Source organism: Ursus arctos, unplaced genomic scaffold, assembly GCF_023065955.2.
Source record: "Ursus arctos isolate Adak ecotype North America unplaced genomic scaffold, UrsArc2.0 scaffold_22, whole genome shotgun sequence".
In the NCBI taxonomy this organism is placed as follows: Eukaryota; Metazoa; Chordata; class Mammalia; order Carnivora; family Ursidae; genus Ursus; species Ursus arctos.
The window spans coordinates 55,296,032-55,533,420 of record NW_026622897.1 but is presented as its reverse complement, the minus strand read 5'-3'; the positions used below and the strand labels follow the sequence as shown (position 1 = coordinate 55,533,420).

The window sequence follows — 237,389 nt, the reverse complement described above, 5'->3', positions numbered from 1 at the left end:
ATTGCATGGTGCACTGGGTGTTATATGCAACTAATGAATCATCGAGCTTTACATCAGAAACCAGGGATGTACTGTATGGTGACTAACATAATAGAATAAAAAAAACATTAAAAAAATTTTTTAAATGCAGAGATTGGCAGATAAAAAATCATTGCCCAACTATACACTCTCTACATGACTCATACTTTAGATTCACAGACACAAAAAGACTGAACTTAAAAGGATAGAAAAATATGTATCATGCAAAAAATAACTAAAGGATAGCTTGAGTGCCTATAATGATGTCCGACAAATAGAATTTCAGACAAAAATTGTTAAGAGGCAAAGATAGGCATTTTATAATGATAAAGGGTTAATTCATCAGGAACACTTAACAATTATAAACATAAATGCACCTAATAACAGAATCTCAAAATACATGAAGTAAAAACTAACAGAGTTGGGTAGATAAATACATAATTCAAAAATAACAGTTGGAAGGGGTGCGTGGCTGTCTCAGTCAGTAGAGCATACGAATCTTGATCTTACAAAGATCGTGAGTTTGAGCCCCATGGGCAGAGAGATTACTTAAAAAAACAAAAAACAAAAAAGCCAGCAGTTAGAAATTTCAATAACCCCTACCAATCATGACTAGAATAACTAGGTGGAAGATCATCGGGGAAGTAGACTTGTACAACACTAGAAACCAGCTAGATCCAGCAGAGATCTATAGAACACACCAGGAAACAACAGAGAATATACATTCTTCTCAAGTGCATATGGGATATCCCATGTTAGGACATAAAAAAAGGCACCAATACATTTAAAAGAACTGAAATACAAAGTATATTTTCTGACCCACAAAGGAATGAAATTAAAAATCAATAAGAGAAAGTTTTAGAAAATTCACAAATATGTGTAAATTAACACACTTCTAAATAATGAATGAAATAAATCACAAATGATATTAGAAAATAAGATGAATGAAATGAAAATGAAAAATACCAGAATTTATGGATGCAACTAAAGCACTGCTTTGAAGGAAATTTAGAGCTACCAAGGGCTATATTAAAAATGAAGAAAGATTTTAAATCAATAACCTAACCTACTACCTTAAAAAACAAAAAGAGCAAAATAAACCCAAAATGAGCAAAAGGGAAGAAATAATAAAGAGGAGAGCAAGAATAAATGGAATAGAGGATAGAAAAACAGTAGAGAAAATCCATGAAACCAAAAGTCGGTTCTTTCATTTTTAAAAATCCTATGTATGTATGTATGTATGTATGTATGTGTGTATGTATTTATTTATTTAAAGGTAGACTCTACGCCAAACATCGGGTTCAAACTCATGATCCCAAGATTAAGAGTGAGCCAGGCATCCCCCAAAAGTTAGTTCTTTGAGAAGATCAACAGAACTGATAAACCATTATCTAGATCGATCAAGGAAAAAAGAGAGAAGAATCAAATTACTAATATCAGCAATAAAAGAGGAAACAACAGTATTGCCCTTACATAAATAAAAAGCATCGTAAGAGAATACTCTGAACAACCGTATGCCAATACATTAGATGCCATAAGTGAAATGGCCAAATTCCTAGAAAGACACAAACTACCAAAGATGACATAAAAAGAAGTAAAAAATCTAAATATACCTGTAGCAAGCAAAGAGTCGAATTCATAATTTTAAAACTTCCCACAAACAAAAGTTGAGGCTCCCACTACCTTAGTGGTGCATTCTACCAAATGTTTAAAGAATAATTAATACCAATCTGTCACAAACTCTCTCAAAAAAAGAAGAGGAGGAAACACTTCCGAACTCATTCTATGAGACCAATATTCCTCTGATACAAAATCAGACAAAGACATCACAAGGAAACCATAGACCAATATCCCTTGTGGATAAAGACGTAAATCTTCTCAACAAAATACTAGCAAACTGAATCCAGCCACATATAAAAGGGATTATACATCATGACCAAGTAGGATTAATCCCAGAATGCGAGTTCATTTGACATCCAAATATTAATTGATTTAAAATATCATATTACTAGGATAGAGGACAAAACCCACATGATTGCCTCAGTTGAAACATTTGACAAAATCCAAAAAAATCCTTTTATGATTCAAAACGAAACAAAATCCAATATGGAACAAATCAGGAAAAGAAGGGAATTCCCACAACCTGATAAAGGTCAACGATGAAAAACTCACAGATAACATTATAGTCAATGCCAAAAGCCTTTCCCATTAATATCAGTAATAAGCATCCATGTTCATCATGTCTATTCAACCTTGTACAAAAGTTGTAGCTAGGGGGCGCCTGGCGGGCTCAGTCAGAGGAGCTTGCAACTCTTGATCTCAGGGTAATGAGTTCGAACCCCACTTTAGGTGTAGAGATTACTTTTTAAAAGAGTTGTGGCTAAGACTATTAATCAATAAAAAGGAATAAAGGTATCCAGATTGGAAAGCAAGACGTAAAACTATTTTTTTCCTTCCTTCCTCCCTCCCCCCCTTCCTTCCTTCCTCCCTCCCTCCCTCCTTTCCTTCCTTCCTTCCTCCCTCCTTTCCTTCCTTCCTTCCTTCCTTCCTTCCTTCCTTCCTTCCTTCCTTCCTTCCTCTGCTGCAAAAAGCTTTATTGTTTCCATTTGGTCCACAGCTTCGTTAAAAAGCTGCCTAGTGGCTGCAGGGAGAAGCTCTGTCACAAGCCCCCTGTGAGAGGGTTGCCAGAGGCGCCCCTCAAAGGCACTCATCTAGGAAGTGGTTCCCCAGGAAGAAGTAGAACTTTCTGGTCACAGATGATATGACACTGCATATAGAAAATCCTAAGGAATCCACAAAAACATTATTATTACTAATAAGTGAGTTTAGCCAGTTTGTAGGATACCAGATCCATATACAAAAATCAGTTGCATTTCTATACACTAGCAATGAACAATATAAAAATGAATTTAAGTATATAATTCCATTCACAATAGCATGAAAAGAATAAAATACATAGAAGTGAATTTAACGAAGTAAAAGACTTATGTACTGAAAACTATCGAACACTGTTGAAAGAACTTTAAGACCTAAATAAATGGGAAGATATCCCATGTTCATCAGTCAGGAGACCTAATACCATTAAGAGGGTATTAGTCCCCAGACTGACCTACAGATTCTACTCAATACTAAGCTAAATCCTTGCTGGCTTTTTTGGGGAAATTGACAATCTGATCCTAAAATCCATACGAACATGCAAGAGACCTATAATGGCCAAAACAATCTTGGGAAAAAACCAAAAACAAAATTAGAGGACTCACACCTTTTACTACAAAGCTACAATAATCAAGTCAGTGCGATAGTAGCATAAAGGTAGGTATGTAGGTCAATGAAATAGAACTGAGAGTCCAGATTTTTGACAAATTGAATTGTGCCAAGACAGTTCAATGGGGGAAAGAATAGTCTTTTCAATATATGGCGCTGGGATACAACTGGATATTCACATACAAAAAAATAAAGTTGGACCCTCCTTTTATACCTTTTATAAAAATTAACTCACAACGGATCAAAGACCTAAATGGAGGAGCTAAAACTATAGAACTCCTTTAAAAAACAGGGGAAGAGTTTCATGGCATTGTATGAGGCAATGATTTCTTGGATATGACGGCCAAAGCAAGGCAACAAAAGAAAAGAATAGATAAACTGGACTGTATCAAAATGGACACTGCGCACCCAAGGACAGTTAACAGAGTGAAAACGCAGCCTACAGAATGAGAGAAAAGATTTGCAACCCAGAGAGAACTAGAGAGCTCCCACAACCCTAGAAAGATGTATAATACAATTTAAAGATGGGCAAACAACTTGGGTAGACATTTCTCCAAAGAAGGTCTACAAATGGTAACAAGCCTATGAACAGATACTCAACATCACTAATCATCAGGGAAATGCAAATCGAAACCACAATGAGCTATCACCTCACACCCACTAGGATGGCTTTTATTAAGAAACAAAAAGCCAACAGGAAGTAACAAGTGTTGGTGAGGGTGTGGAGAACTTGGAACCCTTGTACACTGTTGGTAGGAATATAAAATTGTATAATCGTTACAGCAAATATTAAGGCAGTAAGGTAATTCTCTAACGGAATTACCATACGATCCAGCTATTCCACATCTGAAGATATACTCCAAGGAATTGAAAGCAGGGTCCTCAAAAGATAATTGTACACCCGCGTTCATAACAGCCTTCTTTACAATAGCCAAGAGGAGGAAGCCAGCCAGGGTCTATCAGTGCGTGAATGGATAAACAAAACGTAGCAGATACATACAATGAAATATTATGCAGTTATCAAAAAGAAATGAAATTCTGACACATGGATGACCCTTGAGGACATTATGCTAAGTGAAATAAGCGAGTGACAAAAAGACAAATACTGTGTGATTCCCACGTATAGAAATATCTAGAGTAGTGCATTCATAGAGACAGAAAGTTGAATGACGGTTGCCAGGGACTGGGGAGAGGAGGAAATGGGGTATTGTTGCTTAATGAGAATAGGGTCTCAGTTTTACAAGATGGAAAGGTTCTGGAGATCGATCGCACAACATAAATACACTTAACATTACTGAACTAAACACTTGAAAAGAATTCAGATGGTGAGTTTTATATAATGTATGTTTTTCCTCAATTTTTTAAAAGGCTATCAAAAATGCTTAATTATGCTTACGGAAATGCTAGTTGGTGAGATATTACATCATTTAGCTAATTTGAGACAATTTTCCTCTGTGAACCTTGACTTCCGCACTTCAACCTCTAACTGTGTCTACCTGGTTACTCAAAAATTAACCCAATAGCTGTCATTTAAGCCGACTTGTGTTATGCCAGGCTTTTCCATATGTAATTCTCAACAATCCTCTGGTGAGCAAATTAAAGCTTAGAAAGGCTCCCGGACATTTCCCAAGGTTGTATGAGGGACGGCTGTCATTGGGACTCATGGCCTGACCCCAAAGCCTGGGTTCTTCCTTACTGCACCTCATGCCCCTCAAGCTAGCTTCAGCCTAACAAGCATTTGGGGTACCTCAAAAATTTAGATTGCCCTTGGAGATGAGCTTCTCTGGGTTTTGATGAATGTTGAATGTGTGAATCCTATAAGGAATAAATTAACAAAGAGGGGAACAAAAACAGGAAGGAATACACTGCCAGGCTAATGGAGCCGTGAATGGGTGGGGCCTGGAAGAGAGGCAAGACTGGAGAGTGGAAAGGGGAAATTACGTTTTGTGGTAATCAGAGCTCTTACAGTCAGTGTATCCTACCGGAGGTCAGAGACCACTGGGGAAAGTCCAGCGGCCTCAAGCCATTGCCAGCCTGAAAAGAGACCAGTCCAGACACAGCTGTGTGTGCTCCCAGTCGCTAAGGAGTCTCAGGCAAGATGCCCTAAGGAGGGAAGGGTGACAGGGACACTAGGGGTGGGGGGTGGGCGCAGATGTTTCCTTACAAAGATCACGGGGGGGGGGGGGTGCGCCTGAGTGGCTCAGTGGGTTAAGTGTCTGCATTTGGCTCAGGTCATGATCCCAGGGTCCTGAGGTGGAGTCCCGTGTTGTCGGGCTTCCTGCTCAGCGGGGAGCCTGCTTCTCTTGCGGCTCCCTCTGCCCCCCTCCCCCCACAATGCTCGCGCGCGCGTGCTCTCTCTCCCTCCTGAATAAATAAACAAAATCTTAAAAAGAAAGAAAGAAAGAGGGGCGCCTGGGTGGCTCAGTCATTAAACGTCTGCCTCCGGCTCAGGGCGTTCTGGGATCGAGCCCCCCATCAGGCTCCTCCGCTGGGAGCCTGCTTCTTCCTCTCCCACTTCCTCTCCTTGTGTTCCCTCTCTCGCTGGTTGTCTCTATCTCTGTCAAATAAACAAATAAAATCTAGGAAGGAAGGAAGGAAGGAAGGAAGGAAGGAAGGAAGGAAGGAAGGAAGGAAGGAAGAAAAAGAAAGAAAGAAAGGAAGGAAGAAAGAAGAGAGAGAGAGAAAGAGAGAAAAAAAGAAAGAGAGAAAGAGAGCAAGCAAGAAAGATCACTCAGGATCCTGTGGGGAAGGTGACTTTAAGGGGAAGAAATTGGAGGAAGGGGGGACCTGACCCCCACACGCAGAGCCAAGGGAAGTGAATTCCAGAAAGGTTTTTGGAAGGATCCTTGGCCAGGGCTTTGTGGGGATGTGGAGATGGTGAGAGAGAGGAAGCAGTCTCTGTTGTCAACTCAGGTCCTTCAGTGACAGCCCAAAGGAACAGATGTTTAAGATGGGAGTGGGGGGCGAGGGGCAGTCAGGAAGAGACAAGGGGGCGTCACTTGTGCTGGTGACCCTCAGCACTCTAAGCACTTGTCTAGTTGCCAGCTTCAACATGGGGTACTTCAATTACATTAAATTCATTTATTTGTTTTTTGGTGGTGGGGGGAAAGCATGGAGGAGCAAAGGGAGAGGGAGAGAATCTTAAGGAGGCTCCATGAGATCATGTCCTGAGCTGAAATCAAGAGTCAGATGCTTAACTGACTGGGCCACCCAGGCGCCCCCGTGGGATAGTTTCGTATTGTCCCTCAGGTCCAGGGATCTCTGCACTTGTTTTCTGAGGGGTAGGTAGGAATCTGGTACGTTAGCCTAGAGATTGCTGAGGAGACCAGTGTTATGATGGGGTGGAGGAAGGAAACGGCTTTCGGAGACCAGGGAAGGAAAAAGTCTGAGGAAGCAAGAGTTAGAAACCACCGGTCTTTCCAGATCTGTATTATTTAAGCAAATAGCACCCCGTGTGCTACCTCCCCTGACCCCAGTGCTGATCGGGAGAACTCAGCAGAGCTGGGTCACCGCCTTCCCCAGGGCTAACAGGATCTAAGCCGGCGTGGGAACCCAGGTGATCCGGGGCATGATGGACACGGCATGAGGGCACTGTGGGTCCCTGGCCCTTTTCAGGGGAGCAGGGCATGGACCTGAACTATTTAATTACTTCTCTTAAGTAAAGTGGAGAGAAGATGTGGGCACAAAGGCACCCCTCCAGCTGAGGAAGACTCTCCCAGGGCCGAGCCACTAACCCCAGACTCTCTCTCAGCCCGCCAAGCCTGGGATGAGGGAGCCCCCTTCACCAACCTTCTCTACTTCAGCTTCAGGGAGCCTCAGGACCCCAGCACCGAAGGAACAGGGTCTCACCCCATCCTTCACTGTGGAGATGGGGAGACTGACACAGGGGGGCAAGGGGGACCCTGCATGAGGCTCTCTCCCCTTGGGTTTTGGCCCCCCCCAACCACAGCTCCGTCTACAGAGACAGAAAGCCATGGCCTGGACACTGATACCACTTCTGCTGCTGTTGGCCTGGACGGCCTCCATGGGCAGTGCCCGGGCCAGGACAGACCTGCTCAACGTCTGCATGGACGCCAAGCACCACAAGGCAAAACCAGGCCCTGAGGACAAGCTGCACGACCAGGTGAGGAAGGAGTGTGGCTCAGGTTGGGGAGGGGGCTTGCTCCAATGCGGAAGAAGTCAGGGGGGTGGGGGAAGCGTCGACTGGTCAGACGCCCCCACATCCTGGGTTATTGCTGTCGGGGAAGATGACAGTGGCCTCCTGGGAGAATACCATGTCAGCAAGGATGCGAAATAGTCATTTGTTGAGCACTTACCAGGGGTCATGTTTACCGCCCATGATTTCATATTCCCACTGGTCCCTTGATGTAGGAGATAATGTTCTCCCCCACATGACACAAATGAGGAAACTGAGGCCCAGAGAAGCACAAGGGCACACAGAGGACTTGGACATAAGCAGCCCTTGTGGTGGTGTAGGGATAGGACTCAGGTAGGCACTCGCAGTGGTTTGGAGGGTGAGAGATCGTCGGGGAGGATGGTTCTTCCTACCTTCACTGTGTGCCAGTCCACGGAGTGTCAAGGGTAGAGGAGACGGTCTCTTCTGGCTGGGATACGGGGCAACAGGTGCTGTGCATTCACTCATTCTGTAAAAATGGATGCCAGTCGGTTGTAACTCTAGTGACACTCCACGTCTCCTTTTTATGATAAACACTCTTTAGACTCTTTTTCTATCCTGGAAAAAAATGCAAAGCCAATAGAACCTATTTGCACATTTAACTTAAAAAATATCAGCATGATTCTCTATCTGTACTACAAAGGAGAAGCACAAAGAAAGTAACTTACAATAAAATAAAGTATATTTCAGTATGTCGATTCCCTGGCATGACTCCATTAAACATCACTACCAAATAGCATGTTTGCTTCTGTTCACCGAATCACGATGAATGGGCCAGCTACAGATACAGATCGATGCAGGTGTCTTCTGTTGGCAACGTAAATGCTATAAGATACTCTCAGCGGTGTTGCCATTGATGACATAATCTTCTAAAACAGTGAATAACTCCAGCAAAACAACACACATAGCGTGGCCTTCCTTTCCACAGTATTTGCTGTTCTGAAAAAGCCAGTCTATATTAAAAATTTGCTAAGATATGGTGTGTCTATATGTAAGATGGAGTTCAGTTTAGATTTAGGAAATCATAGAGAGGTCTTTTGTTTATTTTTTTCAGCAAATATTTTTTCTGGGCCTGCCACATTTCTGGCACCGGCCTCACTGCTGGGGACACAGACCTTAATAGCTGCTGAGAAGAAAGTTATTCAACATACGTTATTAGATGGGTCATTCCCTCCTTCTTTTGCTCAAAATGTCACCTTCTGGTCAGGTTTTTCACAACTACCTTACTTAAAATTTCAACAATTATCCCATATTCCACTTTCCCATTCCCTGCTGCACTCTTCTCCATATAATTGATTGGATCCTGACACCATATTTTTTTCTCTTTTAGTTTCTTACTGTCTGCCCCCACTGATCAGGATATAAGTTCCATGAACACATGTTTCTGTCTGCTTTGTTCCCTATCGTATTCTCAGCATCTAGAACAGGGACCGGAATAGAAATAGGTACTCAGTAATGATTTTTTAATGAATACATCAAAGAACTTTCTATAAAGTGTGAAGGGCTGCATCAGTGATGGCTATTGTCCCCCCAACACGGGATTTCTCTCCGGCTCCCACAACCCCTGATCAGCCCTGTTGTGACTGAGTCTCCCCCAAGATGGGAGTTCCTGGAGGTCAAGTGAACTTTCCTAAGACAACCCACCTGAGGCAGGAGAGCAAGAACAAAATGGGGAGAGGCTGGAGGTGGCAGAAGGCTGTGTATGTGGCGTGGCAGTTAGTCGGGTGTCTTCCCCACGCAGTGCACTCCCTGGAAGGAGAAGGCCTGCTGCTCAGCCAGCACCAGCCAGGAGCTGCACAAGGACATCTCCCTCCTGTACAACTTCACCTGGGACCACTGCGGCAAGATGGAGCCCGCCTGCAGGCGCCACTTCATCCAGGACAACTGTCTCTACGAGTGCTCACCCAACCTGGGGCCCTGGATCCGGGAGGTACGGGACCCGCCCTCACCCCGCCCCAGCGGCCTGCCAGGCAGCTCCGTCAAGGCTGTGGCCGCCCACATCCCCACGCCCCGCTGAGAGGAGCCCTCCGTCCTCCCCTCCCACCCAGGTGAACCAGAGCTGGCGCCGGGAACGTTTCCTGCACGTGCCCCTGTGCAAAGAGGACTGTCAGCGATGGTGGGAGGACTGTCGCACCTCCTACACCTGCAAAGCCAACTGGCACAGGGGCTGGGACTGGACCTCAGGTGAGGGCCTGGTGGGGGGCGGAGGTGGGGTTTGAGGATTTGGGGGTGGCCAGAAACCAGCTTCGGGCCCAGGCGCTGAATGTCTGCGTCCACCCTCTCTCCCCCTGCAGGAATTAACAAGTGTCCAGCCAAGACCACCTGCCGCACGTTTGAGGCCTACTTTCCCACACCTGCAGCCCTGTGTGAGGGCCTCTGGAGTCACTCCTACCAGGCCAGCAACTACAGCCGAGGGAGCGGCCGCTGCATCCAGATGTGGTTCGACCCGGCCCAGGGCAACCCCAACGAGGAGGTGGCGAGGTTCTATGCCCTGGCCATGAGTGCTGGGGCCGTGCCCCAAGGGGCTGAGCCTCTCCTGCTCAGCCTGGCCCTGATGCTGCTGCTCTGGCTGCTCAGCTGAGTCTAGCCCTACCCAGACATCCTCTCTGCATGCCCCCAGTTTGGATGACCGAGCTGGGCATCGAGGGAGCCCTAGGCGTGCCTCCATCCATTATGCATCCCGTTCCTGCTCCATGGTGGGGCCTGGGGTTTCTCTGGCAGTCGGTTCAAATAAAAAGACCGACACATCCATGTCCGATGAATTACTTTGGTTTGAGTGGGGAGATGACAGAGTCCACAGCTTCTGGATTCCTTCAGATCAGAGAAGTGAGACCTGGGTTTGAATCCCAGCTTTGCTACTGACTATGCCAAAGTGAAACAGTTGCCTGTCTATTCTAAAGCTTAGTTTCCTCCTCAATAAAATGGGGATAATGGTCCTTCTTTCCCTCTGGGTTGGTAAATACAAAGGAGCTGTTGCCCAGAAAGCATGTAAGCCCAGTGCCTGTACTTTAACAGTCCTCAGGGATTCTGCTGCTCTTGCAGCCGCAAATGAGAGCCAGGTCCAGGGCTTTGTTACTTATATTGGTCGCCTTTCTCCTGGGCCCTGTCTGCCTGGTCCGTGCTCAGCTCTGCCATGGGGAAGCTGGGGATGGGAGTCCAGGGAAGGCTCTGGATTCCCAGTGGGGGTGAAAAAAGTTCGCACACGATATGGATTGAAGGGACAGAGTTGAGCCTTGGATCCTCAGAGGAGGAAGAGAGAAGACTGGGGGGCGGGGGGCAGCCTGGGAGGTTCCCGGAAGAGGAAATGCCCAAGAGCCTTGAATTGGTTTAGCTGAGTCCTAGAGGCTTGGATGGAAAAATGTTGGACACTCTTAGGGGCTTCCCAGGGGCAGGAGCCTCGCCTCTACTCTGGCACCTTTGTCCCTTCCAGGGATTGCTAGGTATGCCTATCCTGTCTTTGCACAGGCCCCAGGAACTGGGCCTTAGTTGATCTCTGGGTCTCCCTCTTGCCCTTTTCCCCTGGGTAAGTCTTGGTCTCTACATTCCCTTCACAGTTATCCCCAGAGAGCCACAGGTCCCTGTCTGAGAACACCAGGTGTGAAGGGTGGTCAAGCTAGGACTAGAACCCAAGTGTGAAGACTCCTAGTCCAGGCCTCTCCCCTCCCCACCGCACCAAGGTGCTCCCTTCAGGGCACTCACCTTCCCTCATACCTAGAGCTGAGTGACAGGGAAGTCACTCAGGGCAGTTTGTGGAGGATGACTTATGGGCTTCCTGGAGGAGTCTGGAGACACTGGGATGTATGGGGGTGTCTGTTAGCTACTATATTTATCTAGTCTGGAAGGCCCCCACAGAGCCCATTCCGTGTCCCAGGCTTTGTTCCAGCTGGGTTAAGCCAATGCATATTTGAAATGGAGGAAGGAGCTTGTCGGGACTGACCCAGACACAGGTTCAACTGAGCAAAGTGAAAGTTCTCTTCCAGGTTAAAGGGGATCTGCCGACAGCGGGCCAGGAGTTGGCAGCAGCGGGAGCCAGGCTGGAAGCCTGCGCCTTTAAGGAGCCAAGGGGCGGAGGGGCGGGGCAGGAAGCGGACTCCCGGGAGACGCTGCCACCGGCTAGGTCTTTTTTGGGGGAAGGGGCGGGCTAGACCCTCTGTGGGCCCCGCCCCCTTTCCGGCGACCGGGTACCCCTCCCGCCCTGCGCGGGAGGGGAGGGCGCCCGGGGGAGTCTGAGCGTACCGGCTCTGGGGACCTCCCGGGTCGGCGTCCCTCCCACAAAGGCTCAAGTTTGTGGTCTTGGAGCGAGTAGCTGGGGCGGGGGCGGGTGCTAATAATACCCGTTCGTTCTGGCGCCGCGCTTTACAGTTTACACAGCTGTCACCTTCGTTACTCCTTAATTAATAATAAAAATAGCCGCTGTTCTGGAGGCTTACTGGATGCCAGGCCCTGTGCCGAGAGATTTACAAGCACAGTCCCATTGAGTCGGCCCTCATAACATTGCCCCCACTTTGCAGAGCGGGAAGGCGAGGCGCGGAGGGGTGCCGTGACTTGCCCGAGGTCACTCGGCGGGTCAGCGGCTCCGGGATCGAGACGGGGGGCCGGGGAAGGCGGGGCGCGGGTGCTACCCCCGGCTCCGCCGAGAGCCGCGGGGGCGGAGCGGCGGGCGGGGCGGAAGGCGAGGGGGGGTGCAGCGGCAGAGGATGGCCATCTTAAGTGGCCGCTGAGAGTCAAGGGCCGCTTCCCCCGGGAAGGGGGCATCGGAGCGGCCCAGGAGGTGGGGGTCTGCGCGCGGCGGCTGCGGCTCTGGGGAAAAGTCGGGAGCCCAGGGGTTTGAGGGAACTTTCTTCTAGAAGGGCAGTGGTGGGGGAGGGGGGGGCGCCTGATCTCGGGCTGCTGAACCCCTCAAGGCCCGGGCCTGCGGGTATGGGGGATGGTGCCAGGGAACTTGGCCGGGAGGGGGGAAGGGCTCTGCCCCGGCTGCGAGGGGTTGCCAGGGACGGTGCGTGGAGATTCGAGGACACTGGACCTTGTCTGAGGGTTTGTGGGAGATCAGGTTTCTATGGAGGGGATTTCCCCCCTCGGGATTTGTTGGGGGCTGGACCCAGTGGAGTTTGGGGGTTCAGGTCTAAGAGGGCCTGGATTTCACGGGAGTTGAGAGTCCGGGCCGCTCGGATAATGAGGACAGGGAAGAGGTTCATCTTGGATCCCTCGCGGGTTTTGAGAACTCGACCCGACCCTTTGAGGCTGCAAGGGAGGTGAATGGAAAAGATTTGGGGTGGAATTAGACGTTTATGGGAACTGGGGATCATATTGTTGCGATTGTTGGGAGGGGGCTAACTCTCCGGAGAGGGAGCCGGGATCCCAAAATGTCCAGGAGAAGGGTGGGGGAACTTGACCTTCGTTGGTGGGGGGGCGCGGTGGATCTCCTAGGGGTGGTGATGGCGGGGCAGGATCATTGTGGGTTTGGGGGGGGTCCCGCGTCCTGCGGGAACGCGGGGGCCATCATCCCCACCGGGAAGAGGGTGGGGGTAGGGACGGTCGGGCCGTGGGCCGAGCGGAGGGGGAGGGGGCCGGCTGCCCGGCTCTGCGCTGCGCTCCTGCCCCTCCCCCGCCGCCTCTGAACAAACTTTTCTTTCTCTTCAAGTTGAGGCCGGCGCTGCAGGCGGCAGCTGCGGCGGCGGTGCGGCGAACGAGGCGGCCTGCGCGGCGGAGCGCTGAGCCCCCGACCCCCGGCTCCGTCCGGTCCGTGGATCCTCAGGCCCCGGGCCCGGCCCCAGCCTCGGCCCCGAGCGTCCCGGGGCGGATGGCGCGGGGCGGTGGGCGCGGGCGGCGCTGAGCCCTGCGCGCTATGGCCTCGGCCAGCGGGGCGCCGGGCCCGGGGGGTGCGGGGCCCGGGGGCGCGCTGGGCAGCCCGGCCCCCGCCTGGTACCACCGCGACCTGAGCCGCGCTGCCGCCGAGGAGCTGCTGGCCCGGGCAGGCCGCGATGGCAGCTTCCTGGTCCGAGACAGCGAGAGCGTGGCGGGAGCCTTCGCGCTCTGTGTCCTGTGAGTGGGGCTGGGGCTCCCGGCGGGCGGGGGCGCGGCCCCGGGTTCCCGGCGTGTGTGCGGAGGGCCTGGGACAGTGGGACGCCAGCGCCCCCAACAGTGGGGGTTTCGGCTTTAAGCCGGGGCTAAGGAAGGATGCAGGGGGCACTTCCTTCCTACTGTGTGTCTGGGGACACTTTCTGGGGCGTGGAGGGCAGAGTGTGTGGGGTCCTGCTAGCCAGGGTGGCTGTAATGGGGGAAAATGCAGGGAGTCTCTGGCAGAGCCCCTCAGGCACCCTTCAGGCAGAAGGGGCAGGAGGAGTGAGGCTGTGTGGATGTGCGTTCCAGGGTTGTGTGTTTATACAGGGATTGGATTTCTGAGCAGTAGGCACAGAGGGAGTTGGGGCCAGAGAGACCAATGGGTGTGTGCGGATGCCCAGCAGCCCCTTAGGGGTCCTTTCTATGCCCCCAGGATTGAGGTTGGGACTTCTGTGGCTGTAGATGGCTGGGGGGCAGAGTGGTGTTGAGAAGGAGGGGGGAGGCAAGGCTATATGCGGCCAAGTCATTATTTCATAAATCAGTGAGCATGCATATGTGTGCTGGTCCTGGGTATCTGGCTGCCCTAGCCCTGAGACTTGGCAGCTCTCTGAGTGGGTCTGGTTCTGTGCCTGTATCCATCAGCTGTGTGTGGCAGTGGTTCTGGGTGAATTTGGTGGGTTTGGCATCATCTCCCTGAGCTGTCTCCTGTGCCCCATGGTCTGATACTAGGTGGACTCCTGTGGGCACTGTTAGGGTCTGATTATATTCCTGCTTAGCCCTGTGAACCCTCCCAAACCCCTATCTTTCCGTCCCTTATGCTTCTGTTCTCTTCACTTCTTTGGGGGTGCACTGGCCTAGGCCAGTAGTTCTCATTTGGGGTTACTTTACCTCTCAGGGACATTTGGCAATGTTTGGAGACGTTTTTGGTTGTCACAACGGGGATAGTGCTACTGGCATCTAGTGGGTAAAAGCCAGTAGTGATGCCGCTAAACATTCTGCAATGTATAGGACAGTCCCTCACGACAAAGAACTGCGCAGTCCAAAATGTTAGTGGTGTTGGGATTGAGAACCCCTGACCTGGGCAGTGGACCTGAAGAGGAAGGGGTCTCCTAAGTCTCAGCTTATGCCAGACTTGGACTAGGAGAGACTAGCAAGGGACTACTTCGGCAGATGAATATCCCAGAGTCCTGCCTCCCAGCCCCCTCTGGGGCATACCCCCTAATTAGGGAGGCGAGGGAGGCAGGTGCTCGGTCAGTTGCTGAGTGGGAGGGGGACAGCTGGGCCTGTGTCTGGGGGAGGAACATTATTGTCCCAGGAGGGGAGAGTCCTGGCTCCACTGCCAGGGGAGGAGATGGGTGGAGTGAGGGTCTGTGTCAGGGGCTTCAGCTTTGCCAGCTCACTCTGGCTACTCCTTGCATCTCAAGAGCACAGGGATTGGCGGGGGAGTGTCAGAAATGGGATAGAAGCCTGAGAGTAGGTGATCAGAAACATACTTGCTTACCTGTATACATACCCACATGTCCATGGGTGACATTTCAGGACATAGCCCTGCTCTCACAGGCACAGGCAATCTGACAACCGGCCAGGATACAGGCCCTGGCCTCTGCCCTGGCTTTAAGTCCCAGCTCGGCCTTTTACTTACTCTGCGACCGTAGTCAAATTGCTTTTCCTCTTTGAGCCTATTTCCTCTTCTGGAGAATGGGGAGGATACTAATATCTGTATCCAAATGTGAGGATTAAATGAAGTCACATCTGTAGGGTGTCCCACAGACACGGCGCATGAATGGGATGCTATTATTGTTGTAAATACGGTCCACAGGGTGGTACCCACACACACACCTGCACACGGTGTTGCCCCGTCAGCAGCCACGAGAGCACCCGAAGGGGACTTACTTGAGGGGATGGACTGTGGCCAAGGAGTAGGGTCCCCTCAAATGGGCATTTGGTCCTCTCTGGTGCCCCCAGGGGCCCGGGTGGCTCCCTTGAGCAAGCCTACCTGAAGTATGGCTGCGGAGGGAGACTTCCATCCACGCCTAGTGTGGCCCGCGCCGCCCAGGCCTGGCTCAGCTGTCACCTGCTCAGCTGTTGCTGCCATCTGTCAGCACCGCTCTTGCTCCTCCTCAGCTTGGGGCTCTTAGAGGCCTGGGTCTCCCATAGGGGGCTCCCTTGGGCTGTCCCAATTTCCTGGTGTCTGGGGAAGCAGGGAGAAGGCCTGGATACCCGCATACTTCCTGGCAAAACGGCCCTGACACACGCAGCTCCTGCAGAGCCAGACAGCGACGGAAACACAGACGGCAGGCGCACACGTGTGTTAGCACATCTCCTGTGTGTGCAAACAGAGGTTCCCCAGGCTTCTGAGGACTCTTACTCTGGCGGGGGGCCAGAGCTGGTACCACAGCCCAGAGGGGCTGTTTAGACAGCTGTGGAGGCCGCAAAAGAGCTGCCTGTTGCTTCCCGGGCCCTTGGTGGGTGTGGAGCCTATGTAGGTCTGGGTGGAGGGGTGGCCTGTGGGGGCGGCGGGGGCTGGTCATTCCTGCTCGTGTTGGCAACACTAGCAGGATAGAAGTGGACTGGCCTCATCATTAACCCTGTGCAGCCTGAGCAAAAGGTTTTAGGAGAACCAAGCTGAGGGAGCCGAGGGCTGAGCCCCATAGAGGGAGGAAGGCGTGCCTTGGGGCTTAGACCCCAGCCGGGGGGCGACAGATTCTGACCCTTGCTTTGTCATCAGGTATCAGAAGCACGTGCATACATATCGAATTCTACCCGATGGCGAAGACTTCCTGGCTGTGCAGGTGGGAGCCTGGGTCCTGAGCCCTGACCTTGACTCCATCCTGGGCTTGGGATCAGCTGGCTGACCCTTCTCCCCTCCTTGCTGGTTCTCAGACCTCGCAGGGCGTGCCCGTGCGCCGTTTCCAGACCCTGGGCGAGCTCATTGGCCTGTATGCGCAGCCCAATCAGGGCCTTGTGTGCGCCCTGCTGCTGCCTGTGGAGCGGGAGCGGGAGCCAGAGCCACCCGACGACCGTGATGTCTCAGGTGCTGCCCGCCCTGCCGCGTGCGGGTGCCTTCCCTGCCCCTTCCCCAGACACTGCCTGCTTCTTGCCTCCCATCTTCTCAACCTGCCGCCCCCCCGAAACCCCCTGCTCCTAACCGTGATGCCAGGGCCCTTTACCCCATTTCCATGGAAGTATCTGATAGCCACAGCACCCCCATACTTAACTGAGAAAGGGAGGCCCACTGACTCCTGTCCACAGATGGCGAGGACGAGAAGCCGCCACTGCCCCCGCGTTCTGGCTCCACCAGCGTTTCTGCGCCCGTGGGGCCCGGCAGCCCCCCAGCAGCCCCTGAGACTCCCACAACTCCAGCTGCTGAGAGGTAAGACCACAACCCCCTACACGGAGCAGGAATTCCCTTTCTCCTGTGAGCACTGTGTCCTCATCAAAGGGGGAGAGAGCTTCTAAGCCCCCACTCCACCCCCAGGGACCTTCAGCCCATGTCAGCCCCAGAGGCAGACGCCCTGATCCTGGTGCTCTGATCACTACCAGTACCGTCTCCTCCAGGGATGGGGGGGCGTGCTGGGACAGGGTCCGCAGGTCCTTCACTGACTTCTTAACCCTCCCTGAAGTGCCCCCAATGGGCTGAGCACCGTCTCGCACGAGTACCTGAAGGGTAGCTACGGACTGGACCTGGAGGCTGTGCGAGGCGGAGCCAGCAGCCTGCCGCACCTTACCCGCACCCTTGCCACCTCATGCCGCCGGCTGCACAGGTACCTGGGCCGCCCAGCCCCGTGTGTGCAGCCCCTCCTCCGACCTGTCCCCACCTGCCCCCTTGTTGCCCAAATGTCCTAACCTCTGAGCTCTGGCCCTGAACAGGGATCCAGCTGTTGTTTCCTGACTTTTCCTCACCTGAACCCCTGTATCCTCATGGTGGAGGCTGAAGCCACCCCCTCAGCCCCCCTTCCCTGTACTTGGGTTGGGGTGGGGGAGTTCTGACCAGTTGTCTCCCCTAGTGAGGTGGACAAGGTCCTGTCGGGCCTGGAGATCCTGTCCAAGGTGTTTGACCAGCAGAGCTCTCCCATGGTGACCCGCCTTTTGCAGCAGCAGGTGGGATTACGAGGAGGCCTGTGGAGAAGGGGCTCACGTGTAAGGCTGGCTGGGGGACCCCCTGCTTGCAGGCCTTATGTACAAGCCTCGTTCTTTTTCTGTGCAGAATCCACCGCAGACAGGGGAGCAAGAACTAGAGAGCCTGGTGCTGAAGCTGTCGGTGTTAAAGGACTTCCTGTCAGGCATCCAGAAGAAGGTAGCCTGACTCCCGACCTCTGACCTGCCCTACCAGTCCCTGACTGCACTGGCCTGACTGATCTCAACCCTGAGTGTGCAGTTTAGCATTGACCCCAGCATCGCCATGTCCCTCCTGGCCCCAGCTCTCCGCATGTCCCCTGACCTTGCCTGCCCTTCCCCACTCCAGGCCCTGAAGGCCCTGCAGGACATGAGCTCCACAGCGCCGCCGGCTCCGCTGCAGCCGTCCATACGGAAGGCCAAGACCATCCCGGTGCAGGCCTTTGAGGTACATGGCGGGGTCGGGTGGGGCCTCCTGGGGCAAAGGGCCATTGGAGGTGAAGGGGGTGTCTCCTGCCAGAGGTCTCTTCAGCAGCCCCCCACCTCCTGACCTGCAGGTGAAGCTGGATGTGACCCTGGGCGACCTGACCAAGATCGGGAAGTCGCAGAAGTTCACGCTGAGCGTGGATGTGGAGGGCGGGCGGCTGGTGCTGCTGCGGAGACAGCGGGACTCGCAGGAGGACTGGACGACCTTCACGCATGACCGCAGTGAGCCAGGGCCTGACCTGGGGTGGTGGGCAGGGCGGCCTCCAGGCCTCGGTGGGTGGGCCAGGGTGACCGTCCTCCATTCCCTAGTCCGTCAGCTCATTAAGTCCCAGCGTGTCCAGAACAAGCTGGGCGTCGTGTTCGAGAAGGAGAAGGACCGGACCCAGCGCAAGGACTTCATCTTCGTCAGTGCCCGGGTGAGCAGCGCGCTGGGCTAGGCCCGGGGGCTGCGGGGGTCCCTGCGGGATGGAAGAGAGGAGACATGTGATGTAGGTGGGTCGTCCCTGACGGGTGGGTCTGACAGGGCAGAGAGGATACGTACGGAGATGGGTGGCCCGAGGGTGCAGTCAAAGGTCCATTCAGTGAACACTTCTTGAGCGCCTGTGATATGCTGGAGCGGTGGCCCAGACAGGCGTGACCCTCCCCTCGCGGGCACTCCCCTAACTGGCTGCTGTCCCCCCAGAAGCGGGAGGCCTTCTGCCAGCTACTGCAGCTCATGAAGAACAAGCACTCCAAGCAAGACGAGCCCGACATGATCTCCGTCTTCATAGGCACCTGGAACATGGGTCAGGCCCAGGCTGGGGCTGGGGGGGCAGACAGGACCAGCCCCAGGTCAGAGGCCTGACCGCCCCCCATCCGCTTCACCTCCAGGAAGCGTGCCACCTCCGAAGAACGTGACCTCTTGGTTCACATCGAAGGGCCTGGGGAAAACCCTGGATGAGGTCACAGTGACCATACCCCATGACATCTATGTCTTCGGGACCCAGGAGAACTCGGTGGGCGACCGCGAGTGGCTGGACCTGCTACGCGGGGGCCTCAAGGAGCTCACAGACCTGGATTACCACCCGGTGAGGGAGGGTCATCTTGTCCAGTCCCCCCCTCCTCGGACACCACCCTGAACTAGCCTGCCTGGCCTTATGGGGGACCCTGGAGAGCACAGCTGGACTGGCTTTCCCTCTGGTCCCTGAGCATATCGTTTAGGAGCTCTGACAAGTCCTTCGTGCTGTGGGAACACGCTGTTTCTCCGGCCCCTCAGGAGAAAGGGGTAGCAGACCTTGCTATCCTGTGACCAACAGCACGGGCTACAGTGTAGTCGGGGGGCAGGGGGGATGTCGAGAGTACCCCAGCCCAGGGCAGGGGTGACCCCGAGCCCTCTACCCAGATCGCCATGCAGTCGCTGTGGAACATCAAGGTAGCTGTGCTGGTCAAGCCAGAGCACGAGAACCGAATCAGCCACGTCAGTACGTCCAGCGTGAAGACTGGCATCGCCAACACCCTGGGTGAGCCGGGTGGGCAGGGTCTCTCTGTCCACACCTCCTGCTTCCTCTCCAGCCCCACAGTCTCCCCTTTTTGGGTGGTCTCAGCTTTCTCATATAGAACTTTGAACCCTGTAAAGCAGGGTTCAAATGTCTTCTAGCACCACCAGGAAGGCAGGGCCAGCATAACTGTCTCCATTTCATAGAGGATAAACCTCAAAAAAACCAAAAAACATCCAGGCCCAGGGTTGCTAGTGACCTGTCCAACGTCACACAGCTAGTATGTGGTGGAGCTGTCATAGCGCCCAGGCCTCTTGGTTTGTGGCCCAGTGTTCCCTCCACAGAGATTCTGTTCGGAATCTGCGGGTCCTTTCAGCTTCAGCCCCGGGATCCCCTGTGATCTCCAGGGGCTTTGCTCACACAGGCAGAGAGACTCAGGCCATCCAGATGGACTGCGCGTGCCCTGTGCGGCCCCCGGGAAGGGGGGGGATGTGTTCAGAGGCCTGCCTGCCTCAGCCTGGGGGCGCTGGGAGTGGGAAGGTCTTCCCACCACTGCTTCAGGGGCAGAGGGGAAGTTGGGCGGCCTCCAGGGGTGACGCAGGCCTCCCTCTTGCTGGCGCTGACAGGAAACAAGGGGGCTGTGGGAGTCTCCTTCATGTTCAACGGCACTTCGTTTGGCTTCGTGAACTGCCACCTCACCTCGGGAAATGAGAAAACTGCCCGGTGAGGGGCGCCTTTCCAAGTCCTTACCCTCCTTCCTTACTCACCTGAGACCTGTCCCCTCTCCCCTATCCCAGTGCATGACCCTCCTACATCCCCGTCCCCAGAGACCGCCTTCTCCCTTGTCCCAGCTCAAGACTCCTCTACCTCGATTTCGCTCCCAGCTCTTTCCTCTGTCCCCGGGGAGCCTGATCCGCACCCCATCCCTGACCCCAGAGACTTCTTACCTTGCCGCCAGTCCCTGGCCCTGACCCTGGGGACCCCCCTCTGTAGGCGGAACCAGAACTACCTGGACATCCTGCGGCTGCTCTCGCTGGGCGACCGGCAGCTCAGTGCCTTTGATATCTCTCTGCGTTTCACTCACCTCTTCTGGTTTGGGGACCTCAACTACCGCCTGGACATGGATATCCAGGTGCGAACAGGGCTGCTGGGGGGCTGGGAGGGAAGCTGGCTCAGGCTCTGGCTCCGAGGGAGTCGCCAGCCACTGTGTCTTCACCGCAGGAGATCCTGAACTACATCAGCAGGAAGGAGTTCGAGCCCCTGCTCAGGGTGGACCAGCTTAACTTGGAACGCGAGAAGCACAAGGTCTTCCTCCGATTCAGTGAGTGTGGGCCCGGCAGGTCTGCGAGGGCTAGCGCCCTTATGGTATCTCTGGGTGTTCAGGGCCCTGACCCTTGCTTGTTCCCTGCCTTCCCTAGGTGAGGAGGAGATCTCCTTCCCGCCCACCTACCGCTACGAGCGGGGCTCCCGGGACACGTATGCCTGGCACAAGCAGAAGCCAACTGGGGTGAGCGAAGGGAACGGGCAGGGGGACCTTGGGAGACGCCTCTGGGCTGCAGTGAATCAAGAGCGTGTGTCTGGTCAAGGTCTGGCCAGTTGCTACTCCAGCTTCGGTGGCCCCTCTAAGGCCTTAGGGGTGGGTGATCCTGGGTGTTGTGAGGACCCAAGAGGGGAGGTGGGTGCTGAGGCCTGGGGTGGTGGGAGTGCGGAGCTTCATCAGCTCTACTGTGGGGCTCACCTGAGCAACCCCAGCCTTTGGCTCTGAACGTGCCGCCATCCCCTGCCCCAGGTCCGGACCAATGTGCCTTCATGGTGTGACCGGATTCTCTGGAAGTCCTACCCTGAGACCCACATCATCTGCAATTCCTACGGTCAGAGTCTCCTGGACAGGGTGATGGGCAGTCCTGGGTGGTCACAGTCCCGATTCTGCCCTAGCTTTGGGAAGTGGGAGCAGAGAGTAAAGAGTTGGCCCTGAGCTCCCATTCCTATCCCAGGTTGCACTGATGACATCGTCACCAGTGACCACTCCCCCGTGTTTGGGACATTTGAGGTTGGAGTGACCTCTCAGTTCATCTCCAAGAAAGGTGACTGTTCTGGATGTGCTTGTGGGTGGGTGGGCACGGGGTGGCCGGGGGATGTGCATAGGTTTGACTGTATCTGTGTGTGTGCATGTTTGGGTGTGTACGTGTATGTGCAAGACGGTTTCTGAATATGTACTGTGTGAGGGTGTATGTGTGCCCGGGGCCCCGTGGAAGGTACGTGCCCGTGAGTGTGCGTATATCTGTGAATGGAAACACACACAGATACCTGTATTTGCCTGGAGCCACGTGTGTACCCTGAGTGTGCCTAGTAGTGTGGGAGACTGTTGGCAGGCAGTCCCTGCAGGTGTTCTGGTCCCCCAACCCCATTCTTAGATGGTCTCTCATCCTTGGGTTGTCTGTTTGCCTGGTCCAGGGTCTGGGCTTTGGGGTCTCCCCACGGGTTGCTTGGGATTGGGGAGGTCCCTCCTGGCCATCCCTCCTCCTCTGCCAGGGCCCCTGATTTCTTGTCCCAGGGCTCAGTGTCCGTCATGTTCCCCCTGCCCCCCTCTCCGCCCTCCTGACTGCCTTCCTCCCTTTGCCCCTCAGGGCTCTCAAAGACTTCGGACCAGGCCTACATTGAGTTTGAGAGCATCGAGGCCATTGTGAAGACGGCCAGCCGCACCAAGTTCTTTATTGAGTTCTACTCCACCTGCCTGGAGGGTCAGAGGCGGGCCGAGGCTGGGTGTGGCCAAGAGGGATGGGGAGCCCAGGTGCCCAGAGCAGTCAGCCCCTTGGATAGGGGGAAGGGAAGCCAGCAGGTGGTGCTCAGTTGGCTATCCCCCACCCTCTCCCCAGAGTACAAAAAGAGCTTTGAGAATGATGCCCAGAGCAGTGACAACATCAACTTTCTCAAGGTGCAGTGGTCTTCACGCCAGCTGCCCACGGTGAGGCTTTTGGCAGGGCCTGGGCCTGTAGGTGAGGGCACAAGGAGAGGGGTGGTGGAGAGCATCTGGTTCGTTCTCGTGCGAGTGTGTGTGTGTGTGTGTGTGTGTGTGTGTGTGGTGGGGCCGGGCATGAGTAAGGGTGAGGGCATTCGCTTTATTTGGGGGGTGTGGGACCAATTTGCAGGTTCATTTATCCATTCATAAATACTTTTCGAGCCTTTGCTAAATCTCAGGCCCTGTGTTGGCCACTGAGAATGCAGGACATGAATGACAGTGCTGTGAAGTGTTGTGAGAGGCCCGTGTGGGGCCGTGTCTCCTACATTAAGGATTTGGGATCTTTCCTTAATAGTGGAGTGGGAGTGAGCATGGGCCAGTCTGAGGGTAGCGGTGAGTGGTGTCAGGGGCAGGAGGGAGAGGTTGAGGCTCTGTTCCTCACTGGGCCTCTCTGCTCCCCAGCTCAAGCCAATTCTGGCTGATATCGAGTACCTGCAGGACCAGCATCTCCTGCTCACGGTCAAGTCCATGGATGGCTACGAGTCCTATGGTGAGGGGCAGGGGAGGGGTGCCGAAGGGCACAGAAAGCCAAGCAGAGCTCTAGAAAGTTTGGCAATCTGCCGGTCTGCCCCATCTTCCCTTCAGGGGAGTGCGTGGTGGCGCTCAAGTCCATGATTGGCAGCACAGCCCAGCAGTTCCTGACCTTCCTGTCCCACCGCGGCGAGGAGACAGGCAACATCCGTGGTTCCATGAAGGTGCGGGTGCCCACAGAGCGCCTGGGCACCCGTGAGCGGCTCTACGGTGGGGGCTCCACTGGGAGGGATATGGGGCATAAGATGGGGTGGTGTGGGCAGGTCTAGGAGGGGTGGACCGGGGCAGGGGAGGGCTTGTTAGTATCCCTGGAATATTTGGAAGTTATGCAGCCACGGCTGGAAGTGGGCCTGCGTTGAGGAGTAGCTGGAAAAGGCCTGGTAGGCCCAGTGGGTATCTAGGGTCCAGGGCCGCAGTCCCCTCTGAGTCTTCTTTCTCTTCCTCCCCCAGAGTGGATCAGCATTGATAAGGATGAGGCAGGAGCAAAGAGCAAAGCCCCTTCTGTGTCTCGAGGCAGCCAGGATCCCAGGTGAGCTGGGACTGTGCTGGGTGTCTCATGAAGGGGTGCCGGGGGGCTCTGGGTCAGCCTCTACCTCATCTCACCTCTGTACACCTTGGCAGGTCAGGGAACCGTAAGCCAGCCCCCACAGAGGCCTCCTGCCCACTGTCCAAGTTATTTGAAGAACCAGAGAAACCACCACCAACTGGGAGGCCCCCAGCCCCACCTCGAGCTGCCCCCCGGGAGGAGCCCTTGACCTCCAGGTGAGAGAAGGAACCTGTTATCTCCCCACTTCATCTATTGCTATGCTTGGCTCTCAGGGCCAGCCTGGGGACTGTTTGCTGCTTGAGTGATCTGATGCCCCATGGCTGGGGTTGCTGGGGCTCTAGACCTGTGGCCCCTCTGGCCCGCCAGGCCTCCCTGAGGTGTGGCTTTCTGAGTGCATGGGAGCACAGTCATTCTTTCCTCCCGATTCTGCCTTAAAAAATAGAATCAGAAGTTGTTTTCTGCAACAGTTCACTCCATGTAAACAGACTTAGCTTGAGCTTTCTATTTGGCCCCAGCATGGGATCTCCTTGGGTGCACTCTATGGAACGCAGTCCTGCAAGATGCCCGTTGGAAACGGGTTTGTGGTCAGATGAGTCTGGGAAATGGTTCTGGCTAGATTCTTTTCTTAGACAGTCCCAGTGCACATTAGTATTCGCAAAAGCTCTGAGCATGTGGACAGGAAGGAAACCCTTTTTCAACTCTGTTGAATATAGTTTCCCAAACTTAATGGGCCAGGAAACTTCTTTTCCACACAGTAACTATTAATACCCTAGGGAACTAGTGCTTTGTGGCTCATACTCGGGGAAAGTGAGGCTTACTTTCTAATTATATCCAAGTGTTGCTTGAACTTAAATAAAAGCTCCTAGCTGCGGTTTGGTGCTTTTTCACTCACCTTCACCTGTTATCAGTCACCTTGGTTTTATCTTCAGGCTTGAGTAAAACTAACCTGAATCCCTGGGTGAGACTCCTCAGTAGATTGGCCTCAGGTGCCCCCAGAGGCTTTCAAGATCTGGCTGGTCATTCGCATTAACGTCTTTATTGCCCTGCCTCTGGCACCTGTTTTCCCTGATTTACGCTCAGGTTTCATAAAGTCATGAAAGAAAGATCTGAGAATCTTAGCAAGTCAGGCAAGGAAGTTCAGGGATTATCTGTTCAACTATCATGTCTCCTGGATTTTAGAGGTGAAGACATCAAGGGCCAGCGAGGGAAAGGGATGAGCTCAAGGTCACATGCAGTTCTAGGACCGGGGACCCACAGTCCTGACTCCCAGCCCAGTTCTCCTTCCACTGCACCCGTTGCCTTCACTTTGGTGTCTGGGTCCTGACTTCATTATCCTGCTCCCAAACCCAGGTTGAAGGCAGAGGGGGCTCCAGAGCCGGAAGGGGTGGCAGCCCCCCCACCCAAGAACAGCTTCAATAACCCTGCCTACTACGTCCTTGAAGGGGTCCCCCACCAGCTGCTGCCCCCGGAGCCACCCTCGCCTGCCAGGGCCCCTGTCCCACCGGCCACCAAGAACAAAGTGGCCATCACAGTGCCTGCTCCACAGCTGGGGCGCCACCGGCCCCCCCGTGTGGGAGAGGGGAGCTCATCAGACGAGGACTCTGGGGGCACACTGCCCCCTCCAGACTTTCCGCCCCCACCACTGCCAGACTCGGCCATCTTCCTGCCCCCCAGCCTGGATCCTCTGCCAGGGCCAGTGGTCCGGGGCCGCGGCGGGGGTGAGGCCCGTGGCGCACCGCCTCCCAAGGCCCATCCACGACCCCCACTGCCCCCAGGCCCCTCACCTACCAGCACTTTCCTGGGGGAGGTAGCCAGTGGGGACGATCGCTCCTGCTCCGTGCTGCAGATGGCCAAGACGCTGAGTGAGGTGGACTATGCTCCCGCTGGGCCTGGCCGCTCAGTGCTTCTGCCAGGCCCCCTGGAGCTGCAGCCGCCCCGGGGACTGCCCTCGGACTACGGCCGGCCTCTCAGCTTCCCTCCACCTCGCATCCGAGAGAGCATCCAGGAGGACCTGGCAGAGGAGGTGTGTGGACCGGGGGTGGCTGTGTGTACCAAGCTGTGTGCTTGCCCATGGACGGTGGTACCCTTTTACCTCACCACTCAGCACTCCGTGGTGTCCCTTCCGCCCTGAGCTGGGCACTGGGGAGTTGGGGGGACACATGAATCAGCCCCAGTTCTTGGCTCTTCCCCTAAAGCATGGAGTAGAATGTGGCTGTCTGCGGGTGCTTCTCTGTGTGGGTACCCTCAGTGCTCCCCCTGACACGCCCTATTCCCTCAGGCTCCGTGCCCGCAGGGCGGGCGGGCCAGCGGGCTGGGCGAGGCGGGCATGGGCGCCTGGCTGCGGGCCATCGGCTTGGAGCGCTATGAGGAGGGCCTGGTGCACAATGGCTGGGACGACCTGGAGTTTCTCAGGTGGGGGCGGGGCTGGAGGCGGATGGGGTGGGGCTGGCCCCGGGGGCGGAGCTACGGGCCCTCTAGAGCCCTTCGCCCATCTCGCAGCCTCTCTTACCCCTACAGCGACATCACCGAGGAGGACCTGGAGGAGGCTGGGGTGCAGGACCCGGCTCACAAGCGCCTCCTTTTGGACACCCTGCAGCTCAGCAAGTGATAGCGGTGGCACTGCGAAGCTGCGAACTCGGCACCCCTACCCCTCCACTAAGGCCCAGCCAGAGCCCGGAGGTTGAAAAGTTATGAGGGGTGGGGCAGTACCTCTCTGCCTATTTATTGGGGATCTGCGTTCCCCACTGCCCAATCATTTGGAATGCCCTAATAAGGACATCCTGCCCCTCACCTGCCCCAGGGCTCCGGGGTCAGTTGCCGTGATTACCAAGGACTTCGGTGATTCTGGTGCTGACCTCCCTTTCTGGACCCCTACTCCTAGCCCCAGGGGTGCTCGTAGGGTCCATTGGGGTACGCTGGGGCCCCCACTTTCACCGCTGTTTCTGCTGCCCTCCGCCTGGCCTGAACCACAGGGGGAGGGGCTCAGCTAGGACCTCTCCCAACCCCCACTCTGGGGGTGTCCGTCCGGAAATGAAGGAATAGCCCAAGGACCGGGCTGGGGTTTATTTAAGCTTTTCTGTGTGGGTTTAGGGAGGGCGGGCACTTTAATATTATTGGGGCTGGTTGGGGGTGGGGAGAAGGGTCTGGGCCATAAAGTGCTAGTTTGCTTAGTTCTGACTGTCTCCTGATCTATACCACCTTGGGTTGCGAATGAGCGGCTGCAGTGGGTTCCATGCTGGTTGCAAGCGGGTCAGGCTCTTGCAGGCAGCCTATCCCCATCCTGGGTACTCAGAAGGGTTGCCAGCGTGATGTCTTCAATAAATTAAGTTTTATTTGGATTGAGCAAAACTCACCTCAATAAATTACAAGTTTTTCAAAGGAAAAGAACAACAACAACCAAAAAAAAAAAAAAAAAAAAAAAAGGAAAAGGAAAAAAAAATCAGAAAAGAGGAAACCCCTCTGTCCCGATGCCCTGGCAGCCAGCCCCACTGCTCTGAACAGGCCTAACCTCTGCGCCAGACCGTTTGGGAATGGGAGGGGATTAACTGGCAGTGGGACCCTTCAGGCGGCTTATTATCCCAACGACAACCAGTTGCGGGTGGACCCGAGGACTGGGGCAGCAGGCTGGTCGCTAAGGTGAGGAGTGACCCAGCCAGCTGCAGAACCAGGGGAGGGAGCCAGGCTGTTACTCTACTTAAGGACCCTCACGTTCCAGCACAGTTACTTGATCCCGGTTCCAAAGAAAGCCAAGCTGGAAGGGGGAGGGGAGGGTCCCAGTGAAAAGTACTCCGCTCTGCTGGGTGGGGTAGGTGAGGAGGAGAGGCCCCCAAAGCTGGGGAGGGCACACCTAGGGGTCAGACACGGTAGGGGGCGGGGACAGATGGGTGCTTCCAGGCGGGCGCCCAAATGGGGAGGGATTCTGTTAGGTCCTGGAGGGGCAGGGGCGTTTCTGGGGGCAGGCCCGGAGCCTCCAGAGTCCGGCGGCTAGAAGAGATTGGTCTTCAGGGCCGGGCCAGGCTTCCGGTGGAAGGAGGACAGAACCCCGGAGAAGGGCCCCGGCCCGGGTTCAGCCGGCTGCCAGGCCTTAAGCAGGTCCGCCGCGCCCGCGCCTGGCCCGCCGCCCCCGCCGCCCGCCACGCCCGCCCACAATGGGCCCTTGAGCGGCTGTGGCCCGGGGCCAGGGCCGGGCCCGGAGCCCAGGGCGGCAGGCAGCGGGCTGGGGCTCAGACGCGGGCTGGCCAGGCCGGGGGCGGGCGGTGGCGGCGGCAGCGACGCGGTGCTGTCGGGCGTGGGGCTGCACGTGGACTCCTTGGAGTCGTCGTCCTCGGACGAGCAGCGCGCCTCGCCCTTTTTGGCGCCCGCCGCGCCCGCCGCACCCTTGGCGCTGGCCGCACGCTCCTGTTTGCGGAACTTGGCCCGGCGGTTCTGGAACCAGACCTGCGGGCACAGGGGCCGGTCAGGCCGAGGCCGCAAGACGCGGGTGAGCCCTCAGTCCGGAAGGGGCCGGATCAGGATTATTACCAGCTTTCTGAGCGTCGGCCTCTCGGCCCCCGACCTCTTGGCTCATAGCCCTCCTCGCCTCTCTGCTCATCTCTCCACTCGCCCCTTCCTCCAGGTCTTCCCCTTGGGATCTGCTCACCCGCGAACCCCGCTGCCTCCAGTGTCCTTGGTCTCCTGGAGGGGACCCCGCCTTCGCTCCCTCATCACCCAAAGCCCTGCCCCCAATTCCTTCCTACAAGAAGCTCCTGGAATTTCCACCTGGAGTGTCCCAAGGCGGTGGAGAACGGTTTGGGCACTAGGGGAAACCTTTTGTTCAGGGTCTCCAGCAAAGGCAGACCAGCTGAACATCTGGACTTGGATTTGTAAGACAGCCAACAGAGTCCACCTGGCGGGCACTCCTGAGTCCTGAGACTGCTCAGGGCCCTGGGTTTCTGGGCTCAGAGATTTCACAGCTGCAGAGTGGGGAGGGGACATGGAGGCGCTCACTGGCTTTCCCGGATTCGTCTGCCTCGCTTGGCACGGAGACCGCCTGGGGCTCCCACTCTACCCACACGGCCTCCTTCCAGGCTTCCCAAGCATCCCTCCACATGCCTGGCCCTGCTAAGGAGACCCAGGGGAAATCGTGGGCCTGAAGAACTCAGTTCTCCCGAGGGTCTCGGGTCTGCTAAGTCTTGGCCCCGTCCTCTTCCCCGGCTGCCATCCTCTCCTGCCCAACCGCCCCCAGACTGCGCCCTGGCCCCTGGCCCCTGGCCCCAGCTCTCCGCCTCCAAGCTAAACCTGCCTGCCGCCCGAGTGAGGCCCCTCTGTCCCGCGGCCCCCAGGTGTCGGGCACTAACCTCCCGCCCTCCTCCACGCGCACACTCCCGTACACGCACGCAAACACGCACCTGCACGCGAGCCTCAGTGAGGTCGATCTTCAGCGCCAGCTCCTCGCGCGTGTAAATGTCGGGGTAGTGAGTCTCTGCGAAGACGCGCTCCAGCTCCTTGAGCTGCGCGCTGGTGAACGTGGTGCGGATGCGCCGCTGCTTGCGCTTCTCGTGCAGGCCCGACGGCTCCGGGAAGAACTTGTAGGGCACTAGGGGTGTGTGCAGGAGGGGGAAGCAACGAGGGTGAGGGCGTGAGGGGCCGAGCTCAGCCCGCTGCGTCCTGCCCCTGAGATCGCTGGCGGTCCCCGGCCCCTGCCCCGGCGCCCTCGGCTTCCTCCCCTCAGTCTGGAATTGAACGTCTTCCCTATCGCCCAGTGGAGCCGGCAGGAGTGAAGGCGGACAGGGCGCAGGGAGACCTGCGGCCCAAGAGCAGCAGCGAGGGAATCAGAATCTGATCCTCAGGTCAAGACCACTGACCTGTCCTCGGTCCTCCCCAAGTTCCCTCACCTCCCTCCAGTCCACCTGCTCCTCCAGCCTTCTCTTTGGTGTGCTTCTACCTCGGTCAGTCTGCCCGCTTGGTTTCAGGTCCTGTTCTGTCCACCCTAGCCTGGGTTGCCAGGGCTCAAGAGCATCATGAGTCTTCCCAGTAACCAGTTCTGGACCGCGGCTGGGTGACTGAGACTCCCTGGCCTGGGTCCACCGTGAGCCCTGCCATGTACTTTCTGCCATGTAGGGACTTGGCCCCCTCTACCCTGCCATCTCTCTCCTCCCAGGCCTCATTTCCTCAGCCCCATCTCACATCCCATTCTCCTCCAGGTGTCCTCTCCTCTTCCTCATCTTTCTCCATCCACATCACTCTTCAGCTTTCCCCTTCTGGACCATTCTTTTCTTTGTGCCCATTGAAAAGGGTCCTTATTTTCTCCCACCTAGGTTCCTTCACCTTCTCTTTGCCCTTCTTCTTCCTCCCAGGCACCTCTCTCTGTGACCCAACTCCCCCACAGCCAGCCCCACCCCTCTCCCTCATTCTCTTCCCATCTTTGTCTCTCTTTTACCCCATCCCAGTCCCCGCAGCCCCTCAGACAGTGTTTCTGAGAGTATCTCCTCATCCCTGTCTCCAACCCCTGCTTAGGTCTCCATATCCTTCAGGAGTCCCCAACCTCCTTCATTGTTGTCCTATATCCCTAGTTCTCTATCTCCTTGTCTCCTAATTCTTGTCTCCAACACTCCATTCAAAGCCCCATCTTCCTCATCTCTGTTGCTAATCTTCCTTGGTCCCCATCTCCCATAATTCTTGTCCCCATCACCTAGTTCTTACCTCCATCTCCCCAACCCTGGGTCCCCATTTCTCCCAGGGTCCCCAATCTTCCCATCTTCGCTCACACCTCTCTATCCCTGTTCTCATCTCCCCATCTCAGAACTCCATCTCTGTGGGGCCCATATCCCCATTTCCTGATCCTACCTCCCCAATCCCCATCCTCATCTGGCCCAGAGTACCCAATCTCCCCATCCCTGTTCCAGTTTTTGGCTCCATCTTGCTGATTCTCCTTTCTCTAAATCCAGGTCCCTATCTCACCATCCCTTCCCACCTCCCAGGCCCCAACATTCTACTTGGGTCCCAGTGGTCTTCCCAGGTAGGAAGGAGATGAGGAGATTGGGTGGGGCAGCCTGGATTCTAACCGGAGAGATGGGGATGGCTGAGAGGCTCCACGAGGTTGAGGGTTCAGACTGGGACTTGCATCAAGAGGCTTGGAGGTAGTGGGGGCTGTGTCTGGGTTCTACAGGACTCTAGCTGGGACAGTCTCCAGGGCGAAGAGGGGAATGAAAGTGGCTTAATGACCTGGGCACTCTTCTTCCAGCAAGGAAGGGGGTTTCAGTGGTGCAAGAGGTTCTGGGCACAGGCAGGATGGGTCCCAAATGGGGCAGGAGGGGCTTGATGGTGCTGGGGCTCTAGGAAGGTTTCCATCTGGGCAGCTCAGCTGCTGCAGGAGCCCTTGCTGGGGGTCAGACATGAAGTGGGGTGGGGATAAAGATGGGGATCTGATTGGACTGAGCCGGGAGCATCTTCCAAGGACCCGGGGATGGAGAGGTTTGGTGGTCAGTCTTTGCAGGTGGGGAGGGGAGGACCTGGTGAGGGGCCTGGGTCTGGGCCAGGGATCTATTTCCCTGACCCAAAGAGCACCAGAAGGGGTAAGGATGAGAGGGTGGGGCTCAACTCTGCCTCCGGGAACCCTGTCTTACATGGAGGCTGGGGATTGGGAACCCCGTCTTACAGGGAGACTGGGGATCCCGCGGGTGTTGGAGGGCAAGGATGGTGGCGGCTGTGGGGGACAGTCGCAATCACTTGCCAAATAGGGCAGGGGCTGGGGTTTCCGCAGGATTTGGAGGGAGGGTTGGCCGGGGCTGGGCTCACCTGCCGAGTAAGGCGCGGGCTGGTGGTCGCGTAGAGCGCCGAGCGCGCAGTTGGAGGAGCCGAGCGCGGGGCAGGGAGGACCAGCCGCGGGGAAGGCGGGTCGCAGGGGGCTGTATTGGAAGCCGCCGGGCTGGCTGCAGGCGCCGAAGTCGCCGTAGGCGGACGCCTCCATGGCCGCCACGCACGAGTCGTACGAATTGAGGTAGGAGTAGTCCATCGGCCCGGGGGTCAGGGTCGGGGGCCGGGCCGGGCCGGGTCGGGTCGGGGTCGGGGTCCCGGGCCGGGTGGGGGTCGGGATGAGAGTTCGGGCGCCTAGCGCCGAGGACCCGAGGCCGGCTCTGAGCGCCTGTGAGTCCGCCCGCCCCGTCGCGGCCGCCCTTCGCCCGGGTGCAAAGCAAGTGCAGCCCAGCCGGGCCCGCGCGCCTTTTAACGCTCAGGACCCCGCGGAGGGGGCGGGGCGGGCAAGCTTCGCGGGGCGGGGCCTGGGCAGCCCAGGCCCCACCCCCAGCTACCCCAGACCCCCACTCCAAAGGGTCCCCGCCGCCCTCCTTGGGCTCCCGAGGTGCAGGGCGGGGCAGTGCGGGGCCCCATCCCTAGAGTCCCCATCCTACGCCAATCCCGACCAGACCTTCTCTCGCTACGCACAGTGCCAGGCTGGAGGGTCCCAAGCCCTTTCCTCGGCCTCCCCACCTGCGGCCCCGCAGAAGGGAGGGGAGACAGGCCTGGCGGCGCTCCGGTGAAGAACTTAATTCAATTCATCCTGATAACCGAGTTATTCTGATCCAGCCCCTCAGCCCCGCCCCCAGCGAGGTCCCATCCCGCCGGGGACCACAGAGGCGATCCAGGAGGGGGATGGAGACTCGGACGAGGAAGAGACGGAGCCCGGGACCGGGACGTGGATGAAGAGAGGACACAGGAAGAGAAAGGGATAGAAACAGTGATGGAGAAAGAGACGAGAGAAACAGGTACACAGATGGAGACAAGGATGAGACATGGACGAGAGAGAGATTGGAGACAGGGGAAAGTGGGTCCTCAGGGACAGAAATGGAGACAAAAGCTGAAGCGCTTGCAAGAGAAGAGCAGGGATGGAGATGGGGACAAGGCAGAGACAGAGGGGGACGGAGAAAGAGAGTGAGGCAGGCACAGAGACAGAGAAGGCCCGGGGGTGAGACATGGATGGAAACAAGGATTGAGATGGAGATCAGGAGAGGGATGAAACAAAACAGGGCAGGGACAGGGAGACACAAATGCAGAGGGGCCGTTTCAGAGAGACAAGGACGGGGACAGACGGAGGAGGAACAGAGCTGAGAGAAGGAGCCTTTGGAGAGCTGAGACCCAGAGTGGGAGCGCCCAGGGGGCGGTAGGATTGTGGTGGAGGCCAGGCCCGGCTGCCGAGCAAGCGGAAGGGGAGGGTCGCTGCAGCCCAGATCTCTCTATCCTGACTTGGCGACAAAACCCTGCCCTGTACCTTCAGGGCCTGGCCTGCCTCTCCCCTCCCCCAGGTCCCCAGCTCAGTCTCCCTACCTACCACCACCCAGTGTGACCCTTTGGTCCCCAGTACCCTTGGCACAGAGTGTGTGTATGTAATGAATGTCAGGATCAGGAGATCAGGAGTAACTGAGTGACCTCCCCACTCTCTCAGCCTCCCCACCCCCTCTCCTTTTCTTCACCAGGAAAACTATCTAGACTCAGTCTGGACCTGGCTACAGACCTGACCGTCAGCAGATGCAGCCTTGGGCCTTCACACTATGGGAAGACCAACACAGGATTCTTTCTAGAACAGAAGAAAGAAGCTTTTTGCCCCCGCAGCTCACCTGAGGTGGACTGGACAGCTTTCCCACCCAGGCCCCAGCCTCTTCCACCCAAATTTTGGTAGGTCCTATAGATGGGAGAGTGAAGACCCAGAAGAAAATCCGGGGAGGGTGGCCCCTTATTACCAAAGCCCTTGCAGGGTGAGAGAAGGTCCCTGGGAATACCTTTCCCCAATTCCCCACTATGGGGAACACGCCTACCCTCAGGTCATCCACTTCAAGGGCCACCAGTTCTTTGCTTCACACAAGGATCACCTAGCCCCAATTTCTGTAACTACTCCATGCCAGGGGGCTTCTCTGAAGTGTTTCCTCTAATTACCTTTTAGGTATAAACTTTCAAAGCTGATGGCAAAACTGCTTCAAAAGTTCTCCCCAGGTGTGTGAAGCGTACCTCCCGCCTTTGACACATCCTCTGCAGGGAGCCCAAAAAGGGATCTCAGATTGAGAAAACGGAAGTGCTCTCCTGAGACCTATTATGGCTCTCCATTGCCCTCAGGATCAAATCCAAGCCCTCTTTCTGGTCACAATGTCCTCTTGTGCCAGTGCTCCGGCCTGCCTCCCCCTCACTGTGGATTTCTTTGAAGCCCTCACACATTGATTGATCTTGTAGTTCAGAGCTGCCCTTTCTGGCTGGGATGTTCATTTCACTCCCTACCCTACCCACTGCCCCCTACCTCCTTCAAACCCCCAAACCTGGACGACTCTTCTTTATCCATCCAGTCTTGACATGGACATTGTTGCTTCCTGGAAGCCTTCCTTGTTGCCCCTAGACTCTGTTGAGTGTCCCATGGTAGCTCCTTCTCTTTTGGTTCTTCATGTCACCAATATTTGCAAAAAAGTGCAAGGTCTCGGGACAGAACTGTTACTTCCCAGCCTTACTACAGTATCTAGCACGTCTATCATTTTGCATATCACAGGTCTTCCCATATCTGCTTGTTGAGTTAAAGAAAGCTAAGCTGAAATCTGTGTGTTGGAGAATCCCTGTCCTCGTTTCTGGGGATGGAATCCTCATGCCCTGATTCCCACTCCCCACTCTCTGGAAAGGGATCATCCTCCCCTCTTCATTCCCTCATTCCCCAGGGACAGGAAACTTCCTTCCTCTGAGCCAACCTTCTAGCTGGAAGAAAGTCCTTCCTCATCTGAGAAATTTGCAGGAGGCCTTATCCCTTCCCCAGCGACAAAACTGAAGGAAAGGAGCAAATGAAGCTTGTGGGCAGGGACAAGCAGAGATATGAGGGGAGGCAAAGAGGCCCTGGTTCCAGTTATCTCAGAGACCATGATCCATCCCTGTCATTTCACAGTTTGGTCATTGAACCAATAAATTCCCTCTCTGTCTAAACTACTTTAAGTTTGGGCTTCTGACACTTGCAACCAAAAGTTCTGATCAATATAATCTGTGAATGCTTGATACCTTTACAGGTAATCAAATTATGGTAATGGTGATTAGAAATTTTATTTCAACATGAATCTTACAGGGTTAGCAGGGCAGGAGCTGACCTTCCCATGGCTCAGGGCTGTGGAGTTGGAGGTTGCTTTCTCTGCAGGCAGCCATTTGCATCTGCTGATTGGCATAGAAACAGACACAGCCCCAAAAAATGCTTTGAACCCTGTCCACTACTGAGTTCAGGTCTTCCAGATGGTGGAAGTGGGGGACTTTGGAGGGTAGGCTGCATGGTTTGTGTGTGAATGAGTTGTGCGTGTGAGTGTGTGTGTGTGAAAGAGAGAGAAAGAGAGATATGGGGGCAGGAAAGAGGGCTCCCTGAGAACTCACCATAAAAGAAGAAGGAAACAGGCAGAGTGGGCTGCACTCTGCAAGGACCTCATACTCAAGAGGCCAGTGGTTGAGATCTGATGTGGGGAGCTCATCCTAACTAAAACTCCTTCCCACAAATGCGTGCCCTCCTGGGGGAACAAAAGATGCTTAGCACAAAACACTGTTGCAGCAATCTTGCTGTGACACCTCCTTGCTGAGCACGATGTCCTCACTTCCACGAGTGATGACAGATTTTGGAGTCTGGTTGCTGGGTTTCAGCTCTGCCACTCACAAGCTTGTGACTTAGAATAAGTCATTCAGCCTCTCTATACCTCAGTTTTCTCACCTGTAAACTGGTTTATCTTAATTAATTAATTAATTAAAATACATAAAGTGTTTGAATAGTACCTGGCACATAGTAAGCATTAAATAAATGTTTTCTTTATCGTACCGCTGCTGCTACCACCGCCACCACAGTCACACACACATACCCCCTTCTTCCCCTCACCAGCTCACGGAGCCCACTGTGACTCATAGACCCAGACCACACTCTGGTCAGCCTTCTCTGATTTGTTACACCTGATATTTGGATATAGAATCTGGACATAAACCCCTATCTTTGCACCACAGCATCACCTCTACCCTCAAGATTTCAGAAGATATCAGGGCCTAGCAGGATTACCTAGCCTGACCTCTTAATTTTTGCAGATGAAGAGGCTGGGGCCAAGGAGTAGTCCTGTAGAAAGAGTCAAACTAAAAACAGTGGAAGTGTGTCAAGGTGGGAGGACTCCCCTGACAGAGGGAGTAGGGTACAAAAAGGAACCTGGGGAGTGACTTTTTTCTTCTGCTCTGACACAAACTGACTCTGTGAGCCTAGCCAGTGGAAACGCCATGATAATGGATAAGGAAGGACCCAGGTTTTGGAGAACTTTTTCTGCCTGTGGTCGCTTGGAGAATGGTAGCGTGGGAATTCCCAGATATCACCACTTTATTCCCACTTCTACAAGTAGTCTCTGACCTTAGAACTCTGAGCAAGGCTTACCTAGGCTCAGAAGATGGCCGCCATGCTGATTTATTAAGCCAGTGCCCTCTTGCAAGCCATTCTCTCCTATGGGGAAGAACACGGAGTAGTGGCTACTTCCTACTGTGGAAACTCATCTTCTCACCCTCTGAAGCAATGTCCTCAGTGTCACCATTGTCTAACCATGACTGGAAGTCAACTGTGATCAGACATACATGTCTAACTTCTAATAAGGAAGGGAGTTTATCAGTGAAAAGCTAATGCATTGTCAGGTCCTGCTTAAGGACCTTTGAACTCCTCTCCACCCCATTTATCTACCAACTCCACAAGCATCCTTCTTCCAAATCCCTATTCTCTCCTGCCTTGGCTCTGTGCTCCAGAGACAGTCAGAGGCAAACACACTAACCATATATCCACCCAACCTGTCTGTCAGAACCTATAGTCTCTTGTTCATCTCCCCATTATGGGGACAGCTCTTTTAACCATTCTTTTCTTTTCTTTCCACTGGTACCTTAGGCTACCCAGTATACTACCAATTTCTATTTTTGTTTTTAGCTTTTAGCATTAGGCCTTTCCAGGGCCCTAAATATTCAACCATCAAGGATAGCTGAAGAATGAGGGAAGATCTTAATCCAGTACTAGAAATATTTTTTGAGTGTCTGATCTATGATAGAACTCTACGAGGCACTAGACACATGGGAATAAATTAATTCTGGATGCTTTCTTTAAGAATCTCCTAATCTGGGGACACCTGGGTGGCTCAGTCAGTTAAACAGCAGCCTTCAGCTCAGGTCATGATCCCCAGGTCCTGGGATTGAGTCCCACATCTGGCTCCTTGCTTATCGGGGAGCCTGCTTCTCTCTCTGGCTGCTTTGCCTGCCGTTCCCCTGTTTGTGCGCGCTCTCTCTCTCTCTCTCTGACAAATAAATAAATAGAATCTTTAAAAACAAAAACAAAAAATCTCCTAGTCTGATGGGCACATGGGTACTTGTCTATGGGGGAAGTTAGCCTTAGAATGTTTCAGTTGTCTAGACAAGAGAATGGCACATAGACAGTGAGGTGAGTCGACTCTTCTTTTAAAAAGGGAAGAAGAATAAAAGATTTGATCCTCACAACCATGCCATACACTGACAAGCTTATCCAAGTTTTTGTGCATGGGAAGGGACCTGCCTAAGGGCTGCCATAGAGGACATCTATGGTGTGGTCAGCCCAGTACAACTCTTCTCTTGGGAACTGTCTCCTCCATCCACACGGCTACCCAGGGAATCAGTGCTCTTATATAATCCTACCCTCAGCCATGATTGGTCCAGGTGTGGGCACTTGTCCGAAGATGGGTCCACAAACCCTTCCTTATCATTACTTCTTAATTAGGAAACGAACCATTTTGTTTTGAATGGTTAAAGCTATAAATATAAGCCTCAGGAAATATTTGCAGGCATTTTCCCTATCATCAAGAGAAAAGGCGGTCTGTAGTGAAGAAAGAATAAATAAAAAGTTGAAAGAAAAGATATATATAGGAGTCTCATGTTAGAATGGAGGAGCCTAGTTCCAGTGATTACAGAGATATCCTTACTCCTTTTGCAAATTAGTTGTTCAGTCCTTCAATGGATTTTTTTATCCAATACATTCTTCTTTATGTTTAATCTAGTTCAAGTTGGATTTCTGTCACTTCCAAATAAAGATATTCAAATAAAAAATTGGCATAAGGTATGTAATGATGCAAACAGCAGATCTTAAAATAGGGAACTGGCCCTGTTGATGTAGGGGGGGGTGCAGTGAGAATGTCTCCATTCTGAGCTTGGAAATGATATGACCTTGTTAGGCGATAATAAAGTAGCTGGAAAAACTACCCCATGTGTCTCTTAGAACTTGATGTTAATTTTTCCCCTTGCCCTGTGGTTGCAACATTAAAGGATTAAGTAGAAAAAGGTAAAATATTGGTGTATACTGTCTACATTTGCAACCTCAGGAAGGGGCATCAAGAGGGAACAGGTAGATGAGGGACAGCATGATAGTTTAAAACTCTGATAAGGAAACCTCGGCCTGTGGCCAGCAATCAGAGGCTGCAGCAAGAGGATAGTCATGTGCTTGGCTGATTGTCCATAGTCAAGTTTTCTGCCACCCCCTAAAGTGAATGTATTGATTAGGAAACAGTGAATGTCTTGTAGCCGAAATGGAGCTGTTTGGGAAGATCGGAGAAATTAGGAAAGTATGATTTTCCTAGTCCTTCTTGGCACTGTGGCCTGACAGCAGGAAAGAGTTGACATTCATTATTCTTTTGTTGGCATCTAGCATCTGAAACCACTTTCTAAGTTAGGGGAATTCCCCATCTCACAGATGCTAGATACTTGCTTTCTAAACTTCCCTTACAACCAAGATGCAGACACTTGACCTAGTCTCAGCCAACCAGGTACACTCATCACAGACTAAGCTATGGAATCTGTAGTAGTGAGGGCTCATGGACCATAAGAATTCTCCAGAGGGGCAAAAGGTTGCAGCAAGATCTAGTTCTAGGTGCAGCAGGCCCCTACAGGGCTTGTTCTTGGCAGCATTGAGGGTTCAGTGCGAGCCACATCAGCTGTGCAAGGCGCGGTGGTGGCAAGGCTGTCTTCATGGAGAAAACAATGCAGCTTAATTTAGGGCAGTATTTCTAGTTCTATGGCTCTATATTTGGTCTTCCAGTCATTCCAGTAATTCTCTGAGATATCTAATCTCTTTTGTAAATGTAATACCTAATAAATATATTTTTTGCTTAAATAAGATGTAATTAGTTTCTGTTGCTTGTAACTAAGGACTCTGATATAGACATTGGTACTAGATTGGCTGAGGGCATCAGACTCTCAGAACTCTGTTGGAATCTTGGAATAATTATAATTCCTGGTTGGGACCAAAGGCAGTAAAAATCCAGAGATGGAGTGTTATTTAATGGCAAAACAGTTCATCAGTTTATTACCATTGGCCACTTGGAATTAAGCATCCATAAAGAGCATAGACTTGGGGGACGGTCAGGGATCAGTATAAAGGGAATGAGGAATTCAAGGATAGTGAGGGGTGTGGAAAGCTTAGAGAGAGAATGAAAGAGGGTAAAAATCAAACTCAATGTTTGCTCCTGTGTGAGAGTTAGTTAGAGAATGGTTTGGAAGATGGACATGCTAGGATGGGAACGTGATGGAAGGATTTGGATGGCTGAGGGAGGCTTAAGCCCTCTGTGAGTTAGGGTTAGGTTGGGCACATAAGGGAAAATCCAAAATAACAACAATGTAAGAAAATAATGGACTATTTCTTCTTCCCTTAAGGGAAGGCTATAAGTAAGGAGTCCAGTGCTTGTGTGGCTGCTCCATGGGCATTAAGGACTCACTCACATTCCTTCCTTTTTTTTTTGTTTCCTTGAGTGTGGTTTCTAACTTAGGTTTTTATGTCCTAGATAACTGCTGGAGATCCACCCATCGCATATACATTCTAGGTAGCAAGAATGAGGAAAAAGGAAAAGAAAAAGTGCATCTCTCAGTGAGACATCTCCCTACAAGGAACCTTCTAGAAGTTCCATACAACACTTCCATTACTTCTTTGCCTGAGCTTAGTCATATAGTCACATCAAACTTAATGGGAGACTAAGAAAGGCAAGATTTTAACTGGGCACATTGGTATCCCCCTGCTCCCAGTAGCGTCTATGTTGCTGAAGAGAGAATGGATATTAGGCAGGTGTATTATCCATTGCTGCATAACAAATTACCCCCAAACTTATTAGCTTAAAACAACACACATTTATTAACTCGGAATTTCTGTGGATCAGGAAACTGGATGTGACTTACCTGAGTATTCTGCCTCTCATAAGGTTGCAGTCAAGGTGCCAAATCTTAGGTCTCAAATGAAGCCTTGACCAAGGAGAGATTGCTTCCAAGCTCACTCACATGGTTGTTACGACTCAGTTCCTCCAGGGCTGTTAGACTGAAGGGGTCAGTCCTTAGCAAATGTTGGCCAGAGCTTGCCCTCAGTTCCTTGCCAAAAGGGCCTCTCCAACAGGGAAAGCACATAAGGAGAGCCAGACAAAATGCCAGCAAGACAGAAGTCAGTCTTTCATAAAGTAACCTTGGAAATGACATCATATCACTTTTGCCATATTCTGTTTCTTAGAAGAAGGTTACTAGGTCTTGCCTTCACTCAAGGAGAGGGGATTATACAAGGACATGAGAATCAGAAGACAAGGACCACTGAGAGCCATGTCAGAAGCTATCTATCACAGCAGGCAACTAATGACCTCTGTCACAATCCCAACCTCCCACTGAAAGTAGATGCTTTTACAGGACCCCCTTCTGTCTATGGGGATAACTTTTCTCTTGCTTGAAGACCATGTAAAGAAGTCTCCATGGGAATTATCTGGTAAGAGGAAACCAAGTTTCCTTATGCCCCATCCCACTGACTTCATTATCTCCATACTCATAACCAGAATCAGACCCCAACATGCCTCTTGGTTAAATAGGAAGTCAAATTCACAAGAAGGCCTTCCCGCTAAAAGGATTAAGAGATTTTTCAAATGTATATCAATAAAATTTGGCAAATATATGTGGGAATGGATTATGAGGGTGCTGGACCAGGGAGGAGGAAGATAATTTAAAATTAGGCTGAATAGATCAATATGAGTACACATACCAGAGAGCCTGGATTCCATGAATTAGTTCTAATAACTGGGAGTTCTTTTTTTTTTAAAGATTTTATTTATTTATTTGAGACACAGAGAAGCATGAGCGGAGAGTAGGGGCAGAGGGAGAGGGAGTGGGAGAATCAAACTTCTCTCTGAGCAGGGAGCCCGATGCGGGGCTCAATCCCAGGACCCTGGGATTATGACCTGAGCCAAAGGCAGACGCTTAACCTCCTGAGCCACCCAGGTGCCCCATGACTGGAAGTTCTAATTGCCTCCCCCTTTTTAAAGATGAGGTTATTTTTTCCTTGAGTCCATAATAACATTTTAGTATATTCCCTTTACCTTATATCCCCCAGCTATCTGTTCTTCTATTCATCTCTCAATCTGTTGTAGTTTTTGATGCATTCACAGTACGTTGCAGACATCCATACACTTGATTCCTAACACTTCTGTGTATCATTAAGTAGAGAAAAATATTATTTGTTAATTTTTCAGGTAAAATTTTCATATAGTGAAATGCATAAATCTTAAGTGCACCACCATACAATGAGTTTGACACACATACACCTGTGTAACCCAATCCTTTACCATCATCCCAGAAATTTCTTTTATACCTCTTCCCAATCAATCCCAACTCCCACTCCCTCACAAGGAGTAACAACGCTTCTGATTCTTTTTCCACTACAGATTAATATTGCCTGTTCTTTAATTCCTTTGAGTGCTTTGTGTAAGTCTTCTTTTACTCAGCAAAAAGTTTTTGAGATTCACCTGTGTTGTATCAATAGTTCATTACCTGTTTTTTTTTAATTGCTGCGTTTTATTTCATTGAATGAATATACTTGTGTAGGCAGAATTCTAAGATGTCTCCCAAAATTACTACCTCTTGGTGTTCATGCCCTGTGTAATTTCCAGTACTATGAATATGATGAGATAGCCTTCCATAATTAGGTTATATCATATGACACTATTGACTATTAAAAAGGGGAATTATCTGGATAGATCTGCCCTAATGACATCAAACCCTTTATATTTTGGTCAAGAGTCAGAAAACAGTGAAGTTAGAGAGATTTGAAGCATCACTCAACAGGAGAAAGATTCTTCATAGCCAAATGGAGGGGCCACATGGCAGAGAATGTGGGTAACCTCTAGGAGCTGAAAGTGACTTCCAGCTGGCAGCCAGTAAGAAGACAGGACCTCACCCTACAACTACAAGGAACTGAATTCTGCTAAGAACCTGGATGAACTCAGGAGTGGATTCTTCCTCAGAGCCTCCGAAAGGGAATGCAGCCTGGCTGACATCCTGAGATCCTGAGCAGATGAGAGCTGTGCCCTACTCTGAACTGTGAGCTAATGAGTGAATGTTATTTTAAACTGCTAAGTTTTGGGTTATTTGTTACACCGTAATGTAAAACTATTTTAATATGCAGTTTGTTTAGCCATTCTCTTTTGATGGACATATGGGCTATTTCTAGTTTTGTTCCCGTATAAATAGTGCTGCTATGAACATTGATATGTCAGGGTTTTTTTGTTTTGTTTTGTTTTGTGGATATCTGTTTTCATTTCTCTTGAAATGGAACTGTTGGGTCATAGAGTAGGTGTATGTTTTGGTTTTTAAGACACTGCCAGAATTTTTCCTAAACTGGTTGTGCCATTTTACAATCCCACCAATATGTATGTGAATTCTAGTTGCTCCACATCTTCTTCAATGTCAAATAGTCTTTTAAATTTCATCCACCCTTGTGGGTGTATAGTGGATCTAATTGCTTTTTTCTAGTTGGTTGGCTGAAACCTGGATTCATTGATTAAGTTAAATGAAGAATCCTTTGGTAAAATGTAGCAGAAAGAATCCAAACACTTATGAAGATGGGAATGTTGGTTTATAAACCTTTCCTTCTAGGAAGGTGTGATTCATTCACAATCAACGCCATCCCTTGAGAGGGTCCAGATGACATTCTCTTCACTAAGCCATTGAGAAACATATTTGTGAGAGAGTAACACCATCTTTGGAAAGTACATAGTAACTGGTTTCTGTAGGCCAGGTATGTTGGGGAAGATACTGCAGATGGGACTAAAGAATATGAGCATTTCCCTGAGATCCTAACTGATTCATAAAACTAAGAATCCTCTGGAACTGGTGAACAGAAGGCCAACTTAAGACAAGATAAAGAGTTATGGTCTCTCACCCAATTTCCAGGCCTGGGTTGGTTCCCTGAATGAAGTGAAGGTAGGTACACTTAAGGAAGATGTACAAATATCTGTCTATAATTCCTAATAGGATTCCCCAATGGGACCTATAGTCATGTTCCAGGATAACTGTTATGATTGAATTGTGTCCTCCAAAAAGATATGTTGGAGCCCTTTCCCCAGGTACCTGTGAAATAGGTGACCTTATTTGGAAATGGGTTCCTTGCAGATGTAATCAAGCTAAAATGAGTTCATACTGGATTAGTGTGGGTCCTAATCCAATGACTGATGTCCTTATAAAAAGACATTTGGACAGGGGCGCCTGGGTGGCACAGAGGTTAAGCGTCTGCCTTCGGCTCAGGGCATGATCCCGGCGTTGTGGGATCGAGCCCCACATCAGGCTCCTCCGCTATGAGCCTGCTTCTTCCTCTCCCACTCCCCCTGCTTGTGTTCCCTCTCTCGCTGGCTGTCTCTATCTCTGTCGAATAAATAAATAAAATCTTAAAAAAAAAAGACATTTGGACATACAAGAACATCAGGTGAGGATGAAGGCAGAGGTTGGAGTGATACCCTGCAAGCCAGGGAACACCAAGGATCACTGGTAACCACTAGAGGCTACGAGAGAGGCATGGAACAGATTCTCTCTCAGAGCCTCCAGAAGGAACCAACTCTGCCAACACCTTGACTTTGGACTTCTGTCTTCCAGAACCATGAGAGAATAAATTTCTGTTGTTTCAAGTCACCCAGTTTGTGGTACTTTGTTGTGGCAGCCCTAGGAAACTAACAGAATAACTGTGCCCTGGGGAATTGTTGACACTGGCTCCAATGCTAATTCGAGTTACAACTATAGTTGGCACAGTGATCCACCACTCGGAGTAGAGGCTTATTGGAGTCAAGTGATAAACTGACTTTTGATTAGAATCTACCTCACTGCCAGTCCTGTCCTTAAGCCCATTTTTAAACCCATGATTTTTCTAGTTCCATAGTGTATAGTTAGATTAGGCATATTCAGCAAGTGGCAGAATATGTCTCTCCAATCCATGGAATATGGCCATTATGGTTGAAAGGGCTAAGTGGGAGCCCTGCAGCTTTCTTCCTATCAAAATTATGAACAAAACCAATCGTGCATAGCTGGGGGGAATGTAAGACTGGGATACCCATCAAAGACCTGAAAATTCAGAGGTGGTGATTGCTGTTACTTACCCTCTTAACTCATGCCGAAGTCAGAAGGTGCTTGGAGAATGGAGGCGGGTTATTGAAAGGTTAAGACAGGTGATGACTCCAATTGTACTGTGTTCCAGATATAGTTTCTTTACTAGAGCAAAACAACAGAGCCTCTGCCACCTGTAATAAAGTTATTAACTTGCAAATGTTTTTTCTCTATTTCAATGAGCAAAGAAAACCAAAGGCGGTTTTATTTAATCTGGCAAGGGCAGAAATACACCCTCACCATTTTACTTCATGACCAAGTTAATTCTCAGCCTTTGTGTCACGATTTAGTCCACAGGGACTTTGATCATCTTAGCATCACATAAGACATCATACAAGTCCACTATAATTATGTCAAAATGCTGATAAAACCTAAATAGCAGGAAGTATCAGGTACCCCAGATGTCTTAATGAGTTGGTGTTTTCAGTTTTATTTTTTAAATAATTTTCTTTTTAATTATTTTATTATTTATTATTTTCTTTATTTTTTTAAAAGATTTTATTTATTTATTTGACAGAGATAGAGACAGCCAGCAAGAGAGGGAACACAAGCAGGGGGAGTGGGAGAGGAAGAAGCAGGCTCATAGCGGAGGAGCCTGATGTGGGGCTTGATCCCATAACGCCGGGATCACGCCCTGAGCCGAAGGCAGACGCTTAACCGCTGTGCCACCCAGGCGCCCCTATTTTCTTTATTTTTAAAAGATTTTATTTATTTGAGAGAGAGAGAGAGCATGAATGGGGTGAGGGGCAGAGGGAGAAGCAGGCTCTCTGCTGAGCAAGAAGCCTGACATGGGGCTCAATCCTGGGACTCTGGGATCATGACCTGAGACGAAGGCAGACGCTTAACCGAATGAGCCACCCAGGAGCCCCATTAATTATTTTTTTAAAAGATTTTATTTATTTATTTGAGAGAAGGAGAGTGAGCGAGAGAGAGACCATGAACAGGGGCAAGAGGAGTCTGCTGAGCAGGGAGTCTGATGGGGCCAGGACCCTGGGATCATGACCTGAGCCAAAGGCAGATGCTTAACTGACTGAGCCACCCAGGTGTCCCCAGTGTTTTGGGTTTTAATCATTCCAGGACACGTGTAGGTATCTTGTTGTTTAAGTTTACAATCCCCAATTCTCTGATAACATATGATGTGGAACATCCTTTTATATGCTTATTTGCTATCTATCTTCTTTGGTGAGGTGTCTGTTAAGATCTTTTCTTTTCTTTTTTCTTTCTTTCTTTTCTTCCTTTCCTTCCTGGCCTGCCTTCCTTCCTCTTTCTTCCCTTCCCTCTCCTCCCCTCCTCTTCCCTCCCATCCTCCCTCCCTCCTTCTCTCCCTCCCTCCTTCTCTCCCTCCCTCCCTCCCTTCCTTCCTTCCTTCCCTCCTTCCCTTTCTCTCCCCCCTCCTCCATTCTCCCGCTCTCCCTCCCTCCCTTCCATCTTCAAACACATATGCTTTATTTTGCAGAAGTGTCAGTGGTGGGCTGAGACCCCCAGCAGGGCAGGGGCAGCTGGGCAGCCACCAGGCCATTTGGGGAGGTGGGGAGAAGAAGCAGAAAGAGGTGATGCCTCCACAGCTCCTCCCAAGGCCAGCCTCTTCCTCAGGCTCCCAGGACAGGGTTTTTGCCTATTTTTAAATCAGGTTGTTTGTTCTCTTATTGTTGAGTTTTAAGGATTCTTTATATATTTTGGATACTAGTCATTTATCAGGTATGTGATTTGGAAATATTTTCTCCCAGGCTGCATGGCTTGTCCTTTCATTCTTTTAACAGTGTCTTTTGCAGAAGTTCCTATTTGCAGAAGTACCTTATTAAGATCCAACTTATCCATTGTTTCTTTCATGGATTGTGCTTTTGATGTTGTTTCTAAACAGTCACTGCCAAACCCAACATCACCTAGATTTTCTCCTATGTTATCTTCTAGGAGTTTTATAGTTTTGCGTTTTACATTTAGGCATATGATCCACTTACATGTATATTTTAAATAATTATTTAATCAAATTAAAATGCACATAATTTTAAAAAATCAAGACTTATAATGAAAAACATCAGTCTACCCCTTTCTTTTTTTTAATTTTAAAAGATTTTACTTATTTATTTGACAGAAGGAGAGAGAGAGCACAAGCAAGGGGAGTGGCAAGCAGAGGGAGCCCCTGATGTGGGCTCCATCCCAGGACCCTGGGATCAGAACCTGAGCTCAAGGCAGACGCTTAACCATTTAATCTACTGAGCCACCCAGGTGCCCCTTCTCTACCCCTTTCTATCCTCAGAACCCAGATCCCATCCTCCAAACCATTTCAGCTGTTTCTTTTGTTACTGACTTCCATACATTTAGATAAACAACAATTTTAGCTAACATTTATTGAGTGCTTACAATAGAGTATCAGGCTCTATCTTAAGTGCTTTTCATGCATTGTTTAGTCTCTATAATCATCTTATATTGTAGGTACTATTTCTATTCCCATTTTAGAGATGAGAAAAATTGAGTCACAGAGGGGCTGGGTAATTTTGTAAGGTCGCATGGTTAGCAAATGGCAGAGTTGGGATTTAATCCTCGGCAGTGTGTTCTTTCAGTATAATGTTTACCTTGTGATTTCTTGATCTATTAATTTTAGACTATTGGCTTCCTAGTTTGAACACTTACCGCTCACGCCACCCAAGTCCCCAGTGTGTCTCCCTTTATTAATCCAATATGCCATATTTCACTGAATCTAAGATACCACTCACTCACTGTAAGACATATCTTTATATATCACTAAAAAGAAAATAATTACCAAAATAATACTTTCTTATCACTTAGAATTTTCATTTAATATTTACTGAAAGAGATCCTTTGGAGTTCAGATGTATATTTACTATGTACTTTTGTGCATGCACGCAATAAAAAGAAAAATACAGGGGTGCCTGGGTGGCTCAGTTAGTTAGGCATCTGCCTTTGGTTCACGTCATGATCCCAGGGTCCTGGGATCAAGCCCCGTGTTGAGCTCCCTGCTCAGTGGAGAGCTTGCTTCTCCCTCTCCCTCTGCTGCTCCCCCGTCTCCTGCCCACTCATGCTCTCTTTCTCTATCTCAAATAAATTAATAAAATCTTTTTAAAAAACACAAGCAAATAAATTGGTTCAAGTATTTCTAAAATTTCATCCAGAGTCTCATTCTTTTTAATCATTTTTTGTCTCGAAGATGTCAATGCCCACATTTTTTTAAAACACAAATCATACTCCATACTTTTCTGAAGAGTATTGGTGATATAGCATTTTTTAAAAGAGGGATCCACTATCATCAGTGGGATTTTCTTCCAAACTACTGATATTCATCCTGCAAATTTTTGATACTGGCACTTTCTTGATTTTTCCAGAAGATATAAACAAAAACGTCTTAGACAAAACCTGGACTTATATTCTTTCCTCCAATGGTCCTTAAATGGATTGTGGATTGACATGTTCAGGAGTGGCATATCCTGTCATGCCACAGGAATAACAGTCCTGTTTGCACATGGTAAGAGTATCTATGCCATGATCACTGCCTGGCTGATAGCAATTGTGACAGATCTTGATTTCAGATTTCAGTTTGATAACTTGTGCATCTTGGATTCCATGAAAAACAGTAGCTGTATATAAATCTTAGTTATGTAAACATTTATTTGGACTTTATGTCTGAGTCATGTATGTATCACCTATGTACCGTGAGTAATTTCCTTGTATGAACTTTAGCTTTCCCTAGAATCAATAATAGCCAGTCTTTCATTTGCTTACTTTTCTACATTCTCTATCATTACTTCTCTCCTAAGGAATTGTAAAACTCTTGGAAATAACTCTTTTCCACATAGACACGTCAAGTCTTCAATCAGTCCCTTTATTTTTTTCCTGGAGACATTTCTCCTGGAGTTTTATGGGTTAGACTGGACTATTGTTCCCAATTCTTCACTTCCTTCCTCTTATTGAATTATACACCCATGCTTTTTGCCACATGACTTTGCAGTATCTTCCACTAAAGTACCGGGAGTATGTTTTCCTATCCCATTGATGTTGAACTTGGTCCTATGACTTGCTTTGGCTCAAGAACGTTAGTACACATGAGAGGAGCAGAAGATTTCAATGTACTTGTGTCATTTGGCTCACTCTTTGAGCTCTTCCGCAATTTACAATGAAAATAATGTGGCTTGGATAGCTGTTGGTTCGAGAATGAGAAACATGGGGAGAAGACTTGAACCCAAACTTCGGTCTAGAGCCAAGCCCAGCTGAGCCCATATATCGATTGAACCCTAGCCAATATGTAGACTCACGAACATGAAAAATATTTGTTTTTGTAAGCCACTGAGATTTTGAGGTTTTATTTTATTACATAGAAAAAAACTGGCTAAATGCCTTCTGTCCTCCTCCACAAATCTGGACTCGTTTTCGCTCTGCAGAGCTATTGTCCTGGGACGTTCCTTTACCTACCTATTAGGCCGGATATCCCACTTACTGATTTCTGTGACTTCCTTCTTCTTGGTTTAATGGACCATGCGTATCCTTAAGTAGCTTCCTGAGAACGGGTGCATAACAGGCCCACTTCTTGAGCAACAAAATGTTGCTTCTATAGGTCTTTTCTCTAGGGTCATTTAGTATCTCTAGAGACAAATCTTTCAAGGTTCTGCCCAAGAAGGAAGTGTGCTTGGCTGCCATTGCTCTTGCAGCTACATGGCAGAAGTGGCTGGGGTGTGTTTTGGGCACAGCTCTTATTCCTCACTTTTTGCTGTTCCTGGTGGTCCTGACCCTGAAGGCTCTCTGGTTGGCTTCTTCCACACGTTAACACTTCAGTCTCCTGTATCTTCAGGAAAGGGGTAATTGGCTGACCAGGATGGAGGAGGACTGGAAGCCTTACTAAGCATTTAAAAAATAAATTATATTTACAGTCCTGAACTTTTCTGGGGTTCTGTGGTATGATTTTTTTTTTTTTTTACATCCACGCTGTAGCTACTGGGTGTTTAGTTTTCTTAGTTCTGCTATTCATTTTTCTCAGTTCTGCTTTTTCTATTTAGTTTCCATTTGTAATAGAGTATAGACATGTATTAAGAGAAAAAAGTTTATAATTTCACTAACTTGAAATAAAAATACATGTATTAGGGCAGATGATTCAAAAAAGGAAAGAAATAGGGGCGCCTGGGTGGCACAGCGGTTAAGCGTCTGCCTTCGGCTCAGGGCGTGATCCCGGTGTTCTGGGATCGAGCCCCACATCGGGCTCCTCCGCTATGAGCCTGCTTCTTCCTCTCCCACTCCCCCTGCTTGTGTTCCCTCTCTCGCTGGCAGTCTCTATCTCTGTCAAATAAATAAATAAAATCTTAAAAAAAAAAAGGAAAGAAATAGAAAGTAAAATATAAAAGTGTCTTCCTCCTTTCTTTCCCTAGTCCTCTCAAAAGGTAACCTTTGTGAATATTTTGATTTACCCTAGAAACAAAAAAAACAAGCCTACAAGCCAAGTGTGTGTGTGTGTGTGTGTGTGTGTGTGTGTGTGTGCACGTGTGAAATTGTACATACACAAAGGGGATAAAACCATACAGTATATGGGCTAGATTTTTTCCCATAATATTCCTGGAGCTATTTCACTATGGCACATGCAGATTCATTTTGTTCTTTATAATTTACTGTGATGGACACACTGGCTTTGAAACAATATTTCTAGAGTGCTATACAAACTATAAAGGATCCTCTTTAGTAAGTTCTTTTTGTAGAGCAAACAATTATTTCAGGGTAATTAATACTTATCCATTAATTTTTCAGGTATGTATACTTGTATTTTTTTTACGTTTATTTACTTAAGTAATTTTTTTAAAAATTTTATTTATTTACTTATTTGTCAGAGAGAGAGAGAGCACACAAACAGGAGGAGAGGCAGGCAGACGGAGAAGCAGGCTCCCTGCTGAGCAAGGAGCCCGATGTGGGACTCAATCCCAGGACCCTGAGATCATGACCTGAGCCAAAGGCAGCCACCCAGGCGTCCCTACTTAAGTAATTTCTACACCCAACATGGGGCTCCAAGTCACGACCCTGAGATCAAGAGTCACCTGCTCGCCAGATTAAGCAACCCAGGCACCCCTATATATTTGGATTTTAATACATCAACCTTTCTTAAAGTGATCCCACCTGTAAACAACAGATCACTACATATATAGTTACAAGGATTTCAGGTGAAATGCTCAGTGAGGCAGAGGGCAAAATCTTTTGGTTGCAAGAAACCCGAAAGGAGGGGCGCCTGGGTGGCACAGCAGTTAAGCGTCTGCCTTCGGCTCAGGGCGTGATCCCGGCGTTATGGGATCGAGCCCCACATCAGGCTCTTCCGCTATGAGCCTGCTTCTTCCTCTCCCACTCCCCCTGCTTGTGTTCCCTCTCTCGCTGGCTGTCTCTATCTCTGTCGAATAAATAAATAAAATCTTTAAAAAAAAAAAAAAAGAAAGAAACCTGAAAGGAAACTCCAGCTAAACGGAAAAAGAGAGTTGGTTTTAGGGATACTCTGTTGTCTTATAGGACCTAACAACAGGTGGGCTTCAGGGAAACCTAGGACCAGAGACCCAGACACCATTGTAACTCTCTCCAACTTTAGCTCTGCTGCTCCTCTCTGCACTTTGTTCTTTAATCAAATCCATTTCTTCAACTATTCAATAGTTGTCCATTCAGAGTAGTGAACTTGGCAATGGACAGCTTCAGAGCTGTACATCTTAGGTACTCTAAAGAGCCTTGGGGCTCTCTCTCAAGCTCTGGTTTTAAAATTTCTGAGGAAAAGGAAAATCTGATTGGTCCAGCGTGGGTTACATTAGGTTGTTACCTTAAGACAAGTGAAATGTATCCAGATGTATCCAGAGAGAAATGGATGGCAGTGAATGGACCAGTATGACAGCAACTTGGAAAAGCATTTGGATGGTGGGAGGGGTGGCGGAGAGCGTTGCTATCAGAAGGGGAATGCTGAGTAGACTGTTGCCTAGGGGTCTGCCATTACTGAATCTTCTAATTCTTTGATGGAGACTTCCTGGAAGGGGTAAGATTTTTTTTTTTTTTAAGATTTATTTATTTATTTTGAGAAAGAGACAGAGAGAGAAAGTACATATGAGTAGAGGGAGGGGCAAAGGGAGAGGGAGAGAGAGAATCTCAAGCAGACTCCCCAGTGAGCATGAAGCCCAACATTCTGGGCTCGATCTTACGACCCTGAGACCATGACAGGAGTTGAAATCAAGAGTCGGATTCTTAACTGACTGAGCCACCCAGGCGCCCTGGATTTTTTTAAAAAAAGATTTTATTTATTTATTTAGAGGAAACTCTACACCCAACATGGGGCTTGAACTCACAACCCCGAGATCAAGAGTCACATGCTCTACCAACAGAGTCAGCCAGGTGCCCCGAGAAGGGGTAAGATTTCAGTGGTGCCATCATTTGAAGAAAATCCAAGCCCTTGGTGAAAGTTCCAAAGGTTCCCTAGGTCACGGAGAAGACCCTATCCAAAGATGGCTTTTTCAGTTTAGAGCCCACTAACACACCCTTTTCTGGGCCTCTGAAGCTCTGTGATCCTTCCAAGCAAAAGTGGAAAGCAGTAGGCATTATTGTTAAAATAAGGCCAGGTTCAGAGTTCTCATTTTAGCCATTTATGGAGACCTTCATTTCTTTATGCAGATCAAAGTTTCTCTCCGATATCATATTCCATCTTCTTGAAGAACTTCCTTTAATATTTCTTGTAATGCAGATGTGATGATAATGAATTCTCTCAGCTTGTATTTGTCCGAAAAAGTGTTTCACTTTCATTTTTGAAATATGTTCACTGGGTATGGAATGCTGAGTTGACAGTTTCTTCCTTCAGCTCTTTGAAGATGTTACTCTATTGTTTTCTGGCTTGCAGAGTTTCTGGTGGGAAGTGTGCTTTGTTCCTCCATAAAATGTGTCTTTTTTCTTTGGTTGCTTTCAAGATTTTCTCTTTATTTTTAGTTTTTGGAATTTTGAATATATGATGTGTCCAGGCATGTGTAGTGGTTGAAAATATGTATACAGATTCTTTGATGCTTTAAAAGATGGAGTTTAATTCTTCTCCTCTTAAGTTTGGGATGGACTTTGAGACTTCCTGCTCTCCTAGTTATTTTATTTTATTTATTATTTTTTAAAAGATTTATTTATTGGGGCACCTGGGTGGCTCAGTCGGTTAAACGTCTGCCTTTGTCTCAGGTCATGATCCTGGGGTCCTGGGATTGAGGCCTACATCGGGTTCCATGTTCAGTGGGGAGCCTGATTCTCCCTTTCCCTCTGCTGCTCCCTCTGCTGCTCCCTCTGCTTGTGCTCTCTCCCTCTAAGTAAATAAACTCTTTTAAAAAAATAAAAGATTTATTTATTTATTTGAGAGAGAGAGGGAGAGAACAAGTGGGGGAGGGGCAGAGGGAGAGGGACTGAATCCCATACAGACTCCCTACTGAGTGTGGAGCCCAATGCAGAGCTCAGTCTCACAACCCTGAGATAATGACCTGAGCTGAAATCAAGAGTCAGACGCTTAACTGACTGAGCCACCCGGGTGCCCCACAGGCATTTAATTTTTAATTTTTATTTTTTTGTATCAAGGTATAATTAACATATAACACTATGTTAGTTCCAGGTGAATGGCATAATGATTCCATATTTGTATGTATCACAAAATGACATCCATTGTTACAGTCACAACATTTTTTTCTTTATGTTAGATATCCATGACTCATTTATTATATCATCTAATAAAGCTTATACCTTTTGATTGCCTAATAATAAAGTTTATACCTTTTGATTGCCTTCAGCTATTTTGCCCCCACAAAACTGCTCTCTGCATCTATAAGGTTTTTTTTTTTTAATATTTCACATATAAGTGAGATCATATGGTATTTGTCTTTCCCTGACTTGCTTGACCTAGTATAATACCCTCAAGGTCCATCCACATTTTCACAAATTACAAGATTTCATTTTTTTTATGGCTGAATAGTATTCCATATCTTAGCTATTGTAAATAATGCTGCAGTGAACATGGCGGTGCATATGTCTTTCCAAGTTACTGTTTTTCTTTGGGTAAATACCCAGAAGTGGAACTGCTGGATCATATGGTAGTTCTATTTTTAATTTTTTGAGGAACCTCCATATTGTTCTCCACGGGAGACTCACTTCGAACGAAGAGGATATGGTGGGAATTAAGGGTGTGCTACTTCTGAGACTGAGACTGTACAAGACAGTGTTCCTTCTGCTTGACTCTTAGATTGCTCTGGCAATGCTAACGGCCACACTAAGGATTTTAAGCCAGTATGCTTTAATGATCAGGAAATTATAATTATTTAAATACTTAATTGTCAGAATAAGCCAGCTGGATGAGGAGTTACTGTAATGGGAAGAAACTGTCAAAGATAAAAACCCAAATCATGATATTATACCACAGAAAGCTTATTGAATGATTTGCTCTTCCAGCAGGCACTTGGTAAGCATCCATACTGTGTCTGATTATGTCCAGATAAGCCACAGAAATCAAGCAGAGGAAGACCCCAAACAAGTTTTATAATTTTAACCTACTAGAATATGAACCTAGACTCCTTTGATACAGCTCTATTAAAATGCAATTCATTTAACTTTTTAATAATAATATTTTTTATTATATTATGTTAGTCACCATACAGTACATCCCTGGTTTTTTGATGTAAAGTTCCATGATTCATTCGTTGTGTATAACACCCAGTGCCCCATGCAATATGTGCCCTCCTTACTACCCATCACCAGCCTATTCCATTCTCCCACCCCCCGCCCCTCTGAAGCCCTCAGTTTGTTTCTCAGAGTCCATAGTCTCTCATGCTTCATTCCCCCTTCTGATTATCCCTCCTTTCTTTATCCCTTTCTTCTCCTACCAATCTTCCTAGTTCTTATGTTCCATAGACGAGAGAAACCATATGATAATTGTCTTTTCTGCTTGACTTATTTCACTTAGCATTATCTCCTCCAGTGCCGTCCATGTTGCAGCAAATGTTGAGAAATCGTTCTCTTTGATAGTTGAGTAACATTCCGTTGTATATATGGACCACATCTTCTTAATCCAGTCATCTGTTGAAGGGCATCTTGGCTCCTTCCACGATTTAACTATTGTGGACAATGCTGCTATGAACATTAGGGTGCATATGGCCCTTCTCTTCACTACATCTGTATCTTTGGGGTAAATACCCAGTAGTGCAATTGCTGGATCATAGGGTAGCTCAATTTTTAACTTTTTAAGGGACCTCTACACTGTTTTCCAGAGTGGCTATACCAACTTGCATTCCCACCAATGTATGAGGGATCCCCTTTCTCCACATCCTCTCCAGCAATTGTTGTTTCTTGCCTTGTCAATTTTTGCCATTCTAACTGGCGTAAGGTGGTATCTCAGTGTGGTTTTGATTTGAATTTCCCTGATGGCTAATGATTTTGAACATTTTTTCATGTGTCTGTTAGCCATTTGTATGTCTTCATTGGAAAAGTGTCTATTCATATCTTCTGCCCATTTTATGATTTGTTTATTTGTTTCTTGTGTATTGAGTTTGAGAAGTTCTTTGTAGATCTTGGATACCAGTCTTTTATCTGTAGTGTCATTTGCGAATATATTCTCCCATTCCGTGGGCTGCCTCTTAGTTTTTTTGACTGTTTCCTTGGCTGTGCAGAAGCTTTTTATCTTGATGAAGGCCCACAAGTTCATTTTTTCTTTTGTTTCTCTTGCCTTTGGAGATGTGTCATGAAAAAAGTTGCTATGGCTGATGTCGTAGAGGTTGCTGCCTATGCTCTCCTCTAGGATTTTGATGGATTCTCACATCGAGGTCTTTCATCCATTTGGAGTTTATCTTCGTGTATGGTATGAGAGAGTGGTCAAGTTTCATTCTTTTGCATGTAGCTGTCCAATTTTCCCAGCACCATTTATTGAAGAGACTGTCTTTTTTCCACTGGATGTTTTTTCCTGCTTTGTCAAAGATTAGTTGCCCAAAGAGCCAAGGGTCCATTTATGGGTTCTCTATTCTGTTCCATTGGTCTATGCGTCTGTTTTTGTGCCAGTACCATGCTGTCTTTGTGATCACAGCTTTGTAGTACAACTTGAAATCCGGCATTGTGATGCCCCCAGCTTTGTTTTTCCTTTTCAACAATTCCTTGGCGATTCAGGGCCTTTTCTGGTTCCACACAAATTTAAGGGCTGTTTGTTCCAGTTCTTTGAAAATTGTCATTGGTATTTTGATCTGGATAGCATTGAAAGTGTAGATTGCTCTGGGTAGCATAGACATTTTAACTATGTTAATTCTTCCGATCCATGAGCATGGAATATTTTTCCATCTTTTTGTGTCTTCTTCAATGTCTTTCAAGAGTGATTTGTAGTTTCTAGAATATGGATCCTTTATGTCTCTGGTTAATTCCAAGATAACGTATGATTTTTGGTGCTATTGTAAATGGAATGGATTCCCTAATTTCTCTTTCTTCAGTCTCATTGTTCGTGTATAGGAATGCAACTGATTTCTGAGCATTGATTTTGTATCCTGCCACATCACTGAATTGCTCTATAACTTCTAGTAGTTTGGGGGTGGATTCTTTTGGGTTTTCCATATAGAGTATCATGTCATCTGTGAAGAGAGACAGTTGGACTTCTTCTTTGCCGATTTGGATACCTTTTATCCCTTTTTGTTGTCTGATTGCTGTTGCAAGGACTTCTAGTACTATGTTGAATAATAATGGCGAGAGTGGGCATCCTTGTCGTGTTCCTGATCTTAAGGGAAAGGCTTCCAGCTTTTCCCCATTGAGAAGGATATTTGCTGTAGGCTTTTCATAGATGGTTTTTATGAGATTGAGAAATGTACCCTCTATCCCTACACTCTGAAGGGTTTTAATCAGGAAAGGATGCTGTATTTTGTCAAATGCTTTTTCTGCATCTATTGAGAGGATCATATGATTCTTGACTCTTTTCTTGTTGATAAGCTCTATCACCGTGATAGATTTGCGAATGTTGAACCTCCCTTGCATCCCAGGGATGAACCCACTTGGTCATGATGGATAATCCTTTTAATGTACTGTTGGATCCTATTAGCTAGGATCTTGTTGAGAATTTCGGCATCCATATTCATCAGGGATATCGGTCTGTAATTCTCCTTTTTGATGGGGTCTTTGCCTGGTTTGGGGATCAAGGTAATATTGGCCTCATAGAATGAGTTTGACTTTTTAAAATTAATAGACTTGGAGTACAGGGTTGGTTTAGTCAGTTGAGCTTCTGACTTTTGTTTTTGGCTCAGGTCATGATCTCGGGGTCATGGAATCGGGCCCTGTGTTGGGCTCCGTGCTCGGTGGAACCAATACTGATATATCATAAACCAAAGTCCATATTTTATATCAGGGTCCACTCTTTGTCTTGTACATTCCATGGGTTTTGACAAATGTATATTGACATGCACTCAATATTATGTATTATACAGAATAGTTTCACTGCCTTAAAAATCCTCTGTGCTCCTCTTCTCTGCCCCACTCAAGCTCCTGGCAACCACTGATGTTTTTTACTGTCTCTATAGCTTGGCCTTTTCCAGAATGTCATACAGTTGGGATCATACCGTATGTAGCCTTTTTGCATTGGCTTCTTTCACTAGTAACATGAATTTATGGTTTCTCCATATCTTTTTGAAGCTTGATAGCTCATTTCTTTTTAGCACTGAATTATATTCCATTGTATAGATGTACCATAGTTTGCTTATTAACTTGCCTGGGTGGTGTGGTTGGTTAAGCGTCCAACTTAGTTTTGGCTCGGGTCATGATCTCAGGCTTGTGAGATCGATTCCCGTACTGGGCTCCATGCTCAGCATGGAGTCTGCTTGGATTCTCTCTCTCTGCCCCAAACCCCACACTGCGTGCATGCTCGCTCTCAAAAATAAATAAATCTTAAAAAAAAGAGAGAATATCTTGGTTATTTTCAAGTTTTGGCAATTATGAATAAATAAATACATTTGTATGTAGGTTTTTGTGTGGATTTAAGTTTTCGGCACATTTGGGTAAATACCCAAGAAGCATGACTGCAGGATCCTATGGTAAAAGTAGATTTAGTTTTGTAAGAAACAGTCAAACTGTATTCCAAAGTGGCCGTACCATTTTGCATTCTTACCAGCAACAATGAGAGTTGCTCCACATCCTCACCAGCATTGGTGCTGTCAGTGTTACGGATTTCAGCAATTCATTAATGTATGATGTTGAGCATCTTTTCACATGCTTATTTGCCCTCTGAGTATCTTTTTTAGAGAGGTGTCTGCTCAGATCTTTGTCCATTTTGTAATCTGGTCGTTCATTTTCTTACTGTTGAGTTTTAAGAGTTCTTCATATATTTTGGACACCAGTCTTTAATCAGATTATGTAATATGCAAATATTTTATCCCAGTCTGTGGTTTGTCCTCTCATTCTCTTGACATTTAACTTTGATATTTTTTTTAAAGCTCATTTTCTAAAGAATTTTTCTTTAAACTGAGGTATAATTTTTTTTTGGATATAAAAAAACCAAGGGGCACCTGGGTGGCTCAGTTGGTTGAGTGTCTGACTCTTGATTTCAGCTCAGGTCATCTTGGGGTTGGGAGATCCAGTCCCACATTGGGCTCTGTGCTCAGCGCAGAGTCTGCTTGAGTCTCTCTCAATGATCCCTCCGCCCCTCCCCCTGCTTGCATGCTCTCTAATAAAATCTTAAAAAAAAAAACAACCCAAAACTAAGATAACCCACATCATAAAATTCACCCTCTAAAGTGTACAATTCACTGGTTTGCACAAAGTTGTGCAACCATCACCACTACGTAATTAGAAAAAAATTTCATCACTCCAAAAAGAACCCTATTATCAGTCATTCCCATTCTCCTCTCTCCTTGGCAACCACTCATCTACTTTGTCTCTACGGATTTGCCTATCTGCACATTTTCATATAAATGAAATCAGAATTTGTAACCTTTTGTAACTGGATTCCATTTTCTTAAAAAGATTTTGACAGAGACAGCATAAGCAGGGGGAGGGCCAGAGGGACAAGCAGACTCTTCACTGAGCGTGGGGCTTTACCTGGGGCTCAACATGGGGCTCTACCCCAGGACCCTGAGATCATGACCTGAACCGAAGTCAGACGCTTAACCAACTGAGCCACGCAGGTGCCCCTGGATTCCGTTACATTTAACACGTTTTCAAAGTTCATCACCATGTTGTTGCACAAATCATTCTTCATTCTTCTTATGGCTGAATATTCCATTGTATGGATATACCGTATTTTTATCTATTCGTCAGTTTGATGGGCATTTATTTGGCTTCCACTTTTTTGCTTTTTAACATTCATGTAACAAGTTTTCATGTGGGTTTTATGTCTCTTAGGTATATATTTGGGAGTGTAATTGCTGGGACATATGGAAACTCTATATTTAAATCTTTTGAGGGATTGCTAGACTCTTACAAAGTGGTTGCATAATTTTCCATTCCCAATTCTTCACATCCTCATCAACACTTGTTATTGTCTATGTTTGATTATAGCCATTTTGGTGGGTGTGTAGTGGTATCTCACTGCAGTTTCAATTTGCATTGTTCTCTGATGGTTAATGATGTTTTGCCCATTTGTACATCTTCTTTGGAGAAATGTCTATTCAGACCCTTTTCCCATTTTACGATTAGGTTATTTGTCTTATTGTTGAGTTGTAAAAGTTCTTTCTTTACTCTGGATACTAGACTGGCCAGAGAAGGATGGGGGTTTTGAAGGAAGTGCAGTTACTGTTGATAAAATTGAGGATGTGACCATGACATAGGTGATTGAAGTGAAAAGGGGCAGAAAAAGATCATTAAATATAAGGAAAGCAGGGTGTTGGATAAGTCATTCATGGGAAGTTAAAGCCACCAAAAATGATGGCACGTGTGCGGAAAAAGAAAACATTACACAGGGGCTAAAATCTTCTCTGTATGAGGGACAATCATTGAGAGTTCAGTAGAAAGGGCAATGACACAAGGGCTAGAATAGTCAAACTGCTGAATTTTAAAAGCTGGAAGGAAGGATGAGAAATAATCACAGACCAGTTCTTGGTTCTGACAAAAACAGCTTCCACCTAGGAGGGCTACAGGGAAAGCAGCATTTTAGGGGACAGCCAAAGTATGCAATGCCTTCAGGCGACAACTGAGGTGAAGAGATGAAGCAAACATTCTAATAAGAAGGTGCTTATATAGAATTTGATTATAGAAGGGAAGTGCTAGAGGGCACAGTAGAAGGGTTGGGAAGGGGAGCAGTATGCGACCTGGTGGTGGATAAACACTGAGGTTCAGACTCTTGGGATAACTGTGACAAACCTGTGAGGCATGGTGGGATTAGACTTGAATGACTCTTAGAGGATGGTGAGCAAGTAATTCCAGGATTGTTGTAGAGGCTACATCCTTATTTCTGCAACTGATCATGGCCTGGAGGTAGGAGTGGGCACTGTGGTGACTTTCCTCCTCTCCTACACAGTCCATATTCCCCTTGCCCTCGATCCTCTCCTTAGATCGTTAGTGTTCTTTGCCCAGTGGGTGACCCAAATCTTTGTTAAGAATCTGAATGGTCCTAGTATCTAATACCTAGTGTTGATTAGGACCACAATACAGAAAATTGTTTAAATATAAAAAACGCAGAAATAAATCTGAGGAAACTACCTGGAATGGAGGTTTTTTCAAATTCACTTAATCTTTTTTCATACTGTCCTTTCTTGTATTATGGTTTCTAGTCTTTCCTTTATTTCTCTGAACATTTTAACTTTATTTTCTTTTAAAGATTTGAGAGAGCAAGAGAGAGGGAGAGAGATCACAAGCAGGGGCAGAGGGAGTGGGAGAAGGAGACGCCCCGCTGAGCAAGGAGCCCCATGCGGGATTTGATCCCAGGACACTGGGATCATGACCTGAGACGAAGGCAGACACTTAACCGACTGAGCCACCCAGGCACCCTCTCCGAACATTTTAAATACACTTTTAAACTCAGATTTTTTTTTTTAAGATTTTATTTTTAAGTAATGTCTACATCCAACATGGGGCTCAAACTCACAAGCCCAAGATCAAAAGTCGCACGCTCCACCAACTGAGCCAGCCCAGTGACCCTGATTCTTTTATAACAATTCCTGGAGTGCAAATTCTCCCATTTATTCCTTTCTTTGCTTTGTTTCTTCTCTTTCTCTCTTCTTGGTAATTTTCCCCTGTAAGCTCATTTTAAATAGGACTTGTTTTTCACAGGTTCCTTTGTGAAAAGTTGATTACAGGACTATCCTTACAGAACAGTTTTGTTTGCTTCACTGGCCCAGGACCAGCTTTTTGTCAATTTTTCTCCATTGTGACATCCCAGAAACATTTGGGTATTGTGAATTTGGACCACATTTGCACAGACAGCAAATGTATGTTTCTGTGTGGGTGATTCTTTCTACTCACATTCCTGAGTTATGGTATTTTCTTTTATTTCCCTACTGATTACCAGATCAATGAGTGGTGTTTTTCTAGTTTTTAATTTCACAAGGAAGTGGTCCTTTGAGACTCCTGTCTTTGCTGAAGCCCTAGCACTCAGCTATTAGGCCTGTATCTTGGTCCCAAGTCTGTACGAAACTCCTTAACTTCCAGTTCACACATCTTTGACTTTTGGGTTCCCATTCATTTCTGGCACCTCGGGATCTCCCATTTTTAGTTTCAAGCCCAGTTGTGTGTTGAACTTTTTGTTGTTGTTGTTACATATTATCTCCATGTGTGAGGGTGGGAAGGGGGTTTGCCTGGAACTACTCCATCTGTTGCATATTGGTCAGAAGTCACCCCAAAACAAAGGGTCTTTTGAAAACACAAATATGGTCATTTCATTCTCTTAGCATGGCATTCAAGGCACTATGAAAGCAGGAAACTAGCCTCTCTAGTTTCATTTTCCACCGCTTTCTTCTCTTCTCCACACCCAGATAAGTCACAGATGACTACTCTTTCCTTTCTCTTGTACTTAGGGTGCGTGTTGATGGGAGTGAAACTGACTTATCCTCTAGTTTGCATACTATTAAGTAGTTACTGACAGTAGTAGTAGCTTGTATCTCCTAAGAGCCTAGATCCAGAAAATAGCAAATCCATGTGGCTTTACCTCTGGACATTGTAGTATAACATGAGTTTAGTTAACTTTATTAAATTAAAAATGCTGTTGAGTCTGGTTAGGTTTGCACTGAATTACACATTGAGTCATCCTTTCCAAGAACTTGGTATGTCTTCATTTGACAGATCTTATTTTAATGCCCTTCAATAGGATTTTCTTCTCTTGTTTATTCTTAAATATTTTATGATTTTGAATATATTTTATAATTTACCTTTGAATAGGTTACACATTAATATGATTCAAAATTTAATTTAAAAGTATAAAAATGAATATAGTGGATTTTCCATTTCCATTGCTATCTCCTCTCTCTACCCAACCCCTCTTCCAGAGGTATTTTTTGTATATGAGCAAATATATATACTTATTTATTGCAACTATGAACGAAATGCTTTTCCTTTGTCACTGTTTTCTAGTTGGCTAGAATAGAAAAAGCTATTGACTTTTATACATTTATCTTCTATTCACACGCTTATCAAATTTCCTTAATACTAGGTTTTAGTATAGTCTCTTGGATTTCTTAAATACACAGTCATATTTCTTCAAAACAAGATACCTTACTATTTTCCAATATTTATACCAATTATTTAGTTTTCTTGCCTAATTGCTTTCAGCTGAATTTTCAAAGCATGGTTGAATCCTATCTTATTTCAGACTTTAATAAAAATAGCTTTAGTATTTACTATTAGGAATGTTTGCTTTTGGGGTGCCCAGGTGGCTCAGTCAGTTAAGCACCTGCCTGCTTTTGGCTCAGGGCATGATTCCAGGGTCCTGAGATAGAGCCCTGCATGGGGCTCTCTGCTCCATGGGGAAAAAATGAAATGTTTGCTATTGTTTTTTGATGAATAATCTTTTCCTTTTACTCAGGGCTTTATTGTATTTTATTTTAAATTAAAAAAATTTTTTCAAATAATCTCTTTGCCCAATGTGGGGCTCAAACTTATGACCCAGAGATCAAGAGTTGCCTGCTCTACCCACTGAGCCAGCCAGGCACCCCTAGAGCTTTATTTTTATCAAATCATAATTAAAACTGAAATATTTGATCCAATGCTTTTTAAGCATCTACTGATAAAGTGTTTTATTTCCTTTAATTTAGAAAAACTTTATTTTGAAGTACTTTTAGATTTAGACAAAAGTTGCAAAAATAATATAAAGAATTCCTGTATATCCTTACTCAAATTTCCCAAATGTTAATACTTACTTTTATCATTGTGTGTGTGTGTGTGTGTATATGTGTGTGTCCATGTGTATACATATATGGGCCTGTGAATCTGTGTGTATAAAGTTTACAATTACATTTGCAAATTGCCTTTACCTTTGACCTCTAAATACTTCAATGTATATTTTATAAAAACAAGGACATTCTCTTAATCATATATTATCAAAATAAGAAATACTTATAGATATTTCAATAATTTTTTTTTTTTTTTTAATTTAAGTAAGCTCTACATCCAATGTGGGCCTTCAACCTGAGATCAAGAGTCACGTGCTCTACTGACTGAGCCAGCCAGGTGCCCCTCTTCAAGTTCTTGATATAATGAATTATATTAATAAATTTCCTGATACTGAGGCTTGTATCACTGAAATAAACCTAATGTGATCACAGTGTACAATTCAACTTTATTTTATTTGATATTTTTTATCTATAGTCATAGGTGAGATTAGGCTAGGACTATCAGGTTTGGGCATTAATCTTATGCTGGCCTTTAAAATTCAACTGAGCATCTTTCCATCTTATCCCAAAGTCTGAAGCAGCTTATATAATAATTGAAAATTATAACCCACCTATTTGTTGGGCTGGATATGATGGCTACAAGTAGTGTTCACCTTGTGACCATTCAGTGGAACTGTATACTTGTGATTTGTGCCTTTTTCCATGTATATTTCAATAAGAAGTTTAAATAAAAGAACATGATTTTTTAGAAGGATAAACGTTTAATCACCTTTCCAATTTCTTCTATGGTAATTAATTAGGTCTATTCAAAGTATGTTTTGGGTATCTGCTGGGAAATTACCTATTTGCTCTGTTTCCAAATTTGTTGCCATAGAATTCTCCTGAAATTATTTTAAATTTTTCCATATCTACATGATTTCTCATTCCTAATCTTGCATTTTTTTCTTTTTCTTTTTATCAGGCTGAAGTTTTATTTATTTTACTGGTGTTTTCAAAAAGTCATTTTTCTACTTATCCTTTCTCCTTTTTTCCCCCCTACTTTTTAACTTCGAGTTTTATCTTTATTGGTCTATTTTCTATTTTCTTATGGCTTCACTGTGTTTTTTCCCCCTAAATCTTTTTGGTTTTTTTTGAGAGGGGGGTGGGCAGGGGCAGAGGGACAGAGAGAATTGTAAGCAGACTCCGTGCCCAGCGTGGAGCCTGACACAGGGCTCAATCTCACAACCCTGAGATCATGACCTGAGCCAAAATCAAGAGTCAGATGCTTAAGTGACTGAACCACCCAGGTGCCCCTTCCCTATATTTCTAAAACAATCACTATGCATCTTTGAATTTTTCTTTTTGAATAATAAAGGTGTTACATTTTCATTTTCAAGTCCTGTTTCTCATGCATTCTAGGATACTCAAGATGGGATCTGGGTCTTACTTTGCCCCCATTTGCTCAGGGTCCAATCCTGGCAGATCCTACTGGCTGGCCACAAGAACATGACAAATACATGTGTGCTCAGTGAATAAATGATACTCTTCTGTCCTGGGACTCACTGTGAAGATCTGTGCTTGCTGCAGGGCCCACCCAACCACCCAAATACCTGGAGCATCTGTCATATGCTGGCACTGTGTCAGGTCCTGTGAGTAGGACAGTGAGCTGGACAACTGAATATCTGCCCTCTGGGTGCTTACAGTGCTTTCTAGGGACAAAGACAGACATAGAACAAGTAATGCAAATGAGCTGAGTGTTGCCTGGGATGCTACGGAAGCATAAGATAGGGGCCAACATCACTTAGGAGGTGTAGTTAAGAATCTGTAGAAGTGATACTTAAGTTCCTCAAAATCTGAGAGTCTACCCTATCTCCTACTCCTCTCAGTGAGGTGGCCACTGGGTTTTCTAATACAAAAGTTATCTGGTCTTGAGTTACATGCCTGCTGCTCCTGGCCACAGCTGACTGAACCAAAGACTGACAACCAGGCATAAGAACTTTCTCTAATAGGAATGTTCCATATAGGATGGTCACTAAACGACTGCATTAGAGCCTTTAAGGGAAGTCTGAACACCAAATGGAGTGAAAGGAGAAGAAAAGGAGCTAGCAGAAGAAGAGAAAAAGAATAGTGAAGTGTAATAACAGCAGTCACAAATCCTATGGTACTGGATTAGAACTGTGGGAATCAATGTGAACTCATGGTTTTTAATAATATACATATAAATACAATAATAAATTCAGATGTGTGTTAACATGAATACACCTATTTCCTAGCTCTGTGTGCTGAAAGGGTCTAGAAGTAATGACACTCCAGTAGCAATGAATACACCTAGTGCCCATTCTCGAGTGCAAGGAGCCAGGAGCTACCTGGGAAAATAGCTATGCCAGGGCTGGAACAGGAAAAATATGAGTGAGCCTGGAACGTCTTGTGGTGCTAGAGCGTAAGCAAGGGCTAAAAAAATGATGGGGGCAATGCCAAAACGATACAGAAGCCAACCTGAAAGAGTTTCCAATGGCCAAATCTGGGCCAGTATGAGTAACAGACAACTACTGTAGTATTAGATTGTAACCCACAGAATAAGACAAATATCTATTAGTTTATACTGATATAAATAAATTACTGAGTAAGTATATGGGAGAAAAGAGATAGCTCTTCCCTACAGTAGGACACCAATTAATAAATACAGATGAAGTAAGTAAACAGAAAGTCATCTTTAGGTCAACACAGCATTAATACTTCTAAGCAAAAACCACTGATGGATGCTAAAATTAGTAGGCAAAGTTTAAGGATAAATGAGACATTTACACAGCTTCAAAGTGTCTCCCCACAAGACTCTTACTAATTTCAAAGGGGAAGTTGGTAATTTTACAGTGGAGAAACCTGACACACTGCCACAGTCACGTGATCCAAGTTAGTATCACCCTCTGACAGAAGGCAGTAGAAGGGCACACCATCGCTTCTGGGGTAGTTCTGCCAAAACTGCAGACCCTCAATCTAATCATGTGAAAAAAGGAGACAAACCCAAACTGAAGAACATTCTACAAAATGACTGGCCTAGACATTTAAAAAGTATCAAGGTCATGAAAGGCAAAGAAAGATGGAGCAACTGACGGAGACAAAGGAAACATGACAATGAAACGTAACATGGTATCCTGGATTGGACCCTGGCCCAGATAAAGGACATCAGTGGGAAAAATGGCAAAATCTGAATGTCTATAGATTAGTTAGTACTGTGTCCATGTTAATTTCCTGCTTTTAATAATTATACTATAGTTTTGTAAGATGTTACTATTAGGAGGAGTGAGGTGAAGGATATACGAGAACTACTATTTTTGCAACTTTTTGTAAGTCTAAAATTATTTCAAAACAAGTACTAGTAGTAGCAGTAGCAGCAGTAGTAAAAAGAACAGCAGTCACTGAGGTAGGGAGCAGCAGACAGCTCCTCGGGAGACTGGACAGTGATTGCTGGAGTACCTGCTGGAGCCCATGTCCTGACTTCTGACTGTTCGTGCCCACCATATTGTTATGGTATTCTTCCAACACCCAAGGGACTTTAATGCCTACCTCTAGTTTCTGCTTCCTGAAAGAGATTAGCTAATACCAAAGGAGGGATCCAAAAAGGCCCTGCAGGTGATGGGGTGCTCATCAACGGTGGCTACTGTCGATGGTGCCCAACGATGCACCAGGCCTTGCTGTGTCCTGTTAAGCCAGGGTTGAAATGTGACTGGTTTGTGGTATGCTCTTGACGGATGGCATGCAGACCCTCTGCTTAGTAACTAACATGCAGACTGCACGGGGGAGCTGTTTATTCCAGGCTAACTCAGCTGAGACAGCAGTATAGACAGAGCTGATACAGACTCCATGGCCATCTGGGCACAGCCTGATTTCATTATCACTCTCCCTACAGCTCCCCGATGTCTGTATTAATCTCCTGAAGGAGGCCCCATAGAACTGAGCTTGCTTGGTCATTTGGTACTATTGTCCAGTCCCAGAGCAGAGCAGGGTAGTGACCCACTCAGCCTTCCTCCTAGAGGTGCCTTACACTGGCTTAGTTCCAAAGCTGGAGAAACGTAGTCTGGCCTGACACCAGAATGTGTGGTGAGGGGCAACAGCTACCGTATTATGGCAGTGGAGGGGGAAGAGTTCTATGGGTCCCTTCTCCTTGGAATTCTAGGGTATGGGAAAGAGGAGCTACAGCTTGCATGGCACAAGCTCTGTGCCTGGGCCTCTGCACTCTTTCTCCACAATCTCTGCAGACATTCTGGGGACTCAGTTGCATAAAGGCCAACAGAGGGTGGCAGGTCACAGCCTGGTCCCTGTCTTTTCCCAGGCAGATCTGTTCTTAGCTGCCAAACTTCTGAGCTTCCTGAGACCATGATAAAGTTCCAGAGACTACGGGCCATGGGGATCATGCTGAAGGATAGAGATAAGGAACCTCCTTCTCCTCCCTGCCTTGAAGGGGGTGGGGAGGCAGCGCTTCTCTTGGAGACCTGTTAGCAAGTTTTGGGCCCATAACAAAGGATCCAGGGGAGGGCAAAATCTCTATTTTTGACTTTGAGGCTGAGGAGGGGTCTTTTGGGGGCTACGAGGAGGTAAACAGGCCTCAGGCTGGGTGGAGAGGAGGGAAAGGGCATGAGGGGAAGATAGGTCAGTTGCCATGCCACAGCCGAGGGGCCTTTATTGGATGTTGAGGGCACGTCTAGGCAGGCAGGTAGAAGCTAGAGGTTGTGGCACACCTTCTCGGGATGTAGTGGTGCCCGGATGTCCAGTTTGTGGGTCTTGCTGTCCTTGTCGATGATCTCCAGCCGCAGCTTGGGTGGACGCTTCTCAGTCTGGGGTGAGGGCCGTTCAGGGCTCTTGAGCAGCTGTTTGTCTGAGTCCTCCACGGTGATGCGCAGAGTACAGCCCCCCGGCAGCAGGTCTTGTTCATAGGCGGCCGCCAGCTGGTTCACCACACGGCGCTCTACCTGTACGTGACAGGTGAAGTGCTCATCACTGCTGGGGCCGTGGCCTGGAGCCCAGGCTCTATCACTCGCTGATAGGGCAAGTCAGAAACCTCTGAGCTTTAGTTTCCCCCTCTGCAAAGTGGGGCTAACCACACACAGCTTGCAGGACTATGCTAAAACTCAATGACGTCAGTTTCTGAGGTTCCCAGCTTAGTTCCTCACTCCTGGCAGGGGTTCATACTTGCTTACCCTCCAGGACCGGAGTTTATTTGATCATCTTCTGGTTTGGGTTCTGAGGGGGAATCTGGTCTGGGTATGGACTATTTCAGGCTGGGAGGCCAGGGTGGGGTGGGGGCACTGGGGAGGGAGGTGCGGAGGTGTCTTACTTCTCTCAGGCTCCTGTACTCACCTCGTGCTTGATGGAGCGGGCGCCATAGTGTACATTGTAGCCGTCGACCAACACGTCTGCCACCTCGCGGTCCCAGAGCAGCGTGATGTTGTGCCTTTGCTTGGCCTGAGATAGGTCAGATAGGAGCCCACATGTGGCCCAGTGCTTTCCATCTCTCACCGCTCTGGCCTGAGGCCTGGGACTGTGAGTGACTGTGTGCCCTCAGGGCCACTGGCCCACACCACTGTGCTCCATCCATGCCTCTAGGGGGTGGTGCTTCCAACCCAGTGTTCCCTGATTTCCAATGGGCAGATGACCCAACCCCACCCATGGGCAGTTTCTGCTCTTACTCTCTTGGCCCAGAAGTTCAGTTCCTTGTTGACAAGCTGGATGAGCTCCGAGTGGCAGAAGGGGAGGAAGTAGACAATCTCGTTGATTCTTCCCAGAAACTCATCCCTCCGGAAGTGAGCCTGCAGGGCCAGGTTAGGGGTGGGTGAGCTCTGTGACCCAAAAGGCGTAAAGGGAATTACTGGACCCCAGTGGGGAAGACTAAGGATGGCTAAGGGGATCTTCCCACCGGAGACTCCAGTAGGAAGGACAAAGACCTCTTACTTTCAGGATGGGGCGTATCACATTCTCCTTGAAGTTCTTTGAGATGGTTATCTTGTCATTAATCTGGACATCCCCTGTGGAAAAAGAATCATAAACTGCCTACTCCTCACACCTAGGGTGCTCTGGGAACTGTGCCTGCCTCTTGCCCCCATTCATGAAAAGAGCCCTGCCCCTGATGGTCTGTGTGATCCTGGTCAGGGTCTCAGGTTCTTTAGGCCTCAGGCTGGTCTCCACTTGAATGAGAGGATTGGACTGGGCACTTCCTGAGGCCCTTCCAGTTCTGTGTGCTACAAATAGAAAGCCTGGGGTTCCTTAGTTTAGGAGTTGTGTGAGGGAGGGAAGGAGGGGGACAAGAGTCAGAACCAAGACTTGAGTTTTGACTTGGAAGAGGGGCTGGAGGTTCATTTCCAAATAGAAAGGTGACAGATGTGGCCTCCTGCCTAATGTCATTCTTGCCCCTAGGAGATGTTGCTGGTGGTCTGGGCACTTGCCCAGTTGCCCAGACAGCTCAGGCTGTGTGCCATACCTAGGTTTTCAGCGATACGGTTACGGCTCATCTCCAAAGCTTCCTGCCTCAGCTGCAGTGCGTGCTGTGCGATCTCGTCGCTGGCCACATTGGAGGTCATGATGAAGATGGCGTCCTTGCAGTCGATGGTCTTCCCCTTTCCATCTGTCAGCCGGCCCTGGGAAAGAGCAGTGACTACACAGTCAGGAAGTGCTAAACCCAGGCGCCTCTTCCAGAGGTCTCTACAGAACCCCTAGCTGCTCGCTCCTCCCAGTTCTCACTGCCCTGGGCTGCGACCATTCCACCCGCTGAGAATGACTCCAGTCAAGACTGCAGCTCTGTCTGTCATCCATCAGGGCCTCTGATTCATCTCTGGCATCCCCGAAAGTCAGCCTGATTAAACATGCATCCATCCAACACACTTTCTTGGAGGCCCAATCTGGGCCAGGCTCTGTGTTGGGGCACTGGGGCTTCACTGAACCTTCGACATGCTTCTTGTTAAAAAAAATGACACTCAAGAAACCAGCAATGACACTTCAGTGAGTTAAGTGTTATAAGGGGAAGCCCAGATTACTGTAGGAGTTCAGAGGAGGGTATTTTATATGGCCATTGTAAAGACTAATATGGCCATGTTGGTTAAAAATCCTTAGTTAGCCAAGCTGTGCAAATGTTCTAAACTGTCGTTACGACAGCAGACGTGTAATACATATTTGTTGTATCAAAATGAACGAGACGAACTGAAACAGGTATAATCTCTGCAACTTAAAGGCCTCCTTTTGCCTGACAGAGCGGGATAGAAAATAAGGCTCGTCCTTTAACCAATGTGGGAAGATTCCTTGGAATCTTTAGCTCTTTCTAGAAGCGACACAGATGAAAGAAAGCATCCATGCTGGAGACCGATGCACCGAGGAAAGGGAAAAGAGAGAAGAGACAGAAGAATGAGAGAAGTACAGCTATCTGGGGCCATGCAGTTCAAGGGCAAGAAGCTCCCACCAACTCAGCAAACAACAAGGCTATCACTGTACAACAGTACTTTACAGTCATTTATGATGAAAGCAACGGTCAGGGCCTCGCTGAGCAGAACTGACGGGAGTTAACAATAGTGGACACCAACAGGGCGCTTCTTGTTGCACCACGGGTGCCCTGCTTCGTGTTCTCTGTGCCCTACTGCACTCCTCCCACTGAGCACAGTTCCTGCCACCCCTAAGAACATGGCTCTGGGGACATTACTGACCCCAACCTGTTGGCTCCTGCCTGCCCCAGCCTCAGCTGGTAGTTAGTCTTCCTCAAGCATTTCCCTTTCCCTGGTGGTATGGACCCCGACTCAGGCGCAGCCCTTGCTTCTAAATCCAAATCAATGGCAGACCAGCCCTGGCCCCCAGAGGCAAAAGGGGAAGGGATGCGCTTTAACTTAGTACCTACCCCATGCTGGGCATGGTACCTGGTGCTTTTTAGCCTTGCTTTATACTGGCCCTTGGCACAGGTTTCTTAGATTTGTTTAATCTGAGAGAGAGAGCGCATGAGCAGGGGGAGGGGCAGAGGGAGAGGAATGCTCAAGCAGACTCCCTGCTGAGCGAGGAGCCCAGCACAGGGCTCAACAGGGGCTCAATCTCAAGACCCTGAGATCATGACCTAGCTGAAATCAAGAGTCAGACGCTTAACTGACTGATCCACCCAGGCGTCCCTCAGGCCTCTTAGAAAGTGTTAGTGCCAAGGGGATCAATTCAGAAGGGGCCTTGAGGTCCAGGTGCTAACTACTGTCCCTGCCTTGGGGTGGGAAGAAGGGAAGGCAAGGGTGCAAGTGGATGTTCGTGAGCCTTGCTGTTGGCTTCTCTGAATATAACAGATCAATAGAATCTATCGAGGGCAATTCTAATTCTGGGGACGTGTGTGTGTGTGTGTGATGTGTCCAAATGTATGCATAAGGCACTCTTCGCAGAGCTCACCCTTGAAGATGGAGGACACACGCTGCTATACAGGCAAGAACAATAACCAGCGGCAGTTCCAGTCCAGGATCAAAGCCCTGCTTTTCACTGGGCCTGGGATGGGTCCCAGGCGGGTAAGGGGAGCAGACATAGTGTATGACTGACCCAAAGGGTGACTTTCACAGTGTTCATGTCTCCTCCTCCTCGGCAGTAAAGATGTACCCCAAAGTGGGAGCTGTCCCTGTCTCACCTCCCAGCAATGACTGGGTGGGTGTGAATGCTCCCCCAGGGTTACAGGGGCTGCTTTCCCACTGCTTCTATCCTTGAAGGGAGGAGCAGAGGCAGGCTCTGCAGGGGCCAGTGTCCTCCTGAGACTTCTGCCCTGCACGGCAGGCTCTTGGGGTCATTAGTTCCGCTCGGTGTTTTGCTGGGAGCATTAGAGCCCCTGACTAGACTTGGGAGAACGGAGCTGGGTGGGAATGGGGGTCTTCCTTCATGCCCCCAGACTGGATCAGTGCCCTTACCGTTCCCAGCACTTGCAGCTTATCCCAGTGCAGCATGCAGCACAGCGGGCTGAAGTCTCCCGGCTCATTCATGAACACTGAGGCGGAGACTGTGTATGGTGTGTCTGCTCTGCCTGACACGGAACCACACGCCCTCTTTGACCTTCCTGACAGGTCACGAGGCTCTGTGTTAGCCCTCTCTTCTCTGCGTACTATACACTCCCTCGTTCAGAGATCTCACCCTTTCCTATGGCTCCTGTTACCCTACCTGTGCTGACACATTCCTCGATCTCTGCTTCTCGTCCAGCTCTGTCCTACACTCTACACTTCTCCAACTGATGGCCGGCCTCTTGGACACCTCCAGCCGGTCGCTCCTCAGGCATCTCATTTTCAGCAATTTCAAACCTCAGCTCCTCATCTTCCTAGCCAACCTGCTGCTTGTCCTCCTGGGTGCCCTGCCTCAGCTGATGCAGCAGCAACTGTCCAGTCACCCCACCAGAAATCCTGTAGCTGGCCACCCCCGGCCCCTCCATCCCCCCTCACATTCAATCCGTGAGTCCTGCACAGTTGGCCTTCTGGGAGTTCTGGCCAGCCCGCGGCCCTGCTTTAGAGCAGGCGTCCCCACATTTAGCCTGGATACTCCGACAGCCTCCTCGCTGCTCCCCCTCTTCTTTCCAGTCCATTCTCTCATGGTTGCCTATAGGATCTTTATAAAGTGAGAATCTGACCATGTCTCTTTCTTGCTTAAAGTCTTTAAAGGCTCCTTACGATCTAACAAGTAAACCCACACTCCTTCACCTGGGATCATAACTGGTCCCTGTCAACCTTACCCACTCACTCTACTGTTCTGCTCTCACTCCCCTTTTGCAGTCGAGCGGTGCCAAGCAGCGAGTGTTCCCTGGACGGACCAGGCTGCTGCGTGCTTCTGTGCTTCTGCAAACTAGCAGCTGTCTGCTACCGGCCTTCTCCACTCCGTTCACCTAGAACCTCATTTATCCTTGGAGGGTATGCTGAATTACTGTTGAATTCAGTTACTCAACAGAGCACTTCCCTTGACTCTGTGAGCTCTGGGAATGGCTGGAGTGAGTAAGACAAGGTCCCTGCCCACAAGAAGCCCATAAGCATGAGTCTAAGTAATCTTAGATGGCAGCTTTGGTTAATGGAACCAAGTGCATAAACTTCAGAAATGGTAGTAGGCTGGTGGAGGCTATAGGAAGGATTTATTATCAACTCCCAGAAGGTAGTCAGTGCAGTGGCAACAGCAGGGGAGGGGTAGACAGGGCTTACATACGGAGGTGGTAACAACTTCTAGGTGGTACTTGTTGTAGCTCAGTCAGTAGCTGCCTTCCCTCTTTCTGGGCCAAGGAGGCCATCAGAGGTACCTCTGCAGAGAGGTCAGAAGTTGTTGTGCCCACGTTCCCTGAGCTGGGCACTCCCTTCCCGTGAAGGCTTCCCTGCAGATCTACCTCTCTCTTCTCGCCCTAGCTGCGTGGTAGTTACTGTTAAAGCTGCAGGCTCTGAACCGGACTGCCTGGGCTCCCATCCCGGACTCCCCCTTCCCAGCTGCATGCCCGTAGGCCAATCACTTCTCTCACTTTGCTTCCGTTTCCACCTCTTACACAGAGGCAGTAATAATAACCACCTTTATAGGGATGCTGGGAGGATTCGATGAACTGATACAAATAAATGTTTTAGAATAGTACGTGGCACAGAAAGTCAAAAATATCAACTATTATCATGTCTCATTTCCAACCATCTACTAGGCAGGGAGCTCCCAGAGAGCAGGACTGGGTCTGGTCCATAGGTGTGTACTTGAATCCCATCAAGAGACTGGAACGAGGTAGGAGGTCTCAGAGCACAGGTATGGGTAATTGAATATGTGACCTTTGAAGGACTGGCCTTCATTCCTCAGCGGCTGGTCTGGGGACAGGGAAGAGCTGGGAGGCTAGGAAGACAGCAATAAAACTGGGGCAGGGACAAGGATGCTGGGCCAGGTGGGAAGGTGATGGGCAGCTGTGGGTATATGTGGATCTGGGTCTTCCTGGCTTGGTACCTGGTGTGCTATTTGATACAGAAGTCCCTTCCCGCACCTCACTGAGTACACTAGCGACACGGGAAGCAAAACCCCTTCCTGTCGTCCTAGGGCTGAAGGGGACTAAGTGGAAAGGTGGGCTGGACTCCATCTGGACATGTGTTGGCTAATACAGCTCCTGTATGGGAGCAGAAGAGAAGCCTCACACCCAGTTCTGCAGGGCCCTAAAGGAGGTCAACCCCTCCCATGATCATAAGTCTCTCTCCTCTGCTTGAGGTAAGGAGTGGTGCAGAGAGGGAGAACAAATGTATCTGTGGCCCAAACGTGGTTCCTCTGCACAGTAGCTCCATGCCATGGCAAGACATTTATGACCTCTCTGAACCTCAGTCTCCTCTTCTGTAAAAAAATGAGACAGTTTCTATTCTGCCTGCTATTGTGGTGGTTAGCAAGGACATCTTTAGCACAAGCCTAGTACATAGAATGTGCTGAAATAGAAGGGAGTTTTTCTCATTTAAAGCTCACCCCACCAGTAGGAGGCTGTCTAGTTTGTGACGAGCCTGGAGCTCCTTGGAAGAAAAGGGCTCCATGAGCCAGAAAGGTTCTTAGAGCTTATCTTGGATCCAGCCTCCTTGTTTGTCACATGAGGCCCCTGATGCCTGGAGATGGAGCAGAGTTGGAACTAAACACTCAGGTCTGTCCTGGCACCTCTGCTCTGGGTGTCTCTAGAAGGCAGCCTGGGAAGCCACAGAATTTCAATTCTTGGGTAGTGCTGGTCTGTCCTCAAGTGCCCACTCTGGGCCCTGGTCTAGAAAGGGGGAAAAGCCCCATCTGCTAGGTGACCGAATGTATACATGTGGAAGCAGCAAGTGAAGGACGGGTCACACAGGCCTCTGGACCCTTGATTCTTATTGTTCACAGTGCCCCATACCCCCAGATGTCCCCTACTCCATCCCGGCCCAAAGTGACTTTCACCTCATCGAACAGCTGCAGCATGATGGTGAGCACATCTGGATGGGCCTTGTCCACCTCGTCGAAGAGCACCACAGCGTTGGGACACTGCTTCAGCTTCTTGGTCAGCTGGCCACCCTCCTCGTGGCCAATGTAGCCTGGTGGGGATCCGATAAACTTGGCCACCTGGAGGGAGGAAGGAAACATACTGGGAAACAAACCTTTCTATACTTTTAGTTTCTGATATGGGCATGCACAGGAACATGGCCTCATTCATTAACACTGCCTGTCTCAACAAGGACAGTCGGACTTTCCTCTGGGGTGGCAGGAATCCTGCCGTGATGGGAGAGCCTACAGATCTTCTCTATGTTCTTTTTCAGAGCAAGTCCTATGCAAAACAGATCAGTGACCTTCTTGCTCACGTATGCCCCCAAAGGACGAATCCCAACGCTGCTGGAATTATCTCAGGTCCAAATGACAAGTCACAACAAAATACCCAGGCAGAGTCATGTTGACCGACAGGCCCTCCAAACCACACTTCGGCGAGGACTCTCACTTACCTCATGCCGCTCTTGGAACTCAGACATGTCCAGCCTGATGAAGCCCTGTGTGGAAACAAGCAGGAGTCCATTTGCAGGCAGGAAGGTAGAAGGAAGGGTTAAGGAGGAGAGCATCTCAAATATCCCCATGGCTTTCAGATCACAGCAACGCAAGATATTCTATCCCATTCTCATATATTTTTTGGCTCCTTGCCTCCTTTTCTGTCCACTCATCTCCCACGTGATTCCCTCATTCCCTACCCTAATAAACCCAAGTCATGTCCCTGCCCTTCTAAATCTGGCTCAGAATGTCTCTTTTTTCAGGCTTCTACTGGTCTGATTACCACGTCAGCCACCCCGTATTTCCTGAGGGCATCCTGTGTGTGCTGCAGCTACAGCGGCAAACAAGTCTCGGTCTCCATCTTTGAGGAAAACCCCTCGTGGGGCAGGTAGACGTGGGCAGATTCAGCTGAAGTCAGTGTGGACCATGACGAGAAGGAAGGGGGCAACAAATACCCAGCCAGCTCCATGATGCCCTCAGCTTCGCAGCTCTTTGTGGGTACATGCCTCCTTGTTTTAGATTACTTTTCTTTTGTGCTAAGAAATCTTTTATTTATTTACATTTCTTCATTTCACTTCAAAGCTATCCATAAGGCAGCTTGTAGCCCATCTCTCTCCACCACTGGGCCTAGGAGTGATCTGCTGGGAACCGGGCCTTTGGGGTGAGGTTCAACCATGATTAGCCCCAGGGAAAGGGTATGTGTGCGTATAGGTAGTAGGGGGTTTGCGAGTTAACACAGGCAGAATGTCCACTCTTTTTCACGACGAATTTAGGGATTTATATTCACAGTTGCCCCGTCCTTCCACCCACACCAGGGTTCCCCAGGCTCCTCTCCCAGTGGCACACGTTTCCACCTCAGAAAGTGCACTCACTGAATATACTTCTTCTGAGAGCTGGGGATGACAGGGCGCCAAGACCCTAAAGGGAGGTAGCTGTCTATGTCTGAGATCCAGGCCATGTTCTAGCACGGCTGCTGGTCAGAAATGTAGTTTTTCTGTGTCCTGTCACTCTGTACCCGAGGTACGGGGCAGCAGAAGAGCTCTGGCAAGACTTGTCTTCCAGTCCCAGTCCGGCCACTGTCTGTGTGGCGTTGGGCATGCTCCTCGCCTTTGGAGCCGCAGTTCCTTCCTATGGAACACGAGGGGCCTGAGGAGAGCACCGAATCCAAGAGGTAGATAAGGGCTTGGAGAAGTATTAAGGCCATGTGGAGGGGATCACTGCTATCAGAGAACGTGGGGCATCAGCCAGCATCGATTTTCAGAGGGTCCTAGGCAGCTCAGCCAAGACAAACACAGGCTTGAGGAAAAACGGGAGGATGGACATGAGGAAGCTGGGAGTGCTTCCCAGAGGGAGCAATGCACTGGAAACCATGAGATGGGTACCTAATGATAATAGCTGACAGTCCCTGGAAGCTTATTAAGCGCCTGGCAATGTTCTAAAGCTATACAGAGCTCAGAACAAGTCTATGAGGTAAGTATAATTATCACTTCTACCTTGCAGATGAGAAAACCGAGTCACAGATTAAAGTAACTTGCCCAACGTCACTCAGGTTTGACAATTAAGCTCCAAGTCTGTGCTCTTAGCCACTAAACTCTACTGCCTTATATTTCCTGCTCTGTCAATCAGCTCTTGGCAGTCTTCATCTGTAAGTTCTGAGCTTTGTGCCCGGATGTCAAGTGCCCCGGGATACCAGAAGTATAGACTCTAATGATCACTTATGTCAAGTGATGTGGGTTCTCGTCCTAGTTCTACTGATTTTCTGAGTAACTTTCAGCAAGTTTCAGGGCTTGATTTTCTTGGCTGGAATACTTTTGGTTTCACAAGATCTTACCCTAGGGTTTCCAGAAGTGAGGCAACAATTATGGTAGTAATATCCAACACGTGCTGATTGCTTACTATGTGCTAACGGTGTTTAGCAGTTTACATGATCTCATTTAACCTTCATAATAATCCAATGAGATAGGCACCATAATTGAACCCATTTTACAGATGAGAAAACGGATGTGAACAGAGATCCCAGCCAACTCCAGAGTAGTTTAGAGTTGGGGTTTGAACCCAGGCAGGTAGAGTCAGACCCTTGCTCCCGATTCCTCTGTCACAGTGCTATGCTAACTGCCATCTTCAGTGCGTTACCACCCTACCTCAGGAGAAGATCACAGAGCCCCATTCTTTTTCTTTTTCAAGGATTATTGACCTAACAATGGAAGTTAACAAAACTGCTCAAATTTGGGAGAAAGAGTAGAGGCTAATGAGGGAAGAGAAATAAGCCAAAGATCTGATAAAGAAATTATACAAATGTGCAAATGAGACCTTGTGAGGCAGCCAGGTCGAGAGGCATTAGTGACCTTTTACAAATGAGGCAACTAAGGATTAGAGAGCCAGAACCTAAATCCAAGGCACCAGGTCCCTGGCCAGTGTACGTGTCATTGAGCCAGCCTTACTGTACAGTTCCTCTCTGGCTCCTGTGACACGGCACCTCCTGTCCATCATTCCTTGGGTCCTGCTGGTGTCGGGTACAGTCCAGGACTCTTGGGTTTGGAAGGCAGGTCTTACACCTGCCTGTTACATGGCCAGAAAATGTCTATGCTAAACACAGACTCTGCACGGAGTTGGCCCACAGGGCTGGTGCAAGAAGGAGTTTGATACAGGCACCACCTAGGATTTAAAGATTAAATACACAGATGGTTGTACTGGGTTTCTCATGCCTCACATCTCCCTATTTGACAGAGGAACAAACTGACAAGTTCACAATCTAGCCCCCTACTGCAGCTAGGAACAATGGCACTGAAAGGAGAGTTGAGAGACTAGATTCTGATTTCACCTCTTCCCTTCACAAGTGACCCTGGTTGGGCCCCTACATGCTGCAGGGTCTCAGTCTTCTCATCTGAAGAGTAGATCTAATTCGGCATCTACGCTATCTCCCTCATGGGGTCGAACAAGACGGTCGATGGGTGGTACCATGGAAAGTACGAGGTGATGAATAAACACGAGATCAGGGCTCGGGCGCTGACTTCAGTGTGCTAGCGCCTGAGCTCACCGTGACTCAGTGTCTCACTGCACACTCACGACAGCTTTAGACACGGGACTGGACAGCTACACTTTGAGGCGAGAGAGCTGAAACCTGGAGGGCTCAAGCAACCTGCCTAAGGCCAGGAGGAAGTAGAACTGGAGCCTGTGCTGAGGAATGGCTGGCTCCAGGGCCTTGACCGCCCAGCCCACTGCCCCCGAGGGGTGATGGTAGATGGCAGGACGCCATCACCATGCTCTCAGGAGCCCCCGCATTAGTGGTGGCAGTCAGCCCCTCGTTCAGATGCGCCAACCGAAAATGACCTGCATCATCAGTCTCTAGCAAACCCCGTCTCCTTTCTACACCAGCAAGTCAGCCGATGCTTCCCTTCTTCTTCCACTGTGTATGAAGACATAGTAAGACAGCTTGGATAAGGAGATTATAATTTGTAATTAAATATTAACCTTTCTGACAGTATTAAAATTAAACCACTCAGAATTCTTCATCCCTAATCAGGTGGTTCCTGCCCGTAACTGTATCTTCCCTAATAGTCTTGCTAGTTTATGGCTCTTTCCAGAGTGCTAATTGTTTCAATCGCTGCCAACCTGATGAATTGTCTTAAAAATGCTATTTCAGTCGCAGCACATTAGCATGCATGTGCGGCTTCTTGCCTACTGCCTGTCAAGTGGGTCGCTCTGGGCTTGGGTGAGGCAGAGCATAGCTACTGGCAGAGCCAGGGAGGCTTTGGAGCCTTTAGCCAGTTATTAGGCAGAAGGGGGCCAGGGACGTGGCTCAGGAGGACACAGCCTGAGCGACCTGTGTTGTTTCCGTGGCTGCCAAGCCTTCAGGGAGGAGGCAAAGGGGCAGTGAGGCCAGAGGCAGGATGGAAGGTGGCTAGGACTCTGCCGCTGGGGCAGCTTGGGCTGCCGGGGCCCTGAGTAATTCCTCACTGCCTCAGCAGGGGAAGCCTTCCTTAGAAATTAGGCAAGGGCATCTGGGGTCACGGGCAACCTCGGCTGGTGGGCAAGGGTACCTTAGCCTCCACAGGGGAAGGCTGGTGGAAGAATGTTTGGCGTTAGGTGAAATGTTTCTGCAATCTCCAAGGATGGCTGTGACATTTCTCTCTGTAGGAAAACATTTCCTGTCAGCCTAGAAAGTCAAACTAAGTAGGCTTGGAGAGCCCGAGTCTGAATAAACATGGGACAGGGATAGGCCTCTCTTGTGGCAAGTCCAAAGGCTCCGAAGTCATGGGGAAAAGGGGACTATGACCACCCCACAGCTTAGGGACTAAGAAATCATGTTTAGGGGCGCCTGGGTGGCTCAGTCATTAAGCGTCTGCCTTCGGCTCGGGGCGTGATCCCTGTGTTGTGGGATCGAGCCCCACATCAGGCTCTTCTGCTGGGAGCCTGCTTCTTCCTCTCCCACTCCCCCTGCTTGTGTTCCCTCTCTCACTGGCTGTCTGTCAAATAAATAAATAAAATCTTAAAAAAAAAAAGAAATCATGTTTAAAAGCTCACATACAATGGAGAGAAGCAATATGGCATCTTCTCATTCCTACCTGTTTTCTTCTACAGGCCCCAAGACTCTCTCTAGCATGGCCTTGTTGTCCTAGACAGTAATGATATGTTTCTAAAGCTGTTTCCCACTCTAGCCTGACTTCCTCAGGGCAGGGAGAGTGTCCTAAATGCTGAGTTTATCAGGTTCTAGTACAATACCTCGCCAGAGGAGATGACTGAAAATGCATGGATGAATCTCATTGGGTTCTCCCAAATGCCCCAGCAGTCAGGCAGGGCAAGGATTATTTTTCCTGTTTCATAGATGAGTAAACTGAGGTACAAGGATGCTGGATAACTTGCTTAAATTCCTGGAACAATTGGTGGCCAAGTTGGGGCCAGACTGAAGTGGGCTTTCTGGAGCCAGGGTCCATTTTTTTGATTCACTATTGACAGATTCAGGGAGCCAAGAATTTGGGGGGCTAGCAGCAGTGGCGAGGTCTCCATGGCCTGCACATCAGCCCTGCATCCCAGCACTTACCTTTTTGGCATCTTTGTGCATATATTTGGCTGTCTGCTTGGCCAGCTCTGTCTTTCCTAATAAGAAGAAAGGGAGAAGTGTTGGGTTAGGACCAAATGACTGTTTTCTGGAATGAAAGAACATAAGAAATGCATGGACATTGGAAATAATATATTTTTATGGATGGGCTCAGGGAGGGTCGGTGACTCTCCCAGTCACTGGAGGGAGAATTAAAGGTGGAGCTGGAACCAGAATCGAAGTCTGCACTGCATCTTGATTTTTCTGTGGATGGAGATTGAGACTTCTTCTCTATAGCAGTATCCCGAGAGTGGGAGGTAGTCTCTTATAATCCAGAGCCAACTTGTCCTTTGAAGCCCAGGGCAAGCCTTGCCTCTGACAGGAGCACCCTGACTTCCTGGTCACTGCACTGAATCTCTTTAGACACTCATGGTTTTGCCATCCAGCCAGGCCCTGGAGCCACAGGCCCAACAGAGGCTGGGAGGGGATGGAGAACACCTCTCCCTGGCCTCATAGTCTTTCTTTGTAACATAAAGAAGGAATGACAATACCAAAGTGGTGGCTCTGAAGGGCCATTTGGTATGATGGCCAAACCTTTAGAAGTAATTGTCTAGCAGAGGAAATCAAGTTCTATAGTATCATGGTGAGGTGGCGGAACCTACATCTGGGGGAGTGCTAGGTCCATGAAGATGCTAAGAGGGGAAGAAGAGACAACAAATGCATGAAACTCCCCATCAGGACAATGGTGGGAGGAGGTGGTGCAGGTGGGGGTTCTATGAGGGTGGAGAGAGAGGGGATGAGAATGCCTCAGATAATCCAGCTCAACTGACTAGAAAAATACCCAACCCATTTGACTGAAACCAATTGGGCAATGCACCCCACACTGTGCTGGCCACATCAGGGGCTTTCTTTAGCTTCCTAGAAGGTTATGCCCCAAGCTGTACTAAATAAGGTTGGTGTGCTGGGCAGTGGAGGTGGTTCAACTGTTCCCACGGGGCAGCTCTGGGGATGCAGAGTGGCCGGACCAGGGCTATCAGACCCCAAAGGGCCCGGCCGCCCAGGTGACTTGGGCCCGGCACCACAGCTTCCAGAGAGAGGGGCATAATTCCAGCTGTTGCTAACGTGACAGACAATCCTCTTGCTGGCTCTGTAATTTGGAGGCGGTTGTTTTCAGAGCTGGAGTTGTATAGAAGTGGATTGTGCGACCCTGGCCCATAGCAGCTGGGGTTCCCCCAGCTCTCCTCCCCCACCTGCCAATCTGCTCCCAGTTACCTATTCCAGATGATCCCAAAAAGAGGAAGACCAGAGGGTGTTCTTCGTCATACCAGCCATTCTCCTTCCTCCGGATCGCTAGGGCCAAACACACAAGATGGGGGGGGGGGACAGGGAGGGAGGCAGATAAATCAATGACACAAAAGGCAGGATAATTATCACTAAGTATACAATATGTTTTACTGCTCTGTGCCCACTCAAAGTCCTCACTACCATTAGTGCTGCCTAATCTGATTAGCTGGCAAGGCCCCTAGAGACACCTAATCAGGTTAGCATGGATTTGGAAAGCTGCCCAGAGCAGATTTCGGATAAAGTTTTCCAGGATGAGCACTCAGCGTTGCCAGGGAAACTGAAAGGCGGGTGGACGGTGAATAGAGGGGTAGGGGGCTGGTGAAGGAGAATTCGAAAGGAACTTTAGCTCTCAGATGGCTGGTTACCCATCTACTCACCACTGGTGGGAAACTGAGCCTGCCTTCTATGCAAATGGAAGAGACAGAAGCCCATGGCAGGCCCTGAGAGATCTGGGGTGTGAGCTCTGGACCTTCCCATTTGGGGAAACCAAGATCTAGTCTGCTGTCTGGAAGTATAGCCAAATGTACTTTCTGGAATCCAGTCAGGGGTCGTGTGGAGCTCAGGGCACAGACGAGTGAGCCACTCGGTTAGCACTGCCACTAACCATGGTCTCCAGTGGGGAGCAGTGGTGGGAGAGTGGGATAGATACAGACTGGTTCCCTGGGAGGTCAGTTCTGCTAGAGTGAGACCTGACTGCTCCTCTTCAGGAGGAAGTAGATAATAAAAGGCTGTGCATTTAAGGTGAGGAAACTAAATGCCTGACTACAGAGTGGGAGAATCAGGCTCAGAGGCATCACTCAAGCAGGAGAGCAGGGGGCGGAATGAGGCAGAACCATTAGAAGAACCATTTATTGAACACGTTACCTGCTGGGTGCAACTGGAAAAACTGTCAACATTTTTATTACTCAAGACCCACACAAACACCCAGAGAGGAAAAGTATTATTCTCAATTCCATTATACTAAACAGGAAACTGAGGCAAGAGATAAAGAGACTTGTCCAAGTCATACAACTAGTAGATTACTAGTTGACTGGTAGAGATGGTAGAGTCTCTTCTCTCTCTAAACATTTTTTTTTGTTCATATATGAACAAAAGTGAGTATCAATTTGGGTTGCATTAATGGGAACGTGGCAGTCAGAAGTGGGAAGAGGACAGAGCACTGTGTAATGTGAGGGTTAGTCTAGAGATAGGACCATGTATGGTCTGGTTCTCAAAGTGTCAGGGGGAGATTAACAAAGGGATATATGTCAGAAGACAAGGCCTGGAAAACAAGTCAACTGAGGAAGAGTTGATGGTCTTAGGGAAGTACTGGCCAGTCCTGAGGTACAGATCCTAAATGCTATACTGTGTGTTACAATCTGTATGGCTGGGTTCCAGAGAAGTAGCTGCAGAGGTCAGGGAAGGCTTTCTGGAAGAAGTGGGACTGATGAGGGATCATGGAGCCTGGGAAGGATCTGGAGCGGCAAAGGTGGCCAGCATGACATAGATGGGGAGACGGGAATGAACATAAGTAGCTGTGGGTGGGGTCAGATTATGGTCTCAAATACCTGCATTAGGACTTCAGGTCCGTGTTTGTGGCCTTTCTCACCTCAAACTCAAATGCTGCTACCTAAAGATCTTTCTAGTTCTGGCCTCAGCAGGAACAGATGGAAGTGCAACCTCTTAGGAGACACCCCCTGAGAATCCTGAGAGGGGCCTGAGAAAATTACGCAAGTCCAGCCTCTCCCTTGGGCAAGGTACCCGATCATCTCTAAACTAACTGACCCAGCCCTGTGGAAGGCTTGGCTCTCAGAGGAACCCACTGGCCTCACAGGTACCTGAAGGGTGGGGATGATGAGGGGTAGTTCAAGCCTGGCTGAGATGGAGTCCCCAGTGCCCCGAGAGAAACAAGAACCCGTGGGTGGGGTTTTGGGGGAGGCAGAGATATAAATGGTGAAGGCTAGACTTCTGTGGACATTACGTATAGATGTGTGTTGGGGCAGGGGTGAGAGGAGTCATCTGAAAGGGGTCACATTCTTCTAAAAGTCGAGTGAACTGAGAACGTAAGTTGGAAAGAAGCTGAGCACGAACTGGTTCAGGCTTCATGGGGTATTTGGGGGAGGCAGAAGTGCCCAGGCATCACTCAGACAGGAGGCCTGGGGGAAGTGGGGTTCCCCAGGTGTCAGGTACCTGAGCTTCTACTCTTGATTTCTCTTTTGGGAAAGCTTCCCAGCTACTGAGAGCTGCACACTGCTGGGCTATGCAGTTCAAAACGCCATGGAGAAGGTGGAATTGGATTATGCCTGGGGCCATCTTTCCCCCTTCTTTTCTAATAATGCACCTGGGAGAGAGCTCTTTATAATGCCAGGCGGACTCCACTGCACAGCTGTCCCTGGCCAATTCTGCCAGACCCAGGGCATGAGTCCGGGGTGGGTTTGATCTGGCCCCCTGTGAAACAGGCGAAATGCCAACCATTAAACAATTACAACTCTGGATATTTCTAATAATATCTGAAGAGAAAAACGACCAAGCAGATGGAGTCCGACAGAATGAAAAATGGAAGCAGCTAGGAAAGACTGAGGAAGGCGGGCCCCCAGGGTGTGTGGCTGGCAGGGTGGCTGATGACCACGGCTGGGAGCCTTGAGGGTTCTGTCAGGCTGGGGCAGAGACCCTGACGGGTCACTGGAGATGTGGCCATAGGTACTGATGTTGTCACTGTGGACCAGCAAATGCAGCAACTTACTCTGCTAGCACTTTTTGGTCTATCAAAAACTTCCAAAGACAGAACTTCATTTGAGTCTCATTATGAATCCACAAAGCAGGCAGGGCAGGGATTATGATTCTCTCTCTCTCTCTTTTTAAGTTTATTTATTTTATAGTAATCTCTACACCCAATGTAAGGTCCGAACTCACAACCCTGAGATCAAGATCTGACTGGGCCAGCCAGGCGTCCCTCGATTCCCTTCTTATAAATGAGGAAGTATGTGCAGAGAGGTTAGGTAACCTGCTCAAGGTTACACAGGTAAATAAATGAAGGCCCTGGCTAACTCTCGAGCCTGAACTCGTGCTTCAGGAGTTTAAAGAAAGGAGTCAGCCCTCCCCAGCCACAACACCTCCTCATAGCCTAGCCTCATTCAGAAAACTTGGTCTTCCTGTAGCCTTCCAGTCTGGCTCGTTCAGCCTTTGATACATGGCCTCGGGAGCCCCTGTCCTCCGACTGCTTCCTGACACTACTCTCTGGACTCGAAATGGTGTCAGGGTCCCCTGAGCAGGCAGCTCTGCCCCTTCCTTGGCCAGTCCCATCTCTGCAAGCTCCCACAGGCACGGCTGCCTCTCCACAGGCTGGGCCAGTGCCAGGGCCCCCTGGCTGTGTTCTTCCCCTTTAGCAGAACGCCTTCTCCTGGCTGTGCCCCCCACTACCAGACCATCTTCAAACTCACATGCAGCAACCTTCCTTTTTTTTTTTTTTTTTAAAGATTTTATTTATTTATTCGACAGAGAGAGAGACAGCCAGCGAGAGAGGGAACACAAGCAGGGGGAGTGGGAGAGGAAGAAGCAGGCTCATAGCGGAGGAGCCTGATGTGGGGCTCGATCCCATAACGACAGGATCATGCCCTGAGCCGAAGGCAGACGCTAAACCGCTGTGCCACCCAGGCGCCCCTGCAGCAACCTTTCTGATTAACTCCACAATCCCACCTCTACTCCATTAACTCCTGGGGTCTGTATTCTCTGGTCTACTTCACCTACAGGGTGGTGTGGTGGACAGGGCAGGAGTTATAGGGTCTAGTTTAGAGTCCTGGCTCTGCCACTTTCTAGCTGACTGGCTTTGAATAAAACACTTGGTTTCTCAGCTATAAAATAGGAATGGTCAGACACACGCTAAGCCAGCCCCACATGTAGATGAAATGAGTCCAGGGTTGTTAAGGCACTCTGTACGAGCAGGATAATCAGAAAAGTAAAAACCACAGTAGTCACAGGAGCAGTGGCAGCTGTAGTGGTAGGTGACGGAGAGCTCTTTCATCCTTGTGCTAGTCCTGAGCAGTAGGTATGATCTACATTTTACAGAAGAGAAGACTGGGGCTCAGTGAGGGGCAGTGCAAGGGGTTTCATCCACCTGTGCCTCTGTGTCCTGGAGGAGGTGTGCCCAGGCTGTGTAATCTGTGGGAGCAGGTGCTAGGAGCTCCATTTCCTGAGGGACCCTTGGGACTAGCCCAGAGGTGGTATAATGTTTGCTGACTAAATGAATTAATTGTTGGTCTTTCTGGAATCACAAGGAGAAAAAAACAGATACTCTGATTTCCATTTTACAGAGAAGAAGAGTGAGGCCTGGACCCGAATCTCTTAATGCTCCCAGTGGTCACTACCTGTGGGTGAAGAAGGCTTCCTTTCTTTTTTTTCTTTTTTTTAAAGATTTTATTTATACATTTGACAGAGAGAGACAGTCAGCGAGAGAGGGAACATGAGCAGGGGGAGTGGGAGAGGAAGAAGCAGGCTCCCAGCGGAGGAGCCCAATGCAGGGCTCGATCCCAGGACCCTGGGATCACGCCCTGAGATGAAGGCGGACGCTTAACGACTGAGCCACCCAGGCGCTCCTTCCTTTCTCTTCTTAACCCCTCTCCAGGGACCTCTTCCATCTGTGCAGCAAACAAGTGCTGAGCCAGGTGCTGGGCTAAAGTAAGGTCTGTGCCATTTAGGTGAGCGCTGCTGTGCAAACTGTGGCTTCCAAATGGGATGGGAGCACTGGCAGAACTGCGGGAAGAGCCATTCATGCCCAACTGACATCCGTGCCAGGATGATGAGGGGGCACCGCCAGGCAGTACTGGTGTGATGGGACATTCCAAACAGAAACACCCATAGTGTGCAAAACCAAAGTAAGAGGAGACAGCTGCCTCCTCCTCCCATCCCAGGCCTTTGCCTCCATCCAGCTCCAGGTTCTGAGGCCCTCTGGGTGGGCTGACTCCTCCTTCCTGGTAAGTTCTAATGATCTAGTGTGGGAGGGTTTTTTTTAGCCTAACCTGGAACATGTTTGTCTCATGCTTGTGGCATCTCCTAGGGGAACCAGTCCTTCAGAGGAACTCTTGTGGCTGAGCACCTGAACACTTTAGCAATCTCCTGTCTACAGCCGGTAGGTTCGGGGAGCACAGCCAGTGCTCAAGAAGTGCTTGCTGGCCGAATGAGTACTGACTGGAGCCTGAGGTTGGGAGGATGAGAGAACGGTTCTCTTCTTAGTCTCTAAGGATTAGTGTTTCTGAAGGCAAACTATTGCTACTGAGTGGTTAACATAAAAAAATGCAAATAGCTTCTGCTGAACACCCCCCACCCCAGGTGTGTGTGCGTGTGCGCACGTGTGTGTGTGCTGGGGTAGGAATCACTGGAAGGAAGAGTACCACCCTTCCAGAAAGAAGCTGGGATGAGAATCTGTGTCAAAGAGAGGATGAATGTCAAGATGGGCTCAGGCTTCATTCACTTGAGTTTAGCAATCTTTTACACATCTGTGTGCCCAACCCTGGGGAAACGGCTGAACGAGAGGTAGTTCCTGACCTTTGGAGAGACACATTCAAAGAGATGCCCTGTGGTAAGTGCGGTGATAAAAGGTGTTCACGGGAAGCCCCAAGAACGGCCCCCGTGTCCTGGTGGAGGGCTAAGAAAGGCTTTCTGGAGAAGGCCTGGGTCTTGAGTGTCTTAGCAGGCCAGGGCAGGGGCAGGGTGGTCTGGATAACGAGAATATCTGAAGTGGTGTGGGGTGCAGGTGGGACTGCAAGCAGTCTTCTTTCTTTCTTTCTTTCTTTTTTTTAAAAAGATTTTATTTATGTATTTGTCAGAGAGAGAGACAGCGAGAGAGGGAACAAAAGCAGGGGCAGAGGGAGAAGCAGGCTTCCCGCTGAGCAAGGAGCCCGATGCGGGGCTTGATCCCACGCCCCTGGGATCATGACCTGAGCTGAAGGCAGACGCTTAAGGACTGAGCCACCCAGGCGCCCCTGCAAGCAGTTTTCTAAATTAATCACTGCCATGCCATGACTCAGGGATGGCCTGGATGTATTTCTCAGCTAAGAAACAGGACTCTAAGCGGGATCCAGAAAGGTGCAGGGCTTGGGCAGTTACAGCTTTAGACTGTCAGAAAGGGAAGTAAAGCATGAGATAGCCCACTGTGTGCCATGTGGCTGATGCTGAGATTCTGAGTTCAGGCCAGACCCCAGCACGGAAGATCAGCTGTGATGGCAGAGCTTTCCTGAGGGAATTCATGGGCTTCCACCTCAAGTGGGAGCAGGTGCGACGGGTGTTGGTGATAAGCCCCTGGTTAGAGGGAGCTGCAGGGAAGCTTCCAGGCGTGCAGGCTAACACTCATGTTCCTAGTACGCTTGTGAGCTACTAGAGGGCAGGCTTACAGCTTCTCTTCTCTCCTCGGAGCGGAGATGGACAAGGGGCCCAACCAAATTACTTCAACAAACCGCACTACACATCTACTTCAAGCAGAGTGCTGTGCCAGGAACTGGAAAAACAAAAATGATTCAGTCATGGTCTCTGCTCTCAGGAGTCTACAGTCTATCGCTCCTGAACTGAGTTAGGCTAAGTGAAAACCAAGCAGAGTGTGGGAGATGGGCAGGGCAGGGTGGGGTCAGGAAAGGGCCAGAAGAAAAGGAATTCCAAGCAGGGAGGGCAGCAGGGCAGTGTCAACAAATGCAAGCAGATCAACACAGCAGTCCAGGGAAGGAAGCAGCCAGGTGTAGGGGCGGGGCGGGGGGGGGGGCAGGGCGGCAGCAGCAGGGGTGGGCCTTGTATACTGGGCTATAGCAGCAAGAGCCACTCAGAGATTTTGAACAGGGGAGTTTCCACATTTTACAAAACTCACTCCATTTGGGGAGGAGAAGTGATTACAGGGGAAGGAAAGGAGGCAGGGAGACCAGGGAGGAGGCCACTACATGGTTCAAATGGGAGATCCTGAGGTCCTGAGCAAGGGCAGTGGTATTAGGAAAGGAGGGGAGAGGCCAAGCTTGAGACCCATTTGAGAGGTGGAATACAGAACCTGATATGTGCCGGGCTGTAAGGGGTGAGGGAGAGGGAGGAGCCAAGGAACTAAGTTTTTATTTAGGAGACCAGTGGATGGTGGTGCCTTTACTGAGACAGGAGTATAGGAGGTGGGCAAGTTGGAAGAAGGGGGTGGAGCCTAGCCGTGAAGGTGCTAAATAGACCGCTGGTTGCTTTTCTGAGGAGAATGGTGGGACACAGAGGCTCTGAGCTTCCAGGAGGTCAGCCCAATGGGCTAGGCATACTCTCCCTCCCATGACTAAGAGTAGCTCTGGATTCTGGAAGGACAGCCTCACTTTCAGTGCTAAGGCACTGGTTTGTGGTATGTAGGCTGGCCCTGCATTGGCTCCAGTGACCCTAGAAGACCAGAGAGGCCATGCGGGCCTAAACTAAGGGGTTGGTGCTTTATCTCCTCCATTTGTAAGGCGGTAACTGTGCGCCAGCCTTGCTAGAAGCCCTGCAGCTGGGGATCACACTGATAAATTCACTGTATTACTTTGCACAAATCAATATCCCAGCACTTACCAGGGGTTGATGTGACCGAAATTGGTTTCAGCCAATTCGTGTGGGTAATAAATGGCCATTTATCAAATCAATTCATTCTGCGGCACTTCTCTGGCTGCCCATCCTCATGGTACCCCTGGGGTGCCAGGCTCCACCCAGCTAGTCCCTAGCATATATCTGACGTTAGCTTAGACAATCCAGAGAGGCCCGGTCTACCCCTCTGGATCTGCCTCTCTCTCCTGCACCTGCTTCAGTCTGCAGACCTTCAGGCACTGGCTGCTGCTTGTCAACCACCAATTCTGACCCAGGGAGTACCTCATGCTTCAGCTGAGTTGGTAGGTGAACATTATCTGATCATTATCAGTGTGATTACCAGCCACAGGCTTCCCAGCTAGGCGGGCATACAATTACCATCATACCAACCCCACAGCTCAGACCCTAACACCTGTCTTTTCTAGAGTCACTGGAGACTCAGCAGGGTCAACCCACTTACCACAGGACAAGGCGCAGGGCCTTCCTGATCTGAGGCAGAGTTCGGGTACCAGAATGGAGCTTTGGGTAGAGGGAAGCTCTCAGGGCAGACATTCCGACAGACCCTCGGAGATGGGCAGCTGAATCACTCCTGCTCTGGGCCAACGACAAGGGAAGACAAGGTGGGTGGTACTTCAGAGGTCAGTGTAGGATCAGGGGCTGGGACTACCGATCAGTCCTGGCTTAACGGAAATAACTGTGGGCCTGATCTAAAGAACATGCCCAACCTGGATGGTAAACATCCTGAGGACAGAGACTAGGAAGAGTATGTGTGTATCGTGAGACAGTCGTGGATTTGGCTCCCCAGCTCACAGGTGAGGAAAGTGATGCTCAAAGAGGCCGAGTGAGTAGCCCTAGTTGCACAGCTGATAAGTGGCAGACCTGCTATCTTGACCCAGGTTGGTCTAATTCTCTCCATCCCAATGTCCTCCTCCCCACTCCCTCCAACTTCTGGGAGCTTCACATCTCACAGGCTTGAGAAGCCAGGGAGAAACAGGAGGTCAGAGAGGAGCAGGCAGCCCGCTGGGAAAGGGCCGTGTAAGTAGAGGGAAAACACTACAATGGCAGCGGCAGTGCTGGCCCCTGTGGACAGGAAACTCCAGCAGGAGATGCTTTCTTAGCTCTCCACCCAGGTAATGTCCTTCTCATGGGCAAGTCCTCTCTTCAACCCCCAAGAGCTCCCAGGGTCTCTCCTTCCTCCACCTCAGCCACAGCCTTGGCAAAGAAGTGGGGGGTTGCCATCTGCAAGGGGGTGGCTTAGAGTGGATGTCTGTATCCAGACACAAAAGGGCAGCCTGGTGTGGTTTGGGCCTGAGACGTGGGCCTGTGTGTTCAAAACAGCTTTCCTCAGCTCCTGTGCGCGCCTGTAGGCAGCCTTCTGACCTCGAGCTGGTGAGGAAGCTCTGGCCCATGGGCTCCGTTTATCTGCTGCTGAGGTCAGGCCCCTGGTAAGGGGCTCATGACCGCCGCATGAGTCCCACTGGTGTGTGACGAGGATGATCAGGCTGGGCTGGCTGTGTCGCTGGGTGGCTGCCTTCATTTATCAATCACTACTCTTAATTGGTGTCCTAGGGCTGAAAGGCCACTCCAGAATGTCCCAGAGGAGCACCACGATACAGTCTGATGTCTTCTTTTATCAGTGAGCCTCTATCAGTGCTGTCTTTGGCAGTACTGGACCGCATCTGGTGGGACCAAATGCTTGGAGAGAAGGGGTAAGCGACATGAATGGGACCGAGACGCTGGAGGGCAGAGGTTTTTAAACTTGAGCTGAGCATCAGAATCACCAGCAGGGCCTGCTAAAACACAGACTGCCGGACCCTACCCCAGAGTTTCTGATTCCATAGGTCTGGGGGAAGGCCTGAGATCTGCAAATTCCAACAACGTCCCCGAGGATGTTGATGTTGCTGGTCCAGAGACCATGCTTCGAGAACCACTGCCTTGGGGGATATCTTGTTTAAGCTGGGCATGGGTTACTCCGCCCTTGCCTCATCTGTCTAAGGTCACCTTCAGAGAGTCATGCACCTGAGTCACAGAGTAGAAGTGAGGCCACCACCCCGAGCAGAACCCTAGTTTTATAGTCTCTCTAGTGGGATCTGCATGGGCAGGAGGGCAATTAGAGTAGGGGTTATACCAGAGAGCAGTCTGGCTCCTAGTATGGGATGTAAGAGCTTCTACGGTTGAGAAGAAGGCATTTAAGACTTGTTCAGGATGCCTTTCCTAAAATTGAGCTAGCTGCTGACAAACTATACTGAAGAGTGGCAGAGCTACAGACTGGGAGACAAAAGATAGAAGTTCTAGTTCTGGCTGAGTTGCTACATTACAAGTAATGGACAAGTTCCTGTTCTTCTCCACGTCTCAGTCTGCCCGCCTGGAAAGTAGGGGATGGGGACAGTGGACCAGATGAAGGTCAGAATTAGAGCCCGGGAAAGCAGCCTTGAGCAATTATTAGAAGTGCTCTGTATCTCAGCTTCCTCATCTATAAAATGGGGATTTGGGGTACCTGGATGGCTTAGCCGGTTAAATGCCTGCCTTCGGCTCAGGTCACAATCTCGGAGTTCTGGGATCAAGCCCGTGTCGGGCTCCCTGCTCAGCGGGGAGTCTGCTTCCTCCTCCCCCTCTGCCTCTGTCCCCGACTCATGCTCTTTCTCTCAAATAAATAAATAAAAATCTTAAAAAAAAATAAAATGGGGATTTAATGGTACCAACCTCATGGGGTTGCTGTAAGGATTAAACGACAACGTATGTGAAGAGCTTATCCCAATGCCTGACACACAGAAAGTACTGAACAAATGTTAAGTTGTAACAGCCACCTGTGCGCGGTACGGTGACAGCAGGATGTACGCCTCACTGCAGCAGACCACAAGCCACCCCTCCCTTTTTTAGTGCTGGCTGGCATCCCGATACTCACCAGCACCCACTGTGGCGATGGCACTCTCCTGGCCAATGATGTGCTCCTTCAGCCGCTGCTCCAGGGGAAAGCGGCGCCGCTCCTCAGCCTCACGCTTCCGTTGCTTCTCGTGGTACTGTGGGGAGAAACGGAAGGTGGCTCAGGAGTGCTGGGCTCAGCAGGATCGTGTCATTTTACACTATAACCGGGGGCAAAAAACACAGGTCTGGGGCTCCAGGGGTCCTGATGCATACTCTGGCTCCTGGCCACTGGAGGCTGGCCCAGTCCTTCCCACTGTCCCCTTGTCCTAGTCCTCACCTCAGGTGGCCTCTGCTCAGGAGTCCTGGCTCACCCTGCTAGTAAAATAAAGTACTGCTAGTAGATTAACCCTTGACTCTGGAGTCTGACAAAAGACCTGGGTCTGCAGCCCAGCTTTATCCCTTACAAGGTGTGCTTATTATCTGGAGCAAGTTACTTCCCCTTAGTTTACTCCTCTGTAAACGGGACGAAATAGGATGATACACATAATGAGCTGGCATGCAGTGTAAGTGCTGAACAAATAGAGGTTCTTTCCTTTCACTTATCCTCTTGAAAATCTTTTTGGTTTTTACTGTCTCTCTCTCTCTCTCTCTCTCTCTTTTTTTAAGATTTTATTTATTTATTTGACAGAGATAGAGACAGCCAGCGAGAGAGGGAACACAGCAGGGGGAGTGGGAGAGGAAGAAGCAGGCTCATAGTGGAGGAGCCTGATGGGGGGCTCGATCCCACAATGCCGGGATCACGCCCTGAGCCGAAGGCAGACGCTCAACCGCTGTGCCACCCAGGCGCCCCGTCTCTCTCTTTTTTTAACGTAAGTTCTATGCCCAACGTGGGGCTTGAACTCATGACCCTATGATCAAGAGTCACACACTCCACCGACTAAGCCAGCCAGGTGCCCAGAAAACCTTTTTGGTTTTTAAACCAGAGCTATGAACACCCTCTACTTCAATGATATTGCATTTCAGTTAAACACAATTATTCAGCAACTGCCATGTGTCTGGCCGTGTGCATGCCATGATGGAGATGGTAGGGTGGGGAGGAGGAGGAGGAGGACTGGAACGTGGGGGGTTCTAGTTGCTGCTGAGTGCCTGGTGTGTATCTGGCCCTTAGCTTGTTGGTCCACTTTAGAAAAGGCAGAAGGAAGGAGGCCTGAGCGTGATCACACTACAAGGGGAGAGAGGAAAGCCACCAGGCCTGCCCGCAGGAAGCTCTAAGTTGGGCCTGGAGGTGAGGCAGGGCTCGTACACAAATACTTCTCAGGCAGTATCAACCATTTTCCTCCAAAGCATGCATGCCTATTTCTAGCTTGTACCTATCACTAAAAAACAAAAAAACAAACAAAAACCTCCCACTGTTGAAAACAAATTTGTTGGGACACCTGGGTGGCTCAGTCGATTAAGCATTCGACTCTTGACTTCAGCTCAGGTCTAGATCTCAGGGTCGTGAGTTCAAGCCCCGCATTGGACTCCATGTTAGTGTGGAGCCTGCTTAAAAACAAAAACAGGGGCGCCTGGGTGGCACAGCGGTTAAGCGTCTGCCTTCGGCTCAGGGCGTGATCCCGGCGTTGTGGGATCGAGCCCCACATCAGGCTCCTCCACTAGGAGCCTGCTTCTTCCTCTCCCACTCCCCCTGCTTGTGTTCCCTCTCTCGCTGGCTGTCTCTATCTGTGTTAAATAAATAGATAAAATCTTTAAAAAAAAACAAAACAAAACCGAATTTGTTCCATGTTTGTGAATCTGTCCTCTCCATCGATCACGAGTTGCCCGAGGGCAGGCACTGTCTTTTACTCACTGCACAAGTCCTGGCACAGTGAAGGCGGCTGGTGAATGTTTGCAAAATAAATTTGGTGACAGCTAAGAAGAGGAGAGAATTAACAGCTGAACTGGGTGTCAGAGGAATCCAGGGAAGGGAAGGATACGCAAAGCCCAGAACATTGTGGGGAGGCTTCTGGGTGACCGGAGGCTTGAAGAAGCTGGAATACTGGGTTCGGCAGGAGATGTGGGACTACCTGGAGACCAGGCAGGAAGGGTGAGTGTGCAGGTCTGATGATAAAGTGCTCATGGAGCCAGGCGGATGGGGGAAGGAAGCAGGCCTTGGAGTGGGACAGAAAGACCTGGATCTTCAGGAGGCTCCTTTCCCCTAAGACCCTGTAACACTGACAGCTTTCTAGAAAGACAGTTGCCAAGGTAAGGCCCTGTCACAAAAGTTGTGGCTGCAGATTGCTCTTGCACGCAGAGTGGATGAAAAATACCTGCTGCTCGGGCAGTGTTTTCCTGTTACGGTAGTGACCTTGACAGAAGTTAAAAAAAATAAATAGCAAACAATCCAATTTTGGCTGTTGCTATCAGTCTGTAACTGAAAGCTCCCATCAGTCCTGGGTTTCATATGGAGCAATAATTCGGCACCAATCCCAGTGGAGCGACGCTTGCCGGTTGGAATCCAGAGTGTCACTGTGTAGCTCCCTCAGGCGCCACATACATCACCTGGCTCTGACGACTCCACCATATATCTGCCTCCTCCTCCTCCCTGCCCAACCAGCCCCTCTCAGCACTTGGGTCCACTGGGCTGGAAGGCTCTGATGGGGAGATGCACACATCCTGCCTGGTCTTGCACTGGCTAGCGGCCTGCCCGGCTTGGAGGCAGGAAGGCCACGAAAGCAGCTTGAAGCAATGGAAGCTGGCTGCCGAGGGTTTTCTGGGTCTGCTTCCTTACTTGCCCTCAGTGATGGGTCTCAGAGTATTCCTGCCTCTGGGCCTTTGCTCCTACTGCTCCCTCACCACAAAAGTCTCCTCTATTCCCATCTACCTCTAAGTGCCCTGGCGATCTCCACTTAAATACCACATTGTCTAAGGAGCCTGGTGTAAGGCTTCACGCCTACTCCTGGCACCTCCAGAGCACTTATCGAACTGCCCGTGTGTCTCTCCTTACTCAACCAGGAGGTCCTCAGTGACAAAGACCACGTCTTATTCAGCTCCATGGCTCTATCACACAGCACAGGGCCTGGCTCCCAGAAGGAGTCAATGCGTGCTGCCAACTGAATGAGGTTAACTACTGGTTGTGGAACAGCTCGCTGAGTGCCAGGCACTGTACGAGGCTGCACTTTATATACGGTGTCTCCTTTAATTCTCACAGTTGTCCCCATCGGAAGTTCGGCTCCTCTTCTGGCTCATAGTGGGGCAAGTCATATGGCAGAAATAAGCAGCTTTGCTCCAGACAGACCTGAAATCAAACCTCACCTCGTCCACTCACTGGCGAGCTGACCTTGAGGAAGTTCATTCACTTCCCTGAATTTTCGTTTCCTCATCTCTAACACGGAGACAGTCACTCACATCACCTTGCAGGATCCTGGTGGGATGCTGGTGAGGGTTAGGTGAGGTAACATACACAGACACCGGCAGAGTCTCTGGCACAGAGCAAATGTATAGGCAGAAGTAGGGGTGTGAGGGACTCAAGTGGAGAACACAGCAGCTGGCCCCTGACAGGCTTTTGATAAATGTTACTTCTCTTCTCCTTCACTGCATTTTGATAACTATCTAACCCAGTGCTTTTTTGGGGGATGAGGTGGGGGCACTGGAACCCTTTTAACTAATTTAAGTTGTATGGGCTTCACAGATGAAGAACTGCTCTGGCTCAAGGAGAATCTAGGAGCCTAGTCCACTTAGATGCCCCCACTGCCCCAGAAATGGCTCCTCCCTGAAGAAGCCTACGTCTGAGGGTACCATTTCAATACCAACTGGGTGCTGGGGAGACCTCCACTGCACAAGGCAGCTCATCTCTGCCTGTCAGTTTTCTTTACGTGGTAGAGAATTCTGCCTCTAGGTGCTTTGCATGCATTGATCTGTGGGGCCTCTTAGGACATATCTTTTTCCTTTGACACAGGCAAACACGACTTTTCTTGCCACTCCGTTGGTTTAGGTATAAACATTGTAGTCTCCCTAAGCCTTCTCCATGGAAACATTTTTATCTCCTATAACTCTTCAGTGTCACAATTTTAGGTGGTTTTAGTATTCCTGTTATTTTCTTGGGCAAGGAGAAAGGGTCCTTGACTTCCATGGGGGTGAATATGGGAGAAAGGTTATACTGTGATCTGGCTGGTTTCTTTCTTTTTCTCTCTCTTTTTTTTTTTTTAAGATTTTTGTTTATTAGAGAGAGAGATCATGAGTGGGGGGTAAGGGTAGACGAAGAAGCAGACTCCCCGCTGAGTAGGGAGCCTGATTCAGGACTTGATCCCAAGACCCTGGGATCATGACCTGAGCTGAAGGCAGATGCTTAACCGACTGAGCCACCCGGTCACCCTCTTTTTTTTTTTTTTTTTTTTTTTTAAGATTTATTTACTTATTCTGGGGAGGGGGTGGTGGGGAGCGCAGGAGTGGAGGGAGGGGCAGAGAGGGGAAGCACACTCCTTGCTGAGCATGGAGCCTGACCCGGCCCCATCCCACAATCTCAAGATCATGACCTGAGATGAAATCAAGAGTCGGATGCCCAATCGACTGAGCCACCCAGGTACCCCTCGCTGGTTTCTTAGGAGCTTTCTAGATGGTCCTGGGAAAGATCCACCCTGTGGCCTAAATCTAGGCACATCCTGATTCTCCCCGCAGCTGGAACCCTAAATATCTATTCAGAAAAATTTCTGAAAATGGACTTTTTAATATAAATGTATAGGATGCTGGGATTAAACCAGGTTAAAGTTTACTGCTTTATGCTCTTTTCTAAATGCTTAGCAAAGTTTGTATTTAAAAAAAAAATGAATTGAATGAATGAATGGCCTCTTAAGGCATTAGCTATGAGCCTAGGCTTGTGAAAAGCTAGCTAGTGGAAGAACCTAGGAAAGGAAAATACTTGGTCTGTATATATTGTTTGGGGAGGAGAGAAAGATGGGAGAAGGCACTTGGTAAGGGCTCCATAAATGTAGGCTACTACTGTTCCTGGCTTTTTGAGGAGATGGGGAGGGAGCCTACAGGGACTAAGGTCAAGGCCCTGCTTTGACAGGGTTCCACGAGAGGAGACGATAGGGCAAGTGACCCAGACTGTAGAAGCAGAGGGCACTGGGCTGAGAGGCACTAGGAAGAAGCCACCCAGGAGAGCAGGAGTGGGGGAGTGATCATCTTAATAAAAGCCATATGCAATTAGCTTCAGAAGCCCTCACCTGGAGCCGGCAGCAACCAGCTCCCCATGCTGCATCTTGGCTGGATAATCGTGGCCACTGGTTTCCATCATTCTTGATTTAATATGGCACCCCTCCTGGCTTTGAGTGCATTTACAGGAAAGGGCTGGGAGGGTGGGGTGAAGCCTAGCTAGGCTCTCTCAGAGGTGGGTGGCTGGATGTGTGGTTCTTTGGGGAGGGTTACAGAGAGAAGGGGTATGTCAGGCATCCTTATTATTGGGTATCCCTCAGGGAACAGGTCTGACAATGAACCCGGCAGTGTGTTCACCAAAAGGGCAGCTGAGGCAGGGGTGGGAGGGATGAGTAGGCAGAATGAGAACCTGGGCAAGAAAAGTGGTAGGTATGGAGGAGGGAAGAGAAGAAAGACCAAGCTACAATTTGCCTCTCATGGGAGGTCAGGGCCACAGAGCCCACTGGCTGCTCAGATACACTCAGATATGCCCCATCCTCCTGACTCTGACTTCACCTTGCATCACAGAGCTTCTGTCATGCTCTGAAGCTGGAATGACAGAGTGGACTGGGTAGGAAAGTCACCAAACGGACCAGGGGGCAACAGAGGAGACTCGGGTCAGGAGATGATAGAAACAGCCCTGAGTGGGGGGAATGATGGTAAGAAGAGCCCAGGAGGTCCAATAAAGAAGCCTAGGGGATGAGAGAGGGACCCAAGGGACTTGCAAATCTCTTGAACTAGCTCATAAAGTATCCATCCCGGCACAGAAAGTCAAGGAACAGGGCAGGTGTCAGTTCTACCACACTTGGTGACAGTTATGTCAGCATCCAGGATTCCATTCTCCTCTCTCGCAGCCCCATCTTCCTTGCTGCCAGAGTGATGTTTTAATATGTAAATCAGATCATGTCACTCTGCAAATAGCTGGGCTGATCCAAAGACTGGTGAGAGAAGGTTAAGAGAGGCAAGGATGGGCTCAAGTGAGAAGGCGAGTTGTGTTCTTAGTGCATGCTATCTAGGAGGCAGGAGATGTTGACTATCCTACAACTTTGGTTAAGGTGGTCTGTGCCAGGTTTCTCCACTATCATTTCCCCCTTTGTAATTAATAAGTATCCTGTGGGATGAGGATCTGAGCCTATGTAAATAATCCTGATACTCCTCAAACTCCCACTCACTAGTTGTGACACTGGTTGTGAAGCCTCACCTGACTGGGGACCCGCTGTTCTAATCCTCACGGCCCTAAGAAGTTCAGAGTATCTCCTCCTTCACTGTACAGAGATGAGGCAAATTAAAACAAAGATCCCCTGGTAGCAAGTAATAGAGACAGAGTGCTAATCCTTGCAGTTTGGCTCCAGAGCCTGCACTTGCCACCTTGCAGGTAAGAAAAGACCTGTTCCCTGCCTCGGGGAGTTCAGAGTCTGTTCAGGGAGATGAGATTTAAAACACAAATCTCCTATTCCTACTTTTAGCACGGGCTACCTAATGATTTTACTGAAAATAAACACCAGAAGGTGTTCTTGCTCGAAATGCATAACCTGAATTTAATCATAAGGAAACATTAGAAGAACCCAAATTGAGGGACATTTTACAAAATAACCTGCTTGTACTCATTAAATGTCAAGGTCATGAAAGACGAGGAAAAACTGAGGAACCATTCCAGATTAAAGGAGACTACTAAAGAGACATGAAACTAAATCCAACTTGGAATCCAGAATTCTCTTTGCTTGTAAGGATAATCATTGGGACAACTGGTAAAATGTGAATAACATCTGTAGATTAGTTAACATCAATACTAATGCCCTGCTTCTGAGGACTGTACCAAGGTAAGAAAATGTCCTTGTTTTTTTTAGGAAACACAACTATTTAGGGGTAAAGGGGCATCATGTGTGTAACTTACTCTTAGATAGTTCAGAAAAAATTATGAATCTCTCTATATATAATATTTATATATGTCATAAAGCAAATGTGAGAAAATGTTAACAATAGGTAACATGGGCGAAGGGTTTACAGAATTCACTGCACTCTTTTTGAAATTACGTAAAAATAAAATAAATCAGGATAATGCTTACCCTTGGGGGATGGGTAGTGACTGGAAGAAGTATAAGGTGGGTTTCTGAATGTAATGGTCTATTTCTTGATCAGATGCGTTTAATTTGTGAAAATTCAGTGAGCTATATATTTGCGATATGTGCACCTTATAAAGTATATTTCAATAAAAAGTTTTTCAAAAGTCAAAAACAAAAGAGAGAGCAAAAGCTTGTCCCTACAGAGCATGTAGCTCTATGTCTGGCCCATAGTAAACCTGCAATGGAGGTCAGATGGTACTGCCATCCCTGTAGGGCCAAGCACAGGGCTAGGCGTGCAGCATATTAGCACTTGAAATGACATGCAGCAGGGAGTAGGCTGGGCAAAATGGGGAAGGGGTATCACTTCACCCTAAGACAGGAATAAGAGAACCCCCTTACCCTCCTGTGTACCTCACCCCTTCTCTCCTAGAGGGCTTTCCTCAGCTCTGATGGGAGCACCCAGACTTATATAGCCCAGAATGCAGGCCCAGGGGAGCACTGACTCCCCAGCTACCCCTGAAGCAAATGAAAAAATATAGATATAGGAAATGTGCTTGTGATTCTGTCACTGGGATATGCAAATAAAATATATATGATAGGCCTATGTGCCTAATATTCCTGCCAATTCATTCTCTGGGTGTGATTAAAATGAGCAATAAATTCCTCGGGAGTCTCGGTGGAACGAGGATCGGGAGTGGAGATGCAGGCTGGCACCAGCACGTCCCCCTCAGCCGAATATTCATCACGGAAAAGCTCCCCATATTTTTGTTTTATCTGCCATAGAGTGCAGAGAGATATATTTCTACCTCGCTCCTTCGTCTCTTAGTTAAAACATGAAAATGGTCTGAGCTTTAAGTATTAAACTCTCCATGGAGTAAAATCCTTCAAACTGAGATCACAAGCTACCTTCTCTATGAAGCCTGCCCTGCTCATTCTGCCTGGAGGTGATCCATGCTTTCTGGGAGCCCCCACAAACTCTCTGCAGACCCCTCCTAACATACAAATCGGTCAGTGGGTATCAGAGCTAAGAGTGCCTGCCTCTCCCCCATCCTCCTCTACTAGACGGCCAGCTCAGAGGACAGGGGCTGGGCTTCATCTACCTCTGAACCTTCTTGGGGGGCCCAAGAAGCTTCTGCACAGAGAATGCTGAGAAACTGAGCAAACTGGCAGTAAGGAGAAAATCATGTAGGCCACTTAAAGTGACAGAGATTCTCAGGTAAGTGACACATTTTAAAAGGCAGAAGGAAATTAAAAATTAGGCTTATGGGTAACTTGAAAGTGGGAAAATAATCAAGAGATAATAGTAAGCGGAGCACCTGGCTGGCTCAGTCGGAAGAGCACGCAACTCTTGATCTCAGGGTCATGAGTTCAAGCTCCCACACTGGGTGTAGAGACTACTAAAAAAAAATAAGTAAAAAAAAAAAAAAAAATTAAGTGGAAAAAACCCCTCCAGATTCCAAATATGGAACTAGGATCATAACTCAAACACTTTCAGGGCCAAGTAGGAAACATAAATGTCTGATAGGCCAGCACATAATATAATAGGGAGCTGAGGGGCCTGTGGCTGGAGAATCCACACTCCTAATCCCTAAGGGGTCACATTTTTTTTTATAAATTCTTGGGTTGGCAAAATAAAATATGGCTGCCAGTTTGAGACTCCTGTATACACAGTAGGCTATCAATCAGGTTAAAAAAAGAGGCCACTATATATAGATAGATAGATGAGGTCCAGAAAAGGCAAATATAATATCATAAAAGAAATCCTCTCATCCATATCCCAATAGTTACTTATGACAACTTGACTTTCTGTGTGTCACCTGCTTTCCTTCTTTCAGCTTCAGTTTTCCCGTCTGTAAAATGGAGGTAGTAAGAGCTATTTCAAGGATTTGTTATAGGATTAGAAAAAATACAGAGACAGCACCTAGCACTTCTAAGGCAGCCAGATTTAGTTAAGGGTCCCTCAGCAGCCCTAACCCCTCCACCTATTCTGGCACTAAGAGGCCTGCCCTATGTCATACCACCTAACACACCATGGGCTCTCCTGGCCAGGTCCCGGGTGTGCTCTCATGGGATAGCTATCGCGCCTGAGACGGATGACAGGCATGCAGTCCCTGAGGTCATCTGAAACATGTTTAGGGATTTCCCAAGACACCTGAGGAAACTGACCTGACCTCTAGGGCTGTTTTAGGGGTGGAAAATGTGAACAGAGAGGAAGGAAGTGCTTGCTCTCTAGGAATTTTCACTCTTGCTGGTCCCAAGCACTCCTCAGGATGTGCTGTGAAAGCCCTTCCCACCCTTTCACCCCTTCTCTGGAGGAAACTACTGCAAGACAGTTATTAAAGATTCCAGGAAGACAAACTGTATGGTTAATGCTGGTTGCTAGATATTTCCAGTTCTCCCCCTTCTGGGCACATGGTAGGATTACTCTTCTTGGCCTCTTATGATTGGGTGGGAACAAGGCATTAGTTCTGTCCAGTGAGTCGTGAGTGGAAGTAAAGGGTCTACTTCTAGACTGAGCATTTAATTATAGATGCAAGACCCTCCAGAGTATTCTTTTCCCTCTGGCCAGCAACCTGCAACATCCCAGAGGGTGGCTGTAATGCCAGTCTGGTCTCTGAGGGCCTATGAGGAACAGAGGCCCCACTGCTGACCCATCATGGACAGGCTGCATGAAGCCAAAAATAAATCTTTACTATTTTATACCACTGAAATTCTGGGTTGTTACAACATAATCTGGTTTATTCTGACCGATACATAGGTAATTGTATACTGAATGTTCCGGAACCTTAGAAACCATTTTGTGCAATGTCTTCATTTCACAGAGGTAAACTGAGCTTCAGTGAAGGGAAATGCTAGCCCCACATCACCCAGTCAGTGAGTGGTGGAGTTGGGATCACAACCCATGTCTTGTCTCAGTCCGGTGACTTAAGTGCTCTTACTCAAGACACAGAGAATATTTGCCACTACATGGGACCGGTCACACTGAATCATCTCAAGGCACTTTAGCCAATGCGCCAAAAGAGACTCCATGATGATGGAAAGAGCACAAGAATGAGAATCAGAAACCAAGTCTTCTGCTTTTTCACGAAGATGGTGCTGAAGCGAAGAAGGAAGCCCCTGCCCCTCCCAAAGCCAAAGCCAAAGCCAAAGCCAAGGCTTTTAAGGCCAAGAAAGCAGTGCTGAAAGGCATCCACAGTCACAAAGAAAAGAAGATCCGCATGTCACCTACATTCCCACGGCCCAAGACACTGCGTCTCTGAAGGCAGCCCAAATATCCTCCAAAGGGTGCCCCCAGGAGAAACAAACTTGACCATTGTGCCATCATCAAGTTTCCCGACTACCGAGTCAGCCATGAAGAAAATAGAAGACAACAACACACTTGCGATCATTGTGGATGTCAAGGCCACCCAACACCAGATCAAACAGGCTGTGAAGAAGCTCTAGGACACTGATGTGGCCAAGGTGAACACCCTGATCAGGCCCGATAGAAAGAAGAAGGCATATGTTCGACTGGCTCCTGACTATGATGCTTTGGATGTTACCAACAAAATTGGGATCATCTAAACTGAGTCACCTGGCTAAATCTAAATTTTTTCACCATAAAAAGAAAACAAACAAACAAACAAACAAACAAACAAGAAACTAAGTCTTTCAGTTCTAGTTCTACCATTGAACCTACTACATGACCTTGTATTCAAGTCTGTTAGTTTCCGTTTTGACACTAATGCACTCTGGGACCAAAGGCAAGCCATGTCACATCCCTGGGCCCCAGCTTTCCCAGCAGTAAAACGAGTCCACTGATTAAGGCTTCAGAGATTTAAAATGTGTGCCCCACGAAAGAACCTCCAGAGCGGCTGCCTGGCAGAGAAGGGCTAGGTCAGGTGGGTGTGGCTCTGGCCCACCTCTCCTTCAACCACAACAGCTTTATTTTCCTCTGACTTATTTGTTTAGGCTTTGGTAAGATTTCTCACCACTGGACTTGATGATTTCTGAGGTCCCTGGCAGCTCTGAGATTTGTGATTCTAGTTCTTGGATTCTGTCCAGTAGTTTCTGAGTGATAGCTTGGTGGCTGGGAAGAGCAGAAGGCAGCCTGCATTTAGTGAGTTCAAAAGTTTGGTTGAGAAGATCAAATTATGATGGGGATTTTTTTGGCTTAGACTGTACCAGACTCTCTGGAGTATATTTTGAGGGGAGTGGTCAGGGAATGATTCTGGAAGGAGTGATGATGGGAAAGGATTGCCTGCTGAGGTTATAGAATATGTGAGGCCTGGGGTAATATAGTACTTGGGCTAAAGATTTTGTCTAACTATCTCTGGTCCTATGAAAAGGAGCTAGAAGGTCCACTACCTCAAAAACTAAAATTGAAGATTAGTCCTCAGAAGTCAGAAGCGGCTCAGGCCTCTGCCTGGTCATGACAGGGGTAGCTTCCTAGTCTTAATGAGATTGGGGGCTGGATTTGTATTTAAACAGACAATAATCACCTAAGGAGAAGTGGCTTTGGTATGGAGCCAGACATAATTTAATGAGTGAAGATTAAATGCAGCACGGAGTGCCCACAGGCCTTCTCCTTTCTCTGAGACTTACCTTTGCCTCAGACGTCCTCAGAAGCTTCATCACCTCCCCTTCTCGGGCATAATCCAAGGGGGTGTGTCCCATTTCATTCCTCTGCAGGGGGTTGGCTCCTGGCAGGAAGAGAAGTAGTCAAAGGTTCTGTGAGTGATAAGTGGGGCTTCAGCCATCCCTCAGAGGTGACCTGGGCCTTAATTTCAGAGTAAGGAATTCCCATGGAAATAGGGAGCAACAAAACCCTAAGAGACTGTAGAATGGTGTGAAAAACATGTCAAGGTACTCTGAGAGGACAGTCCTTGGTTCTCTCTGACACAGAGGTCAGGGTACTGGGGTTCCTATGCATATATGCACACATGCGGAGAAACATACTACCCATACTACTACATACACAAAGATGTATTATATACACATAAGTGTGTTGTACACAAATACACACACACACACACACACACAAATACACACAGCTGAACATGCTCACAAATACACCAAACACACAGATTAATATATCACCACCAATGCAACGGTCATTAAAATGCCCATATGATCAAGATCATTTGCGTATACAGATGAATATTAAGAAAATAATATAAAAGGGTTCCTTTCTAAAGCACAGAATATCCAAAAAAAAGGCAAAACGGCCTCCTTTTTTCCTGCTCTCTGCTCCTCTCTCTCTCCTTTAATGCTCTTTTACCTTGGTATTTCCTGCATCCCAGAGTTATCGGAGTCCTCTGGAAGGGAGTAGGCATCACCAGGAACCTGGCTGTGGTAGCCCCAAGGTTTGATGCCCTTACCAATGCTAACTGTTGGTGAGTGTGTTCGTGTGGGCAGGCATTTCTTCCAATCATTAGTTCCCGTGATTTGAGGACAAAGAGCTTGAAGTATGATCAAAAGAAGGGGCTTACCAGAAGGCATCTACCTTCTTTCTAAGTTCTGGCAGCTGACGAGCCTGTATAAAGTGTCTACTTGGTGCAATGTCTTGGCAGATGTGGAGGAAAGGCTCCCCTGACCTCTACGTTGTTAGAATTTCCTTCCCAAAGCCCAGGTCTGAACATCTCACTCTCCTCTTCAAAAACTGTCCATTCCATTCCATTTGGCGAACCCTGAATGTGTGGGGCTTGCGACACAGAAGAATCAGATCTGGCCTGGCCCCTAAGCACCTCATTCAAAGCAGGGAGACCGAAACATAGGAAAGTTGTGCCTTGAACAGAGCAGATGCTCAAGGACTACGTACTAAAATAACTTGATCTTCTTTTTTGCTAAGGAAGTATTGTCTAGAAGTAAAGAAGGGTTAAGACTCAGTCCCTGCCATAAGGATACGGTGGGCTGGCTGGGAACACTGAATACACAGGCAAGTGCACATCACCATGGAGCCTGGCTCAAGGTGGGTGTCTAGCTACTGTTTGCTGACGGACTGTAAAACTCAGCATTTCTCAATCCTAGCCTGTGGAAACATTTGTTCCAGGATATAAAATTATTCCTACTGAAGCTCTCTGTTTCTTAAAGGTCTATATATTTATCAACAACCGTAAGCATTTATTAAGCATCTACAGGTGGCTGTCTGCCTGGGCTGCAGAGGAACAGGTATGGGAGGAGGAGGGCGTGGGGCAGAGAGCAAGAAGTATGATCCAGGCCAAGGACACTTATTATCAATGAGAAAAATTAATACTTTTATACATGATCCTATTTTCTAATAGAAATGTGAAATAAAATATTTATATTCTTTTTTATTGAGATATAATTCACATACCATAAAATTCAACCTTTTAAAGTATATAATTCAGTGGTTTTAAATATACTTACAGGGTTGTACAACCATCACCACTGATTCCAGATCATTTTCATAATCTCGAAAAGAAACCTCACAACCATTATCAGATATCCCCCATTCCCCCTAAACTCAGCAATCATTAGTCTACTTTCTGTTCCTATAGATTTGCCTATATTTGACATTTCATATAAATGGAAACATGCAATATATGGCCTTTTCTGTCTGGCTTCTTTCACTTAGCATGTTCTCAAGGTTCACTGATGTCGTAGTAGGTGTCATTCATGCTGCAACATGAAAGCAGGAATGCAGCACTCCTTTTCATGGATGAATAAAGCTCCATTCTGTGGACAGGCCACATTTTGTTTCGCCATTCATCAGCTGATGGACATTTGGGTTGTTTCTCCCCTTGGCTATTGTGAACGATGCTGCTACGAACGTATGTGTACGAGTCTTTGCACAGAAGTATTTTCACGTCTCTTGGCTATACATCTAGGAGCGGTGATAATAGGGGCTGCTGGTATTTACTGAGCACTGACTATGTGCCGGACACTGCGCTCTGAACTTCACGTACACAGTATCACTTAATCCTTGCAACCACTGTTGAGAGGCAGGAATCAAGACCCCCATGCTACAGACATGAAAACTGGGGCCCAGGAAAGTGAACCAACTAGCCCAAGGTCACAAAGCTAATTATGTGCTTAGACCAGGAGTCAAACCCATCACCAGGTTTCCTCAACTCCAATTCTCCACACTCCCACGGGGCGGCCATGACACACCGATACTGAAATATCCTTCCCTGGCTTTTCACCGCTTACAGGGTAAAGTGCCACCTCCCTGGTAAGAAAGCTGTCTATGCTCTTCCTAACTAGTAGGCAAGTCCTTAGGGGCTCTGTTGGAGCCTCATTCTTTCAATTCTGTTGGCAGTGACTGGGTGCTTTGTATCTGCAGGGCTCTGTACGCAGGATGATGGGGGACTGGCAAAGCCAAGGAACAGTCTTCTATTTTGTATTTCTTGATCACTCTGTGGCACTTGGCCACTCTCCTTTCAGTTCTATAAAACCATTTTTTCAGGTTTTCCTCACACCTCTGTGACTATATCTTCGGCAGACTCCCCTTCCTGTCTTTAAGATTAGGCGCTACCTAGAGTTCCCATCAAGGCCCAATTCCAGCTTTCCAGAGGCTAATGAGGATGAGAGATGACCACATAATTACAACTCGGGCTGAATGTGTCAGTGTGCTGAAGGAGGGACAGACAGTACTGTGGGGGCCCAGGAAGGAATGGAGTACTAAGGAGCTTGTTCACCTGGTCTGGCCTTACCAGCCCACCCCTGGTCTCTCTGGTGCTTAACACTGAGGGGCTCCACAAGGCTGAGGGCCAGTGGCAGATGGCATCCTCCCCTCCCCTCAAGTTCCTGGATCATGGCTAGCGCTGAAAGGGAGCTACAATTCAGCAGTGGAAAGGCCTCCTTTCTTAGGCAGCCTCAAGGGGAACTCAAGTCGCTAGATATGGGCTGGAGTAAAAGGGGGATCTATAAGGAGAGACCTATAGAAGGGAAAGACAAGAGGAGTGAAGAGAGGAAGAGAAACAGATGAGAAGGGGAGGGAGGAGAGGAAGGGAAAGTGAGAGAGGGAGACAGTGGGAGAAAGAACAGAGGGTGAGATTAGCTGCGTCAAACAAGTGCTGTCAGTGATCTATATTTGCTTACAGAATGAAAAATGTGTGCCATAAACATTGGCCACTGAGTAATTTCTAGTAGGAGTCGTGTCACTTCTCATAAAGGATGGGATGGGGACAGGTAGGACATCTCTGCACCTGGGCCAGTCAGCACAGGGACACCTTTTAAAGCAGTGTTGGGCCTATCTCTAGCTCAGGAGGCTCTCGGTCAGTCCCCACCCCAGCCACTCCTGAGGGGGGAAGCCAGCCGGCTTCCCCAAGGTTCTGGAGCCTCAGGGCAGCGCTTCTGCCACCACTTTAGAAAGGCTGAGGTGGGGGCACCATGGAAAATGGCCATCTAATATTAGTCCCCCACCCCCCACACCCTTGCTCTGATGCTCTGACTTGACTAATTGCTGTAATAATTGATAGAACCTGACTTCTACAACTGATCGATTTCACCTCCACGACCGATAGCCACAAACCATTATACTCCAATAAATAACCACACTGGGTCTCACCCGCCTGCCCTCTCCGGGGGCATCAGGATGGCCCGTGCCCTGGCCTGACCTCCCCATGTCTCCCACCCAGGGCCCCTCCGGGCCGAGCAGCTGGTCTAGAGGGTCAGGCCTCTGGGAGCAAGTGAGAGGGCCGAATGGAGGTGGGGAGTGCTAATCGCAGGCCATCCGTCACCTCCCACTGGCTGTCTGGGGCTGGGGCCAACACCTGGAGCACCCCAGGCAGTATAGTGCAGGACCCCTCCTCTCCTCTCCCTGCTCCAGATTAGTGTGTCCCAGCTTATAATATTTGATAAATAGCAGACTGGCTTCCTGGCAGCACTGCTGCGGCTGTGCCTGCCCGCTACAGCTGTGGAAGGTCACTCATTGGGGAAATATGTTTCTGTCAGTGGTATTGAAAAAAGTTTAGTGGAGTGACAGGCCTCAATTTTTCAAATTTTATTAACTCCATCCTCTTAACCATTTGTCTTGAATTCCTTCAGATTCTGGGGGATCTGTCAATAGGGCTTGGGTCAGGAAAGTAAGGTGTGGGGGGGTGGTGGTAATGGCTGGTCCTGGCTGGCACCAGTAGCTGGCTTGGGTCTCATCATGTAAAGCAGTGGAAATGGTGTTGGTAGGACAGAAGGCTGGCCCACTGGGACCCAGGAACCCCCTGCTCTTCTCTGGCATAGTGCCTGCCTTTGGGTTGACACAACCATAGATTTTCTGAGTGGAAAAAACATCTTAATGGTGAGCTCTCCCAATTCCCTAAGAAGAGACTCCCCTCTACTACATCGGAAACAGGTAGTCTCATCCTGGCTCTCCTGAATGTGCCCAGAACCTACCCCGAGCTCATGGTTCTCCAAGGGGTTCCCCCCACTAAACTGAGGACAGAACTCAGTTTCATATGAGCTCCAACCTCTCCCTCCAACCCCACTCCCACCTTGGTCTTCCAGCAAACACTTGCTCATCTTTAAAGACCTGGCTCAGGCTTCTCCAAGGAACTTTCCTGGTTTCCCTTCCATCCCAAGTTTGGTATCATCCTTTGAGCTCCCACAGGACCTTCTGCTTCTACCTTACTGATCATGCTGCGTGGAAACAGTCTGTCTGCATCCAAGACTGAGAGCTCTTCGAAGTCAGGGATCATGTCTGACCCACTGCTATATCCCTGCTACCCAGGACAGGGCCTGGCACAGAACAGGTTTCACTAAGATTTACCAAATGAAGGGATTTCTTTCCAGGGACAATCTTCTGAGGCTACACAAAACATGACTGCTCTTCTGGCCTCGGAAGAGCCCTCTGACAGCAAGTGTGGGATCATGTCCTGTAGGCCAAAGCGCCTAGTCTCTTTTCTGGTCCCAAGACATCTCTCTGGAAAATTAGGTCAGGTCAGGTCCCAACACCCTCTAGGCTCTGTGGGCGGGAAGTGGGGAGGAAGTGGTGGGACAGACTGGCCCAGTTGCCCTTCCTTGGGAGAGGGCTGAAATTAGGGTGGGGGAGGAGACTTCTTACTCCCTCCACCCTTGTCACTCCCCGTCTGGCCCTCTGCCTACCTCTGTGAATATCAAAGAAGATAATGCTAGTATAAGAAGGCTTTTAAAAAACACAACAGTAACTGCCCTGTACAAATGTGTTAGGCTGTATTATCAATAATATCGACACGCTCACACACTCCCCACTGCCCCCTGCAGTTCTATCAGCTATATGGGCCTTCTAGTGATCCAGGTCTACCACCACTGAGTTTCTGTGACTCACCCCTTCCCCTACATGTAGCTAGATCCCAGCCCTATAAAAGAGCATTGGGTGGGGGAGCTTGCAGGGGTGGGGGTTACCACTCCCTGGCTGTGTGATCCAGAACACTTTCTTCACTTCTCTGGTGGTAATGATTGCTGCCTTGCCTACCTCTGGGGTTTTGTTTGGACTGAGTAAAATAAAAAGCTTGAAAATGATTGGAGGAAAAAAAAGACCATACATATTCTTTGTAATAATGTTTATATTCACTCTTCCTTCCATTTTTACTGCTAGCGCCTTTACTACCTTCATCCTGATTTTCACTATTTCAACAATCTGTTTACCGCCAATTAGAAGTTTTTGGTTGAATATAGGGAAAATTTTCCTATAATCAGAGATGTCTGTCAGCGTGGAGCGATCTACTCATTCTGGTTTTGAGTTCCCCACCAAGGAAGCATTCCTAGAAAGACAGAATGACCATGTCAGAGAAACCACATGCCTTCCCTGTCTCCACACTGTTGTTTGGGCCATTCTTCATGCCTGGAACCCCACTCCTTATCTCCCTGACTACTCCTTCTTCAAGGTCCCTCCCTCTGGGAAGCCTCTACTAACCTCCAACTCTTAATGCTCTCCATATGTCCATGGGCTCCTGTTGTCTTCCCAACACCCTCCCTCTCCTGGGGGCCCATCCCTGTTTAGTCCTCCCAGCTAGTATGCATGTAGCTCCTCAGGTCAGAGACAGAACACACCTGTCCAGAATGCTTTGAGAGGCTGCGTGGAACCAAGAAGAGCCCCAGTGCCTGACGTCTTGTCCTGAGCTGTTTCCATAAATCGCACCAGTGAGCATTCTCAAGATACATACACGCGCGTACCTGTGCGCCTCTAGACCCACCTCCCTGTGACCCACCACCTCTACCAGCAGTCACTACGTGCCACACCCTGTGCTGACTTCTCCCATGTATTTCATTCTTAACAATTTGAAGAAAGCAGAAGAGGTATTATTTTTCCCATTTTCCAGACACTTTAACGGAGTCTGGCAGAAGAGCAAGATGAAAAGGGATAAGCTAACATTTGCTGGGTATAAGGCCTTTGTACACAGCGTCTGAATTATTCATCATACGAAGACTCAGAGAAAACAGGCTCAGAGAGCTGAAATCACTTGCCCACGGTCGCCCAGCGGACAGACAGTAGAGCTGGAATTTAAAGCACAGATGCATTACACCAGTCCTTCTTTTGTATGTGTCTACAATTTTACATAATCGGTTTTTTTGTTGCTGTTTTTAAAAGAAGCCAGATCTGGTTTTCCACCACATCGTGCTACCTTCCAAAGACCTGATGACTCAAAAACAGGAAAAAAATCATCTCTCTTCTGCCCTTCCAGTGTGCTGAGATGCTCTAAAACCAAGAGAGAGGAGGCTTTCCAGAGGTAGGTTTGAGATAGACAGCTTTGTAGACAGGGTACAAAATGGGGTTCCTTTTCCTCTCATTCAGGGCTTCCCCATCTGGGGACCAGGTGAATAGTGACCCACATTAACTGACATCCTAGAAGGTCATCTACAAGTCCTAACTCCCCAATGGACACAGTTGGGATCCCTTGCCTTCAGAGAGGGGGATATCTAAAGGCCATGGAACAGAGAGCTACTGGCTCATGACTGGATCCAGACATTCCATCAAAACCCACTGAGTACTGGTGCTGGGCCAAGTGCTGGGTACACGGCAGCATCAGACCCGTTCTTGCTTTTGGGCAGAACCCAGACTGATGGGAGACAGATAGGGACAGAAACAGTGACGATGCAGTGTGGTGAAGGCAGACAAGGGAATGAGGATGATGACTCCTCTACCCCCACTAGAACGGAGATATACACTGTGTAGCTGGGGAGATGGGAAACCACAGCACCAGCTGGAGAAGAACAGAGGTGTTACACTGAGCACTAAGGAAAAAAAGACTGGAGAAGCCTGGGGGAGGGAAGCTTGGAGCCCAGGATGGTCATGGAGACTGTGAGTGGGAGAGTGAGGGCTAGACCCAGGCCTTCCAGTTCAGGGCTCTTTCCACCTGCCCACAGTCTTGGGCCCCACCCCCAAGCTTTTAGCTCCAAGTGACTGGCAGGACTGGACCACACAGAGCTGTTACTATTCTCATCAGTGGTGACAAACTCCCCTTTGCCCACTACTCAGACCCTCTATTCTGCAAAGCCCAGCTCCGTTTCCCCTGCCCGGAAACTTTCCAAGACCACTCCACCTACATGGACCACTTCCTCCTTTGAACCCCTAGAGCACTTAACTGATCATATACTTTTCACACACATATGTCTCATCTTCAGAATCAGATGTATTACTAAAAGGATGCCCTGTGAATGCCTAGAAAAGGAAATGATGATGATCGTCAGGCAATGAGAATGGGGTCACGGAAACCAAGTCATGCCAGACTAACCTCATTTCCTTTCTTCATCAGGATTATCTGTTTGCTCAATCAGGTGCAGTCAGGGCAAATGTGGACTTCATCAGACATTTGATGGGCTATCTCAGGACAACCTGAGGACATGATGGAGAATTGTGGGCTGGGTGCCAGTACAGTGTGGAAGGTTAGCAGTGACTGGTGGACTAACCAGACCCAAGGGGAATGGAGTGACTAATAGATCACAGGTGACCTGGAAGGAAGTTTTGAGTGGCAGCAAATAGGGTTGGTTCTGTTTAGTATGTTTATCCTTGACAAAAATATCATAGGACGGTCTGTTCATCAAATCTGTAGGTGTCAGATTAGGGTGGGAAGAGCCAGATACACCTGGTAGAAGGCTGACATTAAGAGCTGAAACAAATGAGATGAAAAGTAATGGAGATAAATTGGAAGTCATGGGTTTTAGGAGAGAGACAAAGTAGAGATGGTTCTGGGAAGTGTGATCAAGATAGGAAAGGGTTGGGTGCCTGGCTGGCTCAACCGGAAGATCATCTGACTCTTGATCTCTGGGTTGTGAGTTCAAGTCTTATGTTGGGTGTAGAGATTACTAAAAAAATAAACTTTAAAAAAAAATAGGAAAGGGTTGGGAAGCCACATGAGAATAATGGGTTAAGAAACTAGAGGTTCAGGGGCGACTGGGTGGCTCAGTCATTAAGCGTCTGTCTTAGGCTCAGCGCGTGATCCCGGAGTCCTGGGATCAAGCCCCGCGTCAGGCTCCCTGCTCCGCTGGGAGCCTGCTTCTTCCTCTCCCACTCTCCCTGCTTGTGTTCCCTCTCTCGCTGGCTGTCTCTCTCTCTCTGTCAAATAAATAAATAAAATCTTAAAAAAAAAAAAAAAGAAAAGAAACTGGAGGTTCAGGCTGGAGAAAAGATAGCTCAGAAGAACGTGCCTGCATCTTCAGGTATTAGAAGGGCCAGCAGTGGAACAGGGATTAGATTCCACATAAGCCCCAGAGTAAAGTTAAGACCCTTGGAAGCAGATTCTGGTTGAATATAAGAAATTTCTAACCATCATCCAAAGACAGATTCTGAGCAGCCTGAGGAACAAATGAGTCCCCAGCACTGAAAGTGTTCAAGCACTGAGTGGACGACCATTTGGTAGACCTACCACCTCCACGTCAGCTTATGGAGGTTTTTCCCGAAGACTAATCGTTCATTTGTGTTTCTTCATTCAGAGATACTTTCTGAGAACCTTTTATGTGTCTGGCATCAAGCTAGGCGCCAGGAATACAAAGGTGAATAAGACGACACTGTCCCAGCTCTTAAAGAGCGCCCAGTCCTGCTAGGAGAAGATGGGTAAGTTTATTTCAAGAGTATCTTGTGCCTTGATTACAGGTCTCAGCACAGGGAAGGCTGGCTTCAGCTTAGATTAAACCAAAGAGATCCCGCAGAAATTCAAATACATATTTGATGACTAAAGGCCATAGCTTAATCAAGCCAAATGCCTTGCTTAAACTGGCTGTGGGAACAGAAGTGTACACTGAAACACAATTCGCGAATTTTTGTGCATGATATTTTGCTCTTAGAGTCTGAGATTTGGTCTTTGGCTAGGACTTGTTTATGTACCTCCAGATTGTCTTACAAGTGGCTGTGATGTCAGGGTGAAGTGATTTAGCCAGCAGGGCTGCCCAGCTCTCCATTTCTTACCCACCCTGTGGGGACTGCTTCAGCACAGACATAAACATGCTCCTGCCGTTACCTTACTGCACTCGTCACATGGGGAGGCTAGAAGGCTTGATTCAGGGATATGATTGGATTTTAAATCCCAGTCTCACAGGGTTTTAATTATTGGTCTGGGGCAGCAGGGATAGGCGCTGGCTGCCTTTGGATGGAGGAGGTCGATACGCCACTCCACAACATATTGAGCCACAATGCCTGCAGACTCTATTGCTCTATTTAATCATCTTTTGCAAAATTTACAGTGGAACAGGAGGGATCAATACAGAATTTATCACATTCTCTTGTAAATATGAGCCAGGAAAGAGTTCCAGGCAGTTTGTTACTGAGTGGGAGGGAACATGTCTGTGTACAGCTGGGTATTAGGAGAGGAGACAAAATCCATACTCCTTGGCATAAGCTACAGATGCTCAGCCAGACCCCCTTAAGCCTGAAAGCAAGTTCAATGGGAAGGACACGGATTCATTCATTCATTCGTTCATTCAATCAACAAACCAACATTCCAGAGCACCTATTTTATGCCAGACCCTATAGAGGCTCTGGGGACAGAGACTGGTAATTCTGCTCAGGAGCTCGTAAGCAGAGATATGCCACAATGGCTGTGCTACCTACTCATGAGTGGTAGAACTCGGCCAAGTTACTTAACAGTGCCTTCGTTTATACATACGGAATATGCAGGTAATGAGTATCAAATTCACAGAGTTATTTTAATTATTGAAAGAGATAAAAGCCTTAGTATAGAGCTTAATACACAGTAAGGACTCAATAAATGATAACTATTGTTCCTTTCACTACAATTACCATTATTAGGCATTCCTTCCTACGATGCATCTCACCAACGGTCTATTGCAGAGATGGCGTATTGAACAGGGAGCCAGCCACCCCATCTCTTTAGCAGACAGAAAGGAGACTGGGGTGGCCTTACACAGCCTAGACATCTGACCAGGGCTGCTGGGAGCAGAATCAATGGAGAAGGGGGTAGAGGGTGTATGAGGAGGAGATACATGTTGAAGCTCTGTTTTTGGAAGCTTCAATTGTAATCTCGGAAACAATAAAATAGCCTCCTAAACTTGCTGTGGGGGAACAGTGTGAGAAGTGATATACTTTATGTGGGTAAGCCAGGGAAAGTTACACAGAAGAGAGATAAATGAGGCTCTTGAAGACTAAGTAGGAGTCTGATAGGTAGAGAAGCAGGGAAAGGGCATCCCAGGCAGAGAAAAGTGGATGAGCAAAGGTCTGGAGGCAGGAAAGACTCTAATACTAGGGAGGTAGCCCTTGAGTGGGCCTGTGGTAGCAAAAGTTCCTGTCTCCCCAGACCCACCTGGCTCCAGGGATCCCCTGGTATGCCTACCAAGCTCTGGTCCCCATCCTGAAGCAAACCATCATCCCTAGCTCCTCTTGGAGATAGGGTGGCAGAAGATTCATGGGGCACTGTAGGAAGACTTGCATGTGGGTTAAACATCTGGGCTTACAAGCGTTGGGAATTGCTGAAGGTTTTAAAACAGAGGAGTGCCAGGGTTTGCAGGGTAGAGGCTGGTTTGAAGGGGAACCTTGAGGTAAGGAGACCAACAAGAAGACTGTTAGAATTGGCCACGTGAGACTGATGAAGTCTGAACTAGGGTAGTGAGGACAGAGGAGAGAGGATGGACTTGAGAGAAAATTCTAAGACAGGCTTGATGGAAAGGGAGAGTGAAGTCATCAGACTTACTTACAATACTTTCTTGTTTGGTGACCAGTAGTTGATGATGCCAGCCACCAAACAGGGAATATGGAAGAGTCTGTGGAGGGCTGCGTTTGGATACACTGAATATGAGACGTCTACAGAATATTAAGCATCAGCAGAGCTATTGGAGACATGAAAATGCCTGGCTTGTTGTAAGACAAATATGTGGGCCAGTCTGGTTAAAAAAGAGGTGGCACAACAGCATGGAAATAAGTGTTCGAACATAATTCATATACAGAGTTAGGTGGGAAAAAAGGGCAAAAGTAAAAACTCCTGCCAAGGACTTCTGCTCAGTGCAACCTAAGGTAGGGGTTTTCTAGATGAGAGATGATGTTTCTGAATAGCATGCGACATAGGCGCTGGAAGTACGGGGATCCTCAGCTCATTTTCATTTTGGGCAAGTTTCCTGGAAGTTGTGGGCTCTCAGGAGGCCAGCCCCACTTCCCTCTCTCCCCACAATCCAGCGCAGACTACCCTCAGAGGTGGTAGCAGGCTCTGTGCCCAGAAAGCAGCTGGGAGCAACTGTCATGGGAGGGAATGACTCTGGATAAAGCAGAGTTCAAAGTGCACATAATAAGAGCCTGGGTCCCCGGGCTTCTGCATTCCCCCCACCCCCTCCCACAAATGACAGCTGAGACCAAGGCAGCCAAGCCTGGGGTCTGGGCTGAATTTAGCAGTCATATAATTATACTGCTGACGTCTGGGGCAGAGCCACGGTCTCTGCAGAAGGCAGCAGCTTTTGTTCATGCACTAAAAACACATCATCTTCAAACATGCTAATCGCATGTCTGCTTCTGTCTAACAACATTGAAGGGAGGCTGAGGAGAGGGCACACAATGCCCACACATCTGGCTAATTCAGTTATGAGGCCAATCAATCTTGATGGCTTGTCTATAAAACATCAACCACCCCAAAGGACTGACCTGACCAGATGTTTAAGCTTCTGTTGACCAATCCCAGCCTAATGTCCACAGCAGAGAAGAGGGCTTATCAAGAGATGGCTTATGCTGCCACTTACATGTTTATCCTCAAAGCTAAGTACAGCCTTCTGCTTGGATGCGAGCAACCAGTACACTGAAGTGGTGGCTGAGCCAGGCTTGCTGAAATGAAGTACAGCTGACCCTTGAACAACACGGGTTTGAACTGTGCAGGTCACTTACATGTGGGTTTATTTTGATAGATACAGTACTATAAGTGAATTCTCTCTTCCTTATGATGTTTTAAATAACATCTTTGCTCTAGCTCACATTATTGCAAGAATCCAGTATATAATACCTATAACATACAAAATGTGTGTTAGCCATTTATGTTATTGGTCAAACTTTTCTGATCAACAGTAGGCTATTAGTAATTGAGTTTTGGGGGAGTCAAAAGTTACATGCAGATTTTCGCTTGCACAGCACCCCTAACCACTGTGTTGTTCAAGGGCCAACTGCATACTCAAATATAGAGACTTTCACTCTGATCTTCAGAAAGGCAGGAGGCCTTCTTTACAGGCAGCTTTGAGAACACTTGCAAAAACAGAAACCAATGAAATATTTTTGCTAATTGCTCTTCTCAGTAGGGAGAGAATCAGAAGTGTGGAGGTGGGTATCTTTGATATTAAATGCTACAGGCTCCAGTCCTGGGTGCAGGAACCATTCATCTGCTGATGTCTGCTTTTCAACCCCCCATCAAGGCTGAAGGAATTACTCATCTCCCTCATAAAATTGTGGCTTTTTTTAAAAACCAGAAGCCACTGCTAACAAGGACTCTCTCAGTTTATGTTCCTTCCTTTATGGCCAACCCCAGTCACCAGGCAACAGTCGCCAAAAATAAAAGTGGAAGGGCAGTGGGGAGACTAGGAGAAAGGAGAGGGCAGGGAATAGACTTGCAGGCTACACCAAGAGGACCATTTTTGACTCAGAGCTTCTAGCTGGTGCTAATGATTCCATTTCCCTCAAGAGGACTTTTCTCTAATTAATTCTAAGGACTTCACCAAGTTTGCCGCATTGAAGCTGCATGACAAACCAGACAGATGGACTTGGACAAAGAAACTTTTCAGAAAGTGGTGAGAGAGAATCACACATTTAAAATGAGGTCTTTGTTGTGACAGTCTGTGGCTAGAATAGTAGCTGGCATGCAGTAGGAGCTTAATAAATATTTACCTACTGAATAATCATGCTCCAGTTATGATGCGGTTGGGCTACGTTCCCTCAATTTCTATTTGTTAGCAGAGGCCTCCTATAGTCCAGTCCCTGGAAATACTGCTAGACAAAATCATAGAGATCAGGAGAGTCTTCTCTCAGCCTGAACCAGCAGGGATGAAGCAGTGTTGGAAGGCAGAGGTATGGACCTCATTACCACACTCAACAACTCTTTCTTCTTCCTCGCGGCTACAGTAATCAATGTTGCTGACCAATCCTGCCTCCTTTTGATTCTTTTCCACCTTGATTTTCATGATACCTAACACCCATGACTTTATTTCCTATGCAGGTTCCTGTTCATTCTTCTGTCCCAGGTTACAGGTGACACCCAAGGCTGAATCCTCAGCTCATGATCCTTTCTCTACTGTATGTACTCTCCTTTAAGAAACAGTTCCAGCTGGCACAGAACCACACTATCCCCATGGTTCGCGATCCTGGCTGTATATCAGAATTATATGGGAAGTGTTAAAAACATATCAGTCCAAGGTGGGAGAAAATATTTGCAATATACATCACAGATAAAGGGCTGTATTCTTTACAAAGAAATTTTAAAAATCAAGAGAAAGAAAAAGACCAAAAGCCCTATAGAAAAATGGGCAAAAGACACGAAAAGACAACTCATAAAAGGAGATATAAAATGACTCTTAGGGGGCGCCTGGGTGGCACAGCGGTTGGGCGTCTGCCTTCGGCTCAGGGCGTGATCCCAGCGATCCGGGATCGAGCCCCACATCAGGCTCTTCCGCTATGAGCCTGCTTCTTCCTCTCCCACTCCCCCTGCTTGTGTTCCCTCTCTCGCTGGCTGTCTCTATCTCTGTCGAATAAATAAATAAAATATTAAAAAAAAATAAAATGGCTCTTAAACATATGAAATAGTGTTCAACTTCACTCATAACAAGAGAGTTAAACTAAAACTATGCTAAGATACAATCTCTCACCTACCAGATTGGCAAAAATCTAAAAACACAATACACTCTGTTGGAGAGGTGAGAAAAACAGACACTTTCATAGTACATTGCTAGTGGGAATGCAAAATGATACAACTTCCGTAGAGGAGAAATTCACAACATCCAACTAAAGGACATATGTATTTACCCTTTGACCCAGAAATACCACTTCTAGGACTTTATTTACTGTAAAGACATACCTTCCAACAACCCCAAATATATATGTAAGAGGTTATTCACTGTAGCATTATATGTAACTAAAAAATACTGGAAACCTCAATGTCCAAGCATAGGATATATAATACAAACACACAAGGGAATACTATTGTGTATATACAATATGTGAACTGTGAACTGATATCGAGTGATTTCCAGAAAATACGATTATTTTAAAAAAAGGAAACTGCAGAAGAGCATATATCGTGTGTTACGTTTTGTGTAGGAAAAAAGGGTAAATTTTAAAATACATATAATTTACTTATACAAAGAAACATGGGGTCAGGGTTCACTGAGGGGAGCAGAAAAAGGCAGAAAGGGATACAGGAGACAGGTTTACTTCTCTATCTTTCTATATAGTTCAAACAACAAAATTAGAAACAGGTAGGGGAGAAAAACCCTAAAACTGAAAGTGAATTGAAAAATTAACCCAACTATATTTCAAATGAATAATACATACACTGAAAGGGAAAAAAAATACCACCCAAGTAACTTATGAACCTAATGTCTGACTATATACTTTTAGCCTTGGATGGAGCAGGCATGAGAACTGCAAACAAATCCTGAGCTGAACTCTGTTTAGTAGGTCTGTTTTCTGGAGTCGTAGGGATGAGGCAAGGCTGAAGCCTTCTTAGATGTAGTATAGGAACAAGAAAATGAGCAAATGTATCAGTGCTGTTTGGAGCCAGCATTCTCCCTACAGAAGAAGGGGCATACAAACAAGAAATGTGTGAAGACAAGGAAGAACCCGGTGGAGATGGACTGGAATGGGAGGTAGTGGTATTCAGGATTTCAAAACTATGTACATGCATATGCATATGTGTGTATATGTGTATATACATGCACGTGTATGCACAAGTTTATATAACCGTGTATATTTCCTGGTTCTGTCAACAGAAGGGGTAAGAAGCAAGCCTGGTACTCAGGTTTCAGTCTCTAATACAATTGCTCACTAAAAAGTCTTAGGGCTTCTGAGAGAAATGGCTGATTCCAGGGCAGAAGAAAGGTGAATATAAGACTGAAACATCTTGTTATGCCAGGAAATATGGAAATGCTAAAAAAAAAAAAAAAAAATTGGGATATGCCACACTGGCCAAATCTCAGACAATTTTAGCATTTTAGCACAACATAACTAAGGACAGTAATGAGTTATAGAACAATTAAAGCAACAGTTGCCATGAGCACATTTTCAAAACAGACAGATAAATGGGGGAGAAAGGACTCTTGTTTACCACAGGATGCCAGGTGCTGAGTGGTCAATGTGGAATGAGTGCTGGAGTTGGGAAAGACGTAAAATATTCATGTTGCAACCATTGTATAAAGATTGGTTCAGGAAAGATTCATCAATGGAAGCTAAGTCCAGAGGGAAATTTTGATGAGGAGCAGGGTATCTGCATGGCCTTAAAACTGTCTCCCCACAGACTGCTTGTTAATTTCAAGGGAAAAAGTAATAAAGAGGGGCGCCCGGGTAGCTCAGTTGGTTAAGCATCTGCCTTCAGCTCAAGTCATGATCCTAGGGTCCTGGGATCAAGTCCTGCACTGGGCTCCTTGCTCAGTGGGGGGCCTGCTTCTCCCTCTGCCTGCCGCTCCCCCCGCTTGTGCTTACAGGCGCGCACTCTCTCTGACAAATAAAATCTTTTTTAAAAAAGTAATAAAGATACAGTGGAGAAACAGGGCAATACTTGGGTTGATGATGGGGTGGGATTGTAAGATCTTATACTGAAAATTCTTTTAAATTCTGTACTGTATACAAGTATTAACTATTCAAAAACAGGAAGAAAAATAAAACATAAAATATCTCCGAGAGTGTGGTAGGCAGAATAATGGCCCCCCAATGATGTCCACATTCTAATCCTTGGAACCTGTGATGGTGCTTGCTAAATCACTTGACAAAGGGGAATTAAGGTTGCTAATCAGCTGACTCTGAGAAGGGAAGAGTACCCTGGGTTATCCAGGTGGGCCCAATGTAATCACAAGGGTCCTTAAAAGTTAGAGAGGGAGGCAGAAGACTCAATGTCAGAATGAAAAAGGAGAAAGGCCAACTGACCACTGCCAGCTTGAAGACTAGGGGACGATGAGACAAGGAATGTGGGCAGCCTCTAGAAGCTGGAAAAGGCAAGAAAACAGACGCTCTCTGTGTCTCCAAAAAGCAATGTACTGCTGAAACCTTGCTTTTAGTCCATTGAGACCCATTCTAGACTCAACTCCAGAATTTTAAGATAATAGACTTGAGTTGTTTTAAGCCACTAAATTTTTGCTAATTTGTTCACAGCAGCAATAGGAAGGATACATAAGAAAAGTTACAATGGTTGCTTCTGAGGAAGAGGACCAGGGAAGTGGCAGGGAGACTTCCTTTCCACTATATATACTCTGGTACTGCTTGAAATTTTTATCTTGTACATTTTTTAAAGTAAAAATCACTGTTGGGGTGCCTGGGTGGCTCAGTCGGTTGAGTGTCTGACTCTTGGTTTCAGCTGAGATCATGATCTCAAGGGTGTAAGACTGAACGCAGAGTCGAGTCTGTCAGGTTCTGTGTTCAGTGGGGAGTCTGCCTCTCCTCTCCTTCTCCCTTTTTCTCCCTCTGCCCCCCCAAAGTGTGTGCTCGCCCTCCCTAAAATAAATTAAAAAAAAAATAAAATCTTTAAAGTAAAAATCACCGTAGTCACTAAACAAACGACAGTCACTTCAGGAGTTCTCTACTGATTTCAAAGTAAAGTACAAGTCCTCTGGCTCATCCCCAAGGCCCTCTACACTTCCTACCCATAATCCAGCAAGTGGCCAGGTTCTCCCAGGTCTCTAACATGCAAACCTTATTTCTTTTTTCTTTTTTTTTTTTTTTTGCCATTACTTAAATCGTTATTTTCTTTCAATCTTATAATTTTCAGTATATATGTTATACATTTATAAATTAAATTTATGCCTAGCTATTTCCTTCTTTTTGATGCTATTTTATTTATTTTTATTTTTTTTATAATAATATTTTTTTATTATATTATGTTAGTCACCATACAGTACATCCCTGGTTTTTGATGTAAAGTTCCATGATTCATTAGTTGCGTATAACACCCAGTGCACCATGCAATACGTGCCCTCCTTACTACCCATCACCAGCCTATCCCAGGCAAACCTTATTTCTGTCACTGACTCACCTGAAAAGCTTTCCTCCTTCCTTCTGCTTGTTTCAACTCTACCTGTCCTTCGGGAACTGCCTCCAGTCCCCCTCCTCCACAAAGCTTCTACAATGACAACACTGATCTTCCCCTCCTCATTCACTACCCGAGTTTATTCTGCCCTTTGTGTAAGTTTATTTCAAAGTCCTGCACTGTCCTGCGCTGTTCTCAGTGTGCTTTGTGTATGAGCCTTTGCACCAAACCAGCACTCTATAGGATGTAGTCTGAAGGAAGGGCCTGTTATCTTTTTCTTTTTTATTTCCTGTAACGCCCAGTGCCCATTATAAATACACTCATTCAACAAATATTTACCAAGTAGCCATCATGTGCTAAGGATATTGCAGGGTGCTAGGAATATAAGCACTGCAGATCCAGACCCTATCTTCAGAGAACACATTATGTAACAAAGGAGAGATCTATTGATCAAATAGCTATATGACTACATGTTGTGGTATGTGTAAGAAAGAAATGATACAGGACACTTTAAGAGCATATGTCAGAGGAACCTAGAAAAGGGATACTGGTGGTCAGCTGCAGGAAAATAATTAATAGTTGCTGAATTAAGTATGAATACTTAAATTTGCAATTAGATAAATCAGAGGGCAATTAATTCACTTAGAATCACAAAATATGAGAACAGAAGGAAGCTTTGAGATTGCAATCCAATGATCTAGCTTTACAGATGGGGAAAATGAGGCTCAGTGAGGGTGAGGGACTCCTCAAGGTTGCACAGCAAGGCTGAGTTAGTGCCAGGTCACCTGATCGCCACTTAGCACTTCCAACTACACAGGGTTCATTACTTCAAAGGGAGTTTCTGAAGGATTCCTGAAGTGGCAAGCTCCTTCTTCTGCCACATTTAAAAGAATTCATTTCCAAAACGATATCCAGGAAGGAGTCTGTGGTAATAAACCTATAGAGAGCATCTCTGCTGTGCTCTTTCTGGAACACTGCCAGGCCTCTGTATAGAGGAAGAGACAGCATGAAGGCTAGAAGCACAACTCCTTTTGGGGAGGGAAACCTGGCCCTGGGCAAACCCCTAGTCTGACTCTAGGATGGGAACTTTGCTGCTATTCTGCAGGCCTTGACCTTCAGGTTGACGTCCCTTCTTAAAGCTGCAGTGCTGCCCTTTGTGCATTCTGTCCACGAGCACATTCAATGAAGGAGCAAGAATGGGCCAGCAAAGGGCAGATGGCCTTGCCTTGGGAAATCTGAATTCTACTCAGCTCTGTTTCCAGGCCCAGTGCAGGTGGAAGAGCACACTGGACAGAGAACAGACCTGGCCCAGCTGATGCTGACCTCTCCTTCACCCAGGGGAGACTTGGCCTCCAGCTGCCACTGTTGGCGGTGATGAGATCATGCCGGATACCAGCCAGGCTCATCCGAGGACTGCTTGGAGCCCATTAGAGCCTTGATGAAATGCGGGTGCCTGGATGGCAGGCGGCTCTGGAGAGCTTGGGCTCTGGTGGCCAGGCGCTCATCTGTAACTCAACCATGCAGTGACTCTTCTACACCCACAGGATCTGGGATACAGAAATATCTTTCCCTGGGGGTTAGCAAGGACAGTTCTTCATTCTGCACTGGGTGAGGGGCTGACTAGGCCAAGGACAGAGTAAGGACTCAGGGTCACTGAGGGTCCCCGTTAGCCTTGACCTACCATGTGGACTGCAAATATACCACCACAGAACCCCTCCATTCCCCACAATGCCCCTGACTGGGGTGCTGGCTCCCTGTGGATGACTAGCACCCAGCACTCTCCATAGGACTTTCTCAAGTTAAGTGATGAACTGACATTTACACTTCAGGTCTCAAAACATTTGTTCAGGGAAGACTTCTCTTGCTTCAGACCAGATTAGGTCCCCATCACGCTCTCATAGGACCCTCTATTCTTCCTTAATAATACTTATCTCAGTGACAATTAGCTAATAATTTTGGAATTATTTGCCTAATGTCTATATTCTGCCAGAGTTTAAGCTTCACAAGGATAGGGAGATACCATAAACGTTGTTAAAGTAATAAAAGGAAATCAACAAAAAACCAGTTTTACAACAAAAAGAGAAAGTTTTACAGATAAGTTTTGAATAGTATTCTTTAAAAGGAAATTTTTTTTTAAAGATTTTATTTATTTATTTGATAGAGAGAGACAGCCAGCGAGAGAGGGAACACAAGCAGGGGGAGTGGGAGAGGAAGAAGCAGGCTCCCAGCGGAGGAGCCTGATGTGGGGCTCGATCCCAGAACGCTGGGATCACGCCCTGAGCTGAAGGCAGACGCTTAATGACTGCGCCACCCAGGCGCCCCTAAAAGGAAACTTTTATATACAATACAGGAGCTCCTCCAGGCTTTCTGGCCTGCAACCATTCACCAACACAAGCCAATCATTCCTAGGTTTTCTGGGGTTTTTTTGTTGTTGTTTTGTTTTAATTAGAGAGAGAAAGAGCAAGCATGAGCAGGGAGAGGGGCAGAGGGAGAGGCAGAAGCAGACTCCCCGCTGAGCAGGGAGCCTGACTTGGGGCTCGATCCTAGGACTCTGAGATCATGACCTAAGCCGAAGGCAGATGCTTAACCGACTGAGCCACCCGGGCGCCCCAAATCGTTCCTGATTCTGAGTGGCATGGTGGATTTTCTTTCTTTCACTTGTAACAGCTTTACTGAGATACAATGTATATACCATAAAACTCACCCACTTAAATATATATTTAATGCTTTTTTAGTATATTTACAGAGTTGTACAACCATTATCATAATCTAATTTTAGAATATTTTTACCGTCCCCCAAAGAAACATTGTACCCATTAGCAGTCACTCCCCATCCCTCCACAGACAACTCTTGGGCTGGAGGGTTTTTAGCTCTGTATCCAAACAATATGAGGAAACCTTCAGTGTCCAATTATTTGACATGATCTCTTCATGATACAGATGAAAAAAAGTGACTCCAGACATGCCACAAGTCCTACAGCGGTGAGATGGTGGCAAGCTGGGTGCCTGCGTCCTAATGGCAGAGCTCTGATCTCTCTGCTACACAGTCTGACTGTGTGTCCCAAACATTCTATCCCACTAGACTTCAAGTTACTTGAGGGCAGAGGCTATATTCTGCTCATCTGTCTTCCCTTCTTGCCCAGGAGTACCATCAGAGCAGTGATTGTGATATCTCAGGTGTGGTCCATGTACTGGCACCAGTCCGTGAGCCTTGATACCAGTCCTCGATGTCTGGAAACTTTTATAGCAACTTAGGATAATTTTATATCTGTTGAACCTAATGACAAATTCGGGCCTCTATTTTGTATGCCTTTTTAAAATATAATTTTTCCAGTAATTTGTTTTTATTGTTTTTTATAAAAGTACTGGCTCATGACAGATTGCAAATTCAAACAACAACAAAAAGAAACAGATCTTCCACAGATTGAGATGTGCTTCCTTAGAGCAACCCATTCTCCACTCCTTTGTGCTTCCCCTTTTCCCTCTTGGTTTCCTTGTATCCCTTGCACTGGCTCTTCTCATGCTCACACCTGAAAGGTAGGTTCTCAGTTGTATACTCGGGTCTCTTTAGCTCTACAACTTTCCATGGGCAACACACAGACGCAGCCAGCTTCCACCACCAAGAGACTAACAGCTCTGAAATTTTCATGCCCAACTTGAGAGTTTTTTCTCTCTTGAGCCTCAGACCCATTTATCCAACTGCCTGCCACACACTTCTCCAAGAGTGTCCCACAGGCTCCCTGATTGGTCAACAGCTATTTATTAATCACCTATCATATGCCAGCTGTGAGGGTTTTTTTTCCCCCTAGGAGCTACGAAGAGAGTAATAAAATAAAGAGACAAGGTCTCTGATCATAAGGCTTACATTTTAGTGGGGGAGAGAGAGATGATGAACCAATAAACAGGATCATTTTAGGGACTGATAAATAGCAGAAAAGGAGGTAAAATGGGCTAATATGAGAGAAAGTGACCGGGGAGCTATTTTACTGGTGTGCTCAGGGAAGACCTCTCTGAGGTGGTGACGTCTGAGTTGAGACCTAAATTCCCAAGGGGGAAATGATCCCAATCACTGGGAGAGGTAGGTACAGAGGCCCTGCCAAGGAAAGGAGTTCGGTGTGCCTGAGGGACAGAGTAGGCCAGTGTAAGTGGAGAAGAGTGAACGAGGGGGGAGAGTGGCTAGAGATGAGGTCACATAGGCAGGCAGGGTCTGGGTTCTGTGGGGCCTTATAGGCTCCGGTAAGGAGTATGGATTTCATTCTGGTGTCAGTGGCATACCAATGGAAGATTTTAAGTAGAACAATGACAAGACTTACGTTTTTTTTTTTTTTTAAAGATTTTATATATTTATTTGACAGAGATAGAGACAGCCAGCGAGAGAGGGAACACAAGCAGAGGGAGTGGGAGAGGAAGAAGCAGGCTCATAGCGGAGGAGCCTGATGTGGGGCTCGATCCCAGAACACCGGGATCACGCCCTGAGCCGAAGGCAGACACTTAACCGCTGTGCCACCCAGGCGCCCCAAGACTTATGTTTTAAAAAGATCCCCTGGGCTACTATTTGGAGGATGGATCTGGGGAGACAAAAGTGGAAATGGTGGGACTATCCAAGAAGACGTGCTGACCATCAACCTGGGACTAGAGCTGCAGCCATGGAAATGGGAAAGCAGGGTTCAAGATGCGCTTCAGAGGTACAACTGATAGGACTTACCGAAGGACCTACAGGAAAATGTCAGGGAAAAAGACAATTCAAGCATGATGCCAGGACTTGCGGCCTGAAAACTATACAGATGAGGGTATCATATATTGAGATGCAGAAGACCTGGCAGATGCCAATTTTGGGAGAAAAGCAGATGCATATTTTGGCCAGGTTGACACTGAGACTGAGGGAAAAACAGGAGCTGGGGGAGTGGATTAAGTGACTAGGGATCATTCTTTTTCAGGACTTTTACCATGAAGGGGTGGAGAGAAATGAGGCGGCAGCTGCAGGGAGATACGGGGCCCCAGGAAATTTTTAGTTTGCTTTGTTGTTTAAGATGGGTGATATTAGGGCATGTTTTAATGCTGATTGGAATTAGCCAGCAGAGGGGACAAAGATAATGCAGGAGAGATAAGGGATAACTAGAGGGGCAAAGTCCTCGAGAAGCGAGAGGAAACAGGAGCCTGAGCCGAAATGCAGGGCTGGTCTTAGGAACTGCAGAGGAAGGAGGGCAGCGTTCGAGTACAGATAGGGATAGGCCAGTGGAAGCAGTGGGAAGATGAGATAGCTCCCTTCTGACTACAATGTATTTTCTGTAGGAAGTGTGAGGTGGGATCGTTGGCTTGGGAGCTGGAGGAGGTCTGAGGAAAAAGAAGTATAAAAAAGTCTCTAGAATAAGATGGTGAGTTTACTCACAAGTACAGTGGGGTGGATGGCAGTTGAGATTTACGGTTGTAAATGCGAAGTGAGTCCACTTAGCATGGTTGTGTGATGTTTTTCTCCAGCAATATTCAGTTCTTCCGATACAGACATGAAGTAAAAAGAAATTGGGTTTAACTAGGGTTAGTGTTTCATCAGCTGAGTGCAAAGAAGGGAGAAAGCAGCAAGGGAACCATCAGAACATCGGGCCGTGGAATCTAAAAGTGGGAGAGGAGGAGGAAATATTCAAAATAGCACTGGTCATTCCCCTGTACCTCCAGTCCTGTATTTCCTATCTCGGCCCAGGTACATGCCACCTACTCAGCCATCCAACCCAGAACCTGGCCTCATCTTGACGACGACTCCTCTCACACGGTCTGATCCTATGGATCCTACACCTCACTCTTTCTGGGATCAGTCTTCTCTCCCTTCCCACTGCACCTGCCTTGGCTGAGGCCTCACCTAGACAACTGCAACAGCTTTTAAATGAAATATTTTCCCTTTCTCCAACCACTCTCCTTCTTATCCACGTTTTTCCATTTTCTTTAACCTTTCTTTCAAGTATAACATATATACAGAAAAGTAAAAAAAAAACATAAGGGTATAGCTCAAAGAATTCTCATCGAGGTGGATACAGTTGCACGACCAGCATCTAGATAAAGAAATAGAATAAATAATGCATCCCAGAAGCCCCCTGGTGCCCTCTCCCAGTCGCTACCTGGCTGCTTGAAGGTAACCGCTACCTTGACTTCTTATACCACCGGTTAGTATTATCTATTTTTTTTTAAAGATTTTATTTATTTATTAGACAGAGAGACAGCCAGCGAGAGAGGGAACACAAGCAGGGGGAGTGGGAGAGGAAGAAGCAGGCTCATAGCGGAGGAGCCTGACGTGGGGCTCGATCCCATAACGCCGGGATCATGCCCTGAGCCGAAGGCAGACGCTTAACTGCTGTGCCACCCAGGCGCCCCAGTATTATCTATTTTGAACTCTGTATATAAATGCAGTCATACAGTAAGTACTTTTTCATGTCTGGCTTGTGTCCAGAATGTTAGGTTTGTGAGATTCACTCGTGTTGAAAGAGACTGTTTGCTCATTCATTCATTCAATTGATTATTCCATTGTGTGAACGTTCCATAATTTATTTATCCATTCAATTACTCGTAAACATTTTTGAAACTCCTAAACCATTTTTCACGTTAACATAAATCCAATCCTTCCCTCCCCGAAATTTTAATGCCTTCCCACTGGAGGATAAAGTCCAATTTCCTTAGCAGAGCTTGGTAGAGGCCTCCATTATTGGCTCCTGCTTTCCATTCTCACCTTCTGAGCCTTCCATCCATACCCTATAAATCCGGCTCTTCTGAACTATCTGCAATGTACTGAATGTATTGAAGTACGCTGCTTCATACTCCATGCCTCTGTAGATGCTGTTCCCTCTGCCTTTCTCCTTCATTCACCTGATAAACTTGTATTCATCCTATAAGACTTAGGGCAGAAACCATCCCCTGCACCATGCTTCCCCCGCCCTCCCCAGGGACTGAAAGGTCTTTTCTCTGTGATCCCGCGGCACCTCCTATACATCTCCATTAATATACCCAATAGCAATTCTTTGTTAAAATGTCTGATTTCCTCTCTGAACTATGAGTTCCTTAAGGGCAAAGACCATGTCTGGATCATCTTTATTTCCCAGGTGCCTAGGGTAGGACCTATGACAGGAGAGGTGCTCAGTAAGTGTTTGAAAAATGAATGAAAAGACTTGCCCAGGGGTTACATGAGATGCTGGAGCTGGAAGGGGTCCATGGGATCAGCTACTCTAGCTTCTCTATTTTTACTGAGGAGAAGAAGGGATTTGCCTAAAGGAGAAAGGTTTTGCTGGTAGCCAGAACATCTGATCTTCAGCCCAGTGTTCATTACCTTCTTTGCATTGCTGGCAAGAATCAGAGGGTGAAGTTTCCAGAGGCAGCCTGAGGCAAAGCCGACTCCCTCAGCATCTGGCAGTACAGCCAGATGGACAGACAGTGAAGTGGAACAAGAAATGGAACTCTAAGTTTCCAGCCCCCAAAACAAACTAACAGGCTGTTAAAGGGAAGATGTCAGCACTGGAGCGGCTCTTTGCCTTAGGCGGAGATGGTGGGGAATCTGACTCATTTGATGATGGCTGGTTAACACTGACGACTGAGCTGTGCCCTTGGGAGAGAAGGCCAAGGAAGAGCCATGAAAGTAGGTAGAAGAAAAGAGGCTAAGGGAATCCCTGGGGAAAGTGCTATTAGGTTTCAGAAAGGCCAAGTGTTTCTGAGCTGATGAGCACTGAAAAGGCAGTGGTACTGTAACTGCGAAGATAGCTGCAAAGAGGTGGCTCGTGTGTGCAGCTCTAAAATACCAGATACGATCTGACACTAAGAACAAGAGGGCCAGGAAACAAGGGTGCCACATCTCCAAACAGAAAATCTACAGTGGCCTCAGAGATTTATCAGTGCATCCAAACAGGTACTCAACTCTGTACAGAGCACCGTGGCAAAGGAGGCAGGGGCAAATCAGACACCATCTTCACCCTCAATCTACCCCCGCAATCTAGTAGGGGGGACTGGACCGAAATCCCAGGGAGTAGGGGAGAGTTCAGAAGGGAAGTGGCATTAAAGATGGGAACTGACTGGCAGAAACACCTGCACGAGGAAAGGCACCAAGGTGCGAACTCTGAGGCGACATTACTGTACAGCTGGATATCAGGGTGGCAGTGGGAAAAAAGTTAGGTGAGGGTTGGACTGGAACAACTCCAAAACCAGGTTAGAAAGTTAGGATGGGTAGGATCCTTTTTATATTTTGTGTGTGTGTGTGTGTGTGTGTGTGTGTGTACCCGTATACATGTATGTATTTATTTGAAGATTTTATTTCCTTTAAGTAATCTCTACACCCAACAAAAGGCTCCAACCCCAAGAGTCACATGCTCCACAGACCTTGCCAGCCAGGTGCCCCTATTTTGTATTTATTTTTTAACGAGTAAGCACTAAGTGTTTTTGAAGTTAATAATAACAGGTATTATCTATAAAGTGCCTACTTTCTAGAAACTACACATGCCCTGCTCCTAACAAAACCATCGAGAGTAGGCGGCGTGCTCCCATTTCCAGGTGAGCAAAGAGAACCTCAGAGCAGTCCGTAGCATGCCCAGGATCACAGGCTACGGGGTGGTAGGGCTGGCATTCAGATCCTGACTCCACAGTTCAGGCTCTTTTCCTTGCAGCTTTCCTCAACTGGGCTTCTCCTCTGAACCACATATAGAAAATTATCTGAGTAACAATTTTCTCAATTCTCCCAAGAACGGTGCCTAACTCGCACCATTTTAGATGCCTGGGAGAGGAGTTATTCCTCGTGTACAGTGGATGTCTTATAGCATTAGGGCTCAGTTCCCTGGAGGAACCCTGGTCGAGAAAGGCTGCCATGATTGAAGGTATGTTTCAGGAAGATGGATCCAGCAGTGGGATCACATCCCTGGGAGGAAACAGCTGCGAAAGCCCCTGAAGAGTCCTAGAAATACTGGCAGAGTCGGCTCCAGGGGCTTGAGGGAGGCAGCCCCCCACCCTCCCCGATTACTCCTCTTCCCAGTCATCCTGTCTCTCCCACCCTCCCTCCCTCCAACCTTTTCTTGTACTTGGCAGTTGAGTGCTGAGGCAGAGCTTTCCAGCTCATCAGCCAACAACACAGGCAGAAGCAGCAGGTTCACAGAATGAAAACCACAAAGTCCTCCACTTCTGTGGGGAGCTCAGGAGTGGCAAACTGGTACTCGTGAACTCAGAACTCAGAACCCATCCACAGAAATCTGTCTGGCAAACTCCCATTATCCTTCCTGATAAGGCTTAAGCACAACCCCCGCCCTCTACCCCCAGGCTTCCTACAACTGACGCCACCTCCCTGCTCACTAAGCAGAGGCAGGTATTTCCTCCTTTATGTCCCCAGAGCTCCTGTCCAGTCCCCTGCCAGACACCTACCCAGCTGTCCCTGCCTGTTTCCATATCTATCTCCTCTACCAGTCTGAGAGTCTCTCAGGGTCAGGGTCAATTTGCCTGATCCATCTTAGGGTGCCTTCAAGTCTATGGTCTCAGAAATGACAACCACCTACCCCACAGTGACAATCCAGAGCCAAGATCTAAACCCAGGTCTGTCAGACTCCCAAGCTTGTGTTCTTTTCACTACATTAGAAGACCTCCTAAAGATGAAGAATGACCTGTGCTAAGCACCCAGCCCAACACTGCAAGAGTTTGGAGGTGGTGCTGTGAGAGTGGACCAGAGCACCAAGAGAAGCTTCCTAAGAGAGGGAGGCCTTGAGGAGCCCGAGGACCCAGATGAGAAGACAGGAAACACAGTGGTGTTTTAGGCAGGGTGCAGAAGTTGTGGCAGAAAGAGAATTAAGAATTCTTTAGGCAGAAGCACAGGTTTTACATGAGGAGGAAATAAGGAGGATTACGGCTGTCAGGGGGAGAGCTTGACTTCTTTATATAATCATGGCGCACCTACCACCTATCAGGGCTTTTACAGACGTTACCACTAGTCCCCACGTTACCCCTCTGATACTTCCCGGTATTATCTGACAGACAAGAAAACTGAGGCCTAGAGAGTTAAGGCAACATATCCAAGGCAATACAGCTAGTAGGTGGCGGAGGTGGGATTTAAACCCAGGTTGGCCTGACGCTGAAGTCTGCAGTGTCCTTTCTATTACTCCAGGCTGCCTCCTAAGGGGTCAGAGAACTGCCCGCGTTAACAGACTGAGGCTGCTGCTTGTACCTCCTCCCAGCTCTCATATGGGGACCCCTGTCCAGAAGGCAAGAGCGGCTGCCTCCTCTAGCTCTAACCCTCTACAGTCTGGGGCCCTAAAGCCCTGTGGACTCAGCAATTTCAACGACAAGGGTTCTGTGTGGACCTCGTGAGCACAGGCTGCCCCTGTGCCTAGGCCTGCCTTGAATCTCTCAGAGAGCCTCCTTCTAAGTTGCTGCAGAAAGCCAGTGGCAAATATAGGCTGAGAAAGCTAGATGGGCAGGAAGGCAGGCCCTCCTGCCTTCCCTGAAACCCTCAGGAGGAGGTCAGCCGAGGTCAGAAGACTTTGGAAATGTCACTGGCAACAGCCCCTAGGACAAGGGAGCAGGATCTTGCCTCTCGGTTGGCTGGTCACACACACAGGCAGACCAAGAGAGGTCAAGGGGGGGAGGGGGATAGAAGTTGGTAGGCCTGCAGGCCCTGAGTGACGGCCACTTGTTCAGGTCAGGAAAGGAGAAATAAGTGGGTTAATGGTTTTGGCCCTTGAGGCTGGGAGGCTAGGGCAGGGGGTGTAAATGGATGCTGGGTAAGAAGGCAGGTGGGCGAACTGTAAAGTTGGGGGCTAAGGGCATCTGTTCCAAGTCAACAGGCAGAAATCATGCCCCTGGAACGGCTCAAAGGACCAGCCTTGGCCTGGGGGGGTGAGAGTGGGGGACCCTTCATAAAAGGCCTGTGCATCTTCATTTCAAAGGTGTTCGATCTGGAAGGCTGGGTGAGGGTCTCTCTTTAGAGTGAATTCCCTGTCTGTCTGGGGGCTGAGGGGAAGCAGGGAATGTAAACCACTGGACAATGGCTGGGAGTACTGATTGATTTTAAGGCTTGGCAGAAAGAAGCCCCATGGTGAATGCGCCAATTCTTAGCTGCAAATGTCTTGCCTGGGTCTTTTCAAAGGACAAAGTAAGTAGCATCTTGCTTGGAGACGTTTTCTAAGTCTCAGTTTCTGAGAGCAGTGAGTTCTTGCTTTGAAAGCATCAGTCATCCCAGGCACTGTCACCACATCCATGAGCAGCAGTTCATGCCCCAAATCCAGGCACACTCTGCTGCTCTGGGGCAGGTCGCCTAGGCTGGGGGTATGGGCCAGGCTAGGTTCTAAGCCAATGTGGCTGTGGCTGACAGAAGGTGGCAGGATTTGGGGATTACTGGGAAACCCCTCCAGCCCAATCACATGACAAGGACTAGAACATGATCTGGGAATGTTAGGCTGTGGAAGCAAGTCAGGCTCTGGACTGAAAGAAGTTTCTTTGAATACTGGATTTTGAGAAAGTGATTAGGCTGCAGAGGACAGGTGTCAGAAATGACAGAGAAGAAAATCCCAGTGTACTTAGAAAAAGATGTTTTAATCAGTTACAGAAGAACTAAAATGGACAGAATTCTGGGGAAGAAGAAAGGTTCCCTCAGTCCCTGCCAGGGTCCAAGGAAATGCCAGCCTGCCAGCTGTTGAAGGTTCCTGCCAGGAGGAGGGGGAGCAGGCAATGAGGGTGACTCAGAGGACTTCTGAGGCCCCTACCAGCTCCCAGGCTCTATGAAGAATGACCACCGACAAGGAGGACCTTGGTATCCAGGCTCAAGAGAGGGTCCCTAGGCCCTCAAGAAGTGGCAGTAAGGGCATAAACAGGCAGTCCTGTGCCATATTCACTCAGAGGCCCGGGCATGACATACCAGGTACGATGATTCTCTCCCTACCCCAAGGAGAGGCCAGAATGGGATAAGGGGAAGTGGGAGGAAAAGTGACAGCTTCGGAAGTATCTGGCAGGGTGGCAGGTAACTCTGTACCAGACCTACGTAGAATGAGCCGAGCCCAAACTGAGGGATGGCACATACTGCCCCTCCAAATAAACCAACACTCTCCAAAGGGACGGTATTCAATCCGTGAACAAAGATTTATTGAGTGCTTACTGTAGGCCAGGTACAATACTAGGTGCTGGGGACAAATCAGTGGCCTTTACGGAGTGAGTCAAGTTAGGGAGAAGGCTACTGAACACATGAAAATAATTCCAGATTGTGACAAGAGCAATGATGGGAAGAATAGCATGCCACGATCCAGAGTAATGAAAGGGGCCTAATTTAGACTGAGGTGGGGGGGATGGGATCAAGGAGAATGTCTTTGAGACCTACACTGGCAAAGGTATGAAGAGCCTCCCTCCTTGTTCCACTAGCCCTGCTCTGGAGGTCACAGGGGAGAAGAGAGGACACTTGGGGAGAGGCACAATCAAGAAAACTCAGAGCAACTCAGAGCATATGCAGACAGGTAGCATGGTGTGGCTTGTGACACACACACACATAGACAAAGAACACATTCCAGCCACACGAAGGCAAATCACACATCACCAAGCCACTATCATGAGGTGGAGCCATGCTTGATGCATTTCCAGCTTTGGGAGGGTAACAGAGCTCTGGAGAAGCACAGATTTTCCAGAATGGAGAGGATGCCAAGTACTTTCCCTGCCAGCCCCCAACCCCATTCACCCACACACTCACCTCCATCAAGCAGCTCCTTGACAGTGCGGTAGTCATCGGCAAGGACAGCATAGTGCAGGGCTGTGCAGCCCTTGAAGCTGGCACGGTTGTTCAGCCGGTTGTTGAAGTCATCCTCTCGGGTGACCAGGACTGGGGGGACAGCAACATAAACCCTCCCATTAGCAACAAACGCCATGAGCCACCAATCTGACCTTTTTCTTGGTGTTTTATTTTCCTCGCTCACTCATCTACCTGCTTACTAAACATATAGTGCACCTACTATGTGCTGGGCCATCTGTGCAGGTCAAGAGGAGGTAAAACACGGCCAGTTAGTTCACAAGTGTTTACCGACATCTGTTATGTGTTAGGATTCATCTGGAGACACAGAAATGAATCAGATATGGTCCCTGTCTCAATCTGATGAAGGAGGCAGACAAAAACAGACGTGTAACATGCTATTTGAGATAAATGCTATGTTAGAGTTATAACAGGATGATACAGAAAGGCAGAGGGGAGCTCAGCTCCGTTTGGGCATGAAGAGAGTATCCCAAAAGATCAGAGTCTCAGAGGGTGAAGAGAAGTTATCCAGGTGAAGAGAGAAGGCTGGGGGTCGGCTAGGGGATGGTAGGTAGGTGAGAGAAAAGAGGCTGTTCCTAGCAGAACAGTTAACATACCTCTCTCTTTTGAAGATGTTTACAATTTAGTGAGTACTTAGTAGTGTTTTGTAAAGAACTTTTTAATTTTTATAAGCCATTAAAAATTTGAAACCACAAAAGAGTACAAGGTAGAAAAGGTATCATCAACAGCTCAGCAACTCAAGAAACTACATTTAATATTTTGGTATATGTCTCCTTCTCTCTCTCTATGTATTACATACATATGTATATGTATATATGTAAGTGTATGTAAGCGTGCATGTACATGTGTCTCCTACACACAAATCCTACAAAGCACATACATCTCTCTCAGGCATATCTGTCCTTCAAAATTAGAGCTTACTTTATTGCAATTTTGTAATTTTTTTTTTGCCTTTAATAATGTATTGTGAACATTTTTTTTTTTTTGAAGGTAAGAAGAACAAGCATTTCACGTGGTCAAAGAACAAAAAACCCCCAGTTCACTCTAGCGTGACTATTCATGACTCTCTCCAATTTAATACATAAGGACCTCAAACTAGTTCCACCACTTTTACAGGACCCTCTGAGTTGCGTGGCCACATATGTCCTGGTTCATCCTGGACGGGTCTGGTTTATGCCTAGTGTCCTGGACAGTCCCAGTTTGGATAATCAATTGGATGGTAACCCCACCTCTGGGGCTCTGCCTTGGCGATGAGACCCCATAGAACAATGTTTATCCTGCATAGATAGGGTTTCTTTCTGCCTCACGTAGAAATTATTGTCTTATGTTCCCTCCTGAGCTGAGTTTGTTGAGGGCAGAATTTGGGTCCTACCTACCTGTACCCCCTTTCCCCCCAGCCCATGGCACAGAGTCTGCAAAGGTAAACTCCTCTTATCTCCCACTGGATAAAGGGTAAAATTTAGTCAAGTGGTAACCTTGCCTAGGTAGTTGAAAGTACCGTACCATTTTGTTTTTTAAGATTTTATTTATTCATTTGACACAGAGAGCACAAGCAGGGGGAGCAGCAGGCAGAGGGAGAGGGAGAAGCAGGCTCCCTGCTAAGCAAGGAGCCTGACTCAGGGCTCCAACCCAGGACCCTGGAATCATGACCTGAGCCTAAGGCAGACACTTAACCTACTGAGCCACCCAGGTGCCCCACACCATACCAGTTCTAAATCATTCTTTTTGAAGTGGTCATGGAATGGAGTCTATGCACTTCCCCTACTGGGAAACTGTACTTCCTATTTAAAAGTTCCCCTAACGAGAAGACTGTCACATCTCTTCCTAATACTAGCAGATGTCACTTATTGATCTTCTACTCTATGCCTGGCATGGTCACTCCACACAATCTATTTAATTCTTCTGACCACCTTATATAGTAGGTATTATAATTCCCACTGTACAGATGAGGAAACTGAGGTACGGAGGTCACACAGTGAGTGAGTGGCTGAGTGAGGATTAGAATCCAGATCTAATCCAAATGCTCTTTCTTTACATCATATCATGTTGTCGCTCTAATTTTGCAAATGAGGGAATCAGAGCCCAGAGCCCAGACATTCTGGTCTCAACCTACGTTCCTACTCCCTCTTCTTCCTCTGCTCAAATGAAGGTACAACATACTCTTGGTGGAACTTGCCCAAATAGAGATTGGCCTGAGGTTTGTAGCTAGCCTCTGGATAAGCCAGCTTAGGCGGAAGCATTAAGTGTTTGGCCAGAATGAAGAGGGTGGAGAGTGTAGCTGAAGAACAGACAATACTTTCCTGTAGTTAGTCAAACAAAGGTAGATCAGCTCTCCTGCACCACACAGAGGACCTCCAGACCGACGACCTCCCCCAACCCCTGAGTGTTATTTGACCTTTCCTGGAGCAGTGAGAACAGGAAGAAGCCTCTGAATAGCTAACATACAAGTCCCATGTGCATCTGCATTTTTCCCATAAGAGGGCCCTTTAGGACCTAACTCAGAGATTACTAACTCTTAGTCACAAACAGTCTTATCAAATCATGGTAAATGATCTTATTTCCAGCCCACTGCAGATTAGGAGAAACAAACAAGAAGGCTGGGGAGGAGGCTCCAGAATCGAGCAAATTGATTACAATCAAGTGCTGGCCAGGCAGGAAGGGAAAAGAACAGCACAATAAAAAGCTGAAAGAGGAAGTCACAGAATACAGCACCCCAAAAGCCCCTAAGGGCACCACTGAACTGCCACATAGGACATTAACTGCTGGATATAATGATGAACCTGAGGAAAAGTGATAGCTGGCTCAAGAAAGCAGGAAGGATATAATCCATTTTACAAAGAAAACACATTATTCATTCAACAAACAACATTTACTGAGCATCACTGCATAGTGATAGCTTCTGGAGACATACTAATGAACAGGACAGGATTCTTGACTTTAAGAAGTTAACAGTATAGGGGGGCCTGGGTGGCTCAGTCAGTTAAGTGTCTGCCTTCAGCTCGGGTCATGATCCCAGGGTCCTGGGACTGAGCCCACGTCCGGCTCCCTGCTCAGCGGGGAGCCTGCTTCTCCCTCTCCCTCTGCCTGCCGCTCCCCCTGCTTATGCTCTCTCTGTCAAATAAATAAAATCTTTAAAAAAAAAAAAAAGAAGTTAACAGTCTAATGCAAGAATCAGGAAGAGACAAATTATAACACTCTTGTAAACACAATGACAGAGCTATACACTGGGTACTTACCATAAAAAGCAGATGAACTTAGGGAACACGGCTGCGGTTATCTGGCTCAGGGACAAATGTCAACAGAGTGCCAGCATCACAGCCCAGCTAATAAGGAACGTCTATGAGGAGGGTTCCTGCTCACTTCTGAGGTCTCATCTCTCACTATCCCCTTCCTAATGTGCTTTCTTGCCTCTGAGGTTTTGCAAATACTATTCCACTGCCTGGAACGTCTTCCCCTTTCCCATGCCTTCAGTTGACTAACTCAATTTATTCTAGGCTCCAATTAGAAATCACTTCCTGCAGTGATTCTTCCTAAATTTGAGGCAGTCACTCCTCCCAAGAGCTCCCGTAGCACCTCAGGCATCTCCCAATTACAGTATTTACTGTTTACTTGACTATATTCCCTACTAGACCAAATGCTCATTGAGGACGGTAAGTGTGACTGTCTTTAGAGTGGTACCCGCAGTGTTCAGTACAGTGTCTGGACAAAAGTATGGGCTTTACAAATACTTGTTGAATTAGCTAACGAATATATAATACATAAATAAGGTCCTAGTATTACCTTGTTTTAGAGTGTGGCTGTTAAATAAGTGAGCTCAGTGGTGTTTGGATCCCAGGTCTGAATTTACTGACTGTGTAATCTTGGGTAAATTACCTAACCTCTCTGTGCCAAACTTCTTTATCGGTAAATGGAGATAACAGTAGCCTCTCATGGGATGTTGTAAGGATTAAACAAGACACTATGAGTAAAGGGGCTTGGAACAGTGCCTGGCATACAGTACCTCTCGGTAAATTTCAGCTATTATCCTTCATGTCTGGTCTTACGCTTCCAAAAGTGCATTCTCTCTGTGAAAAGTGGTTCCATTTGGGGAATCCTGCATACACTTTTCCCTTCTGAAAGGTAGAGTGCTGAGTAAGAACCAGCTGTTTAGGGGCGCCTGGGTGGCACAGCGGTTAAGCGGCTGCCTTCGGCTCAGGGCGTGATCCCGGCATTACGGGATCGAGCCCCACATCAGGCTCCTCTGCTATGAGCCTGCTTCTTCCTCTCCCACTCCCCCTGCTTGTGTTCCCTCTCTCGCTGGCTGTCTCTATCTCTGTCAAATAAATAAATAAAATCTTTAAAAAAAAAAAAAAGAACCAGCTGTTTAATTTGGTGTTAGTCAGCAGTTTCCTGTTTGACAGCCTCTTTCTACCTGGTCCTTGTTAAAATCCTACAGTACCACTGTTCCCCAGAATGCTCTTTGGAACTGAGTAGTGCATTACAATCACCTGTAAAAGAGCATTTTCCTTTCCTTATTTATTTTAGAATAACCCTGTGATGTAGAAGTTATTGTCACGTTATAACTGAGAAAACTGAAGTTGAGGAGGGTGCTATAATCAGTTAGTGTGGGAGCTAGGACCCAGTCCAGGTCAGCTAGGCCCATTCTGTGCTCTTAGCAGTAAGCTCTTTTCCTCACATCACCCAGTTTGAGAATCCTGTCCCAGAAGATCTTGCTGGAGCCCCCAGATCATTCGAGGTCATACTATTCTTTATCTAAAAAAAGTAGCTAAAGGCAGAAAGGAGGTGTGGGGAGAGGTGCAGCACGCGCTGTCACATATTTACCCACTCTCACTGAGGAAAAGTAAGTAAGTCCTCCGAAGCTAAAGTGACTCATCCAAGACTGGCTCACCAGCTGCCCACCAAGATGGTCTTTTAAGGCCCCGTGTTTACAGCCGATCCTTGGCCAGTGAACTGACCCTTTCCCAACGAAGTCATTTACCAGCCTGTCTCCAGCACAGCCTGTCTCCAGCATGAGCTCGGGCTCCTGCTTCTCCTCTAAGCCAGACATTCATGTCTCTTTGCCCCTCTGACCACAGGGAGAATGACAACGCACCGCACGGTCATCCTTCTGCTCCCACCTCTGCTTTTTGATGTTGCGAAGTCTATGCCTGGATGCTGTCACAAGCATGTGCCTGATGTGCTCTCTGCAGGATTCCCTGGACTCAGCAGTGCCAAGGAGTCAGCAGAGGTGACAGTAGTCCCTGAAGCCTGTCACGCAGCCCTGGCCACTTGCCAGCACCACTGAAACTGCAAAAAAAGGTGACCACCTCCCACAATGAGAAACAGTGATTTAAGGTAAAGGGGTCTTACAGTCCTGAATCTAAGCTTTGCCACTTACTAAGTTCTTCTACCTTTAAAATGGGTATGATAAGAAATAATTTGAGAAATATGAAGTATTTAAATATTATGAGAATCAAATCTGATAATAGGTTTATTTTTTTGATAATAGGTTTTTTTTTAAGATTTTATTTATTTATTTGACAGACAGAGAGAGAGAGAACACAAGCAGGGGGTGAGGCAGGCAGAGGGAGAAGCAGGCTCCCCTCTGAGCAGGGGCCCGATGCAGGGCTTGATCCCGGAACCCGGTGATCATGACCTGAGCCAAAGGCAGATACTTAACCAACTGAGCCACCCTGGTACCCCTAATAGGTTTTTTTAAAACATCACCACAAACATTTACTAATGCCACTCTCTCTCTCGGGTTAAGCACTGCAGACACAGACATGAATCAGACATGGCACTTGTCCTCATTTGCAAAGCGTACTGGGGGAGACTTTGAATAAAGGTATACGAGGCAAGATGGGTGGTCTCTGGATAACAAAAGCTTTATCACTGCTGCCTTGTACAGAGGAAAGACAACCCTAGTTACGAGTGCCACTCCCAGGAACTTGTACCATCTGATGTCACGGAAGGTCTAGCAGTGTCTCTGCCTTTACAGATGTGTGTATGTCTCTGTGAGAGAATCTCTACGACTACTCTGACAAGTGTGAGAATAACCCCTTACATTTGTGCGGCATTTTATGGTTTAGAGAGCACTTTAATGCAATTGTTTCCTCACCCTGTGACAACTTAAGACAGATACCATTCTTGCTAATCAACAGACAGAGGTAAAGAGGCTGGGTGGCCTGCCCAACCTGAACTGCTAATCGGTGGTGGACTGGAACCAGATCTGGAGCCTGCCTGGCTCTCTCTATACTTTTCCATGCCCAGCTTCTGTCAGTGCCCACAGGCTCAAGCCTCACATAAACCAGGGCTGGCCAATCTAGCTTGAAGCTCAGGATCTGGGTTAAATTTTTATCAAGAGTCTTGGGAAGAAGCCTCTGGGCTCTTTGCTTCCTCCCCCTCAAGATATGCCGTATCTACTACCTCTTTAAATCCTTACTACAACCTAAGACAGCCACCCTACTGCCAGCATGGACAGGCTGCCCCCTCAGCCTCTGTGGGCGCTGTCAGCTCTGCTTCCTGTGTTTGTCTTTAGGCAGAGGACAGGGCAAGAGGGAGACTCCTTGTGAAGGGTCACCAGGAGACCAAGGCCCTTCATTTCCTTCCACAGCCTGGAAAACCCTCTTTCCTCTCCAAATCCTGCCTGTTCTTTACAGCCTCGTCCAAGCCTCCTCTTCCAGGAAGTCCCTTCCCCCCAGCTCTGTCCTGGATGATTGTTGTGTTGATTATGTGTACCCATTTACCAGTTAAATCTTTATTGTCCAACAACATCTTTTGTAATACTTTCTTGCATTAAAATTTCCCTCTGACTTCCCAATTAGGTCCTAGGCTCCTCATGGATGACAGTAACTAGTTCATAACATTTTCTGTATGTATTTCATAGAGCACCACGTCCGTATTTTCTGCAGCTTCAGCGATGAACACATGAGAACTGTTTTTTTTCTTTTTTTAAAAAAATATTTTATTTATTTATTTATTTATTTGATAGAGAGAGACAGCCAGCGAGAGAGGGAATACAAGCAGAGGGAGTGGGAGAGGAAGAGGCAGGCTCCCAGCGGTGGAGTCCGATGTGGGGCTCGATCCCAGAACACCGAGATCACACCCTGAGCCGAAGGCAGACATTTAACGATTAAGCCACCCAGGCGCCCCACATGAGAACCTTTACCCACCTGCCTGCTCATGAACACACCACCACTGAGCAGCTCAGAACAGTAAGTGTGATGAGAGTCACACATGCACACAGTCTGAAGGCACCAAAGATGGGACGCACATCATGTGACTTTGACAGGAATCACCCAGAAGAACTGCCTTGAGGATGAGGGGGATCTTGCCAGGTGGAGAGGGGAAGAAGGGCATTCTAAGGAAAGAAAGTGGTGTCTGCAAAGGCCAGGGGGTGAAGACTGTCCACTACCTGTCCATTCAAGAAACTGAGTCTCTCAGTGAGCCTAGGATGCTGTGGGCAGAGAGGAGGTCGCCCAGGGAGGCAGAGGACTGACTCTGACGGGGGTTTGGATTCTGTCCTGAAAGCTATGGGCACACAATGGTTTTTTGTTAAGGAATTAAGCAACATGGCAAAGAGCAAAAACAAAAGATCAGGAGATGAGAGAACTGGATTCAAAAATGACTCATTCACTATGCATTTCAATCCCTCTGTGCCCCAGGCTCCCTACTTTTCAAGTTGAAAAGTTTTTCTACATGAATGGTTCTTAAACTTTAGTGGGAACAAAATCACCTGGGTAACTTGTAAAAATTGTTGATTTTGGGGCCCCCATCTCTGCAATGTTCAGTAGGCAGGGCCCGGGAATGTACCGAAGAAGCACCAAACTAGACAGTCTCTGAGCGTCCTTCCCACTCTAACGTTCTCATGATGAACACAAGAAAGATGCAAGGCTAGTCAAACCCATCCTACCTCCACTGCCACATCCTGCTCCCAGGAAGCTAAGGATGTCTGGGCATCAGAACATTCTTCCCAAGCCTCATGTTTAGAAACTTAGAGCAAAGCCCCCAGGACACTAAGCCTTGGGATGAGACCTCCAATATCTCACTTATGCATCCTTCTGCCCGCCAGAATCCCAGTTGGAATTAGGGTCCTTCTACACCATACACTCCTGTCTATCTCCTCATTCACCTACCAACTATTAATTAAGTACTTTCCACGGGCTGGGCCATGGCCTCAAGAGCTTGTAAATGCTGCAAATAACACTGAAAAAAAAATCTATCTTTTATAAAATATCTCTGTCAGGAAAGAGTTCAGAATTTTGAGTTGGAGAGAACCAAATCCTAATCCTGATGACTCTGGAAAATTACTTCACCCCTCCGGGCCTCAAATTCATCACTGGTAAAATGGAAACATTAATATCTATGAACTGGGTTGCTGTGAAAATCAAAGATGATGCGGTAATAGTCGGGGGCACAGGAAATGGCCAGCCCCTAGGAAACAGCCATTTTTCCAGTCCTGGAGCTGTAAAATATATCCACATTCCTCTCTTTGACTTTCAGAGGCTTTTCCTACCTAGTCCTAGTTAATGTCTCCAAATAGACTTTCAACTCCTCCTTTCCTGCTGTCAAAACCCCCATAAGACGACTCCAGTGATCCTACTATGAATCCTCAGGAGGCAGCACTGTGCATTAGAAAGAACAGAGATCGGAGTCAGTGAGACTGGGGAGCAAAAGTCACTGTGCGACTTGGATCAAAATACTTAACATCTCTGAGAATCTGTTTCCTCATCTGCAAAATAGATATCTTCACCTACTGTGCAAGACTCAATGGCAAGCCCAATTAAAAAACAGACCAGGGATCTGAGTGGATAGATGTACGTAAGGCCAAAAGGCACATGAAAAGATGGTCAACACCATTAGCCATCAGGAAAACGCAAATCTAAACCACAACAAGAAGCAACTTCTTACCCACCAGGATGGCCAAAGAAGACAGGCAGTAACAAGAGCTGGTGAGGATGCAGAAAAACCGGACCCTTATACACGGCTGGTGGGAACGTAAAATGGTGCAGCGTCTTTGGAAAACAGTCTAGCAGTTCCTCAAAGGTTAACAGAGAGTTATCCTGTGACTCAAGCAATTCTACTGTTAGGTATAAAGTCAAGAAAACTGAAATCATTATATTCACACAAAAACTTGTACACAAGCATTCACAGCCGTATTATTCATAATAGCCAAATGTAGAAACAACTCAAATATCCCTCAATTGATGAATGGAGAAATGAAATTTGGTACATTCATTAACAAACTATTATTCAGCTATGAAAATGGAATGAAGGGGCGCCTGGGTGGCACAGTGGTTAAGCGTCTGCCTTCGGCTCAGGGCGTGATCCCAGCGTTATGGGATCGAGCCCCACATCAGGCTCCTCCGAAGTGAGCCTGCTTCTCTCCCACTCCCCCTGCTTGTGTTCCCTCTCTCGCTGGCTGTCTCTATCTCTGTCCAATAAATAAAAAAATAAAAAAATCTTTAAAAAAAAAAAAAAAAAAGAAAAAGGAATGAAGCACTAATACATGTTACAACATGAATGAACCCTGAAAACATGCTAAGTGGGGGTGCCTGGGTGGCTCAGTCGTTAAGCGTCTGCCTTCGGCTCAGGGCGTGATCCCAGAGTCCTGGGATCAAGCCCCACATCAGGCTCCTCCACTGGGAGCCTGCTTCTCCCTCTCCCACCTTCCCCTGCTTGTGTTCCCTCTCTCGCTGTCTCTCTCTCTCTGTCACATAAATAAATAAAATCTTAAAAAAAAAAAAAAGAAAAGAAAACATGCTAAGTGAAAGAAGTCAGTCCAAAAGATCATGTATTGCATGACTCCATTTATATGAAATGCCCAGAATATGCACATCTATAGAAACAAAGTAGATCAGTGGCTGTCTGAAGTTAGAGGGAGTTGAGAGGAAATGGGCAATGGAGTTTCTTTATGGAGTGATGAAAATGTTCTAAAACTGACCGTGGTGATGGATAAACGACCCTTGTGAATATACTATAAACCACTGACTTATACACTTTTTAAAAAACAGATTTATTTATTTGGGGGAGAGCGCACACGTGCGTGCACGCACACATGAGTGTGAGTGGGGGGAGGAGCAGAGGGAGAGAGAGAATCTCAAGCAAACTCTGGGCTGAGCGCAGAGCCTGATGCAGGGCTCTATTCCAGGATCCTGAGATCACGACCTGAGCCAAAATCAAGAGTCAGACACTCAACCCGACTGAGCCACCCAGGCCCGACTTACACACTTTAAATGACCGAACCATATAGTATGAGCATTAAATCTCAACAAAGCTGTTATATTAAAAAAATGTATGTAAGGAGGTGAGCACACTGCCTGGCATGCAGTAGGTACTCAGTAATGGTAATACATTTATTATTGTGCCCTTTCCTCTTCCTGATGCGACACTCTCACTCTGGCCAGAATCACCTCTCACACTAGCACTGCAGAATATGTAAGGCTCACTGCAGGGAGCCCATTTCATACCCACAGGTGAGCCCTGATGCCTACTATCCCAGGACTAAGAGTCTTTCTCCAATACTCAGATTAATAAATATCTAACTCTTGGAGAAGTAAGAAAACAACAGCCTCCATTTATTGAACACTTACTCTGTGCCAGGTTCTGTGCTAGGAACTTTATAACTGTTTTCCTCCCAAGAACCTTACTTACTAGGCAGGCTCTTATTATTATTATTCCTACTTAATTAATGTAGAAACCACGACTTGCAGAGTTAAGTAGCTTGTTGCAGGTCACTGATATTCAATGATGGAGCTGCTCTGTTTAACTCCAAGGCTTGTACTCTTTTCTCTATGTGATTACATGACTTCATTATTCCTTTTTATCTACACGTTACCCATCCTTTATAACTCAAGCAGTCTGATTTTCACTGATATCCCTTTCCTCTATGCATTCAAGTAATATCTAGTTCATATCAAATTAGTTAACATTCTCTTTCACATAGTCTTATGTGTTCACAGATTGCCTCATGTGTATATCCTTGAACATGGCAGGTGCTCAGTAAATAAATACTTCCTTAGTGAGTGGATGATAAGCTTGTCTCCCCAAGAAGAAAATGGGTTCTTGAAGGATAGATACTGTGTCTTATATAGATCTTTTTATCCTTCCCACAGAGAAGGCACTCATGGCCATCTAGGCTGGCCTATGGATGGAAGACGAGACCCCACTTGAAAATGGTCCTCACAGATGGCACATTCTCTGCCCATGGACTGGAAAATTCCTCCTTAAGAACAGAACTCTGTTTATCTCTTTATTACCTTCTAGTAGGAGCTCAGAAAAGGTTTGAAGAATTAAAGGGAAGCCTGGGTCAGCACTTACTCTACTGAAGGCACATTAGGGCAGCCTTCCCCTAAGGACCCCAAACTCATCTTCTCTCATGCCCACGAAAGGGAAGGGGGAGAGTGAACAGGAAGGTTGGAGCTTTAAGAAAGGCTGTTGACCCTGCCTGTAATGCTAGACTGTGTGGCATCCTCTCTGGCCCAGGGCCCTCCCTCCTCTCCCACCTGTTTAAAAAATATTTTATTTTAGGTAATCTCTACACCCAAAGTGGGGCTCGAACTTACAACCCTGAGATCAAGAGTTGCATGCTCCACCGACTGAGCCAGCCAGGTGCCCCCAGGACCCCTTCATTGACCACAGACCCAGGTGGAGCTTTCCACAGCCCATGTGTCACCTTCACACCATCAAATTCAAAGACTGGGACAAACTCTTAAGAATGTGTTACTCTGCGGTCTGTAGGCCCATCAACACTCTGTTTGACCCTCCCTTTCTTTCCATCTCTTCTAACTCTCACAGCAGTAACATGTCACAGCTACTTAGAGTCCCTCTGAGGTGGCCTATCATTACTCTGAGCTTAACTTCTCCCTACTGCCCCCGCTTTGCCCCCATCCCAACCAAAGCATCCCATCCTTCAGATCCTCCAGGTAGGGCTGGCAACAAGAGGAGGAGCCTGCCCTCTGCCTTTCAGCCAGTTATGCTACTTGGTTGGCCAAACTCAGTCCCTCTGTGCTCCCCATCTCTACACCTGCTTGCCTCTCCTCTGCCTTTTCTTCAAAATGTTAAAAACTCGCAATAAAAAACAAATACAAAATGCTGTAATTAATAGCCAATTCCAAGCCAACCCAGCATCTCTACTAATAAACCTCAACACTTGCAAAAAGAACAATAAATTCTGTCTCTCTCTGGTTCTGAGGTGGTCTCTTTTATATCCAGTCCGTGTGTGTGTATGTATGTGGGTAAGTGTGTCTACGTATATATTTATTTTCCTTTATTTCCCATCCAGGGAGGGGCAGAATAATGAACTGCGTGCGTCAGGGAAGATGAATCTGAGATACTAGGGAGCAGTGCAGTAAAAAGATTAAAGTGTTATTATTGTTGTTTTTTTTTCCCCCATGGTCCATTGTGACAGCTCGACCGTCATCTGTAAAAAATGTCTCAGCGAGAGATAATCATCGGAAACTCAATAAAGCGTCAGGGGGAGCCTCAGCCCCCATCAATCACTGGGTGCCTGGAAAATTTCAGCCCTCTGTCTCCCTTCCTGCTATCCATATAAATGTCTCTAATATATTTTGTGTGGTGTGTGGGACCCATCCCTGATTTGGAACTTTTGATGAAAAAATATTTATACACAAAATATGTAAATCAGTTAAAAATCACAGGGCTACTTCTTTACCACCCCATCCCACTTTTCCTTATTTTTATAAATGTATCAAATTTATTCTTTTTAATAAAACATGTCAACCAGTCTATCTCCCTCTCGTCGTCAAACATACATAAATACATATATAGGTTTAGAGGGCTAAAAGGAGGGAAACAATTAACCTAACTGGCTGATACACTTCACCTTGAAGTTGGCCAACAGGCGTGATGGATTGACAGTGCACTGTCTATCCTGGTGACTCTATAGCGGCTGGCGCTACTGAGAAATGAGATGTAGAACCACTGGCCCTGCAGGTGCGACAAGGCCGTGACAATGATGAGGAAGAGGCAGGGACATTATTAAAAATAATAACTTGCCCCAACAGCTTTTGGCCTGGCAGATTCCCAAGCCTTCCAAGACCCTGGACAAGCAGAGGTTCTGGGCTAAATGTGGGGCACACACAGGGTTCTGTGTAAGAGCAGGAGACAGTTCTGCTGCCATTTGGCTGCATCTTCCTGCCTCAGTTTCCTTTAGTGCCTGCACCACAGCGTGGCTGTGGCACACCGTATCAGTGCATGTTATCTGCGGCTGCAGTGGTCTTATCATCACCATCCCATTACACCTCCCCCGCTTCTCTGCCCTGGAAGCGACCTGCGCCTCTGGTGCCCTCGCCTCGAAAACCTTCAGAGCCCCTCTCTGACTAAAGGACAAAGTCCAAGCATCTTGATCCGGCCCTAGTACACTAACACTGCATCTTTACTGTTCAATACTCTTCAAAATAAACCTTCTGTGTGGATGCTTCCACTAAGCAAGTTCACTTCACAGCCTGACACACATTTCGCTGTTTCCCAGTGTTTGGGATATAACACACCCCTTCACACCCAACTGCACCCACCTATAGGCCCTCCATAAAACTTTCTTATGCTTTGGGGCTCAGATACCATTTTATTTCCTTGACTGCTTCAACCAAAGATTCTCTTCTGAGCTCTGGTAGTCCTTGTTTTCTGTTGCTCTGACTGAACACTTGTCAAATACTGTCTTGGTCAAGTCTTCAATCTTTATTATTATTATTACTTTTCTTGCTGGTACCTTACACATTTGCATGATGCCTTGTATTTTCTCAAGTGCTTTCATAAGTACTTCAATTCGATCTTTATAATAAGCCAATGGTATAGGAAATATTCTACCCTACAGATGAGAAAATCAAGTCTCAGAGAAATAAAGAGAAATGCCCAAAGTCACAGTTTGGTGATGGCTAAGCCACTCCTTAGACTCTAAATAATGTTTGGCTCTCTACAGACAACAGTCTGCTACCACTGAAAAGCATGCGGAAGGCCATGTCAAAGAGTCTGAATAAAGTTCCACAAGAGTATGAGGAGGATAATGATGATGATGACAGAAAAACAGAAATTTACATTAGTGGAATTCCTTTTATATTCTAGGTTTTAGGTTAGGGACAAATATGCTGTCTCTAACTCTTCTGATAACCTTTATATATATATTTATTAATTATGTTCCATTAGCTCTGGGAAACAAACTGATAACCTTCATTTTATAGACAAGGAGACGGAGCCTCTGAGAGGTGCGGAAAATTGCTGCAGGTGTCATAGCTATTACGTGTTCTGTACTACCAGTAATATTATGGCATAAGCACACAGCCTTGCTAGGAGTGAAGCTTAAAGTGGCAAAATAAGGTCTCTTCCAGGGAGAAGGCCCAGGTGAGTTTTTAAAACCAGTTCAAGCCTGAGGCCAGAACTAACATCTGTAGTCTACATCATGCTACTCAAAGACTGGAGAGCTGTGAGAAATGCAAAATCTCAGTTCCCACTCCAGAGCCACTGAATCAGAATCTCTGGGGGTGGGGCCCAGGAATCCATGTTTTAATAAGCCCTCTAGGTGATTCTTATATCCTTGGGAGCATAATTACTTCCATCTGAATGTATGCTCTCCAAGGGCATGCATTCTCTCTGCTGTCCCTAGGTAGGGCTGGCACATGGTAGGTGCTGGGTGGCTAACTTATACTGAATAGATGAGCCAGGATGAGACCACTCCCTGGCATGTCCTGGGGAAGGGGAGAAATATTAATAGAGAGCAGTTCCATTACCGCCAGTGGGAACTCCTAGCCATCTCCTGAACTCCAGGGCACTTGTCCACTGGTTTGTGATGCGCCAGCTTGCACCGTCCTGTCCCCCATCTGAAGACACAGAGATGGGGAGGTCAGCTGGAGCAGGCCAGGACCTGCAGCCCCTGGAGCTGTGGGAAGGGGACCACCCAGACTGTTGGGGTTGGCCCTGGGAGGTAGAGCCTGGCAAGTCAGGCCCTCTAGCCCCAGAAGGGTCCTACACCAACCAGCTTCTACACAACTCATCTTTATTCAGCCACCACTTGGAGCTGAGAAGAGAAGCTGATTTATATCCTGTTCTGACCATGTTTCTGCCATGTTTTATTGTTTTAATTGTGTATATGAGAGGCACTCAGAGTGCTCGCTTGCACTTCTGACAGCCCCAGACACCCAATGTTTATATCAGTTACTTACAAGCAGCCTGCGGCATCCCTGGCTGAGCAACTTGTTTACTGTTACCATTAATTTACAGTCTCCTCCACCTGAGGATTGGGACCCACCACCCAGCCGCCAGCCACAAGTGGAACTCTGCCGGAGTGGGCTTGGATGGGCATCAAGGCACTGAATGGAATGTGGTCAAGATCAGGAGTGAGCTGGTAGAGAAGCAGCAGTGATCTCCACGCTCCCCTCTCCACATGTGTTCCCTCTATGTGCCTTTGCTCAAGCTGTGTCCCCTGCTTAGAATAGCTTTTCTTTTCTCACTTTCTTTCTGCCCTCCAAAGCTCAGCTCAGATCCCACTTATAAGTACATCACTTGCTCTGATGGTGAGCATAGAGCTTCTAGACCTTAGAAATCACATGGCTGACGGGGGCCTTGGAAGCCACATTATCCAATGACACAGGACAAGAATCCCCTGTATGGAATCCCTGATGGGCAAACATCCAGCCTCTGTCAATGCCCCTTGAGTGATGAGTTGCTCAGTACCTCCAAGGCAGCTTTACACGGAGTCAAAACCCACTTCAGTAGAGTTCTTCATCACACTATGCTATACTTATCTCTAGTCATCCTAACAGCCCCGTGAGATGGGTACTGTTATCCCTATGGTACAGAGGAGAAAATGGAAATTCTAGAACCTTAAGTCACTTGCTCAAGATCACACAACTAGTAAGTTACAGAACTTAGACAAATAGAGCTTAGATAACTGCCTACCACTGAAACCTGACCTTTCTCCAGGACACCATTATACCTCTGAAGATGCCACTCTTGAGGGCTGAAGAGAATGGACAGAACAGTCAGGCCAACACGGTTTCTATGTCAGGCACTCCTGTGTCACTTGCACCAGCAGACCTGTCCTCTACCCAGAAACACCAGCCCTGGCAAGGGTGGGGAATACTGTGATGTGCCCAGCTGAGCAGGCTCCTTGCTAAGGAGCAATGGCCATATGTAAAACAGAAGGGTTTTGCTAGGAACAGGGCAACTGATGACAAAGTCTCAGAAAGGAGGTCACAGAAGTTTCTTTCCTTTCTAGACCGTGCCTGTTCTGAGCAGGTAGAACAGACAGAACCTCTCTGAGAGAAAACAAGGCAACTTCTCTGATACCTTTGGTACCCTTGTGTGGATCCTCTTTCCTCCTCAAACCTTAGATGCTGTACCCTGAGTGAGGAGCTTGTCCCCTTTCCTCTTACCTTCACTCTTTTCCTTAGACAATTTCAGTCACACCCACTGTAGTCACTACCAAGCAAACACTGGTGACTCCTAAATCCCTATCTTCTGCCAGACTTCTCCTTTGAACTCCAGACCCGGACATCCAACTGTTCACCCAAATCAGAAATCAGGATGTCACCATGGATACCTCCTTCTCCATCAACTCCCACGGTCTGCTTAGAACTCAACCTAATATTTTTTTTAACATCTACTTTCTCCATTCCCAAAGATCACTTTTAGGAATCCCCAGAAATTGTAAGTGCATTTTGGGGGAGAGGGGCAGAGCTTCCCACCCAATTCTCAAAGGGGGCCCTCGTCCCCTAAAGGTCAAGAGCCACTGCTAATTTCCCCCTGCAATTTCATCCTTCACCCCGTCAGAATGATCCATCTAAAATGCAAATGTAAACCAAGCATCCCCTTACTTAAAATCCTTTAATGACCTTCAGAAAACAGTGTGAGCACCCTAGAACTGTCTTACAATGTCCTTCTCATGCGGACCCTGCTTCGCTCTCTAGTCTCACTTCTTGCTACTCTCCTCAGCACCATGGCAGATGAGTCCACTTGCTGTCATCTACCCACCCCATGTCTCTGCATGTGTTGTTCCTTCTGCCCTGGAAGGTCTATCCCTCTAAGTCTGCCTGGCAGACTCCCACTCATCCTTAAGACCCAGTTCAAAGTCACTTACACTGTGACACTTTCCAGACAGCAGCCTGCCGTCAGTGCGATCTCCACTCTTTGTACACCTACCCTTGCATTATCACTCCGCACTGTGGGGCCTTATTCACAGGTCTGTCTTCTCACTTGACTGGGAACACTGTTGAGGGGCTAGACCATGTATATTCATTTCTACATTCTCAGCATCTGGCAGAGTGCCTGACACTCGGTAAATACATGCTGGATTATAAAGAAATAAAACTAATAAGCAATTACACCTGGAGAGCACTTTACAATTCACACATCCTACACTTTATCTCTAAATGTTCACAATACTGATAAAGTAGAAAAGGGATATATTACTGGGGTTTAGGGAGGGCCTGCCAAGGTCACAAATGACAACTCACCACCTCCTTTTGGTACTGAGCACAGTACAAGGTCCACAGAAATATCTATCAGAAATTTAGTAAATTTGATGGACCCGGCACGGACTCTGCTCCAATAGTGAAGAACTGTCCAACTGAGCCCGTGACTTTCCTTTGAATTTGCCTAGACACACTCTGGGCAAAGGGCTAGCCTCTTGTTCTTTTTTACCCTCCTCACATATCCTGTAAATCAGGTAACCTCCTGTGAAAAAGTCTATCCAATCCAAAGGAAAGAGAACCACAAGATTCTTTTGTTCTTGTCTACTTCACCAATGAGAATGACCCAGAACTAGATACAGTAGGCAACAGTTATTGGTTGAATGGATGAAAGAACAAGGTATCTTTAAATAAGAAAAAAAAAAGAAGAAAGAAAGAAAAAAATCTGGTTAAGAAGGAGCTATAGGCTTGGTAAGGACGGAGGAGAGCCCTGGGATGATTCTAGAGGACTGTCACTTTTCAGGGCCTAGAGCACATGAAGTTGGAGGGCAGAGCACATCCAAACTGATACACCAGGGAAAACTGGATAAGCCGCAGGACACTGTGGCAGGCAGTGCAGTCTGGAATTTAACAAACAAACAAACAAAAAAACCAAAACCACAATAACAACAACAACAAAAAGATGCAGAGACAAGAACATCCTGCAAGGTACAGAAAAGTGAGTTCATCAATGATTCTGACAAAATTCTAGAATGTATTTTTTTTTTAAAGGTTCTTAAACACTTAGGTAATTACTGGGTATCAGTATGGGCTCCCTGAGGACAAGATAAGACCATGCCAGAAGAACTTAGTATCTTTTGGGGAAAGGGTTCTTGGGTAAAAAAATACGACAGATGCTAAATACATTTTTATTTTAGCAAGAAATCTAAATTTAGGTAGGAATGTCACCAGTAAATATATGAATCCACAGAAAGCCTATTCACTAAATTTGTAGATCACACAAAATAAGAAGAGATATTTAATATTTTCATCTTATTTCATAAAGAATATAATAGCCTTTTCCAATATTTTTGTTGTCTACCTACCTACCTACCTAGAATGTAGGCTGGCTAGTGTAAAGAGTTAAAAACAAGTTCAGAGGAATACTGACAGAAAGAAAAGAAAAGAAAGGAAGGAAAGAAGGAAGAAAGAAGAAAGAAAATACCTACAACAGGGTCAGCAAATACAGCCTACGGGCCAAATCCAGCCTGCTGCCTACTTTTGTAAATAAAGTTTTACTGGTTCATATCCACACACATTTGTTTGTGTGTTGTCTGAGGCTGCTTCTGCACTATAGTGGCCAAGATGAGTACTTAAAACTCAGACCAACTGGCCCACGAAGCTTAAAAGCCACTATGCAGCTTTTTCCAGAAAAGTTTGCTGACCACTGATCTAGAATGTTGAATATAAGCATCAATCTGGAGAGAACAAAGATAGAAATTTAAATGCAGGGGGTAGGGACTGGTGTGACAGCAAAGGTTGGCCTACACGGCTTCACAGCTTTGGGATTCTGTGAAATCAAAAATAATGCCTGAGCCCTGCTGGGATCCTGAGAGCAGATGATAAGGCACTCAAATAATCCCTTCCCTTCCACCTGGCTCTGCCCCCTCAGCAAATGCTCCTCTTCGCTTTTCGGTGAGAGCACCTGTACAGACGACCCAGCTGAGGACAGCAATGCTGTGTTTGAGTGAGGAGAGGACAGCCCACAAGATGAGTCTCCACATAACAGGCTGCAAATACAGGGCAAGTTCGGTACTCGTGAAATTCTCCTCCGAAACATAAAGTGAACATAATTCCTCCAGCTCAGTGGGGAATCCAAGGAGGCATAGGTCATGGCCCGCACATGGAACTGTCAGCAGAGGAGGAGAGGAAAGACATACGGGCAGATGAGAGTTCAAATAACCATATAAAAGGCCAAGATTTAGAGAACATTCAAAAGAGCAGCTGAGGGCAGGCTGCAATTATTGCCAAGGACAGGAAAGGCTTCGTGGAGGATCCAGCCACAGAAGTGAAGCTTGACAGAGGAGCAGGTTTAGAGAGGTACAGAGGCGGGGGGGGGGGGGGGGGGTGGAGGGCAACTCCACACTTCTCCTGGCAGCAGTGTTCTGATGCTCTTGACATTGCTCTCATGCTGCTGATCTGAGAAACCTCGCTGGGGCAGCAACGACACCTCTGCTCTGGACTACCACAGCTACGTCAGTCTGGCAGCCTCACTGAAAGCTCTGAGGACCAAGTGCACTGCTCGCCTCACTGAACATCCCTTCAGTCAATGTTCTGACCTTCAGGCAGTCGGCATGGCTGTCTGTCCCCCTGGCATCACTGCTAACCCTACAGCAGTACTTCTCAGCTGTCCTACTGCTGGAAACAGGGGTATCTCAACCTCCGTGAGTGACACAGACAGGGGGGCCAGTATGAACAAGCAAAAACTCGAAAGTAAAGTAAATATTCATTGCTGTTTGTAGCCAAAGCAACTTATCCTCTTCTACACCTCAGTTTTGAAGAAGCACTCACCAGAAGTAACAAAGACTGACTTGCCTGAGCACCCTCCAACAGACATGTGACTGAACCCTGATACAGGTGCACACCGCCTCTTTCTTCTGAAGTCCAAACAACCCACATTAACACCCTCAGGAGGCACTGATGACCACCCCATTTTATAAGTATAGACATCAAGGCACAGAGAAGGTCCACTATTTGTCCTGGGTCTTAATGGTAAATTGAGGGGCCAGTCCCAGAGACAGGACTGCATTTTGCATACGGAGGCAGGGGAAAGCAGGATTCAGAGTGGTATTGAGGGACTTCTGAGGCAGAGGAAACCAGTGAGGCTGCTTTCTAGTTCTGGGACAGGGATGGGATAGGGTAAGTCTGCGGGAAGTAGAAGAGGAACAAAGCCACATTCCATGCAGTTGCCTCAATTATTTTATGGAAACCTGCTCCATTACCCACTCACCTGAGGCTCTATGGACTGAGGTGCTTTCAGGAGAACGTCAGGTGAAAGGGATCCCCCACTCCCTGCTCTGGTCATGAAGTCAGGCCTCTATCTTATTCCCCAAGACTGCTGAAGGGACATAAATGATACAGCCAGAAGGGACTGTGAAGGGCACCTGTTCCAAGTTTTCTGGGTTATCCATGAGTTCCCGGAGGATGAGGGACTTGAAGGCTCTCACTCTGAGTTGCTGGTAGAGCTGGCACAGAGCAAGGCTGCCGAGAAGCCAAAGGGAGGAGAGTGCTCAGAACAGCAGGGGAGTCTGTGCTTACCTTCCAAAGAATGGATCCCCTGCTCCTTGGCAGTCTTATAAACACTGCTGAAATCATCCCCAAGGTTTGGGTCAGCACCAGCAGCAAGCAGGATCCGCACCACACTGGAAGAAATCAGAAAGACACAAGTGTCAAAAGCTGGAAAGGCCGAGGAAGTAGAGACTCAGATTCTGAAGCATGTTTGGGATCGGAGCTGCTTCTGCTTGTGTGAGAGTGGTACAGGGGAAAGAACGTAAACTCTGCCAGTGTAAAAGACAAGGAAAGCTCTGAAACGGACTACTCTGGTCAAGTTATCGAACACCTCCCCAAGGCGAGGTTTCCGCAACTACAAAATACAAAGTATTTATTCAACAATTACTTATCAAACACTTACTGTGTCATAGTCACTGTTCTAGGTGTTAGGGTCTACACCCTCATGGAGCTTATGCTCTTCTGGGAATATCAAGAATTCAGCATGAAATTATAGCAGTGTGTGGTAAAGGCTATGATGGAGGAAGTACTGGGGCGCCTAGGTGGCTCAGTTGGCTAAGCGTCTGCCTTCAGCTCAGGTCATGATCCCAGGGTCCTGGGATTGAGCCCCGCAAGCCCTGGGTCGGGCTCTCTGCTCATCGGAGAGCCTGCTCTTCCCTCTCCCTCTCCCTGCCGCTCCACCTGCTTGTGTGTGAGCTCTGTCATGTAAATAAATACATCTTAAAAAAAAAAGAAGAAGTATCACATACAGTGGGGAACCAAGGACGGGGATCAGGAAAGGCCTCCCAGAGGATGTGGAATTTAAGGAACTTAAGAGTTGGAAGGCTGCATAGCCAGACCTGGATGGTGAAGTGGGAGGTCTCAATGCTTTCACAGTCCTGGAGGCAAAAGAGCACAGGGCTTCACCTGAAGAAAGTAGCATTGGAACTGAGAGTGTAAGGGGAAGAGCTGTGGGAGAGGACGTACGCTACTGAAGGGCTTAAAGAGGAAGTGACGACATATGCTTTTCCTCCCCACTTCAAAATATACAGATGTAAGTCTTCCCTTACATCCATTTCCTCAATCTAGATTCCAAGAGTAACCACTATTTATAGTTTGGTGTATTTCCTTCCAAACCTTTGCTACTCGAAGAATCACTCCACTGGCTGTGTGAGAATGGACTGGAGGGAGTAGAACCAGAGGCAGGAGCATGTACAGACTTGTTATGAGATTAAATTAGGTAAATTTAAAAACCACCGAACATAGAGTGCTTGACCCAGGAAGTGCTCCATATATACGTTCACTTCCCTTCTATTAACGCATGCTCCTACTAATGCTTTCTTTTTTCCTTTAGGAGAGAAAAAAAAAAAAAAAAAGCCTTGCTCACTATAAAAAATTCAGAAACTATAAATAATTAAAAAGAAGAAAATGGTTTTAGAATATGTAACATCCTTCCAGTTTTTTCAATGTATGTATGTTTTTATTTACAAAAATAGATCATATATAAATTCTCTCTGAACACCCACAAACATACACATTTCCACTTTTTAATAAAGATTTTATTTATGAGAGAGAGCAAGCACATGAACACAAACATGCAAGTGGGGAGAGGGGCAAAGGGCGAGGGAGAGGGAAAGTGAGAGAAGTCTCAAGCAGACTCCACACTGAGCAATGCAGGGCTGGATCTCACGACCCTGAGATCATGACCTGAGCCAAAACCAAGAGTCGGATGCTTAACCGACTGAGCCAGCCAGGAGCCCCATTTCCATGTTTTAGGTATCTGTTTACCACATTGTTGTTAACGGCTGCACAGCGTTCTCCTATAGTATACTTTACTTAGCCAATCTCCTATTGTAAAACATTAGATTATTTTTAATATTTCAGTAACACATGTCTGATTATTTCCTTTGGCTAAATTCCTAGGAGATGAAGTTCTAGGTCAAAAATGTAAGCCTCTGGGGCGCCTGGGTGGCACAGCGGTTAAGCATCTGCCTTCGGCTCAGGGCGTGATCCCAGCGTTATGGGATCGAGCCCCACATCAGGCTCCTCTGCTATGAGCCTGCTTCTTCCTCTCCCACTCCCCCTGCTTGTGTTCCTTCTCTCGCTGGCTGTCTCTATCTCTGTTGAATAAATAAATAAAATCTTTAAAAAAAAAAAAGTGTAAGCTTCTTTTTTTTTTTTTTAAGATTTTTAAAATTTATTTGAAATTTATTTGAAACTGCGGGGAGGGGCAGAGGGGAAGGAGAAACAGACTCCTCGCTAAGCAGGGAGCTGGACACCGAGATCATGATCTGAGCCGTAGGCAGACGCTTAACCGACTGACCCACCCAGGCTCCCCCAAGTGTAAGCCTTTTTAAGGGTTTTGATAAATATTATCGAACTGAATTTCAGAAAGATTGTACCAATTTTTTTTTTAAACTAGCAAAGGAAGAAGGATGAGAGTAACTGTTGTGCCTTCCTTTCACAAAAATAGGGTGTTTATTTTTCTTTATCACGGGTCAGTCTGATAAGCAGAAATGGAATCACACTGCCATCTCCACTTGCATTTCTTGGATTACTAATGAGGCTGGACTTAAAAAATATATGTGTTTAGTAGTCAGTTGTGTTTTTTTTCATGAATCACAACAGCTGACTGTCTATTTTCATAATGTCCTTTGACCATTTTTCTCTTAGTTTGTGAATCTTTTGCTTACTGGCCTTTAGAACTGTTAATGCTTTTGAAGGCATAATGGTAAGCATTTCAAAAAATTACTCTAGGGGCACCTGGGTGGCTCAGTTGTTAAGCGTCTGCCTTTGGCTCAGGGCATGATCCCGGCGATCTGGGGTCGAGCTCCACATCAGGCTCCTCCGCTGGGAGCCTGCTTCTTCCTCTCCCACTCCCCCTGCTTGTGTTCCCTCTCTTGCTGGCTGTCTCTCTCTTTGTCAGATGGATAAATAAAATCTTAAAAAAAAAAAATTTACTCTATCATAACTATTAAGAAGTCAAACTATAATTTTAGTTTTTCTCTTCTTTGTTAGTTTTTCAGTATCTGTAATCAGCAGTGTTGATGGTTTTCCCTGTACCAACTGGCTTGAATTTCATTACCTTCCAATAGGCATAGAACCTGGCTCAATTATTTGCTGACGGGATGGATGAATTTTAATAACTCCCATGTACACAGTCACACAGTCCTCACAGGTAAGTTAAAGAGCCAGAATCCATCTCCCGTGGAGCTGAGGTTCTCCTACAAGTGATCTAACATGGTCAGGTTGAATCTCAGGTATCTATTCACCTTACCTAAAAGGACCTTAAAGAATTACTTTTCAGAGGTAATCTACCCAGTGTATCGATTACAACCCTAGGGAGAAATGAGAAGGATCTCTAAGCGGCTAAAATCCATGTCTAAAACTCAGATACTGAATCCACAGTAGAGTCTGTCAGGTTCTCACTTGGAGACGGATTTGCTCTTAGTTTACACGTAATTGGGATAAAACTGGCATTGGTCTTCCTGTTTCCCAGAAGATGAAAAGCCAAGATGGTACAAAAAGGCCGTTATAGATAAGCAAACCAACACAGAAGGCAGTGAGAAAAAATATCTGCTAGAGAGGTAGTATGGTATAGAGGTTAAGAACACTGGCTTTAAAATCTGGGACAATCGACATGAATAATGATAGTAATGGATTATAACCCATTGAGTTAAAAAAGATTCCATAATTCCATACTGAAAATAGGTAAGTTAATGGGATGAAAGGAAAGCTCTTCCCTACTGTAGAATGACAACTAATAAATGTAAAAGGAAGAATGAAATTAGAACATCATCATTTTACAATCTCATAATTACCACGGATAATAAGAGCATCTGGCTCACATGGCTGTGTTAATGCATGTAAAGTGCTCAGAACACCATCTGAAGACTGGATTAAGAAGATGTGGTCCATATGTACAATGGAATATTACTCGGCCATCAGAAAGAACGATGACCCAACATTTGCAGCAGCATGGACGGGACTGGAGGAGATTATGCTAAGAGAAATAAGTCAAGCAGAGAAAGACAATTATCATATGGTTCCACTCATTTATGGAACATAAGAAATAGCAGGAAGATCGGTAGGAGAAGGAAGGGAAGAATGAAGGGGGGGTAAACAGAAGGAGGAACGAACCATGAGAGACTATGGACTCTGGGAAACAAACTGAGGGCTTCAGAGGGGAGGGGAGTGGGGGACTGGGATAGGCCGGTGATGGGTATTAAGGAGGGCACATATTGCATGGTGCACTGGGTGTTGTACGCAAATAATGAATCATGGAACATTACATCAAAAACTGAGGATATACTGTATGGTGACTAATAAAAAATTATTATAAAAATTTAAAAAAAAGAACACCATCTGACATATAATAAGTATTCAACAAACGTTGGTTATTATTATTACTATGTCCCTTACCCTGTGGTTGGGCTGTGGGGAAGTCAAGAGAAATGTGAATTGAGACACTTCAATTGGGAAGACAGCATGATATTTTATAACAAGCAGAGAGAGATCTGGGTTCAACTCAAAGCTCTATCATTTACTGTCTTTGATCCTGGACAAGTTACTATACCTCTGACGCCCATTCCCTTACCAGAATGATGGAGATAATAATGCCCCCCTCACATATTATGAGTATGTAAAACTCAGTAGTGCATGGCACATAGAAGGGGTCCACAACTATGAGCTCTCTGCCCTTTGTCCACATAATCTTAGTGATAATAACATGAATCTGGGCTAAGTAAGCAACGGATGTGTACCTGACCACGCCCCCCCCCCCCGACTCATGCTGGTACAGCCCTGTGTTAAGAAGGCAGCACTTCTTTCTATATTCTGCACAAGGTGGTTTGTTTTAAAATCCAAGTGAGAAAGGTTTGTCGATCTAAACTCAAAGGGACATAATTTGGTTAATCCTCAGCTGCTGTGTCCAATCACCATTCAATCACAACCCTTCCCATGGCAGGCTGTCCCTCTAGGCAGCTACTGTCACTAACTCTGCTACCTGGGCCTCTCCAGGTTCCTGAGTATTGATTCCATCTGTCCAATTTGCAGGCTGCAAGACGTGTCCAAGCAACCAAGTATGCTGCTCTTGGCCCTGGAGGGCAGACAGTGGTCTGGTAGGATGGAGAGAAGACAGTGACTAGGCTCGGCCCTCAGACTGCTAACCCAATCAAAGGGAATGGGCAATTCACTTCACAAACTTGGAGGCCAAAGAGGGTAAGCAACCAAGCTGGTGACTCATTCTGTAACCTCAGAGAAGATTCCCTTCACTTTTAATAAAACTCAAAGGCAGCAGCCCCACTGTGGGGGTATAGCTGGACTAAAGGAACTGTGGGCTACTTAGTCGCCAAGAGTGACACCAAACATCTTGCCAGATGGCTAGGAGGCATTCTGTCCAACAGACATTACTTACTTACAGTGCATCTAATCCGGACCTCCAGGGGGATCAGGCCCTTCTTGGAGAAGCCAGCCCAGATCAGGCTAGAGGGCTACATGACTATGCTTAGCTTTGGCGATCAAAGCTAGCTTTGATGACCAAAGAACTTCCTGGACCTATGGGCTACAGCAGGGCAAAAACAGGGTAGGAGACTAGCCAGGTTAGAGAAAGCTAAGGCAAAGCTGGTAAGAACAGGCTTAGCAGTTGGCCATGCCCAGCAAGTGTCAAGAAGTTCAGAGTAAAACAGAACCAAGGGCCAGAGACCAGGCAGCACGGATACAAGACAGAGTCAAGAGCCAGGTCGGATGTAAAGGACTAGAGGCTAAAGAAGAACTGCAGGTCCCAAACCAAGTAGGCAGCCAGAAACCGAGGAATATACAGGTATCAGAAGTCAAGGAAAGGCAAAAGAAGCGGACACCAGGAGCAGCAGTGAGACTCTGGAAATAAAGTGATTTCTTTCTCTTTGATGCTTTTTACTGAAGCTGAAAAAAATCCCCAGGTTCAGAACTGTATTTGGGAGAAGGTGACTTCCATGGGGAGATGGTAAGTTGGCCCAGCCATCTATCTGGCTAACAAGGGGAGTACAAGGTCAGGAGTAAAAAGAGAATCTGATGACACTAAGGGAAGCAGACGCTGCTATTTGAGGTGATCTATCAAAGGACAACTGCAGCCTCCCCTCTGTTCTGATGCTGGCATACTGGTTATTGCCTGTTAGTAGGTTTGGCTTTAAGTATTACTGCCTTAAATTTGGGTAGCTGGTACTAAACAGGCTGTGGTGTATGAGCAAGGTCTTCAGGGTCTTAACAGCTCGATTAAAGGGGGGCAGAGTATACATTCCATGCACTTATGTCTTTCTACAACAAGAAACATTTCTACTCAAAGGGTCTATGCTGACTACTCCACAGGTTCTCCCTGGGCAAAGAGAATACCAGCAATTCTCTGAGCCAGCTCAGGATTTGGTCTCTGGTGGTCTGTGGAAAGAAAACCAATGCCATTACTAGCCTCAAAGACTAATCTCCAGACTCTATTTCCCTAATTTGGAGATTCAGAGGCTGTGTACAGCCCAAGAGGATGGGGGAATTCTTTTAATGACTTGGCTCTAGCAGCAGTACTTGCCTTCCCCTATGCCCATCAGAATCTGTTCTGTTCTTATCTCCGCCCAAGTGAGCTGACTCACCAAAAAGTATTCACCATGTGAATACTGAAGGTGAAGGTTGTGAGGGTGAGTTCTGATCCTAAGCTGAGAACTATTTTATTCTCTGCCTTGTTTCTACTACCTGCTAGTACAAATATCTATTTTCTCAAGGGTACAGAGGGTGGCTAAGCAGGAGGAAGACAGTAGTCCAATAAGCGCTAACATTTGTGTATACTTCCCCCATGCCATACGCAGTTTTAAACACCTCATATATACTAACACATTTAATCTTTACAACAACCCAGTGAGGCAGGTTATGTATTAAGAAAACTGAGGCACTAAGGAGTTAAGTAACTTGTCTAAGGCATCATTCAGCTGTAAGGAGTTGAGGTGGGATTCAAAGCAGGGCAGTGTGGCTACAAAGTCCATGTCTTTATTCCTCTGCTATACTGCCCCTCACTTCCCTATAATGACTCCCAGGCGCTAACCAACCGTGGGAGCACTACGCCTCAGGTCAGGTTTTAGCAACAAAGGCAGGATCAGAGATCCCAACAGAGGAAGAAACAAACAAAAGAGATTACTATTAAGTATATGAAGAGATCCTCAAACTCATCCGTTATTAGAGAAAAGCAAATTAAAACAATGAGATATGACTTTAAATTCCACAAATTGGCAAAAGTTAGAAAGCTGAAAAATGCCACATGTTGGAGAGGACAAGGGGTTCTGGGACCGTTCGACAGACTGGTACAGCCACTCTAGAAGGCGATCTTGTAATACTTCATCAAATTAAAGTACCCTACCCTATGACCGAGCACTTCTGAATATATATCTCCCAGAGCAATTCTTATACAATCTATAAAGGGCAACATGGAAGACATTCATCCCAGCGTTCTGTGACAGTGGGGAGTTGCAGGCAATCAAGTGTCCACCACTGGGGAACAAGTAAGTTAAATGTGGTAGACACACACTATGAAATACGATATAGCAGTTAGAAGCAACAGGCTGGATATACATGAAACGACACTGACATGATTTTTTAAAAGGGCTGATTCCCTATCCCCTTCTATTAATCATTAACTGAACTTAACCATTTGTTCCAAAAGCTTATTCCTTCAGGAAGTCTTGCAACTACAGAACTGCTAATTCCTATGATGATCTAGTGGATCTTGGGGGCTGAAAGATTAAGGACCCAGCGAAAACAGTGAATTCTCTGAAGTACACCAAAGGCCATCAACTGTGCCACATCTGCTGGGAGCGTCCGCTGCTGCTTCAACTGGTTAGTGCCCATCACCTTCAGGGCTCTTCAGGGACAAGGTCACCAACTCAACTGAGTCTTCTCTGACCCCCAGCCTGGGTCCACGTCCTTCCTATTTGTCTACCCAGAATGCGCTACTCACCCCCATGGGGAGGTGACCCTCATCATGTTGCACCACGATTGCCTGTTTTCTTTTATTTGCCTTTCCTGCCAGACTGTGAGGCAAGGGCCATGTCTTCATTTGCCTTCCCAGCTCCTTGCCCAGTACCTGGGTCAAAGTTGTCTGTAGATACTTTCTGAATGAGTGCATGAATAAATGAAGGATGAATAAATAAAATCATTATTTTATTTGGTGTGAAATGGAGGACAATGGTAGATGCAACTGTCTCAGCCCTGCCCAGACATCTCCCACCTGAGGGTACAAACTAGCACAGCCAGTTTAGCTGTGGGAAACCTTCACCTTCCTCTCCCAAGCACCAGGCCTTGCCTGCCTTCCACCAGGCAGTTGTCAGACAAAGCTGAGGAAATGAATAGGAGGGCGGTCGGCAGCTCCTGAGACTCACGGAACTCCCTTTGGAGCCACAGCCCCCATGAGGCGCATTTTAATTTGCTGATCAGGTTGTAATTAGATTAGAGGTGGGAGCACATGTAGGAAGGCTGGCTCACACTGACCTTGATGAGCTCCTGCTTTCAGGACAGTGGGGTGTCACAATGCACGGGAGGACAGTCACATCGATCGATGTTAAGGCTTTCTGCTCTCAGTGGCCGGAGGGGCTTGGGGTGGCCACATTGTTTGGGAAAAAGCGAGGAAACCTGTGGTGTGGGCCGAGGCCTATGCTGGGCCAGGCGCGTGTCAAAGACGGCTGGCGAGCAGCTGGAGTTGGTGAAGCAAGAAGGGCAGTGATCCCAGCTCCAGGTCGTCCCCACACAATGTTGAGCTTCAGGAGAAGCTCCTCGAACTCCTCCTCCCCTCTACCCCCCACATCCAAAGCCTAGGGTCACTGTGATGAGTGTCACGGGTCCCAAGGAGAAGACAAAGAGTTGACCTATTCTCAACCCAGTGCACACCTCGAAGAAGGGAGGAAGAGGTCACAGTTCAGGAGGTTTGCTGGAAAGTCAAATGAGCTGTGGCTCATTCAGTCTACTGGCTGGTCTATGCGCTGGTCAGGAAAGCAGGGTGGCCTGACCAAAGGCACCGGCATGTGTTAAATCTAAAGGTCCTGTCGCATGGGGGCATGGACTGGGAGTGGAGAGGGTGGGGAGAGCAGTTTTCTTTTTAAAGCCAGCTTCCTTAGGAAATAAACTAAGATTCATAGGAGGCAAAGTACCTGTGTAGAAAATGTGCCGCAATTTTCTCAAGAGGGGATAATAAGCTTTTGTTTACTTCCCTCAAAAGGTAAAGATCAGTAATCATAACACAGCAGCCACGGTGTGTTAAGCACCTTACATTCACTATTCCAGATCCACATAACCACTTGCAATGAGGTAGTAGCCCCATTCTATAAATGAATAAACTGAGGCTCAGCAAGGTTAACATGAGCTGCCCAAGTATTCACGTTAATTAAGCATAGGAACCAAGATTCAAATCAAGGTCTGTGTAGGGCCAAACCTGGTACACATTTCCCTAAACCACACTGGTTCTCACTCATCCAACTATCCATCTGTTAGTCTGTTTTACTATCCCATAATTACTGAGCCTCTACCATGTACCAGGGATAGCGACATTTTCAGATGGTAAGGTAAAGCAGGTCATAGCAGCTAGCTGGGTTAAAAGGGAGTCTCCTTCAGATGACCAAGGGTCAAAATCAATGGTGGGCCCAGACAACGTGAGATCATTTGGGGCAAGGCCCAAGGAAGCCATGGCACATTAAGGAGAAGGCCATGGAACCAAGATCACCCATCACAGGGTTTCCCAGACAATCTCGATTTCACATCCTTAGCTTAGTTCTAAATATAATTCCGTATTTCCATGTCTTTCGATCTGTGCTCTAGAATACATGGTTGCTGAACCTATAGGCCAACGTGGTCAAGCCCTGGTTGTTAGGGATTTCAGCACAGTATGATTTATAAGAGAATGCTGGGGCTGGTATATTTCCTAGACTCTGGATGAAAATAATAACGAAAAACCAAAGAATATTAATAATGCCAGCAGATACCTCCTAAGTACTTAACTACACACTAGGCATTGCACTGAACAGTTTTACGTGCATTTTACTCTTCGCAACCACCCTACGCTGAGGTAGGGGCTGTTATTATTTGCATTTTGCAGATGAGGAAACAGAGCTAGTAAGAGGTAGAAGAAGGTTTCAAACCTAAGCAGTCTCCTTCCAGAGCCCTTGTTCCTTACCACTATGTCACACACAATTCGATTATGTGTTCCCCCACCCAGGGCCTGTGGCCCGACCATCTGGTCCTCACACATAAGGCCCAGTACAGACTAGTAAATGTTGGCTGAATCAGTTCACTTCTGGGGCCTTAACACTGATGCACACACAGAGCTTTTTGTCAGCTCCTGGGCTTTATTTGCTACTATTGCTAAGTTGGGTCTTCCTCACCCTGGATTTTACAGTTGGCTTTGGTTTTAATTTCCGACTTAAACACTCATCCCCATTAATGTTTATCATCACAGATTTAACCATTGTTCTAGACCACTGAGTTCTTTTTTCAATATCCCTGATTCTTGCACCCAACATATTACCTCCCTCTTTAAGCTTCATTTAATCTGCCAACTGGGTTGGCATTTATCCATGATCTCAACGTTGTCAGCGATGTAGTAACTGAATAGGACAGGGCCCGTGGCTCACCACTAGAATTTGCTCTCCAATCTCCAATCATATATACACAACACATGAAACAGGTCATTCACCATCTGACTGAACTACTCTCCACATCATACTTTATTCATGTGGGTATCATGAGACACAAATACCCTGCTGAAACCCAGACACACCTACTACATTACTGTATACTCCTGATCCACTAGCCTGCAGGCCTATTTAAATAAGCAACTCATCTCTTTCTGCCATCTCGGAGCCTATGGAGGCCTGCTGGGAACAGGACTCCTAAAACGACAAATATGTCTGGAACGCTGTGGTCCAAGGCCATTTCTGCTGGCTATAAGTGAGGTCTCCGAAACCAGAGGGAGCACAAAGCTCTTCTTATAACTGAAGGTGTTTATGTTCGAGATGAAACTGAATTCTATTTAGGTAAGAGATGTGCTTAGGTGTACAAAGCAAAGAACAATACAGTGACTCCTGGTGGCAAACTGAACAAAACCAGAGTAATCTACGGAAAAGTAACTCATGTTCATGGAACTGGTGGCATGGTTCTTGCCAAATTCTGAAGCAACTTTCCTGCTAAAGCCACTGGCCACAGAATCCATGTGATGCTGTATCCTTCAAGGATTTAAACTTACTAAAAAGTAAATAAATAAAGGTGTAAATTTGTTCTCTTATAAAAATAAATACATTAATAAATAAGCAAGCAAGCAGCTCATGGCACAACGTGGGTCTAATGTCTTTAAAAAGAGGTGTGGGAGTGAACCATACCACAGTCCCTAGAAGTGGAACACCCTTCCCCAAGCAGCTGAATTGGATGAGCGCTGGATGTCCCCCTGATCCCAAATGATACTCTCCATGAAAGCACCGAACACAGAACCCCAGGACGGGATATAGTGTTGGAGAAGGGGGGTTACCGTGAGACTGTTATGTTACGCAAATGAGCTGGCACTGCTTTCCAGGGAGCACTGTCTTGGGTTGCCTAAGGTCAAGGCATGCATCTGCCAAACTAGAATCGGTGCATGCTGGAATTGGAATATCATTACTATGAAACAGGATTATCTTGAGCAACGATTCCAAATGGGATTAGAAATGACTGTTACTCAGACATAATCGGCCACAGCAGCAGTGGGAGAAACATCAAGCCCGGCACACTTTTCTGGGGGCATGATGCTGGCATTCCGGGCATCTGGCCAGCACCCTCACCCACCCTTCTTTGCTGGGAAATACTGGGCACTGTCCTGCATCAGGCAGGTGGCCACCTGGGACAAGAGCCAGTCCTACATTAAAGTGCCCTTCTCTGGGGTCTCATGTTCTAGGCCCAGCTTCTTAGCTGAAAAGGAGTGGAAAAAGAATCTCCAAAGCCCTTTTGCTTCTGAGCCACCTAAAGGTGTTGGTAAGAGACCAGTAATACCCCAGATTCAAAGACAGGCTTACCTGCAGACTGTTAACTAACCTCCTCCTGGAGTAACCCACCATCAGCAGTAATAATAATAATTAAGCACCACCACCACTACTACTATGCTACTAACTAAAGTAGCCAACGCTTATCGAGTGCTTACTGTATGGCAGACATTCTTCCAAACAATACAATATTTACGTATTTAAACCTCAAAACAGCCTTTTGGGGTAGATTTGCTTATTATCCCCATTTTATGGCTGAAGAAACAATCACAGATAAGTGAAAGAACCTGCCAAGGTACATAACTGGTAAGAGGAAGAACAGGAGTTGAACCCATGTAATCTGGCTCTAGAGCCACAGACGTACGGACACTAGACTACCACAGACTGAGTGAGAGGATTGTGGCCAATGTTGGATAAGGCCTTTCCTTCACATTCTCTGGTCTCTAGACTCTGCCAGTTCCTCCAACTGGATCTGGCACATTCTTACACTACCACCTTTGTGAACCTATGTGCACACTGGTCCTCTGGTACTAATGATATTCCAGAAATGCTGTCCCTCTACTCTCTACCTCTACCGATCAAAATCCTGTCCATCTTTCAAGGCCCACCTCATGTGAAAGGCCTCCTTTCATGATCTCACCTCTACACGGCATGATCTCTGCCTGGCACTCCAGGTGCTCTTCTCTGGGACACTGACCACATTCTGACTCATTCTACAGGTTAAAAAAGCGGGGGGGGGGGGGTGTTTATCCCTTTACTGACTGTCAGCTTTTTTTTTTTTTTTTTAAGATTTTTTTTTAAAAATGTTATTTCTAAGTAAGCTCTATATCCAACATGGGGCTCAAACTTACGACCCCAAGATCAAGAGTTATATGGTCTACCAACTGAGCCAGCCAGGTACCCCCTGACTGTCAGCTTTTCGAGACAAGGAAAGTGGTCCGTCTGTTTTTAGACTTCTCATAATCATCCAGCATGTCTTGACACCAGTGGGTCATCAAAAAACCTTGACTGAGTTGACTTGACTCTGGTCCTGGCACCTCTTAGTGGTGGCCTTGCTCCCCACCCCTTCCTTCCACAGGCAGTATATCCAGTGGAAAGAATGAGATTTCATGGTTCAAAGAGAACTGGTTTCAAGTCCTGGCTCCCTCTTTCACTTATTAGACAACCATGGGCATCTCTGAGCTTCATTTTCCCTATATGTAAAATAGGGATAATGATTCTTTCCTATTAGGATTGCAGTGAGGATTAGAGACAACACAGGAAGTGCCTGACATGGGCCTGGCACACAGAAGGCACCCAATCACAACCATAGCTATGATCACCACTACAGTCAGAAAACCAGCCAGCGCAAAGCTCAGCCTCCTTGGGCCAAAGGAAGCACCCCTCTGCAACAAACAGCCAGGCCAAGAACAAGCTGGGGACCCTAGGAAGAGGCTGTAGGCCGTTCAGGCAGGATAGACCTCTATGCGGTCAGGCCCCCTCAGGACCTGCATTGAAGCACAGGTGCAGAGGTGCTCGACCTGCTCTGCCTCCGGCCAGCCAGCAAAGAAGGAGAGCCTCCCAGGAACCCTGCCCCTGGTCCGGCCGCAAGAGCAGCATCACTGTAAAAACACCTATGCGGCTGCTAGCCCCACAGAGAAAGGCCCGCGCAGCCTCTTCTGCAGGACAGAAATCTGGTTGGGGCTGCTGGTTTATTAAAGACAGGGTTTAATGCCCACCCGCCCATCGCCTTAGTAAGGTGGAGGGAAAATAAGCAAATGCTAAAAATAAACGACTGCTATAAGAGGAAATTAAATGGTCTTCAGCCAAGGATGGCGGCATTTTAAAATTAACAAAGCCCAGGTACCACATCCAGGAAGGCCTTGGCAAATGCGTGTTAGCCACTCATTAGATCAGCTCCTCAGGGACCCCAGCCAAGCAGGGAAGGCAGTGCCGGGAAGCAGTTCTTCCGATGCTGATGAAATGCACTCCGGGAGAAAAGGCAGAGGAGGGAGGGAGACTCTTGTGCGGAATTTCAAACAGTTTTGCTGGAGCTCTGCCTCACGGTCTCACCTTCTCTAAGGCAGGGGCTTTCAAAGCAACCAGCAAGCCCAAGAGGACTCAAATCTGAATCTCCCCACACCACCCTCCTCTTTCAGGATCTTTGGTTCCTGAAGCACCACAACGGCCACACTATTTAGGTGGTCTCCCGGCATGGCAGTCCAGGGACAAGGAGTCTGAGGATGATGTGGGATGGGAGGCAAGCTCTCAGTCCTGTACCCTGCACCTTTTCCTTACTATTAAGAATCGTAGGATATGCTGTGAATTTATATAAGCTCACTGTGTATCACTTGTAAGTGAATTTATCATTATTCATCAGTAATTATACTTCACGACATCACAAATCATGAGAATTCACAAACCTTTATTCCTCTACTAACAATTAGAGTATACAGTACTCTAATGTGAAACGCCATCAACAATAGGAAATCTAAACATTCCCGGTGACCATGAACTATATGAATTCATTTTGACACTATAAACATGAATTCTTAGTATGCCACAGGTTACAATTAATAATGAAAATTAGACAGGGATGCTGGCTTTTTAAAAAGTTTTTTTTAAGTCAATTTACTGAAGTATCATTTACTCATGGTAAAATGCATCCTTTTAAGATGTACAATTTGACGAGTTTTTGTTGTATATCACCACCACAATCAAGATTTAGAATATTTCCATCACCCCAAAAGTTCCTTTGGGCCCTTTCCTCCTACTCCTAAATCTTAGCAGCCACTAACCTGATTTCTGTCCCTACAGTACTGCCTTTTGCAGGCTGTCATATAAATGGAGTTATACCATAGGTAGTTTTTTCTGTCTGGCTTTAGCTTAGCATAAGGCTTTTAAGGTTCGATCCTGTGGGGGCACCTAGGTGGCTCAGTCGGTTAAGCATCCAACTCTTGATTTCGGCTCAGGTCATGATCTCAGGGTTATGAGATCGAGCCCCGTGCTGGGCTCTGCACTGAGTGTGGAGCCTGCTTATGATTCTCTCTCTCCCTCTCCCCCTACCCCAGTCACCTGCATGCACTCTCTGAAAAAAAAAAAAAAAAAAAGATTCATCCCTGTTCTGCATGTGTGAATAGTTTTTGGGTTTTTTGTTTTGTTTTGTTTTAAAGATTATTGGCTCACTCAGTTAAGCGTCTGCCTTCAGCTCAGGTCATGATCCCAGGGTCCTGGGTTTGAGTCCTGCATCAGGATCCCTGCTCAGTGGGGAACCTGCTTTTCCCTCTGCCTGCTGCTCCCCCTGCTTGTGCTCTCTCTCTCTCTCTGGCATATAAATAAATAAAATCTTTAAAAAATAAATAAATACATAGAAAAGATTTTATTTATTGGACACAGAGCAAGCATAAGCAGGGGGAGCAGCAGTCAGAGAGAGAGGGAGACGCACGCTCCCCTGGGAGCAAGGGGCCTGAAGGGGAGCTCAATCACAGCACCCTGGGATCATGACCTGAGCCGAAGGCAATCGCTTAGCCAAGTGAGCCACCCAGGTGCCCCCAAACAGTTCTTTTTTTTTAAATTGCAGGGTAGTGGTCCACTGTATGGATGTACCATAACTGGTCCATTCACCAGCTGATGGACATTTGGGTGATTTCCAGTTTTTGGTGATCATCAACAAAGCTACTATAAATGTCTGCACACAGGTCTTTTTGAAGATGTATGCTGTTACGTCTCATGGACAAAGTAGGTACAGGAGCTGGTATTGCTGGGTTGCATGGTAAACATATGTTTCACCTTTATGAGAAACTGCTGACGTGTTTTCCAAAGTGGCCACAGCATAACGCATGCCTATCAGCAACAATGGCAATTGTTCTGCATCCCTGTCACCACTTGGTATTGTCAGGTTTTCTAAATTTTAGCCATTCTAAATAACTAATGCTCAGTATCTTTTCATGTGCTTATCTGCCATCCATCTCTTCTCTCGTTAATGTCTGCTCAAATCTTTTGCCCATTTTTTAAAAATTGGGTTGTCTTTTTATCACTGATTTGTAAGAGTTCTTTATACCTTCTGGATAATATTCCTTTATCAGATGTGTGTTTTGACAGTTTCTTTTTTGAGGAATTAAAAATTATAAGGATCTAAATCATACCTTTTTCTGCCAACCCACTATCCCCTGCATACACACACTGATGAAGGAAACAGGACAGACTTAAACCTTCAGTTTACAAATACCCTAGTGCCACTGGATGGAGAGTCAAGCAGTAGTTGATACCTGCTAAAACTCATGAGGCTATTTCACCTCCATATGAGCACCCAACCAACATTAGACTTTAAGGAAAGCTACATCTGGAGAAATGGCTGTCTTATAAATAGCTTTTGGCCCCCCAGGCTCTGCACCTCCCAACAGCCCTGTTCTGGTCCACCAGGTTCCTGGAATGGTCAACAGTCGTCACACTCCATTGCTGGCCATTGTCCACTGGGAAAGGTAGGAGGCTCCCAATCCATCCTTCAGTGAAAGAGCAAACAGTGGGGCCTGTGGCTGCTTGGACATCAAAGTTGAGCAAACAGGCCTGGCAGGCCCTGCCTCTCCGCCTACACATCCTGCAAATGCCATGTGAAGGAGCTTCCCTGAGGGGGTCATGACTTTCAGCTTGTCATAGCACACATCAAAGTTTGCACCACACACGAACTGGGTACATGGGTTCGAATCAAGTCGCCTAAGAGCGGATACTCAGCCATTGTGTCCAGTTTTAATCCTGTGTTTTCCCAAGTAATTAAGCCTTCTTGCTTATGAACTTGTGACTAAGTAAAGCATCACTGAGAAGTTGTAACATCAAAGTGCCTTCCACCGTCTGTCCATGTTTGGTAAAATTGGATTTCTTTCCCTTCTTAAAGAAAAACTAATTGAATTTAGCTGCAGGCTGGGTATATTTGCACGAGCTGGTAAAGGCTATGCTAAGTCACAGCGATCGTTCTGGGACCCTGTGGCTTAGCCTTTAGCTGGGCTGGGTCAAAGTGCAACACAGAATGAGGCACCCAGACGCAAGCTAAACAAGTCCCTGTAGCATGAGGCTTATGGAGGCCTCACTATGGAAAAGGGGTCAGCCCCCAGCAACTGCTCCTCAAGTCACTACTACACCCAAGCTGTTACTAGGGCTGGCAAAAGGATCATCCTAGTAGAATGTTGGTAAATCTTTGGCAGAATGGCTACTGAAGACAATGGCCATCACATTACTCAAGTCCTTGATGTCAGCAGTCCAAGGAAGCTTCTTAAGGCAAAGGCTGTGGTGCTTATTATCTGAACCCCCTCACAGCCTAGCACATCAGCACCAGATGCAGTATAGTTTTTAAAAAATGTTTGCTGGATACATAAAATGATAATATAAAGGGGTGTCAGAACAAAGTTCTTCTTTCCTGAAGAACCAAACTCTCTGTATCCTTTTTTTTGCCTTGCTCATCAGGAAACTTCAATCTCAAGTAATAATTAATTCCACTAGTTACCTGATTTACAGTGAGTATAGTGTGGTCCCATTTACGTGAAATCACACACAACACTGCTCAATTTCTAAATAGAGGGAATTCAGTTGACTGCTACTTTCTTCTCTATATTATTTTTACAAAAACAATAAACCTATTTTCAGAAAAGAAAATCTCTGGTTCAATCCTGATACAATTATCTTTCCTTTTACCAATATGATTTCTGATCCTGATCCAGGTTTAATTCTCCTGTGTACATTTATATTTGTATTTTAATTTGAGTCACTGTAAACCCTTTTTGGAAATAAAAGGAGAGAATAAATTATAAATTAAGTTCCCATACATACTTTTAAAATTTTGTTCTACAGTACTGTATTTTTTATTAAAAATTAAACAAAATAGTACTGTCTTTACTATTCAAAATTAAGTTAAAAAATACATATATAAATAACAATTCACAAGATGTTAGTCTCCTTAAGGATAGAGATCATTGTGCTATATCCCTAAGGACACAGGCATGAAGCAGGCACTCACTAAAGGCCGCTGAAGGTGAAATGACTGCATCCTCTCAGGACCTCTCCCTTAAGCTTATGGGCTGACAACATCTAACAGAGGTGAAGGTTCTCCGCTTTCAGCCTTGAAGCAAGGGGTGCTACCCCTCTATCCTCCCTTCATCCAAGTCCAATTGAAATGGTGGCATTTCAGGCCTGGCCAATATGACTCCGGAAGGGCTTGGTGGCTGATGAAATGAGGATCAGTACGCTTCTAATAAGGAGAAACTTATTGGCAGACTGTGCTGGTATGGACGTGATCATTTTTAGACCGCTTTCCTGCACCTTACCAATGAGGCCTGGCATTCTTGGTACTCCTGGCATTCCTTTTTATCAGGTTCTATTTTCCCTTCTTCTATAGCACTTCTTACCTTCTAATATGGTATGTATTTTATTTATGTATTATATTTATCATTTACTGCCTGTCCCTGCCTCTCTCTACCCAGGGACCACCACTAATACAGAAATAAGCTCTATGATGGTAGGGATCTTTGTCTGTCAAGAACAGTGCCTGGCAAACAGTAGGTGCCAAAAAAAAAATTATGATATGAATAAATTAACCTGAAAGGTACACTACTTTCAATAAAAATCTGTCCCTAGCCACTGGAAGGAAGAGGACACAAAATGGATGTTTAAAACACCATAATTAGGGGCGCCTGGGTGGCGCAGTCGTTAAGCGTCTGCCTTCGGCTCAGGGCGTGATCCCGGCGTTCTGGGATCGAGCCCCACATCAGGCTTCTCTGCTGGGAGCCTGCTTCTTCCTCTCCCACTCCCCCTGCTTGTGTTCCCTCTCTCGCTGGCTGTCTCTCTCTCTGTCGAATAAATAAAATCTTTTTTTTTAAATGGTTTATATATATATATAAATCTTAAAATATATATATATAAATCTTAAAATATATATATTTTTAATATATATTATATATATAAATATATATAATATATATATAAATCTTAAAATATATATATATAAATCTTAAAATATATATATATTTTAATATATATTAATATATAAATATATGTATAAATATATATATAAATAATATATATATTTATATATATCTTAAAATATATATATAAATCTTAAAATATATATATTTTTAATATATATTATATATATAAATATATATAATATATATAAATAATATATATATTTATATATATAAATCTTAAATATATATATATATATATATATATATAAACCATTTAAAAAAAAAGATTTTATTTATTTATTCGACAGAGAGAGAGACAGCCAGCGAGAGAGGGAACACAAGCAGGGGGAGTGGGAGGGGAAGAAGCAGGCTCCCAGCAGAGAAGCCTGATGTGAGGCTCGATCCCAGAACGCCGGGATCACTCCCTGAGCCGAAGGCAGACGCTTAACGACTGCACCACCCAGGCGCCCCTAAATAAATAAAATCTTTAAAAAATAAAAAAATAAAAAATAAAACACCATAATTAGTCCTAAGAACCAAAACAAGTAAATACAAGCCAACACTCTCACTTTGCTCAACAAGCATCACTGATGTGCTAATGGCGCTGGACAAAGACAGAGCAATCAGTTAAAGCAACAAGTCATTAGAATTAGAGGAAAGTGTCCTTAAAGCACATCTACCAGCTATCTGCACACTGCTTGACAGCACTCTTAAGTATAATGTTATTTCCTTGTCTGTCTCAATGCTGGAAATACTACATATAGAAAGAAGGACCACATACCCCCTTCCCTTTTCTCCACCACCCACTTGCTATCTCTTGTGGATGGAGATACCGGCAATCCGGGAAAGAAAACTGGTGGGTGGGGTAAACACACGTTTGTGTGTAGACACGGCTAATATGGGCAATAAAGAATAACAACTCGTCATTTTAACAGGTAGCACATACGCAATATCTCACCGGGCTCTCACAAAAATATAGCGGCAATCTACTCTGCTGCCAGATTCAGTCCCCTCATACCCTCTGCTTTGATAACATTCTGTCCACATGGCTCTGACATCGACTAGACTCTCTCTACCTGCCTTTCTTTTCCACATTGGACCTTGAGCTCCCAAGGTCTTTGATTCTCCGATGATTAGCAGAGTCTAGCTCAGAGTATATATTTACCAAATGCTTGTGAAAATAACTGATTTCAGGTGAAGAAACAGGGTGCCCACAGAATTCTGAAATTCAACTAAGGGTCAGAACCAGGACTGGATTTCAGGCCTCTCAACTGCAAAGCCCACTTACACCAAGTTTTCTTTTGCTTGGAGCTTAAGAGGCACATACGGAAATGGAGTGTTGAGAACAGATTCAGGACAGAGGAACAGAGAAGAGAGTCCTATCTCAAGTACAGCTAAGTCTCTCAGCCTGTCTGAGGCACTGCCACCTCTATATTAAAAATCCCTGTTTTGTCGGTTTCCACATTTATGATTCTTCCAAAGGAGGCCAGTAGTGGCAGACAAAAGCCTTAATGATCAGCTTGAAGGAAAAATTAAAACTGGTACTTCAAACTATCAATTTCCATGGTTGCTACTAACATGCCCAGTCTGCCTTCTTTTTTTTTTTTTTTAAAGATTTTATTTATTTATTCGACAGAGATAGAGACAGCCAGCGAGAGAGGGAACACAAGCAGGGGGAGTGGGAGAGGAAGAAGCAGGCTCATAGCGGAGGAGCCTGATGTGGGGCTCGATCCCATAACACTGGGATCACGCCCTGAGCCGAAGGCAGACGCTTAACCGCTGTGCCACCCAGGCGTCCCCAGTCTGCCTTTTTTGAAAGCATTTCTTTTTGCTCTTAATCAATTCTTTTGTATAATTACAGCATAACTACAGCTAGAGACTGGGATGGAGAAGTAGCATCCAGGATCTGGCAGAGGGAGGCAGCAGTGAGGTAAAGTAAAACACAAATTTTGCAGGCAGCCAGACCAAATTCTAACTCCTGTCTGTGTGACCTCACACAAATCATCTTACCTCACTGGGCTTCAGCTTTCTCAGCTGCAAAATGAGAATTCTGGCAAACTGTGCCAGTTGTGAGAACTGGAGATAACTCTACACAGAGGGGACTATTTCAACCTTTACAAAATAGCTTCCCCCTGAGGAAATGGGCAAGTAGGCAGGAAAAGAACAGGGCCTCCAATGGGAGGGAGGGAGTACTCCCCCTCCCTAGTTTCCATCAGAATCTCCAAAGAAAGAGCCCAGGGGAGCCCTCGCGGGGAACGGTGACTAGATTCCCCCACATGGACAGATGGTGGATAACAAAAACATGAAGGGAACTCACATGTGTACCTTCAACCACTTAACACAGGCTTGCAAACACTTCATGGCTTCAATATGCAAATGACTCGCCTACGGTCACAAAGCAAATGGAAGATGGAGCCAGGATCCAAGGCTATCTCCTCCCTTTCCCCATGCTCTATACTTTTATTACACCAGGTATAGACCTGACCTTTAGCTCAGTCCATCACCCTGCCTCTGGGGAAGACAGCAAGGAGACAAGCAAGGGTGGGAGAGGGTTCTAGAATGTGGTCTGCAAGGGTCAAGCTAAGGGACCCCTGTGTGGAATATCTCTCACCTGTCGTTTCGGCTTATGGCTGCCACCATGAGTGCTGTCCAGCCAAGTCTGTGCCTTGCATTAACATCTGCACCTTCCGACAAGAGCCTAGAAAGAGACAGAGGAATATTTTCAGCATATGGCTTATCACGGAAGTAGGAGTGGAAGAAATGAGACAGTCAACAAACAGGGAGGCTGGGTGAATCTAGAAACAGTCACAGGCCTTTGAGAATGAAGTACCCACCCCAGCTCCTCTGGCCACTCTCCCCCCACCCCAGGCCTCTCCTCTCTCTCATTTTTCGCTTGAATGAGTCTGACTCCTGCTGTTACCTTCTCAGATTTCTGAGGAAAGAATGTGCCTTCCCTACTTTAATACCCTGACACTCCCACTCCCTTGGTCCAGAATGCTCTTTCCCTGTTCTAATCCTACTAGCATGCTACGGCGTACAATCCTGGCTTGAGAATTCCCTCCTGAGAAGGCTTGCTTTTAGCTCGTCCGGTCCACAGATCTCTTTTCTGTCCTTAGAATCTCCCTATGTCTAGCACTGAACGCCCAATGAGACTGCTTATCTAGGTAGTTCCCAGTTTACAAAAGGATCACATCCTCAAGTTTCTCTGTATGGTGGCTGTTTGGAAACTGAAAATCTTGAACCCAAGGAAAGATTGGAAGAATGTTAGAAATGCTAGATTAGGTTTCTAGGAAAGTCCACATGAGCCTATTTGACTCTCTATGCCAGTGCCTAGCACATAGTAGGAGTTCACTAGTTGCTGGATAAACTAACAAACACAGAGCTTTAAATGTATCTCTAAAATCCTAAATTTTGGGTCCTGGGAACAGAGGGCCCTACAATGTGGGGGTGGACAGAGAGAAGGGGAGTAAACAGAACCAACTCTTACTGAGTACCTACTGTAAGCGGGAACTGCCTTCAGAACTTGACACACATGCTCTCATTTACTCTTCACACAAGCTTAAGAACTGATGTTAACCTCTTTTCATGGATGAGACAGATGACAGGCTCAGTGAGATGCAATGACTCACTGAAGGTCACAAAGCTAGCTAAGGGGCGATTAGAGACTGAAGTTCACATTGATAATGGCTCTATAGCCAGAATCCCTCTCACCTCATCTGCCTTTGTCCAGACTGAACCTGGCTCGATGGCGTATGGAAGACAAGAGACTCAACTGACTTTAGCAAATCACTGTATGTGCTTGGTCCTCTGCCAGATTCAGGGGTGGGGGGGCAGAAGACACTGGGTCTGCTCTAGGGAGCAAATGATTTAGAGGGGGGGGTGTAACTAAGGATAGTAGGAAACCAAAGCCTGGAGTGTGTGTTTCCCACCAGAAGTGCTGTAGGAGGCCAGGAGAGGGCGAGACCAAAAGTCAAGAGCGATTCACCACAAGGCAGGATCTGCTTATGAGGAACGGGCGGAGGGTGTTTGGGGGAACAGGGAGGCTGCTGACTCTTAAGTGGGTTCCAAATGAAAGGCACCAGCAGAGAGTCTGGAGGCGGGGTTGAGTCCTAGCACCATTCTTGTGCCACAACGTGCAGTAACTGGTCGTCTGGACCAAGCCAAATAAAAGCTCTGCGCTGGTGAAGTAAGCAGGTGATGAAGGCTCGGGAGGAGGAGCCACAGCATGTATGCATTCATCTGGCCTGTGCTGACGCACGGGAGGAGACAGGCACTGGCAGAGCCCAGGGAGAGACGGGCCGGCAAGCACATAAGCATGCATCGGAGGAGCTCTGTGAATGCGGGAGCACAGGCTGCAGGTGCACACCCAGGGAACCTAACCCAGGCTCAGCGACCGGGAAGGCCTCCCTGAGGAGGTGATGCCAGAGAGTTAGCCAGACAAATGGGGTCGAGGGCGGGAAGGAGTACATCTGGCAGAGGTAAAGCCTCTCACCCAGAGGAGAAGGCAGCATGACTGGGCCCAAAATGTGAGGGAAGACTGTCAAGACAGGAGGCTGGGAAACCCTCATCTCTCACCACTAATTTGGAGGATTTCTTCTGGTGAAATTCCTGGGCCTCTTTACCACACACAGTTAAGCTTCTTTTTGCAGAAACAATTTTCCATGGCCAAGAATATTAAAAAGACTAAGAGCCCTATGAGACAAAAATCTCTTTTTGCACAAAACCTCCTTCCTAATTTACAAAACCTTCCCTGGTTTAGCAGGTGCTGTGCAAAGTGCATAGGTCTGAAAGTTTAGAGCCTGGAGTTCTGATCCTGTGATTCTGATCAGATGGTCTCATTTCTCTGGTCCTCAGTCCAGAAGGTTAGAAAATCAGGACCAGCTGAAGCAAACCAAAGAGGCTTCTAAAGGAAAAGACAGGAAGTGTGCCCTGAAGAACAGGAACAATTTAGAGGCAAGGGAGGAAGTGTATGCCAGTGAAGACGAAAGGAACAAGACAGAAGTAGGGAAGCAATGGGAAAGCAGATTCAGAGACAAATGGATTCAGCTAGATCCATCCAGGTGACAGTTCACAGCAGAGAAAAAGGCAACTGCCAAGGTATACAGGGCCTACAACAGGACCTCTACAGCCAAGCTGCGCAGGGAGTGGGCATAAACCTTTTTTGAGCCATAGGCTTCAAGCTGATGACTCTCTCCTCTGCACAGAAAAGTGCAGAGGAACACACGTACTCAAAAAAGAATTTTTTCTTTCTTTCTTTCTTTTTCTTTTTCTTTTTTTAAACATACAATGTCTAGGAGTTCACAGCTCTTCATGAAATCAATAACAGATTTTAGGTAAAAACAAAACAAAACAAAAAACACCCCAATCTAAAGGGTTGACAAATGCCTGGCATGCATGCTACTGTCCTGCACTCCTACATCTAAGTCAGAAATCGTGACTCTCTCCTGGCAGCTCTGTCCTGTGGAGCCTTTGCAAAAGCCTCAGAATCCTCCTCAACACTCGTTCCAATCAGCCATCATTAATCAACGAAAGCTGGGAACAGAGAAGAAGCTTGGCTGGCATTCCTTAGACTCTCACCATAGGCAGAGGGTTTGTCACTGAAGGTTTCTGGGCAAAAGAAGTGATAAAATTAACCTGAGAGCTTAAGCAAGCTGAGTCTGAAAGGGAAGAGAGTAGAAAGTAGGGACAAGAAGACAGTTTGGGGGCTACATTTGTAATATTAGACCAAAGGAGATGAGCCAGGGCAGGAAAAATGAGAAAGCAGAACACAACCCGGAGAAACTCGGTGCAGTCAGAATCCCTCCTGTCTCCAGTGGGTCAGTGACCCATGTTCTCCTGCTTGGGCCCAAGAATTCTGGAAGCAGCTCTGCTCTGGAGGCAGGGCCGAAGAAAGAGGATGGCGATGCCTCCTCCTCATGTCCTTCGAGGGCCGAGTATAATGTAATGAAAAGGAAGAATAAAGGACTTTGGAATAAATGAGACCTGGATTCAAATTCCAGTCCAGCTAGATAATACTGGGCAAATCAATTCTCTGAGTCTCAGTTTTTCTCACCTATCAAATAGGGACACTAACCTCTAATTCCCAGCCCAGTACCTGGCATACAGCAGATGTTTAATACAGGGTGACTTCTGCCTGCCACCTTATCCTACTTCCACCCCTTTGATAGAACAAGTGTTCTGGTCTGAAGCTGGCAGTGGCAGGTTGGCCAATACCCAGGGATTCTAAGACAGGGTCACACCGGATGACCTGGATAATTCATCCAGCCTGGCTCCAGGCACTCCTCTATTCATCTCTTCAACAAACATGTGTACACACCTACTTTGTGCCCAGCTGCATGCTGGCTCCTGATGAGGATACAAGACAGAGGTTCTTGCTTTCCAGAACCTGAGCCAAGCAGGGTTTTCTCTTTTCTCTTTATACACATACACACATATGTATTTCTGTTTATTACTTCTTTTCACAAATAATTGCATTTTAAGATAAACTCACACTGCTAAGTATACAATAATTCCATTTTTAGGAATTGCTATATAATTCTACATGGCACATCCACCAGATTTTTCCCTCTCTGCTGATACCCACTCAGGCAGCCTCCAGGTCCCAGCCACCAAAAGCGATGCTCAAAGAACACCGTCTTACATGTGCCCTTTTGGACGGGTGTATTTCTCTGGGGCATGTACTTGCAGTGGGATCCCTGGGTTTTAGGGTTTATGTTACTTGGTTTGATGCCACTGTGCCAGGGTCCTCTCCAGGACAGCTGCTCCATCTACTCTCCTGCCAGCAGGACAGGGTTGTTCCTGCGTACTGCTCTCCCAGCCAACAATCTTGCCAGCTTCCTACTGACTGCAAGCCCAATAGGTCTAAAGGGATCTCATATTATTGTCTTGGCTTGCATCTCTGATTAGCAACGATTTTGAGCTACCTGTTACATGCCTGTTACATTTTGGGGTTTTCCTTTTCTGTACAATGCAGGACTTTCTTTTAAGAGGAGGACTGCTGGGAAAAAGGGCTTTTCCAAACTTGCTATTCTGTCAATGACCAGAGCCGAAAGAGCACATGGCAGTCAGGCAGCCTGGGCTCTGGTCAGGGCTGCCACCTCCTACTCTAACACACTACGGAAGGTACCTCATCCTGAGCTTCAGCCTCCTCATGAGTCCCCGCGGGTTTCAGGAGGGGCCCGGAAACCTGAAGGAAAGGATGCCACCAACCTGAAGGATCACTTCTAGGAGGCAAATCTCTTTTGAGCCCTGCCCAGCATCCCCACTGAGCACCATTCTTTGCAGCCTCCTGGGGCTCAGGTGTAACAGAAAAAGCAATGACCCTGCAGTCCAAGGGCTGGAGTTCAGATTCGTGCTCTGTCACTTACTAGCTGTGACACGGGGGATATTAATCTCTATTGTGCGAGGTGGTTGTAAGGATTAAAAGCGATACTACAGGGTAGCACTCCATAAGGAGTGATGGCACTTGTTAAATCAAGGACGGACCAGAACCAACATTAAAAAGCACGACAAGAGAACCCAACTACAAACAACTTTTCCTCCTTCAGAGCTGGATGGGGCCCCTCCCCCACCTCCCTTTGGTGCAGAGCAGCCCTCAAAGTTAGCATTTCACACACACAGGTCTCCTCCATTTCATTTTGTTGCTTTGCAAGTGAATGCCCAGTGGGCAGTCATTTCAAAGTCGCGGGCCAGCTGGGCGTGCGGGTGGCTGCCTGCTGAGAGTGGCTGAAAGGGCCTCTGAGGCCTGAGAAAGCCACCCCTGTTCTCCCCTGTGATTTTCACCGATGGACAAAATGCGGCAAGTGAATTAATCTCTTTTAAAAAGAGCAATGCTTGTGACAGAGCATGGTGTCTCCGAAAAGGTTAGGATTCCATCATCCCTGAGATGATGAGTGGAGTGCTTAATGTGGGTTGCCACTCAGGGCAGAGCAGCCTGTGTCTGGGGGCTGGGCACCACAGGCCTTTCTGGGCTCCCTCCAGACTTGTGGAAGGCCCTTCCCTAATGAACTAGGTCTCCTGCTTGGCAGGGCAGTAGTGGGTGACACTAATTGGGAGTGGTCCAGGGCAGCGGACAGGGAGGAGGCCACACCAGCAGTCAGGAGTTGAACCCTAGACTTTGCACAGATCTCAGGCAGTAGTGGGGGGCAGGGGAAGAAGCACGATGGATTTGGTCCACATGCAGGCTCCAGCACTAACTGGGTGGGTAGGAATGGATCAATGAATGACCTAGCCTCTCTGAACTTCACTTGGTCCCCTCATCTGAATGACAACTCCTGCTCTCTGAGCCTGTTTCCACACCTGTTAAAAAATGGAGAGGATCCCAGCAGCCCTTCTCTATAGGTCACAGGGGGGTACCATGAACAAACAATGAGACAAAATATGTAAAAATACTCGACACGCAATAAAGCACTGGTCAAACGGAAGAGCCTGTGCTGTTACCATTTTTCAATTAGTACCTACCCCATTTTAAGGAAGTAACAGAGTAAACTAGGATATGTGAAAGGTGTACACAGAACTTGGACCACAAGTGCTCAAAATCTTCTGTGGATTGATAAATAAACAGTCTCAAATCCCCAGGCAAGGGCAGTGGTAGAATAAGGGTACCGTAGACCAAGACCTGAAGATTTCTATAGGAGACTACCAAATCAAGGGGAAGAACAAAGCTGCTCTGATCAGGGATCCAGGAGAGTTCTGAAGGCTGGGGACCAAACACAAAACAGTTAATGGAAAAGACGATGAGTGTCAAACTTCCCCTTCCTGCTGTGAGTGCTTCTGTACTCTTCTAAATTTTATTGTTGTTCTTTGTAACAATGCACATACTATTGCTCTTTTTTTTAAGCAAAACTTTCTTAGGGGGGAAAAAAACCCTTACCCTTTCTTTCTCCAAGAAGCCTGTGCTAATCTATATCAACACTTACCAGTGTCCTCGTGTCCCGCCCCACCCCAGTTAGCGTGTGCTGGCACCATGGCCACACACCGGCTGAATGAGCATGTCCACAGCACTTCCCTACACGCTCTCACCAATACCTCTGTCTTGTGTTGAAAGTTACCTGTTTTATACTGGTGGGCCTGTCTTTTTCAAGGAACTTAAGGTCCTGTGTATATGTTAGAGTGTGGGTGTAGCTTCTCAGGCTCAGGGCTGGGGACACTTAAGATGTAGGCCTGGGGCTGGAGGCCATGGATTCTAGTCACGGCTCTCTCAGTAACTAGTTGTGTGTTCCTGATCTGCCTGTCTGGGCCTCACTTTTCTCTGTGGTAAAATAACAGAACTGATTTAATGATTTCTCAAGTCCCTGCCAGTCCTAAAATCTTTGGATTCTAAATATGTATAACGTCAAAATTTGAGATGTGGATTTCTAACAGGCACAGGCATTAGCAAAACTTCCAAGAGAAAGGACAACTCCTTGGGCTGCTGTCTGTAGGAGGGAGAGAATCCCAGACAGGGATATGGGGCTGTTTTGAGTTATTCTGGCTAACCAGCTCTTCCACTCAGGGGAGGGAGGTACCACTTGATTTTTCTTCCTCTTTCTTTATGACCAATCAATACAAAGCGGCCACTGAACTTCAGTCGTGCATTGTTCCAACTGATTTCCGGATCCTTCGCATTAACCGGCTCTCAGCTGCAGCTGGGGAGGGGGCTAAAGGGTGGGGAGCCCGGGCCCACCTGCATGAGAGGCCTGGAAGCAGTGAGCCATGCAGACTCAATCATGATCACTATCTGGGCAACAGGGCTCTGGCTGGAGCCTCGCAGAAGGTCCTGTTTACAGTAATAACAGCACCAGGCCAGGCTGGCTGAGCAGAAGCAAGGCGCCTCGGGCTAGAATCCACACACAGCCTCCATCTGCGCCTTATCTACCCACTCAGCCTGGGCTGAGAGGGGCAGGGCAAGGAAGGAAGAAGGCTGCTGTCAGAACCCAGCTTGGGCCCGCGGACTTCAGGCAGGCTCCTGGTGCTCTAACGCCACAAACACAAGGCCTCTCCGGCATCTTTTGCATTTGCTACTTGAACTAAGCCTTCTCCTTCAAGGCCCCTCTTGGGACTCTTCCTCTAGGAAGCTCTCCAGATGCTCTCCCTACCAGGAAGATGGCCCACTCTAACACTGCAAATACCCAAACTACTCCAAAGGGAAGCAGGCGAGCAGTGAGGGAGGAGAGAGGCATTTATGCAGCCTGCAAGCTTCATAACTAGTTATTTCCTACCATATAAGGTTTTAGATTTCTAGATGTAAAGAACGATCTGCAGAGATCTATCAGTCCAATACTTCCTTTTATACATGCAAACATGGAGGTTCACAAAGCATCAGCTTTTGACTAGACTAATTTGGATATGAGCTTATATCTGTCCCTTCCAGGCTGTGTGACTGTGGCAGGTTATGTTAACCTCTCTGAACTTCAGTCACCTTACCTTATCAGCCTGCCAGACCTATCTAACAAGGGTGCTGAGCTTGACCAAAAGAAATAACGTATGCAAAGCACTTACGTTTTGCAAATGTCAGTTGTCATTACCGCAAATGTTCTATTTGTTCAAACGCATACAGAGGAGGAGCGATATCAGGCCCTCACTGAACAGTGCTGGATTAAACAGCATGAAGTCCAGTGCCGGGTGACCATTCTTTGTCCCATTTCTCACAGTTTCTAGCAGGAACTTGACACACATTAAAGTGCAGAGATTATTTTTTTAAACTTCATTTTGAAATGATTTCAAGCTTCCAGAGCAGTTACAAAAATAGCACAAAAAACCTCAGATCTGTCCTTCGCTCAGATTCTCATTACATTTTGCCTCCTGTGTTTAACCACTCCTTTTCTCTATTTTTCCTGGACCATGTGAGAGTTAGTTTCAGACATTATGCCCTTTTACTCCCAAATACTTCAGCACATATTTCCTAGTATGAGGCTATTCTCTTACATAACCACTAACCAACAATGATCAAATTTGGGACACTTAACATTGATAAAATATTTTTATCTAATAATCAAATTTTGTCAACTACCCCAATATTATCCTTTATAGCAATTTCCCCCGTAAACCAGATATAAGCCAGGATCGATATTAGAATCAGGCATTGCCTATGTCTTCAGTTTCCTTTCACCTAGAATGAAATAGTTGCTCAGCCTTTCCTTGATTTTCATAATTCTAACACTTTTGCAGAGTAAGGCTAGTTTGTTTGTAGAATGTCCTTCAGTTTGGATAACGATTTTTTGAGGAACCCATTTCCTATTATTCACCCACTCATTCCACAAACTTTTCATGACACCATGGTTATTGCGGGACTCTGAGCAGGATGAGTTTCAGTGTCCCTGCCTTCAAGGCACTTACTGTTCAGCTCCATACCTGGCAAACAGCTAAAATATAAGCGAGGACCCTGGAGAATGTACCATTTGAGTGCAGGTCAGAGCAACAAAACCAAAGGAACAGCTTCCTGGAGGCAGAGGCATGAGCTGTGCCAGAAAGGACAGGCAGAAACACTGATTCCCCTAATGACCTCCCAGGATCCTCCTGAGGAAACACCTCTCTTTCCCCAAGCAGTGTGTGCGATAAAACATGAAAAGCAACAATACAAGGCTAGAAAGGGGAGGGGGTGGCCCAGGGCACCCTCATCTGGGTACCACTGCCCAGGGCTATATGCTATGTCCCAGTCAGCAGCTGCCCTGGTAACTTGGTGACAAGGAAAGCCCTGTCTAGGCAGCTTAAGTGCGGGGAAGGGCCATGGGCGCCACCTACTGGCACCACAGCAGGACTCTAGGCTGCTAGGGAGGGCAGCTGGGCAGCTGGCCGGGTTGCCAGAAAGCTTGTCACATGTGGTACGGCAGAGAGACACAGAAATGGCTCAAACTTCTCAAATAGGGTTGGCACTTGAGCCACCACTGCCAAGGTCCAGAACCCCACGAGCTTTTCGGTAAAGACTGGACTGTGCAAAGCCATTCAAAATACCTGGCCCCCTAGATAGCTGGGGACAAACATCGGGTTCATTCCAGCAACAAAACTTAAGTAGCATCTTCAAGCCGGGCTTGTGCTGGGCACTAAGGGTACAGAGATGAAACAGACATGGACCTTGCCCACAAGGAGCTCCCAGTCTGAACTGGGGTTGGGGAAATCGGACAAGCACACTAATAAGCGCTTTAAGTATCACGGTGCTCTGAGAGCTCTTTGTATAGAGTCAGCGAGCACACGGCATACTTGGCTCTTTGTGTGGTAGAGAGCTCTTGAATGGTGGAGTCAAAAGGACTCACACTTCTTGAGCAGCCTACTACCTATCGGCACCTGCCATTTATGATCCCATCTGATCTTGTGACTAGTTAAGGACTTGCCTAAGACGACTGGCCAGTAAGTGGCAGCTTGGGACTGGGACCCATGCTCTCCCTGCTGAATCACACACACTGCCTTCCAGGGCACACATCCCGTTTTTTCCCTTCTTTCCCACATTTAGCCTGGGGCCAGCACACTACAGGAATCCGATGGAACTAATCAACTGACAAAAAATGAAGGAAAAGCCTTAAGTGGAAGGGAAGGATCTGAGGGATGGAGATACTCTTTGATTAGTTCTGCTTTCTAGAACCTTCTCCCCGGAAGAGACCCTCTTCTCCTAGACTCAAAATGAGATAGGCCCAATCCATCCCTTCTTCTTCACAGTAGTCTCCACACTAGCTCCACAACTTTCATACTTACATGGCAGTATGATGCTTTAAAGTGGTCTTGCCTTCAGGTTAAAACAAACTTGGCAAACGAATCCAATCAAAAGGTTAAAGAAGTACAGGAAGTCCTGGTTCTCAGCAGGCTGGGCTGACTGCAAACTTAACAGAATCTAGGAGTATCATGCAGCTGCCAAAACAGCTAGGTGCAAATTCAAGCCATATTAATAGAAGCATAAAATCTGTAACAAAGGGGATGACTGTCCTGCTCCTCACAATTGTGGTCATGACTAGGATGGGGAGAAGACCTGAAAGCACAGTTTAGCGAACCGAGGCTTATTCAGCTTGGAGTTCCATCTCCTAATATTTAAAGGTCTGGAACAGGAAAAGGAAGCTGTGTAGTCCTAGAGGACAGAACAGGGGCTAAAAGGGGCAGCTGCAGAGGAAGCTAGCGCATAATGACAGCCCACCACGTGTCAAGTGCTGGGCCAGTGCTTTTACACATACCGCTTCAGAATTCATCACAAGATAAAATGTTTTTCTAATTACAAAGTGCCTTTGCTTACATTACTCCAAATGTCCAGAAAGTCTTTGTACTAAGCTCCCTGTATCCAACTACTACCCAACTCCAGGCCCAGATTAAACACCACCTTGTCTAGGAAGCCTTAACTTTTCTTATATACTAATTACAATTCTCTTACCAGACTGCAAGTTCTTGAAAGGCAAAGGTCATCATGATACATGTTTATACTCCTCCTCAATGCCAAATGGGGCATAATGCTTATAATAATGGACCTTAAGAATAAATGCCAAAAAAAAAAAACAATAAATAAACGCCAAAGAAGATACACAAATGGCAAGTACATGAAAAGATGCTCAATGGATGGACCATTAGCCATCAGGGAAATGCAAATCAAAACTACAATGAGATATCACCTCACACATACTAGGATGGCTGTAATAAAAAAGACAGGTAACAAGAAGTATTGGCAAAGACTAGAGAAATCAGAACCCTTATTCATTGCTGGTAAGAATGTAAAATGGTGCAGCCACTTTGGAAAACAGTCTGGCAGCTCCTCAAAATGTTAAACATAGAGTTACCATATGATCCAGCAGTTCCATTCCTACAAATCTACCCAATAGACATGAAAACATACATTCACATAAAAACTTGTTCATGAATGTTCAGAGCAAAATTATTCACATTAGCCAAAAAGTAAAAATATAAACGCCCATCAACTGATGAAAGGATAAATAAAATGTGATATATCTATACATGGAATATTATTCAGCCATAAAAAGGAACGAAGTACTAATACATGCTACCACATGGATGAATCAAGAACACATAATGCTAAGTGAAAGAAGCCAGCCACAAAAGACCACACCATCTGATTCCATTTATATGAAATGTCCAGATAGGCAAATCCATAGAGACAGAAAGTAGATTAGTAGTTTCCAGGGTCTGGGGGGGAAGGGAGAACAGGGAGTGACTGCTAATGGGACTAGGGTCTTTCTCGGGGTGAGAGACTGATGAAAATGTTCTAGAATGAGATAATGGTGATCATCACATAATTTTATAAATACACCAAAAACCACTGTACTCTTTAAAAGGGTGAATTTTGTGGTATGTGAATTATATCTCAGAAAAATAAAAGAATAAAAGAATGAATGAATGCATGTTCAATCAGAGTCTGCTTATCCTTCAGGACGCAGAGAGGGCCTCAGACCTAGAGAAGCTCCACTGAGGGCTGGATGCTGCCCAGCAAAAACCTCTTTGAGGGGGAAAAAAAGAAAACCTGAATAGGGACTTGGCGACTGAAGAGGCAGTGAGTCCAGAGACCAAAGTGCCTTGGGTCCTGTCTACCGTGCAGGTGCCGTAACTAAGTGTCACCTGCCCTGGAAAGGATCCTGCCCTGCCTGCTGGACTCTGAACCCCGGGGAATTCAGAAGCCTCCCCCAATTGTTCGTGCTTTACATCCAGCCCCTGCTCACTATCCATCTGTAAAAGCTGGTCAAACACACAGACTTCATGGGAGGCCTGGGTGCTATCCCCCCCAAACAAAAGGGCATTGAGATGGAAGCCTCGCTCAGCCTCAGAGAGGAGTCTTAGGCAGCCTTCCTGGGCCTCCCATCCACATGAATGGAGGGCCCCGAGCCCAGCCAGTCTGCCCAGCTGCTGTACCCTCCTGCTGGGCAGCCTCTGGAGAATAAACACGGTTTCATTCGACCCATCAATCAACCAGCTGGACTCTATCTGTACCGTGTGCCTTCTGAGTGCCCAGCCAGCCTTGTGTGACTAGGTAGGGTAGAGGCAGAAGGAAGTGCCATCCACCTTGCGGGGACAGCACAGCCTGGGTGAGGAGACACGGGCATGAGAGACACGGAGGCGAAAACCCAACGTGATACTGTACAGCAGAGACTTTAAGGCCGTGGGAATGTGATATGAAAGCTCACTGCGGGCTAGAACAAGTAGTGAACTGGAGTGAGAAAAGCATAAATCATAGCTTTGGGTCTCAGCTTAAATCATAGCTCCACTATTTACTAGCTGTGAGGTAATAAGCAGGAAATCTAAGCCTCAAGTTTTCTCATCTGGAAAATGGATATAACACAATCTGTTCCGCAATACTAGAGCAAGAAAGGAAGACAATACACATACCGTATCTAGTACTCTGCTTCACGCAGAATGGATATTTAATAAATGACAGCTATTATTACCAGTGAGGGAGAGCCTTCTGGAAGAGGAAGAGCTTCAGGTGGGCAAACAACATCCACCTAGATAGAAGGATGGAGGTGGAACTGAAAGCACTGCAAATGCTTCCAGGTAGAAGGAGAAAGCTGCATGTTTGGGACAGTGAGAAGCCAAGTCTGACTAGAATGGGGTTCTTGGGATGGATGGGAAGGCCAGGCTTGACCGGTGGCTGTGCAGGGCAGGGGGAGGGGGGGTGCCAGTGAAGAGCAGAGGGAAGGACAGAAGGTTCTTCAGGAACCTTGTAGATTCCCAAAAAGGCAGACAGAAGTGGTTCTCCCTCTAGCTGGAAAACACTTCCTGAACAGGAAAAGGGAGCGTGGAAGAGTGCTGAGGAAACTGTGACCCCAGCAAGCCTCTCTCTGCCTCAGGCCTCTTCATCTGTAAAATGAAGTGGTATGCCACTTCCAAGTGGGCGACTTTGGGCAAATTACTCAAGTATTCTGCATTTCTGTTTCACCGTCTGTGAAATGGGGCTATTATTACTTGCACAGTTGTGAGAATTTAGTGATTAAAGCCTCACATAGGGGCGCCTGGGTGGCACAGCGGTTAAGCGTCTCCCTTCGGCTCAGGGCGTGATCCCGGCGTTGTGGGATCGAGCCCCACATCAGGCTCCTCTGCTATGAGCCTGCTTCTTCCTCTCCCACTCCCCCTGCTTGTGTTCCCTCTCTTGCTGGCTGTCTCCATCTCTGTCAAATAAATAAATAAAATCTTTAAAAAAAAAAAAAAAAGCCTCACATAATACCTACCTCAAAAAAGGTATTCAATAAACATCAGCCACTATCAGTAATATTTAACAATGTCATTAAGGTATTATTTTATAATATTTTATAGTACATGTACCAGTATATATAAAAATTATATGCATGAAAAATTATGCCATTAAAAAGTAGTATCCTATAAAAAGTAAATAAAATTCTGAATATATGTAAGCTCTAAAAAGAGGAGTAAAACTAAGCATGACAGCCTGTGTGTGTTTTTGCCCCACTTACTATTCATTTACCTTGGGTTCATCAGTCTCAGAGGTCTCTGAATGCTCACACTAAAAGCATAAGAAACATGTACGGGGTAACAACTGAATATTCAGAAAATTCCATCCATTACCTTAACTTATTTTTCTAGCGATAGGGCAGTGTAATTAACAACACGCAGTAACAAAACTTACTATATACAGAGCATTCAGTATGCGCTAAGCATATAGCACTGAGCAGTTTCACTCATTTAATTTTCTCATTTACAACTCACAGCAAAGGTGTGAGGTAGTCAATCATCATCTCACTTCGCAGAGGAAGAATCTAAGACTAGAAGAGGTCAGGCAAACTTTCCCAAGGTCACAGAGATGACAAATGGCACAGCTGGAATTCAACACTTGCTTTCTCAGACGCACAGCTGGGAATCAAACCTTGCTTTCTCAGACTCCAAAGTCCTTAACACGGGGATTCCTGCCAATGATATGAGAGCCTCTAACAGACCCACTGACTGAGTCAGAGGGAAGAACCACTTGTTGCTTCAGGAGGAGTCTGGACCTGGGACTCCCGCTCAGAAGGGAGGAGAGGGAAGAAACTAGGATGTAAAAAAACCTCAAAGTTCAAAAGTGAGATTCAAAAAAAAAGTGAGATTTTCTGAGAAAGCTTTCAAACAGCACAGGGACAGAGCAGGAACGGTGAGGCAAGAAGCTACAGTGAGTATCATAAGCCCAGTGACACATTTAGCTTGACTACTTTCAGTATTCTTGGATTTCTCTCCCTCAGTTTCCAGGAAAATTCCTTGGGAAAAAATCCAACTGGTTCTAGCCATGCTGATAGGATTTGTGTTATGGTCATGACTGAGCTGGGATTTTCAAGTAGCAGCACTTGGGCCACAGCAACAGCGCTGGGGAGACAGCGCCTGACAGCCGTCCCTGCTGTGGGACCCTGGGGGACTGCAGCTTTGTGACCTACCCTGCCTCAGTGGCTGGATCAGTGCCGCAGAAGATCCTGGCACACACAAGCTGGTAACACTCAGCTGGTTCCTGATGTTTCTCAGCCATCAGAAAGGTTGTTGATCACATCAACCCAACAACCCCACCACCACCACCAAATCAGTTACCAATGCTGTTAGAATAAAGACAAAGCTCCTCACTATGGCTGCTAATGTTTATTCTAGCACGCGCGTGCGCGTGCACACACACACACACACACACACACACCCGTGTTGCAGGCCCCTACCCTTTTCAGTCCTTCACACACTTGTCATCATTCCTCCTTCCACTGGATCTTTGTAAATAAAACTTCCTTCTGCCAGGAAAGCTCTTCGGCCCTTCACTAGGTTAACTCCTCACCAGAGCCCAAACTTCCTCTGGGAAGCTTTCCCTGACCAGAAGAAATCCACTAGAGGCTCTAGGATTCTCTGTACCCTCCCTTGCAGCATCTGTCACAGCTGTAATTTCTTTTTCTTTCTTTCTTTCTTTCTTTCTTTCTTTCTTTCTTTCTTTCTTTCTTTCTTTCTTTCTATAATTTTACATTTGCACAATCAACATCTGAGTAGACCTTAAGCTCTGTGAGGTGATGCCTGTAAGTATTTTTGGCTTACCACCAATCCATCAGGGCCTAGCAAAGTGCCAGCACATAGTAGACACTATTCGTTGAATGAATAAAAGAGGTAATTCTCTATTTTTATATTATTTTTTTAAGAGAGGTCAGTTCTCTGTTTATAGGCTTATTAAAACTGTAAATAACTATTAATATTTGCCTAACTCTTTACCACTTACAAAACATTTACACAATATTCAGTAAGTACTTGTTAACTATCTACATGAACAATGACGAACAGCAGCAATGGTCGGCCATCTATAAAACTCACAGTTTCATAGGCCACACAGCCAAGAAGCAGTAGGGCCAACACTAGAGGCTCCATCCCAGGGCTGGGCTCCCTTTCAGGGACATCCTTCCTCCCTACAAGCCACCCCCATAGCCTCAGCTGTTCTCTGCTTCTGCACTTGGCCAACCACCTGACTCTGCTGGGCTTCTGTGCCGTTGACTGGCTGCTTCCACAACTCACCAACCTATGAAGTTCAGAAAAAGCTGCCAATCTAGTCTTCCCCAATTACCTTCCATCACCGGGGAGCAAGAAAGCAGAGACCCAATCACACACCTCTGCAGAACTGCTTGCCTGGTGTTTCAGCGTGTGATCTGGACCTTTCCAAAGGGACTAAACACTGGGAAGTGTTAGCAGAGCTAAACACTGGGAACTGTATCTCAAAGTTCTCAGGGGGACCACCATTAACATGATTTGGAAACTAAGACTCAAAGAGGGAAGTTCTATGACTTATTAAGGGTCCCAGAGCCAGTCCGAAGTGGAACCCAGATCTGCTCATTCTAAAAATCTTGCATTCTTTCTGTAACATTATACCGCCTTCCAACATCCCAGTATTCAAAAAGCCCGTGGGTGTTACGCCCTAGCATTCAAAATCCAGTGTGATGATCTTAAGGAACTCTCACAACAAGCATCAAATTAGAAGAGTGATGCCAGTTAGGCCTTGACCTTTGGTCTAGAATAAAACTTTTGTTTCAATCTACTGTAAACCACAAGGACATTTAAATATTTACTGGTTAAGAGAGCTGGATGTTTGGTTGCTCTAATGCCATCATTAATATCTTCCCATCCAGCCAAAATGATATAACAATCAATAAACAGACAGCCTCTCTGAGGACCTGAGACAGCCAAATGTATTTACCAGCCAGGGTTTTTGTTAATTAGATAAAATCCCTGGATCAATGTGCAGAACATTTACCTATGCTGTAGCTGAGCACATTCTGGACACCTTAGTTCTAGCATAGGGACAGCAAGTGCCTCAAGCCCCAAGCTGGGGCATCCAGGGACAAGAACCAAACCAAGCAATCAACGTAAAACCAGAACAAATGTGTTTAACTCTCAACAAAATCTAACGCTTTCTTCTTTCCTGAACTATAAACCGAATCAGACTTTTTTCCAAAGGCATCTAGTAAACAGATCTGAGATGGTATTAATTCCTTGATTTTGTAAAACCATGAAACCAGAAATCAAAACAAGATAACAAAACAATCTCTAGGGGAGCCGGGGTGGCTCAGTCAGTTAAGCATCTGCCTTCCGCTCAGGTCATGATCCCAGGGTCCTGGGATGGAGTCCTGCATCGGGTTCCCTGCTCCACAGGAAGCCTGCGTCTCCTGCCTGCTGCTCCCTCTGCCTGACCCTATCTGCTTCTGCATGCTCTCTCTCTCTGTCAAATCAATCAATCAATCTTAAAAACAACCCAACAGGGGCGCCTGGGTGGCACAGCGGTTAAGCGTCTGCCTTCAGCTCAGGGCGTGATCCCGGCGTTCTGGGATCGAGCCCCACGTCAGGCTCCTCCGCTATGAGCCTGCTTCTTCATCTCCCACTCCCCCTACTGTGTTCCTTCTCTCGCTGGCTGTCTCTATCTCTGTTGACTAAATAAATAAAATCTTTAAAAAATAAAAATAAAAATAAAAACAACCCAACAATCTCTAGTGCTCATTGAGATTCTTTTTTGAGAGGCAACATGGTATATACAGCAGCAATAGTCAGAATGACGCATACATTCAACTGCCTAGTTGACATCTTCACTTGAGTATCTCACTAGCATGTTAAATTTAGCATGTTTAAAACTGAGTTCATAATCTTTTCCCCCAACCCAGTTCGCCTCTAGCACTTTCATCTCAGTGAATAGCATCTACACAGCTGAAATCCATTCTTAACACCTTCTTCTCCCTAATCAGTGATATCCAATTCTGTTCATTCATTCAACATTCATTTATTAGTATGTACAACGTATCAGGCACCCATACTGCTCTAACCACCACCAAGCCCTGTCTAGCTTACTTCCTCCATCTCTGCTGACATCTTAGTCCAAGACATCACCTGCCATCAACCTCTCTTCTAGACTATTCCAATCGCTTTCAAACAGTCTCCCTGCATCCACCATGGCTCTCTATCAATCTATTCTCCATGGAGAAACTAGACAGATTTTTCTACAATTACAGATCTAGATCATGTATGTCACCAGGTCTCTCTCTCTCTCTCTCTCTCTCTCTCTCACACACACACACACACACACACACACACACACAAGCGTGTGCACGAGCACACAGGCTTAAAATTCTTCAGTGGTTGCTCAGCGATCTTAGGAAAAATAAAAATCACCACCATGGCCTACAGACCCAGTGCAGTCTGGTCCTTGCTTAACTCTCCAGCTTCAGCTCGTGTCACTGTGCCCTTGCTCTCTAGAGTCTGGTCAGATTGACCTTCTCTCAGTTGCTTGATTTCTTCACATCTGTTCTTGACTTAGGGCCTTCCGCCTACTGTTCCCTCCAGCTGAATGTAATTTCACCTTTCTCTTCATCCTTCAGAGCTCACTTCACTCTTATGTACTCCAACGCTTTCCCCTACTGATACGTACCCTCTCCTCCACCCCTCCTAGATCCAAGGTTAGATTCCCAAGTGCCTTGTACTTCCCTTTTTAAACAAGTTTGAAGATATAATTAACATACCATATAATCCACCCATTAAAAGTGTACAACTCTCGTTTTTAGTATATTCAGAGTTGTACAATCTTGACTACTAACTCCAGAACAGTTTCATCATTCCCAAAAGAAACTCTGGGCCCATTAGCAGTCACGCCCTATTCCCTCCCAACACCAACCTCTCCAGTCCTTGGCAATAACTGACTAATCTATTTTCTGTCTCTATGGATTTGTCTATTCTGGATACTTTATATAAATTGAATCATATGATATGTGGTTTTTTGTCTGACTTCTTTCAGTATGCATAATGCTTTCAAGGTTCACCGATGTTGTAACAAATAGCAATACTTCATTCCTTTGTACTGATGAATAATCTTCTGTTCTGTAGCTGTATCATATTTTTATTTATCCATTCAACCACTTATGAACTTTGGGGTTGTCTTCCTCTTTGGGGTATTAAGAATAACAATGCTATGGGGCGCCTGGGTGGCACAGCGGTTAAGCGTCTGCCTTCGGCTCAGGGCGTGATCCCGGCGATCTGGGATCGAGCCCCACATCAGGCTCCTCCGCTATGAGCCTGCTTCTTCCTCTCCCACTCCCCCTGCTTGTGTTCCCTCTCTCGCTGGTTGTCTCTATCTCTGTCGAATAAATAAATAAAATCTTTAAAAAAAAAAAAAAAACAATGCTATGAACATTCATGTTCATGTCTTCTTTTCTCTGGGTTATGTACCTGGGTCATAGGTAACTCTATGTTTAACATACTGAGGAAATGCCAACCCTTTTCCAAAGTAGTTCCACCATTTCACATCCCCATCAGCAATATGTGAGGGTTCCAATTTCTCCACATCCGACAAACGCTTGCTATTATCTTTCTGCTTACAACCATCCTGATAGGTGTGAAGTGGTATCTCTCCGTGGTTTTAGCATTTCCCCACTGACTACTGATGTTAAGCATCTTTACGTGCATACTGAGTATCATGTATGCTTATTTGAATACCTTCCTTAGACAAATATCTATTCAGATTCCTTGTCCATTTTTAAATTCAGTTATCTTTTTATTGATCAGTTGAAGAGTTCTTTATATATTATTCTGGGTACAAATCTCTCATCAGATATATGATTTGCAAATATGTTCTCCCACTCTGTGGGAGAGTCTTTTTCACTTTCTTGAAGGTGTCCTTTGAACATAAAGTTTTCAGTTTTGATGAAGTCCAATTTATCTTTTTCCCTGTTTTCTTGTGCTTCTGATGCTATATCTAAGATGGCTTTGCCTAACCCAAGATCACAAAGATTTACTCCTGCTTCAAGAGTTTTACAATTTTAGCTCTTAATTTAGGTCTATATTGCATTTTGAGATAATTTTGGTGTATGAGTGAGGTAGGGCTCCAACGGCATTATTTAGACGTGGATATCCAGTTGTCCCAGCACCATTTGTTGGAAAGACAAGCTACACTTCATTTTGAACTACAAAGTTTTGTCTGCATAATTAGTCACTGGCTCCCAATTAGACTGTAAGTACCAAGAGGGCAGGACTGTGTCAATCTTGTTCACCACTGCATTTCCAGCATTCAGCCCAATGCCTAGCTCCTAATAAGCACTCACAGACCTTGGTCAAATGAAGTATTATTTCTGTCATTAATAAATACTCAACTTTATGGGTTATAGGTATTATCTCCATGATATCTAAGCTCATAGAAGTCAGGCAACATATAACATGTGCCTTAGTTTTGCTGGTTCTCAGTTTTGACTCACGTGCCCCATCCTCCCTTAGGAAGGGAGTTAGTGAGCAGCTCCAGGACAGGGATTGCTTCTCCTTCTTCATGGTGTTGCCACCAACACGAATTCAGCTCAGGGCTAGGCACAGAAGACAGGCTGGACAGATGAATGACTGAGGGACAAATGGACAAGGCCCTCCATGGCCAGGTCCCTCCCTCTCTCCAGTTCCTCCTGACCTCAAACTGTGATCAAGCAACACCAAACAATATATAATTCCCCCTCCATACCATACATACCCTAGGCTGTTTCTTGCCTCAGTGCTGCCACTCATGCGGCCCCCTTTGCCTGGAATGCCTTCTCCTTCTCCTGTTTCCTAAGTCCTACTAATATTTAAAGCCATTTCCTCTAGGATGCTTTCTCTGGTCCCACAGTCTTCCCCAGTCTCCTGCATTAAGGGCAGGAATCATGCCTGGTCAGATGTACCCTGTGCCAAGCACAGGATGCAGCATGACAGGTGCTCTGTAAATTTTGTCCAATGACCAAATAAATCTTGGAAGGGGCAGGCAATCTGAGGTTCAAGATTGATATCACCAGGGTTCCTCCATTACAGAACGTTTGGGCTGAAGAACGGAGTTATGCACTCAGCAGAGAGGCCCAACTCCCTGCTGGGAGAAGGGAAATGAGTAGGGGTGTTGTCTTTCACTCAAGTTTGTTCTGAAGGAAATGTGATCTCCATCAGAAGAATAGGCGGCCTCACTTCTCCGAGCCCTGACAGCTCCTCACATGGCTCAGCCCAAGCCTGGACAGATGTGCCTTCAGTCTGCCCTATGCCCTAGGTTTCGGGTGAGTGGTTCCTGCATCCAGGAGCCAGACTTGGGCATGGGCTGAGCCCTGGAGTAGGGCCAGATGCTCATGATGCTGACAGGTGGGACAGGGGCCCCAGGACAGGACTTCCACTCCTGAGGAGTCAGACCTAAACACACTAACAAGGTTTAAGTGCCTTGGGGGAGGAGGAGGGAAATGGTTGCCACACAGGGAGAAAAGAGGAGAGAAGGAAGGGAAGAGGAAGGGACCCAGCCTTCCTCTAATACAGCCAATGGAAGTATGGAAATAAGACTCTGGACTGCCTGCTTCAAGTGTGCTGAAAAGTCAGTAAAAAGCAACTTTCCCCAAGTTCTGTTGTGCTGGGGAATAGAGTATGAGATGTGGGGAAACACACCTGTCCCTGCCTTGGGGAGGCACACAATCCAGTGGTTTAAGGTGAAGTCTACCTCACAACCTTCTTAATATCAAGAACAGAATGTGGCGAGTGGCAGATCCTGCCCTGCCCCTCTAGCCAGGTGGGCTCACAACACACACAGTTAGCAAGCACCACATAAAGCAGGACAACAGTGCCCCCACATCAGAGTGACTGTCCAGAGCTGTTGGCTTGATTGTCTCATAAGGCTGTCTATAAGGATTCCTAATTTGGGCAGCAGTGAACCTTGCCGCTTTTCCTGTTCATGGACTGAGCGCCTCCCTAGTCCTGACAGCCCTAGTTCTCTCACCCAACCTCCAGCTTCTCTTCTAGAAAAGGATCATTCTCCTGCTGCAGGCCAGCATGGCCCTTTTCAGATGACTTTCAAACCCTCCTAGACCAGAAGGGAGATGCGGGGCAAAGGAAGGGGAGATCACAGCCAGGTGGAAGGAGTCAATGAAGGCTTCATAAGGGCTGTAGCACTTGAGCTGAGTCTGGAAGAATTTAAGCAGAGGATAATGAGCACTGAATATAGAGGGGTGGTCTGTGTAGAAGGCTCATACCCAGGACCTAGAAACTTCAGATTCCAGAGTGTCCTTAAAGAGGAGGACTTCCCCTCTGAGAAGAACCTCAGGCTGCTGCCCTTCACTATCCAGAGCTTTCCCAAGGCTCTAGGGCTAAGGAAGGTTGGGGGACATCAAGGCAGAGACACACGGAGCACACATCCTCAGAGACAGCAATGAGGAAAGAATGGTAAAGGACAGTATTATCCACCAGATGAGTTTTATTCCAAATACTGATATCGTAGACCATACTGATCATATACTTGGTGACCTAACCACGTATAAAATGTTTAAGTAGTTTTTAAAAATTGAGAATGGGACTCTATCCTGCTATAGGCAGGTCTGTTGGGTGGAGCTAAAAACAGAATACACCGAAGAACCTAAGAGCAGCATGAAGCATCTATGCAGAGTCTAGAGCACAGAAAAGCTGAATAAAGACCCACTGTAGGAATTCAAAAGAACTGTTCTTCTAGCAAGAATGGTCAGGCTCTCCCCACTTCCACCTCTAGGCCTAGCTCTGTTAGCAGCAAAAACTGTAATTGATATGTTCCATGTCTGTTTCCTTGAGACCAGAGCCTGGGTCACCCTCCATCTCCAGTGCCCTCCAGCAGAGGCCTACCCACTCATTCACAAGCAGGAACTCTTTTGGGTGAGGAGGAGGCCTTTATCACCCCGAATTTGTCTTATTGAAACAGCCTCTCCCCACTTGTTTATTCTTCACTCTTCCGAATGATCCTAATTGGGTCATTCCCCGCTCAAAAACCTTCCACGTCTCCCCACTGCTTCTAGGATAAGAATTCAAGACTCCCTACCACGGGAATTCGAAGCCATGCACACTGGCTTCTCTCAAACCACCTGCCCTCTTTCCCCATAACTTGCAGCGCGGCTCAAGCACCACCTCAGCAGCACCAACGTGACACTGGGCGCAGCAGCCAGCCAGCACCTCCTGTCACCTGCCTTTGCTCAGATTGTTCCCTACTCTCTGCTTCAGAGGCGTAGGGGGACACAGGAGGTAAGAAGAGGAGGGGTAAGACTGCCGTGCTGAAAGTCAGGCTCTGTGCCTTGCTCATCTGACTCCCTTACAAGGGGTGAAAGGAGACTCTGAGTCATCATGACCAAAAGAGATGAGACAACTGGAGGCAGGAGAAAAGCAGCTAGAGACTGGAGACACACACGAAAGGCCCTTACAAATGCTACCCACACAGGCAAGAAGGGATGTTCTGCATCACACACACCAGAAATTCAATCACTTTCTGCATTCTTTTGACAAGAATTAATTGCTAGTAGAAAAACGTGTATTTGAAAGAGCTAAAATAATCAACACTCAGGGGCTTAATGGAATAGGGTAAACAGCCTCCCCTGGGTGCTGGAAAAGTGGATTCACAGCATTGCTGCTTTGCAAATACACCACCTAAACTGGGCTGCCAGAGGAAAGCAGCAGCCTGGCGGTCCTCAGGAGGAGGGCTGACCAATCACTGACAGGCGATCTGAGGGTCAGCAAAGGCCTGAGAGGAGGGGGCACAGCCAGTTTTGCCCCCTCACTCCCTCCTACTGCAGCAGAAGGAAGGCAGGCTCAGCTGTTTCTGGGGAAATGAAGATGTCACGCACAGCTGGCAGTTATGAATGGCTCTTATAACAACGAGCTGACATCTGTGCTTGGTTTTTAAGATGCATCATCGCATGTTTATTAAACTATTGCTCCATCATATTTATTTGGCTACGAAACAACTCCCAGCCCATACTTCCAAAAGTGGTTTATTAAAAACTAAGCCTTGAACATTAATACTCAAAAGCACCCTTGAGAATCAATAATAATGCTGCAGATAAAATGAAAGGGAATCAAAGCAGTAAGTCTTGGTGGGGGCTGCAGCTGCCTTTCAACACTTCGTTATATGTTCAGGAGGAGCACCAAGAGCGTGGCCCTGGATGCAGGGGCAGCCACCCAAAACACAGGACTCCCTGTCTAAAATGGTGACATGGCAGCAGGGAAGGGGGGTAGCCTATGGCCACCTCACTTTATACAAAGGGCCAAAAAAGGCCAAGATGAGGCCCAGTGCAGGTCACTAGTTTCACCAAGAATAAAACCTCTACCCCTAACCAACTGCCCCATACTGAAGCCTTGTGTCGGCCCTGGTCTGAGCATTTATCCTGGACACAGACTGCCCAGACCTGAGTCCTGTCACTGCGCAAGAACAAACCTCAGATCCAACCTGCCAGTGGTCCTAAGGGGCCCAACTGAGCCAGGCAGGCTGGAAGAATGCAGTCAGCCCCTGAGCAGGAGCCCAACATGTGCACCCCAGCCCTTCAGGAAGACCTTTCCAGGGGCACCTGGGTGGCTTAGTCGGTTAAGCGTCTGCCTTCGGCTCGGGTCATGATCCTGGGGTCGAGCCCCACATCGGGCTCCCTGCTCAGCAGGGAGCCTGCTTCTCCCTCTCCCTCTGCTGCTCCCCCTGCTTGTGTACTCTTTCTCTCTCTCTCTCCCTGTCAAATAAATTAATTTAATTTAATTTAAAAAAAGGAAAACCTTTTTAGCCCCAGAAGACCTGGCAGAAAGGCTTCTTCCAGCTCCTTCCCAAATCCCCAAACCTCTCCATGGGTGCCCATCTGTACCCCGTCCAGGTAACAAACAATAACACATCGCCAGTTCCACGAACATATAAGAACAAATTGGAAGATTCAATAAAGAACGCACAGGATGTGGAGGGGACTCTAAACCATGCCCTGCTAAGAACAAAAGAGTGGAAGGATCCAGAGATGTTTGGGTCAAGAAAAAGGGAAACACAGGGCTGACTCCCTAACTTAAAAAATCTAAGGGTTGACCTGGGCCAAGGGAGCCCAGGTGACTGCGACTATAGGGAAGTTACAGGGTTCACTTCCCAGATGAGTGTGAGGATCTCCTCCAAAGCAGTCATCACTGGAGGAAGGGGTTCACCCAGCTCAGGCCCTCTTGTCGGGGAGAGCAAGTCCTGGGGATCGACACTCACCTGCTGACTTCTTGGACATTGTTGGCACGAGCAGCTTCCATCAGGGCGGCATCTGAAAAGAAAGGGGGCACTGGTCAGATCCCTGGCCAGGACCTACCCTCAGAGCTAGCTGCATGGAGGGCCCAATAAAACAATGGAAATGGAAGCACTTCAGAAACGTGGGCTTTGGGGTGCCTGGGTGGTACAGTCAGTTAATCGTCTGACTCTTGGTTTCGGCTAGAGTCCTGATTTCAGGGTCCTGAGATCGAGCCCCGTGTTGGGCTCCACGCTAAGTGTGGAGTTGGCCTGGGTTTTTCTCTCCCTCTCTCTCTTCCCCTCCCCCCTAAAATAAAAAAATAAATCAAAAAGAAAAAAAAAAAGGAAAGAAACATGGGCTTTAACGAGGGAAATGATTCCAAGGTATATAAAGAGAAAGCTAATCATCTCCTGCTTATGTGGTAGCCGCTGTTAACCTGTCTTCCACATCCATTATAGAGCCCAAACACGTAACTCTTATCATACAGGTGACCCAGGCAAAATGCTAGCAACTATGTGCTACCTACGGCAAATGCGTGATACGTGAATCCCTTCACTCTTCATTAACTGGAAAGCTCGGACTAATATGTTTCACATGGCTGTCATTGTTATTAACCATTCCCCTACCTTGGCCCACTTTCTCCCCCAACTCCGATTTCTCAGCCTAGTTTTGAATCTCACGTCACAAGTCAGCAACCCTGCACAGAGGAGCAGGCAGGGGTGTGGGCTCCTCAGTTTAGAGCCTTGACCAGGAGCCAGGAGGCCCAACCATCTGCTCCCTACTCCCTAGGCTGCCCCTTTCCCTCTCAACTCCAGCTTCCGTGACTATAAAGTAGATGCAATAATCCTTGCCCTGGCAAGCCTCACAAGGATGCCAAGGAGATGAAATGATGATTGAAAAATCTGCCAACTCCTCGGTACCAAGCTCAGCAAAGGAAGACCCAAAGCAGAGGAGTTGCAATCCCTTAGCAATCACCTAGCAGAAAAGCAATGCTAAGCCAGGCCGGGCCTGAGCAGCCTGCAGGCTTTTGGCACCACCTTGTGGCCACAAAGAAAAACTGCGTGACTCAGGAAAACTAAATAGTAGAGGCAAGACTTTTTCAAAGAGTCACGGAGCCCTACGTGCCCAGCATGGTTCTGAGCTCCATTGTTGAACACTGCAGAGACTCATACCCAGCCGTGCCTCAGGGAGTTCTCAGTCCAGCCAAGAGACTCACCCAGAAAAACATGAGAGGAGACACTGCAGTAGGGTAGAAAGAGCAGGATATGGAGACAGACAGACCTGGGCTCCCACCCCAATTCTGCCACTTACTTGCTGTATGACCTGGCCAACTCATCTAACCTCCTGAGCCTCAGTTTCCTTATCTGTAGAGCAGGGATAAGAAAGCCACCTTGTCATGCATATGCAAACGAGATCTGTGGTTCAAACATTAGTGTCTTCACCCCACTTGCCAGCCTAGACTCCAGGGAGAGGTCTTTCCTGGTTATCTTCCCCCATGGTTCTCCAAGCACACATCCAGGGATGCTTAGGCAGCCCTCAGTGGGAAGGGGAACAAAGCTTCCTCAGAGATCACTGTATGCACTCCTCCCTCACTCTGCAGAAAGAAGTCGGTTCTGCAAGGCCACAGGGGGAATGAAAAGGAGCTGAGAATCAGGGCCTCCTGGCTCCCACAAGGTACAGTTTCTACTGCACGGTACGGAGGGCCTGAGCTTGTAACTCCAAATCAGGGGACAGCATCGGCTAGAAAAGTCTGAAGGTTGGAAGTGATCATGGTTGTGGTCATTACTTACTTTAGAAAGTAGACAAAGTCCAGATTGGAGTCCCCAGGAACCTCTAAGGCAAGACCCTGGACACCTCCTCCAATTCATCTAAGCATACTAGCCGCAGGGCATTCCCTGCCCACTTTCCATGGCTCTCCACTGCCCACAGGAGAAATTCCAAACCCTCCATAAACCCTCTTGCCTGACATCCAGACCCCCTGTCCTCCAATCAGGCTGGCTACCCTGCTAGCCCCTGCACACACCATGCTGACCTGTGACTCCCATATCCATGAAGCCTCTGCATGCAATACAATCCAACTCAAGACACATCTACAGAGTACCTAAAAAAATAAATTCCAATGTTATGCTGGACAATGTGAAAGTATTAGGGAAAGGAACTTGTATCAACCTAAAAAAAAAAAAGATAAGCTGCATTCCTTGCTTTCATGGAGTTCACAATGTCACTCTCCTTTTCATCTCTTGCCTCATCCTACAGAACTCATCAAGTTCAAATTCCCCATCCACCAGGGAGGGGTCTCCAGTCTTCCAGGAATACTTTCCTGACCCTGCTGGCCCTCCAATCCCCCAACAATGCATTGTCAGACCACTCACCGGACCCATAGGCATAACTGCCTGCACTGTCTCCTTAAATGACTTTGTGCTGTTAGGAGTTCCACAACTCCCAAAATTGGGCTCACAGAGGGTATTCAAAAAATGCTCAAAATTATATAATTATAGCATGCCTAAGCTAGAAGAGCCCTTAGAGTCTCTATTTCAACATCTTCATTTTGCAGATGAGCAAACAGGGCCAGTGAGGATGAGAAGCAAGAGCCCAAAGTCACAATGGGAGTTAAAGGTAGAACCAGAACAAGATCCCAGAGATCCTTACTTCCAATCCAGGACCCCTCCTTTACAGTTGGCCACATCCTGCTAAACAAACTTAGTTCAAGGCAGTCCCCACTCTTGCTCCCAAGTCTCAGAGCTTGGGATGCATGGAACCTATGAACACCATGCTTCCAGCCTTTCCCCCAGAGGAACTACTGAGAACCTGAGTGGTTGGACTCATGTAGGCCAGAAGTCTGGCTGCCTGCTCTCCCAGTCCCTGCTCAACTCCTTGCACCCAGGTGAGATGCAAACCGGGGTAGGCCAGCCCCCATGGTTGCTTTGGGTCTCTAAGGATCCAACTTCCTTGTTTTTCTTCTCCTGCCAACTGCCTGGCTTGGCAAATCACCTCACACCTGAGACCAGAGACAACAAAACCTCTGGGAATCTGATGGGCAGACTCAGACTGCTGAGCTCCAAGATTCAAAATAACAGCACTGTAAAAGTACTGAGAAATCATTCTTTACTGTGTAAAGGGGGAACCTGAAACCAGAGAGGAGCAAGGGGTGAGCAGTGGCAAATGTGGTACTGAAACCAAGTCTCTACTGCCTTTCCTAGGCCACCTTTCAGGGGGAAACTTCTCTAAACTATCTAGTAGTTGCCATTAGAACACACGGCGGTTTCCTGAAGACCTCTTAAGAGAGGAATTGGACCAGGCAGAATATTAGGGCATAAAAGGACCATGCTCTAATTTTAGATGTCTCATTCAATGTTTCCATTGTACAGATGGACAAAGTAATGCCCAAAGAAGGGAGCTGACTTACAATAGAAAGTTATACAACTCAGAGGCACTGAGCTCTCCAGGTCACCACCCTGCCCCAGTAACCAGACGATGTCTGTCTGAGTCCCCTCCAGGACTGAAGCTCTGCTGGTCTAAATCTATAAGCAACTCCTGCCCTCCAAAGATACGGAGTCAGGTCACTCCTCCCGCCTCTGTCTTCCTCGAAACCAGACTGCCCCGATAATCACCCTTGTTGGACGGGTTCTTGCTGTAACAATGAACCACCAGCGCTGTGGCCAGGGCCCACATGCTCAGTCCGGCCCTGTTGGGGACCCCGTTCCAGCTGTCCTGTCCCGGGAGTGTTTCTTCTGGGCTAGGAAGACGTCCCCATGTTGCGTCTACGAGGCACTGGGTCTCGGTGCGTCCTCCCTGGCGCCCCCAGGTGGCTGCCCCTTCTCGGGGGAGGAAGACCGGCGATGCTTCAGGGCGCCCCCCGACGGCCGCTCTCAGCCACTGCGGCTCCCCGCGGCCCGCGGTGGTCACACTCTGGCTGGAGGCACTTCCATGACTCCGGAGCGATGGAGACCTAAGCAGCTGGAGCAGGAGCCGCGGTGCCGGCGCTGTTCTCCTCAAGACCAGGGACCCCAGCATCGTGACAGCTGCTTCGATTACCCCCTGGTGCCGGCCCCTGTGCTAGCCGCGTCCAACATGGCTGCCGCGGCGCGTTCGAAGACGCCGCGAACGCGGTGGAATTCCGCATTACTTCACGGGAATGGTAGTCCACAGCCTTAGATTTTTTCCGCAGCTGGAGAACGAATAAACTACATTTCCCAGAAAGCTGTGGAACTCGCGTCACAACGACTGCCGACTTTAAGGACCCTGGTGCATGTTGGGAAATGGAGTTCGAGTGAGGGGGCGTGGTAAGAGCGGAAATGTCTGGGTAGAACGTGGAGATTAGAATTAAGGTTCGAATCCCAGAGCTTCCTGCCAAGTTTAGTTAAAATATGCGACGCAGTTTCTGACTACTGCAAGTTAAACAAGGATCTTCAGCAGACGCCTGTTATGAAACGTATGCTTATTTCTTTTAGCCTATTTCTCTTTTTAACCTGGGACACCTTTTCAAAAAAGATGTCTGGGGTAACCAGAACACCTGTAATAGCAATTCTCTTTATTTTCCTACACAGACTTCCTTTCTGTTGAGGAGCTATCTCTTAGTTTTGCGTTCTCTCGTGTTATTTTCAAAGTGTTTTAGCGTGGGTTGTTGCATCGTATCTCCTGATAGCTGCATACGGGGAAGCTGGGCAACGAATATTATTCCTGTCTACAGGAAAGGGAATTTCAGCTCCGAGGTGGGAAAAAAATTGCTAATCAATCAATAAATAAAGCTCACGTCTTCTAACTTGGAGCCCAATATCTGCACCCCCATTTCTTCCCTTTTTCAGACTGAACCCACAAGCAGGCAAAGGAGGAAGCTCTTCTTTTATGCCAGTCCCATCTCTTACTTCTGCCCTTCCCTTAGGTCTCTGCTTCAAACTTCGTATTATCAGAGCCTTCTCTGACGATTTTATTTAGAATAGCAATTCTCTTTCCCACATCCTTCCTATCTTGCCTGATTTTTCTTCACAGTACTTACCACCTGACATACTGAAAATTTGTTGTGTTTATTGTCTTTCTCTAATAGAATATGAGCCCCACAAAACAGGGACTTTGTTTTTTCTCTCTTACATTACTAGCACTCAGAACAATGTCTGGAACAGAAAGAGCTGCTCAATAAATATTCCTTTGGTAAAAGGATTACTCCCGCCTTATTATCATGGGGGAAATGAATATAAGCTTTGGAGTGCAGGCAGACCTGGATTTCAGTTTTGACTCTTGCATTTACTATATGTGTGACCTTGGACAAACTTCCTTACCTTTCTCATTGTTAATTTCCTCATTGTTACAAAAGATAATACTATCTACCTTCAAGAGGATTGCTTGTATTAAATGAGATAATATGTAGACCACCAACGTCCCTAGCTCACATTAGATCTTCCAGAAATGGCAGCTAACATTGTTTTCCCTGCATTAAGGGTGCATTGGATTCCCTACTCTAAACTTTCAGTTTTTATTTAAATTCCAGTCGGTTAACATACAGTGTAATATTAGTTTCAGGTGTACAACATAGTGATTCAACACTTCCGACAACACTGGTGCTCATTACAGCAAGTGCCCTTCTTAGTCCACATCACCTATTTCACACACACCCCCTCCCCTCTGGTAGCCATCAGTTTGTTCTCTACAGTTAAGAGTCTGTTTCTTGGTTTGCCTCCCTCTCTCTTTTTATCCCCCTTTTGTTTATTTGTTTTGTTTCCTAAATTCCACATATGAGTGAAATCATATGGTATTTGTCTTTCTCTAACTGACTTAACTCCGCTTAGCATAATACTCCCTAGCCCCATCCATGTTGTTGCAAATGGCAAGATTTCATTCTTAAAAATATGGAACATTTAACGGATTTGCGTGTCATCCTTGGGCAGGGGCCATGCTAATCTTCTCTGTGGTGTTCCCATTTTAGTATATGGGCTGCCAAAGTGAGCAGCCTACTCTAAACTTCTGGAGGGCAGAGATGGAGTTCCTCATTTCCGATCCTTTAGTAAGGCACTCAGTAAACAGCTATTAAATGGACGAATGACTTCTTAAAGTACTCGATAGCAAAAGCATTTTGACCTTCCTATTTTAAGAGATTCCCAGAACATCTTGTCTTATTAACCACTCTACTCACTATAGCAGCTTCACCCTCCCTGTATTCTTAGAATCCTTGTGCTTCCCAACTTAGGGCTGGTCTCAGCCAGAAGGGCAATCTCTGACGTCCCATTATCAGGTGGGTCACAAGATGGTAGGAGTGTGCAGTGCTCGACCCCTCCTACTTCAGGCGCTTTCCGGCACCCTTCAGTTTACTGAGTAACTTGCAATCGCTGCGTAATTTTCAAAGCACTTACCCATTGATTCCCTCATTTGATTTTCACAACATCCACGAGGGAGGTAAGGCAGGGTTGAAGGAGAAGCAAAGATAAAGTAATTAAATAACCAGAGTAGGGAAGCTTTCTAGGTGTGACACAAAATTCAGAACCCACAATAGAAAAGATAGATATATTTGTCTCTACAAAAATAGTAATTCTGATAGTGAAATATACACAGTGAAAAATATACACAGTGAAAAAATAACAATACGGGAAAAGAACGTATCTGTACCACAGTGATGAAGGGCTAAGTAATACAGATAACTCCTATAAAATATCCAAAGGCTACCACACAAGAAACAAATGGACAAGGGCAATGCCTATGCTGGCTTATACTGTGCCTTTGTGCAAAGTAAAGAATGGTCTCCCTGAGGATGAATTAGAAAAAGAGCGGTGTGCCAGATTTCACCTTCCACTTCCATGAACTGCATATCCAAACTTAGTAACCTCAAGCAAAGGACTTGACCAAAGAGCTCACAAGAAAAAAAATACAAGTTGTATTTTAACATATGAAAATATGCTCAACTATACCCATGATAAGACATGTACAAATTAAAGCTATATTGATCCATATCTTATACCATAAACAAAAATCATCTCAAAATGGATTATAGACCTAAATGTAAAACCTAAAGTCTAAAACTTCTAGAAGAAAACAATGAAGAAAACCTTTCTGACATTCAGTGAGGCAAAGATTTCTTAGATACAATACCAAAACATCCATTAAAAAAAGATAAAATTTGACTTCGTCAAAATTAAGAACTTTTGCTCTTCAAAAGCCACTGTTAAGAGAATGAACACAGGGGCACCTGGGTAGCTCAGTCAGTTAAGCAGCTGACTCTTGATTTCTGCTCAGGTCATGGTCTCAGGGTCCTGGGATCTAGCATCAGGGGTCTCCATACTCAGTGGGGAGTCTGCTTTAGGATTCTCTCTCTCCCTCTGCCCTTTCCCTTGCTTGCACTCTCTCCCTCTCTCTCTCTAAAATAAATACATCTTAAAGAGGGAGAGAGTGAGTGAACAGAGAAACCATAAAGGGGAGAAAATATTTGTAAATTATATATCCAATAAAAGACTTGCACCAAATAAAAAGGATTCTCAAAACTCAATACAGTAATAAGAAAATGACCCAATTTTTAACACGGGAAAAATATCTGAATAGACACTTCACCAAAGTGAAATAAAATAAACACACAAAAAGACCCTCAATAAAATCACCACTATTCATTAGGAAAATGAAAATAAAAACCACAGTAAATAACCACTGCATATCTACTAGAACGTCTAAAATGCAAAAGACTGACCCTGCCAAATACCGGTGAGAATGTAGGGCGCTGCTAATGGGAATGAATGTAAAATGACAGAATTTCTTTGGAAAACAGTTTGGCGGTTTCCTTAAAAGTTAAACATACATCTACCCTATGATTCAGCCATTCCACTTCTAGGTATTTACCCAAGAGAAACTGATGTCCATGCAAAGACTTGGTCATGAATATTTTATTCATGATAGTTAAAAGCTGGAAACAACCGGGGACACGTGGCTGGCTCAGTTGGAGGAGGATGTGACTCTGGGTCTCAGGGTTGTGAGTCTGAGCCACACATTGGCTGTAGAGATTACTTAAAAATAAAATCTTTAAAACAACAACAAAAACAGGTGATTAATTTTTTTTTTTTTTAAATCTGCTACAAGCAAAAAGAAGCAACCTAAATGTCTACTGAAACAAGAATGTATAAACAAATTGTAGTGGATCCATACAGTGGAACACTACTTAGCAATAGAAAGGAATCAACTATTGATAGATGAGATGACATGGATAAATCTCAAAATAATTATGCTGAGTGAAAGAAGTGAGATTAAGAAAAAAGACTGCAGGGGCACCTGGGTGGCTCAGCTAGTTAAGCAGCTGCCTTTGGCTCAGGTCATGATCCCAGGGTCCTGGAATCAGGCCGAGTCAGACTCCCTGCTTGTGCTCTCTCTCTCTCATTCTCTCCTGTCAAATAAATAAACAAAACTTTAAAAAAGGAAGGAAGGAAGGAAGGAAGGAAGGAAGGAAGGAAGGAAGGAAGAAAAAAGACCGCATGCTGTATTATCCCATTTATATAAGAGTCTAGAAAATAAAATCTAATTTATGGTAACACAAAGCAGACCAGGGGTTGTATGGGGGTGGGTGCGAAGGGAGGTGTGGGGGGAGAAGGATTACAAAAGGACACAAGGAAACCTTTGGGGATGATGGATATGTTTATTATATTGGCTGTGGTGATGGTTCACAAGGACACAAATGCCAAAATTCATCAAATTTATACTTTAAACATGTGCAGTTTATTGCATGTCAATTACACCTCAACAAAGTGTTTTTAAAAACGATAAGATAAGGGGCACCTGGGTGGCTTAGTTGGTTAAGTGTCGGACTTTTGATTTTGGCTCAGGCCATGATCCCAGGGCTGTGGAATCGAGCCCCACACCCAGACTATGGAGTCTGCCTAAGGAGTCTCTCTCTCCCCCACCCCCACCCCCAGAGCTCTCACCCACACTCTCTCTCTCTAATAAAGAAATGAAATAAAAATTAAAAAATAAAATAAAAACTGTAACATAAGGGGTGCCTGGCTGGCTCAGTCAGTGGAGCATGCAACTCTTGATCTCGGGGTTACGAGTTCGAGCCCCATGATGGGTGTAGAGGTAACTTAAAAAAACCCAAACTATAAGACATGGTTCACCTATCAGATTGGCATATATATATCTTTAAATATATTTGAAGCATATGTATTAAGTATATATGTATAGTTAAGTATATTATATATATAATACCTGTGGCAAGTTTGTGAAGAAAAAGACACAGTGTTCGTAGGAATGTAAATGGGCACAACCTCAACAAAGGGCTAGCTGACCAACAATATCAAACATCGGGATTTAAAACATAGATAGACTTGCCATGCGTAAAATGAGGAATGTTTTGGGCTATTTGACATAGCGAGAGGCAAGAGAAATATCCCAAACAGTCCTCACTGGACTCAACAGCCTGTTGGCTGAATATCCATCAATAGGAGTTCGATTAAATGCATTAAGGTACAGCGAAACTATGCAATATTATTTCTTTAATGGAGTAAAGCTTATCTCTTTTAATATGGAACACTCTGAGATACCTGAAGTAGAAAAAAAAATCAAGGAACTGAACAGTTGTATACAACCATTGGTGTTACTGGAAAATTAGATATGTACATTTATGTGCTTAAATACTTAGGATATCTATGGAAGGGTAATAAAAACAGTTGCCCTTGGGGTGGACGAGATGGAGCTGGGGGATAAGGAGAGAAGTAGAGCTGGAAGGAGGGTTTACTTTCCGTTGCACACAGCTTTTCAATTTTGTACCATGTGCGCATACTGCCTGTTCAATCAAATCAACCAACCAATCAACCAATTTCTCTTATTTCTGTATCAATATTCACTTTATGTTTACTTCCAGTATCAGGTAGTGGGAGTACATTTAGTTTCAGACTGCTGCATCACTTCTCATGTGGAAACACTGACATCTTGTGGACTTCTAAGATAGTGCTGCTAAATATCGTTAAAATCAGGAAGAATTTTCACCATTCCACTCCACCCCAGTCCCTTCCTCCCAACACATATTTGTTTTTTTTTTAAAGATTTTATTTATTTATTTGACAGAGATAGAGACAGCCAGCGAGAGAGGGAACACAAGCAGGGGGAGTGGGAGAGGAAGAAGCAGGCTCATAGCGGAGGAGCCTGATGTGGGGCTCGATCCCAGAACGCCGGGATCACGCCCTGAGCTGAAGGCAGACGCTTTAACCGCTGTGCCACCCAGGCGCCCCCCCAACACATATTTGTTAATGCCTACCCTGTGTGTTTGTCCAACCCTTTAAAGCAAAGTTTCAGTAATATTGAACCTCATTTATAGAACATCTGTGAAGTGCCGGGCACTGAAACCACAGTCACACACAAGGCTCGGAGCTCCGGACAGCAGGCAGTCCGCAGACATCACTGCAGAGCGCCAAGTACTCCAAATGAGACAATTCGGGTTTCCCCAGGAGCCCACAGCAGGCTGGGTGGCCAGGGAAGGCTTCCTAAAGGAAGAGACATCAGAGCTGAGTTCTGCAGGAAGAGCCACAGTTGACCAGATAAAAGGGAATATTATAGCTAGCTGGCGGGGACCTTGGAGAATGGGTCACTGTGAAAGGAACACTCTGGAAATTCACAGAGGCAATACTTCTTTTTATCAATGTGTGTTTGAGGAACTGCGTGTTCAGTGTGGCTGAAGCATAGAGTAGGAGAGGCTAAGAGGTGAGAAATGAGGCTTCATTTCATAACCAGAGAGGTTAAAGCAACTTACTAGGTTATCTCAGCAAGTACATACTGTACCAAGAATTTAAACCCACAACTAGGGACGCCTGGGTGGCTCAGTTTGTTGGGCATTTGCCTTTGACTCAGGTCATGATCCCTGGGTCCTGGGTCCTGGGATCAAGTCCTGCGTCGGGCTCCTTGCTCAATGGGGAGCCTGCTTCTCCTTCTGCCTGCTGTTTCCCCCTGCTTGTGCGCGCTCTCTCTCTGACATAATAAATAAACAAAATACATATTAAAAAAAATAAACCCAGAACTAAATGACTCCACTACTTCTCCTCTTTCTCACCATTAAGATTTTGCTCTCTGAGCCTTTCCTGGGCCCCATGCCTAATGCTCTGCTCCTCTCTCCGTCGCTCAGTCCCTCCCTCCCTTTCACCCTCCTTCCTTCCTTCCTTCCTTCCTTCCTTCCTTCCTTCCTTCCTTCCTTCCTTCCTTCCTTCCTTCCTTCCTTCCCTCCCTTCCCTCCCTTTCTTCCTTCCTTCCCTTTCTTCCTTCCATAATGCTTATTTCTGCAGCCTGGCGACTAGGGAGGAGCAAAGGAAGGCTTTGGGGATCAAAGAGTGATCATTCAGGTCGCAGAGGAGCTCTCCACTCTGGTTTTTGTTGATTCTGGTCCTGTTGATACAGTTAATAGATGAGAATGATGGGGCATCAGAGCCACTCTCCATCCCTCCAGCTCAGCACGGCTAGGGAGCTGCCTGGGGTAGAGCTGGGGGGAGCCTCAGCACTGAAAGCTGTGTCTCTGGGTGGTGGCCCTCCCTCTACACATGTGCCAATCAGTGTGTGTGTGTGTGTGTGTGTGTGTGTGTATGTGTGTGTGTGTTTACAGACTGTTACAATGAGCAAGACTCTACTCTGGGTGCTTATGCTATATTAACTTGCTTAACTCCGCTGGCAATCCTGTGAGGACGATATCATCTCTATTTTACAGGGAAGAAAACCAAAATGTGGGAGGGGTAATTTCACCAGTGTCCCCCAGCTTGTAAATGGCAAAACTGGGTCTCGAATGGTCTGCATCCAAAGCCCGGACTCTTAATCACTACGAAATCCTAGCTCACAGGAAATAAGAGGGGTACATGTAATAGACACTTCTGGAGTGTGCCTGAGGTTTGGAGGAAGAGAAGAACCAAAAGGATCATCAACACGGTGCTGAGTCAGTAGGACACACTCCGAGCTGGGGTGCGAGGGTGTTCTCCCGCATAACTGAACCGAAGGCACAGCACCTGAAAGCGAGGAGGAAAAACCCCCAGCAGGAAGGAATTCCCAGAAGCATCAGCTCTTCCTTGACAGCTGGTGAAATGACCACCATCGCTTCACCAAGCTCAAAGGGGCTCTGAGCTCTCTGACTCACAGGCACAATGCAAACCCCTTCTCATCTATCTGACATTCTTCACTCTATGACTTAACTAGAAAGCTGATAGAACAAAATCTTAAAAAGACAAAGGAACAGATGAAATTCTAGAGCACGTATTTTTGACAGTAAGGAGGGTGAACTCTGGCCGCAGATCTGCTTGGCTGCACCTTCCCCCCAATCTCGTATTTGTCTTGTTTGGATGGTGGAGCCAGAGCTCCTTTATCTCCTGTCACAAGATGGCTTCTCTGGAAGCAGGAGCCAGAGATGGAGTTTGGGGTACCAGACGGTTATCAGGGAATGTGAAAAACAAGACAACAGGCTCAAAACAAAGTTGGTTATGCTACGCCCATGTCACCAAACTGAGACTTAATCACAGTTTTGGCTCCCCCAGAAATGGAATCTTAAACCAGCCAATCAGGAATCGCTCGAGGTAATCTGCCAGATGAATCCCCCCCATACCCTATTGAAAGTAACCTTGCAGCGACCAATCTCTTTTCTTGCCTAGTGTAACTTCCTGTTCCTGTTCCCTTCTGCCTTTAAAAGTCTCCCATTTCATACAGTTTCTCAGAGCTCCTTTATTCATGCCAGATTGGATGCCGCCTGATTCATGAATCGTTGAATAAAGTCAGTAAGATCTTACAAACTGAGTCTGAATTTTGTTTTTTTCACAGGATCCACATCTGTAAAGATAGGGGAGTGGAAGGAGGGAGAGGGTTAGGCGGAGGAAGAAACTGAACTGCTCTACAGACCTGCCCAAGTCTTGGCCAACCTGGAGTTACTCTGGAATATTGCCTGTCGGTATCCTGTGTGTGGCTGGAATGGCTCAGTCAGTCACTGGGGAGAGCCGCTTAGGCAGATCCTGAAAGAGCGGACAGCTACATCTGCCTCCTGACCACGTTCTCTGCATCTGGGCAGCAAGTCCTTCCTTGAAGGGGGACCTGAGCAGTGTATCACCATGACTACACCACGCATAACATTATTCATTCACGTATTGATCATTCCATGCGCTCTGTGCCAGCTGCTATGCTGACTGCTGGAGGGCAGGAGGGGATAAGGCATGGAGCAGAAGCGAATCCTACCCTGAGTTTAGTGGAGGAATTGGATACTTAGGGAGCAGGGTGGTAGATCCAGGGGGCAGTGAGAGTGTCAAGACCTGGGTCACTGCTCTCGCGGGGGATGATCTCTGCCAGGGGTCCTGCTCGGTTGAGCTTCTCAAGGAGTCCGCATCCTGCTCTCTCACCACACCCATGCCATCTGTGTCCTCTTCCATTCCACTAAACTGCTCTTCCTGAGAATCTTCCCGTCCATCACTCTCCCCAGTGGCGGTCTGTGTGTAGTCTTCATATCTGAACGTTGTGGTGGTTGTACTGGATTCTGTTACTTCCTTGAGTCAGAAGGCAGGAAGTGGTTTCTCTCTCTTGAACTAGCTGTAAAGAGCCAGAGGTGTAAGAGGGCAGAGGGAGAGGGATTTGGGAGCAGGGAAGGGCAAGCCTAGGTAAAAGGGGTCTTGGAGCCCTGGAGAACAAGCTGCACTGGGGAAGTGCGATTTTTGAAATACGACTACACTGCCTGTTCTTCAGAACTCCAAGACCCCTCTTACCTGCCTTCCCACTTCCCTGCTCCAAATTCTCTCTCCATCTGCCCTCTTACCTGTCTGGCTCTTTACATCTAGTTGCAACTAGTGGGATTGTAGCTTGTTTTGGTAATCCTTGTATATTAAATTTTAATTTTATTATTTTATTTATATTTATATATTTATATTTATTATACATTTATTTATATTTTATATTTATTTTAACTTTTAATTAACTTTTTATTTTACAGAGGTTGCAGCCAGCTACCATCTTTAACAGAATGGATTTACTGTGGAATACAAAGGGGTTTCAGTGGTGCAAGGAGTAACTGTATCAGAACCTACAGTGTCCTATGGCACATCACCTTAGCTTACCTCTGATTTTAGCCATTACCACGGCTGACAGTTCTTTGTGATTGCAAACTCATTTTGTGCTGACAGCATCCCCCCTCAAGCAGGAGTCTGTTTGCATGGTCACTTAATGTGTCAGTTTCTGATATTTAATCTCTACCAGAACCCAGGGGCAAGTTAAGATTTGCTTTTCAAATGGAGGACAGCCAGCAGAAAAGGGTATAGTTTTGCTTCAATCCCCTAAGGGTCTGCACTGTGATAATCTTATCTGGGTTTTGGCAGAGGCTCTCCCTATTGCTACAGACACTTCCCACACCATTGGGTCTGCCTGGTCTCAAGCCCCAGCTTAAACAATTTACGCCTGCTGCCTAGGCTTTCCTGGCCCCAGGCCCCATTCAAAACTAGCAATCCTGCGGACCACCTGGTAAATGGGTTGGAGCAACACGCTCCCGGGTAGTACCTATGTTGCCTCCAAAATCCAAACAGGCTTATCACCAAGCTCTGTGCCTCTGTAGCCAGGGTGGTCAATTCAAGATGAAGCAACCTGCTTCTCATTTTAATAGCTATATTTCAACATGCCCCAGGCAACTGGACCCCTAGAAACTTCATCCACGTGTCAGGTCCCTGAATTTTCATTGAGGTGATCTCCCGTCCTCTGGAATGCACCTGTTCTACCAAAGTATCCGGAATGCTTACTACTTCCTGCTCAGCAGGCCCAGTTAGCATAATATCGTCAATGTAATGGACCAGCGTGATTATCTGTGGGTTATCAAGATGATAGAGGCCTCCTCCGGCTATATTTATTCCAGAAAGCCAGAGGCTGACATAGCCATGAGAAAAAGTGAAATAATACAGCTGTCATGCCACACTGGAGGTAGATTGCTTTGGGGCTGAAAAGAGCTAGACAGATTTGCTAAAATAAAGATACCACATCCAGGTTGCAGCTGTAATTGGATTCGCTAGCTGATTATGTTTACAATAATCCATAGTCACTCTCCAGAATCCATCAAGCTCTTGCATCTGCCAAAAGGACAAATTAGACGGGATTGTGGTAGGAATAACTACTCTGTATCTTTCAAGCTCTAATCCTTGCAATTTCCTCAGGAATGCATTACTATAACAACGCCAGGGAGGAAGGTGGTTTTGTTTCCTCAACAGGTAGAATCCATAGCCCTGGGCAACTACAAGGTGGTTGCAGTAGGATTGTGCCTGATCCATTATTCCCAACGACCCACACCCACCCGTAGAATTCATGTTTCCTGTTCCGTTATCTTAGGCCCCGGCAAGTTCCTATTCCTGTCTGTGTGTACGTGTGCGTGCTTCTACCAGGTAACTGGAGGCTATGACGGTGGGTTGCTCACTCTGGGCTCCTCGTGCCAATGGACCAACAGACAAAGATATTTCCAGAGTGCCAGGGGTAGTCGACCCTGATCCACATGAATAGCAAGGATTGCTACCTCATAATGGATAAAGGAGCATGTCTGCAATTCAAGGGAATCACGGGGGCAAGTCCGGCTGTGTCTCTGCCCAGGGGTAATGATGCGGGAGAGCTAGGTTCTTGTCTCACAGGAGAGGAGTCTCGTGGATGAAGGAGAGTGAGTAAATCCTTGTATTAAGCAAGGATACAGAAAAAGCTCTCAGGAGTGATGGGGTCCCGACAGGGTTGCCACCGAGGGCTTTTAGGGACGGTTTTTATAGAAAGCTAACCAGGGAACTTAAATCTTTCCAACATCTCTATTGATAGCACCATTGAGTAAGGACTAGTGGTAACACCTTCAATGGCTTACTTCCTTTTTAGGGTCCAGTAATTCTTGGTTGGTCACAAGGAGCTGTTATAACAAAACCTCGCCTCTGACACCTAGGGCAGGGTGGTCTGTTTTGTTCCCTTATCTCTGGTTTCATCTCCCACATTTTGAATTTTGTGAGCCTGATCCCATGGCCCCCTACGTCTCTCTCCCTGCCCAGCCCCGCCTGTCCCTTACTCAGTAACTCTGAATGGGCAATTGCCACCATCGCCTGGCAAGAGCAAGGTGAGGGGGCTGAAGGTCTGGCTCATCCCACCAGGCAAGTAACCCAGACCAGCAAAAGGGCTGGTTGAGAGTGAGGGAAACCTAGAATGGTTGTTAGAGCAGGAAGATGGTGAGTATCAATTATGGCCCTGGGACCAGCTGTAATAAAGGGATTTAAGTTGGTCTTATAGCCCCTTTTTAAAGAGATGCAAGGGGCCATCAGTTTGACGAATTAGATTTACACTTCTCTCTTGGGGAAAAAGTGACAGCATTATTTTTCTCCACACGAGATCCAGATATAAATGGGTAAGAATAGATCTAAGTGGCATAATGGATGGTACAAGAGCCAGTTTATTTCACCCCAGATGTCCTCAGCCTGACTTGCCCAGTCCTCGCCCCAGGACCTAAGCCACTTGCCATATTTTCTGGCCAGACTGGCCGCAGGGATGGCCTATTCCATTCCAGTGGTCACAGCCCTGACCACCGTATCTCCCAGCTCTGGTTGCCTCAGGCTCCCCATGGGGTTCAGGAGCAGGTGTCAGCACAACTTCTGTCACATCCACTGCCATGGGAGCCACAGCAGCTCCTGCACCAGGTCTGACCCAACTGGACCCTTGGGTGCTCTGGCTTCCCCACTCACTTCCCAGAGGGGTCAAATACGCAACCTGCAGATGGGAAGGAATTACTGTCCCATGCGGAGGATTCTGGCCAATGAGGGAAGGCACCCACAGATAAATGGCTCCCCCCGCCCAGATTGTTTTTAGTTGCTGCGGTTCCATATGGCTTCTCTGGAAGGGTCCTGTAAGCAATCCTGGTCAGCATGCCTGTAAAGATGGTGCCAGCTCAGTACAGCACCACCTTGTACGTGTTCTCTTGACTTCTCTACCTGATTATTCCTTTTACCTTGCTCCTGTGTCTTTCCAAAAAAAGCATCAACACATGTTTTGCCTCAAGCCAGCTCTGTGTTCTAGAAAATCTGGGTTAGGAAAGAGGTGTAGTGAGAGAATGGAAAATCTAAAATTGAAATTGTGGCGAGACTAAAGTCCTTGTAAGGACAATGTCTAGAATGCAACCACAGAAGCGAATGGATTAGACAGAATGGAAGGCAAGTTCACCGACAAGAGAGTATCGAGGAACCTACGAGTCCAGGGCACTGGAATATCATCAGTGTGGATGTGGAATTCCCCAAGAATGATGCCGGAGTGTTAGAGTGATCGAGGGGCTAAAATCTTCTAAGCATGGGGAGGAGGGCAGAGACACCTGCATACAGAGGGGATGCGGATAGTCTCGTCTCTTCCTATTATGGAAGCGAGGGCATTTGGGATTAGCAATGAGGAACAAGGAGAACATGTAACACAGCTCCAGGCCCAGTGCTGCGAGGGCTGTAGGACAGCAAGCAACTACCTCTTGAGAGGATTTCAAAGAAAGCAGGATCTCCAGACAAAAATCACATTGCAGAGCAAGAAGATGAAGAGAATACTCGTAACAGAGGGCAAGGATGCAGAATATTCTGCTGTGGAATGGCCTTGAGCTCCAAGGGCACAGTGAGAGTTTTCGGGAGGAGTTATGGTAGATGGGGTCAGAAAAGCTGATATACAAGCCACACAAGGATGGGACCTGGGAATGAGCATGGTTTGGGGGCTGCAGGCACAGGATAAGGGGCCGGGTGAGAGCCATCCTGAGGAGCCCAAGGCTGAGAGAGGGGAGCAGCTGGGAAGGAGGAAGGAGGGAGGAGAGCAGCTCCGGGGGCTGGTGCCAGTGCCAAGTATGCATCTCTGGCCCTGCTTGAAAAGGGCAGCCCCGCAGGCATGGGGGATGGGTCCTGCTCTGAAAGCACGAGTTCCTCCCCTGGGACTTCTGTGGGTGGGGAGGCCTCTAGAAGAACAGAGTGTCCTTCCTCCCCCGCTGAGTGTGCCTACTAGCCCCCTGCCGGTCACAGTGACAGAAGCACTGGCTGCAAGGGACTGCACGTGCTGACTGTGGGCTGACCGGTCCGTGTTCTGTCCTTTGGTTCTGCATTCTGGCAAGCGACTGTTTTCGTCTGCTGGCATTTGCTGATGCCTGCTTATTCCTGACACCTTCCTATCCTTTTCATTCCTTCCCCTGTTTTACATAATTCTTTAATCTTTATCTTCTTATGAAAAGGAGTCTATTTTTAATTTCTTGACATTTCTCTCATAACCTACCATTCTTTTCCTGTAACTGACTCCTTCTCTTACCTTAACTGACTTCGTACAGTTTGAGCGTGCTCAGCCTAACACGGCGAGCCCAAACTGTTTCTCACGTGCCCAGCAATGTACAAACTTCCCTCCTCCTCCTGGTCAACTCTTCAGAAGGACTTGGTGACCTGTAGGCAATAATCTGAATTTACTGACTGCGTATTAGATTTCTCTTAAGGAACCTTGCTACTTGCTTTCTTCTAATGCAGATTTCCTCTCTGCTCAACAAGTCCACACCATTTCCCCAACTTTTAGTTATACTTTTCCATCTTCCACAGCACTTCCCTCATCTTTTACAAAAGTCCAACCCCTCCCACCCTCTACAAGCACCCTCCTCCCATGTATAGTTTTTTCCCATGTTTACCCTGCGTCTTTCCAGGATTTCCTTTCTCCTCAAACCTACTCCTATCGTTTATATTCTGGAGTCCGACCAAAATACCAGTGCGTGACTCATATAGTTTGGGATGGTCAATATAACATTTTAAATCAATAATATTGCAAACTACTTGCCCATTCCTACCGTCTTTCAGTTCCTTTCGTGAAAGCTTCCTCTATTTAGCATTTTTGTGAACTCCTAGTTCTTTTAACAGACTTACTGGCTCTGACTCCCTGGGGTCAGTGTTCCCCTCTCTGGGGTTCATTCATGTAGGGTCACATGCTCTTCCGACTGAACCAGCCAGGCGCCCCTCACAGCTCTGTTTTTAAGCTGGTCTTTCAGACCTTGTCAGTTCCGCCCAGGTTATCTCTGAATGCATCCTTCTTTTCTTGAATAAATGACAGGATGCTACAGGCTGTCTGAAATGCTTCCTATCTCAAAAGGTGGAAGATTCTTTCCCAGAATCTTAGCCTTTCTTCCAGGAGAAAAGTATTAGAGTCAAAATCTAGCTAGTGCCTCTCATCAGCCAGAGGAAGGCTTCTCGATGCTAGAGTATTCTCAGGCCACTTTATCACCATAGAAAGAGTTTTTTTCCTTTTGGCTTTTTACCCCCCTGTTTTGCATATCATGTCTCCATGTTACCTTAACCAAAGTTCTTGATACTTTTCTCTATTTTTTTGAGAGATACAGAGTGAGCTGGGGGAGGGAGAGGGAGAGAGGGAGACTCTCAAGCAGACTCACTGAGCGTGGAGCCCGATGCGGGGCTTGATCTCACAACCCTGAGATCATGACCTGAGCCAAAATCAGGAGTTGGACGCTTAACCGACTGAGCCATCCAGGCGCCCCCGTTGTTAGTTTTCTCTAACGTGAGATATTATCAGTCAACTTCACCCCCCTTTTTTCAGCTGATAATTTTTCCATTTTTCCACCAACACTGACATACAAACTTGTCAGAGCAAACCACAGCAGTTAGTACGGCTCTGTCCCACCATTTTTCCAAGTCTCCACTCCACTCTCTTAACCCTCCGCTCCAGCATCCCTGGGCTCCAAAGTGTGCGTGTCCCTCCGACCTGACTCATAAGCACCATCGCATCCCATCATCCAGGACCCCTCTGAGAGTAACTTTCCCTCATGAGAGGGGCACGCACTTCACAAAGGTGAATGGAGACACAGACCCAAGGCTTCCCAAGGCTTCCCAAGGCTCCACTTCAACTTCTCTAGTTTTCGCCTTCTGAGTCTTAAAATTTAAATCTGTTTTCTTCCCCTGTATACTTTCCCTTTTCTTTGGTGCTTTTTTTGGTCATCGGTAGTTTTAGAACTGATCTCCACTTCCTCACAGATCCTAGGATACGTATCTTTCACATCCCTTTCTGATCCTCCCAAGGTGCTTATAACACCATTTTTGGTTCCTGTATTTATTGCATTTGTAACTTCAAATGCTAACTTACACCTTTATTTCGTGTTTCATAACATATATACCGTATCTCTTGACCCCAGCTCTTACAGAAATAATGCCTTTGTTCTCCATTTACCTTTGCTTCTACCTTCCATCTGTTTCTATCATCTGTACTTTCATTTTTGTATTTTTAAGATTAAAAGAATTTATATTCTCGGAACGCCTGGGTGGCTCAGTCGGTTAATTGGTTAATCACCTGCCTTTGGCTCAGGTCATGATCCCAGGGTCCTGGGATTAAGAGCCCTGCGTAGGGCTTCCTGCTCAGTGGGGAGCCTGCTTCTCCCTCTGCCTTTCCCCCTCCCCCTGCCTGTGCTCTGTCTCTGACAAATAAACACATAAAATCTTAAAAAGAAAGTATTTATATTCTCTTCTGTTGCCATAATACATTCTGTTCAATCAAAAAGTTGAAAATGAATAAGCAAATATATACAGTCTCTATCAGGTAAGAATATTTCTGTTTTATGCAAGAAGAAACGTGACCCAGATTCACTTACGTAAAAAGCGAGTTTATGGACTCACAGAAGAGAAAGTCCCAGAATAGGGTTGGCGATAGGTGTGGCTTAAAGCAGGAGCTCATAAAATAACATCAGGACCTAAGTCCTCTCCATCTTTTGGCTCTGCCCCCCGCCCCCCGTGTGTCAGTCTCAACCTCAGAGAGGCTCTCTGCCCTGTGACTTTCACGTGGCAGCCAGCAACTTCTAAGACTCCATCATTCCAGATTTATGACCAGTAGGAAAGAGAAAATCTTTGCCTCAACGTTTCCAGCTAACATCCTAAGTTTCCCTGTGACTGGACATCTTAGGGCGCATGCTGCCTTTTAACCAACATTGTCACCAGCGAGTGCTTTCTACTACTTGGCTTCAGCCTGGCTTCGTGTTCCCTCCTGAGACTTGAAGGCAGAGCCCTGCCCGGACCAGAGGGCTGACTGGAGAAGGACCCTGAGCTAGTTAGGAGATACATATCACGTATTCTTTATTTCTTCCTAGTTTCCCTTTCTCTCCTCCAGGCACCAACTTTCCTCAGCCCCAAAGCCTAGCCCCCCTTCCCTCGCGAATATCAATTCTTATAAACAGAGAAGCCTGGGAGGGAGTTTCAGGCCTCCCACCCCCAAATTCTGAGTAAGCTCTCCTGGAACAGTCAGCTCCGGAGAACCTCTTGGAAAGGACCCTGAGGAGAGAATTATAGGATAGAGTCATCAGGGAAGGATTCTGAAGCAATTTTTTTTAGAGAGGGAAGAAAATAGTCTTCTAGAAATAAACATGGCTTTCATCACCTCCTGAAGTGTCTCCAGATTCTCAAGCACAGCAAATCTCCTGGATCCGTATTTTCTGCAGCTTCACCTTCCTGGAGTCACCCCTCCTCCTGCTCCAGCCTGTTCTGGCTGCAGAGCTCTCACCCCCAGCTCCCTTCATTACCCTCCTGGCTCGAAGTGCAAGTCTGCATCTTTGTGGCTTTACTCACTGGCCTCAGTTTATCCTCAGGAACTTCCTCATCGGGGATATGCTGGGAGATAAAGGTCCTTTTTCCTTGTTTGTCTGAAAATGTTTCTAGTCTACCCTTACACTTGACAAAAAAATTGTCAGGATATAAAATTAAAAGACTGAGAACATTTTCCATCAGAAATCTAAAGGCATGATTATTCTGTCATCTTCTAGGACTGACAACTACAGATGAGCAGTCCCATGTGAGCCAAATTTTCAAGTCTAATTTGGAAGTCACCTCTTTTTCATCCATCTTTGAAATTTTTAGAATCTTCTTTTTATTCACGGAGTTTTAAATTTCACAATGATTTAGGGATGCCTGGTTGGCTCAGTCAGTTACGCATCTGCCTTTGGGTCAGGTCGTGATCCCAGAGTCCTGGGATCAAGTCCTGCATCAGGCTCCCTGCTCAGTGGGGAGCTTGCTTCTCCCTCTCCCTGCTGCTCCCCCTGCTTGTGCTGACAAATAAAATCTTAAAATAAAAAAATAAATTTCACAATGATTTATCAAAATGTGAGTCTTTTTTCATTCATGTGCTTGGAATATGGTGGATCCTTTCAGTCTGGTGACTTGTGTCCTTCAGGTCTTGTCCACCCGGTTTTATCCATTTGGAATTTCTATTAGTCTAGCATCATGAGTCCTTTTTCTCAAATTTGTCTTTATCTTACAATTTTTCGTTGATTTGCTTATCAATTATATACACTTAATTCCCAAAGCTCATTCTTGCTTCCTGGTTGTTCTTTCTCAGAGCTGTTTCAGCTCGTTTTATTTTGGTCACTCTCTTTCATCTTGTAGGCTTTCAAATATCTGGTAATACTAATTTATTTTTAGGAAAGAGCCACAAAGACCGGACTGGGACTCTGTGAATACGTGCTGGGCTTGTTTACTGGAGAGCCTGGCTCTCAGCTGGTCAGAGTGCAGACACTAGAAATACATGATCTCACAGTTGCTTGAGAGGCTGATGCCTGCCTGCTAGGGTTTCTGGGCGGGAATGGGGTGGGAGAGGGTGTAAGAAGGGTACAATGTTCCATCTATAGAACTTCAATTTTATTTCCCAGTTTCCACGCCCAAGTCTTCTTTCTTTCTGTGACTCTTCCCGGTGTTTCCTAGTCTCACGGTTCTCTTGGGTCCTGACTCTACCCAACTCTGTCTCCCAGTCCCCTAACAGTCCAAGCTGTTGCTTCCTGCATCTTGCATCATTAGGAACTACGACTCCATCCGCTTCCTTTCTCTCAGAAATGTGTTGACATTTCTGCTACACTGATATCCCCCTCTTGTTTTCTCTTTGCTGTGCATTTATACCTTTTTTTCAGTCATATAATGGGTTTTCAGGTGGGAAAAGACAAACTTGTGTTTTCCCTCTTGAATCGGAAGTTAATAGATGATTGTGTATGAGCGCTAAAAGCAAAAAAACATAAAAGGACTCCAACATTCAGTACCACCTGTCTTCTTAGAAGGAAACCCCAGGCACGCTCCCCTTCAAGACAGAGGAGACTCACCATGGACACGCTGTAATGGCTCCTCTGGGCCATGGCTCAGCTCTGTAGGTCTCCATCTTCCCTGTTGTGAGGGGAAAACCAATGGAAATGGTTCAGATGAAAGGATCTTCCTGATGGGATGGATGCAACAGCAATCACACTGGCCTGAGAATGTGACGGGGGCCTGATATTTTACAGGATTCTCTCTGTACCACTCCATGCTACCCTTCCGTCCCACCCCCACCACTCCTCAACAGTCCAGTTGAATCTGCCTCTCACTGGGCTTTTTTTTCCCCCCAAAGCTTTCCCAGCAGAAGGGGTGAATGTATCATTCATTACCTTATTTTTTTTTAAGATTTTATTTATTTATTTGACAGAGAGAGACAGCCAACAAGAGAGGGAACACAAGCAGGGGGAGTGGGAGAGGAAGAAGCAGGCTCCCAGTGGAGGAGCCCAATGCGGGGCTCGATCCCAGAACGCCAGGATCACGCCCTGAGCCGAAGGCAGAGGCTTAACGACTGAGCCACCCAGGCGCCCCCATTACCTTATTTTTCTTAAGATTTAGTTATGTTCTAATACTCATTTACTTCCATGATTTAATTTCACATAAGGACTCAAGTTTAATAAACTGTAACATAGGGGTGCCTGGTTGGCTCAGTCGTTAAGCGTCTGCCTTCGGCTCAGGGCATGATCCCAGGCTCCTGGGAGCGAGCCTCGCATCGGGCTCCCTGCTCCGCTGGGAGCCTGCTTCTTCCTCTCCCACTCCCCCTGCTTGTGTACCCTCTCTCGCTGGCTCTCTCTCTCTCTGTCAAAAAAAAAAAAAAAACAACAACAAACAAACAACCCATAACATACGTCTAACTGTATCTTGTTCACCAATACAAAATGGCTCTGCATTCCTGATACATTCTGAGCCAATACCTGTTATTTATATTCTGGACCTTGCCTCCATGTTAAGAAAGAGGAAAACTATCTGAAGATAAGATTGTCATATACAAGATGAATCTGGCTTCATCTTTTAAAAATGCAAACCCTCAAGTTTGAATGACCGCAAACATAACCTTATAGTCTTATTCTAGTAGAGTGGGTATTTGCCAAAGAGAGCACCTCCTATTTACCACCATTACCTGTCACATTGTGGGTGCTTGAGAGATGTTTGCTGGGCCAATGAGTATTGGGCCAGAACTGTTTAAGTACCTTTTGCTGGGGTCAGGATTCATTCTGGAGACCAGAATGGCACTCATTATGCAGGCTACTGCAAGCTGTGGGGAGACAGGCGTCTAAGAGGCTGAAGAATAAGGGAAACCTGTAGTTGAATGTTTGGAAAAGGGGAAGGAGAAATCACTAGCATTTAACTACTTTTCAGTTCGAGCTGAAGAGGATTCTGGTTCTGAGTTCATTTAAAAGGTACAGGATGTTTAGAGAACATTATTTTTAACAGCGGAAAACCAGAAACAGAATGAATGTCTAACACTAAAAGAAAACAGTTACTGGATAGAATAATAATGTAGTCTTTTTAAAAATAGGCTCTATTTTTTAGAACAGTTTTAGATTTACAGAAGAATCGAGATGGTAGTACAAGGAGTTCCCACATATCCCACACCCAGTTTCCCATATTACTGAGATCTTACATCAGTATGGTATATTTGTTACAATTAACAAATGGATACTGATACCTTATTATTAACCAAAGTCCATGCTTTATTTAGATTCCTTTAGGTTTTTGCCTGCTGTCCTCCTTCTGTTCCAAAATCCCATCCAGAATACATTATGTTTAGCTGTCATGTCTCCTTAGGCTTCCTTTGACTGTAACAGTAGATATAATGTAAGTTTTTTTAAAATGATGAATTTACAAAAAAAAAAAATGTGAATGAATTTACATAAGGGAATAAAGACCAAAAAGGAACACAAGGAAACAAAAATACTGTGTTGAGGCATCAAGGTTATGGTTGAAATGTACATATTTATATTATTTTCTTTTTAAAATCACATTCCAATTAATGTTGGTTCAATTATAAATTCTCAACTCTTCACCTCTACCTCTCCCCATCACATTTTTACAGCTTTTGACTCACAGATAAGCACCCTGCAGACATCAGCTCCAAAACAGCTGATGGGGACGTACAGGCAGGCCCCCGGAGTCTCCCTTGAGGTTAGACTGGATGCCCTGAACCGGGAGCAGAATGACACTTCTTCTGAAGTCTTCATCTCTTCCTCCCCCCATCATTTTGAGACTGAGATAAAGTAGGTATTTGAACCTCACCTTTAGGGAAGCTTCTCAATTTTTGAGGCTAGACGTCTAATTCTTTAATACGCTGAGAGGACAGATTCCCTGCTCTAGTTAGGGAATACACACCATGTGGGTTTTTTTTCTCTATTTTTCTTTTTTCTCTCCCCCAGGCACTTTCCTTTTCTCCTTTCTTCAGCCTCAAAGCACTACTCCCCGCCATTTGGAACTAATTCATGCACCTCATAGGTCCAGACTCTGCTTACACTCTGCTGGGAGACTCTGCCACCCAGAAGTGTGGAGAAGACTCAGAGTAGAGGCAAGAGCAGAGCAGACTTTTTGGAACTTCAAGGGTTTTGAAGCCACTGTGCAGAAGCCGAAGGCCCTGGGGGAAAGGGTGTTCAGAAACTTACCACCTTCTTTCCTCTTCTTCCTGGGAACACTCCTGGAGTACCTGTCCAGCCTCCCACGCAGATGGGCGTGGTCACAGGACCGAGTTCAAGCCGGCCGAATCTGGGCAGAAGTGGTGTATGTCACCTCAAGGCCTGGCCTGTAAATAAAAGTCTTCTCAAGTGAGGAATGTTGGTGAAACAGAAACAATCATGGTCACCCAGCCTTACCGTCTATCTGCTCAGCATACACGCCTGTCTTCTCATACATACAAGCCCACACGCCCCATGAATGTAATCCACATATCGCCTCAAACTCGCTTAGTCACATGCAACTTCTGCATCCAGCTCCGGGTTTGGGATCTCCGGGTACCACTTGTATCGGGTCTGGATATTGTTTCTCCCATTCCAGCAACCCCTGAATGAAGTGATGACGGCTCCCTGCCTTCCACCCAGCAGTTTTGAAATTTCAAGTCTGTCACTAGCAACACTTCATTTCTGTATTATCAGGCCTCTCGGGTGACAGAAATCCAAGGTGTTTGGCAAAGTGAGATAATCCTGAAGCCAAAAGAGAATTAACTTGGTCTCTGTGGGATGTGGCATCTATAGCATTTAGAATCGGAATCTGTGGGGGGAGGCCGGGAGAAGGCTGACTCTGGAGACGAATGCATGGAGAGGCCTTGCACTTGCAGAGTTACAGGGAGGGCTTTCAGATCCCACAACCCCCCACCCCCACCCCCTGCACCGTCTGCCTACACGTCCCTCTTGGGTTCTTTGAAACATGTTTGTGTTTTTATAATAATTAACCCTCCCTTTCTGCCTCCCAATCTTTTTTGGCTTAATTAATTTGAATTGGTTTTCAGAATTTGTCATTAAAGAATCCTAAGACGATGAAGCAATGTTTAGAAATGCCAAAGGAAGGAAGCATGCGCTAATGATCGGCGGGTTTCATCTACTTCTTCAGGTCGAAAGAGTGGACTCCAAACCCAGGCACTGCAAATTCGTTATCAAGTCCCACTTTTCTATGAGGGTGTGATAATCACCTTTGAGAAATTCCCCTGTGGAGATTTATAGGGGAGTAATATCTTTAATTAACTGACATTTCATCAAGTCTGGAGATCCCTGCTAGAAAGAAAATCTTTGCTAACCCCTGAATCAGAGTTTTAGGTTACAAATCTTCACCATCATTCATTCATAACCTCCTCATTCTTGCCTCAAAGGGCTGTGCTTCTGGAAAATTACTTTGGTAGCAGACATAGCATCTATCCACAGGGAGGAATCTGGACACTAAGAAACAAATTAGGAAGTAACTGCAACAATGAAAGGGAAACATTTTCCCTCAAATCCTGGCAAAGTAAGAGGGAATGGGGGCACGTGGGTGGCTCAGTTGGTTAAGCATCTCTCTTCGGCTCAGGTCATGATCCCAGGTCCCAGGATCGAGCCCCAGTCAGGCTTCCTGCTCAGCGGGAAGCCAGCTTCTCCCTCTCCCTCTGCTTGTGTGCGTACTCTCTCTCTCTCTCTCTCTGTCTCTGTCAAATAAATAAATTTTTAAAAAATAAGTAAAATAAAAATAAAAGAGAGAATGGGTTCGGGAGATGCGCAGATGGGATTTCACAACTGAGCAGGTGTGAGATTTGAAGGAGAGGCCTGAGTCAATGAGAACCCAGGGCTCCATCTGCAGCATTTCATTGTGTTAATGTATAATTAAAATTAAGTTACATTACATTTTGCCCTTCATATTGGCAAAAATTAGAAAGCTAATTAATGCTAAATGTGGTTGGGGATAAAGAAATACAGGGCCACAGATACACTGCCAGTGGCAGCACAGCCTGTGCGATCATTCTGGACCCCAATCTGGCAGTACTAGGTGAAATTAAGATGACCTGTGCCTTATTTACCCAATTATTTCCCTGAGCCTATATCCAAGGGATGTTCTCACACGTGTTGAAAGGGGAGAGGTACTAGGGCGCTCATTGCAAGTGTTTTAAGTAGAGAGTGGGAGGCAATCTACTTACCTGTCACCGGTGGACTGAACAGGTAAAATGTGGGGGATGCTTCCAGCGGAGCACGCTGTAGCAACCAGAAGCACCCAACTAGGTGTACTTCAGCACCACAGCTAGATCTCAGAACCACAGGACCTGATAAAAAAGAAATAGTGAGCAGGGGCACCTGGCTGGCTCAGTCAGGAAAGCATACGATGCTTGATCTCAGGGTTGTGAGTTTGGGCCCCATGTTGGGTATAGAGGTTACTTAAAAATAAAAATAAAAAATAGTAAGCTATAGCTTTTTTTTTAAAAGATTTTATTTATTTATGTGACAGAGAGACAGCCAGCGAGAGAGGGAACACAAGCAGGGGGAGTGGGAGAGGAAGAAGCAGGCTCATAGCGGAAGAGCCTGACGTGGGGCTCGATCCCAGATCGCCGGGATCACGCCCTGAGCCGAAGGCAGATGCTTAACGACTGCGCTACTCAGGCGCCCCAAGCTATAGCTTTTTACGTAAATTGGCCACTTACATGAATGAAAAACGTATGTACCTAACATAATACATTTTAGAAGAAACATAACAAATAAAAAGATACGCATCACATGTATTAGAGTGTTGCCCATTTAGAGAAAAGAATGGGAGGAATGAGAAAAAAAGAGAATAAATCAGTAAATGAAGAAGGGAGAGGCTTCGAGCGGACCAATAAGGACAGAGTGCCATGAACGAAGGAGCATTACAGACTCAACCCTCTGACCTGAGATGAGAAGAGATGAAGGACGTAAATATCCCACAATATCACTGAGACTTGAGGAAGCCCTCGAGTGGCGCTCTTCCTTGGAAGGTATGCTTTGATCAAAAGAAGCACATGTGGAAGAAAGGCAGGCAGAGAAGCCTCGCAGATCAAGATGTGCTTGACCCTGTGAACGGCCATGACGCTCAGATCATGAGCACGGTAACAGTTACTAGGTTGAGACACAGGAGAAAGGCAGAAAACACGGTGGGAACGGGATCCAAATTTTTGACTGAACGAAGGAAATGGATAATATGTCCCTGACATAACCAAGAAGGGCATACTTGTTAGCGGAACTCATTTACGCTGAGAAGCACTGGGGGTTAAGGAGAGACAGCAACAAGCAAGATACGAGTTATCAAGTGAACTAAAAAATGACCGTCAAATTCACGTTGAAAACGTATTTTTCCTCGAGATTATAAAGGGTCAGTGTCCAAAAGGAACCAGGTAACTGGCAGCTCCGAATTGGAGAATTTCTGGGGTCTGTGAGTAGGAAGATGGAGTCTCGAGGAAATGAAGTCCTCTTACGGAAATGAGAACTTAGGGGAAGGGGAGGGAAGAGCTGAGGCTGGCGGATGGGGGTGGCTACGGTTGGGAGGGGTGTGGGAGTGAAGACCCAAATTCTACACTCAGCAAGAAGTATTCCAAGGGAGGAAGTAAAATTCCCTTAGAAACTCTAAAACTTAACCCTATCCCGTAATTGTCCCCTGAACCCTGACACAGCTCTGCCGGTTACCTGAACCTCAGATGGCCCCTCATCAAACTGGTGGCACCCAGATCCTCAGGACGGTGGATGAGTATATTCTATTTTCCCACCTCTCTCTCATCTCCTAATTCAAGTTCCCCTGTGTCAACCGCCTCTTTCCTCCTTCAGTCAAATTTTTATTAGAAATAAAAACTGTAGTCAGGATGTTAAAATAAATGCTCTCGGTGAAGGGTCATTTATAGAGGAAGGTCGTGGTTCTTGGACTTCCCATGTCTCTTCTAATGGAACATTCTGATACACCTCTCATGATTAAGTCGTATTGAGTCCAGCACGACGGGTATGGCTCTGAAACAGCACTCAGAGACTTCAAGATGAGAAAATAATTGAGAACAGGAATCTGTCTCACTCATCTTTGTAAGTCCCTGAGCCTACTCGGGCATTTAGCACACAGAAAGTACCAAGGCAGTGACTGACGTGTCAATGAGTATTGACAGAAGCCAGAAGCGCGTAACTACCTCACGCCGAAGTCAGGATGCACCCTGCCTGGATTAGGGCTAAAGATGCAAGTGAGGTGAAGTTGGTTGTGAAGAGGGGCTGCGAAAGCTCAAAACCAGGAAGGCTTTGCCAGTCTCGGAATGTGGACGATGGCCAGTGATTACTAACTTCCCAATTTGTTATAGGTAAATATAAACAAGATGTTTACGGAAAATTACTTAGGATAGTGAAAAAAACAAGAAACAAGTTTGAACAGGTACTGGAATGTTCCAGAGAAATTAAAAAGAAAGCACTGACATTAGAATAGTTTGTGACAGAGTGAAGGGATTTTAGGTGAAATTTAACTTATTTTTATAATGTTGCACGTTGTCATTTTAAATGTTTAAAAGAGAAAAGGAATTCAGTGAACTTTTCACCTTGTACCTAGTCACTGAACAGATACTAACTTGAAAAAAGCACATGGGAACCCACATGCAGGCCTGCTACTCATTTAGGTTTCAACACATGCTCGGAACAATGGGCAGAATATTCCCTCTCAATTTTTCACCTCATCTCTCCTATATCATTGTGAAGAGAAATAAAATGGGTTTTTGGCATATTGAGTTTAGACAGGGATCTCATTCCATTGCCTTGGAAGTCAGATGGAGAATATTTTGTAGGCCCCCAGGGAGAAGTATCTAGGGACAGCTGGAACACACTCAATACATCAATTTCAGTTTTCTGTTTTCCTCTGTCTCTTCTCCCAGTTGGTTCTGCACCACCTACATTCTCCTTTCCTTTAGTCACAAAACACATCAATTAATACTAGATGTTTGGGGAGCTGCTGCCAAGTTCACACACTCAATATCTGATCAAGCTCCACTAGAAAGCTGTAATGCATGTAAGTTCTGGATGGCTCTAGATAAAAGGAGTGATCAAAGTAAACAGGGCTGCCGCGGTCCTGTTGTCCAGTTTGTGCACTGCTTAAAGATGCCTGGCTGAGTATGTGAACGAGCAGTCCCTACTTCTTCCCCCAAGTTGTGCGCACTTACCTTTTCTTCATACAGAGATGTTGTCCATGTGTCAAAACTGTGGCCCCCAGGGGCCGTGTCTGCTCAGAAGAGGGCACTCTTATCTAGTCCACACTGAAGGCGTTTTCTTCCATTCATTCAAGGCACATACTCTTAGCAGAGAGTGGGTTAGGGTTACTCAGAGAAATCTTGGGAGGGAAGGACTTGAAGACAATTCTGAAAGAAAAAAAGATGGCTTGTTTAGAGAGAAACTAGCAGGGCCCAGACAATTAGAGCAGGAAGAGAGACCGCAGACACTCTCCGTGTCCTGCCTGCATTCCCCTCAGACTGCCATCTCTGCCTCTGCTGCAGTTCTGCACCTGAAAGGCTGTCCCAGAACTGTGGAAAGGTGTTCTGTTCACCCAGACTCATCGTTCTGGAAGTGCTGGGGAATGAACACTCCCTGGGTCAGCCATCAGCCAATGTCTGATGAGACTTGGTGTAAAATACCCCAAATGCCCTGGTTCTCTAGTGAGGTAATCTTGAGGTATGTTTTGCACCCTTTTCTGTAATTTTCCTGTGGAATTAAGCTCCACTCGGCCCCTGTGGCAGCTGGCTTAGTAACATACCCCCTTTCTGGCTGTCTCCTTTCCCTGTGTCCCTTCCCGAACTCCCCTGCAGGTGGCGCCTGTACCTCCCAAATAAACTGCATGCACCGGAATCTTCCCGTCAGCTTCTGAGGGCATCTCGGCTGAGGTACGCGCTGTGGGCCTTGCTGGAACAGACACTGGTCCGGGGTTGAGAGGAAAGTGGATACATGAGTGGGGCGGGAGGCCATTTGTTTAAGGACTTACGAGACCAGACCGAGACCTTCCACCCGATTTAGGAAGCCGTTCATGTGTTGGGTGAAATAGGAGTATTTTTCTTACAATTTATTATTTTCACATTTAATGTGTTAATTCCTAGATTTCTATAAATCTTGCATTTTCCAGTTGAGTTCTGGCTATTAAAGGCTTGCCTGAAGTCAAAGACTGCAGCCTTCCTATTAGTTGTGTGTAAAAAGAAACTCTAGAGAGAAGTCTTATTACAGTGAAGACAGGGATGAAATTCAGAGCAATGAAGCCATTCTCCAGAGCTTGTTAGAGAAAGATGAAGGCTGAGAATAGTAAGAGGATTTTTATTTGTAGCCATCCTCTTCAATACTTTATAGCCTTTTAAAAAAGGGACTTTTTAAGGTTATCTGAAGTCTCCTTAAAAACACTGAGACTTCAAAAATTTAGTATTATTTTCTACGGTAGGAAACCTCGAACCTCAAAGAATTGCATAATAATTGGTTGTCATGGGAAACCACATGATTGTAACTGGTGTCTCTAACTCCTAAAGGTATAAAAATAACCTAAATCCCTTTGTTCTGCAGAAGAGTCTCAAAATTCTCTGACTCTTCTCACTTAATCCCAGAAAAAAATTAATAAAGTCTGTGACTCTGGCAGATTCTGTCCTAAGACAATGCATTTGAGAAATTTAAATTAGAAAGCGGGCAAACCTACTGCATCCTCTCGGCCTTGAAGGCTTAGAAATCTGGGTTAATCTTTCTTAGAGGTGTTTCCCCCTGCCACACAAGTTCAGAAACCTGGTATCATCTTGAAATGTGGACTCCTATCAACCAATCTCACAGAGACTGCCACATTAAAAACAACAACAACAACACTAGCTTGTTCATTGACTCTGGAACTCTTTCGGCAGAGGGGACTGGAGACACATTCTCTGCTCGCAGCTCTTCTGCCCTGTAGGCAGGCTACCCAAGGAGTCAAATTATCATCAGAAGTGTGTTTGGTGTGCAATCGATCACAATTAAGGGAATTCGATCATCTGAGTGGTTGGCGTCAGATTAAGGACGATACTCTCATCTTGCTCTCAGGACCAGAGTATATGGTGGATTTTTTTGGTTTTTGTCCTCCCCCCTCCCCCCCATGGAGACTATTTGGATGGACACCACAGGGTTCGTCTTTGGGATTCTCTTTTTTCTACATTTTTCATGCCTAACCAATAAATCCCCTTCTGATGAACACTTTCTTTAGATATTTTAAATACATTGGCCTGGTCCCAAAAGGCATGGGTTCTTAACTAGGGGTTTATGAATAACTGGATGGTGTTGAATACCTGAAAAGCGAATGCATATTTTGCGTCTATGGACATTGTCTTTAGAGAAGATTGATAGCTTTTACCAGACTCTCAAAGTGATTTGTTATCAAAACAAGGTTAAGAACTAGAGACAGAAACAAAGTGAAGTCCTGCCAGCCTGGGTACCCACTTCTCAGAATGATTTTCTGTATTTCTACCCTGACTCAGTATGTGCTGTTTTAAAGCACTAACTCTTTTGGGGCACTCTTATTTCTATATTTAAGGGAAAGAGAAGGTGCCTCCCTATAACCGTGAAAGATCTGATAGAAAGAAATGGGAGGACTTCTACAAGGAGCGATCTACGTGAGCCAAAAGGGAAGTGTCCTGTCCGACAGGATTTTAGATGCGTTAAAAAAAAAAAAAAAAAAAAAAAAAAAAATCCCAATTTACCCTCTGTTATTTTGAAAGTTCTAAAATTGATTTCTCTCTTTTAGTGGTTAGCCTGTATGTAGGTCAGAATAAATAGGGATGGTTGCTTTAAATCTGGAAAAGCTGGAAAGCACGTAGAGAAGTGGCTTCTAAGCTCATCAGACCAAAGAGGTGAAATGTGAGTTTGAATAGACATGAAGTCGTGAATTCCTAATGTGGATTTAAGCTGTAATATTTAATTTGAATACCCACAAGTGGCTTTAACAGCTCACTTGGTTTGTTTATCAAAGCCTGGACTCAGTGGTGATCTAGAGTCAATGAGATGAAGGTGTCTAAGGTCCAAAAGCACAGGGAGATGGAAATCTTGGAGTGGACCTAAGTGTGGAATCTCCTCGGCCCCCCTCATCGGTAACCCTAGCTAGGTCCAGAGGCTGCCCCCTTATGACAGCAGCACAGGTGATGGAAGCACCCGGAAAAGCAATATCCCAAAGATGGCGGTGGGAGACACCACCTCAGAACTGGAGTTGCTGATTTCAGTGGGAACAGAACTCTGGATTGGCAGAGGCCAGGTGGTGGTTCTTAACTTCAGGGTCAGGTTGGGTGATGCAGGGACAGAAAGGCCCTTAGAGTGTTTTGACTTTCAGAGATCTGTGATGGCAGCTAATGGATCATGGGGTTCTTAGGAATGAACAGATGGGCCGTCTACTAAGGTATGGCTTTAGCTATGTATTTGGAAAACAGAAACGTGACGTAAGTTGTCACAGTGGGACTATGTTGCCTTATATCTAATTATCAAACCAAGTCAGATCACAGGCCTAGAACCCCTCAATTAAGGGGGAAAACTCGGTCCCTTTAAGGAAGGACCCAGAAATGTGGCTGTATTAAAAACTTTCCTCCAAGCCTCCCTGAGAAAGACCTACATCCAGTTATTACAATGACTATGCACTGGGAGGGGGAAAAACCTGTTGGGAGCTAGTAGGTACTATTTCTTAGTTGATGCTATTCACTGGGGTACAAAATACCACCCTGGTTAGAATGCGGGTATACATATATATACTAGTATAGGGTAGATATACTTGGTAATTGGCTGAATTCCTCCATTGGTTACCTAAACCCTTCCTTTATTGTCTCTTATTCAATCCATCCCTATGGCCTCATGACAAGGATGGTCTGGAGAGGAGCTATGTAGACAGGCTTCCTGGAACGGGCATAGCATATAAAGACAATCATGTCCCACAAAAATGCCCAACAGGAGGCATATACTATATTTCAGTCACTCAGTAATAGTCATGTGGACAAGATGACTGGTCATGTAGATGTCAGCCTCTTGCCCCATCCACCTCACCGACTGCCCAAGGGGTCAGGTACAAAGTGACATGGTGGTGAAGGAACAACATAAATTCCCTTCATCAAAGTTACTTTGGCTACCACCACTGGTGAGTGCCAATAGCAGAAACCAACAATGAGTGCCCAATATAGCACCACTCCCTGGGGAGACCAACCAGCCAACTGATGTTAAATTTATTTCATCGAAACCCTTCCTTCATTGAGGACTGAACAGTGTCCTCATGGGAATATATTTCCAGATTTTCTTTCCATGCTCCCAATGCTTTCATCAGAATCATCAAAGACCTACAAAGAATACCTTATGAAATACCACCATGAAATCCCCATACGACAGAACTTCTGACCAAGAAACTAATTTTACAGTGAAAGCGATGTGTCAATTGGCTCGTACCATGGAATTTATTGGTTTGGGATATACATTATTACCCAGAAACAAATGGCCTTAAAGAAGAATGGAATGAACCTCCTGAAGGCTCAGTTATGGTGGCGGTAGCAACATAGCACCCTAACAAGTTGGGGAGCTATCCTCCAGGAGCAGCACGTGTTAAACCAGCAACCAGTATTTGATGTGTCCTCCACAGCTGAGACACACATGTAGAGGAAGAAAGAGGGTGGAGGTAGGAATGGTCCCTCTCATATCTAATAATCCAGCTAAAAAATATCTGCTTCTTGTTCTCACAGTCTTGGTGTTGGCAGGTGTAGAAGTCTTAATTCCTAAGTGAGATGACACTTCCAACAAGGAACACAGTCATGGTCTCACACAATTAGAAGCTGAGACTGCTCAGCTGCCATTTTGGTCTCCTTATGACACTGAGCCAACAGGCAGACGTGGGTTTTCTATTGTCTGCAATACCTACTCCTAACTGTTAAGGGGTAAGTGGGTTATAGGGTATTTCAGGACATCATAGTCTAAGACAGCATCAAGAAGAAATTCTAATTTTGAGTTATCTCTGGCATACCAATGATTTTATTTTTTTTAAAGATTTATTCATTTGAGAGCGTGAGAGCATGAGTGTGAGAGGCAGAGGGAGAGGGAGAGAGAATCTGTAGCAGACTCCGTGCTGAGCATGGAGCCCGACCTGGGGCTTGATCTCATGACCCGAGATCATGACCTGAGCCTAAACCAAGAGTCCGATGTTTAACCGACTGCACCACCCAGGCGCCCCCCAATTATTTTATTTTAAATCGACAACCAGGGACATGTGGTCTAACATGTAATGTACAGAGGTGGGAATTCCCTTTTAAACTTTGGTCTGGAGAAAGCCTATGGAAGGCCAATCTAGCCTACAGATAGAAACAGAAAACTCAACCTTTTGCAAGTCACATAGGAAAGGTAGCAGAAGTGGAAAAGCCCAGTTTATGATCACTAACTGAAATGACAAAGTCTTCTGACACAAAGGCAGTTCAGAAAGAGAGAGCAGGGAGAACTCAAAGATCACAGAGAGGCCTACCATTTGATACTCAGTTCTGGTCTGACAGGGCTCCTCCACCGTTCCCAGGCTCTGTGGTGCTCCAGATTCATCCAAGATGTGTCTGATCACGGTGGGAAATCTGACCAGATTCAAAGATGGCAGTAAGACTGTGTTATTAAATTCAAGCTCCATGCAGGAAGAAATGGAAAACACCAGAACGAAGCAGTTCCTTGACATGCCTTGCTAGGGATGAGGCCAGTTGCACAGAGCAAATGATCATATCCTTGAGAAATTTTTCATGGAACTTCCTTAAGACTGAAAGTGTCCAGGACGCAGGTGTAAATTCAAGTCTGGAGTTCTGGATCGCAGGGTGGAGGTCCAGGGTCATTTGCACAGAAAAGAGGTACC

General features: G+C 47.0%; 4 protein-coding genes, 1 non-coding gene and 1 pseudogene across 9 annotated transcripts; 3 read left to right on the top strand and 3 right to left on the bottom strand.

Moving 5' to 3' along the window:
• Positions 1–5,214: 5,214 nt before the first annotated feature.
• FOLR2 (folate receptor beta) lies at positions 5,215–10,207 on the top strand. Of its 2 annotated transcripts, none has more exons than XM_057316686.1 (5): positions 5,215–5,370; positions 7,227–7,405; positions 9,198–9,386; positions 9,505–9,640; positions 9,751–10,207. In XM_057316686.1, exons 2-5 carry the CDS (start codon positions 7,256–7,258, stop codon positions 10,035–10,037), a joined length of 762 nt encoding a protein of 253 aa, XP_057172669.1. In that variant the 5' UTR covers positions 5,215–5,370; positions 7,227–7,255; the 3' UTR covers positions 10,038–10,207. The 2 variants fall into 2 exon arrangements, with proteins under 2 accessions (XP_057172669.1, XP_026373786.1); XM_026518001.4 differs by having other exon boundaries at positions 5,216–5,375; positions 7,244–7,405.
• Positions 10,208–12,138: 1,931 nt separating this feature from the next.
• On the top strand, positions 12,139–27,038 carry INPPL1 (inositol polyphosphate phosphatase like 1). Of its 3 annotated transcripts, none has more exons than XM_026517990.4 (29): positions 12,139–12,227; positions 13,098–13,498; positions 16,245–16,308; positions 16,400–16,550; positions 16,769–16,889; positions 17,140–17,280; positions 17,524–17,617; positions 17,724–17,813; positions 17,982–18,080; positions 18,190–18,340; positions 18,428–18,534; positions 18,801–18,903; positions 18,989–19,185; positions 19,500–19,617; positions 20,220–20,316; positions 20,587–20,725; positions 20,815–20,914; positions 21,012–21,100; positions 21,383–21,464; positions 21,588–21,677; positions 22,221–22,334; positions 22,470–22,558; positions 23,015–23,102; positions 23,198–23,353; positions 23,594–23,672; positions 23,765–23,905; positions 25,041–25,713; positions 25,969–26,102; positions 26,208–27,038. In XM_026517990.4, the coding sequence occupies exons 2-29, from the start codon at positions 13,302–13,304 to the stop codon at positions 26,296–26,298; spliced, it is 3,795 nt and encodes a 1,264-aa protein (XP_026373775.2). In that variant the 5' UTR covers positions 12,139–12,227; positions 13,098–13,301; the 3' UTR covers positions 26,299–27,038. The 3 variants fall into 3 exon arrangements, with proteins under 3 accessions (XP_026373775.2, XP_044246807.2, XP_057172664.1); XM_057316681.1 differs by lacking the exon at positions 12,139–12,227 and adding an exon at positions 12,467–12,708; XM_044390872.3 differs by lacking the exon at positions 25,969–26,102.
• Positions 27,039–27,674: 636 nt separating this feature from the next.
• PHOX2A (paired like homeobox 2A) lies at positions 27,675–31,683 on the bottom strand. The gene is made up of 3 exons (XM_026517994.2): positions 31,467–31,683; positions 29,078–29,265; positions 27,675–28,127 (listed from the first exon to the last, which is right to left on the bottom strand). Exons 1-3 carry the CDS (start codon positions 31,681–31,683, stop codon positions 27,675–27,677), a joined length of 858 nt encoding a protein of 285 aa, XP_026373779.1.
• A 31,724-nt stretch (positions 31,684–63,407) lies between these two features.
• Positions 63,408–205,175, bottom strand: CLPB (ClpB family mitochondrial disaggregase). Of its 2 annotated transcripts, XM_026518024.4 has the most exons (17): positions 204,690–205,175; positions 201,063–201,114; positions 176,298–176,384; positions 154,795–154,898; positions 148,819–148,908; positions 134,039–134,167; positions 103,382–103,479; positions 91,603–91,717; positions 81,084–81,161; positions 79,815–79,870; positions 74,734–74,778; positions 74,198–74,359; positions 68,787–68,943; positions 68,261–68,334; positions 67,999–68,118; positions 67,670–67,774; positions 63,408–67,281 (listed from the first exon to the last, which is right to left on the bottom strand). In XM_026518024.4, exons 1-17 carry the CDS (start codon positions 205,090–205,092, stop codon positions 67,033–67,035), a joined length of 2,124 nt encoding a protein of 707 aa, XP_026373809.3. In that variant the 5' UTR covers positions 205,093–205,175; the 3' UTR covers positions 63,408–67,032. The 2 variants fall into 2 exon arrangements, with proteins under 2 accessions (XP_026373809.3, XP_026373811.3); XM_026518026.4 differs by lacking the exon at positions 148,819–148,908.
• On the top strand, positions 165,650–165,982 carry LOC123002050 (60S ribosomal protein L35a-like; annotated as a pseudogene).
• A 1,740-nt stretch (positions 205,176–206,915) lies between the features above and the next one.
• On the bottom strand, positions 206,916–207,024 carry LOC113269554 (U6 spliceosomal RNA). The gene has a single exon (XR_003321481.1). It is a non-coding gene; the product is annotated as a U6 spliceosomal RNA (small nuclear RNA).
• Between the last annotated feature and the right edge of the window lie 30,365 nt (positions 207,025–237,389).

Coding starts and splice junctions, on each gene's coding strand:
- FOLR2 (XM_057316686.1), top strand. CDS start 7,256: ATGGCCTGGACACTGATACCACTTCTGCTGCTGTTGGCCTGGACGGCC. Junction 9,387..9,504: donor TGGGGCCCTGGATCCGGGAG/GTACGGGACCCG, acceptor CCTCCCACCCAG/GTGAACCAGAGCTGGCGCCG. Junction 9,641..9,750: donor GGGCTGGGACTGGACCTCAG/GTGAGGGCCTGG, acceptor CTCCCCCTGCAG/GAATTAACAAGTGTCCAGCC.
- INPPL1 (XM_026517990.4), top strand. CDS start 13,302: ATGGCCTCGGCCAGCGGGGCGCCGGGCCCGGGGGGTGCGGGGCCCGGG. Junction 16,890..17,139: donor ACAACTCCAGCTGCTGAGAG/GTAAGACCACAA, acceptor CCCTCCCTGAAG/TGCCCCCAATGGGCTGAGCA. Junction 23,354..23,593: donor CACCCGTGAGCGGCTCTACG/GTGGGGGCTCCA, acceptor TTCCTCCCCCAG/AGTGGATCAGCATTGATAAG.
- PHOX2A (XM_026517994.2), bottom strand. CDS start 31,683: ATGGACTACTCCTACCTCAATTCGTACGACTCGTGCGTGGCGGCCATG. Junction 29,266..31,466: donor GCCCGCGCCTTACTCGGCAG/GTGAGCCCAGCC, acceptor ACACACCCCTAG/TGCCCTACAAGTTCTTCCCG. Junction 28,128..29,077: donor TCACTGAGGCTCGCGTGCAG/GTGCGTGTTTGC, acceptor CTGTGCCCGCAG/GTCTGGTTCCAGAACCGCCG.
- CLPB (XM_026518024.4), bottom strand. CDS start 205,092: ATGCTGGGGTCCCTGGTCTTGAGGAGAACAGCGCCGGCACCGCGGCTC. Junction 201,115..204,689: donor CAAGAACCCGTCCAACAAGG/GTGATTATCGGG, acceptor CTTTCTTTTCAG/ATGCCGCCCTGATGGAAGCT. Junction 74,779..79,814: donor TGCACAAAGATGCCAAAAAG/GTAAGTGCTGGG, acceptor GTTTCCACACAG/GGCTTCATCAGGCTGGACAT.